Source organism: Bactrocera tryoni, chromosome 5 (genome assembly GCF_016617805.1).
Source record: "Bactrocera tryoni isolate S06 chromosome 5, CSIRO_BtryS06_freeze2, whole genome shotgun sequence".
Lineage (NCBI taxonomy): Eukaryota > Metazoa > Arthropoda > Insecta > Diptera > Tephritidae > Bactrocera > Bactrocera tryoni.
The window spans coordinates 3,807,458-4,095,815 of NC_052503.1; the positions used below are offsets into that span (position 1 = coordinate 3,807,458).

Genomic DNA, 288,358 nt, shown 5'->3' on the forward strand with positions numbered 1-288,358 from the left:
AGTGGAATCTAAGCTTGTGAGGCGCCCATTCTACATAGAACTTTCGCGTATGCAAATATTGATAAACAAGATGTTCAAAATAATCTTTGATGCCTTTAGAGTCTTGGGAACCTCAATCATCGAAAATCAGTCAACCTTATTGTCTATCCACACGTCGATTTATCGAATGCAGTCCACTCAGATCAAAGTCGATTGTACTTCTGAGAAAACCGATGGCATTCCGATACTACTATTCCCACGAACTTAGATCACTAGGCCACGCCAAAATTATCAGAACCGTTTTTTTTTTGTTTTTGGTAGAATGAGAGCTCACGTCGTATTCACTCTGCACCTCGCCTTCGCATATTCATGAACGACATGACCAACAGTTTCCTTTGATATCTTAAGAGTCTCAACTATTTAAATTTAATTATTTGTTGTTATACAAATTCAATATTTGGACTTTTCCTGGGTTCGTTTCGTTCGGTCGTTAGGTGATCTATGTGAAATTCGCCAAATGACGGTATTTTTAAATATCAGCTGCATCTATCTAATAAAAAATAAGTTTTTCTTTATTACATGAAATGTCCAAGAGCAGAAGCTAAGCATAGTTGTACTTTAACAGCAAACTTTTTTCTTTAGCTTGAAGCTTACTTATAACAAGAATAAACGTTAACATCCGTTAATTTTTATGGCAGCAATATGCTACAGTGGTCCAACCTAGAAAAATTTCTTCAGATATTGTGGCATTGTGTTGGACAATAATCCATGCCGATTTCGTTAAGATGTTTTACCAATTAACAAAGTTTTCAATACAGGAAATTAGTTTTGATCGGTCAGTTTGTATAGCAGCTATATTCTATAGTGGTCCAATATCAGCAGTGCCGACAAATGAGCAGCCTCTTAGGGAGGAAAGGACGTGTGCAAAATTTCAGATTGATATTTAAGAACTGAGGGTCTAGTTTGCGTACATACAGACAAACAGATATGGCTAAATGAGCTCAGCCCGTCATTTTGATACAATCCTGGCCAGAGAAGTAGCACACTTTCAATTTTCAAATCAGCCCATCGCAATAATTACCTAAGTTAGTGTATGTTTTGCCGTTATAAAGGTTGGCTGATGCATTTATCATGCTTACTTTCTTGCTGTCGCTCTTTACAATCGCATTCTAACGAAAGTTGATTGGATAAAGAAATATTCATTACTAATTGACATTCGTACAAGTAGACTGTAGATGTTAAAGAATATCAAAACATTAAAAACTTGCTAAAAATTTGCATTTTACTCTGGATAAATGGAGAATGATTTTTGATCTACACAAAGAAGCAAAAATTCCGCTCAGATTGCCAAATTATGAATTGTTCAAAGAAAATGGTGTATATAGCGCCATTAATTTTGGTGAATGTGATCCTAATTTGCGGAAAAATAAAAAAATTCTCGAGAGATTATGGCTGAAATAAAGGAGGAATTTTGGTTTGGCGTATCCAGTAGGGTTGTACGAAGGCGTCTCAATGATGCTCAGTTGTTTGGACGAATGGATCGACCATTACTGTCCAAAAAAAACAGAGAGCACTACTGAACTTTGCCAAAGAACATGTTGAAAAGAACGCCGCATATAACTTCAGATACACCACAAAAACCATAAGGAGTTTTTTCCTGGTGCGGCGTTCGACCATTGGTGAGCAAAGATGGTAAAATGTATCAATTTTCATACCTCATCATTCTCAAAAATACTATGAAACCATTCGTGTTCTAATCGATTCGGGTGAAATGTATTTTTATGGATGACAATGATCCAAAGCACGCAGCTAAAAATGTGAAAAATTGGCTCACTGCACAAAGTATTGACGTCTTGAGCAGGCCGGCGCAAAGCTCTGATGCAAAGCCTACTGATAATTAGTAGAGCGATGTGAAGATGCAGGGTCGAGGAGGCGTAATACACAGTTCCATCCACAATGCGGACAGCAGAATTTGGTGGAGAGTTTAAGCCGAAAAATTGTGGACACTCTACAAAGTAATTTTTACGGAACTACTGTGCTTTTTCAACGTCCAGACCAAAATACGCAAGTAGAAACTCAACATTATTTTTAAGTATTGAATCCTTTTTGTTCTTAGAATTCAAATAATCATTGTTGTTTTGCATGAAAATGTGGTAATTCTCTGTCCTTGACTATTATAGTTCGTTCTAGGCTTTATAAACTTCAAACCTGAAAGTACAACTGAGTTTTTTTTCTGCGACAAAGTTCATCAACTACTCTTTCATGGGAAGAGGGAACCACTGTCACTACATTAACTACTTTTTTACCTATGTAATTGAAAAAGAAAAAGTTTGGCAACAATCATCATAAGCTACAACATACTGTTTAACAGCAAATGAAGGCCGAAAATTCTACTTGATATTACGTCATGCCGCACATGCGCTCTATTGCATAGAATACGTGCCGCACACGAGCACATCCGCCCAACAGAGCTTGTTGAAACTAAAAGAATTTCCATATTAGCACTTAGTCACCTTGAAACTGTAATAAAATGTAAATAAAAATGCAATCAATCACAACAACAAAGCGAGCAGAGCTACAATATACTCACACACACACTAACACTCACATACCGAAGAGCGTGGAGCCATGAAACACTGCCAACGCACGTGTCAACAGCCAGAGCCAGCACAAGTTGTTGCTGATGTTTTTGTTGTGACTGCAATTGCAGCTGTCACAAGAATGGAAATTTGCCTTTGAACGCGGCGCAAAGAAAAAACAATCATCAATTGAGTTTCTCACCTGGCGGCATTTAACACACACACATGCATAAAATTGCTCATAAACAGCAGCGGTGGCATACGCTTGCGCGCGGAAATCCCAATCACAATTACGCCCACTGAATAACAGCGTGCCACATTACGGCGGCCCTGCGCATGCGTTCGCCATTCGCATTGAGCTTTCATCGAGCGACACCTTGAACACTGTTGTTGTTATTGTTGTTGTTGGCGCGCTGCCACTGCCGATGTCAGTGCCTTGACATTAAACTCAACTGGAGGCAAAAACTTAAGAGGCACACACACACACACTTATGTATACGTATTTATATATTGTGTGTTTGCGTGTGTGTGTGCTGTGTCTAAGGTACAACTCATATCGTGTACTATCTATCCAGTGACTAGCAATGATGTCAGCGCGTTCGCTTAGCTAACTGTCTGCATGGCCGTTCAATCATCTAGACACACACATACTTATCAATATCTGTATGTATGTATGTATGCATGCTACAAAGGTGTATAAATAATTTTCTCAATTGAATATTAAACTTTATTGCCGCTACCATGCTGCACGGTAAGTTGAGGTGGCTGCAATCGGCGTTGTTGTTTTTGTTGTTATGGTGTGCGCTGTGTTGGTGGCACCAACAACCAATTAGATGGCGTAGGTTGCCAATTCTATTGGGTCTTGCTGCGCATCCACCTCTCCGATTTTATATGAAAATTATTTATGTTGATTATGACAGTGTTTGTTGTGGTACTTATTGTTGTTGTCGCTATTTTTGTGCTGATATTGCTGACATTGCTGATACTGCGGTTGTTGTTCGCTTTCCGCGCCAAAATTGTATATACATTATTTACATTAATTTGTTTTGTAAATTATGTACCACAATGACAACAACAACAGCAAAGCCAAGCTAAAGGCGGTAAGCTGTAAGTTGTAAGCCAAAAATTTGCGCAGCGCAACATTAACGCTTGTCAAAAACACATGTATACACGTATAAGCCAGTATGTGAGTGTGTGTGTGTGTGTGGTGTCGACAGGCGCTCGTTGGCGCATTGCATTCGCGCCACATTGTCATGCAATTAATTTCGCGCTAACAACGCTGACGCATTCCTGTTGGCCGCTGCCGCTGCCGGTTGCCGCTCGCCAGCAGCTTACTCAGATTTCACAGCAATGCCGAGCGCGTTGAACACGCCGCGCGCCAATCACATGCTTGCAACAATAAATATTTTGCACAGTCGATCGCTTTGCGGCCGCAGAAGCAGGAAACAGGAAAGCGTACAAATCCGTTATCAGCGCATGCAAATCGCATCGTTTGCAATCAGCGCTCGGCTGAAATTCCGCCAGTGTGCCGCGGCGGCTGTTGCCAGTTGAAAAGAGTTTTTAATTTTTATTGATTTATGAGAGAGCTCGCATTCATATTATGAGCTGCATGCCGCATTATGCAACACTTAATTACACAAGACTCTGACAATGGATCAATGGAGTTTATTTAGGTGCAATAATTATAGTCAGTAAGGCGCTAAACGCTCAATTTTAAGTAGCCTCGAAAAAACTGCGAGTGAGTTTATAGAGCTTTAGACACAGTTGGGGCTGAAAAGAATCTGTGGTAAAGAGATCCTTCCGTTTGGATTTCTTTCTCATAGAAAAAATCTAACCACGGTCTGCTAAACCAAAACACAAATATTTTTATGATCTTCGGTCTATTTTATATACAGGGTCCACCAACAAAAACGACGTGATGTTAGAATGAAATAAAATATAGTTTCACCCAGAATTTAATCGCGTACCTCTCCCCTAACGAAAGCTGCATTTTCGGCTTGCACCACTCACAGAAACACGTCACGCGAAATTGTTTGTCCAGACTATCCAGGTGCTCGTTCATTAGCTTGGAACGCCCTCTACCGATCCAGTCGGTGCGCGCACGCTCCGCGGGGGAAAAAAATCAGTCCTATTGCTTTCTGGACAAACCCTGTATCTCCATCCATTTACGCAAATTTTCGATAATCTGGTGAAGCATTTCGGCTATGACGCGCTGGGTGTAGCCTTCGAGCTTCTCGAGCGTTGCTAGTTGATTGGCGTAAACCTTTGATTTAACATACTCCCCGAAAAAATAATCTAGAGTCGTGAAATTGCATGAGCTTGGCGGCCATTTGACTGGGCTATTTATCGAATTCAACGAGCACGCTATGCGTCCATATTTAGACGTGAAACATGAGGCGGTGCGCCGTCTTGTTGGAAATACAGATCGTCCGCCTCGATTTCATCAAATTTCGGGATAAAACGCCCGGCAATATCTTGTTATAAAGCTCAATATTGATGATAACGACATTTGCTGATTAATTTTGAAAGAAATAAATCCCAATAATGCCGCCATACTACAATCCACACCAAAACGATCAATTCTTGGGGATCCCAATAGCGACAAAAGCCTCATTTTAGAAGATTATTTTTCGATGACCGTGAATTTGTGAATTTTTCAGAGAACGCGAATTTCGTAATAATCTCGCATAATTTCTAAGCGTATGAAATGTGACGCAATGAAATGGCACTGACAAGATTTGACACAAAGCAAAGATGGCCGCCACGAGCTGTCAAAATCACGTCAACCCTATTTGTAGACGCCAAAAATATTTTTTGCTTCACTCACTGTTGACATAATTGGTGCATGCAATTGGTGAAAGATTTTTGCTAGATCTAAACTGAAAATGGAATTTATTCCGAACTTCTTTCAAAATATGCCAACCAGCGGGAACTAACAATATTAAATAACAATGGAAATTTGTAACAAGTAGAAACAAGACCAGAGTTTTCTCTTAATAAAAGTATTTCAACATCAAGTACATATGGCCATCTATTAACTTTATAAGGGCGGCTCTCAAAAAAGTGGTAAAATCGAATACAGAATATAATTGCCTTGATTAATTTAATATACACAGACTATTGATTAACCCCAACTTATTGCATACATTTTTTACAAAGCTCCTAAAGTTAGAAAGTTTAAAAAGGCTAACAAAAATCAAATTCTTAAAATGAGGAAAAGGATTTAAGAAACAAGTGCATCATATTTTAGCATTTTTGTTTTTAGAAAAACGAGCACGAGTATAATGTTTTGTGCTGACGAATAAGTGGTTAAGGAAACTAGATTTTATTTTTCAAAATAGTCAAACTCCAGCGAAATGTTCCATCGTCTGGCCAAGTTTAAAGCAAAACATTTTGAAAATGGTGTTTAGTATTAAAATTAATAAACTCGAGTTTATCGCATAAGAAGAACATACGTTGTGCTCGATTTTCAGCTCTCTGCAAAATATCTTCTAAGACGAAATGGGCGGCGATACAGTGCATCTTGAAGAAGAATGATAGTCAAACAACTGTATACTCATATAAATTCACATAAAAAGGGTACTACATTTCGAGGTTCCCTACTTTTTTAAAGAAAAAAGACAGAAACTTCAAATTTAATGAGGGAGCTTTATTACCATTCTTAAGCATTTATTTTTGGGAAAAAATGCGGCAATTCTGCTTGTTTATATACCCATTGAGCTAGAAATGGGTCTCATCATTGAACATATTTGGCTCGAAATCGTCGGATCTTCTTGGAACTTTTCAAAAACCCATAGAGCAAAGCGATGTCGCTTGGGAAGGTCAAACGGCTTCATTTTTTGCACAACCAGTAGTTTGTACACTTTCAATTTAATATCTCGACGTAAAATGCTACATAGTCGTTCCGAGTAGCTGCACGGTTTTCGTGTACACTCTCAGCTACGACTGCTATATTTTCTTCACTGAACAAAAGTAAAATGACAGCTGCACACGACTCACGCGTTATTTGTCAAAAAAAGACAATTGAAAAAAGTTGCTCAGCGTGCATCACCCGTTGTTTCTAAGAAGTATCTTCAATGGCTTCGGTTTAATAGTCAACTGCGGCGCCAGATTAAACAGTGAAGCAAACTATTTTCTAAACCAAATTCACGCAATTGTATCTTTCCAAAAGGCGCCACAGGGATTAAACTGTCGATGAAAGCGCATATCAATCGTTAATCCCTATCGCGCGTGGACGGAGAGTCCACCTACATATGTTACTACTCGTTACAGTTAGTCAAGTGCCGTGCGTTATTATTTGGCTTCCGGTGCATTTACCGATGGAGCAATCACACGCACAAAAGTTTACAGTTACTTCGATGACATCAGCTGTCACAGGGTTTTATTCTAAGAACACTTGTTAGGTTTGGTTATTTATGAGTGTACTATTCAGGCATTATTGGTGTACTCCTCATTTACTGTTATGTGGAAGGAGTAGTCAGAATGTATTAGTTTTATTTTATGAACTTTGCTGAAACTGCTTATATGTAATTATATGATATGATGTTTGAAAAAACAAGGAAATGTTTTTCCTCCGTATTCGTTCGTGAGGACCATAATAGGGGGTTCAATTCAAAAAAGGAACAGGAACGGAAAGAGATTGAGATTGAGATATATTGGGGAATAGATTTGCCATCTATTACAATATTTTAGACTCGAAAAATAAAGAGTCACTGATCCAATATGAAATGTAAGTGGCTTGACCAAAACCTACCGGGCTTATAAAAATTTTCTGAAGGATGCTTAGTTGAAATTTTGGAGCTGAAACTTTGTGTACACAACTCTTTGAAAGACCACACTAACAATCTCCTCTCTCTCTTTAGTTTTTGTAGTGTCTGTAAAGCATGCATGGCGCACAAACGACTAAGGCTTCGCAAGGGTCAAGCCTATGGCAAAGGTGAGCAACCCAATCCTCAGTTACTTAATAAATACCGTCACTTGCAACACTAAGGGAGTTAATTTGTATAAATCAGTGACAAATTTCGACGAAAAACGCATTATTTAATGGAACGTAAACTGTGTACAACAACAACAACCACTCGCACTATTCACCTGATAGCAACAACAAACGGCCTTAAAAGTGGCAATAGGCGAAACCTAATCAACAAACCGTGCAACATTGCAATAAAATGCACGTAACAACAACCACACGCGCAACAAACACAAGAGCAAGCGGCTGTCAACACCCCAACAAATTGCTTTTACCCACATTGTATTATTAAGCGTGCAATATTTGTTGTTATTGTTATTGTTGTTATTTTTGTTTGTGTTAGTGGTTATGATTGCGGTGTGTGTGTGCATGTGGTTGCCGTTGCCGCTGCTGTTACTTTCGCACTTGAATTACGGCACACTGATTGTGTTGCAAGCATTGCTGCCGCATTGGTGGCACCCAGGATGCAGAAGGACTTCCTCATTTCGGCTGCTTGCAACATTTATAAATTACTTGATCAATTGACACTAAACGCACACACATACACAGATTTCTGTATATACATATATGTGTGTCTGTGAGGCATGTGCGTTATGTTGTCGTTGTTGTTGCGCGTATGTGTGATTTCGTTGACGGCTTTCAAGTCACAATCAACGCGCCAACTAGGCAATAATCAGCGGCATCGGCCCGACAGCACACGGCGACAGCAATAAAAATTATAATAACAACAACAGCAACACCAATAACAGCATGTGCTCACCGGCCTACCTTTTTGGGCATATATTTGGACAGAGCGCTCCTCGTGGGGCGTGCAGCCAATTGTTAGAGCGATCAGCGTAGGCGATTTATCTTCATTTGCATGCGAGCGGCAATTGACACACGAAGAGAGCGCCGACCGCGTGCAAATTGTCATGTGTTAACGGTGACTTTGGCGTTGCTAATGCAAATATGTTGCAAGAGTCATGGCTGTTGTTGTTGTTATTATGTTTGGTTATTGCTGCTAATAGTAGCGGGTGCTGGTGTCACTGCATTGTTGTTGTTAAGGTTTTTTATTGTTGTTGCGATGGTGTCACACACTGTACAAAAAAAAAATTTATCAAAAAATTAATAAAAAATTAGAAATTTAAAACAAAACTGATATCAAAGCCATTCATGCCTCCGCCTGCAACGTGCCACATTCGCTCACCAATACCTTTCAACGCCACATTGTCACTGCTGCATTCGCTTCCCAAGCGCAGCAACATACATATATTCGTGTGCGTAACTCGCCAGCCACCCACCTACCATTCGCCCTTTGCAACACCTCCCACCCGCCTCACTGCCACCGAAAAACCGTAATTTGAGCGCGCAATATTAAATCGCCATTTGACGCTTGCCGACATTAGTCTCTGCTGCAATCGAAATTTGTTGTCCGCATTGTTGTTGTTGCAACGCTACTGCAGCGACTACTGTTACTCGCAACACCGAAATTTTCTGCCCGACCAATTAATAATTCCTTTTTGGTATTGTCTGGTGCTGATAAGCGTAGATAAAAGGGACATGAAATTCAAATTTAAAATTTTACCACCAACAACAACAACAACACTGCAAGAAATATAACACACAGCGCCAAAGTGGTAAACAGTTAGTGTTGCCATTTGTGGCTGGCCGCCATCGCCGCTGCCACTTTGATTGCCATGAAGGAAATGAGAGTAGGCCAAAAGCAGAAACAAAAAGAGAGCAAGGCGAAAACCGAAAGCGCTTCCGTATTTAATGGCCGTTAGGTGGGTGGTCACTTGGTCGGGAAAAGTGGAAAGGTGTGGACGAGCGGTGCGAGCACTTGAGTTTTGTGAGAACAACCCAATCACACGTTGAGGCGTGCTTTTCGGGAGTTCGTTAATTGTGGGAAAGAAATTTTTCGCCACCGTTTTCATTTTGTTTTTTGTGTGGACTTACCTGTGGCTTGTGCGCTGCAGAAAATCCCTTAAATGGTACTTTGCTGAATCAGACGCTAAAATGAGGTTAAATAGTAAAGGAAAGTTTATTTCGATGATATCTGTTATAATTTTTTGTATTTATACGACTGCTTTTAAACGTTTAGGGATCGCTGCTTGAAAGACATTCAAAGAATCTGCGAGCTTTTCTTCTTCAATCTTCAGCGAGTGCTTCGTTCTTTCATGCAAAAATCACCACTTTGAAATCCTGCAAATCACTTTGCATGTTCGCTGAGCTAGAGCTTGTTCCAACACCAAAATTCGATGACCGTGCATCGGTGAACTTAATTAAATTTTTGGCGATGAAACTCCATGAAGGACCAGTAACCAAAATCAGCTGTTATTCAGGAAACTATTGATGCTGCGCGCAAGCTAATATTGCAAGATCGTCCTGTGACCCATCAAGATAGAGCAACTATAAGCATTATTGGGACCAGCATAAATATTTCATGATCATTTGAATGTAGGCTCTTGTAGATTGGTCGAGAGAAATATTAAAAAAAAAATCCGATAGCGGTAGTTCGAAGCACGTCATGGATTTACGCGTTTTAGTCCGAAAGTAAACAGTCAAATTGATGAGTCATCCTCCGTATAGTCCTGACTCGGCACCGTATAACTTCTTTTTATTCCCGTACGTAAGAACGGCTTTTCGACGCCTGAAAAGCCGCATGCTTTGGAGATACCACAATCAGTGTGGCAAAAGTGCTTCGACAAGTGGTTAAAACGCAAGCAAAAGTGTATTGATCTTAATGAAGAATAATTTGAAAAACAATATAGCGATTTGTCATTTTCGATTTTCCTTCTCTGTTCAATTATTTAACTAATTCGATGACTGTCGATCTTTCTTTCCCTCTGAGACAGTTGTGGATCTATAAAAACAGGTGTTTGAATGTAATTTAATGTGAGATTTTAAAGATACAAGGTTCTGGTTCTAACATTTTTAAACATGAAAATTCGGCTATGAAGGTGAGGTATTTTTTTTTTACTAGTATAGAACAATATGGAAAGTAGTAATAGCATTAATCTTAACAAGTGAATAAATTAATACACATTTTATTGATAGCACACGCCATTTGTTCTCTTTTGGTAACAATTTTATTTATAACAATAGATTGATATTTACACAGTCATCAAACACTTTCCAAAGTTAATTAACTAAATATCGGCGAGACTCCAATGATGTAGATGATGTGATGGTGTTGGCCATCGAGTTTTCGCCGATCAGGATATTAGCGAATTTTATACGTTTGTATATGCGAAGGTTGATGTGCGAAAAAGTCAGCGCGCAGAATTGTTGTCGATCGATGTATAGATGGGTTGTTGTAATATAGCGAAGTAAACTAGCGTAGAGTGCTGACGCGGCGCATTGCACAAGCGAAAGTCTTGTAGACGAATGTACGTGACGAGATGTGTAAACGAATGTGTCTGCTATCCCGTTGTCCCTCCTTTTTGTTTAGTGGGTCTACTGATGAGGTGAGTTCTGTTGTAGTGTCATCAGCAGCTGTGGTGAATTGAGCTCTGTTATTAGGATGCGCCACTTTTACCGAGTAGAGGGGGTGGATGCTTAACTCATTTAAACAACAAGGAACCTCTAAAACCTTACTATATTGACCGAGACCATGGTTTGATTGATACAAGTTATTGAAAGTTATTGATTATTTTCAAATATCTATAAATGAAGAAATATTGTTAAGTTCAGTTTTTGAAGCACTCAAAATCACTACATAAATTTTACTTTTTTACTGCTTAAGTGAGTTGTTGACAAACTGTTAATTTATTTGAGACACTCCTTTTCAACTAACAAACTTTGTTACTTGCTTACAAATGCCCATAATTATATGTATGCCCACGCGCTTGGTTAAAACTTTTCATAAAGACATAAACTAAAATGAAAAATATCTCCAAATTGAGCGCGAGAATTCCTTAAGCACGCAGCGGCGCTTTTAACTAAGTCCGTTAAATTATACAGACTCCGCGTGAAGACAACGCATCCAACACCTTTTTGTGCAACACTAACAACCACACCGCATATAAAAAGACTTTCCACCGGCCTATGGCACACACAACGCGACTTGGTGAGAAGCAGTTGCGCCTGCAAGCGTAATGAAGTAATAGACAAATGCATTAGATTGAAGTGACATGACAGACGGACAACCAGTATTTGTCAACGATCAGAAGAAATGTCATTAAAATGAAAACGGCAACATACATAAAAATACAAACCGCTATGTTTATGAAAGAGTTATAAAATGAAAATAACCATACGAACACAAATGCAGCGACTTAGCGCTCGAAAAGGAAAATATAAACGAAAATTTATAAAAAACAAATGGCTGTCAACTTGGATGAAAACATTTCACAGACTGATGTACTCCTACATACATACAAGTACACATACAGTTGTATGCTATTTAATGGACATATACGAGTTCCATTCGATAAATACTTGCATAGAAATGCGACAGTGTTGTCGATATCAAGTACTTTTGTAAAAAATGGCAAATTCTTTCGCAACACAATAATTTTGATATCGCTCTAGCACCGAGAGCTCCAGGAAACATTATAAAACGTCCGATTACATTTCCGACATGAATATTTACCTCATAAAATCCAACACTCGTTCGTTAATGGAAACAGTCAAGTCGCACACCATAGTGGAGGAGTTTGGACAAGCACCAAATATTCTTGATCGAAAACCATCATTCATTCATTTTAGCTTTGTTAGATTTATTTATCAGTATGGATTTCTTCAGGTTCACCAACATACAGTTCCACAAACTCTGCAAAAACTCAACTAAATCCGATTTGAGCTCAAAGCACACTAACCATCTCCTGATAAGTCACATTAAACTATTCATCGATTTGAACATTTTCCTGACTTCAAATACATTTTTGAACTATTGATAGTCATATTATACATACATCTGTATTGAGATTTTTATTGTGCCTCGAAATTCAAGGCGGAGATAATTCCGTAAATCATTATTAGATCTGAATAATTTTGAAGCGGACAATACAATACAAGCGCCAACAAGAAAGTCTACTGTTGGCACTCTTTCCAAAAAAAGATATTATTAAGAAAATCTATTGGCTGCAAAAGTAAAAGGAAGGTCTCCATCCTTGAAGACTATCTTCGTAGAAGCACAATGCAAAGGCTCGAAAAAGGCAGATGGAATTGGATTGGTATAGTGGGGCAACGTCACAAACAGTCATTGCCCAGGCACTTTTCAAGCTTAGGCCTATGACATAAGCATATATGCAGAGATCATACTGGAAAGGAGCTATCACGGGGAACGAATTGTTATAATCAGTGATAGTCAAACCACACTTCAGCCAAACGCATCCTTTGAAACGAAATCAACAATGGTACGGGAGTATGCTTAACACAGTTTCCACTGGAAACAATATGCTACTTTGGTGGCATAAAGGAATCCGTGGAAATGAGCCAGCCTTTCTCCTGACGAAAGAAGCTGTCCGACACAACCGGAGCCGTTCTTAGCTGTAGGCCAACAAGTACCTGGGTTTCGACATGCAAGGTTGTTTCTAGTATCGTACTCTACTACAATCGGTAATAGAAACTAATCGTCCTTCCCAGAAAAAAAATTAAGGCAGGTTGTGAGATTTTATACAGGTCCCTGCAGGCTGCGGTGTCATCTGTACAAATTAAGGTACTGTTCCACAGATCAATATCGCTTTTGCGGCCAAAGAGCAGAGACAGTGGTGCACATACTCCTGGATTGTCCCGCACATGCAAAAAGAATTAATCAGACTGTCGGGCAGTTCATTCACAAAGCGGTTGCTCTGAGACTTCATAGAATTTATGAAAACTATGCATATATTTTCTGGAGAAAATTGTCATAAAAGTGATTTTCGACACACTGAAACTATGCCCGACATACCTTCTTCTCGTACGTCAAAAAATATATCCTTCTATAACTTCACTTTTTCCAAACATTTTAATAAAGAGATTTATTGCTTTTCAACACTTCACATACGCACTTATCTAATGTGCCTCGTATTTGCACGAATAAATGAGTCAAGTTTACTTTGGAATACCAATGAAGTGGCAGCTGCCGCGGGCGAACCACAGACGCGAGATGACACCAAACAATGTAAAATCTTAATACAAAACGCATGCAATAAAATGCAATTCTATGGCCGCTATGACACCGTCACAGATATGCGGCTATGATAGCCTTCTTTCGCGCGACCATTGCATTTTGCTGTTGTTGTTGCCATTTGTTTTTGGTTGGTTTGGTTTATGTTGGCTGAACGGTGGTTAAGCTCACTAACGGCTTGTTGCTACTATGTATTGTTACTATTAATGGTGTTGTTGTACTTGCTGTTGTTGTTGTTATGGCAATGTCAATTGCAATGCCGCCAACTGTCAGTGCCGCCACCGCTGACAAGTGAATCTGTTTAAATAAAAACGAAAGTTGTAGTGCGTTACGAGCAACGAGCAACGAGCACGGACCAACGTTCGGACCATGGGACAGACAGACGCAGCGCGATGGTTGTACAAAAGTACCATGCCAACAACAATAAGCAAGTGAAAAAAATGCAATTTGTGGACATGAAACAAACGAGAATGAAAGTTCGTAGCTCGCACATCAGAAAGTGACAGATGAAAGAAAGCACCAGCTGGACGGTCGCTAGCCACCAAGGCAACAACAACCACAACAACAACAGAGAATGCTATGCATAACGCTTGTAGTAACTGACAAGCCAATAAACGCTCAAAATCGCGACGCTCGGTTGGCATGCAACAAAGCAACAACAACATGAAGATACAACAAATCCATAAAAGCGTAGTCAAGAAGCGACAGCGGCGAACAGCAACAGCGGAAACATCAATTGTGCGCCTCTATGCATGAGTGTGTGAGTGTGCATTTTGTCAGCAGCTGAAGTAATGGGCGCATCAATTAAAAGTATGGCAATGTACCGATGGCCAGTTGCTGTGATTCCACAAGCCATATTGCCTTGGCTCAACGCTATTTGTCTGTCGGTTCGTCCGTCCGAGTACTCCAATTGTTGGCTATCTTGACCATATTGGCGATCATAACAGCAACTAACTTAACTCATCTCATCTAAGTGGAATGACCACCGTCATTCGGCATATGAACCGATGGTACCAATAAAAGTTTGGTAAGATCTCTTCTCATCTGCACAATTTGATATTTGAATATTCTAAAATATTCAGCAAACTAGAGAGTATTTCAATTCCTTTCCGGAACTATTTATCTGGTGTGTCCCAGATATATTTAGACCTAATTTTTTTTGTTCTAAAAGTTCCATATGGGAATGGCTTGATACTCGATTCATTGAAAAATAATTTCGGCGTCAGCATCAGGCATTTCCTCACTCGTGCGCAATAGGCTTTCATCATATTCTGCTACTGTTACTGCTTAGGTTCGCCTCTACCTTCTGTTCACATGCCTCTACAAGCGTCCATTTCACTTCATTTCGTTTTCATTTCAAAATGAAAGCAACAGTTGTCCACATTCCTACCTACACATGGTACCTGTGTAACGAGATCTTAGCAAGGAAGCTGGTAGAAGGCAGCCACACTAAATGGCAGCATATGACAGCAACTTCATTTTCGACTGCTTCAGCTTTGGTACCCTCCAAGTTGTTGATTGATTTGGTGGCAGCCATTGGTGCGCCAAGCACTCAAATTGCCACGTAAATATTTATGGTACTTACATGCTTTCTTCTGCCTTCAACTTCTTGCAAGTGAAAAAAGGCAAGGCGCGACGGAGCTGCAAACACAATAGCCACTTTGACAGTGCCATTTATAGTCAACGTTAATGATGTGAATTCGCTAGGAAGACTAAAGGTGTCGAGGTAACTGCGGTCATATTGTATGTGGTGGAGTTTAGTTTTGTATGACAGTTATCAAATTTCCGCGACACACTATGCAAATGCGGTGCTAATTTCGGGAAAAAATATTGGCAATTTGTTTCTGGAGACATGAACATATGGATATGGTTATTTTTTCTACTACAATATAATTCTTTTACGGTTTTGGTCACACAAATCAAAGCTTCCATTCGTTCACTTGAACTTTATAGATCTGAGCAATTTATACGGATTAGATGCTCTAATCAGCCTAATGGCAGGGTTGCAGTGCAATGAGCTTTACAGGTTTATCGTTAAGTTTATATCGCGCACTATTTAAATGTATAGGTAAATTTACATTGTCTGGCTTTCACGCCATACATAGACCTACAAGTTCTTTGTGTTAAATGAAGGTTCATTATTAATATGATCTGAAATTTAAATCGTGAAGGACGTCAAGGTTTTTAGCGAAGTTTGATAGAAGCTTGATGTCTAATTCTGATACCTAAACCAGTCTCCTGAAGGGGGAAGCTCCTAGATATCTAAGCCGAGTACGAGATAAGGCCGGTCATAAGCAGAAGAGCCCATTTCGTCGCACTTTCTACATGTTAATAATGGTTATACAGCTCGTATGTGTTACCATTAAGTTGTGACCTGTGACTAGGCCAACGACCGTCCTGAAGTTATTTTAAGACCGAGTGAGTAGAAAGCTTGCGTGTTTTTCCACTCCTTTGTCATGATATTGGCAATCCTACATGCTCTAGATGGTATTCCATCTCACCCTAATTTCAATCTTTTTCTTTAATACGTCAATTTCTGCACCAAATATTACAAGGACCATAAGGAGAGACTTTTAAAATATTACTTTTGTCCATCGATATGGGACTTCACTTATAAATTAGAGATGTACTTAGTCCAAGAGGTAATATAACAGAAAATTTCGTGTAATCTTCCATATAGTCTAGTAAGTAAAATTTCAGAGTCTCCTAGTCTAATGTCTTGCATTCAAATTGTATCAGTTTCCACAGCTCAAAAACTGTCGTTAAGCAAATAATTCATTGGATGATTTTGAACATTGGAAAAATGTAATTGCTTTAAGCTTCGGAAAATGCTGGCATATCAACAATATAAATACTTTCAGTTCTTTTTTTTAGACGACCCGCTGTTAAGTTCGAAGTTTAGTTCTAATGAATCATGTAAATAGCTCCGCATTGAGACCGCTACATGTCGAATGAACAATTGAAGCATTGGACTTCTTCGGGTGGGAATCCAAAAAAGATTTGGAGAACAAATCATGAATACATTTTTGTAGAACGAATGTAAAAACGAACACGATCCACGATCCGATCTCCTAAGTTGTACTTCTGGGTAGACTCCAAAAGTTCCTTATCAAAGTTGCCATGAAGGCATTTTTCTGCAAAGAGAATAGCCCTGAAAACGATAGAGATACACCATGATTCACCCACGCTAGAAGCTAGAGAGATCAACAAAGGCATTGGACTTCTTTGGGTAAGATTATCATACTTAATTAAGAGAAGTTGTCAGTAAGGCCATGAAGTCATTTTTTAGGAAAGAATACTTTTTATAAGTTTTTAACCGCGGAAACGATAGCGGTCCAACACATGCTCGAGAGAGCAACCCAGTCCTCCTTCAATTCTTTGGCTAAAGCTCCGAAAATAGTTCATGAGAAGATTTATCAAGTATTCAAAGGAATCCTTTATTTTTGTGTTACAGACAATGTTATTCGTAAAATCACGGTCTTATTGCAGCTGTCTGCGCAACAGTAGCCGAGGCTATTTTACAATCGTTTCCACATTAACCCGAATCCAATCGATTTCTGCACACACTTTTACCAACCAAAATGCTTAGCATATGTCGATAGGCATTTAAAACGCCAATAAAACTCAAATTAATGCTAAAATGGGAAGAAGCAACAGCAACAACAGCAGCTACTACCAAACGCATTTAATAAATGCAGATAAATTGGAAGAAACCTGTTGCGCAGACAAAACGATTATCGCCAAAAGGCCAGCAAAGCCACCGACGCATTCATCACACACACACGCAAACACACACAAACAGTGTTGGAGCGGAGCGCTGTGGTGGCAGTTACATGGCAGCACAGTTCAAATGCAGTTGTTCGCCTGGAAGTGGCTTGGAAGTGGCAGAGTGCAGTGGAGTGCATGTTAAAGACACGTTAAACAATGATTTAATGCCAATAAATAAGTTTAAACATTTATTAACGATAATTAATGTTGCGGTAATTTGGCGGCAAACTTTGCTAAATCATGCAGCATTCCCCGTTGCATATACATTCATGTGGTCGCCACATCCGCGAAGGAGTGCGTGGCGTTCGCAGGTGAAAAGTGAAACTCCAATTATGTGCCACAATGGAGAGTACAACGTTTTGGCGTTGCCAACAAGTGGGGTGCTGTCTTAAATCTTTCAACGGTGACAGACGCCACCAACACCAGGCTGTATCCAAAAGGTGCCACGGAGTTGCACACGAAAAGAGTTATACACATTGTAGTGGCTTGTACTGGCAATTGTAGTTTGCTTATCAGCTTTACCGATTTACATACAGACACATATACATATGTACTAGCGGTAAATTGGACTATTTTGTCCGGAAAAAGTGCCACCCGAGCTTAAATGGTTGCGTCGGAGTATTTACACTTTGTCCAACAAACCGTTAGTTTAGGCAGCAAAGAACTGTCAAAAAAACTCCATTTTCACGTATTTTAACAGAAATCTTTATTATCGCTTCAGAGCCAATATAAGTATTTCAACCTTAATCCAATTTTGCATACACTTGTCATAAGCCTCGTCTGGGATGAACTTCAATGTCTTCCACGAATTTTGTTTTTTTTTTTTGTTTCGGCTAATTTTGGTTCGTCAGTCACTAGATTGTTGGACAGTTTGGACGACATATTCATAAACCCACGTCTCGTCTCCAGTGATGAAGCCATACTCTGAATGAAGTGTCCTCAGATAAGCTTTCAAGCATCTCCTTTACGACTTCTACTCGACGTCGTTTTGACACACTTCATACCCAAAACATTAACCAAATGTATTGAGTCGACCCATAAGATATGTTGAGATCCTCTGCTCTCGCTTTGATGCCAGCACGATGATTCCCAATTATTGTTTCTTTCACTCTTCGTTGTTATCGTCATTAATAAAGGACCCTCGCATAAACCAAGTTTTCGTTGAATACACGAACTTCACTGAATGCTTTGTGACACTCAAACACTTGTGTACGTGATAAAGTGACTTCCCAAAACACTTATGCAACATTTTCAACTATTCCGATGCGGTGATTCTTTTACAAAGACAGAATTTCAAGCAAATTCGTTTTTCAATTTTTTTGTTTTTCATGATAAAAGCTTTGCTTGTTGACGAAAATTGTCAAAAATAGTTTAATAGTTAAATTTACAGTGGATTTTTTTGGATAATAATGAAAGGGAAGTAGAGATAGCGAAAGAAAGATCTTATGAAACCAAAAAAGTTATTTATACATTATATATTTTCCCAAAGCATACATTTGTATAGAAATAAATAAAATAATATTATTTTAGCATATCATATACATATAGTATATGTTTAGATTTCGTTCCGCCGAATAAGGTTCATGATGCTACGATATTTCGGACAATAAATGAAATATAATAAGTCAGCTACGCAAATTCGAACTTTTCACATTCTTTCAGCTTCCTGTCTTATATTATATTAGGTTGCATGTGAACTGAACTCTTCCTTATCCACTTTTTAAATAGATATACATAAATCTGCTTCCACAATAAATTCCTATATTTATAAATATGTATTTACATACACACAAACTTGCATGGGGCAGCAACTGAGCGATGAATTGCGAAAATTACTGTAACAAATCTGAGTTAGTGGGCAAAATACTTGGAAGAAGCACACAGCAAACACCAAAAAGTGGCGATAAATAATGGAGACCAAAAGTGTCGAAGAAAATTGTCAGGCCAATCACTTCACAGCAAAGGTATTTACCACACACACACACATATACACGTGTATCTGCCAATGCGTGTATTTTGCCAACACGCGACGAATTTCGTATTTTTATTAGAAAAACAGAAAAAAAAACAAAATAAATTCAAACAAAAATAAAAATAAAAAAATATCGAGAAAAATAAAAAAAAGTACCCACACTGAAATAGTGACCGCGACGCGATCGTGGACAACAAACACTTTCGCTGCATTTGCATTTGACTTTGGCGTCGTGTAATTGAGAAAAGTGAAAAATCGCCGCAAGCTATGTAGCACACAAGCGATTAATATGCAACACCAGCGACAATTGCTTGCAACAAGGACACACACACAGGCGCACAAGCACGCTTACAATGTACGCCTATACACCTACAAATAAGCCTAGGTATGGACTCATCTATACACACACATGAAAGAGTGTGTGTGGATGTGCAGTTGATGCGCCTGCTCTACTGGCACTCGGTCAGTGGAACAGTGTTGCTGCGCACTGCCAAGCTGCAACAACTTCAGTAAATAATGATGTTGTCAAGGAAAATGGGCTTGTTGATATTTCGTATGCGAAAAGTGTGGCGAAAAATGCCGATGAAGTCATGCAACTCTTAACACTTAACAAGCTCCAAAATGGCAATGACTTCAAGCAATTCGTTTTAAATTGATGAGGAAAAATGTGGTTCAATTCATCAATATACAATACTAGAGTTATTAACTTTAGTTTTTGTCAATAAAACACATATATCTTTTTCGTTCGTATGATCAAATTTGACCCGGACTGGACCAATTAAACTGAAGCGCAAATCGAATCGGTAATGTTCTCTCGTAGTGCTTACGACGCAAAAAGTTTGTCTAGCGATTTTTACCATAAAAATTTTAATAACGAGTTTGCTTGAGATTTTGTGTTTCCGATGGAATCACGGCAACAAAAACGATAAAAATGTTGTAGAAGTATTTTGAGGAGTCTAATTTAACACGACCACTCGTAACTTGTTCCAAATGTTCTGAGTCTTTTCTAAACACGACATCGATTAGTGATTGCTAAAGAGATGCTTGGCATTCATCAAACGCACCATTACTGATGATGGGAAATGGGCTTATGAATACGACGTTGAAAATGTGCAACAATCTAGCTCCAAAATGAGCCGCAACCGAGAAGGACCAAATACATTGAAGGCATTGAAGGCCATCCCAGCCGGGGCTTATAACAAAGTGTATGGTTTAGAAGTCTATTTTGAAATCGATAATAAAGGCTTTTATTGCAATACCTGAAAAACTACTAATTTTGAAACAGTCAGGTTAAATTTTGATCAGATGATATGTATGGAAGTACAGAAAAATAACGATACAAAGCAAGCTTAATTGTACATATACTCGTACCTACAAACGTGCATAATACAATGTGTACATAGAACTTGAGAAGAAAAACAACTCACAACAAAATCAAATTTCCAAAGAAAGTCTCTAAACCGACAGTTAATTTATCCTCTAAGCTTGAATAATCATAATATATATATATATAAGTAAATGTGTTTTAAAACCAAAACCGGTATTACAATGTTCTAACAATTACAAGTCATAAAGCTTTGAAGAACCGTGGAATGTATCTACACACATCGCTACCAATAGCATTTGTTATTTTTTAAAACAGAAACACAAATTGCACCTCAGTGAAATGTTCGGCCGCGCTTCTATTCAAGTTAGTATCGTAGAAGTTGGCAATATCTGATCAATTGATTTTTTATCCGAAACTATTTGATGTAAGAGCAGAGCTTTCGCATTGTCTGGAGAGAGCGAGACTAAATAGATCAGCATTCACAAAAACTCTTTTTATAATTCTAGTCTGGGTTGTGATCAAAACCCACAATTCACGCAGTTGTTGTATAGTACTGAAATTATATTTAAGGCTGCAAAGCGAGCTCATCGGAATAAATTCACTATCTACACAGTGTAACAACACTGACCGATATTTCAGAAAAACGAGTTCATGCATATTTTTTAAAATTTCCAAGTCAATTTCGTATAAATAAAAATACATATAGTACGAGTATGTATATTTCAAATTATTGTAAGCAAAAAATTTGTTTTAATGATATATTGGTTAATCTGCTGACAACTTCTTACATATACTTCTTCATCGAAGCCCCAAGTAAATTAAATTTGGTCCAAAACAAAAATGTATACTTCTTTTTGTTAGTCCATATAAACCTCTTTCCCAGTCTCTACATACCAAATAAAATTATATCTGTGTTCGATTGACCTTTGTTCATAACTTTATAATACCCTTGTTCCCAATACACTTATTCCAAACTTTTTTCCAATCCTTCAAACAGTTGTTAAATTCAATTTCCGGATCAGCCTTCCATTCACGTCAATTGACTCAAAACGGTTCCCCGGAACGGTAGTTTCAGTTTGCTGAATAGTCAGAAGTCAGATGTTATTAGTTGAAAATTTGGGGAAAAACTCACGAAGAATTTAGAGTGCACCACACCTCGATAAACGAAGCAAACTATCAACATAACCTTTTTTTGAGCCTGTTCACCGGCTCACCTTTGCCACTATATTCGACTGATTGATATTTCCATGTCGTAAGCATAGATCCAAGACTTATCGCCAGTAATAATACGTTTCATGACATCCTGGTAATCTGAAACCATTGTTTCACAGACGAAAAGTGGTTTTGGAACCAATCGCACTTACACTTTTCTTAAGCCCAAATGATCTTACAAATGATTTTCACTGATCCTGATCTGACTCTGACTGTTAATCTTTGATTCTCAAGCACCAAATCCAATTCTCGACCCTCTTTGAATAATTAGCACCAATCAAAAACAGTTGCTTGCGACAAACAGTTGTTATTGAAAACCTTTTCCAACATTCTGAACGTCGCAGGACCAAAAATAACATATACATATAATTAACAAATATTATATATATAATAAACACTAATTATAATTTTGATATGACATTTGGCACAGGTGTCACTGACAGTCATGTCAATCTAGAAAAAACAATATTTCGACGAATCGGTTTTCGCGCGAAATTTAAATTAAAAAGTCTTTCCATTTTTTGCTCACATTAGCATTTAAATATGAAAAACATTTTACTACAATTAAGTATGAGTGGAATAAATGCAATCGGTCAAAGCGTTCCCTTAATTCCATATAAATTATATGATGATTCCGTGCTAGTTAATTTTGTCGGTTAGTAAGTGATATGCATCTTTGAAAATTAGGTCGAGCGTTAGAACTATAAAAATTGATTTTGAGTTATGTATAGTATGTCAGAAAAGAGTTTAGTATCATCTCCTACACTCAGCGGATCTTCCTAACAACAAATAAATCTATAAAGTTCTGAAAAAATTCTACAGAAACAAGCCAAAAAGTATTAAAAGAAATTAACGAAATTCCAATGATCTAATAAGCACACCCAACAAATTTTATTAACATATTTTCCCATTACAAAAACTAAAAAAACTATGAACTACAGTCGCAAAATAAGAAAAAAAGTTTATCCCCCAAAAACTGCCTAACAGCCCACTGTGCTCAACTTATACGTGTTCTAAGTCAAAGTATATAACCAGGGAAACCTGCATTCAAGCAATAAGTTTCGCACAAACCGGTCAAGTTTACGCTGAAGTACAACAAATAAAGCTATGTGGCCCGGAAGAGTTAGTAAAGATTCACTTTTCTACGCCACTATATTGACAGTACTTGCGATAAGTGGTAAAGATTTATAATTTTGCATTACTAACATAATTATAATTGAAAGCTTCTCTCTCGAGTTTTTTGCAATCGATCAGTTAATGCCTGCTATGAATACCAATATTGCTTAACGCCGCTCAACTACAGCGGACGTTATATGGAAGACGAGACTTATGGAGACATGCCCGATAAAGCCAAAATGCTTTGCGATGGGTTTTGCCATCATAACAGTACATTGCGATTGCGTTGTTGTGCATATGACGCCACAGTCAAATTGGAACGAATATCGGAACAAGGTATCGAGCGTTTTTATTGCTACATAGATTTAAAACGAGAGGAATGCGAATATCGAGAAATTTAAAATGTTCCTGATATCTTTCAGTATGCACATACAATCATTTAATACGAGGTTTCGTCATCCATGGCGAAATAGCCAAAGACAATGAATTTCCATTTATGGTAAGTAAGAGTGTTTATGAAGAGACGTAATAAAGTGGTGTTCCTGCGGAATCAAAACTTCAAAACATATATTTGAAAGCTTAAAAGAAAAAGTGTTCTTCTTCAGGCCGCTTTGGGTTGGCGCATTAAGAACGAAACTACTGGAAATACGACAATAGTTTACAAATGTGGTGGCACAATTTACGATCGTGGTTATGTCATCACCGCTGCGCACTGTCTCTATCATTCGAGGTACGGAAATAATAAAACAAATCGCGTTTTTATTTACTGTTAAAATCAATATTAGTGAACTACCTGTGGTGGTGCGTCCCGGCGGTTTCGCATTGAATGATACTGAGGCTTGGGACTTGGAAATCGAAGAGATTATCGAGCATCCCAATTACGAATATCCAAATGTATACAATGACATAGCAATTATACGTCTAAAGACCATATTTTAGTAAGATATTTTCTTTAATAGAATAGTGTATAAGTAAAAATTTAATATTTACATGGCCAAAAAGTGGAAACCCGTTTCATGATCAGCCGGCATGTCTTTACGACGATCCGAGCTCCGCGCATAATGTTACAGCCATTGGTTACGGGAATACTCAATTTGGTATGTATGTATGTGTAAACACTTTAAGAAAATCTTATTAGTGGTATAATTTCAACCGCAGCTGGCGTATCCTCCCCCTTATTGATGAAAACGAATTTATCAACAATTGATAACAGCGAGTGCCAACTGCACTATGAGCCAGATAGCGATGTGCTGAGTGATGGCATTATATCGACACAGATATGCGCGAAGGATCACGAGAAATTGCGTGACACATGTCAGGTGGAGATTATGACTTATTATTCTTAAATTTCAAATATAATTTTTGTGCTTCCACAGGGTGACTCCGGTGGACCGATTATAAAATTTATCAAACCGAAAGATCTTAATCCCATGTCCCTTGTTGTCGGCATCACTTCGTTTGGCATCGGCTGTGGCACCGGCATGCCCAGTGTTTATACGCGAATTTCTGAATATATTGATTGGATTGAAAATGTTACCTATCGAACTGTGCCAATATGATGAAGGAATAATATAATAAAGAAGTTTCAAGATTGTTAATAATTAACAAGTATTCGTAAAAGCGAAATGAGTTGAGCACACTTTCCCGATTTTGTATATCATAATTTTTATAACCACATTTGATTGATCATTGAAAATTTAAACTTCAGGTATTTAAGCAATAAATTTGGTTTTATAGATTTTTCTTTTCTCTCATATCTTCAGTTCTTCAACAAAAGAACATATGGAAATGCTTTTCAAAATACCCAAATTGGCGACATAAACCGAGTGTAACAATGTTTCTAGAATAAATGTGGTTTTGGCTTGGCTATTTAGTAATGGCAATGACTTGACTACTTTATAAACATCCATGCTTTAAAAATACAACTTGACAATGCCCACGATTTCTATCCTCCTAGCATTCAGAACCCAAAAAAATACAAATTATTAGTCACAAAAAAGGACTGCCTGAAATAAAAACAAAAGTTATTGTACCATTTTATTTGACTTTTCGAATGAATTTTTTAAAAACAATAAAGTTTTGGGGATATGGATAGTTCCAGATATAGACAAGTCTGTAAAGAAGACTCTCTAAAAAGGAAAATCGGTACACTAGAACCTGAAAACACGTTTGAACAAATATAGCTGCATCAAAAAAGAGTTTAAGGTTTCATTTCCGGCCGAATCAGTTTGGATGCCAGATCAGCAAAATGTCAATATGTCCGAAAACAATTTGAATTTAGAAAAATCTTGTTAAAGACATGTTTTTTAATAGTTAAACTTTGAAAATATAAAAATAATTCATATTTTTTGTTTCTAGACTAGAATACCCCTCTTAAAGGGAGTTTAACTTTTTATACGGTGACTTTGTAAGCTTGAAATATTTAATGAAAAGAAACGAAAGTATTTTCAAAGACTTCAAAAATGTTAGAAGCCTGTATAAAAATATTTTAAATGAGAAAAATGTGGAGAAGCAAATTTGTGTTAAGAAAAAACACAAAAATTCCAATAAAAAAATAATAAATATAAATGCATTTCTTTTGTATTATATGAAACCTGTTAGCAAACTGTTCTCAAGCGTTTCAAAGCTTATAGGCGTAACTCACTTATTTTTAGCCGAACATGTTTTAACAGCAATTGTTTTCAATTAGCAATCTTATGTTTGCCAACAGCATTAAATTCTCACATTCAAGTTTTGTTTTCACTCGCAATCAGTCAGTTGGAGAAGTTGGTGAAGATGCCGCGCTTGCGCAATTATTCTAAACCTACAATTTTTGGCATCATTAGTTGGTTGATATTGGGTAAATACATAATTTACCACACTAACACATTTATAAAAAGATATTTATATAAAATTGAATTTTATCGACAGTTGTTCACATATTTTCGCCAGTCGATGCCTGCCATAACAGTCAAGAGTGTTACACACCGCAAAACTATAAGGGATATTATTATACACCTGAGGAATTTCTAACCCTTACTGATAGGCAGAAGTCCAATTGCGAGGGTAATTGTGTTGATAAAAACGTGACGCTGATTTGTTGCACTTTCAATACTCAACCACAAAAATATCGCTTACTATATCAATGTATGTACTTATATATGTATGTATGTATGCCTTTGCATATCGTAATTCTTAATTTATTTAATACCTTCTGATCAAATATGACCCGGATCGGTACATATAAACTGCGAATCAATAAAAAAATGTTGCTATGTTGATAAAACCATTAAGAGTCATTCGATGGCATGATGGCACTGAAGGCCATCCCAATCGAGGAGTACAACAATTATATTGAAAATTAAATAAAGCGTGGGGTTGCTCGTATTGACTCAAGAAGGTCTGAGTCAAATTTGATCAGATGGAATTTCTTATAAAAAGAATACAAGTATTTTTGAAAAATAATTTTTATATGGGTTGCCACCTATTTACTAATTTTATAAATTTAATTAATCTGATATTATGAAATTTAAAAAATATTTTGTCTGGAACGATTGCAACTCCTTAAATTTATTCTATTGCATTAGGGAGTTTATATCTGTTCGAAAATTCTATGAAATGAAATGGGAATTTAATAATCTTACCTTTAAATAATACACACAGCATGCTTAGACGCTCATTTACCCTATGGATTTATTACATTTGGCGAAGTGGCCAAAGTAAATGAGTTTCCATTTATGGTAAGCTCGATTCTAAAATATTCATTTTTATATTTAAACTAATTTTTTCCCTTCAAATCACAGGCTGCTTTGGGCTGGCGTTTCACCAAAGAGGATGGTACAGAGAGCATAGCTTATAGGTGTGGTGGAACTTTGATCAGCAGCAGATATCTACTAACAGCGGCCCACTGCTTCTATCATTCCAGGTTCCCTAAAGGAATATTACCTTTTTTATTTTTTTCCAATATTTATATTTTTCTCCTCAGTGACCTTCCAGTTGTGGTGCGTCCAGGTGGTTTCGACCTAAATAGCACCAGAGCGATTGATTATGATATCGACCAGATTATTGAGCATCCCAACTACATATATCCTGGTCTATACAATGACATAGCAATCGTTCGTATGGCAAAAGCATATATGTATGTGAGAAAGCATATCATATGACTTATCTTTATTTTGAAGAGTATTGACTAGAGATTTTATTGAATTCTAGTAACTACACGCCGATTGTTGCTCGAGCGTGCGTGTGGTATAGCCCACTGGCCGAGCAGGAAGTCACTGCCATAGGCTACGGCAATACGCAGTTTGGTGAGGAACGGGAAAAATAGCCGAGTTTTCTTAGATTTAAGAATATTTTTGCATATTCCAGCCGGTACCTCTTCGCCACTTCTATTGAAAACTAGTTTATCAACCATATCCAATGAGGAGTGTAATCAACATTATGAACAGGATGATGAAGTGCTCAGCTCGGGTGTAATCTCTACACAATTATGCGCAAAAGATTATGAAAAGCTGCGTGATACTTGTCAGGTAATTTAATACTCAACTTCTTCAAATACATATAATGCTGTTGTGACAAAAAATAGTAAGACATTTTAATTATATTTTTTGATGAAAACCCATTTGTCGAAATATTTTTTTATTTTTCACATCTGTGGCAAATGTCACAACAAAATATTCATTAGTGTTTAGTATGCGCTTGTCTTTCTGAAGTACATAAAGTGCATTCGATGATTTTTACGGTGAGTGAAATTATTCAACAAAGAAGTTCCATTAAATTTCGTGTGCGGAATCAAATGCCTAGTGCCGAAACGTAAAGCAATTGGTGATTGAGAATCGGCGATTAACAGTCAAAGATCGTAATGGCATCTTTGGAATATCAGAGGGATCAGTGAAAACCATTTTGAGAGATTGTTTGGGCCTAAGAAAAGTGAAAGCACGATTGGTTCCAAAATTACTAAATTTTTTCGGAAAACAACGTCGCGTTAACATCTGTGAAACAAAGCTTTCCGACTACCAGGATGTCATGAAGTGTAATATTACTGGCGATGACTCCTGCATCTTTGTTTACGACCCGGCGAAGGTGACCAAAATCCAAAAAAACACGTCAAATCAGGCCCACGAAAATTTTATGTTGACAGCTATCTTCGATTATCGAGGTGAGGTGCACTCTGAGATCCTTCTGACCAACCAAACTGTCAACAAGGGATTCTATTTCAGTGCTATGCGTCGTTTGGGCAATGTTGTCTGTAAAATAAGGCCGGAATTATGGGCAGACAACTCTCGGTTTTTACACCACGATAATGCACCGTCGCATACTGCATTGATTTTTGGTGAGTTCTTCGTCAAATTTAGCTCCGTGTGACTTCTGAGTTTTCAGCAAACTCAAACGAGCGTTCCGGGAAAATCGTTTTGAGTCAATTGAAGCCAATTAACGTGAACGTCAACAGATGTTTCGAGAATTGGAAAAAACGTTGGCACAAGTTTATATTTGCTAAGCGGGACGACATTGATTTTGAAGAATAGATTAAGAATTTTAAAATTTTGAACAAAGTCTTACTATTTTATCCTCATAATAGTACATTATGTCACACACCAACACTTTCGGGTAATTATATTTACAACAATTTATAACATAATTATCTCCATTTTCTAGGGAGATTCTGGCGGTCCTTTGATCGTGTATGAAAAAATCGACGGTTACTCTCGTATGGCTTATATTGTGGGCATTACGTCGTTTGGCATTGGCTGCGGCACCGGTTTTCCGGGCATTTACACGCGTATTTCTGATTATTTTGATTGGATTGAGGAAACGATTTTTAAATAAACAGACATTTATGTAGAAATATATGCATTTGTAAAATTTAAAATTTTCATTCCGGTATACCGATGAGCGTTAGGATACCAATGAGTTGGCAGGGAACATTTGTTGTGAACGAGCCTTAAAAGGTGGTCAAAATATATAAAAAGAACCAATGATCAATACTTTGAATGATTTTTTTTATTTTTCCATTCAAAATTAGTATTCCGTTTTCACAAAAACCGCGCATTTTATACCAATACACCTCTAAGAAAGAGAGAGAGAGAGATAAAGAGATTATGTACTATATAATAGAAATCTCAAATGTTTAAGGCAACCCTAGAAATTAATAATTTTTCCGGGTGAACAAAAATCGGCAGCAAATTTTATAAGTATATGCTGAAGTTGTTATATTTAAGTGAGCTACACTGAGAAAAAAAAATTATTGAATCGGAAGGGAATACTTACCTTCAGAACTATTTGAAGAAGAGAATTTGATTTAACAAGCAAAATATTGCAGCTGTTGAATAATACTGATATACTGTTGGGGATGTTACTCCATGTATTGCCCATTTGAATAACATTTTCCCTTCGTGCTGGCAATTTGTGGATGCCATCCAAAAGAAGTCCGCTGCCTTGGCGAACAGGAATGAATTAAGCCAATTTTCTATGCCCAGTTAGGCCTCAAACTAAAAACTTTATACAGATGGGGAAAGGTTTGGCCTATATGTCGAGAAAGGCAGAACTTCCCAACCGCTGCGTTCCAAATAATTTGTAACACGAGTGAGTGTTGTCATGATGGAAAATTCTTGCCTCGTGTCTTGTTGAAAATTCGGGGCACTTTTCGTCATTCGATCATTTCAATTTTATGAATTGTTTAGGGTTATTTCGCTGATGCAAAAATGTCTTTTTCTGTAGCGCTCAAAATTCTTTCTTGTTTGATTTCCTCGTCTTTACGATTTTTTGGCCGTCTAGGATGTTCTTCGTCTTCTAAGTCAAAGTCAACACTTTTAAGTGGTGCAAACTACTTTTGACAGAAATAACGGTACATTTTTATCTTTATTATGAAAATGTTGGCATTTTTATTTTTTGCTTTGCTAAACCGTGATTTCTACCCACAAGCCAAATGTACCGATATTCTTATCAGTGTTGCTAGCAGGTGTTCGCCTCTTTAAACTTGTATGTAAGCGAACATGCTGCAACTGCATCTTCTTCTAACGAAGAACCGCAAGTTTTCAGAACAAGTTTGCTGGTCCTTGTGATCAGATGCGCTGCGCTCGCTTGGAGTTGAAGCGAAAAGCAAAGGAAAACTCTAGCAAAATGTATAAGCCAAAGCCTTTCACAAAGCTTTTCAGCTTACTAGCAGGAGCACAATTGCTGCTTATAGGTAAACATAAAATATTTTATTTTATTTATTTATTTATTTATAATAAAGGTTTTGAATAAAAGCTAAAAAAATATTTTACAGCAGTTATTGTGCGCTTAGCAATCGCTTGCCACGAGGATCAGCCGTGTTTAACACCACGAAACCGGCTTGGCAACTATGTAACACACGCTAATTACCTCAAGTTGACCAAGGAGTTGCAAGATTTATGTTTGGGTGTGTGCGGTTACAATAGAACAACACAATTTCTATGTTGCCCCTCGCTAGATGAGCCCTCAGACAAAAGAATATCGCAAACTCGTAAGTGACATAAGTGAATGTGTGAATAAAAAGTGCAAACGTTGTAATAAAAATACCATATTTATATGTTTGTCTGTTTAAATTGGATTATTCGACCTTCTGATCGCAGAATGTGAACGAGATCACCGCAAATTCTCCTTCATATTTATAACGAATGGCAAACCTGCGAGGGAAAATGAATTTCCGTTTATGGTGAGTATGTAGCTTTCATACCCACATACATTTTAAAAAATTTTAAAAGAAAAATTTGTGTTAAAAAATCGTTCACAGGCCGCCATAGGTTGGCGCTCTACCTTTGGCAGCAGTGACATAACATACAGATGTGGTGGCGCTTTGATCACCAGTCGGCACTTGCTAACAGCGGCGCATTGCCTTTACCATTCGGAGTATGTATGAATATGTATATAGCGGCACATTAAAAACTATCTTTTTAATTTCGCATTTGCACATTCAGTGAACCACCAATTGTGGTGCGCCCAGGTGGTTTCGATTTAGATGATACCGAGGCGAGGGACATTGAAATCGATCAAATCCACATGCATCCAGGTTATCAGTATCCGGGTGTTTACAACGACATTGCAATTCTACTGTTGAAAGAGGAATATTAGTAAGTAGAATAACTTTCTGAATTGCGAAGGCAGTCGAATTTTGGGAAGTGCCTTTGGCGACCTTGAGTTTCAATACTGTTTAGCCAAAAATTTTGGTTCTGTTTCATATGCAGACACTAGACCATTAAATTTTAGATTTTTTTTCGCAGTACTAAAGTTTAATTTGGTTGCAGTGCCGGCAGATCCGTTAACTCTGGACCAGCATGTTTGTGGGCAAAGCCATTACAGGCGGCAAATGTTACGGCTATCGGTTATGGTAATACACAATTCGGTGAGTTAGAAATATGAAAATATTTAGAAATCATTTTTCAAGCGATCTTTAGAGGGGCTTAATTTCGTGAAAGGAAGATTAAAGCCGAGGAAAAAATTATGAAACGAAAAAATTATACTCAACATTTGGTGAATTTCTTAAATGTAATTAATAATATTGGTTTTTGTCTTACTTTCCGCATATTCAGCCGGTTTATCATCGTCAAAATTAATGAAGGCCGAGCTGAGTATTCTACCAAATCAAAAATGCGCCGAATATTATGAGGAAGATGGCATTATATTCTCGCAATTGTGTGCAAATGACCCGGTAAAAAGGGGTGATACGTGCCAGGTGAGTTGAAACTCTGCCAAAGAGGTGATGATTTTAAAAATTTCACCTCAGTTGTCTTTCATTTTCGAGAATAATTTCATCAAATTTTCTTCCAATATATTGTTGCATATTTTTTATTATTTGATGTTATAGTATTTAATTATTAAAATACATCGTTCACACAGGGTGACTCTGGCGGCCCTATTATAATGTACCGTAATATTGGCACGAATTATTTTAATGTGCCCTACATAGTTGGTATCACCTCTTTCGGCATTGGTTGCGGCACTGGAGCACCAGGAGTTTACACGCGGGTCGCCAGCTATATTGACTGGATTGAGAAAGTTGTCTACTATTAAACGTGTCTCATTTTGATATTGTAAGAGAATAAATATTGCGTTTTAAATTGTACGAAAACATTGTCATTATATAGAAATGAATATATATGGGAAAATAAATATTTAAACATAGAAATAAAATGGCAACGTATAATTGTTACCTATTCTCCTAAATGTAGGCTAATGAACTGCAACCAGAAGAAAATGTCAGAGTCTATATAAAATATACAAAATGTATATATGTGACCTGGTCTACGAAAAGGGGGCTTAGGTGTCAAAAAAAGGAGAACAATTAATGAGATAACGAGAAACTGACGAATATTTTTAACAGCTTTTCCCAGAAAACTAGTTTTCGCACGTTAGCCCTCTTTTCGTAGACCAGGTCACATATATGAATATTCAGCATGACAAGCTGACTCGATTTATACATGTCCGTCGGTTCTGCAGTCTTTATAGTCCCTCATTTTTGAAATAACAATCTGAAATTTTGCACACGTCTTTTTCTCCCAAAAAACTTCTCACTTGCCGAAACCGCCGATATCAAACCACTATAGCATATAACTGAAATGCAATCTGAGCAATCGCATTCAAGTGTTTGTTTGGAAAACTTTTTTAGTTGACGAGATATCTTCAAAAAAAATTTGCATGGATTATTGTCTAAGGCAAAGGTGTAATCTCCAAATAAATTGTTCAGATCGGAAATCTTCTGCATATAGCTGTCATACAAACAGAACAATCAAAGTCAAGTTCTTTTAAAGACTATTTTGTGTTTGTATAGGGTATTACAGACTCGGTGCAACCAAGATTCATGTTTATTTCTTGTATTTTGTTTTTTCCAAAATAATTTTGTAACCAAACTCTTTTGTTTGCTAAAGATATTTATATGGGACTCTTGGTGTTTTCTTCAAAGTAAACTTCAACGCAACCAATTATACTAATTTTATTGCCAATAGTAATTTTTATTTAAGTATTGTTTTATTCTTAGACCCTAAATGTAGGCAAAGTTTAAATTCAAGTATCAATGATTTATATAAAAACGTTTCCTTCACTTAAAACAAATTCAATCTTCCGAAAGTTTTTGGAAAATAAATTGAGGTATGAAAGCACGTTGTCATTTTCCTGGCCTGAGATTTTCATATAATTAATGAGAGTTTTTAGCATGATCTCACTAAATTTTCACCAAAATATAACTAAGGACAATTTTACACAAAATTTAACTCCAACTCAAATGCGCGTACATTTTTCGCCACTTTAGTAGACACTAGTTATTAACCTCAAGTTGTGGTCGCTAGTAGACACAAATTCTTGGAAAGTCGCCATTACTGCATTTAACTTGCTTTAAAAGCCAGAACAAGTTTAGTCATCCTTGTGTACGCTAACCGCCTGGCATACTGGGAAAAATCCGCTTAAAAATGCAGATTTTATATTTCACCGGCAATATTGCTTTACTTGTCGTGCACTTTTCAAGTTTGGGTAATTAGAAAATTTATATTAAAGCTTTATTCTGCAAATCCATCAGTAACGCATAATTCTTGTGACCCCACAGTGATGGGCTGTTATGTGCATCAAAGCTGTCTAACCACACGAAACCGGCTTGGATCCTATGTGACGCGCGATGTGTATCGTCAGATGGCGAAGGAATCACAAGACATATGTTTGGGTGCCTGTAATTACAACAAAAGTACACAACTCATTTGTTGTGCATATCGGGATGTGCCGGCGGACAAAAGAATACCGCAAATTCGTGAGTATTATAAGGGCAATATTTCTGTAAAAATATTGTTATTTCTTCTGTTTGTGCTTGCAAATGTATAATTGAAGATGCTGATTGCAATTTTTATCTCTATAAACCCTAGAATGTGGCATAGATCACACGAGATATCAGCTAATAGTGCGTGGCAAACTGGCAGAGAGAAATGAATTCCCTTTTATGGTGAGTGAATTAATGTTGTGGTTGAAAATGTTGTTGCATTGCACATACTTTTTATTTGCAATTGTATTATTTAATTATTTAGCGTTTGCATAATTATTTTATGTCTTATTTTATTTACAGGGCGCCATTGGTTGGCGTGACTTGTTTACGGTCAACAGGGTAATCTACAAATGTGGCGGCGCTTTAATCGATCGAAGACATTTGCTGACAGCTGCGCACTGTCTTTTTCATTCAAAGTATTCAAAGTATGTATAACATACATATGTACATACTTGGGTTAAAAAACTAACCGGTCGAAATCATGGTTTAAACTGAACTTATTCTAACCGAAAATATTAATAAAATATTTCACAATGCACATTTTTGTGGAGCATAAAATTCCTTAAACAATCTACCTCAGTGGGGTTAGTTTTAATACCAAAATTCGTATATATAAAAGCTTTAAAAGTGAAAAATTTTTAATTCTACGAAAAAGCCGGAGGTTCATCTAATCCATGAATTCGAAAGATTAGCTTTTGGGTAATCCTAATACGTACTGTCCATACTACTACTAAAATCTTTTCCGAAATCTCAGTGAGCCCCTTATTGTGGTGCGTCCTGGCGGTTTCAACCTAAGCGATACGCATGCAAAGGATTTCGAAATCGATGAAATTTACATACATACTGGCCATGAATATCCGAGCGCCTACAACGATATTGCAATTATACGCTTGAAGGAGCCATATTAGTAAAAATTTCCTCAAATACTTTTAACTTTAACAAAACTATTGCCTCACTTAATAATTATGTTTTATAAAGCAGTGTTGCTGCTGCAAAATTAAGTGAAGATAGTTGTTGGTAGATAATTTCAAATTCAAATTTCATTTATTGAGACCAAAAAGAAACAAAAATACAAATTATTTACAAAAGTAGAAAGTTATAACTTAAGACTATACATATTTTATCTTAAACAAACGTTTCCGAAAACAGATCTTAGTCTAAAGGAAAAAAAGAAAAAATTGCAATAAATGCTTGCTCCCGATATTTTTAAATGTATTCTGAGGGCTACGACTCAGTCGTAAAACTAACTTAAAACTTAAAACTAATTAAAAAAGAAATCAATGGTTTGTCACAATTCCGAACATGGTCGAAAAACCTTAATATTGCTCTTATTGCATATTTATTAAAAGGGAGTACTTTAGAATTTGAGTAGATATATTTATTTGAGTATCTCTTTTTAAAGTGAATGAAGTTTTTGTAGTTGAGGCATGAAAACGGTTATTACATTTTTTCACCATGTCGTTAGCATGAAAATTGAATTTAAATAAGTTGGTGAAGGTTACTCCAAGATATTTCATTTGATTGTAATAATTACTTTTCTAGTTGTGAAATTTAAAGTATTAAGTATATACTTACGTAGTTTGTATGTATATTTTCACATGCTCAGCCGGTTTAGCATCGGACACTTTAATGAAGACGAACCTTACCATTCTGACTAATGAAGCATGTGGTAAATACTACGAGCAAGATGACCATTTGCTTTATCATGGAATTATTCATTCGCAGTTGTGTGCAAACGATACGGTTGGAATGAGCGACACCTGTCAGGTGAGGAAATAAACTTGAAACACGTGCTTTGCTTAATTTTGAAAAAAATACAACGAACACATGAACTCATCAATTTTTATTGCTGAAAAGTTCTTCCATTTAATCGTTGAATATGTTGCAATAAATATTTTCTTCTTAAAACCATAGGGCGACTCTGGCGGACCCATTATAATGTACCGTTACTTTTACGAAATGCCCTACGTGGTTGGCATCACCTCTTTCGGCAATGGTTGTGGTTCTGGTGTGCCTGGGCTGTACACGCGTGTCGCCAGCTATATACACTGGATTGAAAAAATCGTATACTGAGAAAATAAGCAAAGGCTACAAATGATGTAACACAACAATTTTGCAACAAAAACTATAACGTAAAAGTTCAATAAAAACTAACCTAAAAATATCTTCATTTTCGCCGCTTGCATAACAGCACTTTTCTGTGGTTATTTCAAATTTTTTTTTGGTTTTGTGGCACTTAAAGGTTCGTTAAATTTGAAATTTCCGCATAAATAACGGCACGTTTTGCCGCTAACTGTACACACTATCCGCCAAATAGCTTGTGGAGTGATGTCACCGCAAAACAGCTGGAGGCGCAGATAGTTCCAAATAATACATGGATGCGGTGTAACAGAGGTCAAATGTTATGCAAAACATGTGACGCCTGCGCCTGCGCACAACTATGTCACCAGACGCCGCGAAATACACACACACACATTTAGAAACAGTTTTATTGATGAGACTATTACTGCGTAACTATTTCGCAACTGAATTATTAGTATTTCCAAAGAGGAGTGGATTATATACATATGTTTATGTACCATACACATGTTCACGAAGGATAAGTGTATCAGCTGTGACGCGGTCGCATCAACGCCTGTTCGCAACATGAGTGGCCGCTGATAAGGTGTGCATTGTGTCGTCGCCACCTTAGTCATTCTACGGAAAATGTGCAAAACACTTTCGCTTTGTTGTTGTTGCAGCAGGCTATCATTCACCGAATTAACATAATCGTGATACTGCAGACACGCCGCGTCTATAAAATGGAATATAAATTGAGAGGAAAACACATACACACTTACATAGTACATACATACATACCTACATGCAAGCATATGTGCCAGCTTGGCAGAAGGTGTTGCAAAGAAAGTGAATTGCACGTCGGCGCCACCTAAAATCAGTGCTCACACACAAGCGCGCATGCTCTTACATATATCTGTGTGTGCTGCCTCGGTCGCGGTCAAATAAATAGCAAATTTTACTGCCGACGGGCATATTATACCGACTATGTGCGGCATGTGCCACCCTAATACATATGCATGAAATTCGTTGCCTAAATCCAATCGCTGCAAATTTTCGTGATTGCTGTCATATGAACTGTGCATTTCTGCTTCTTCTTCTTCACTTCAGCCACGCTTTCAATGCTAAATTTGTTTTTTATACTTTCATATTGCACCTTTGTTGTTGTTCTTGTTAATTTGTCAATAAAAATGCTTCAATTAGGTTTTTATAAAATTTTTTTGGTTTTGTATATATTTTTATGTTCTAAATAAATAAGAAATTATATTAGTTTAGTTGATTTTCTTATCGTTTTTGTTGTTTTATATTGCTGCTAAGCTTGAGTGTTGTTTAGTTTACCATTTTCACCGGCCTATTTCAATTGTAAATTTAATGTCGTGTGTTTGGGGCAAATATTCTTGCGACAGCAGTGTTATATTTTATGCTCTATTAAAGGTGCATTGTAGTGGAAGTAAGCGATATCGAAATGGTCGAGCAACTTCATATAATCTATATAACTGTACTCAAAATATTCCAAAGTGGTTGAACACTGTTTCCATTTTTTTATTCTGACCAATACTGTGATTTCCGCGTGCCTTTAGAATTGCAATTGAATTTGTGAAATTAATTGTTAAATAACCGAAACATCTGGCAATCCCGGAATGCATATTTCAAAAACAAAATAAAACTTGTTTTCTGTACAGTAAGGCGCTTGCTTATACGTTATTGTCAGTTGGGAGCTGAAATTTCATTGAAATTTTAATCACTCTTTGTTTGGATCAGTTTAATTCCGACTGCAGACCTGAAACTATTAGTTACTTGAAGTCGAGAAATTGAAAACCTTCTTCGCAAATTGTTAGCAGCATTCAAGGAGACTTTAGACAAAAACAACAAATACTATATAATCCAATACGTAGGATACCGAGGAAGAAGGCCAGAAACATCTAGAAAAAAGCAGAAGGTCGCACTATTACTATTGATTAAACACTATTCAAAATGTTCTCCAATGTATGGAAGCCTCTTTAGATAAGAGCGCCATAAACTTGCATGAGACATTGTTAGCTCTTATATACTCGTGGCATATTTAAGGGGGTATTACCACGTACTAAATGTACCATTTTCAGTTGATTATACCACTCTATTGATTTATACCAGTTGTTTGTTCGATATGCGATTTTCCAAACTTTGGCAAATATTTATAGCAACAGTAAATTGAAAAACTAAGGCACGTTCCATGACAATCGTTTGTAACCGGAATGGACACGGATTTTTATCAGGCCGAAGCTTGTCTGTTCGATAGCATTCCTCATGGTTATTTGTGGAGTCTTTTTTGACGCTATAACAACAAAAACTAAATCGTTACAGTTACATCTATATTGCTAACAAGGTTCGGATTAAAAAAGGGTCCGTGTCGGTCACATAAACGGTAACAATATGCACAAAATTGACTGGGAATCTGATGTTTGTTACTAAAACAACAACGTCCGAATCAATATCCCCTTGGATACTTCGACATCGGTTGCAGAATTACGCCATGAAATCGTATATTACAACAAATTTTAACCAAAAATAGTACGCTCCGCTACAACAACACTACAATGCTCCGCCAATAAATAAAAAAATATTTGCAAGTGTAAATATTTACAATTCTATAAATCAATATGCAAAAGCAGTTAAAAATAATTGTATTTAATAAATTTGCTCAAATATTGTTGTTTTTACACAAATTTAACACAACACGCATGTTACATTGTGAAATAAATTTGTTTTTGTAAATTTTATGAAATGAAACAAAATCATAGCGCTTAGATTGTATAGCTTGTATGAGTTGTAGTTAAAATGAAATAAAACAGTTAGTAGCACAAATGGTATTATGTCACATAATCGTTGATACCTGCTACCGGCTAAATAAAGTCACTAAATGGTAATAATAAGCTTGTAAGCAGTAATAAACATTTTGTAGGCTATTTCTTGCACATTTTAATAATTTTGATTCGCTTTCTTAATTTAGCCTGGCTGTTAACGCTTTCATTTGGTTTAGTATTTTGTAAATATAATATATAGGTATATAAGTGGTACACATCGTTAGCTGTCATTATTGGTTGAACGCATACAACAGTATTACAACAAACATAATTTCTCTGGCGCTTAGCAAATTGCAACATAGCATTGTTCATAGTGTTCCTTTTCATACATGTGTATGTGTTGTGTATATATAAAAATATTTTTTTGTATACATATCGCTTTTGTTAAAAATTACAAGAGAAAATTATGGAAAATTTACAACGAATAAAATATTTAAACAATTAAAATTTCTATTGGATTTGAAATAAAATATTGTAGAATCGGTGTTTACACAATCGTTTCGCATACCGTAACAGCTTAATTTCATACGTTTATATAATTCTAGGTGTCTGTGTGTGAGAGTGAGTGATTTTAGGTAATTTCTTTGTTTTTAATTGATCTGCTGCTTAGGCAACATATTGAAGAGCGTAATGTGGCTATGTGTATGTGGTGGCAAATGCGCATATTTTTTTGGTTTACATTTAACATGCACTACCTTTGAGGTGCTTGGAAATTTTTATTTTTGGCGCTACAACCACACACACACACGCACGCATGCGCTCACAACAGTTTGTTGCGCGCTCTCTGCTCGTTTGACGTTCTCTCTCACTTTGTTTAACACGCTCAATTACAACTGTCCTGTCCGCTTTTCAAACATTTATTACAATTATAATACTTATATTAAATTTATACTCCTTACTATCATTATTGTTTTTTTTTTTTTTGTTTGTTTTAGTTTCTCTCTGTTTTATGCGTAAATATGTCTATATAAAAAAAGAAATCTTTATTCCTCTAACTCGCACACGCTGTTTTATAACCCGCCCTATATAAATTTCCGCATTTAAAAAACTACTTTACGATAAGAATGGATTCGACGACGATGCTGCTTCCGGGTTCATCCAAGGCATATTATTGTTGTTCTGAAATGGAGATAGGAAATCGTTTAATTTTCGAATACCATGAAATATTACTGTATACATATGTGTGATTATAAGAAACAGAAAAATTCATAAAAAGTGAAATTTTTTCAAAATTTTACATTTGCAAATATTTATTTTTGCACATAATATGGCTAAAAGTATATAATATACACACTAAGTAACTTGTTGGGTTAGTAGGGCGCCGCAATTGTCATGCATATATCTTTTTAGCTGAATTTTTCTCGAATGTTAGTTTACTCGCTACATATATTTAGGTTATTTACAAGTGTTCTATGCAGCTACGACAACTTTCTACTGGTTAGACAATAAAATAACGCAGCAACTCATAAAAAACTTCGAAACATTTCATAAACATACAATAATAAAGAGTTATAAAACATTTCGAGTTATTTTTTTTTTATTTTTTATGAATTTGCGCCTGCGTATGGCATGCGATTAATATTTGTTTAAAGCGTTTATTAAGTTTACCCATTGTTTTTATTTAAGCGTCCAAGCCTCCATTGTTGGCTATAAGATACAAAATTTTGAGAAATTATGTGGAAGTAATACTTGTGAGTACATAAGTATATACTATGTATGAATGTGGAGCAAATATGTTTCAAAGAGACAAACGTTGGTTAAAGGAGCGCAGAAAGTGGAAGTAAGAAGGGGTAGCAAGAAAAACATTAGCTTTGTTGTAAAATTTAGTTATCAAGGATTTTGTAAAATAAAAACAAAAAATAGGAAAAGTTACTCAATTTATTTTAATTAGCAAGATTTTGTACCTAAATGTATTATTGCAAAAAGTTCATAATTTTTAAAGAATCCCTGAAATTTTAATTATTTGAAACTTGTTTGGATTGAAAAATATTCAAATACTAAATATTTAATATTTTGAAGTGTGTTTACATAAAAAAAAATAAGTAAATAAAACAAAAAAATATAAACAAATACAAAAAAAAATTAAAAAATGCATTAATGTATAAAAAATTTTAAAAATATATACATACATATATTATAATACTTTCTGAGCAATTCTAAGTATTTTTTGAAAATTTAACATCTTTCTTAAATTATTTAAGCCTGCAGGTGATCCTAATCTGCAATAGGAAACGATTTCGTATATATTTACATTTTTTTTATCCTGAATGTCTTGAAAAATTTTTATTTTTTTTATTTTCCACAATACTAGCCGTTTACTTTTCTTATTAAATAAGTTCTTTTAAATGTTTGTGCACACCGTTGCATACTTCCCGGCGCATTATTATTTATTCTATATTATTATGTATTTATTACTTGCTAATTATTCCCCGAACAGGGTATATTAAGTTTGGAGACCCTATAATATATGTATGTATAAATGATGAGCGTGACTGAGCTTAGTCGATTTAGCTATAACGATCTGTCTGTTCGATATCTTTTTGAGATATCGATTTGAAATTATTCTTCACAAAATCTGGCATGGATTATTAGCCAAGGCAACACTACAATTTTTAAACAAGTTGTTCTATTCGGACCACTATAGCATATAGCAGTCATACTATTTTATTTATTAGTATTACGGCTTCGGTACAGCCGAAGTTAATGTTTTTTATACCATTGAAGAAAAAAATGTTTTTAAAATTCATTGGCTGCCATTCTAAGGCATTCTTACATTATTATTACTTAATCCGAAATATTTAATTTAATAAAATCAATCTTTAGACACTTTAAACCTACCAAAGAACCTAACTGTGCAATATTGAATGGACAGATCACGCTGCTTAAATAAACAATAGAAACCAATTAGTTCCAGTTAAGACCTAATTTCAAATAAAATTAAAAACAATACAAAACAAGAAGAAAACTAGCCAAACTAACAAAACAAATAACGAGCAACGAATAAAATCGGAGCAATATAACAAATAGAAGTACGCAACTAATGTCAAATTAACAAACTCAAATATCAATTGTAAAAATAAACGCTCGTCACAGCAACAAATTCAACGCAATAGCATAGCAATGAACTCAACAAATATGTATTGCACGCTTTATAGCCAACGTTAACAAGTACAGCAACTTTGCATTAATACAGTACTATTTTCAACTTTTTCAGAGCAATCAGAGCGTGTTTAATGGACACTCACTTCCAGCTTACAGTTGCCCAACGACGATGACGATAAGGTGGACGTCGAAAATATTGCATTATTGTTATCGATATTATTTCCATAATTGTTGTTTTGGTTGTGGTTCATTGAAGAATTCGCATCGAAGAAGCCATAATTGAACAGCGAGCCACCGCCAGCACTGCCAGCACCGCCGGCGCCGCCATTGTTATCAAAGCTGTTGCCAAAACCGGCGGCATAACCAAATGTTGTTTGCATTGTTGTACCTGACGTGGGCAACATCGATACCGGCGCTATTTTAATGCCCGGCGTGTCGGCCAGAGCAGCTGTCAAGGCATTGCTGTAGCTTGACGTCAACGACGCTGCTGGATATTTGTCATTTGCACTGCCGACCGGTGGCTGGCCAAATGCATAATTCGATAAAGGATTATTGTTGTTGTTGGTGTTATTAGTATTAAAATTACTATTGGCACTCGGAAAATCGGGCTTAATTGCGTTGCTGAAGTCAGCAAAGGGCTGAAATTGAGTGGTAGTGGGTGCGAGTGTCGACTGAAAGCGCAGCGTATTGTTGTTGACTTTGCCTTGGAAGCTGCGTAGCGTATTGGTTGAGGCTCTCTCATGCAGATCGGTGTCGCTGTCGCTGGCAATTTGCATATTACGTATATTATCTACACTTTGACTATGAATTTGTACTTGTGTTTGGAATTGGTGTGGTCCATCATGTTGACTTTTGTTATTGTTATTATTGTTGTTGTTATTACGATATATAAAAAAGTCGCTTGAGCTGGCAAACGAAGAGTTGAAGACTTCATAATCACTTTTGGAGTATTGCATAGCTTGTTTGTTGTCATTATTGAAGTTGTTGTTGGTTTGTTTGTTATTACTATTATTACTGTTGTTCAGTATGTCATTGTGATTATGCTCATTGCTGCTATTAAAACTTGTAAAGTCGTCGCTATCGTAATCAGTAAAGAAGTTTCTGGAGGACTTAGTTGTCAAAAGAAGGGAAGAATAATTTTACGTTGTTGTTTTGGTTGTTTTTTTCATGCGTAAGCAAACATTTTTTTGGTGAATTGAGAAGAGAAATTAAATGTTTAAGAAGAAAAAGAATTGATAATTGTAGAATTTAATTGAATTAATAAAGTCTAATAAAATTACAAGTTAAATAAGTTAAATTATAGCAGATTATAGTAAGTAAAAAAATAAAGTATTTAGAGCACATTCACTATAAAAATGTAATTAAACGAAATAATCACAATAAGCAATACATTTTGTTGGGGGATAGTATTTAGGTAAGAATTTTGAAATCTTAGACGATTCCCCAATACATTTCGCAACCCTTTAATGACACCGCATAATGCATTTCAGACCCTAGCAGACCATGCACCAAAAATATTGGCTTAAATTATTCATAATAATAATTTCAAAGTCTTCTTCTTTACTTGAAAAGATCTTTTGCTAGAATTTTCAAATTAATTTTCGCATGTTTTATGCAATTATGGCATTAACCTATGACTGTATGGCTGAACGTACCTGAGACGCATTAGTGGAGTTAGCAACCGGCGCCCAAGGATCCTGATTCATAGTCATAGCAAAAGGCTGTTGCTGTTTTAGCTGGTTAATGGACGGTACCTGTAAATAACAGTAACAAATTTATAGGTTATTTTTGTTATAACTTTCAGTAGCTGCTGAGTGTTCGTAACCTAACTTTTCCAAACCAAGCAAATATAATATAAGCAAATATTACATAAGCGACTCACCGCAGGCTGTTGTTGTTGGAATAGATTTGTTTTTGGTGGTATAACAGTATCGCTAAATGGATTGTAGGCAGCATTGCCAGCTTGTGACTGCGTTTGCACGGGCTTTATTAGATTATCCAAGTTAACTAATGACGAGTTTTCACCTAAGAACGATTGCGGTGTTTTCAGTTGTTTGTTCGTATTCGTTGATGATGCATTGAGCGATGAATTCGTTGCAGACAGAGGATCCATTTCATCGAGTAGTGATGCTGTGTTGAAGATGCAAAATAGTTTTAGTAAATTAAAATGAGAATTCCAAACAAAATTACCGTTATTGTTGTTCGAAGCACTTATCAAGTTGTTAGTTAGTAAATCGCCAGTCTTATTACGATTGGTTATTATATCGAACTCATCCAAATCGGGCGAAGGCTTCTGGAAAATATTGTTATTATTTTATATGATTTAATGTGAAGTACGATTTTATACCGCCATACCTTAACCGCACTCGTTTGATTACTCTTCCAAGGGTCATCACTGGTCGCACCGGCTTTGGGCGCCCATGGGTCGACATTAGGCGCAGCCGCTAGTGGTGCCATAGTAACTGGTTTCACACTTTCCGTCAACCAAGGATCTGTTGGTTCCACTCTCTCCGCTGCAGGTGCACCACCAATAGCGCCCGTTTTCGAAAGCCAAGGGTCTAGGCCACCAATAGCACCGCCACCAATGGAATTGCCATTCAAAATCGCTGCGCCACCAGCCGCACCGGCAATGCCAGCGCCATTGCTATGCAGCCAACCCTCAGTTGACGAGCCAGAAGCGACGGACGGCGATTGTGTGCGTGTTAGACCCCAGGCATCATCACCATTACTGCCTATACCGCCGACGGCGCCCAACGGCGCTGGAGCGATGGCGGTACGCATAGCTGCGGCCGGTTGCCAAGGATCGATTTGTGGCGATGATGTGCCCGACCAAGGATCAGATAGCTGCGAAAAATTTATATAGGACCAACAGTAACATATGTAAACTAATGTAAATTGTTGTTGGAAATACCTGACTCCCAGCTCGTGCCGGTGTGGCCCATGGATCGCCACTGCCGCCTGTGGCGCCCAACGGTGGACTCGAAATGCTCGTGGCACCCAAAGAAATGTCCAGCAAATCTAACAGATGTGATTGTGGTTCTTCCTTTTTAGGCGCCGCAGCTGGAACCGTTTGATCTCTGAAATAGTAGATAGATGTAAATATTTTGTTTCCGGAGTAGTCAATAATTGTACACACTTGAAATCTTGTTCACTCTGGCTCAGCGCAAGCTGTAGTCGCACATCATCGCTGCGTCGCTTAGCCTCTTCTTGTTCGGCTTCTTCGCGCGACATCGCCATGGCCAACTGCAATTGAAGCTCCTCTTCGCCCGCCGTTTGTGGACGCACCAACTCAAGTTCGGACACCGGCTTCGGTTCCTCCTGCCAGCCGGGCGGCATATCACGATGCGTCGGTCCATCAATATATCCATCACTACCAAAACCACTGGGATGTTGAGCGAAACGTTCTTTCGCCTTCAAAGCTTTCACGCGCTCATTCTTCAAACGCTCATCGTCTTTCAATAAATTCACCAGCTGCTTAGCCTTTTCGCGCACATGCGTGCCCTGATCTTTACCCTCTTCAAAGTACACGAATTCACGCAGTGTTTGTATGGCGAAAATATTCTCTTTGCACTGTTGCGCCACCTTCTCTGTGCCGGTTTTGATTAAATACTCCAACAGTATGAGCGCTTTGTAGACATGACGCCAGTTCTTGCCATGATCATTCAGGCGCTTCCAAATCATTTGCATTATCTCCGAGAAGGCAACCACATTGTAGGTGAGATCGGCGATTTCGGCCATTATCGTGGCCGACGGCCCCCACGGGTCATTGGAGGTGGCCTCACGTACTTTTACCTGTGAAAAAGAGTGAAAGAGCGCACGAGAAAATATACATTAGAAGAGATTTATGATTATGTGGAAGAGACTGGGGTTTGGAGCCAGCTTACCTGCGCATCTGAGTAGTTGTGCGCAAGATTTTTGATGTTCCGACGTAGACCAGCGACATTCACTTGCATGTCTTCCTTTTGTTTTCGCACTTTGGATGAGATAAATAATCGATTATTTTGTGTCAACAAAACAGAAAATTATTTACTAATATTATTAGACATGAATTAAACAAATTCCTTTGAACTCTTAGCTTGTAGAACATGCAAATGGATATATTTTCCTCTACGAAGAATTCAACTTTTTTTAGATTCATAACGGTTATCAAGAACAAGCAGGGATGCAAAGGTCCTGCTAACTAACTTTAAGTTAATAGTGGAATTTAAAATAGAGAAAAAACGATTATGCGCCTATATGTAGGCAACACGCTAATAAGCGCTTATAGTAAAAAGCAATGCATAAGAGCCTAAATGTATGCAATGACGCATAATTTTGCTCCCAAATATTTTTCCCGTCAACTTTTTGGCTAAACATTGCATACATGCTGTTCTTGTTGTTATGTGTATTATTATTATGGTATGCATTTGTTAATAAAAACTTGAAAATTGAATGGCAGGCGTTGCAGTAGCGATTTGTTTTGTCAACCAGGGTTATCGAGTTTGAACAGAAGAGCACTTTGTGGTTAGAGGATGAAATGAAAATAAAAATTATTAAAAACAAATGCTTGCATTTTTGGTTAAAAGTATGTATATGGCCGCAGTTGTGTGTGGAGAACAATAAATTTTAGTAACAAAAATCATACTTTTTATAAAAATTTCGATGTTATAAGTTATTTAGAAACGCTTTAATTATTATTATTTTTTTATGCAAAATTCAAAAACTAAAACAGAACTGTCTCACACGTGCCACACACTTAATTGATCCCAAATAAATTAGTATAACCAAAAACTGAAACTATAACGAAAACAATTAAAAGAAAACCACAAAATTTAAAGTGCCAAAGGCACACTTTTTGTGGTAACAGCAATTTAAATAAGAATGCGGGATTTTTTTATGCGAGTGCACTCAATTATTGAAAATAATGGACAAGGCGATAAAGGCGATTTTGAAAGATGGTTGGACAATTACTTGTTTTTGGTGTTATTAAGGTGGAACAAATTGTAAATATGCGTTTATGTATGTATATATATGTATATGTATATGAATAGTTGCTTTTAATATAGAAATGCACCAGGAGATAGGCACACTTGAGTGAAAAACTGCGAACATATTTTATTTGAAATAAAAATGTTTATGCATCAGAATGTTCATTTAAAATACAAATGGAAAAAAACAATATGTTATATAAATGCAAAAGTACTTAAGTATAGAGTATAATTATTGTAGTTTGGGAAATAATTCGGAGTAAATTAGAAGTGAGGAATCGGAATATATAATTTCGAAACACATTCGGAGTAGTTTCGGAATGAGTTCGGAGTACATACATTTTTAGTATAAATATTTAAAATTTAATGAGGTTTTCTATGGCATTTTATTCGCTCTTTTATTTAATTGGTGGAGTATATACATATCACCCTTATGTCTATACTATCTAAACTTATTCAAAGGAGTTCTACGGGTACCGATATAAGCAATGTTCTAATTTTGAATGGTCGAATAAAGAACTTTAAACGAACCAGTCATGATTTCGTGATTAATTAAATATATCAAAGTCATAGAATTTTTCAGGAGCACGAGAGAGAAACGAAAGACAGCACTTTATTTTGAACACGTGTCGCAAAAGTCTTTAAAGGCGCCACTGTGAAGACAACTCCAGGTTAAAGTCATTTAAACTGCTGTAGATAAAGGAGGACAATAGAAAATGCATAGTAAAACAAAAAAGGTTTTGTTAACGATTTGAGGGGTCAAAGACTAAAATCCAATCTACGATCTCTCCTCATTTTATCCGATGATCGATATTTCTTTTCGAAATTTCATAAAATAAATATAATTAATTTCTACAGAAATATGCACAAAATGAAAGTTCAACGAACACACAACAAAAGACGGGGATGAAGTGCAGAAATATTTGAATTTCAGCTAAGCTGTGGATATTTATGAGAGTGGTAATGCTTATGTAACACAATTCAAATACAAATGCAAATACATATAATATGTGTGAAGTGAATTGATGCACAAGAAAAGTATGTATGTATGTAAAAAGAATAGGTAGATATTTAGTAAATTGCATTTCATTGCATTGATGCGTTTATTCAATAAAAATAGAAGAATATTTCATAATTGCTAATGATACAAACAAACAAGCTAACATACATAGATATATATATATATGTATGTATATGTATGTATATGTAGATATGCAATTCGAATATTTGCTAATAATTGTAAAATTGTATAGTATGTAGTAGGTAGTAGTTGTTGTAGGACTTACTTTTGATTGTTTTCGCTACGCTTAGTTTTTTTGCTTTCTTTATGTACTTTTTCTTAAACTTTTATGGCTTTGCGTTTTTGCGTAAAATGCTAGTTTTTATTATTATTTTTTTTTTTAGTTTTACTTTTTTGCTCTTGTCGAGTTGTAGATTTTGTTTTTAGATAGTGCTCCAAAGCAAGCTATGAGATACAAGATACAAGATAATAATACAATAAAATAAAAATAATGTACATTTTTGTGTGTAATTATTATATAAGAAATTAAAGGACATTACACTAGGACAGGCGTACAAAGCGAACACATAAAAATACGCAGAAATTGAAAGAAAACTGCAGAGAGCTAAAAAAAAGAGCTTCGAGCTTATTTTTTTGTGAACAAAAATAAGTATATTTCTTCCCCGAAGCAGTCGCAATTGTTATCTAATTAAAACCTGTTTAAAATATTTTAAAAATTATTTTTTAATACATAATGCCCTCAATCTTTTAGTCAGCACAGTCAACCATTTCTAACCAAATTCTAACACTGGTTACCCTAACTTATTGATCACTTTTACTAATTTTATTCAATTTATTACTTATTAATATTTTATTAATTTACAAAAATATTGCCTACATTACGGCATTCAATCTAAATACCCAACTCATCGTTCTACCAAGTCATACACCTCTCAGAGTGAAAAGTAATTTACAGATTTTTATCACTAACTACTTTTGCCTTATTATACATATACATATGTATATAAATATCCGTGTGACGAAGCGAGTAGATATAGCCATCTCCGTTCGTCTGTATATACATACATATATACGCCTAGTATCGCAGCTTTTTCCCCATATCGATCATACTCAAATCCATGTATGGAAAACTCTTTATTTAATCAAATATCTTCACGAAATTTGGTACAGACAATTGTCCAAGGCAACACTGCAACATCTGTACAAATTGTTCAGATCGGACCACCATAGCATATAGCTACCCTACAAACTGACCGATCAAAATCAAGATAAACCCCTTTTTATACGCTTTTATGCTATAAGAGATGCTGCTATAAAAAGTACCATAGCTTTGGTCTAGTCGATTTAACGGTGTTTCTTGTGCTGCTATAAAAAGTACCATAGCTTTGGTCTAGTCGATTTAACGGTGTTTCTTGTTTTTAGTTCAGTTTGAAAAGTTTTAACTTTGTTGTTTATTACGTATTATTTTATTTGCTTCCCACTATGCAAACATTTGTCACGCTTATTAATGGCCAAGTATACACATGTTGTTTTGATTTTTACAGTTTTCTAAAAATCCATTGCCGCTCTTTAAGAAACATTCGCAGACCATATTTTTAATCCATTCAACAAAATGTCGAACTTTGTTTTACAACTTGAATATTAGTGATCATTCAAACAACACACAGCTGTTTCTATTTACAGCAAAAATATATGAAATGGTCACTATGAACAAATAAAAGAACACTTTTAAAGCAGTTCCAACTACACTAAAAAACAAATGAACACATGTTTTATGTGTTAAGTACCTTTGTGTTGCAGAACCAAAAGTAAAAGTTTTTATATTTTCCTGTACTATAACACTTCAAACTTTAACAGAAAACTACCGAAAAAATTCAACAAACTATAAGCACGGAGTAAGGAGAACGCACAAAAATTGTACAATACCTTCTCGTCAAGTTCACGCGAAAACTGAGGTCACGCAACACCTTTGCAATCAACATTGGCCCTACCGACGTGCGAAAGAGTATGAAAAATTATGCCTATGAGAGTAAAAAATAGCAAAATACATATGTACATATATACGCAGCCAAAGCTAACGGCGATTATTATAAGAAATAGCAACAACAAAGAAGAGCTGTATTGAGTAGAGCGCATAGCAGCAGTCTGAGTTCTAAATACAATTATCTGCATATGCAAAGTATGAAAATAAGCGGGCGAATAGATACATACACACATGCATACGCATACTTTTATGAATTTCCATAATCACCACCACAAAAGACATAAAAACCACTAAACTAAGGTACAATAAAATAATGGAAAACGCCGCAGACAACAAAACGACTTTCAACAAAAATACATACGTACATACGTCAGCACACACTGACCATTATTCTCCAGAGTCCAAACACAACACACACACATAGCCAAAGGATTTGCCAAACCAAAATAACCACACCAAATGCGAATTCATACTCAACATACATACATACATATATACGTATACATGTATGTATAAGTTTCTGTAAGTATATTGGCAAACAAACCAAAAACAAAGCGAAAAAGTGAATAATTCAATTTGCAAATTGCGAAAAAAGCACTACGTTGAGGCAAAAGTGTTTAGGTGAAACCCTAGCAATGCGAAAGAACTAAAATAAATAGGGGAAATCGCTACAGCTGACCGCGAAGCTGGCTGTAGATTTAACAATACTTTAATGGGCATATATTTTTGTGATTTTGTAGGTTTGCATGCACTATATGCCTACTTATACGTATCAGGAAAGATTTGCTGTAATTAATATAAGAGAATTAGCTAATAAGTGCTAGCTAATATATATTTTTCTGATATCTCTTTTACATAATATACTAAAATCGGTTTTTTTTCTCAGTTATTCCCATTATAACACACTTTAATCACCACTGAGTGGTTTGAGAGGGGAATTAGCTAGTGATTGAACCACAAAAATAAACAATACAAATAATAATGATTAAATTCGTTACCTTACAATTATTAAAATTGATGTAAAATATTGCTTGAAAGCTTGGCAGATTGAACGCCTCGAAATTTTCCATACCAAATTAGTTGCTCATACGCCCTGTCGAGTAACTATCGCATTTGGGATAAAACTGAATGGAATTTAACAAAATAAAAATAAACTAGCAGAAACACAGAATTAAACTACATGCAATATGATTGGAAGATATAAAGAAAGTAAGGTGGGATATAACAGTGATCCTTAAAAAAGAATAGAGAAAAAGAGAAACTAATAGTTAAATCCAGCTAACTAATGTCTGATTCCCTTTGCCAAAGGCAAACAAAGTACTACGTTAATTATTCAATTCTATCAGTTACGTTTGTGTTAGACCTGTGGCCATGGTAAGCTATTTATCGATTTATTTACAATATAGTGTATGACCACGTGTGGCCACAACTATGAATCATACATATATGCATACATTTATACCTACAACTGACACTACTGTGGCGTCAAATAGAACTAGTAAGAAAAATTCTTGACTGTCTCGTCGAGTTTCTTCGATGAAAATAATTGTTCACAACGTTAAATTCGATATTGAAAAGAAAGTAGCTCGAAAACCTCATATTTGTATCATTGAGTCAGTCTAACTTTTTCGAAATCAAATTATTCTCATTTGTTTTGGTCTATAATCGAAATAAACTTTTTTGTCTATATTGACCTAGCATAAAATTGATGTAATTCTGACCACCGACATCTCAAGGGATATCGCCATGTAAAAATTACCAATTGCTTGTTTAGAGAGATGATATTCGGCTAACTGTTGGATCTGATAACTTTTAATATTAGAACGAGCAATTAATTTTACTACATGGTATAAACTTTTTGATTTCTTCAAGTTCGCCTGAGTATTTTTTCCCTTTTACTTATATTCCTTCTGTTGTTCACTTCAACTGAAACTAAAAATAAATTAATTGGCATGTAAACAACAGCAAACACGTGGTGTTGATATTTACTTTGGTGGCAAGCGAGCAAAAGACGAGGCCTCGGCTACAATGAACACACGAAGCGCCATGCAACTTCTCTACAACGACTGATTTGTAGTTATGCTAAATCGATGACATGCAGAACATTGTAATATATTCATTTCAAAACGAGTATCCAACTACTCACACGAAATGCAATGTAGCTGTGCAGCGGAAGTGAGTTCATGGAAAGAGTATATAAATTAAAAGTGTTTGTATGAGCAGATGGGCATAAAAGTTGTATTTTTAAGTAAAATAAATTTCTCTTGAATTTTATACACAATTACTAAAAATGACCCTTGATTGTCTGCTGAAGACAAATAATTAGTTTGCCGTTGACTTCATTTCTGACTTTGTGGCTGTGACTATTCACTATCAAAAGTTGCTTTTGGCTAGTTCGATTGCAGTGAATATTCGGTTAATTGACTGACTGACTGCTGACTGATTTAAGTACTGATAATTGATTTTTGAATAATCACAATATTTTATTGAATACGGCGTTTTATTACCGATATTTATTCGTCATTCATCCATGTTTGCCCACTACAACTATTGAAATCATCAATGACTTGTGACTATATACTGACATATTTACAACGAAACACTACTCACTATTTCCTTCGAGCCATTTCGGCTTTAATGGCATTTTCTGTTTTATAAATATTTTTAACGTAATCTTATCAACTGCAATGAAGGCTGACAAGTATTTGCCAGTGTTTTTTTTGAGTATATGTGTGTGTGATTTTTTACCTTAACATCTGAGTTTTGTTCGTTTCACATGCGTACAGATATAAACATATACATACATATATGTGGTATGTATATGTATGTTTATAAACACACCTATGTATACTTATATATTGTATATGTATATGTACGTATGTATGTTCAAACTGTGCTGATTATAGACGAAAACACTTTCATGCTAATATATTGCACTTCTATACATATAGAAACATATGTATGAAAAGCAATTTTCATATGAAATGGCGAGTTGTCAAAAATGTTCTTTATCACACTAAGGTGTAAATTACCGTAATTTTTGTGATATCGCATTTCGCCCTGAATAAAGTCGAAAAAAATACAAATCAGATTGAAATGATGGCATAAATAAACAGTGGGTAAAATACCATGAATAATTGAAAGGCATTGCGACTGAAAACATATTATTAGAATGAGAAACTTAAATGTTTCTTAAAACTACAACTACACTCTAAAAGAGAACACATACATGCCAGTTTGTGTGTTAAATAACTATTTACTCGGCACACTCTTGGACGTTGTGACGATAAATTAGATTTTGGTTACAGTTACGCCGAAGAAAAAATTTACAGTCGCAAAGTGTGGTTGGAAGAATACAAAAAAATATACATATAAGGCATAGCAACTGCTTACTTGTTATATAAGTAACAACAATAAATAAAATATAAACAATAAAAAAAATTAATAAATACAAAGCATAACAAACCCCGAACGCATATTAAAATAAAAAAACAAAATATTCATGATTTGGACAGACGTTATCACAGATATGGCCGGCATATATACTACATACTTACATACATAGTTTACAAATGCATATTTCACCGCTGATTCAAAGCGCTATGACTTATGAATGAACTTATATTGTATGAGCGAATGCGGTAAACTGACCGACTCTTGCTTTGTACTAATTAAAAATCGTTAGCATCGGTTCATTTGCATAAATTGGCAAATATAACGGAAAGCATGAACGGGGACAGTTGCTTCGGCATGAATATAAACTTAAAAAACAACATACATACATATATGTATATGATAATACTCATAATACAGAAATTTTAAAATGTGATGTCAAGAGATGGCGCAGAATGAAATGCAAACTTTCATACGTATGTATGTGTATATTTATATTTATACATATGTATATGTATGTATAAATTTGAGTGTTTTGAAAGTGTTTGTATGTATTTAACTGTTCTGAATTGGTAGTGGTAGCGCGAAAGCATACAACGGCCATTATGAAAGTAGTAAATATTTAACGGGTGCATGAACTTGACTTTCAGACAATTTCACTTAGCTCTCCGCCACCACCCTCGAGGCTGTGAGAGCAGAGCGCACACATTTTATTTATGTAAATGACTTTTAGCGCTCAAAGCTTCAATGCTATAAGTTCAATGCATTTTTGCCAAATTAAATCAGTGTACATACATACATAAAAATTACACGCAAGCACAAAAACAAATGCGAACTAAATAAAATCGGGTGTCTGCTTAACACACACAGTAGCAATTAAATGCAAAGAAATCCACAGAGAACTCTATTCATTGTACATTGATCTCGAAAGCTTGCACTTGCTTGCTCTCAACTGCGTCTTAGTACAGTGGGCGTCAAGTGTCTGGAGTTTTGGTGGTGCTGACGCAGTTGCGCGACAAAGCGAAGCATAACTAAACAAAGTCATAAAAATATATAAATATATATTTGAAGTATGTTTTTGTTGTGGTGATTGCACTTCTCAAAATAAGTTCTTTGTCTCAATGAAGTGCTTGTTATCGGGCATTTCAGTGATAAAAATCAAATATTCTAACCAGTTCGGCGCAAAATTAGAAACGTTGTTATTTAAAATGCAATTGGCCTTGCCTAGAGGAAAGATTTGCCTGAACAGTCTGAAAATAGATTATGAAAGGGATTAAAATGAAATTTAAATTTAATATGAATTTATTTGACGATGATTCAGCAGAATTCTCCAAATACAGCAATGGCCAAAGATTACAAGTTCTTTAAATTGCAACATTATAAAAAATTTGGTTGCGAGTGTGCCATTGAAAAAATTTAACCACAAATATCACACGTTTCCATATGTCGACAATTTCGAAATGACTGGTTAAATACTACACAAACTGATAAGCAAAAAAATACAAGAAAAGTACAAGGCTTGAAATTTAAAACAAGAAGAAACGTTAACTATGGTTGCACCGAAGCTATAATAACCTTCACAAGTACAAAAGTTTCCACAATATCATTACTTTGTTCAGTAAATTTTTATTGCAGCTATATGCTAAAGTGGTCCGAACTGAACAATTTCTTCGGAGATTATACCGTTGCTTTGGACAATTATCCATGCGAAGTGAAGTTGACTCATTAAATAAAAACTCATACAAGGACTTGATTTCAACGTTCAGTTTCTATGGCAACTATATGATATAATCTCCGATATCGGCGGTTCCGACAATGAACCGCTTCTATAAAAGTTTATACAGACAGTCAATGGGACGAACGTATACACTGTTAAGGCTAAATCGACTGTGCCGCGTCGGGTGTCACAAACTTAATAACAAGGTACTATTCAGGGTATAATAATATTTTTTTCACGATACACACTTGAAGGTGAGTAGTGCAAATACGAAATTAATGCTTGATAGCAAACGTATTACTTAGCTCCAGTGTTAATCTGTACATGTAGGTTTGTACATACATATCTACATATACTATATCCACATGTGTATATGTATAAGTAAGACATATTTATCATTGAAACAAACTAGCCATTCACTATTTCTAATTTAATAGATAATAAAAAGAGAAAATTAAATTATTTTAAATTGAGAATTGGTTTTGCTGCAGCAATATATAGGCGCTGTACTCAATATTTGAGGTGCTCCAAATAAAAGGTAAAGTCGTATTGAACTAAATCTTCTCAAAAGTAAACAACAATGAAAATTGCTACTATACATTGAATGCGCAACTTTTAAATTTTATTACATTTTCCGGCTTATTGATAATTCACTTTTATGTTACGTTTTGTACCAGTGCAACATAACAGCAACTGATGGTGCAATCAACATAACAAATGCAACTACAGTTGTAGGTTGTAAGAAAACTCACTGTTGATGATAAAGCACAATGTATTACTTTCAGCTAAGCATATAGTTACGTGCACAATGTCTTCTTTACAAATAAAAGTACACAAAACCATATACAATATGCATAAATTCCTAAAATTTTGATATGTTATTTTGGCTTTTTTACAAATAAATAATTGCGAGGCAATATAAATTAATGGATTGACAGATAAAACAAAATTTGAGCTCATTTACACATTACAAATCAATTACAATTCAATTCTCGTTTACTAAAAAATCACTCTTTATCACAAAAAAAACATCTTTGCATCACACAAATATGTAAACAATTGAGAACAATTCACTACTACTTTCTGACAACGTAAAACATATTCCTATTTACTCTTGACATACGCAAAATATTTAAATACTATGTTGTATTGCAGAAAGTGTATGAAAGCGAAGAACAAAATCAAAGCGGCAAAGCAGATAAGTAACCGCTTCCGGCAGACGGCAAAATGAGCGTAAATGTAGTGCACGGAAAAAGTAGTGCGCCAAGCTTACGGCATAGCTGAGTGTCCAAAGCGTTTTATATTACATTTACAGTTGTTGAAGCAGTAGCATAGCCACTCAGGTAAGGTCAAACAACTTCGTGATAGGGAATTTTGCGTACAAGTTAGTAGCTGCCGACGGCATCATTTGAATATTATTATATTTTTCTTCCAGTTATTTCGTAAAACCGAACTTTATTAAAAATTGCATCATATATTGTTAATTTCCCTCGATTACGTCGAAGAATAAAGAAAATTAAATTGAATTCTGCTAAATGAGTTAGCAAGAGGTTACACTATGTGGCGGATACAGCAACTCAGAGGAATAAACAATGCAAACAAAAATGAAAACAATAAATTACTATACAAAACTAAACAAACAATTTATAAAGTGAAACTGGCTGAAGTCCGAAATTAAAGTGCACATCTTACATGGCAATTGATTGCATATCGAGGTGCGCATATAAAAGCAAATACAATTGGCGATATTTTTATTTGAAATATGCAATCAAATATTGCTCGTAAGTGTGTTGATAAGTTTAAAACAAAAAATTAAAATAATTATTTGGCTCACCTGAGCCTTATATGTAGGTAGAATGCGTAGTTAAGTATTTGATTGCTTGCAGTCTGACTGCTGTTTTCCTTTTTGCGAACACTAAATTGTAGTTGCGGTTAAAGTAGAAGTTTCTCCGTTTGCCCCAGTCGCGCAAAGTCTCAGCTGAACAATGTCACGAGACACCGACTGTTTGGTGTGCTAGCCACTTGCTCGAATGATAACTTTGGCACTGCGCTTAATTATATTTTTATTTTTTCTTACTAGGCCTATATTGGTGATGACACGTAAAACCACATAAGGGGGAGTATAGCGAACACAGCAGGAGCTTTTGTGTGTTGGAGTACAACTAGGATAGGGAATACCTCGACGATGAATTTCTGTACAATTTGTGTTTAATTTGCTATTGTAACTATTGCTGTCAATAGCGACCAATCTGCATATGTGTTCGGTTGCACTTTTGGGTTTGCCCCTTCTTCTATAGCTGCTCTTTACTACTTTCTTTCTTTTCCACTCGTAATATGTTCACCTTTGCACAATTTTAGTTTTCCTTGCACTAACGTTTCAGTGTTATTTGCACTATTGGATTTTTTCCAATTTACAATGAAATTTAGATTTTATTTAAGCTATGTTAGCTTTTCACGAAATATTACTAGTATTACCGTCCAAAATTTCTGTCGAACGAATACTGGATGAATGATTAGGTCGTCTGCCTTCTATGACCAGTAGGAATTTAAGAATGGGAGTGAAAGAATAATGCAAAACGTAAAGCGATGACAACTTATGACGTTTTTGGTTTTTTCTATTTACGATACTTCGCTGCTTTTCTGATCGTTTGGTACTGATTTGAAGCGATTGCTCCTGCTTCTTATTGCGTTATTTCGCTTTCGAAAGTAGCTATTTTTTTTAATTTCACTTCCTAAAAATAATACAAACTATAGTTAAGTCGTTAATAATTTCTAATAATAACAGATTCCCACAATTTTCATCACTCTAAATATGTATAAAACAAAACTAAGAGAAAATTCAGAAAACCAACTATTTTGTCATTCACCTTTGCTGATGGTTCGTATGTTGCAAAGGTTATTGTTTTTCTTGTGCTTACTTTTTCCGCTCCGAAACCAAACTTTTATCTATATATGTGGACGTCTAAGCTTATTTAAAATATTTTATCTTTATGAATAGCTTAATATTTTTCAACCAAAGAATTTTTACAAGTTTCTAATAAAAATATATAACAAAAAACAGGAGCAAATTTTGATCCCACAAACTTTCCAATTCTACGAATACAAAAACACTAAATACGCAGCAGTGTTGCATCTAAAGATGCCAATAACTAGAAAAAGAGATATGCTCGGACACTCAATTTATAGTCTACTATATCAATTTTTTAATTGAAAACTATTAAGTTGATAAAAAAGTCTTGTTTTTTACAATTCAAACCATTAGGTGCGCGTAATTAATGATATTTTTTATTTATGTAGGTGCTGGCAGCACAATGCTGATTTTCATTGGCAGAGGCATCTGTCGTGTGATAGCAAGGCCTGCTTTAACCCCAATGTAAAAAAATTACAAAAAAAAATTAACTATTACAAATAACTAGTTAAGAGCAGTAATTAAAAAGCGTGTTAAATGATAAATATAATATTAACATCAAGGAATTTTTATACGTATAAACTAAGCTAATTTTAACTGTTCGTGTGCAAGCAATTGACTTATTTTTTAATTTGCTGAGTTCAAAACTCTCAAACTTATAGCCCTGACAGACGAGCTAAACTAATGTGCCTTAAGCAACGCTAATGCGCATTGAAATTTTATGGTGACAGACGGCAGACTTGTGCATTTAAACAGCTGATAGTGAAATTTGTTTATTTAATAAGAAAAAGTGAAATAAAAATGAATAAGATAAATTATTAATAGAAATTTTGTTATTTTTGAAAAAAGAAATAACTCATTGTAATGCGGAAAAGTTAAGAATATTGGAAAAATGGATAGCAAACTGTCTGTTGCTTATTTTCTGCCATCTAAAAAATATTAAAATTTGTTTTTGTTAATATACTTGCACATACATAATTTAATGAGCAATATAAAACTGCTTACCCCTGATGCTGTAAACGCGGAGGCGGCAGACTCGGCCATTTGTGAGCAATGTGGCCTACTCAAATCTGGTAAATTCAGCTAAATGCACGAAATTTTTGTGCATTGCAAAGTTGCATTAACATGGGTCAAATGCGCAAGTAAATGGAAATTAAGCCCGCTAATGCATATTCGCTCTGTCTTCTGTCAGGGCTATTACAAAAGCCTTCTGATCAAAGTATATGCGATATACTTCCATAGTTACATGCCGTAGGGCTTACTAGTTCGTTCAATACAAATATTATTTCATAACAGAAGTAAAACCATCTACATATGTGCTAAACAAATATACAGTTTATTTTAACCGTAAAATCCTATATTTTGTCCAAAGGAAAGAAACAAAGTTTATTTTCTACATATTGTTAAAATGAAGTTCATAAAGCTTAGTAGCTGTTAATGTTTGCTTACAAAATAAATATAATAAGCACATATTTCGTATTGTTTTGTTTTGCTTAATTAATCTTTATATTGCTTTTCTCTATATTTGCTATGGCATCCAGCTGATTTAGCGTTGCCACTAAAGAAAACCAAATCTTTTTAAGCATATTCTATCTTAAAACTCTCACTTCTAGAATTAAAAAAAAAACGAAATTGAAATTATATGTAGTCAATTTGGTAAATTTTCTAAATTTTTTTATTTATATATTCCGTAAAAATTGAACCAAAGAGTTTGAAAAAAGTAATTTAGCACACTGCATTACTAGAATACCCAACACTGGTGTCTAATAAGAAGAATACATAAATATAAATACATTGCACATTCGTTCTTGTATTCATTCTTTGAGTTGAATTCGCCCGATAAACATATATTTAACAACGGTTCGGTATATTAACACTGTTCCCAACAAAGAAAAAAGAAAATAGCTACAATTCCATTTGTTTTCAATCAATCTATTATTTTTGGAATTGGAAGAATTGAAAATTATCAAACGGAAAAGTTTACGTAAAAAGAGCATTGTTATATAGAAGCGATCAAATTAAGAATTTATAAGCAAAATTCTAAGCAATAGTGAATAAATTCACCAGCAAAGAAAAAATTCAGGCATCGTAAAACCGAAAAATCGATTTAAGGGGGACAAATAGGAGGAGTACAATCGCATATATACTAGGCGAAATATTGGTTAAGGAAGCTCACAATTGTATTTCGTGCATCAATAATAGAAAACCGATTTTGCTGAAAAATAATAAATATATACTTAAACCACAGTTTAGATCATAAAAATGGCTGACGTTGAATCAAGTGCTGTCGTGCAGCAACCACCTACAAACGCTAATAGCATGAACCTAAATTCTATCCCTCTATTGGCATCCGCCGAGTTACTCGGTGAAAGTAATAGTGCCCAAGTAAGTCTCCAACAACAGCAGCAATCACAGCCTATTGCTGGTGCTATTGGTGGAGGAAATGGTGGTAGCGCTGGCACTTCCTCAAATTCGGTCAGCAATGCCAGCTCTATAGCATTGGATGTTGCTTCTAGTGAAAATTCAAGTCTGGTCAATAGTGGAGTGATTGGGAGTGGAGTGGGTGGTGGCAATCCATCGAGTGTTGGTGGGGGTAAAATAGACTCCGGTGAGCCACCATCTAAGAAACAAATGCTCGACCATCCGAGCACATCTGCGGGTAGTGGGAATAGTGCTTCGCAACATGAAAAACTCGAGTACCGTCTGGGAGGGATTTTATGTTGTGCTGTTTGCTTGGATTTGCCTAAGACAGCAATGTATCAGGTGAGTACCAATGTAAAATGTTCAAATTAGCATTGTGTAGGGGTAACATTTTAACTTGTTTATTGTATTTTTTTTATAAAAATTAAATTGATACAGTTAATTAATTTGTTTCAAAAATCCCAAGAAAGCCAGCTTAGTGACAAATAGTGTTAAAAAAAAACAAATGTTGGTTTTAAATGCCGTAAAAGTATAGTGGTAAAAAGGTAACGGCTATATAAAAAAATATAGATAAATAGCTAGAGTTATGGCTAAAGGAAAAATGTTTTTGGTTATGATTATGCGACTAATTTATTTGTGTATATCGCAAAAAATTAATTTGAAAATATAAATAATATAATTTGTTTCCCCTTAATCAACAACAATTATTGGCGTTTACTCATGAAAAAAACGCAGTATAAATATCAGCTGTGCGTTGTTATGTGCCTTTTTTGTTATTCTCATTATATCTAATTGCCTTTTTACTTCCATTTTCCACATAAGAAATGTATATAAGCTAGTCGAAGAATTATTATTTATAATGGTTCATATTCAATTAGTTACTTTTTAAATTGCCAGATTCTAATAAGAAAACTTTTTGCTACTGTTTATAAGTGATTTTTTCTGTTCGTAGGGATGGTGGAAAATTATTGTTGGGCATTGGTTGGCCAGAGTATGTATTGGTGTGAATCGTGTAATACGTAGCAGAATATGGCTGCCTCAGTGAATTTGTTTTTTCCAAGGGACGTAGGGTGGGACTGTTTCTGAGTGCTCGGCTGACTGGTTACGTATCTGATCGGCTGTTTGTTATTCTCAATTGGCTTAGTTCTCAGCTGAGTTTGCTTTTACTTATCTACTTCTTGTATACATACACAATGGGAACTGCGTATTTTGTTTAGAATATCAATGCATGAGCATAAAGTAAAGCAATATATACATATGCATTTATCTGCTTACACTAGTGCATACATACATATGTATGTATGTACATACGTTGATGCTTTTGTATGTAGTAAATTGAATATTATTTTTTGTGATCACAGACATTTTTGTGTTTTTGTGACCTGTTTGATAATATATACATATACGCACATACATACGTACATATTTAAGTATTTACATATGTACGTATTTAAGCATATTCATACATATTTATATTTTAGAAATGACCTTTAGTTCCCCACATTTCAACATATGGATATATTGGAATATATTAAAAACATGTGAGTGTAGGTAGTTATCGTCATATGGCACTTACTTATGATAATCATTTGATAGTTTTGTTTCCAAATTTGATTTGCTGCATAACCATATACACATGTATGTATGTATATGCATATGAACATACTGACACCTACATATGTAAGTATGTATGTACATATGTATGCAAATAAATTCATCTATTATGTCTACGAATCAAAAGTGTGTAAGAATTAGAATTAGGTACATACATACATACATTTTTTTTTATTTTGAATGAAAGTTAGTGATGACTTTGTCGATGAAGTGTAATAGTTTTGGTGTAACTGGTTTTAATAGAAACGCGAACAGCGAATATATGGTAAAAGAGGGGAGAAACTACATATATAAAACGCAATTTGTGAAATATTCTATTGAATACAATTCTTTTTCCTTTGGTTATGTGAATTGAAACGTGCATTCACTGATGGTAGCCCCTGTAGCCATGGTGCATAAACAGACTTACATATGTAAGTATGTATGTATGTAGTACATACATACATACTTATACGTAAGTTCATGTACATACATACATATATGTGTATGTAAGAACTTACAAATGTCTACGGCGCAGTTAAGTTGCAACTATTGCGTCTTTTTATTTTCAGTGGTGGGTTTGGCTCTTTGTGCCCCAGCTCCCTGTTCCAATGATATACATACATATGTATGTACATACATAGATACATACATACAGTATGTAAAGTCAATTTTTAAATATGTACATATTTGGAGTTTAGAAGATATTTAAAACCTTGTTTCTTTTTTGCCACCCAGATGTACATACATACTTATGTACATACATATGTACATACATATGTACATACATACATACATACTTACATATGTACATACATACTATGTATGTATATACCAAAAAATGAAAGTATTTTTTTTGTATTTTATTTTTAAATAGAATCATACTGTCAAAGGGTCGAATTTAAATTCCAGCTGATTTTCAGTCAATTAATCAAATATTTGACTTATTAGAAATTACATGTTAGAAACTGATAGGTTAAAAGCGTTCATACATTGTATATTTACATACATACTTATGTATGTACATATTATGTTATTAAATACGCCACATTAGAAAAATTATTAATTTATAAAGTTATAAGAAAATATAAAATAATTTCAGCTCGGTTTTGCAAGTCATTTGTTTAAAATTTAGCCTATATACATACTTATGTACATACATATAAAATAGGTACATACATACATACATATGTATGTATGTATGTACATATGTACATAGTAAGTTTTTCATATATTTGCTCGCGTTTATCTCACTTTCTGTTTATAATACTCACCACTCTTAGGGCAGCGGAAAAAATAGTTGCTGAATCAATCGCGTGTTGGATGATCATTTTTTGACGTCACCGTGATATTCTAATGCATTTTGTCACTATAATCACATAAGTATGTACATATGTACGTATGCACATACCTACATACTATATATGTTCACTTTCATATCGAGAAACACATATTCAAGTGTGCATTGTGATTTCAATATGAGAGTTTTGGCTTTGATTTCTTATGTAATACGAATTTCCTACTGCCATCTTAATGGAAAGATAACTTTTGTTTTTATTATTTTATGTTATTTTTTTTTGGTGTTCCTAATCGTGACATAAAGATGATATTTATGTATGTATGTATGTGTTCTTATCACACATACATACATACGTACATATTATATACATATAATGTATGTATATGTAGATAATAATACATTTATACGCATTTATAAGTGATTATGCCTTAAATATGAGACGATAACACCTACAATGTTGTGGAGAAATTGATAACTAATTGCGAGCTCATATATGTATGTATGTACACATGTATGTATATAGAGGTATTTATTCTCTCCTATATATACACATAAAGATGCATGTACATATGTATATACAACCATGCGCTATGTTTGTATATCAACTATACCACGCTGTATATACTCGCATATGTGTACGTATGTGTGTATGTATGTTGTGTCTATTATTTCTTATTCGGTGCGAAGCAAGTACACAAAGTCAGCTGTTTCTGACATTCATAGAATAAACATGCATGCAACCATAGACATTGTATGATATTGTACCCACCTGGCCCAATGCGAATTCATTTACAAATGATATTTATTTATTTCATTATTTAAGACGTAAGGTTTTATTATATACAATACATTAAGTTTTATTCGTAAAAGAGGGTAAATGCTATATAGATTTTATTTGTATGTACCATATATTAATTTTTATATACATACATACAGGCAATTTTCATTAAAGTCAGTTCGAATTTTAAATAATTGTTATTTACATATTATTCTGTTTGATTATTTTTAATGCGTCCGGTAGATAGGGTTTCTAAATATTGTTTCTAAAATTGTTTTGTATACATGGAAGTAGATGAGCCACAAATTACTATTGCATCCATACACCTGTATCTACATATGTACATATGTATATACTTGCATAGAGATTGGTATGCATAGGCAAGGTATAAGTTACAGGTTGTCGTCTAACGGCAGCATTTGGTAAATAATATCCAACAAACTGAACTGGCAGAATTCACAACAATCATTGTTAGCCAGCTGAACTAATAAGAAACAAACTGGTTTTACAGGTTGTTATTATTGTGAAAGCTTTTGTTGTAAACACTACAACTCTGTGTTATTGTTTTCATGAGTTGTACAATATTCTAATGTACATATGTAAGTTAGTGCAGGTTCTAACACACATACATAGGCTACTTGGGTAAATTTTCCTAGCCATTACACATCGTTTCTCCTAAGATTTATTATTTCAAGGTGATCTCTATCCTCTATCTGTATTCTGATATTATGAGTGCTGCTTATAATGGAATGACCATTCACTACGATATGATGTTTTATCATCTTAAAAATACCTCAAATATGTACATTAGTACATTCGATTTTAGAAAATAGAGATAGAAGTTAGAGGTGGTTCAAGCTTTCATTTACTGATGTACATATGTACATATGTAAATACCCTGCAAAAAACTTGTTCTCAACCAAAAAAATGTTACATTTAACAATTCATCGACAAGCTCTAAAAAGTATTTAATAAATTCTGAATGGCATAAGAAAAAGTAGTTGAGTAATATAAGTTCATTCAACCGCAGTAATCATGAATTAATTTTCATAAACTTCTATCCTTGTGCGATAGTCAGAGTAATATACATACATACATAACTACATATGTATGTATATGTATGTAAGTATATATGAACTACATGGCATTACATTTTCTTGGTGAAAAAATGAAATGTATGTATGTATGCACTAAAAAACTTTGACTTTGACGGTGATGCGTACGTATGTACATACATATGTGTGCACATAAAAACAAATAAAACATCTAATAAAAACACATTACAAACAATTTCACCAATTTATTCTGGCAGATGACTTTGTAGTAAGGCAAAGGATTTGAATGTACATAATTTTCCAACCCGCCATTTTGCCTCTAATACGACGAGTTTTCCACTAATTTCGATTATACATACATACATATGTACATATATACAACACGTCTCGTTGCCGACGATATTGCCTTCTTTCGACAGTTTATTATTATTTTTTGATACGAAACGCATGCGATTTTTCGTTTGTATATTGATTTTGAGCTGATAGCGATAGATATTATGGTCATGGTCATTGAATAGCCATTGGAACGCTGAAATAAATTCAATTAAATGCAATTACACCGATGTAAATTAGTCTGTATATGTGAATGAATAAATAAGTATATGTAAAATTGAAAGATATAGTATGTGTGGGATGCAATGAAGATCGTAAACAAAGAAATTGTTAATTTTCACACACTCAATTCTCACCCATCCTCTTTTGTTCTACGACAATCTTTCAGTCATAACCACCACACCCAATTTTCTAGCAACTTTTAAATGAATTTCTTTGGGGCATTTTAGATGATTTTTGTGGACAAGAGAATTTCTCTTCAACTTGAATACTTTTTTTTTTATTTTGTCTTTGGTCGGGGACATTTTCCCTCATTTAAAAATAGAAGTAAACACGTGTACATACATCTTGGCACATATTGGGAGGCCAACCCTAAACATAGAGGAGGTTGTGGTCCTCAACTCTACAATGTGCAGTTATTTGGATATCTATGCGTTAGTGTTCGTTCTATTGTATATTTTGTGATTGCTAAAAATAATTAAAATATCAGCATTGTTAAAGTGTATGCAGTTTAATTAAAGTTCAATAGCTTAGTGTATATTGATTCTGCTTAGTACTCGCTATAATTCTCACTGATTCGTTGGATAGTAATTTTTTCAACTATCACTCACTCCCTGTTTGCTTTGTAATTTTCACAATTATTCGTTTCCTTTTTTAAATTCGCTCTTTGAAAATGTTCTTCCCAATTGATCTGCCCTTAGCTGATCGTTTTTTTTCTTTAAATCAACTTGTACCTTAGCTTCTTGAATCTAGTGAGTCATTTTACTTATGTGGGTACATACGCACATATGAACAAGTGCATAGCAAAATTATTTTCGTTGGAAGATATGGATATTCCTATATAGCGATTCTTGAGGCAATTTTCAATCCAACGAAGCTGATAGTGTTAATTTTTTAAACAAAAGTTGCCATTAGAGATACATACATATTTGTAGAACTCACTCGCTTTAAACGCAAGTTAAGTCTAAAAATTAAAATTTTACCGAAAAAATTAGGAATAAAAATACAAAATCGGTATACTGCTAAAAACCACCGGTTTTACCATCTTAACGATATTGTATTTTTATAAATGTCGTTTAATCGTAAAAAATTATATATTTTCGAAATAATTAATGTACAACGGCATAGCAAAAATTAAAATTACTAAAATTAAATGAATTAACATTTTTAAATCATAGAATCGGGGTCGTTTTTGTAGTAAAACCAAAAACATTGGAGAAAGGCTAAGAACTGATTTCTAAATAGACAGGCTCCTTGCAAAAGCAATACCAATTTTTAAATAATTTTCGTAATCCATTCCGTAATCCGTTCATTTGGCAACAGTGTTCATTGGTTAACTGTTGTCTAATGGAAATCGTTATTTAAATTTTTTGGAAATAGTTATTCACATAATGGACTCGGCTTATTAAATTAAAAATTTTCAGATCTTCTTTATACATACATCTAGTTGATAGATGTGATGAAATTTCTAACTAACATAATATCCATTAATAGTTAATCTAGTTGATAATGTGATGAAATTTCCAACTAACATATTATCCATTACTTATTTTGTGTAAAAAAGTTCTATAAAGTATGTTTAATTAATTTTTAGTGATTTTTATTTAATACTCTCAGTTTACTGACTTTTAAGTTCTCACTTATTTTAATTTTTTACGCAAATTACTTTTTTAATTTATTTTCCACTTAAATCGTTGAATATAAATAATTTTTTGACTATCTAACTTATTAATTAATTAGAATACTATCGAGTGCCTTAAAAAAATTAAAATATTATGATTTCATTAGTTTTATTTAGTTAATTTACATTAATAGTTCATTTATCAATTAGATAATTAATACAAATTAACGAATATAGTATTTTATATAGATACCTATGTTTATGAGTACCTATATTGAGAAATGTATAAATGTACCATTTTGTAAATGCAAACAAAATGTTTTAAATAAAAACAAACATGTAATCAATAACTATGCAATAAGTGATGAAATAGCAAAAAATCTGTGAATATGTTGTAACTGTACCAACACATACATATATGCATTAAAACTTTCATTTTGTTGTCACTATTTTAGTAAATAAAAGTGCGAATTTGAAAAATATAGGCAACACAGAAAAATGCAAAAAAAAAAAAACAAATATATCATATATATAATGGAAAAAATGACAACACCTAGCATTTGCATATGAAACGTATTTATTGTATAATACTAGAAAGTACCGACAAGTTAAATCAATAAAAAAGTTCACAATTTAAATTGAAAACCAAAACAATGCGCTTGTTTTTATTTAAAAGAAAAATATAGAAAAGTACGGCTTATCTATTCACTTAGCCACCGAACAATCATCTCCTCAATTTCCATTTAGTATTATCCTCATTATTTAAATACATATGCCGACTTACATGTATACTCACTCTTCTTAATTTAATTTCACCACGTAAGCAATATTTTTCACACAAGTCATTTAATTGTTTCTCCAACGCACTTGGCCAAACTCACATTTCCCACTTCATGCAATCAAGTTCCTATCTCGCTATTCTATACAATCAATATATTCATACATTCATACTCACACTCACACTCAGGTCGTCCCGCACAATATTTTCTACTGCCTATTACTGCAGGAAACGCCACTCCTGTGTAGACTCGCATCCTTTTTATGTGATGGAACGGCTTTGAATGCGATCTACGTTTGTGGTATTTCTAACAGTAATATGTTGTGTGGAGAGCACATTTCACCATGCTATTATAAAATTGTTCAAATCGTCAAAGATTTCAAACTAATAGATTCTTTTTTTCTTTTTCCCGTTTACAGGATTTCACTTATTTATTCATAAATAAAATAATATATACACAAAATTTACAAACAAATAATTATTTATTAACGTATTTGGCATTTTCTTGAAATTCTAACTATTTACCACTTACCATTCTCATTACAGTGTCAAATGGGACATTTAATGTGTGCTGCTTGTTTTACACATTTACTCGCAGATGGACGGTATGACCTATATACATACTATATATAAAATATATATACATACTTGCATATGTATTTGAATATAACTCAAGTAATCACTGATTAACTGACCATTAAGAGAATATTCCAGCATATTTTTAATTTTCAGCTAATGATTAAAATGTTATATTTAAAAGTTTTATGTATTCGATTATTTTATATTTTTATAATTTGCAACAGTTTGCGTGATCAAATTGCCACCTGTCCAAACTGTCGTGTGGAGATTTCGAAGAGCACAGCATCGCGTAATTTGGCCGTGGAGAAAGCCGCCTCTGAGTTGCCCAGCGAATGTCAAGTATTTCAAAACTCCAAAATATAACTGCATACATGCATTTATATATATATACTTATACATATGTTAAATCTAATAATTTATATTCTTTAGTTTTGCAACAAAGAGTTCCCATACAAGTCGCTAGATCGCCATGAACAGTATGAATGTCAAGAACGGCCAACAAATTGCAAATATTCACGAATTGGTTGTCAATGGCGTGGACCGAATCATGAAAGTATGTACCTACATAATTTGTTAAATGGAACGTCCATGTACAATCTAGTTATTTGCCTATGTAGCTAACGAACATGAGCGCAACTGCTTGCATCCCACCAAATCTGGTTATGAAGTAATGGCTGCATTGGAAGCACACGACGCTAGAATTAAAGAGGAAAAGAAAATGTTTAATACATTAATCGATTTGTTGAGTTATGAGAAAATTATATTTAACGGTAATTAAATAATGCTTATATGTAAATATTAAAACATTATTAGTATTATATGTAAATATTAACAACTAAATTTACCTTTAAAATGTTGAAAACTTTACGAATTAAATAGTCAATAATATTTTGTTTTATGTACATATGTATATATTTTACAGATTTGCAAATGAAGCCGTATCGTACCGATGAGTATGTACACAAATTGTTTTATGAGACGGCCAGATTTACGGCATTCAACCAGCAGTGGGTGGTGAAGGCTCGCATTAATAATAGCCAACGTGATCCACATCAATCCAATGAGCGCACCATAACCTATCAGGTAATACAATGCATTCAATTTTGCCTAAATAATTACAAAAAAATTGTTATAATAATCTCGAATTTATAGCTTATCTTGAAAACAAAAACCACCACACCAATGAGTATTCACTTTTTTGCTTTAAAAGGACCTTTTTCTGATATGAAAGTGTCCACTCAAATTTACAAGCATGAATTCACGGACCAAGTAAGTAAAACTGATTTAAATTGTTATGTCTATAATAAGATTATATCATAGTATAGTAAAATTATCAAAGTAGTGATGTTATTGAGAGGCAATTGACGAGGTGTTAGCTTTTATTTGTTCGCATCCTTCTATTGCAAAATCGTTCATGATCTACAATATATCATCACCTTAAATGCAAAATAACATGTCTTCAAAAAAATCGAAATTGGGGTTAAAGTTTAAATACTAAATTTTATAAAGATGTTTGGGATCAAAAATTTTAGTTTTGCTATAATAATTTTAATTTTTTATTATGTAATGTAATGAACGATTAAAATCAAGGCCTTATGTAGAAAACTTTTTTTTGACGGGTTATCTTCACTAAAATTGGCACAGTCTCTTAAGAAATCCGATCGAACATCTAAAACATATAGCTGCAATACAAACTGACCGGTCAAATCAAATCATTTGTATTTTTGAAGGGTATTATGGACTCGACGCAATTGAAGTTAACGTTTTTTTTTTGTTTAACACAAAAAAGTAACAAGTAAAAAATTATTCAAATTAACGGCTGGATTGAAAAGGGATAAAAAATATATATTTACACTTTAACTAAAAGTAGTTCAATATAAATATTGTAATATGAGAAGGGAAAAGCTATGTTGATGTTCGATTAAAAATAAGCTTAATCTAATATTTACGTTAAAAATTAGCAATACTTTTTTAATCCAGTTTTGGATTTAACTATTTTATCTTTCCGGTATTTGGGATTAAAAAATTAAAAAAAAAATAAATTAAGAATTTCGTGATTAGAAGCAATTACATTTTTTTCCAATCTCGTATTTGGGATTATAAATTTTAATTCAGATGTTCGTGATTAAGAAAAAAATTAATTAAATTATTGTTTCAATGCATATATGTACAAATTTGTATTATTTAACATAATAACCTGGTAATAACCAAATTCAAAATTTTGTTTCAATGGTTTTTACTTCTCCTGTAAATTTATGCAGAGATGGGACGCTATTTTGCATTTTAACTGGTGACATGCACGTATGTTATTTGCCTTGTAGAATTCTACAATATTTTCGGGGAGCACGATTTTGTTATTATTGATAAGAAATTACGAATTTTTAGATATCATCAATTGCCAAAATTATAAGACAACTATTGCTTAATTTTTCTCCACAGAGCAGTGAAAGTGATTACTATATACTACCACTGCCGGATAGTTCCGAATGCAATAGGCTATTATCCAATAAAGGAATCAATTTCCGGTAAGATTCAACTGTTTTTATATACCCACAAACAATTGTTTTTCGTTTGGTTAATATATGTATATTTTTTATTGCAGCCTTTTGATGTTTTTACTGAATAAATAAATGTTTTATGGGTTTATTTATAATTACGAGAGATATATACATATACATTTATATATATAAATATATATATATATATATTTTCCATTAAAGCATCAATAATTCTTCATAGTTTAAGTTATGATTATATAATTCGTTTGTAATGCTTAACAATAATTTCATTAAATCCGCATCGGTGCTTAGTGGGTAAGAAAAATTGGCGAAGCACGTTTCCAATAATGTTAGTCCTTCAATCGTTTGGTTTTATACTACATGCTTATACATACATATATTTATATACATATATAAGTATGTACGTATGCACGAATGTATAACATAACTACAAAAACATGTATTTCTCTAGCAACTTAAACATTAAAATTATAAATAATTTTAAGTAAAAAGTGAAGTTTATATTTACACATACAAAAACAAACGGACAACATGTTAAATGATATCGAACATGGCTAAAAAGAACTATATAGTAAATTGGTAATGAAAACAATATTTATTTGGCGTCAACTCAAGCGTCGAAAGTGATTTGGGGAATAATGTCTTCACAATTTTCCAGGTAATAATTATGCCTTTTTAAGCAATCAATCTTATGTGACAATTGAGTTGTATGTCACCACAAACATTTATTAAAATATTTTGAACGTGTAATATTAATTTGAATTTACAATTTATCCAATCACGTATATTAGTTTTTAACAATTCATAATACATTTACAACAATATTACATACACTAAACACAAGTCTCGCTGTCGTTTGATTCAATTATAAACATAAATGGGGTAAATTTAATATTTCTAAGGATCTCAAACATTACGAAAATAAAAAATAAAAAAATTAAAACCAGAATATAAGAAATAATACCTATAATGTATAATTGCAAATATTAATCTATTAATAAAATAAATAGCAAAACAATTGTGTCGATGTACCAAATAAATATTAATTTATACATAATACATAAACACAGACAAGTAATAAATACTTTCCTCATACATGCAAACATAGATCAATGTACTGTAGATTGTATACTACAGCGCTTACGTATATATATTAATAAATAAATGTACCACATACAAATTTACTTTTTAATGCTTCTACTAAATCAATAAGGACAACCGTGTCTAATAGTCACGTCACTGTAAGAGCCAACACCACTTGATATGTTATATAATGACAAATGACACATCGAATACTAAAACATTGTTAAACAATCTGTTGAACAATTAGCAATTATACCCTCATTTAACTATGTATTTAAAAAATCAAACGAACTAAAACCTGTCACGCACCTAAATCGACTTTTTAAGGCAGACCTACTAATTCGATTAACTAGCAGCAGGTCTCTAAAATTAAAGTTGGAACACCTTACATTTCATATTTTATTGGAATTTTAATTAAAACATAATTTAAAGTTTTTCAGTTGAAAATATTAGCATATATATGTACATACATGCTTATATTATTTTCTTAACGCCGATTTTTTCATTAATTCTACTGTGTGGTTAATTAACCTACATATACTCAGAATATGTTTTACTGTTATTTTTTTTACCCCAGTTTTTGTATAATTTCACAAAACTAAACACATACATTTACATGACGTAACATATAAGTGTACATGATACATACCTCTCTTTAGATTCAAAAGGTTTAATTTTTTAAAACAACTTGTTTCTTTTTTAAATAAAATTAAGTTAAAAAAATCTTTCAACCAAAAAAAAAACTTAGATTAGTGAATAATGATCTAAGTTTGCAACTTTTTTCAAAAGTTTCGTGTAATTACCTTATTGGTTATTTAGTACGTACAGCGCTTAAAAATGCCATATCTGCTGGTACGATTGATTACTGAAAAATTATAAATACAACCTAAGTGATAAAAACAATTAATTTTTCTAAATTTACACAAGAGCATACACACATCCATACTAAATTACGTTCAATATGCTTGTAGATCTAAAATAGTTAAGAAAAATTACTTGGCTCATGTAAAAATGAAGTGAAATCCAAATAAATGATAAAAACCATTACAAAAATCTTCTCATCCGCAAGATTAGTATTAATAAATGATATGATAAAAACGAGTTTTTCTAGTTTGATTTCTGCGACGTTATTAAAAGTTCAATAAAAAATTGTGCAATACTGAAACCGTCAGTTAACGATTGCAATGTTTTAACAATAATTTAAAACAAGGAAAAATGAGCGATATGTAGTATAAAGGTTTAGTAGATTCAACGAATTTTTTTTTTCCTAAATATTTAATGTTGAAGTCTTTTACGCTACAAAATTATATATTATATTAATATATGTTTTCAAACACAATGTATACATATATAGTTAGTTCTGCTTTATTCATCTATAAGGCCACGTGTGTATTTTATATGATAGGAAATTGCATCACGAGGATTTTTCTTAAAATCTGGATCTTTCAGAAGGGCCTGGTAAGAGCTAACTTGTCGTACAAATTTCTCTTTCTTTTTCTTCAACTTTTGCTTAACATTCAATTTCTTATCATCTTTTGGATTCTCCTTAGATGTCGGCTCATCGATGTGTTTTATTCCCGTCTTACTATCAGATTGCTTACTTAATTTAAATAGTTCATCTAAGGAGGGTAATGCATCTTTCAGAGGCTTCAAGTCACCTATAACCGCCGTCTTTTCTCTGTTTTTGCGCGCTGCTTCCTCTTTACGTTGCTTTTTTATCAATGCGAATTTATTCATTAGATGTTTATGTTTCTGGCGCACTTTCTCGCGTTTGGTAATTGCTTTTTTCTTAGTAGGCGTCTTAGTTAGGAGAAGTGTGTCCTCGAGGACACCCGTATCATCTTTCTTGCCAACATTTTGTATTTTTGTTTTAATGTTGTTGGTGGCGGTAGCCGCTTTTGATACTGCAGCCTTGGCTTTCATGCGGATGTTTTTGTTGACTTTTCCCATGTTTATTAATTTGTAGTTCCTCTTTCAACCAGGATTTAAATTTACTTCGTATATTTGTTTATAATCCTTTCGAATATATTTATTTATTTGATAACCATGCGCTTTTGACAGGTGGAGTCTTGTAATCGATTAATCATGAAGCAGCACTACCAGCAGAGAACGTTTATAATGGAAGGCATACACGCACCAATTATTGTACTAATTTCATCGAATTGATTGGATGAAAATCAAAATTTTTTGATATTTTGTCAAGTTGGTTGTGTTAGTTGGATCGTGTTTGGGTTGGTCGTGCGATTTCAAACGATTTCGCCATTTCATTTCGGCTGTCGAAGAGAGCGCGTCATATATGTATAATAAGTAAACCAACAACTTCCGAACTCATGTTTAAGCAACGAAGTGAATACTCAAAATGAAGTTGGCCTCAAAATTGTATTAAAAGTTGTGTCGTATGTAGCGACAAGGGCAATTTCTAGCCCAACTCAATCAACCAACTAATTGTTGTGTGTATGCCTTCCATAATAGAGAAGGTTCACGGCGCGCAGAACGTAAAAATATTTATCGGTAACTCGGTCGAGTTTCACCACAGCCAGCTCTGCAGCAGAAATTTTAACATTTTGCTTGAACAGAGCAGCGCGTGGAATAAAAATTGTTTGTTATAAACGTTCTCTGGCACTACTATTCTTAAGAACAGTTTCTTGTCATACATTTGACAGCCGGTGAAACAGCTGATAGACTCCACTATATCAAAAATATAACTTATTAATTCAGTTTAACGCGTCTAATACTTTTCATTAAAACATTTACTTAATATTTTGCAATGGATTACGATTTTAAGATGAAAACGCAAATGGAACGAACAAAAGTGGAGGACCTCTTCAACTACGAAGGCTGTAAGGTAGGACGCGGTACGTATGGTCATGTCTACAAAGCAAAATGGAAGGAGCGTACTGACGGCAAAGAATATGCACTGAAGCAGATAGATGGTACTGGTTTATCCATGTCTGCATGTCGCGAAATCGCACTTCTTCGAGAACTCAAACATCAAAATGTAATCACATTGATTCGGGTGTTCCTTTCTCACAACGACCGTAAAGTATTTCTTTTAATCGATTACGCTGAGCACGATTTATGGCACATTATTAAGTTCCATCGTGCTGCTAAAGCCGCCAAGAAGCAAGTAATTGTACCTAGAGGAATGGTGAAAAGTTTATTGTATCAAATTTTGGATGGAATACACTATTTACATAGTAACTGGGTTTTACATCGAGATCTAAAGCCGGCAAATATTTTAGTAATGGGTGATGGTAATGAGAGGGGACGCGTAAAAATTGCAGATATGGGATTCGCTCGTCTGTTTAACGCGCCACTTAAGCCGTTAGCAGATTTAGATCCAGTAGTTGTAACATTCTGGTATCGGGCACCAGAACTGCTATTAGGTGCGCGTCATTACACTAAAGCAATTGATATTTGGGCAATTGGTTGCATTTTCGCCGAATTGCTTACGTCCGAGCCAATTTTCCATTGTAGACAAGAAGATATTAAAACTAGTAATCCATATCACCATGATCAACTGGATCGTATCTTCAATGTAATGGGATTTCCTCAAGACAAGGATTGGGAGGACATCAAAAAAATGCCTGAGCATCATACTCTAATAAAAGATTTCAAACGTTCAACTTATTCGACTTGCTCTTTAGCTAAATATATGGAACGCCACAAAATTAAGCCAGATAGCAAAGCATTCCATCTTTTACAGAAACTTCTACTTATGGATCCTAATAAACGCATCACTTCAGAACAAGCTATGCAAGATCCATACTTCCAAGAAGACCCACTGCCTACGCAGGACGTTTTTGCGGGTACCCCTATTCCTTATCCGAAGAGAGAATTTTTAACAGATGATGACCAAGAAGATAAAGCAGACAACAAAAGACAACAACAACAACAGCAGCAGCAGCAGCAGCAACAACAGCAAGAGCCAAATGCTAAAAGAGTTCGTTTATCAGGGCCTGCTGGTCCTGGTCAACAGCAACAGCAAGTGCAACAATCTCAAGATTTTCATCATCAACAACAGCAGCAACAACAAATGATGTTTAATCAACAACAAAATTTTCAGCAACGTTTTTAAATATTACATGCAACGCGATTTATTTAAATATGTAATTTGGCTACAGATCTCTAATAATTCGATGACTAGTGCAAAGTTGCTAATTTTTTAATAAAACAAATATTTATAAAATGTGTCCATACTGTACTTTTTAAATTAATTTACTCAAAAAGAAGAGTTGTCTTTTTGTAGATTTGTTAAAATAAAACAAAATGTGGTGGACAATAGAGTGCGTTCTTTATTGTAATAGCTTTGTCGGGGGAACATAAAAGTTATATTTCTCAAACAGTAAATTCTTAAAATATTGAATTCTGTATAAAATAGTATAATAGAATATGTTAGAGTATAAATTATTATTCATCAAATATAAATTACTATACTGCAGAAAGTCGAAAATTTAAACTTTAACTTAAGAGTGACATGTTCATTCTATTACTAAAAGGGCTCAATTAGCACTTGATGTGCCATTTTGATACTAAAAGGATAGTTATGGTGAATTAGATATATCCATGTTGTCCGATTTCTCCACGCTAACAGATTTGCGAGACTTGGAGTCCACACTTGATCGCGTGCTTTTAATTTCTATATCTTCTGAAATAGGTTTTAATTTGCGATCAGGAGTACGCGAACGTCGCTTAGACGAAGACGATTTTGTTGGTGGAACAATATCTTTGCTGCGACTTGAACGTGATCGTGTTGATGGAGATGGCGAATGACGTTTACTGCGTGACCGCGAAGAGCGAGAACGTTTCTCATCACGAGCACGGTGCGAACGCTTGCGCTCACGAGAGCGAGAACGTTTAGTACGGGATCGGGAACGACGTGATCTCGAGGTACTACGACGATGACGTGAACGAGAACGTTTGGCACGACGGTCGCGGGACCTAGACCTCCTTTTAGAACGTGAGCGAGACCGACTCTTACGACGGGATCGAGAGCGTTTTCGTGATCTGGAGCGTTTGCGTGAACGTGAACCACGAGAATGCGAACGAGAACGTCGTTTGGACTTGCTACGGGATCGTTTACGAGTACGAGACCGAGAACGACGTCTGGAGCGTGAACGATGTGAACGCGAACGACTAGTGCGACGATCACGGGATCTTGAACGTGAGCGGGAACGTCGACGCTTATCCTTAGCCAACATACCAATTACGGGATCAATTGCAGCTGAAATCATATTTTGAGCTTCTTTTACAATAGTCATTGCCTCTTCAATTTCTGCCTGCGCTGCCTCATTTGATTTTGCTTCTGGCTTGGTTATGGAATCAGTTGAATGATACACATTTAAATATCCTCCCTTGAATTCGTGTCCTTGCATTTTAAGAGCATGTATAATACTTGGTTGATCGCAGAATTCGATCATACAATAAGTTTTACCATCTTTCTCCGCCCATCTTGCGTATTTTACTTCACCCGCACGTTGAAAACATTCCATTAAATCGTCAAGACGCCATTCATTCTTCACATCACATACGATTATCGTTCTGCGTATTTCTTCAATTTTTCTAGCGTCATAAAACGATGGCAATGCTGGATATTCGGGTAAATTGTTGTCCAACAGTTTAGGATCATAAGTTTTTATAACCTAAAATTATTAAGTTCTGTTAGTAATTAAAACAATGTAAATATACATACTAACCTGTTGTGGGGACTGGCCTTCAATACGATTGATCACTTCTGGAGGTAACTTTGAATCCGGCTTTTGTAGTCCCGGTACGATTGTACCATTTTTGGACATCTCCAATGCGCGATATTCTTCAGGAATTGCCAGCACAGGTATGACAATTAGTGCTCGATCAATAAATACAGTGTTAGTTAGATGTTGTGCCACTGGAACACAGCTACTTTCCGCATACTTAACATAGCAAATGCGAGATTGCACGGGGCAAGACACATCACGCACAGTCGGGTATAGACGGATTTCTTCGATTTTCCCAATGTTACCAAACAATGTTTGCATTTGATCTTTCGTGGCTTGGGGTGCAATGTTCGTCACTTGAATGACGCGCGCTTGATTTCCACCAGCCATTCTTTAAACTAGTTCTCGTATTTCAAGAGTTGAAAAAAGAAATGTAATAAATTTTCCGCGTGGGCACCGTGCGACAGCTTAACTGCCCGGATGCCCAAATTATCGAAATTGAATTGATTTTATTCTATTAAGATTTGTGAATGTATGTTTATTCTGAAAACTTATACAATTATTAACTTTCATTAAAATGTTAAGCGGAAAAACTCATCACAAAATACTAGCGGCACCAAATTATTTTTGCGATGAAAAACCGACCACTGAACAATAACTGAATCAGAAGGGTTGCTATTAAATACCAGAGTTGTAAAATATTTTAGTACCAAAATATTCAATAGTACTACTGACTGTTAATTTTTCATAAAATTATGTTTCTAAAATTTTTTAATATGTATTTATAATTACTTCGAAATAATTCAATCTGTATTTTTTCGTATTTTAATTTCTCAACCGCAATTTAGTTTTTATTTGTACTCCTGTGCACAATTCGTGGAATATTTTTTTCTCTATAGTCTAAACCTTCTATTATTTTACTGCTACTGAAGTAAACTAATTTGTATGGAGAAGTTTTCTCCGATTTTTAAAAAAATAATTACATAAAAAATAATAAACGAAATAAATATGAAAATTGCATTTTAATTGATAAACTGAAATAAACAGGCGTTGTTTGTGATCAAAAATTTGGCAAAGTGAAAATGTTTATTGTGTATTTGATTAAACCGAAACGAAAGAGGCAAGCGCAGAAGAGGCAGAAGGAAATAGAAAATTCAACAATATTTGAGTCAATTGGACCAGCCACAACAACAAACCATTTGCTGCTGCCAACAACAAATAAACATAAACTACGTACGCAATATACATACATGTAAGAAAAGAAATTTCTAATTTTATAACCAGTTGGCAAATTTTTAACAATTTGTGTACTTATGTATGTTGTGCTTTGTTCATTCCTTTTTACTTGCAGAAAAATCAATATTTCCGGAAATAATTAAACAAAGGAAAATTACCTTTAAATTATTTAGAAAGTGGTGAGAAGAATAATTGTTAATATTAATACCCCATATGTAATAATTATCTTTAAAAAATCGTTCACGTATTAATAGACTACATTTGTGTCCTTGAAAATCTCCTCAACTTTGCCTGGGGCCTTAGTGCTCAGCCAAAGTAACTGACATTGCTTGGACCGTCAGTGATTTGGGAGGCAGTGTATGTATGTATAGTGATACTATGACGACGGAGAACAATATTCAACGAATGACGAATTTAATGCTTGCCGATCAACAACCACATCAAAATTCGCCAACGGGCACATCCGCGCCAACAAGCAATAATCAGCTGGCCAGTAAAGTGGTGATGAGAAAGTATAATAACAGCAGTAATAATGGTGCAAGTGGTAGTAAAAATATTGTTAGCTGTAGCCATCGCAATGAAGTTGCTTCTAGTGAGACAAAGGTTGATTGCGTGGCCACATCTCCAACTTCACCCGGTGAGATGAGTTCCCACGAACTTAGGCAGCTGAAACGAGAATCTGATCCTCAATATTCCCGATTTGCCGACTATTTTGTGATATGTGGTTTAGACTTAGATACTGGCTTAGAGCCGGATCGTTTTGCAGGTGCGTGATCAATTGTAATATACATACATATGTATAATCAAAAGCAGTATGCTTAATGTGAAACGTGCTAATTAATTTTCACCAACATTTTTTAATTCTTGTTTACTTGCTATTTAAGGTGATAATTTGCATTGTTCGCCTCTGGATCGAGCCTATAAGTCGAAGCCATTGGCACACTACCCCGAAAATGTTCCATGGAATCCCTTTGATGCACATGGTATTTGTATGGTAAGTAATCAGATATGTATGTATAACATTTTAAATAAGACTATTTGCTTGTTTGCATTAAAGAGCATCCTTCATAAATACATATGTATATCTTTTATGATCCTATATACATATGTGAATGGGAAGTAAAAAATATGCATATATGTGTATGTGTACATTGTTGGCGTCTATTTATGTACATGTGTCTGTTTATTACACATAAAGCTGACCTCAATTGATTTCAATTAAAGATTAAATTACTTAAATTCAACAGTGATGTAGATACAAGACGTAGCAAAATTTTCATATTGTAATCTACAGTCTTGAGGTAAACTACCAACAAATTTTCTTAGCAATGTATGAAGACGAAAATAAATTAGAGAAATAGTTTCAAATTCAAAGTTGCATGAAAAAAAATAATAATATTAATATGTGAAAAAAATCGCAATAAAGTTTCTTAAAGGACATATTGAAATTTCGAATGTTTACAAATAGCCTGCATGAATTCCGAATAAATAAGTAAGCACGAATATTAGTAGTGTTATTCCAGATAACCTAAAATGTTAATAGTTAATAAAAGTATTATAGCATGGATTTAGATTTTTTATATGTGTCCCTGCCCATACAAAACATTTTGTATATTTGTATAAATATATATGTACATATATTTAATAATTTAATATGATTTCAGCTTTCACTGCCCCAAGGGTTGCGCTTCCGAACTCAGAAACATGATATTGAACCGAAATTTCACTCCTTTGCAACTACTAGAGAAGATGGAAAACGTTGTTATGGTTTTAGTTTAGTGTTCTATGAGGAAATACGGAATCGCAATATATGTAGTGCTATGCACACACTGCAGGTATTTTACGTTTAAATAATATTACAATACGATCTGATTAATAACTTTTACTATTCGGCAGTCCATGTTTATAACGGAGTTGTCAAGCGGCCAACAAACTCACTCGCTTGGCCGTGTAAGGGAGAGTCCTGTAAGTCGATCTCTTCCGCGGCATTTCAAAGTAGCCGGACAAGCACCTCAATCAGCACAAAGTTACTATGACATTGCAAAAGATAAATTGTTTGTCGCCAAAAGTATCTCACTAATATGTCAAGTTCCGTATGCATTCGCTGCTCAAGTTTTTCTCAGTAACCTTTATAAGTACGTAATTTTGAATAATGACATTTGCTTTATAAAATATTCAAAATTTTTTAATTTCTCTTTCAGAAGTCTTCCACGTCAACCAGGACCTGGTATAAGTCTCGAATCCTATGTGTACAATATTTTGTATGAAGTAATGTTGCCACAGTCTGGGAAATCTATAAGAATTTATTTGCCTCCTTCAGAGCCGCACTTGCCACCCTTGGCTGTGGTATTACAACGGCCTGAGTCAAGCACAGAACTGCCATTACTGGACTTTCCGTTACGTTTGTTATTCACATATCTTGGAGTGGAATGCGTAATACAATTATTAACCTGTGTTCTTCTCGAAAATCAAGTTCTATTGCGTTCAAATGGTACGTATATCTCTAAAACCACTCGATTTCAATACAGTTTGTAAATTTATTTGTTTACCACATTTAGATCATCAAAAGTTAATGATCGTTGGTGAGTGCATTACTTCAATTCTATTTCCTTTTGTATGGCCCCATGTGTATGCTCCAATATTACCTGCTGCCCTCCATCACTTTTTGGATGCTCCCGTCCCATTTGTCATGGGTCTTCATGCCGATTGTGAGTCCGCTAATAAGATCGGTAGTGAGGCAACACTTTGTTTTGTCGATATAGATAAGAAAATCATACAATTGCCGGAAGAGTTGCCAGTTTTTCCACATAAAATTGACTTCATGGCAGAAATTATATCAATTTTGGACAAATTCGAAATAGAAAGAGATCGTTCATATGAACCAATACTCAAAAATGGTTATGCGACACGTGATCACGACGTTATGATTAGTAGTTGCACGCTGCCGTCGGGTATACAAGCGGCTCGACGAAGCAAGGAACGCTTCAATCAATTGCAAGAGACTGTTTACACGCTGGCCGGTAGCGGTCATGGCAGCCCAACTGGTATAGATAATGGGATTGGTCATCATATCGAATACCAACCACTCATCGCACATCCCTCGAAAATCGACCATGTACCACGCATAGCAGACTTTCTTCGTCGTAAAGGTGTACGTACACAATCACCTGGTGCTGGTTCACTCAACGACGATGTCGTCGATGCAACAATGTCACCAACCAAAGCTGCAGCAGCTGCACGCAGGGACACAAAACCAACAACTATATTGTCACTGGAAGAGCAATACTATCAGGACTTGCGTATAAATAATGCGTTGCGCGAGACATTTCTTAATCGTTTTGTGCACATGTTTTACGCATATGAATTTTTTGTTATCTACCCGAATCAAGCACGTGATGAGTGGATTTCGAATCGTGAAAGTTTACAAAATTTTGATAAGTCCTCATTTTTATCCGACCAACCAGAACATCATCGGGCGTTTTTGTCTCGCTTTCTCGAATCTCAAATGTTTGCGACATTAATCGACAACAAAATCCTCGCTATGTGGGAAAAGGAGCCAGATGTAAATTTACGCATATTCGATCAGCGAGTGAAACTCCTAAGGTGACTCTTTTATATCGCTGATTTTTAGTTCCTCCATCGGTTAATCTGATTTGTTTTTTTGTTTGGTAGAAAGCGGCATGGAGAGAATATGATTTGCGCTACCAGCTATGAGCCTTGCGTTATGTCACAAGAGGCGCAACAGGTATACGAGAAACGTTTACATTGCATCGACATTGAAGTAACACCGCCCAGTGAGATACTCTCCAATAGAGCTGCATATTTTCGTAGTTTTCCCATACTTGAAAAGTCCGTGCTAAATCAGGAGTGTGCTTCGAGGTAGTGTTGTCATTGTTGTCGTGTTGTAGACGTATATATGTATATATGCAAACCTTCTAAAATATACAATTTAACATGCACGAATTTCAAGGGTTAAAAATCTTCGTTTGTTTATTTCTACAACGCACACCCACATAGGCGTTTACCATTTTTGTTCATTGTGTATCATATAATATTTTAGATGCTCAAATGCTCAGCTTGTGTTAGTATAATTATACCATAAATAAAATGATAATGTGCATAGTAGTTTATAAGAGTTGTAATGTAATTAGTTGATTTTTTTTTATTTCACTCGTATTTCTAATACTAAACCAGCACTACTAAGTAGTTGCGTCACAAATCTGGAAAATATTTATTTTTAACTGCAAATCTCGGCAGATTGATATTATTTTACTATGTATTAAGAACTACTATTAATTTTTTTATGTAGTCAGAAATAATATTTGAATAGAAAATCTATAAAGATTAAAAAACGAAGGTCTTCCAATTATATTTCTGTGAACATTTATATTTTTTGTTCATTTGTTAAATTAACTGTTAATGATAATAAAATTTTAATGCGTTTTAACTATTGAGTAAAGTCATTTTTGTTTTGTTGGCATGCCAATTAAAAATTATTACTATGTCTAGTAAGTTTTTTGAAGTAGTGATATTTGTTGAATTTCCTTAGATAGTTTTTCAATTGTTACTTATACCCATAATTCATCGAATATGACCATAAAGCATATCTTTCCATATTTTTAACATTTGCCAACAATAATACAGGCAATACTTATATAAGCTGAAGGAAAATTTAAAGATGCTTTAAATGATGTCAGATAAGGGTTCAAAATAATAGCTCCAATTTTGAATTCCAAATTACAAACAAATATTAAGGATTAATGATTGAAAATTTCCATCAATGCCTAAATAAATATGAGTATACTTAAAAATAGAGAACCTTAGGCTATATAAGCTGTTACTAAGTTTTAATTTTTTTAACTAAAATAACAAAACCTTTAATGTATAATAATGTTTATTAATGAAATTTGTATTAACAGTATCTTTTTGTTTTGGAACCTTATACCCATAGAAATTTGAGTGTCCCTCATAACAACATTACCTAATAAGAAATTCTAATTGACTTACCCAACTAACTTTCAAAAATGTTGCCACAAATTCGCGTATTTTTTTCTTTTTTTTCTTTCTCGTTTTTTTTCTCTCTCGCGTAATATTTATTTTTACAGGGGCAATAGTTTGCGGCGTGTAAAGAACGGTAATAAATGGCGAGCCAAAGAAATATCAATAGACCAGAAACAGATGAACCGTCTATCAGCAAATCTGTCAACCGCTGAAGTGAGTCCGGCTTTACTGGCACAGGCTAATTGGACCTTTGTGGAACGTCTACTCAAAGTAAATAGTTCAATTTGTACTTAAAGTAAACGAATACACCAAAATTTACTCAATTTTAGGACATCAAATCGAAGACGAAACGTATGCTTTTAGAGAAAATGGGCACAGAAGCTGTGGCATTGGGTCTTAAAGGCGATGGTATTGAAGAGAATACCCTAATTGCTTCCTTATGTGATTTACTGGAGAAGATTTGGTCGCATGGTCTACAGTCCAAGCAAGGTAAATCGGCATTGTGGTGTCATTTACAGGCGTACCTGGAATTGCAAGATGCTCGAGCCAATAATAGCACTACGACGACGATAACAAATCCTGCTCCCAAAGCGCTTGGAGGTAACAAAATTAGCAGTGGCAGTTACGCCGGTACAACACCCGGTTAGTGGACAATAAAAATATAGTAAAAATTTGTCACTTTACAATAATAATATTTTATCATAAAGCACTCGCCTGGAATGTGATGCGCAAACGAATGGATTGTGAGTATTTGCACTACTAGATGAAAATAAATTAATCATAATTTTACATTTTTGCAGATTTGTCTACTTTCCAAACCGATGTCGACAATCCACCCAGTCCAAATCGCAGTCGTTCACGTGATCGTAATAAATTTGTAGGTCTCGAACAATTATGCCCCTTGCCGGAGTCATTGGAGTTCGATGTTAAGTACGTTATAATTAAATAATTTTGTAAATATTTGATGTTATTAAATTCTTAGGAATGTTCTGGCCATGGCGGATATAAAAACACACATCGGCTACACACGCGCCTGGGTGCGGCTCTCTCTTGAGAAAAAATTGCTATCGCGTCATTTTAGAACCTTACTTTCGGAGGACTCATTGCTTCGTTCACTATACAAACGCAATGCTTTCCTGCGTTGTGAAGAAGAGAAGGAACAATTCTTATATCACCTACTCACACTAAATACAGTGGATTACTTCTCATTCACCAATACTTATCCAACAACAAGTAAATAAGCTCATACTATAAGCAATTTTAAAGCATTTTGTAACCAAACACAAAATTGTATTTCCTTTTAGAGCTCCCATATCGAGTCGTGATTTTTCCATCACGTAAATATGGCTCCTATCATACTTCCAGTAATGTTTGGATAATTGTATCGGGTACTATGAATGAGACACAGCGTGTGCCAGTACCCAAAGGCTCGCTGGAGTTTATTTTTCATGTGAGTTTTATTTTCTTTTAAATCATCATTTTCGATGACAAAATTAAAATCTTAATACAGTACAAGAATCTCGGTTTATTGACAACGATGCGCATTGGCCACGATAACTCGGGACCTACGCACAAATGGCTAGTGGAGCATGTAGTTATGCGTAATGAAGTTACAGGCCACACCTATAAGTACGAAAACCCACTGTTATACATTTTTTTTTTTTATAAATTTGCTGTAACTGTTTCTAAAAACTTAGATTTCCTTGTGGTCGTTGGCTTGGTAAAGGAGTCGATGATGACTCCACCGAACGTTTACTAGTTGGACAACGAGCATCAACTAGCTCAAGGAATGCCGAGATGCCGGCCGTAACCAATCAGACGCCACCACGCACCCGCAGCCCAAGCATTCAACGGCAAGATACAGTTCCCACCTCTGAATTGCAACATCAGTTGGGCAATTGTGTGAATGTTATCGTTAAGTGGCACTATAAGCCAAGTCGCGATCGTGATGTCGGAACCTTAACGAACTTGCTTTGCGGCGATGATGGCTTAGTGAAATGTCTTGAGCGTGTATTCTTATGTGGATTTCGTTCAACTCGTTTCTTTGGGAAGAATCTTTATATATGGGATTACTTTTGTAAGTTAAGGTCATATTTTTTAACGCTGCATTGATTAATATCTTTTTTATTTAGCTAAAATTAAAGAACAATTCGAGCAGTACTTGCAACACGAACAGCAACAACAGCTACACCAACAATTGGATGACTCCGCATCTAGTATGGATTCATCATTTAGTGATGGTAGTGGCGCGAATAGTTTGCAACGGCGTGAATTGTCCGCCATTTGGCGATACTATGTACATTTAATGGACGAAATAAACGCGGCCGGCAGTCAACTGGGAAAAGATGGCAAATTTCAGTTACTAATTTGTCTAAGCTTACGGTAAGCTGGAGTGTAACACCTTTTATGACAGTTTAGGAAAACTGAATTGTTTTCCAAAAAGGCTTAGAAATTCCTGGATGTCTATTGAAGTCAATATCAAATCATAAACAAATATTATCCATATGTGTAAAGGAATTTACTAATTACTCTCATTCTTTTAATTATATAAAGTGAACATTTGCTAACACGCATGATAAAACCCATGGCTATGACGAAAATCACTCATGAGATGTATGAAGAGGAAAGCTTTCTTCGGCGCAAAAATCTTCTAACATTTCTAATTCAAATACTCGAACCACTGGATGATTGCCACATTGTGCTAGAAAACTCAATCACTCAAGGCATTCCATCACAGTGTTAATTTAATTTTAAGAGATAATTTGCACACATGTACAATTATAAATAAGCTAGCTGTCTTGTTAACATTTAAAACAAAGATAGAAAAAGGTATGATTTTTGAAACTTTTTTTGTGCAGCTACTGATGCGAGTCATGTATTGTAGTATATTTTTGACATGAACAAAAGAACAGATGATATTTAAAATATCGTTGAAAGTTTATAAATTGGAAGTCAGATTCTTGCCGAGTAACTTTAACCAAAGACTTCAAGATAGGAGCTCGATTTTGTTTAAGTAATATTATATTTGAAAAGTGTAGATTAAAGACTCAACAAAGACATTTAAATTCAAAATTAAGAGTTGACTATTTTTGTGCAATTATCATTTAATATTTATATAAGTCAAAGCAAAAATAACACTCTTTATATTGTGTTTAAAAAAATTAACTCTCACAAGGTGTCAAATCTTACTAAAATTTTAATTATCGGTATATTGGTTGTTTATATATACTCATACTTACATATTTCCTTAATATACCAAAGATATATATTTGCTTGTTCACAAAGTTATTTTCATAAGATTTATTTTATATGAGATTATTTACAAATTTATATGCCTTTTTTGTTGACTTTTGTTCCCATTTATAAAATAAGACTAAATATCATTCAATTTATTTTTGCTACGAACGATATTATTTACTTCTTTTTGAGGTGCATAACTTAGGACATACATAATAATGTACTTGCAACATTCGAATACTTAACATTTAATACTCTATTGTGTGGAATACTCTCAATTCTATGTACACAAAATTTCAAAAGCGAATCTCTGCAAAGTGTAAAGACAAAACTACATATGAATAAAATTAAAATACAAAAATGTTAAAAATTCTGTTTTGGGTAAAAGTGTATTTTTACAAATTGGTGTTTTTAAAATAATTTTATTTGCAATTTGCGCGGAACTTATTCATACATATGTACTTACTTATAATCTAAAAGCTCACAAGAAGTTGCCATAGCCATACAAGGACTATATTTTAATCGGCTAGTTTGTATGACGAATATCAAAACAATTCATGAGAAATTGTTGTACAATACAAGCATTTGATCCCGATTGTTCAGTTTTCTTGGGGAGAAAAGGACATGCAAAAATTTCAAATCGATATCTCAAAAACCGAGGGACTAGTTAGTGCATATACAGAACGACGAGCATGGCTAATCGACTCATCACGCTGATAACACTGGTCAACAAATTTGTAATTTTTTTTTGTCACATGAAAATTGTGAATATACTAGGGCCACCAAATAATAATATATCAATGAAAAAAAATGTACACATCATGTTTTCTTGTGACATCAAAACATGTATTTTCGTAAAAAGTACAAAATTCAGCCACACTTACAGAATTATTTCCTAATATCTAATAGATACTTATGATTTTCTTGAATATTTGGCTTCCGGTAGGTCCCTTTTAAGTCTCCAACAACGACGTCGAAAATAAGAAAACTTTGTACCACTAGAAAGTAAATTCCAGTCGTTTAATCTAGACCTCAAAAGCTCAGCCTGTTTTTTAGACAAAACTAAATCGTTTAAATCACATTGTGTCAATAAGTGCGGTTCTTTTGAAGTTGACGATTCATAACTTGAGTAACTATCTTCAGATACCTTATTATGCTGACTGAGAACAAATTCCGGAATAGAATTCTCACTTTTTGAACGATTTGGAGGCATCGGCAAAGGCAGTTCGGCACTATGTAGGATGAGTCTCTTGGCCGAAGACAAGTTTGGATACTGGATAGTGTGTTAGGATTTGGTAGTAATACCTTTTGTTTGAGTCAAACAAAAATAACAAAAATTTACATGATCCTTTGGTTCCGTCCAAATCATTGGTATAGCAAATGACAAATGTCTATGTTCTTGTTTAGCCCAACCTAAAAGGAGCCTAACACACGTTATACAACATTTATGTGGAACCCAGGATTTGTCTTGATTCCTCACAGGAAAACCAAAATAGTCTAAATAGTTGAACAGTACTATATACTTAGTGATGTGAAATTTCGACGCTGAGATGTAAAAGTTAATTCTCCACACAAAAAAAATTTAAATTTAATAGGGTATAATTAAAAAACAGTTACTCGAAAAAGAGTTTACCTGGAAAATAGTATTAGAATGTGAGAACACTATCAACTATTCGAAGTTACGAAAAGAATAACACTGTGTCAATCCAATCGAAATACAACACTGTTACTTCGATTTTTTTTTCTATTCAAAGTGCAGGAGGGGAAATTGTTATTCGTATATTTAATTTTAGTTCAGACGCGAAATAAATCAACTGTGAATAAAAATTAATTAAAACAATCATTATAAAATTTGTCGAAGAATGTTTTCTTTTTAGTTTTAAAAAGTTTTATATTTGATTGCATTTTTCGAAAGCACAAAGTGAAATCATCGATGAAGTTAAATACGAATTATGTGTAAATTTACACAAATCGATTTTCCACGTCTGTAATAAAATTTCTTGGAGTTTGAAAATAATAACAACAATAAAGACCAAAAATTAAGAACGCAATTCAATTACCCTAAACCCAAATAATACAAAAAGGATAAAGGTGTATATTTAGATCTATCGAAGGTAAGCACCACAATTTACTAATAAAAGACAAGGAATTGCAGATATTTTATTTGATTTTTTTTTACAAAAGCAATACATTCTCATGGTGGGCAGGTTGTAAAAGTGTTTGTCACAACGTGGACATTTTTTTCTTTGCGTGCATTTGACATATGCTATGCGGAAAATCTTTACTTGATTATCTGCAAACGTCACTAAGGCATCTCATTCTATGAAACTTCAGATTGATCCGTTTCATTATGGTAACATATGTATGTATATTTCGATTCATTTATAATATTGATTGCATAACCGTGTATTAAGATGTTCCCACAATTTGCAAATACATAGATGCATACTAATATAAACTTGCCAGGTCAAATAAAACAAACACTAAGTATGTCAATGTATCTGCTAAAAAAAATCTTCCGACATGTTTGTGCATACATATATATGTATGTATATGCATACAATGCATGTCTAGTGTATATTTACAATACACCATAAAAATCTAAGAGTATAGCGAGGGCTCAAATCTACTGATATTGTTTAAATAATTATATGTCAAAAAATTTGTAGCGCTTATCAGGTCGCCAATTCAATAAAGGTTAATTTATGAACAATACTGTGTGGATATGGAATTAAATTTGCAATTTTATATTGATAATTAGCATTGAACTTTGATTTTGATGAATAATTGTAATTTGCAATATATTGTCAATAACAACAAATTAATTAAAGGGTATTAACACTGTAGTGGGCATAAAATCATGTGCATATTCATTATTATGTTTTTGGATATAATTATTTATTTTATTTATGTGGATTTGTTTTAATGTTTACAATTTAATTTGATGAAAAATGTGCATAAAGAAATAGCTTGTTAAAATGTTGGAAATATTGGAATTTTTGAATTTTAAAGTCGAATATCTCGTAACCTAAGGGTTTGAGATACCTATAATCCCATATATTTATTAATAATTTTTTCCTCCTTCCAACGGTACCTTCAGATCGCGGCGCCAAAGAAATATGAATTTTGACATTTATTCTCAGAGCTAATGAAACAGTATCAAGATTGATCCTCAAGCGGAAGAAAATTTATTTTTCCTGTTAGTTTTATTGACTATAATAAGCTAATATAGGACCGCTTGTTATAGGACCGCTATCGATCAAAATCAAGTTTTAGTATAGAAAGCTTCTTTATTTAAGGAGATATTTTCACGGAATTCGCCATAGAATGTTTTAGAAGACAACCTTACAATCTCAGATCAGATCAATAGAGCATATAGCTACTATGAAACTGAACAATCAAAATCAAGTTCTTGTAGGCCTCATCAGTTGTGGCAAAAGTAACAAATTGTTGGAGCAATGAGAATTCTTGTAAGTTGTAACATACTAAACTAAAAGATAAAGATTCGTCATACGGCACATATGTTTTACGTTCCCAGTTGCATTCAAGAACGTGCATTAAATAAATAAATAAATAATTAAAAAATAAAAAATCAGTATGAAAGTGCATGAGACAAAATATGCAATGAATATAAAACACACAATTTGAAAAAGACGTAACTAAATAACAGAAATGATAAAGAACGTATATGTAAGTAATAAACATACGTATGTTCTTCTTCTTCTTAATTGGCGTAGAAACCGCTTACGCGATTATAGCCGAGTTAACAACGGTGCGCCAGTCGTTTCTCCTTTTCGCTACGTGGCGCCAATTGGATATTCCAAGCGAAGCCAGGTCCTTCTCCACTTGGTCCTTCCAACGGAGTGGAGGTCTTCCTCTTCCTCTGCTTCCCCCGGCGGGTACTGCGTCGAATACTTTCAGAGCTGGAGTGTTTTCATCCATCCGAACAACATGACCTAGCCAGCGTAGCCGCTGTCTTTTAATTCGCTGAACTATGTCAATACCGTCGTACATCTCGTACAGCTCATCGTTCCATCGAATGCGATATTCGCCGTGGCCAATGCGCAAAGGACCATAAATCTTTCGCAGAATTTTTCTCTCGAAAGCTCGTAACGTCGACTCATCGGTTGCTGTCATCGCCCAAGCCTCTGCACCATATAGCAGAACGGGAATTATGAGCGACTTATAGAGTTTGGCTTTTGTTCATCGAGAGAGGACTTTACTTTTCAATTGCCTACTCAGTCCGAAGTAGCGCCTGTTGGCAAGAGCCATCCTGCGTTGGATTTCCATGCTGACATTGTTGGTGGTGTTAATGCTGGTTCCTAAATAGACGAAATTATCTACAACTTCAAAGTTATGACTGTCAACAGTGACGTGAGAGCCAAGTCGCGAGTGCGACGACTGTTTGTTTGATGACAGGAGATATTTCATTTTGCCCTCGTTCACTGCCAGACCCATTTTCTGTGCTTCCTTGTCCAGCCTGAAGAAAGCAGAACTAACAGCGCGGGTGTTGAGGCCGATTATATCAATATCATCGACATACGCCAACAGCTGTACACTCTTATAGAAGATGGTACCTTCTCTATTTAGTTCTGCAGCTCGAACTATTTTCTCCAGAAGCAGGTTGAAGAAGTCGCACGATAAGGAGTCGCCTTGTCTGAAACCTCGTTTGGTATCGAACGGCTCGGAGAGGTCCTTCCCGATCCTGACGGAGCTTTTCGTGTTGCTCAATTATGTATTAGTTTTGCGGGGATACCAAATTCAGACATTGTGGCATAAAGGCAGCTCCTTTTCGTGCTGTCGAAAGCAGCTTTGAAATCGACGATGAGGGGGTGTGTGTCGATTCTCCTTTTACGGGTCTTTTTCAAGATTTGGCGCATGGGGAATACATCTTCTTCTTCTTAATTGGCGTAGAAACCGCTTAAGCGATTATAGCCGAGTTAACAACAGCGCGCCAGTCGTTTCTTCTTTTCGCTACGTGGCGCCAATTGGATATTCCAAGCGAAGCCAGGTCCTTCTCCACTTGGTCCTTCCAACGGAGTGGAGTCTTCCTCTTCCTCTGCTTCCCCCGGCGGGTACTGCGTCGAATACTTTCAGAGCTGGAGTGTTTTCGTCCATCCGGACAACATGACCTAGCCAGCGTAGCCGCTGTCTTTTAATTCGCTGAACTATGTCGATGTCGTCGTATATCTCGTACAGCTCATCGTTCCATCGAATGCGGTATTCGCCGTGGCTAACGCGCAAAGGACCATGAATCTTTCGCAGAACTTTTCTCTCGAAAACTCGCAACGTCGACTCATCCGTTGTTGATATCGTCCAAGACTCTGCACCATACAGCAGGACGGGAATTATGAGTGACTTATAGAGTTTGGTTTTTGTTTGTCGAGAAAGGAAGTTACTTCTCAATTGCCTACTCAGTCCGAAGTAGCACCTGTTGGCAAGAGTTATCCTGCGTTGCATTTCCAGGGTAAAATTGTTGTTGTTATCTACAACTTCAAAGTTATGACTATCAACAGGGACGTGAGTGCCAAGTCGCGAGTGCGACGTCTGTTTGTTTGATGACAGGAGATATTTCGTCTTGCCCTCGTTCACTGCCAGACCCATTTTCTGTGCTTCCTTGTCCAGCCTGGAGGATCGGGAATCGCCTTTTCTGAAACCTCGTTTGGTATCGAACGGCTCGGAGAGGTCCTTCCCGATCCTGACGGAGCTTTTGGTGTTATTCAACGTCAGTTTACACAGCCGTATTAGTTTTGCGGGGATACCAAATTCAGACATCGCGGCATAAAGGCAGCTCCTTTTCGTGCTGTTGAAAGCAGCTTTGAAATCGACGAAGAGGTGGTGTGTGTCGATTCTCCTTTCACGGGTCTTTTCCAAGATTTGGCGCATGGTGAATATCTGGTCGGTTGTTGATTTGCCAGGTCTAAAGCCACACTGATAAGGTCCAATCAGTTTGTTGACGGTGGGCTTTAATCTTTCGCACAATACGCTCGATAGAACCTTATATGCGATGTTGAGGAGGCTAATCCCACGGTAGTTGGCGCAGATTGTGGGGTCTCCTTTTTTATGGATTGGGCATAGCACACTTAAATTCCAATCGTTGGGCATGCTTTCGTCCGACCATATTTTACAAAGAAGCTGATGCATGCACCTTATCAGTTCTTCGCCGCCGTGTTTGAATAGCTCGGCCGGCAATCCGTCGGCCCCTGCCGCTTTGTTGTTCTTCAGGCGGGCAATTGCTATTCGAACTTCTTCATGGTCGGGTAATGGAACGTCTGCTCCATCGTCATCGATGGGGAATCGGGTTCTCCTTCTCCTGGTGTTGTGCGTTCACTGCCATTCAGCAGGCTGGAGAAGTGTTCCTCCATAATTTAAGTATGATCTGGGCATCAGTGACTAGATCACCTTTGGGGGTTCTACAAGAGTACGCTCCGGTCTTGAAACCTTCCGTAAGTCGCCGCATTTTTTCGTAGAATTTTCGAGCATTACCCCTGTCGGCCAGCTTATCAAGCTCTTCGTACTCACGCATTTCAGCCTCTTTCTTCTTCTGTCTACAAATGCGTCTCGCTTCCCTCTTCAACTCTCGGTATCTATCCCATCCCGCACGTGTAGTGGTCGATCGTAACGTTGCGAGGTAGGCAGCCTGTTTTCTCCGCTGCGACACGGCACTCCTCGTCGTACCAGCTGTTCTTTTGCACTTTCCGAAACCAATGGTTTCGGTTGCAGCTGTACGTAAGGAGTTTGAAATTCCGTCCCACAGTTCCCTTATACCGAGTTGTTGACGAGTGCTCTCAGAGAGCAGGAGTGCAAGCCGAGTAGAAAATCGTTCGGCTGTCTGTTGTGATTGCAGCTTCTCGACGTCGAACCTTCCTTGTGTTTGGTGGCGCGCGTTTTTCGCTGCACAGAGGCGGGTGCGAATCTTAGCTGCAACAAGATAGTGGTTCGAGTCGATGTTAGGACCTCGGAGCGCACGCACAACTAAAACACTGGAGACGTGTCTTCCGTCTATCACAACATGATCGATCTGGTTGGTAGTTTTTCGATCCGGAGACAGCCAGGTAGCTTGATGAATCTTCTTATGCTGGAATCTAGTACTACAGATAACCATATTTCGGGCCCCGGCGAAGTCAATCAGCCTCAACCCATTAGGGGATGTTTCGTCGTGGAGGCCGAATTTACCGACCGTAGTGCCAAAGACACCTTCTTTGCCCACCCTGGCGTTAAAGTCGCCAAGCACGATTTTGACATCGTGGCGGGGGCAGCCTTCATAAGTGCGCTCCAAGCACTCATAAAAGGCATCTTTGGTCACATCGTCCTTCTCTTCCTTCGGGGCGTGGGCGCAGATAAGCGATATGTTGAAGAACCTCGCTTTGATGCGGATTGTGGCTAGACGTTCATTCACCGCAGTGAATGATAGTACTCGGCGACGGAGTCTCTCTCCCACCACGAATCCTACACCAAACTTGCGGTCCTTTATATGGCACTGTAGTAAATGTCACAAGGACCTACTCATCTCTGTCCTTGTCCCGTCCATCGCATTTCTTGGACGGCGGTGATGTCAGCCTTTGTTTTTACGAGGACATCAACCAGCTGGGCAGCGGCACCTTCCCAATTAAGGGACCGGACATTCTAGGTGCATGCCCTCAATTCGTAGTCCTTATTTCGTTTGCCATGGTCGTCATCAAAAGGGGAGTCTCTCATCCGAGGCTGGTTATAGCTCTTCACTGGGAGTGTTTTTTTACGTGGCGGGTCCCAAACCCAGCGCACAACCCTTGCAGGGAATGTTTCGCCTTCTCACTTTAGCTCGCCTTCGAACGGATGTTCTTAGGCTACCCAGAAGATACTTGGTCAAAGACCGGAAGTAGTGAGCTGCTTGAGCCATGTGTAAAAGAATCGTTTCTGGCCATTCCCAAGTGAAGTCACTTGCGTGAACTTCTACACATGACTCCATCCTCCAATGGGGAATACATACAATACATAAAAACATACATACATATGTACATATGTATAAAATGAAACATATTTCTATATTATATTTTAGAGTGCCAAAAATGTAATGAAGTAAAATTTAGTGAGATTTATAAAATTCTATAGGAAAATTTCTTAAACGTTCCTGAATGTTATTCCTCTTTAATGTATATTTAAAATTTGCATTCATACAAATGTACATATGTATGTACCTTGTATATACCGGCATACATATAATGTATCTAAATTAGAGGTATACACCATAAAACAATCACAAATATAATTACATACGTATTACCACGATTCCCACGACAGCCGGTTCTACGCACCGGAATTGACTCGGATTTCATCCGACCAAGGGCTGTTTTTTCGGCGATCTAACCCCGTTTGGATCGGTGAGTATTAATTTGTGTTTGTCGTCATTAGAGCAATGCCTTGCAGCAGGGTTGCTCCGTATCCTCCTGACTCGCGCTGGCATTGAGTCCAACCCGGGCCCGGAGGAATTTTTCTGCTGCGTATGCGCAAAACGGCTTCATCCAAACTCCACCTCGGTCAGGTGTAACACATGCAATGGATGGAGCCATCTTAAGACCTGCTCAGGCCTTAAGACCCATAGGGAGTGGACCACGCGTTACGTGGCCCCATGTTGCCTGCGCAATATTGCGACACAAGCCTCTACGGCTGTGCAATCCGCACACAGTTCGCGCGCCGCGCCGCCACCCAACCCAAGTGGCCAACAAAGGACCTCCACGGTCCCTAGGAGCTCAATCAGGCAACATAACTCCCCTTCTGACTTGTCCCCCCCCAACCTTCATCCCGCTCCAATCCTCGTGCGAGAACCAACCAGCAGCTCTTGGTCCCTCGCACAGTCTGTTCCGTGTGTCAGACCGTCATACGTCGGAATGTGACATCCGTCAAGTGCAATTCTTGCACTGGCTGGTGTCATTTTTCGACGTGTTCCGGCCTGCGCACCACACGTGAGTGGAGTGACTCATATGTTGCCCCATGCTGCAGGAGTCTGCCCCCGCAACTCACAACAGTGGCGTCGCCAACCAACACCCCAGCGCGACAACCGCCCCTGCGGGTACTACAGCTGCAACAAATTCCACCCACACGTCACTCCCTCACCCCCAGGATCACACACGGACACCCGCGACAAACCCGGCTACTTCAATTCAACTGCAACGGACTCCAGAGCAAGATCGAGGAGATAGTTGCACTAATGAATCGGGAACGTCTATCGATAGCTGCGGTCCAAGAAACCAAGTTAAACAGCCGCTCAGATCTTCTGAGTTGTGCAGGTTTCAACGTTATACGTAAAGATCGCGAGCGAGATAATGCTGGTGGCCTAGCTTTCATATTGCACAACACCGTGCAGTATCGTCTAATCGATGTAGACATCGACCCCAGGGATACTACCCTAGAATGTCAGGGTATAGCTATCCGGTCAGGCGATGTCGAGCTCGAAATATTTAATATATACATCCCTCCAGTTACATGTATCCTGTTGGGCAACACCCGAATATAAGTGCGCTACTTCGTGGTGAAAACCGTTTGGTACTAGGCGACTTTAACGCGCACCACGATCTTTGGTATTCCTGCCTGTCAAATGATCGTAGGGGGATGGAGCTGGCGGAACAGATTGACGATTCGACATTCTGCACAATGAATGACGAAGCCCCCACCAGAGTTATGGGCACCTGTAATAGCTCGCCGGACATTACCATTGCTAGCGGTGGTCTGATAAACAGCATAACCTGGCGACCTATGCTAACTCTTGCATCAGACCATCTGCCCATAATTATTTCGATCGAGAAGCCTCCTGATTTTGTTTCTGTGGACAACCGCACCTACTTTAACTTTAACAAAGCTAATTGGGTCGGCTTCACAGAATTTACTGAGAGCACCTTCAACGCTCTACCCATTCCTACGGACGTATGCGTTGGCGAACGTCAATTCCGCAAGGTGATCGCAGCAGCTACCGCTCGCTTCATACCGGCTGGAAGAATAGCGGAAATCCGCCCCAATTTCCCAGCCGAAGCAGCCGTTTTAGCTAATGAGCGCGACACCTTACGCCATGCCGATCCCGGGGATCCCCGAATACGGGATCTCAATTTGGAGATTCGGCGTATGGTAAATCAACATAAGCGGACGAAATGGATAGAACACCTGAAGTCCTGCAATCTCTCCACCGGAGTGAGTAAGCTTTGGGCTACTGTCAAAGCTCTGTCTAACCCGAAGAGACATGACGACTGAGTTGAAGTTCAATTCAATGGTCATGCCTCCTCGGACCCGAAGAAGTGCGCGAGCTATTTTAGCCGGCAGTTCACACTGCACCCTTCGGTAGACAAAGCTAAACGATGTGTTAACCGACGGCTGCGCAAAATGCCAAACGACGGCGCGCCACTTACTTTCACCGGTGAGGAGGTTCAGGGTGTCATCAAAAAAGCAAAACCCTCCAAATCCATTGGCCCTGATGGAATCAACATGCTAATGCTAAAGCATCTAGGCTCGACGGGAGTAGAATATCTCACCAAGGTACTTAATCTGTCGCTGACCACTCTTCAAATACCCGATGTGTGGAAAGTCGGAAGAGTGGTCCCACTACTGAAACCTGGGAAACCCGCCAACAAAGGGGAATCTTATCGCCCGATAACTCTCCTCTCCCCAGTAGTGAAGACACTTGAGGCCTTGCTACTCCCGACCTTCACTCACCACCTGAGCCTAGCCAGCCACCAGCATGGATTCCGAAAAGTGCATAGCACCACCACAGCACTTAGCGTCATAAACGCCCAGATAGTTCGTGGCCTCAACCAGAAACCACCCTGCGAAAGAACGATCCTCGTAGCGTTGGACCTGTCAAAAGCCTTTGACACGGTCAATCACACAACGCTACTGCAGGACATTGAAACAACTACGCTCCCTCCAGGGTTAAAGAGGTGGACCATGAACTACCTGAGCGGTCGCCAGTCATCCGTATTATTTCGAGGTAAAACATCTAAACTGAGAAGAATTAAACAGGGGGTTCCGCAGGGTGGTGTCCTCTCCCCACTACTGTTTAATTTCTACATGTCGAAACTCCCACAACCACCAGAGGGAGTTTCCATAACCTCGTACGCTGATAACTGCACGATATTGGCGTCGGGCAATGGAATCGATGGCATGTGTTCGAAGGTAAACAGCTACCTCTCCGATCTTTCTCGTTTCCTCACTGCACGAAATCTTACACTCTCCCCCACCAAATCCACAGCGACCATTTTTACCAACTGGACGAAGGAGTATAGACTTGAGCTTAACATTGCAGTCGACGGCGTCAAAATTCCGACTGTCAATAATCCTAAGATTTTAGGTGTAACTTTCGACAGTCTATGCTCCTTCTCTCCGCATTCGACCGCGATTATCGCCAAAGTACAGAGCCGCAACAAAATCCTCAAGTCGCTAGCCGGCAGCACATGGGGAAAAGACAAAGAAACGTTGTTGGCAACATACAAGGCAATCGGCCGGCCGGTCCTCAATTACGCAGCGCCCATATGGTCGCCTGGATGCAGTGGCACGCAGATGAGGAAACTTCAGACCTGAAAATACTGCACTCCGGACCACTACAGGATGTCTCTTGATGTCTCCGATTGAACACCTCCATAGTGAGACCCGGATGCTCCCGGTTAAGGAGCATAACGAACTCCTCTCCAGGCAGTTCCTGCTGGGATGCTTTCGCAGAAATCACCCCTGCAGCCATCTGCTTGGAGCGCAACCGCCTCCTAGGAGCATCAAGAGGTCATTCCTGGATTACGTCGACGACGTCGTACAGTACGCCGACCGGACTTCGGACGCAACTAACTTTCGACAGGTACTGACCGCCATTCACAGTGGAGCCATCAACACCCTCACCGACTCCCTTCCCGTGAATGGCGTTCTTGGAGTTAAACCACCACCCATCGCAGACGAAGAGCTCCAGCTGCCGCGAGAAACGCGTGTGACCCTTGCGCAACTTCGTTCTGGATACTGTAGCAGGTTAAACTCCTACTTATCCAGAATAGACCCTGACATACTCGATGTATGTCCTGCATGCAACGAGTCTTCGCATGACACTGACCACCTCTTTGCATGCCCCACAAACCCTACCCATCTAACACCCTCCTCCCTTTGGTCCGACCCCGTCGAAACAGCACGTTTCTTGGGCCTACCGTTAGATGACCTCGACGACAACACAAATGATATTTACCATCCCAACGGGGATTGAATCTCCGTTGAAACAACAACAACAACGTATTACCACATAGATAGATATGTAGATAGAGTGCGTAAATTATTCGTCAAACCTACAAACAGTAGCTCGTGTGCGTAAGATTTGAATTTGCTTATCAATGAAGTGTTGTAAATGAGGTATCAATAAATGTACAAACCATTCCTTAAAAAGTATTTGTTAATATTTTTGTCTCGGAAAACGCTACAAAGCTCAAGGTAGTTAAAAATTGCTAATATTAAGATAACCTAATTGATTGAATCAAATCAATTTGGATGGTTTTATTTTGGAGTGAATCATAAGTAAATTGTGTTTATTCAAAATATTTAAGTTAATTTTTTTCATAGTTCATCGTTTAAATTCGTGAATTACGTTGGCTACGTGGCGTGACTGTTTTCACTTAGCTTATCGCTATTTTCGCTCATCCGCTGTTTTTGGTCAGTGCTGTTTTCTTTATTTATTTTTGTTTTGTTTGTTTTATGAACGTATACATATACTATACGAGTACGTACATATGTATTTAATTAGTAAAAATCAAACATGTAATATCTTAAAATTTGCTTTCATATGCGAAGAACAAATTACCTGTTTTGATGATTTCTAAGTAATTCAACCAATTTACCTAATTTTGGGTCAACAAACTTTTGCCATATTGACCTCTTGACTAGATTTTGCTTAAAAAAACTTTGAACTATCGTGAAGATGAAATATTTTTTTATTTTATTTGGCTAAATAGGACAGAAATTTACTTCACAGAATTATTAAAAGTATACCGTGCTGGCCTTTGCTCAGACCATAATTTCTGTTCGGTTCCATTTCCGTTGTTGCGGCGGAATTCCGCCGAGTTGGCAGTCCTTGGCCGGGTAAAAATCCGGGTCCGTTCCGGTTACGTAGACCCGACTGTCGTGGGAACCATTTTCAGCTGCAATTTCCACCTGAATGGGACCCTCCTTGACTATTAAGACCTTTACTTACAGTGTTCTTAATGCAGCCGGTTTACGTAAGCGTAAACCAAAACCATCTCGGGATTATCGCGTTATCAACCCAGTGATAAGATTTTCAAATTTCAACGTTACAAATGCTTAAAGTTTATACACTATAGAACTATACACGACTATAGAACTATACACCACTATAGAACAATAATTTTATGACCAAGAGTAAAAACATATGTTAACGAGATATTTGGTTGCTTTGTCATCCGGCTAGCATATCCTTGACTGGCCCGGGCAAGCTTTCCATTTGCAGATAGGATATGTTAATTTGCTATTTCAAAATATCTCATAACGCCTCCTTTAATTTTTATATTCATTCTACCTTGTTTTTGGCTGAAATATTGGATGCCCTCCCTCTAGGCCGGCTGTGATTATTCCTAACATGGAAACGTTACATCCTACAGCGAAATTAATGCAAGGACTGCAGTTTGCTGCCAGCAAGCATCGTACACAACTGCGGAAAGATAATGAGACACCCTACATAAATCACCCTATAAATGTGGCAACAATTCTCGCTGTGGAAGGTGGTATCTCCGATGAAAATGTACTCATTGCTGCTATATTGCATGACACTGTTGAGGATACCGACACCACATTTGAAGAAATCGAGCAACATTTTGGCGAGGAAATTTGTGAAATTGTGCGTGAGGTCACTGACGATAAGACATTGGAGAAACAAGAACGAAAACGCTTGCAAATCGAACATGCGGCAAGTTCAAGTGAGAACGCCAAATTAGTGAAATTGGCGGATAAGTTGGACAATCTACGAGATTTAGGCAGAAAAGCGCCAATCGGTTGGACACCTGAGCGTCAAGAACAATACTATGTTTGGGCTAAGAAAGTGGTGGATAATATGCGTGGTACAAACGCAGAGTTGGAGCGCAAATTAGATGAAATTTTTAAAGCTAAAAAGCTACTTTAAAATATACTTTCCAAATAGATATCGGTTTAATTTATTAATTCTTAACTATTTGTTGAATCAAATTTTATTATTAATAACCGAACGCTTTTTACTAGATACTGAAATTGATTCGATTGTATTACGTAATTTATTCCTACGTACCATGTTATGTACATTTATCTTTAGCTAAGTTTGTTTACATTTTTAAGCCGCTTATCAATATAAAAACGTATAACGGAAGAAGACTTACGTTGATATCATACTACCACACGTTGCTTTAAGGTCAGACAATTTTACGATTGATAAAGATATAAGAGTAGCCACGTGCACTCTTAAAAAATGCAGCGTAATCTACTTATGTGCGAATTACTGACAGTGAATTTTCCGTTGTATCTAGAAATTTTTAATTTCACCCGTTAGCCAAGGGAAACTTTTATGCTTTCATATCCACGGGTGTCTACACATATTCTTTAGTGGGCTGAAATGTGTGTCATGTATTCAATGCGTGCTTCTTTTGATGTGCTGAACACAATGAGCGCGACAGACTGCAAACGACATCTGTCAAATATTAAAATACACAAGTTCTTAAGGACACAGTTATTGAGGCAGCTGCACAACTACATAACTGTATCCATAAGAACGTGTGTACTTTAATATTTGACAGATGTCGTTTGCAGTCTGTCGCGCTCATTGTGTTCAGCACATGACTGTCGTTTCTATTTATATGTATGTATATGTACATATGTAAATAGGGATATACATACATACCTGACAGTAGATTTGTCTATTAACGCTTATTAAAGCATGACATACGTAAATAGGTTAATATTAAAAAATTAAAATAGTTTGTGATTATATAAACAAAAAATTAAAAAAAAAAATGATTTAAAACGTTTCCAAAACATACATTTTCAACATTTAAGAAATAAAAAATATATCGTTTATCACATTTGGTCTCATGGCACATATTCTACCTACTATATTTACATGAATTAAATACTATTATAATGAACTATTCATACAGTGGAAATGTTCTTTACAAATAAAGACAAAAACGTTATTACCGGTATAATAATAATAATAATTTTGAAAATGATTGACACAAATATTGGTGAATAGAAAAAGAATAAATTTTCAAAACCAAAACCGAAAAAAATGTTTTTAGCTTTAAGACTTATTTAAAGACATGGCGAAAGCTAGAAAATACTGCCAGCCATCCATTAAATTTCCTAGCCAAATGGATGCTTCAAGAATATTTCCGGTGATCCTTTTCCACAGCAAGTTTATCGTTGGTGTTTAAATATGTTGTTATATTCCTTTTGTTTTGGTTGGGGATTGAAGAATTCTGTGAAAAAGTTCACATTTTTATTTTCGAATTCTGTCATGTCATGATAAACTTCACATCATTTCAAACCCAATTGAAAATAATGTTTGATTGTTAAGAAAAATCGTACCCCGCATCGCATACATATATTACATACATACAAATGTATGTGCATGGATGTTTCTTTTCTCTTTATTTTTATATACATATGTTTGTAGTGATAAAGAACATAACCAATGAAATAAGTTTATAGTCTCCTTATTAACCACATTTTTTAATGAATTTTCGAGCCACAGACTACATTTGGCTGTTATTATCATTTCAAACAATTCATATAATTGTAGATAAAAAATACTCCAATTTCCCACGGTGCTAATAGTATATGTATACCATATGATTTTTTGGCAAACTCACGCGTTTAATAGATACATAAGTATGTTTCGTGTACGCACTGAAAGCAACAATATCGACAACACACATTCATACATACATATATGTATGAATAACCATAAACAAATTAATGCACGTACGTATTAACATATTATGACGTGTATGTTGGCACAATTAAACGATTAAAGAGAAAGAAAATACAATAATATTGTATATATGTACATATGTATGTATGTATGTTTAATAAAACTAAGAAAATGCTGAAAGCACAAACTAAAATTTTGGTTATGGGCGAACAACAATATAGTATATGTATACCAGTGGTCGGCATTTCATAGCAAAATTTTGCAAACTAACTTCACACGTACGCTTACGCTCTATCGTTCAGTCGTTGTCGAGCCAGCAACGAATTAACATCACGCAAGACTATAGCGCAAACCCAAATATGCCCTGCGAGAAATATTTTATGATTCTAAATGCCTTTGGTGCCATGCAGTGCCTTTTATGTTCCACGTCTTTTAAAGATAATAGGGAATATATCCTTAAAAGACATTTTGTTAATTTTCATTATACTCTTAATTATTTATAAAATTTGCTTAATTTTAATTCAAATTTCTCACTGGACTACTTTTTTTCGTGCTCACCAACACAGTGACAGATCCTCTCATGCCGACCACTGATGTATACTTACGTGGCGTAAATGTAGATAGACAAAAATTTGAATTGAATGAGTCAAATGAGATAACATTATTACTTTTTTTGCTTTACAAAAACTGTTTGCCATAGTTTTACTGTAGTGTTACTTCGAAATATGGCATTCATTAGATACTTATGTAAATAAATCTGATGTTAGGAGCACTATTTACAAATTGAACCGGTGAACATGTGAGTCACCTGTAGCACCATAAAAAGCAAGAAAAAATATCAAACGTAGTAAATGCATTTTTAACACCCAAAACAAAAATGATAAGCTTTAAACGGAACAGACATTCCTGATCACGCCACGATCGTGTCAATATCGTGGTTGCTTTTTGCATAGTTGAATGGATTTTTGCCGGTCGGTTATGACTCGGTCGGCAATCACTAATTATTCGTCAACACGTTCGACGACGTCGCTGACTATTTTACTGTTGTTTTGTTTGTCAACTGGCTGATCGTCGTGTTCACGATCATTACCAAAACCAATATTGTGGCTCTCTTGTTACTCATTTTTGCAAATAAATGTATTACGAATAAGTAAGCCAATATATACACACAAGCTTATATTTATTAAATAGAAATGAGAGGAAATTTTAACTTTATACTTATATCCACATACCTACAAACATACCACGTATTCACATAGATGTCATAACCTTTTTTGGTACATACATACAAACATGTATATTTATGTAGGTTCGCTTCTATATGCAATTGCCGCCTTTCTATGTATCGTCCAATTCACTAACTCATCAGAAAGGGCCGTCAGTGCTGTTTCACTGTTGCTAATGTCCACTCGCGTTGTGCTGTTCGTTTTGCCCACGATTGACTTGAGCTTTAGCAGTCTTACATTTCACCGACTCTAGTACGTGTCTATCTAAATACATACTTACACAGGCAAGCCATTTGAAAAAATTATTGGGCACTAGTGTGAAAGCAATTGAATTTAGTTAAGTTTTGGATTGTACTCTTTCTTCTACGCAGTATTATAAATTTAGACAATTTTACACAACCAATAAAATAATAACGAAAGTATTTCACGTGTTTTTTGCAACAATATAAAAAATATCAAACTATATAACAAATATAGTATTAACAATACAGAAGTGGAAACATTTTCATCAAACTGAGTGACCAGACTATTTATAGTAACAATTGTGACGTTCAAGCAGTGACAGCATACATACATATGTATTTATTTACATCGCAATACGCCCGGAAAGTAAAAAGGTACAATAAATAAGTATTTATTATTTTTCAACGTTTGTTAACCACAAGCATTAAAAAATCATAATATTTATCAGTTAACTTCTGAGAAAGATGTGAATTGTGTTCTGATAACATTGTGGGGATTCCGGCTATTTGACAATTGCAAGATGCATATTGAATATTATAGTTCGATTTTAAGTTAACTCTTTGATAAATTGTCATAAAACAAAATACTTAAGAAAGAAACTAAAATTATTTGACAGTTGTAACTGAAGTTCAAAACATGATACGTTTTTATTAAAAGAGCATCTAAGTGTGAATTTTTGAAGTATTCCTTATTTATTTTACTTTCAATTAATAAATAACACAATTTGGTGCTACAGTTAACTTATTTCAATAATTAAAATCATTTAGATTTCTGGAATTCATAATATCTGTCATGCAAATTTATATCTCGATAATCTACTAAATGATCTACATATCATCCGATGATCTTATTGACAAAAAAACTACACTTTGACGTATTTTAAAACAAATTTTTATAGATTAAAAAAATACCTATGTATGTAAACTTGCAATTTCTTAAAACCTTCAATTTCCTCTTAATAATATACATATGTGTATTATAATGATAAAAATACGACTGACTTTCAACTTAATTATGCATTGCCAAGCTGCATTTAAGTAACTTTTAATAAGCTCGTCTAACGAATCTCTATATTAAGCACTTTTATATAGAACCACATACCTCATCCAATACATACATTTGTACATAAGCAAATACATATGAATAAAAATACCCTGAAATTGGAATAAACACATATTTCAATGCCTACGAATAAGTTTATATATTTACTATTTGTACTTTGATTTTGAAAAAATAGGGTACTTAAAAGAAATTTGGCATAATTCATTCGACATGTAATCAGATAATCTATGTATAGCACAGGTGTAAAATTTAAAAAATAAGTTTTTTTTTGATATTGTGTTTTGTTATTGTTCCAAAAAATCTATACAGCAAAATTTCAATTGGCTTTGAGGTCACACTTATTGGGTGAAATTAGAAATAACTCCCCGAATTATTTTGAACTATTTTTGTTACAACAAAAACTGTAAAGGAAATGTAAGAAGTATGGGTGGGAAAATGTTGAATAATGTAATATTGATATCTTTATCACTTTGAAGCTATGTAATTTATATAATAGAAAAGGCGATGAAAGCTAACTTTAAATAGGATAATGGTGAGTTTAATATGTGTATAATAAGACTTCGCATTATTAGACTTCCATTATATTTTTTGTAGATATCACCTACCTTACATAATTTCTACTTTATATTTTAATATGTAATTTCGTATTATTTTAGGTCTAGAGTTATTATTTATCTTTTAATATTCATATGCAAATATATTTAAAAATAAAATTTATTTTAAAAAATATAACTTTTAATAGCTCTTATATAGTAAATTTCTACAATATTTTCCAAAGTGTTAAGTAATTTTTATACAAAACTTAAGCTATTTCTACAATCATTTGTGCTAAGTTAAGTAAGCGTTTTTACTCTTTAATTGCAGGTCATTTTAATTTAAACGCGCAAATAAAAAATAATATTGCGACACAAGCACAACTACTGTTTAATTACCGCATGAGCATTGAGAAATCACCGGAGCTACTACAATTGCTTTTTATAATTGAATCTCTACAGTCGAAACTAAATAAAATCAACAACTGTCGCTTTAAAATATAACAAATTGTTTGGCGCACATGCTGTTCAATTAGCTGCCTCACTGCTTCCGCGGCAACTACACATAAGAGAGGAGAGAGAGAGCTGCACAAAGTTCAAAACTGAAGACGTCAGCGGGTTCGCAAATTTCGTACGTCGCATCATTATCATCCTTACTATCTTCACACGTACTATTCATCACAGCTGCTATATTGTTGTTGTTCCTTTAAACAATTTTATTTTGAACGTTTTGCTGCTATGGCCACTTCATCAGTGCTCGCTAACAATCCAATTTCGACACTAGCATCAGCGGTTGCTGTGAATTCCTCGTCATCGTCAACAACAACTACCTCACCTACTTTAATTTCAACACGTAAACGCACCTACGATACTGCTATCTCAATGCCCGCTGTCGCAACAAAATCTCGAGGAGCAACTGCTGCTGTGGCTAAAGCATCACTTGCTAACAAAATGAATGCGAATGGTAATGATGTTGCGCTCAATGATATACTTGTGGATGGTGTCAGTACAGCAACTGCTGCAACAACGAACAAAGATTATACACGCACAGTTTCACAATGTGAACCGGATGAGGAAGCGTCCGGCTCATCGTCTGCATACTATGATAGTCCTGTTAAGAAGGAGTACTTACCGGTGCCACAGCCGTTGCCTACGATCAGTAGTGGTTCATCAGATTTTGCGGTAAGTGCACCTCCTTTTTTGGATTTATATATGTATATGTATGCGTATTTGTTTAACTTTGCAGTTGTGACTCAAATTTCCATTTTAGATCGTTTATTAAATACAAAAAAAGGTATATGAAATGAAAAAAACAAAAATAAATTTAGGATAAGCAAGCGTTTTATTTCATCCCATGTTAATAATCTTTCGACCTTCTGAGGTGTAAAAGATATAAAAAAAAATATAGCTTTTAGGTTTCTTCTATACAGTTCACCTACCATATGTTCACGATATTTGATAACTAAAATTTATTTGCTATTTAATTCAGATAAGAACCGAATGCTTATTGTTTTATTTCATTGCCCGTACAAATAGGGTTTTGCTCATAAAAAAATCGATAAAATCGCCTAATAAAGATTAACATTACGCAAGGGAAAACTAAAAAAAATTGAATGCATTTTTAACTGATCTCATTTAATGCGCTTTCAAAGTTAGATAACACACAACAAAGAGATATATTGCAAATAATAAAGAGGTAAGAAGAAAAGGGTTGGTTGGTTGTATATTAAAACCGTTTTGGATCTACATAACCCAAAAGAATTCTAAAATGTTTGGCGAATAACTTATGTTGATGCAACAACAACGCTACGATTATCTAAACTACCTTTAGTTTGCTTAAAATATATCAATGCCTCGTTGGTTTTATATCTGAAGTATGAAGAGAACATCTCTTTTTAATCTGTATGTATGTACCTATATAAATAAACCTTTTGTATAAGTACGATTCGCGATTTCAATTGCCTCCTGCCGGACTTTGCTGCGTAGTTAGAAAGTATGCGCTCGAACCATTTCAGATGCATGACTTCAAATTTTAAATTAATTCTGGATCATTTATCAATAAAAACTTAATTGAAAGCGACATGTATTTAATTTTGTTGTAGTAGTCAAAGTACATAATGATTGGTTATTTTTGTTCAATTAAAGCCATCATATTTTACCAACACATTGCCAATATAAATTTTGCTTCATATGTTCCCTAAAATACATACACATGTAAATCTATTTAGATCGCAATATTATCAGCAAAACTAAATTCATCTTCAATAAATCTGATTTATTTTCAACGACAGTGACTGGTTCCCTAACCGCCAATATCATCAAGCGGTCATCACTGTAGTTACACACTTAGAGTGTGCAGATCCAAAGCACAATTGATAAAATTCTCTTTCTGGAAAGACTTCGTGAAACTAGTATGCTAGCTCGGCTTGAAAGGCTGTATGGCATTGCTTAAAATATATGTCCATATATGCATAACTGTTGTTTAAAATTGTATAAAACCAAGTCTTCGGTTGCGACGAGTAGTCATTCGAGGGTCAGATCGCAATGTGGATGCAGTGATGTGTATCATTCGAAATTAGAAAATACTATTTTTGCCACAAGTCTAATTCAGCCGGTGCGCGTTCCGGGCTTAATTGAATGAAATTGACGAAGCCAAGCAATCTGCGCTGGCCGGTCTTCAATTGATTGCTTGAGTAATAATAATTTTTTGTGTGCGTTTTCAATGTGGACTTGAATGTGGACAGTTTAAGAACTTCAGACCCATGTGATGAAAGCGTTTTTATTGTAAATAATGCTGAAAATACTTACACATACAGCCTACGGTTAATTTAATGGTTTTATTTATAGTGAATTTGTTAGTGTTTACAATTTTTGTAATAATATTTATTTAAATTTAGACAGTGCTGTTATGTAAATAATAGAATTCGAAATTCGCAATTATTTTCGCATATTATTCGGGCAATACTTAACCAAAGTATTAAAAATATATTAATTCGTAATTGGCATTAAGAATGCTGTTAAGAGGACGCAATTTCGAAATATTTCATATTTATCTATTTGATTTTTCTTACAAGCACTTCCATAAAAAAAATTGCCATTACAAATTTCTTATTTCCGCCTACCATAAATACATACATATGTACATAAATATTTTTGAGAGTGCGTACCTGATAATTTGTGATAATTATTGCATTGAGATTTCTCTAAACAGAACTGCAAACAATTTAGCCTCCATAAAAACCAAAACATGATTCATTATGTGGTATAAATGCGGCGAAATAAATAGCGATTGCAAGAAATCAAAAACGAATACAATGCAAAGTGAAATAACTTCAACATAGAAATAAAAATCACGCCACTTTCAAATTGACGTATTGTACATTTAAACATGCCTACAAACCTACATTGTACATTAATATTTGGTAAATATATGTAAATTTATATTTCTTAATGGGACACTCGTTTATGGCAATATAATTCGAAAACGTTGAAAAATTAAAAAAAAATAATAATAATTCCAATACTTCACACATTAGGATATTATTTCATCGCCAAATTTCAAAAAATTTAATTAGCGCATTAGTGGATTTTCGTTAAATATGGTTTAAAATGGTGCTAAGGTCGAAATTGTTATATACTTATATGTATATGTATAAAAAATCTAAAAAGTCGTAATTGAGTTTCTTTATTGAATATGATTTACTACATCATATGTACTTATGTACAAAGTTTTAAACTTGCTCTGTCAGATAAAACCAAGTTATAACCAAATTCAAAATAACTTTTCATCACTTCCACGGGTAAACAAATACCAAAACTAAGAAAAAGTAAGAAAGTATAAAATCGAACATTTTTTTCTAATGTCAACTCCGAATAAATTACCTATGACAGTAATAAGGAGTAATGTAAGGAAAAATATCCCTAGAGCTCGCATTAAATATTGTTGAAAATATTGAAAAGTGTTACTCCAACACCCTATATTCTTCAATTTCAAAACAACTCACTTAATTACTTTTTATTGATTTGACAGTTTTCATGAAATAAAACTTATACACATTTTATGATCTACTTTATTTTTGAACTCGTTTTTTAAATAATATCAATGCGTTTCTTGTCACTTTATGACTCGGCTTCTTTAAGTAAAGTATAAGCAAAAATAGTCGCAGCTTAATTAAATAAAATTATATATCTACATCGAAAAATTCAACAACACAAATAAACCATCCGAATCAGCAGAAAAAAAGAGTTGCGTGTATATCGTTCATTAAAATCAATTTTAAACGTTTTCGAAAGACCACAAAAATTATTAAACGTGTGAAAGATGACAACAAATTTGGTGACGGCCAAACCATTGACCATTAAAATGCTGCCAGTGGAAATGGATTTCAAAGATTATGTAAATGCTATAAAGACTACCAAAAATTCCTCAAATAATAATATAAACGTACAAAGAATTAAATAAATTGATGTTTTTTCTTCATTGCAGACAATTTGTAAGCCAGCACCATTGTCCACCGACGAAGAGGCTGTTGTGGAGCGGGAGAAATGTGACTACAATTATAAAATCACCTATCAAATGGCGCGGTCTGGCCAAACGAAACGACGCGTACGTGTCTACGCCGATGGCATTTATGACCTTTTCCATCAAGGTCATGCCAGACAGCTAATGCAGGCGAAGAACATTTTCCCAAATGTTTACTTAATTGTGGGTGTGTGCAATGATGAGCTAACACACCGCATGAAGGGGCGCACTGTTATGAATGATCAAGAGCGATACGAGGCGTTACGTCACTGCCGCTATGTGGATGAGGTGAGCTTGTTTATCAAAATACACCTCTAAGAAAATTAAAACAAAAATTCCATCATAAACTTTTACAAATATGTGTTTGTTGTTAGATTGTTCCGGATGCCCCTTGGACTCTATGTGATGATTTTATTGCATCGAACAAAATTGATTTTGTTGCGCACGATGACATTCCATACACTGGCGCAGGCGTGGAAGATATATACGCGCCATTGAAGGCCAAAGGCATGTTTGTTGCCACCGAACGCACAGAAGGTGAGTACTTTAATTAGCGAACTTAGCTGTTTAATAATAACTAAGCTACTCCTAATTTTATGATAGTAGAGAGACATTGTATTTTTTCATAGCCGTAAAGCTTTCCATTTTTTATTGTGTTTAAAATTTTTATATAATGATGTAGCTTTAGCGCTTTAATTGGTAGCGGCTTCATTAGTTCATGATACATACCAACTGATTTAATTTGATCTGGACTAAAAACAAATAACAAATTGTGAAAAAATTTTCAGGCCTGTTAAATTTTTTATCAATGTATTTTGGGCAGCGTTTGAAAAACTACGCTACTCTCGTAGCATTTCCTTTTACTCTTGCTACCGCTCTCACTTTGTCGGGAGCCGCAGCATAGCCTTAGCATAACAATGTAAAGTATGTGCTCTACTCTGCTCCGAGTTTTGTTAGGTAAAAAACTATAGCTGGAGCGGGAGCAAAAAATTAAATTCTGCGCTATGCTCTGGCGTAGGGGTAGCAAAAAATTGGGAGCGGTAGCACACCTGAGCAAATGAAAATTTTCATGTGCTACAGCTCCCGAATGTGTTTGTTGTTTTTTTTTCTTTTTTGCTATTTTCTGGCATTTACAAGTATGATACACGTTGGTATATAAAAGAAAGTCGTTTATAACTCAAGAACAGCTGAACCGATTTGGCTTAAAATTGGTGGGGAGGTAGTTTAGAAGCAGGGTAAGGACATAGGATACATTTTATCTCTTTATGCTAAAATTCAATACAGCTCATAAATACAAAAATTATATTTCAAATCATAAGCATTTGTTCAAAATTTATGTTGTTATTTTTTGCTCCCGCTCCAGCTATAGTTTTTTACCTAACAAAACTCGGAGCAGAGTAGAGCACATACTTTACATTGTTATGCTAAGGCTATGCTGCGGCTACCGACAAAGAGAGAGCGGTAGCGATAGCATAGCAATAATTTTAGAAATTTTGCTGCTACGGAGTAGTAAATGAGAACCCTGATTTTGGGATATATATGCATATTCCTTCTTAAATCATATGTAAATACGTAAAAACAGTAGTTCTTGGTTATTTGTCTATTAACTATTCTTTGTAATTCACTTATTGTACAAAAAAACATTTTTTTATAATACTCTTTTTTTTATATTTCCGCTCAGGCGTATCTACTTCAGATATTGTCGCACGTATTGTCAAAGACTATGACTTATATGTACGCCGGAATTTGGCGCGTGGTTACTCGGCTAAAGATTTAAATGTCTCATTCCTTTCGGAGAAGAAGTTTCGATTCCAAAATAAAATGGATGAGTTAAAGAATCGCGGACGACGCGAACTGAACAAAGTGAAGGATGATATCATCACAAAATGGGAGGAGGCATCTCGTGACTTTATCGATGCATTCCTTCTACTTTTCGGACGCGAACGTCTAAATCATTTGTGGAACGAATCTAAGGGCAAATTAATCCAGGCGCTCAGTCCTCCCGGTAGTCCAAGTGGTTCGATGAATGGTGACGATGATGAAGACGATTTTGATTATGATGATGATGATGATACCGACTTCGCAACTGTACGCATGCCGGCTCCTGCTGCGAGGAGTCGAGTCACAGATAGTCCTACATCACGTGGTAAAACCGATCGTGGAGCCGATTCTGCCAAGGCCACCAAGGTGACAACACAAGTGAACGACAATGACGACGAGGATGATGATGGCGAATATGAGCATAGAAGTAATTAGAGTAATACGATACCCAAATATTTCGTAGGTAATATTATTATTGTAACGCAAAAAATGCGAAATGAAAAGCAAATTATAATTACATTAAAGAATAACAAATACAATTATTTGCATACATGCAAATGTCTTTGGAAAATATGAAATATTTCGTCAATGAATAACAAAGTAAAATAAGTCATAGGTGGAAAAATGAAGTTAAAACCCAAAAGTAGCCTATTATGTTCAAACGAAGTTACTAAATAATCTCTACACATTTAATAAATATTTAGGACCACAGACCTCATTTGCGATGCAATTTGATTAATTAGATAAAGTGAGAGAGAGAGAGAAAGTGTGAGCGCGTGTAAAAAATGTATTTTAAAGTTTTTGAGCCGTTAAGTAGCATTATATTCAAAGTTATTTGTATATACACTTTATGAATCTATCCTCCGAATAAATCTCAATAGAGAAGACTCTAAAATTAGTTTCAAATAATAATTAAATTGCAACACTCATACTGCACAAAGGCTTAACGATATGAACTGCAAAAGTATGCAATGAACAGTAACAGCAGCAACAGGAAATACCACAAAATACATAGGATGCTATTTATTCTCCAGTTGCATATATGTACGTAGCTTAGACGTTTGGCTATCTATTAGGTTAATCTCGATATTCATGAATTAAATTTTTTTAAATATATAATCTAAGTGCTGATATACACATGCATGTACATACATATATACATATACTCTGTGCCCAAAAAATAAGGTGACATTGTATTTTGAAAATTCTTTATTTATTCTTCCAAATCAATTTCATCCCCTTCAAAGTAATCCCCTCCTGATGCAATGCACTTATGCCAACGGATTTTCCAATCTTCGAAACACTGGTTGTAGTCACTTTCCGGGATGGCTTTGAGTTCCGTCTTCGCTGCGGCTTGAATATCCTCTATCGTATAAAAACGGTGTCCCCGGAGCGGTCTTTTGAGCTTGGCGAACAGCCAGAAGTCGCACGGCGCCAGATCAGGTGAGTACGGTGGTTGCGGAACGATATGGGTTGAGTTTTTGGCGAAATGATCACGAATTACGAGGGCAGTATGGGATGGTGCATTATCGTGGTGTAAAAACCAAGAATTGTCTTTCCACAATTCCGTCCTTTTTAGGTGGATAGCGTTACGCAAACGACGCATAACGTTCAAATAATATTCCTTGTTGACTGTTTGACCGGTTGGAAGGAATTCATAATGCACAATACGCAGATAATCGAAGAAAACAATCAACATGACCTTGATTTTTGAGCGACTTTGGCGCGATTTTTTGGTCTCGGCTCTCTTTTGGCACGATTGATCGGTTGTTTCGGGTTCGTAAGCTTAGATCCAAGTCTCATCGCCAGTTATAATGCGTTTCATGAGATGCTGGTAGTCGGAAAGCATCGTTTCACACACTTCAACGCGACGCCTTTTTTTCAAAAAAATTCAATGTTTTCGGTACCAGTCGAGATTTGACGCGCTTGAGGCCCAAAACATCCTTCAAAATGGTATTGGCTGAGCCTTTCGATATGCCAACTCAATCAGCAAGGTCTCTAGTTGTTAATCGACGGTCTTTCAACACCAAATCTTTGATTTGTTGAACGTGAGCTTCGTCGGTTGAGGTTGATGGTCGCCCCTCGACGCGTTCACGGCCGGCTTGGAACTCACTTTACCACTTGTAAACATTTTTTTAGACATAGCCTCATCACCAAAGGCTTTCTGCACTCTCCTCAACGTATCCGCAGCAGAAAATTGATTCCGTAAACAAAATTTAATGCAAATTCTTTGTTCAACAAATTTCGACATCGCAAAAACGAAAAACTCACTTTTAGCAGTTCACAAAATGACACGTATCTCTAACACTAATGAATATTTTGACATGAAATTCGACATAAATGTGACTGACAGTACTACCAATCTAAAAAAAAAAAAATAGTTCTCCAAATCCTTCGACGCGCGCAGTTTAAATTCAATGTCACCTTATTTTTTGGGCACAATACCGGTCCCACTATTAAAGCATTATTTAAAAACTATTAATAGCTGAAAATTTCAAGAAATAATCGAATATTATCGAATGAATAAATGAAAGGGCTCATAGTAACATTTATGCCAAAATCCACAGACAAAAAAGATGTTAACTATTTTATTTTATAACCCAGTACAAATCGGTTAATAAACTGTCAACAATGGAACAACAATTAGACATCCCACATTTCGACTATTTTGTACTTCCCTGAAATGGCGATTTTTATGGGGGAGTAGTGATACAATAATTTTTTTTATTTTTTTTATGAAACTGTTAAAATCCATTTCTAAAAACTAACGGTACATCAATGTGTGACATTTGAAGAATACCTTGTTTAATTCTCATGTTGTAATATTAAAAAATACGGCAATGGCAGAAATTACTCCGAAATGTATATGTACATATGTATATGTAGTGTGTACATATACAAAACAAAAAAAAATTAAAAAGCAACTAGGTAGGTACATACTCAAATGTGTGGGAACAGATAAGTCAGTAAGCAGCATGGTATAGACTCTACCGTGGTAAGCAATTTGACTTGACGGTGGTGAAACATGTGCCATGGATAATAGCGAGAGTCTCGTATCATATTATCCATGCATGTGCCCTCTGAAAAATTAATTCCTTTTGAATTTATGCCTATTGACATTTTATATTACGTAGACCTTTACAGGAAACAAATCAATTGTAAAAAAAATATGATTATATTTTCGATTGATATCTAACAAATACTTGTTAAAAAGATATTATTTTAAAACAAGTAAATACACACACACAAATGAAATCGAGCACAAAGGTTGAAAGAAATAAATGACAAATTGCATATGAGCGCTAGGCGCCAAAATACCCCAAATTAAATATAATAAAATAAATTAATTTTAAGTTAGTGCATTTGTATGTACATACATATGTACATCCGCATGCTTGCAAGTAATATGTAATGTTTAGAACGAAAATATGATGTCCAAATGGGATTATTAAATAAATACAAGTGTCTTACATAAAAGTGTTGACAAATATCTTAAAAGCTGCTTACGGAAAATCTGACGTTTTCATAATTTAGACACAAATTGTCGTTAATAGCTGCATACTCATCGGGGCATACTAGAGTGGTGGTTAATCAACAAATTACATAGCAGGAAGAAGGAGCATGCTACTCATGACAACGAAGACAAGGATGCCCATATTAAAAACGTACAAGGGAGAAACATTATGCAAACATGTGAGATCTGTCTGACTCTTTACAAATGCGAATATTAACTTACCATTTCCATAGTTTAAAAAAATATAACGTAACACTTTTGCCAATTAGTTGAGTTTATTGCATTCTAATTGTCAGTAATATATGCACAAATGGCGCAATCTATGCATTATATTATTCCGATTAGCAGCGAATTTTAAATTCAATAGTCTACAAGTTGTGGTTCGTTCACAATTTTTAAAACAGAATTTTAGCATTATATCATGTTTGTTCAATTAATAATTCACTCCAAACACATACAAACAAAGGATAACCAAATGAAAAAATAATTCATTTCAATATTGAAATTAAATAGAGTACTTTGAAATAGGTTCACATTACGGTTGAACAATATTAACTCAAAATGTTAATATGTATTTATTTGCCAGCATAGTTTATGCCAGTGGAGAAGAGGGGCGTCATTTTTTTAGCCTTTTTATTCTTTTTACCACCAGCGCTTGCTGTCGCGGTAACAGCTTGCTTCTTTTGTGTTATAGCCATGGCAAGAACATCACCTAAATCTGTACGCATTGGTGTTGTGAAACCAATGTTTTCGGCTAAATAGCCATCAAGCGATTCACATTCACTAGAGCGACCAGAACTTATGGTGCGATTGGTAACGGCTGTGTTGGCCACAAAAGGTTTTGAAGTGGATATATTTTTACCCCAAGTTGATAATTCCTGATACATGTTATTGCTGCTGCTGACAGGCGATGCCAATGTCGGCCAGTATTCTTTTACGTTTGGCGATTCTCCAACTACAGCTACAGTTGAATAAGTTGCTTGAGTTTTTGTCTTGGGTAATGCAATTGGGTTGCTGGTGTTGTTATCCGCAGTAGCGCTGCTGCCGGGAAGTGCCTCTTCAAAGCCCCACTAAGAAAAACGGTTATGATAAGAAAATTAATATTTTAATCATGCTATAGGTAGGAAATATAAACATATTTCTTACTGTTGGAAACTCTTGTGCGGATGATAAGTTCAAATTTGCTGTGCTAGCAATCAGTTTTCCCATTTGACGATCATTAATTTCGTTTATGTGCTTTTCGCGTCGACGTTCTTCGCGTTCGCGACGCTGGCGTTCTTTCTTGCGCATAAAAATATCGTCTAAATGCATTTTGTAATAAAAGTTTAGTATATTTATAATTTCAATAATGTGATTATTTTGGCATACCTTTGAATAGACGTAGTATCTCATTAGATACAAATGGTGGTTGCATATCGACCTCAATAACTGCAAACTGAGCTGTTAGTGGTAAATGACCGAGGCAAGTAAATTTACGGCGGTGTTCTTCATCCATTGAGTGATACTCCTTTTGCAATACACGTGCATTAATTACCAAAGGAGCGTGTTCTAATGCACCATAACATGCTTGTAGCATTTTTACATTTAAAGGATGCAAAAAAATATTTTGCCCATCCACAGATTGGTAAAAATAATAATATTTTGTATGAATGTCTTCATTATCCACGGAGGATAGCGCCAGACTACTAGTATTTAGCGAATTATCATCATTGCTAATGATGCTTTCAGTACCTAATACATCAACATCTTCATAATTTTCATTTTCTTCATTAAGCTTATTGGCAGCTTTATTTGAATGTTCTTCTATATCCTCTTTCATTTCTTCAACTTTCTCTCGTCGTTCCTTTTGCAAGTCCAAAGCTTGCTGTATGAAAATGTATTCTGGACTGGTTGGATCTTGGCCAGCAACCAATTCACGTTGCTCACGATCAATTATATTTAAAATGTCACTGCGATTGGCAATTAAGAATTTTGAAAAACTTTTTGAATCATTTTCGGCTGAAATCAATGGATAGCTATTCATAGCATTTTGATGAGTATTAGCATCATATTTCTCAATCATCATGCAACCTTTTTTGCGACGCATCAAATGGAACGTAATTTCATCGCCAATACTGAACTGACGTTGTTGTTCAATCGTAGTACTTTTCAAATCAGCTGTATGTATAGCTTCATAGCAAATAGGACATTTGCGCCAAGTCTTATCACTTAGCGCTAAATAATGTAAAATACATGGCCAGCAATATGCGTGACCACAACGAGTTAATTTCGCTGCAATAGGTGGATATAAGCAAATGGGACATTGCGGCTCCTCTTCAGTTTGAATATTAATTTGTTCAATAAGATTCCAATCGATTAAATTGTCAGGCGATGAATAGACACTCATATTAATACCAGATTTCACAACAAATTGAAAACTAGAATAAGAAATTTGCATTGTATGACAATTTAAAGTTTTTAAGAAATAACTCACTTAGCTTGTAAGAATTGCTCTTTATTATAACGATGGCGTTTACTCCCGTTACTGGCTCCATGTCGCTTTGTGGCCACAGTTGAACCACTACCACCGTTCCGGCCAAAAACGTTAAAACTAAAAGCGTTGTCAGCGTCACGCGGAGCGTAATGAAAATTGAGCAGATGATTCAAATTCTGCTTTTTGCTCCCTGGTGCGTACACAGAGTTCAATTCGTAGTCCGCATATTGCTGAGACTTTTTTTTGGTCAATGCACCGGTCACCACCGGCTCTACTACCGTGGCTAATCCGGTGCTGGTAGCAGAAACATCTTCAGTCGCGCATGTAAGATTGTCTTCGATAATGAAAGCTTCATTGCTGTTGCTAACATTGCTACCGGTACCGCCGCCACGTTGACGTGGTCGTTTATCGACATTTGGTCGCGCTTTAACTGAAGAGTACTGCTTCGAATTCCGCTGCGAATCGTTACGAGTTGTTGACGGTTGTTCTCGACGTCGGGAATTACGAGGTAAACACTTATTGACTTGTAAATCTAAAAATAAATATCATATAATAATTTCGTAAGGCTAACAGAAATATTTTTTTACCTGAAGACGATTTGCGTAGTGAGGAATCAATTGGTTGACACGCCTTTGAGCGTGCAAAAATGTTTTGAGGTTTTTTGTTCTCCATTGTTATTAAAAAATATTTTAGATGAAGCGCAGCTAGTAGCTGGGTAAAGATGGTTTGGAAACTTGAAATTAAAGGAATTCCTTGACAGCGAACTGTAGTTTATGAAAATTTCTCCAGATGGAGTTTTATGCACTTTATTAATTTTTAGGCGAGACATTTTTACTGAGCCATGATTTTAACTACAAAATACACGAAAAAATAGTCGCGTATATAAGTGAATGCACGAAGTATTTTTTTTTTTTTTTTTGCAAAAACGAGGAGAAGACTCGTAGGCGAGTAGACCTAGTACATCAGTGGATGACGTCGTCAATTTTTTATGACTTCAGCAACCGTTTTCGGCCTACTTTAGCACAAAGTCTTAGTTTTATCGCACTAATATATTAGCTATTGAATTATTAAATTTATATGTATGTATAAATTTTATGGTAAATATTGTGATAAGAAGGTATCCAAAATCTCTGAAAACTTCAGCTTTTTGCTATTCGGGAACAAAAAGTAAAGCCAGCGAACGACGTCGTGCCAACAATTTTATTACTCGTTAAATACAAAACAAAACAACGAGTACAATTTGACAATGACTGAACATCATGTGTTTGTCAATTAGACTTTTGTGTTTTGCCTAAAGATTAAAAAAGACAACCAAATTAATTTTAAGGAACTTATAAATAATTGATTTTGAGATGCATCTATTAATTGTAATATAAAAAATATGTATACACATATGCAGGTAATCGTCTGAAAAATTATAAATATATGCAACCCTACAAAAACATATGATCCCACTATATTGAAATAAATAATAAATAAAACATGACAGTTGTTATCACTTCGTACTTTGAACAATTTACCACTAGTAATTCTATATTTTTTATAAAAAGAAAGGAATGATACAAGGTCGTAAGTTAATTGGAAAAAATCCATTAGATTTTCGAAATGCTCGAGCACGCCAACCTGAAATTGTACGATCTGTTCAAAAAGATGCCAAATACACAGAAGAACTAACAGAAGATTTCTCGGATCTCCTGCGTTTAACCGGCTCTCGCAGTTGGATAAAATACAACCAACTATGTAAACTCTTTGCCGAAATCAGTTATCATGGATTTGCGTCAATTAGTAATTTACAAACACTTGGTGAGGAATACACTGGTATTATTCAAGTTGATAGTGCATATATGCACATTCCATCCCGTTTGGTATGTGGTGAATATACCCTTTTAAACACTACTCTTTAATAATGAATAATTGCAGTTACAACTAGTTGCAATCATACTGGAATTCGGTGGAGACGCTTTATTTGTTCGAATTTTAGAAAAACTTGAAAAATACATCAAAGATAATGAGGAAATTGTACCGGATGCAAAGGAAAAACTACTAAGGGTGCTACGAATATTGTATTTCTCTCCACAATATATAAAGGCCTTACATAAATCATTATTTTATGTGCGTTCCGGTAAATACCAAATGTCCAAACGTTTTACTGGCTTAAATTACGTCCTAATACGCCACTGGTTACAACCAGAATTTTCATTATATGGATATAAAATACTTGGAGTTATAACATTTCTACAAGTAACTGTGTCATTAATAATAAATGCATACGAATATTGGAAAGAACATAAAAGAAAAAAGTTAGAGAATATAAACAGCTCTTCTAGAAGGTTAATCAACACAGAGAGAAATGCAAATTCCGAAAAGTCTGAGGCGCCACAGTGCATCCTTTGCCTTGATTCACGTACTAATACGACCTTGACGCCATGTGGACATTTATTTTGTTGGAATTGTATACTTGATTGGCTGGATGAACGTGATGAATGCCCTTTGTGCAGAGAAAAGCTAAAGAAGTCCAATGTAATACCTTTACAAAACTATTTATAAAGCTTAATTGTATCGAAGTTGGTATAGGGTATTTTTTGTCATATGAATTAATAAGAAATGGTATTTGTAAGATTTTAAAATAAAAATTTCACCAAGGTTCAGTGTTCCCAGCGTTCCATAGTCTTCTAAAAAAAACATTTCCTGACTTGTTCGTAACAGGCTACCCGAAATTTTTGAAGATGTTTTTTTTTTTTGGTATATATGTATGTATCAATAGGCCGTTACGAAAAATAAACAAAATTTCACTGTACAAAATATTTGAGATTTAAGAAAAGTGCTCTAACGCCATTAGTTTTATTTACGAATGAGGGGTTAATGACAACATTAAAAGAATTCGACCCCAAAACGGAAAACGAAAAAAATTATACATCAGGTGGCAACATACCTTTGAGTATTTTGTTTTCTTTGTTTTCACCAGACATCGCAATAGTTGCACTGTTGCAGCTGAACTAAATATTTTCACTACTTGTGAGGTAATTAATATAATTTAGATAAAAAATGTTATTAAACATTTCGCTTTTGAATATTAAACAAATCGTTTATTAATTTGTTTCTGCATTATTATTCCATAGGCGCTGATGAAGAAAACATAAGGATTACTTGTGCAGCGCCTCTATAACATTTGACGAAATCATAAAGTTAGCTGAAAATAAACAACAAATTGAGTTTTTTTTAACAAAAACAAAAAAGTTTATCTGCATATTTTTGAGTACATCTATATATAATATTTAGTTTTGTCTTGTCACCAAGATTAGCATAAAAAACTTTGAAGTAGTTAGTTTCAGGAATGGGTAATAATATTGTGTATGAAATTGACGAAGATGACTTCGATGATGAGGATGTGGACGATATGCTTGGTGAACAATTGAGTTTGGCCGTTGGTACTGTAATGAGTCAACTGGAGCGTCTGGAACGTCTAAATCCCTTGGAAAGACCAACAGCGCGAATGCCTGTGATACGAAAGAAACCAGATTTGCGAACCTTTCGCGTAAGTTGGTACCATATAAGAGTCACATAGTGGTTTTATGATTGTATTTATGTTACAGCACACCATGTTGTACAAAGAAATAAAAGCGTTGTGTGCTTTACCAGCAAACAGCAATCGTCCCAGTGATCGTTGGTCGTTGACTCGTGGTTTGTTTAAACGGGAGAATGGGATAGCCGCTCATCCAGCCGGATCATTTACACCTAATCAGCAACGTCGCATTGCAAATCTATTTGTGCCTAATAACAAGGACCAGCGTTTGATGTCATTGGAAGCCAAGGTTTTCATTTGCAAATTTAATAAAGATGGAAGTAAATTGATTACTGCTTGCCAAGGTATTTTTTTCTTATAAACGTACATATATAAAAATATATTAATGCAATTTCTATGCATATGATTGTGCATTCTTTTATATCTTAGATTCAGTGATTCGCGTTTTTGATTCTTCAAAGGGCACATACCATCGCATAAACCGTATCGTAACGGATATATGTAACTGGAGTATTTTGGATGTAGACTTTAGTCCCTGCGGGCAATACTTAGCATATTCTACATGGTCAGATGCTTGTGAGTTTCAACTAAATATATTTGTTTGACTTATTTTAAATCAATTTATTTCCCTCAGTTTTTGTTTTACCCGTAAATAGTGACGGGAAAGATATGCAGTCTTTCAATTTAAATGCCGAACAATCACGCGCCGGTATATTCTCACTACGATTTTCCCCATGTGGTCAACATATAATCGGCGGGAGTAATAATTCCTTAATTTATGTAGTCGATCGTGAGACACATGCTGTACGAATGATAAATACACAACGAACTCACAAAGACGATATAAATGCTGTTAGTTTTGTAAGCGATCAAGATTCAAATATATTTGTTTCTGGCTGCAATAATGGCGTGTTAAAGTTGTGGGATTTACGGTGTGCTGGTAGCAGTGCCCGCGGAAGAAGCGGTTCAGGTGGTAGTTACAATAATAACAGAAATAGCTGCACTAGCGTCAGACATATGCCAGTGGGCATATTCAAAGGCCACTTGGATGGCATTACTTACATCGACCCACGCAACGATGGGCATTACTTATTAACTAATTCCAAAGATCAAAGCATAAAAATTTGGGACATGAGAATGACAAGTCCCAACAACAAATTAAATAAAGTAATACTGCCACTTATTCCATGGGATTACCGTTGGGATACAGTACCACGTGAATGTCAGTATTCTATCGACATTTTGCTAAATGAATATGGTTGTAAGCTTGAATTTATTTTTAGATTACAATCCAAAAGCAACGTTGGAGGGAGATGTAAGCGTGATGACCTATCGTGGTCATCGTGTTACCAAGAGTTTATTGCGAGCGAAATTCTCCCCAGCTTTACAAACGGGACAGCGCTACATATACACTGGCTGTGGCACAGGCAGAATTATAAGTAAGTTTTCATAGGCTTAACAAAAATACATAATTTTTGTTGTTGTTGCAGCGGCAGAGTTCTGACGACTTTGCAGTCCTCCGCCAGATTAAATTCGGGTCCGTTCCGGTTACGTTGACCCGACTGTTATGGGAACGGAAGACATGACTCTTCAAATATTTCCACTTTTATGTTCATGTTCCTCCATTTAAAAAATCTAACCCATATAAAAATTCTTATATATTTATTGTTACATTTTCAGTATACGATGTGTTGACAGGGCAAATAAAAGAGGCTATTGAAGGACATAAAGATATTGTGCGTGATTTGTCATGGCATCCTGTTCGTTCAGAAATTGTATCTGGATCGGTGGGTTGAGCAATTGCTTCTATATAAGTAATAGCAGTATTTAATAAAAATTAATATACATATGTAGTGGGACTCTCATGTCAACCTGAACACCTTTAAACATAATCCTTTACTGAAACGGCCAAGTTCTGGTTCAGGTTATCAAGGCTCCTTAAGACGCTCCCTCCGTATAGCGCATCAAAACGGTGACTTAGACGATGAGGCTGATGAAGATGAGGTAAATAACGCCAATTTGAAATATTATATTATGACTAAAATAACCTACCATATATGCGTGCTTTTAAATCCTAGCCCGAGCAGTCATGGTAGCAGTCTGCGACATATACATACACTACATTTTTGCCTGAAGAAACTTAAATAATGGAAAGGTGTACGAAAATCAGCATCAGCATATGTATCACAGATATATCTAAACATAAACATTAATACTTTTGACTTTAAACCAGTACATAAATACACATCCATGCGTATATATTTATATATAATTCAGTTAGTTTGTACTCTTATTTTTAAGTGTTGTATGACTTAAAATCATTTTACGTAGAAACATGTAAATATGTAATGTTATGCCAATAGGTGATCTAACTACTTTAAATTAGTGTTCTGTAGCAGTCAAAATTTAACTTCTAATTTTCACTTAGCTGTGAAAATGCGATAGTGCTCTTTGACTGCCACTCTAATTAGGTCTACAACGTTTTGTAACACAACCTAATTGAACAAGTTTAAATTTAATAAAAATGGATTTACTCAGGCCTATAATTAATTTTCATTATTTTCTTAATTGTAACATGTAAAACAGGAACATTTCGTGGTACGAACTGCATTGTACTGTGGCAGCGAGTCGTAAGTTAACCCTTGCCTACTTAGTAGCATGTTACGACCAAAATTTTGGTATGTTTTGATTACAATTAATCTATCCACTAATCTAGGCACTCACTAATCTAGTATGTCCTCACTATGCTGTTGGAGAAGTTTTTGATATTAAAACATTCATATCGTTTAAAATTTGTTAGAAGAAAACATTGTAATGTCGTATTTTGTTATAAAAGTCGTTTGAATATTTTCCAGTCTCTAAGATTAATACCTAAAACAAAATACTAAACCTAACTGTTCTTCATCTATCGCACTTCCTCAATTTTTGAAAGCCTTCGAATTACCTTGAAAAATTATATGCAAATAACTTAGGCGGAAAACGCTTTAAACTTCTGAATTCTGATCTAAAACGGTTATAAGACAGATATAAAAATACTCTTAACTTCGAAATTTGGTATATATGTATACAGTAATTAACTATTTATCAAAAAAAAAAAATCGAAAAATTATTTTGAAATCCTACTTCCTTCAGGCATGAGAGCTAGGAAAAAGCGATCAATAACCAAATCGTATCGTTAAGGTATGATTTCCAATATAATTTCCACTTCTAATTGAGCTGAGTTAGTTTGCTCATATTTAACAGAAATATATTCTTTATATATTTCAAATCAAATGTTATAATCAATTTAAATATACATACATATGTATGTACATTTGTGTATACAGCTGGTACAAGCTATCATAATTTGCAGGCCAGAAATTGCTTGGCGGTATGTTCAGTGCGTATGTATAAAATTTGTCTGCCACTAAAATTGAAAAAGCCTTTAAACATACATACATATATACATATGTACATATTTCATACCTGTTAACTTAACTGAATCCTGATAATAATGAAAATTTGTATACTCTCAACATAATCGATACTAACTAAAATAGGTTTATTCAAATAATGTTTTCAGATTGCTGACACAAATTGAACACGGTGCTTATCCCGTTAATAACTAAGAGTGTTTCTGATGAAAACTTTTTGAAATCCCAATGCGCTTTCCTTTTTAAAGGATAAAGAAAGACATTGTTTCAATGAGAAGCGAGAATTGATAAAGAAGATTGATATGGCAACAGGACAGCACCTAAATTGAATCGAAGCTTGCCATAAAATGCAATGATAAAGCGAAGAATCGTGAACAACATGTAATAAATCAAGAGGACAGATAATCTATCTTTCGATATTTAAAACATAATTAACCGAAACATCTTCAAAAATTATAAATAAATATAATGCAAATAGGATTTGAAAACAATTCAATGGTAAGGAGTCTCTGAAAAGTACCGATTGTAATGAAGAAAAATAGGACATCAAGAATAAAGTTCGAAGAGAAGGTTTCAATTGGCCATCAACAAAATGTGCTATGAACTAACAATTTTGTACTTGCAACACAAAGTATTTTTATTCGCGGAGTGTCACTTATAATGGAAATAATGTATAACTTTTAATGAATCACCCCCCACATAAAGGCGGCTCTTTTTCGTGCTGTCAAAAGCAGCTTTTACGGGTCTTTTCCAAGATTTGGCGCATGGTGAATATCTGGTCAGTTGTTGATTTTCCAGGTCTAAGGAATGTCCAGGCATCAGTCACTAGATCACCTTTGGGGGTCCTACAAGTTCTGATTTACCTCTATTATATGAATGTGCCTATTTATACCTACTCAAGCTTATATTATCTGTCTTTTCAATGGGCCAATTTCGTCTTCTTATCTTTAATTATTTCCTTATTGACCCTTTTTAGTGTATTTCGTATATTAATTTACATATGGCAGTTCGAAAAGTACTTAGCTTAACCGTACGATGACGCTATAATCGCAAGAAACATTTACTATCAAAGTTTTGTTTTGGGTGCGGGTAGACACAAACGGGTCCACGGATTTGAGAACAATACAGTCGAAACCGTGAAATTTCCCCGGCCTGATTTGAAGTTGAATACTGTCCTATCGGTACGAAAGGTCAAGGCCAAATTGGTTACGAACTACGAACTGCTAGCTCATCGAACGGTTTCTCCAGATTTGGTCCCTGGTCCATGCAGGACTGCAGAAAACGTATTATTCAAGAGTATCAACACTAAATATTTATAGTTCTTAAACTAGTTCCCGTTTACACAAACATATATTTTTATTTAAAAATTTATTATTAAATAAAACAACATATGCGTTTAAGAAAAACAATTTTATATTTATCCATAAACTACTCATATTTGAATTATATATTATTTACGTTAAATAAAAATTAATTTTAACATAAGTTAGTATGTATGTTTGTGTACAAAATATTAGCATACCACCGATCCAATCGTGGTACTTAACTTCTCATTATTATGATGTTGTCTCGTATTTACAAAATACAAATATTGAATATGGTATGAAGCAAACCTTAAAATTATAATTTAGTGTACATAGGTTAAGTATGTACATATGTGTATGCGTAAACCTAAACGTAATCTACCCCATATTTACAGCCACCCTTCGGAAATCAGAACTCCATGTCCTACAGCAATGACAAGCGTATGGTGCGATTGAAAATCTGTTTTCTTCGCCGTGAATTGTAGGCCGAACGTGCCATCGATGGCGTTTCAAACGCCACACGTGCGTCGCCCGTCGGTGTGCCATCGTCATTGAAACGTCTTATAATATCGTCTGGAGTCAAATCATAACCAGCGAAAAACTTCAATATGTCTATTAGCTCGGCCTTGTAGGGCACATTTTCCATGGCTATCACGCAGCCGGGGCGTGTGAATTTTTCCGGTATGCCACTGCTATCTCCGTCACCACGGTTAGGTCTACTATCGCCACTAATAACAACATCGTTGCTGCTGTCATCAATTATTTGTATTTCGTCATCCTGGTCCGAATTGTGGCCATCGTGACTTGAAGCGCTGTTGTTACTGCGACTGCCACGATTGCGCATTCCGCCACTTGAATGATCACTTCGATAGCCACCGTTGTGACCGCGATCACCGCGACCACCGCGATTCATCATTGATCCACCGCCATTACTATTACCTCCCATACCGCCGCGGCCATTATTGTTGTCGTTGTTCATGTTGTTATTGCCGTAGCGTCCACCAGAGCCACCGCCCATATTCATTATCGGTGGTCCGTCATTATTATTTCCCTGAAATGGATTCCTGTCGAATGGTCGGCCATCTGTCACGCCGCCACCACCACCACCAGGGTAACAATTCATGAAGGGCTTTCCAATTTTGTCAGCGATCTCCTGTGGCATGATCGGTCGTATACGAAGTTTTCGTTGACGAAATGTGGTGTTGTTGAATTGATGTAAGGCGGTTTCTGCATCACGAGAATCTTGGAATTCGACAATGAATTCTCCGGTCGGCATATTGCGTTCACCGCGTAACGGTTCAATGTGTTTGAGACGCAAAAATGCGCCCTGCAAGAGATCAGCTATGTCATTCATACGTGTATTATAATCACAGTTTTTCATAATTATGAAATTATTCATCCCATTTGAGTTGTTCATCATATTGTTGCTGTTCATGTTTCTATTGTTGTTATTCATCATCGGCGCCATGAAATTTCCACCATTATTCATGTTCATGCCCATGTTATTGTTGTTCATACCCATGTTGTTGTTCATTCCCATGTTGTTGCTCACACCCATGTTGCTGCTCATACCTCTATTGCTGCTCATATCCATGTTGCTGCTCATACCCCTGTTGCTGCTCATACTCATATTGCTATTTTGACTCATATTACTATTCATACCCATATTGTTGCCGATATTCATGTTCAGGTTCATCTCGTCCGTGGGCTTCAAAGGTTCAAAGCGGCTTGGCTTCTGTCGACGCAGACGGGGATCACTTGGTGTATTACCACCTCTTGACATATTATCGTCACCCCTCATTGAACCAATATCGAAAAGACTAGGTATATTAGTATTTTTAGAATCGATTGAGCTATTACGTTCAGTTTTTTCGTCTAATTGTATGTCATTATTAACATCGGTGCATGCTAGGCTGCTCGTGTCATCCGCTACATCCATATCATCTTCAGCTTGATTTTGTTCTTCTTTCAATCTCTCCGCTTCAGCGAGTGCTTCTTCTTCTTTCATCAATTGCTCGTTAGCCAAACGTAGTTTCTCTTTTTCTCTTTCCATTTCATCGACCGTCGCTGGGCGTACACGCACTTTGCGGTAGCCAATCATATGCCGTGATTTGTCCTCCAAAGCTGCTTTCGCTTCTTCGGCACGTGAGAAAAGCACATGCCCTTTGAATTCTCGGCGATTTTCACGACTAGGTGTTAATAAAATATCGAAAATGGTGTAAGAGGAGAACATGCGCATAAGATCGTGCTCAACCGCCGATGAGGGTATATCTTCAATATAGAGTACAGTAAAAGGTTCCGATTTGAATTCAATGTCGGAGTTCGACACTCGGTCACCACGACTATTCGTATCATCGTTATCATCATCATTACGATCATAATCACCGCGATTATCTGAATAATTGCGGTCTCCACGATCATTGTTACGGTCAAATCGTCCCTGGGGGCGATAACTGTCCTCCACCTCCTCGAATTCCTCATCAGTTACCATCTCTACTTTGACAGCTTTCGACTTAAGCGTGGAATTATTACGCATTAACGCTTTATGTACACTGGATACTCGTGAAAATTTTATATACGCAACGCCGATCCGCAATCCGTGCTTATCGTTTACCATTTTAATTCCGTTGTGTGGGATGAAGAGACCCATGAAGAATTTACGCACATCACTGTATGTGGTACTTCCACACATGTCGCTAACCTTGATACAGCAACTCCCTTTTACTGGCTCTTTAGAACGTTGTGTTTCCGGCTCTGTTGATTTCTGTGAGATGTTGCTTGGCTTGGCAACACTGGCTGCAGCGGCCTGTGCGAAGAGATTCGGATACATTTGGGCATAAGGATTGGTATTGGCGAATGCGATGGGCTCTTGTGACAATTGACTCACTGACGAGAAATTAGACGTCGATGTTGCTGTTGGATTACCTTGTGCGAAAGATACATCCGGCTTCTTATCAATCAAGCTAAGGCCAGGGAACATTGTGCTAGTGTTCTGTTGAGTGGGGCTGCGCTTTACAGCGCTAGTTGAATCTGTTGAGTTCGTATTCAATGTGGCCTGTTGTATCGCCGTCGTATAGGGATTTTGCAATGCAAAGGTCTTAGGTGAGTCACTACTGTTCGAATTAGAGTTAAAAAAATTTATACTGTAATTATTGGGGGCCGCAACCGAAGAGGAGTAGCTCTGGAATGGTGGCATGACGCTGCCTGCTGGTATATTCACGGCGCTCGTGTTAGACTGAGAGTCAGGACTTTTATTGGCAACGCTGCTGGTGTATGAATTCGTCAACTGCGAACCTCGTAAACCCGGAATGGCAGTCCCCACACTAAATGGGTTTAAAATATTACTGGTATTGGAGCCAGCGATAGAAAATGGTGTAGAACTATTGGTAGATGTTCCCCCAATGTTGTCTGAATTGTTTGTTTGATACGAGTTGATGCCAGGTATACCCCAAGGCGAAATACTGCCTAATTTGGCGCTAGCACTCTCATTTGTGTCTAATATTTTAGTAAGCGATTTGGTACCGAGTAAATCTGTGGTGGATTTGTTAGATTGGGTATTTCCACTTTCTCGTTCTCTGCTATTTATATTGCTTCTGCTAGAGTTTCGACTACGATCTGGACTGCGATCTCTATTTTTGTCATGACCACGATCTGGGCTTCTTGAACGTCGGCTAGATCGTCGACTCTTCCAATCGCGATCTCGCGATCGAGAGCGACTTCTATCACGTCGACCACGACGTGAACCGTTACGATCATTACGTTCGATTTGGTCACGTGAACGCGATCGACGACGATCTCGTGATGTAGAACGGCGGCGATCGCGAGTTTTTTCAACGCTACTACGATGTGTACTCACGGATTCATTAATGTTGGGCTCATTTGGCGTTTCCACAAGTGTGATGCCAGCTTGTTTCTGATATGCCAAAAATGATGGTGCTGCACTCGAAAGTATATTATGTAGACTATTTGGAGTAATGACCGGTGGTTGCGGATTGGACAAGGTCGATGCTTTGATAGCTGGTACGGCACCAGCATTTTTGAGGGCTTGGAGAGATTGCTGGCGTGCAGTTTCGATCACTTTTTGCATTTCAGCTCGCGACGAAAGCAATAGACGTACTTGAACCTCATTGATTTTTTCACGATCATGCATCATTGCTTGACGGGCATCTTCGTCGGTGCTATATGGGGACAGAAGGAAAAAATACAAAAGACGTGTAAAACATTATTTTCTGGGGCATATATTGAAAACTAAAAGAGTAAGACAATTGAGTCATCTTCGTTTTGGCTTTGACGAATCAAAGCTTTGCCGATATGTTAAACTGTTCGTTTAGAATTTTTTGGGTGATATCTTACCTTTGTACTTTGAGTCCGCGAATAAGCTTAATATAAATCTCCATTTGGGTCTCATGATTATGCTTATGGCTGAAATATCATATTGATAGAACCATTAACTTTTTTTGGGATTCTACTTGTAAAGACTTTTTAATCTCATTTTGACAAATGATTGGTTTAAATAAAAACAAAGTAGGCCGTCGTCAAGTGATTGTGACATTAGAGATTTGAGATAGGACATTCCGATAGTGTTATCCATAAAAAGCAATAAAAGCTAGACCCTGTGAAGACTTTACTTCATTACTTAGGGTTAGCTGCAAGAACTTTTATATTCGTGGTGTGCTGTTTTCCGACAATTGTGGTCAAACGCCTGACAGTTGACACGGTGTGGAATACATCACTATATACTTTTTATCGCTATATAGAACTGTGTTTAGTGTTGTATGTATTCATCAATTAAAAACGAAGTATTTTTTGTTCCTAGGTACTTACGACGCTAGATCTGCTCTTATTACAAATAAATCTCTTTCCATTCTTCAAAGGTGGCTACTATATTTATAACTAAATCAGAAAACGCAACGACCAACGGTTTGTATTTTGGATGACCGTAAATTGACGTTCTTCAACATACCAGGTGCTCTAAAGATATCAAATGAATATGTACATCATATCATTCAGGAATATTTTGGTTTGAGAGAGCTTTGTTCGAAGGGGGTACCGCGTGAGCTCACTTTCGACCAAAAACAACGAGTTGATGATTCGAAACAGTGTTTGGAGAGGTTAAGGCGTAATTAACCCGAGTTATTGTATCTATATGTGACAATATTTGAAACATGGCTCTATCATTTCACTCCACAGTCCTATCGACAGTAATCCGAGTGGACTGCGCGCGGTGAACCCGTTCCAAAGCGTGGAAAAACGCAACAGTCGGCTGATTGTAAAAGTCTGTATTTTGGAAAAATGTTTATTGACTACCTTCGCCGAAACACGGCGGCCTTTGAAGAAAAACATAGAGCTGTTTCACAAAGATAATGCACCGTGTCATAATTACTTAATAATGAAATAATATCATTTATGAAGATGATTTTGTTTTTGAACATAGTGATCCGATCTGAACAATTTCTTGGAGATTGCAGCGTTGTCCTGTAAAATAATCTATTCGCTGTTCAAAAATAGTATTACCATATATCACATCTGGTTTAAAAACGTAACTGAAACATATTTAAATCTAAAAATTATGTATAGATGCAAAGGAATAGAGTTCAGTATGTGATCGAAAAGCTCCTATTAACTGTCTTACCATGGGATTGAGGTCGGGCAATTGCGCAGGCCAAGGCATAACCTTAATCCCTTTAATACGAAACCACTCCTTGGCTAGCCGACTCGTATGTTTCGGGTCATTATATTGCCGGCATAAGGTAACATTGTGGTATTCAAAATATCCATGTACATGTCTTGATCTATGACAGTGTCGATACGACCATACATAGAAAAACATGCCCAAACTAATATTTTTGACCCTGCATGTTTTGAGGGTTTGGTAGTGTATTCGGTGGACGACGCACATACTGCCGTGAACCTGCGCCTCCAAAAAGCACGATTTTACTTTCATCTGTCCAAAATATATTTCGCCACTTTTCCAATGGCCAGTCGACATGATTTCTGTCGAATTCAATGCGTTTTGCGACGTGTTTTTTTGTTAAAAGGTGCATTTTCTGCGGGCTTCGTCCATGTAAATTGTTTTCTAATAGTCGTTTTTGCATTGTATATCAAACGAAGACGGAGGACGAATAATTTTGCTATAGCGAACTATGCATCGATGGTCTATTGCAGTTGTCTTTCCCTACCTCTGCTTTCTGACATATTTAATGCCATTGGCTATCATTGGTGCAGTACATCCCAGGGGTCTTCAATTTCCGAATAAGTTTTTCCCTCATTTCTTAATTTTATAAAAAGGTTGCGTTTCTTGACGGTGCAATTAAGTGGAAATATTTATTCGTTTTGTTTTTCACTATTATAATTTTGAATAGTACATTTCGCAATGAAACCATAACAACCACTGATGGGCTCGAAACTCAAGCAAACTTTCATTTGATATTGATTTCAATTATTTTAATGTAATTATTAGTTTCCTACTTAGTGGTACTTCTTATTTGCACGTACACTTACGAGCAAAATTTTATGATATGACTCTAACGCATGTATAAATTAGACAAAAAATTATATAAAATACTCACATCAACTTCACCTTTAATTAAACCCTCTTTGGTTTATCCAACCTATCCCTCCTAAGGGTTGTGCGCTGGGCTTGGGACCCGCCATGTAAAAAACGCCCACAATGAAAAATTATCACCAGTCTCGGAAGAGCAGGAAGACCCTCCTTTCGGTGATGGCAAATGCATTAAGGATAACGATTTAAGGGCATGCATCTGGAATGTTCGGTCCTTTAATTGGGAAGGTGCCGCTGCCCAGCTGGTTGATGTCCTCGTTAGAGTAAAGGCTGACATCACCGCCGTCCAGGAAATGCGATGGACACAAGGACTGGGGCGAGTAGGTCCTTGTGGCATTTACTACAGTGGCCATAAAGGATATTCGGTGGATGAACTTCTTTCCCCAATCCACATCAAAGCGAACACACCTATGAGAGCTGCCCCCGCCACGATTTCAAAATCGTGCTTGGCGACTTTACCGTCATGGTGGGCAAAGAAGGTATTTTTGGAACAACAGTCGTTAAATTCAGCCTCCACGAGGAAACATTCCTAAATGGGTTGAGGCTGATCGACTTCACCGGGGCCGAAATATGGTTATATGTAGTACTAGATTCCAGCATTGACAAATTTACCAAGTTACCAGGTTGTCTCCGGATCGAAAAGCCACCAACCAGATCGATCATGTTGTGATAAACGGAAGACACGTCTCCAGCGTTTAGGGCATACACTCCGAGGCCCTAACATCGACTCGGACCACTATTTTGTTGCAAACACAACAGATAGCCGAACGATTTTCTAATCGATTTGCACTGTGGGTCGGCATTTCAAGCTATTTACGTACAGCTGCAACCGAAACCAGTGGTTTTCGGGAAAATGAAAAAGAACAGCTCATACGACGAGGAGTGCCGTGTCGCAGCGGAGAGAAAACAGACTGCCTACCTCATAACGTTACGACCGAACCACAACAGGTGCGGGATGGGATAGATACCGAGAGTTGAAGAGGGAAGCGAGACGCATTTGCAGACAGAAAAAGAGAGAGGCCAAAATGCATGAGTATTGACAAGCTGGCCGACAGGGGTTATGCTCGAAAATTCTACGAAAAGATGGAGCGACTAACAGAAGGTTTCCGATGTAACCGATGCTCAGAACATACTAAAATTATGGAGGGAACACTTCTCCAGTCTGCTGAATGGCAGTGAAAGCATAACGCCAGGAAGAGGAAGACCTCTACTCCGTTGAAAAAACTAGTTGGAGAAGAGCCTGGCTTCGTTTGGAATCTTCAATTAGCGCCACATATCAAAGAAGGAGAAAAGACTGGCGCGCTGTTGTTAACTCGGCTATAGCCGCGTATGCGGTGTCTACGCCAGTAACGACAAACATCATTTTATATCTAAATATTTTATTTCAACAACATCGTATTAGGGTAGTTAGGCAAATACGTTGACTTACGTTATTTATATGAACTTCAGTCAAGAATTCGGTAGAGTGAATCACCCATTTTGGTGCATAAACCAGATCTCTTTGGTTTTAAACCAATATTTGTTTTTGAGAAATCTTCCGGTTTGTGGCGTTGAATTCAATGGGTGATATTCAAAATTACTCTATCGGATTCAATTGCTGATTTACAAGTCACCTTGATCCAATGTTACGATGGACCCTAAGTTTAACTTTGAATTGAGAGATCCGTGCTTTATTAAAATGTTTGGAACTTTTGTGGTGGCAACTAAGTTCTTTCCGACAGTTTAGAAGCCGTTAGAAAACAACTTTAATTTTGACCGTAGACTGTTTATGGGAATCTAGATGAAATGATCTTCCTTCTTTCCTGTACTAATCCTTAAAAACTTAAAAATAATGTGTTCATTGAACTTCGAATGGATAAATTTGTAGGATATACCTTTTACTTAAGGTAAACTTTATCTTCCAAGTTTTATGTTCTGCATAACAGAAGTCCTTTATACAGTATGTGAAATGGTCAGATGACTGCATAGAATTCATACCATATACAACCAAATAAAACATTCCGGTGTTTACTTACCAATCGTCTCCATTATAACCGTGATAGCTTGTGCCGCGATTCAGATCTTCGCATCTTAGTGATTTCGTTTAAGAGAACTAGTTTACAGATTTTTGAAAGTTCATTGTATATGAAAATATCTCAGGTATTTTAATAGGAACATATTTTTTTCTGAGAATATGTATTCATGCTCTTCGAAGTATTCATCGCATATTTCCAATCGACTGAATACTAATAGAAGTCTTCGATTGCAGAGTAAAATAAAGGTATTTCTCGAAAATATAGAGCGAAGCACACAAATACTTTGCAAAATGCGAGCGCATAAGTATTCTTTAACAATGGATAACAGAACGCGACATAAAGAAATGATTTGAGGGATCTAGACTTGTTGCAAATTTCAAACTCATTTTAAATCTCTCACTTTTAAAATTGTTAATTTATTTTTGAAGGCCTTCTTTTCCAAGTTTCAAATGGACTTGACAATTTTGTTATCGTTTACCTTAATAGAATTTCCTAATTCGCGAATCCACAAAAAACTTATTGTTAATAAAAGCGAATTATACGAACCTTTTAGAGCCAATACCAAGCCCGATTCGAAAAGGGAAATAAGGGTTATCTTACGAGGGAGTCCGATGAGAACTTAGTTTCAATTGCATTTTTGTTTTTAATTTTGTATTGCCCGCAAGCGAAAGCGGCACTGTCAACTCACACTACCTTCCACACGATTAATTCAATTGAATTAGACCATGAATTGCTGCCCATCCCTTGGATTCTCCAGATTTGGCCCTCGGCGTAATTTTCGTTTCCAATTTTGAAAAGTTCAGTAAAAATTTTAACCTAATGAGAAGGTTATCGCCTCCAAAGGAGCCTAAATTACATACCTAATGGAAAAGTATTTTTCAAACGGTTTAAAAAAGTCAGAGCGGTTCTGAGTTCATCGTATAGAGCTAAAAGGAAACAATATTGAATATAAAATCGCAATTTTCCCAAAGTTTTCAGTTTTCCTTTTGTAACCCATGACCTTCTTATACTTCCTCTGGTTAAACACTTTAAATAAGTACATTAGCCATTACATTTTTTTGTTCAATTTATATGATTATTCCAAATCGAAGGGCACAAATATGTTGCATGCTTGATTCCCAAATCTTATCAACGATATGTCCCTCATGTTTACTCGTATGTCTTCAGAACGTCAGCTATCTCGATCAACTTTATTTTACGGTTATCTAAGATATTTTTTTATTTGTTAATGTTTTCCTTCATGTCTGTATAGGCAGAACAGAATTTACTTACTTTACTTCGTCGCTAAAAACACTATGTCTAAGGAACCATTTGTCCGACAAATGCCTTTCGAAGCTTAGGTCTATCTACAAAAAATAAGGACTCTCTCTAAAGCTATTATAGAAACTATATGAACTTCTTAGCCCACCTGGATTGGTATTATTGTCTTTCTACTTGGAGAATATCGTATGAACGTTTGTAATCTCATTTCATATGTACCCCAGTGATATAGAGCAGGGAGATCGGAGATGATTTCTCGCGGTTTTTTCCAATAATTCATTACGATTATCCCCGGTTCCCGATATTCTCTCTTCGGCTTTGTTGTACACACATTTTGAAATACGAGTTTCTGACAAGTTACTTAAAAAGATCTCGACGTTACCTTTATTTAAGCAAGAATGGACATCAACTATTATATACAAGTAATCAAATCAGGTTTATTGTTTTCGCTTGGTTCATATTTTTTTCAAAATTGCCCAAAAAGCAGTCATAGATTATTTTGAGATTATATGCATAAGAGGCTGCAACGAGTATGATTAAGTCAGATCAAACACTCGTGCCGAAAACACAATCCAAATCAAATCAGCATAGTTGATCGACTCAAGTACCGACCAGCGTTAACGGATTTGATGCAGCGCGACCAATTTTTCTTCGGCAATCACGATCGCGTAAATGGTATGGCCGACTTTGGTTCAAATCAAATCATGTAAACTTAGTGCGCTGTGCCGGATGTTTCAATCCAACCGATCAATTACTCGAGTAATGTAGTTTTGATTCCAATTATCTGTGGCTTACTCGGGTATATTTTAATACTCATACTAAATGATTTCTATGCGAACCTACAAAGACCTGTACATGTGTACAGCATATAGGATATATCCAACCCGAACACTGGCCAACGTTGCACTCATACAAATATGAGTATGATTCACAAGCAAACATGTATGTGTGTACTTGTATAAGCTGATCGCTACTGATTCAAAATTGTTCTTTGCCGCTGATTTGTACACAAACCGTTCGATTTGTATACATGAATCAAACTGACGAAATCAGCCAGAGTTCGGACCAGTACTCGAGTATGTACAAAAATGTATTACTCGTGGTCGAATACACTGTTACTCACGGTTATTTTTATGAGTCCTTCCCAAAATGTCCAGATAGCTTTTTAGCCGTTGTTAAGTCATGGCCAAACAACTTACTGTAGAGAACTCATTCGTAAAGTTATTATCGGTCTTTTAGAAAAGCTATTGCACGGAGATACGAAAAGCACTTAACCTCACCATACGATAGCGATAATATCACAAGATAAACTCACTATCGTTTAGTATATTCCCGAAGACGACTACTGTAAAAATGTCAGCTGAGCAATATCGCTCAGTGATTCGGTTCCTATTTTTTGGAAGAGAAATCGCGCAGTGAGATAAAAGGCCTCTTCTACTTCGATTGTGACATTTAAAAATCAGTTTTTGCAAAGCAATTGCCCAAGTGGCTCAAGAACACTTACCACGCAGTATTAGGTGGCAAACTTATTGGCAGACTCCAGAAAAAATCTTTTTCTTGCAGATTAAAGAAGTAGAAGTATCGTTTGGTTTGGTCAAATATGGCGAACTAAAAGGATGCTTTGTTGATAAATATTTCGCAAATTTTTCCCAAAATTTTTGAAAATACTTTTTTGAAGCCAACTAGCTTTTTGAATTAAATTTGTTACAGTTATGCGATTGGAAATTGAAGCTTTTGCATTTGGGCAAAGTGTCGTAAGAAAATGCCGTGAGTATTATCTATCGTCTCGCATTATTAAAAAGATACGTTTTAATTTAATTTTTTATATTCCATCTGTATATACTCTATAGACATATATTTTTGTTCCACATGTATTTCCCAACACATTCAATTTAAAAGAGTTCCATTTTTAATTCTCTTGTAAAGTTTTAATCTTTAGAGTTTTTAGTTTAAGGGTAATATATCGTCGTCTTTCAAGACAAGTATATCGTCACAATAGACGAACATTTTCTCTTACCTTTTCGACATAACCTTTTTTACAGTCCATTTATTTATTTCATAATTCTCAGCCAAACTAGAATGACTCAATTGATCTAACGCGTTCGTTAAACGCTAACAACTTATTCTTAAAACCAATACTTAAGTTAAGAAGTGTAAATATCTACCTGAATGCGATAAAAGCATCGCCCATTTCACCACCAACAATGTGAACACCTCCATCCGGTATTGAGAGACCTCTGAAAAATTGCCGTATATCCAATGCATTTGCCGACCACGGCAAATTTTGCAAACGAATTATAACACTCATCTTTTACTTGTCCGAGAATTCTACGCAATTATTATTTATTTTATTACAGGTTCAAAACATCCATTTAGCGAACAGCCATACAATAGCTATTCGCGTTGTTTAATTAAATATGTATTTGGTTAAGTTGTCTTTATTAGTCCAATACGGTTAGTTGTAGAGATGACATGAGCTCTGAAAAATACCATAAACATACATATAACCTCACTTTTTAATGCTAAAAGGTTTGCATAAAATAATTTATATTACAAATTTTCAGGAAACAGATATTAATATATAAAATCGGAAAGGAGTTTTTGTGGATTCAAAACATTAATGATGTTCTGAGCTTAGGCATTAAGAACATATTATCATCTATCATATTTAGAGCTAAAAGGCCCAAACACATCCTTTTTCTTTTTAAGCTCTCAAACTTCCTGGGCATTTTGAATATATAGATTATCGTAGGTCCTATATTGGGTTTATTTACACACCCACTACACCCCATGAGTGGTACAATTCCATTTTAAATACACATATATATAAATACAAGTTTTAAAAGGAGAATTTCCCGAAACATGTGCTGACATCATCATTAGTTGCACAAAATGTGGCTCAACACAGTTGCTTTCCCTCATTATGCGTTCATGAATAAAATCAAACAAATATATGCCCAAATATGAAGATGTCAACTGATTCCGGCACCTCTCTTTAATCAATCATAATACAATAACGAGAAAACTGCATCTACTTTTGTTGAAATTCATTCAGCTCATATACATACATATGTATGTATGTACTATATATAAGTAAAGAGTATGTGTAATGGTCCAGTAGGCCTAGCAACTTGTCTTAAACGTGTTTCCGAGATATGAAGTGAGGCATATCAAACAAGATAATAACAATGTACGAACTTTTGGACGAAGTGTCTGCTTTTGTGGACATGACAAGACGTAATTGACCATTTCATCTTTGGGAAGATCATACTAATGATATTGGAATGAAAAAAACGTTAGAGTTCATTATAAAACTTGTAGAGGAAATCAATTTTCCTTCTTTCCATTGTGTATAAAAGCTCTTACCAAGCATTGTTTGCGGTTATAAACGATTAAAAAGCGTGCAGTTACGGTCAAACGGTAAAACAAAAATTCGAAGTTCGAGATAAATATAAAATACTCGGTTGAAAGAAAATGAATTTTTGCATTGTGAGTTGAATGTCATTTAAAAAAAAAAAACAACTATATTAATAAATTAAAAGAAACCTTATTTATATGATATAACAAAATAAGTGAAACAGATAAGGACATTTTCATGTATCTGTAAACAATTGCTAGATGTTTGGTTCAGCTTCTCCCCAATTTGCAAAAATTTCTGTGCTCACCATAATGAACTTGTGTCAAAACTCCGAGCTAAAAGTTCATATTCCCCTCGGATAATTTATGAGTACATATAACCTAAAAATATTAAAAATAATTTTTTTTTGTTTTTACCATCCACAGTCGTCTAACCAATAATTTTGTACATTATGTATCATGTATAATCAGTGATTCATTTGGCTTACAACTGTGTTTCAGTTTTCTGTTAGCACAAATATTGTTTTCTGAAAAACAATATTCAAAATAATTACAGCAAGCAAGCAGTGAACTACGCAAGCGGCGAATGGCTCTTATTGGCTCAATCGAAACCATCTAGCGATATAAAGTATTTCAAATAGCCTCTTTTTGTTTTTTCATGTATTTTTTTAATATTGATGGTGTGTTTCTGTTAGATAAATTTGTTGCTTTCATTACTCTTAGAACCTTCGGACTTTCACTTACCATTACTGTTCCTAGATTAGAGATTTTAGCTTTTAAATACAATTTAAAATAGCTAATTGTTGAATATTGTTATGGAGATCTCCGTTGTAAGTCTAATGCTACTTTATTAGCTTCATTGAACGGAAGGTGAACGTTTGAACGATTCCGTATTAGATTTAGAAGGAAAAATATTACAGTTCACTGTGCAATTAATAATAAGAGTGTTTGATTAGACCTTCATCTTACTTCATTTAGGCCAGTTGAATCAGAGGCTTAGTAAAACTCCCTAGTTAATAGAGATGATATAAACTCTTATCGGATTTATTGTCACGGCCTGTATAAAACTCCACTAGTTACCCTAACTTGGGAATATTTTTGTATTGAACTCTCTCAGAAACAGCCTTGCGAAAACCGGACAATCCCTGCAAGTATCGATTTCTTCAAGCCCCTTTCTCCTCGTAGCTTCTATGGTTATGGCTGGGGGCCCGCATCGAAGGCAGGCTCCAGGCATATTGACTTGTTTGTCACAGCTTCTTTCGCTAGAAAGTCGACAAGATCATTATCCTTGATGCCTTTAAGCTCAGAGTTTTATGCTAATAAATGATGCGCTCTAATACTATTGTTGATTTGATGTCAACGGACGAGAACGACAATACGTTTACCATGATATTGTTTCTCTCTAAAATAATCTCTGCTTCGCCATAGACACTGACGGTTCGGTGCTGTGCGTGATGCCACTATCCCAGTTCCAATTTCATCCGCCGTATTAGAGCTGTATGTATACCACTAAAAGGTGATCCTTCGTACGTACACTTCGAGAAAGGCATCCTCCCAGTCCCTACACCTACATGTCTCTATTAAAGAGTGCCATCGGTAGATTCTCCCCAATGAACATCTATTTCTGAGCGCTTACTACCCAGCTCATAATTCCGACCTCTTTTTAAGAATAGCTTCCCACAAAGTACGCGCTACACTCAAATAGTATTCCTTGTTGACAGTTTAGCTGGTCGGAAGAACTTCAGAGCGCACCACACCTCTATAATCGAAGAAACCTGTCAATATATCCTTTATTTTTGACCTGCTTTCACGTAGTTTATTCCACGATATTCGACCGATTGATCGTAAACGTAGATCCAAATCTCATCGCCAGTAATAATACGTTTCATGACATCCTGGTAGACGGAAAGCCTTTTTTCTCAGACGTTAACGCAAGCTTGCTTTTCGAAAAAATTGATTGATTTGGATTTATGACTTCAGAAAGACAAGCGTATCTTCTTCTTCTTCTTAATTGGCGAAGACACCGCTTACGCGATTATAGCCGAGTTAACAACAGCGCGCCAGTCGTTTCTTCTTTTCGCTACGTGGCGCCAATTGGATATTCCAAGCGAAGCCAGGTCCTTCTCCACTTGGTCCTTCCAACGGAGTGGAGGTCTTCCTCTTCCTCTGCTTCCCCCGGCGGGTACTGCGTCGAATACTTTCAGAGCTGGAGTGTTTTCGTCCATCCGGACAACATGACCTAGCCAGAGTAGCCGCTGTCTTTTAATTCGCTGAACTATGTCGATGTCGTCGTATATCTCGTACAGCTCATCGTTCCATCAAATGCGATATTCGCCGTGGCCAATGCGCAAAGGACCATAAATCTTTCCCAGAATTTTTCTCTCGAAAACTCGTAACGTTGACTCATCGGTTGTTGTCATCGCCCAAGCCTCTGCACCATACAGCAGGACGGGAATTATGAGCGACTTATAGAGTTTAGCTTTTGTTCGTCGAGAGAGGACTTTACTTTTCAATTGTCTACTCAGTCCGAAGTAGCACCTGTTGGCAAGAGCAATACTGCGTTGGATTTCCAGGCTGACATTGTTGGTTCCTAAATAGACGAAATTATCTACAACTTCAAAGTTATGACTGTCAACAGTGAGGTGAGAGCCAAGTCGCGAGTGCGACGACTGTTTGTTTGATGACAGGAGATATTTCGCTTTGCCCTCGTTCACTGCCAGACCCAGAAAGCAGAACTAACGGCGTGGGTGTTAAGGCCGATGATATCAATATCATCGACATACGCCAGCAGCTGTACACTCTTATAGAAGATGGTACCCTCTCTATTTAGTTCTGCGGCTCGAACTGGACAAGCGTATACTAAACACTAATGATTATTTTGGTTTGACATTTGATACTAATGTTACTGATGGTTATACCAACCTAGAAAAAAGATATTTCGACGAAATTTTCGATCCCCGTTAGATTCGAGACTCAAATAGTTCATTATTTTATAGTGGTGGATGGTGTAATAAAATATCAACAACATATTTCAGAATGTACCAAGTACTTACTTCGAAATAGCAAGAGCTTTGTTCGGGTGAATTTTGAATTGGATATTAGTGAGTTTTTGGCAGCTATTTGTCTATGACGTGATAGATTTTTTTTTCATTGTAATCGCGGCTACGAAACATAAGTACAAAAATGTTAAGTTTGCCATGATTTTCATAGGTCACTTTGTATGACAGCTATACCGTATAGTAGTCCGATCAGAAAAATTTCCTCGTAGACAATAATCCGTGAAGAAGTCTCTACAAATAAAAAAGTATTCCAGCGGTTCCGACAAATGAACAGCTTCTTGGAGTGTAAAGAACGTGTGCAAAATTTCAGATCAATATCTCAAAAACTTAGGGACTATTTCGCGTATATACAGCAGATGGACATGGCTAAATTGACTCAGCTCTTCATGCTGATAATTTATATGTGTGCATACAAGGTGCGTTCCAAATTAAATAGGACTTAAAAAAAAAACAGAAATGGTTTTTTCGGCAAAATCAATTTATTTTATTCAAAATAATCTCCGTCTGCTTCAATACAGCTTTTTGCACGGTCCAAAAGCATGCCGAACGAGTGTTTTAGCTCGTTGTCCGGTATGGCCGCCAGTATGTCGGTGCAAACCTTTTGAATGGCCTCTACGTCTGCATAACGCTTTCCTTTCATGGGCAAATGCATTTTTCCGAAAAGGAAGAAGTCGCACGGTGCCATATCAGGCGATTACGGGGAATGGTTAATGGTTAAAATGTGATTTTTGGTCAAATAATCGTCCTTCGAATGTTGGATTCTGAGCAACTTTTGGCAGACACCTTTCGTAAGCCCAAATGATCAGTCAAAATGCGATAAATCGATGCTTTGAAGGTGTTCAATTCCATTTCTATGAATTTCAATAATGATTTCGGCTGATTTTTGATGAATTCACGCACAGTTTCGATGGAACACATGTTGATCGTCATTTATGTCCTCACGACCACTTTGAAACCACTCGTGCTCTCTGCTATGGGTTAGGCAATCATCGCCGTTGTCAAAAAAGTCTTGCGGTATTTTTTTTTTTTGAAATTGAAATGAATTTTTGATGACTCATGCCCAGCTCTTGACCGATGCTACGGCTGCTACTATGCCGGTCTCTTTCGACCAATTCAGCGATTTTATCGCAATTTTCGACGACAGTCCTTCCGGAGCGTGGCGCATCTTCGACCACCTCTACACCAGAACGAAAACGTTGAAACCATCGTTGTGCGGTGGAAATGGAAACTGTATCGGGTCCATAAACTGCACAAATTTTATTGGCGGCTTGAGATGCATTTTTGCCTTTATCGTAGTAGTACCGTAAAATATGCCGTATTTTCTCTTTATTTTGCTCCATGTTTGCGACGCTATAACTCACGAACGACTTAAAAGAAACGACAATCAATCAAACACGTCTTAGCGCGTGAAATGAGCTTTCCAAAAAGGTATAGCATGACCCGATGCGACGATAAAACTAGAACTATGCGCTTTCAGCGCCAACTAGCGAAAATACCGCAAGACTTTTTTGACAACCTATTACATACTATGTATATGTATATTATTCTCTGTTCATACTTTCCACTCACATTCTGTTGATTTGTATCAAAAGCTGATAAGGAGCAGCTAATAAAATTTACAAGTACTATATTTAATCAATTTGCCGTCGCATTTTTCTGTTGACATTACATATACACTCTGAGGTTCTTATTATGAATAAGTTTTCTGATGAATAATTATATAGGCTATAAAGTACTCTGTGTCCTTGATATATGATTGATTTTGGATATATTTGTGCCTACAGTTAATGGTTTTGTAAGATTTGCTCTCGTTTATTTTTAAAACCGTATTTTCATTTTACTTTACAAAAATTAGAAATCATGACACAAAATAACTGAAATTCTTGTAATGTCAGTTTTGTTTTGAAAAATAAGAATACATCGAAGTAAACAGGGAGACAATTATTGAAAACATATGTTATATTTCGGTAAAAGGTGAACTTCTCTTTTATAATTTTCCAGTCGACAATCCTTTTTAAAGAACTAGCAGCAATTTGCCATCATGTGACGTTCCCATCAACAATAACACCTTTCTTCCATAACTTTTAGATCCTAGTTCAACCGCTCTCTCCTGTTCCTTACTATAATTTACAAATTATCAGAAAATTGATACAGATTATTACGGAGATATTTCAACTTTACACTCAAAATTGCTTTGAGAGATAGCTCCAGCTTGTTAGCATATTTCGAGCATTTTCTTCATAATTTGGTACTTAGGTTAGGGATTTTCCGACTTTCAACTCAAAACTTTTCCAAACTTCAATTTCCCTATCACCTTGATATAATCTGTTATCTTTCATTATCTGCTGTATTTAAAGACGATCGAATATTTCAGCTTTCAACTTTTCTAATCTATTTTCGACAATTTTTACGAACGCTACTAAATTAATATTCTTCCACGTCCGACTCTCTTGACAAATTGTTTTAACGTTCCTTACTTGATAATGTACTAATCCCCTAAGTAGTTTTTGGAAAATAACTTTGCTGTAAATATCACAACACTCTTACTAACATCCATTGGTAGACTGTACCGATATTTGGGTATTTGGGGTCATCGTTGTTTCATTTTGATTGATTAAATAAAACAGGAAATTTTCTAGACTGTAATCCTAGATATATACACGTTTGATTTTTAGTAGAACGTTAAAACTTTTCGCATAATTCTAAGGATATTTTCGGTAAGGAGTCTGAAAGTGGTGATCACGTGACGTTTGTATGCGCGAAAACGGTGCGCAGAACCCTATCATAACCAGAAAACTAAATTTTTATTACTAACAAGCCGATAATTATCCAAATATTAGATTTGCATTTATTAAAAACAAGAACACATTCTACATTTTCATGAATAAGGTCATAATCTGGACACTTGAAAGTTAAAAAATTTACTAATACATATGATCCAGGGGGGAGGCGATGGAAATATTTTTGTAGAGCTGTGTTATGTATGCAACTACAGTCAGCATCAAAATAAAGTGTTCAACACTTGTTTCTTAAATTGTTTGTTTTACATCAGTCTTTGTTCAGTGTATAATACAAACATTTATATTTTTCTAAATGGTATTTAATACTCTTCAAATTGATGGAAAAACAAAGACGAAATTCTTACGGCAACAAAAGTTATGAACACTAAACTCAAAATACTTAATATTTCTGACGTCAAAAGAACAATAAGGGATGGAAACATATTTTTTGAGCGTCATATGCCCTCCATTTGCTCTAATTATGACTTGTAAAAAACGCGGCATTGAACCGAGAAGATTTTCTGTTAGTTCCGGTAAAATTGTTTGTCATTCTTCTGCAATAATATCTTTGAGCATATACTTTCTGCTGATTGTCCATCAATTTGAAGAGTATTAAATGCCATTAAAATATATATATAAATTGTTACATTATATCACTTAACAAAGACTGAAATAAAATAACCAAAGTAATTAACAAGTGTTGAACACTTTCCTTTGATGCTCACTGTATATTTATTATTATTACACGTGTGTATGTATGTGGCCGAATCGAGTAAGAAACACTTTGTCAAACCAATGAAGTGAAACCATATTTCGAACTGCTACATTGAACCGAATACCGAATCCTGAGAGAAAGTATTCATTTATGGTCCTGTAAATCTAAAAGTGATAAACATATTTGACCTGCTACTCACTTTTATTTTGAAAACCCTGATTTTCTACCCGCCAACTGACTGTAAATTTAAATTTTTATTGCACCATTAAACTTAAAACTATTTTGTGCTTTAGGTTCCAGTGTAAGTTTTATTCAGTAATGGAAAACTTAAATTATAGTTTATAAAATGGCTTTATAAGTATTTACATAATTAGAAATCGTTAGTTTGCAATGCATACATAGATGAAACTTAACGGGGCTTCCTTGCTCATCACTTTATTGAACTGTCCCCTTGGGCATTGCATTTCGTTTTCTCGGCACTTTCAAAATTCATTCCGGAACCATGAGTCGAAATTTTGCCAAATATTAGAAACATTTTTTGATAGTACAGTATAATTCTTTTACAATTCCACAAATTTTTTCGTATGATATAGCTTTCTTTGTAACAAAAAGTTTGCATTCGAAAACTTCGAAAGTGAAAACTTTTTACTGTATACGAAACAACACATGTACTTACCTATGTTGCAAAATAAATTGAGGTCGTAACAATAACGGTATTTATTTTTCATAATTGAACACTGACCTTCAGAACATCGGGAGACATTTTTTGAAGATTTTTTTTCAATTACTCAAGTTTTTTCATAAACCAAACATTTTAATTTGATACCCCCGAAACCACATAATAATAAAGGGTGATCCATTTCGAGGTTCCCTACTTTTTTTATAGAAAAAAAAACACAAAAGACTCAAATTTAATGGGGAATTTTTATTATCATTCGCAAGAACATTCTTTGGCATTTATTTTTTGAGGATTATCTCTTTCAAATGTTGGCCGCGGCTACGTCTCAGATGATCCTTCCGTTGAGTCCAATTTTCGATGATTCGTTCGAGCATTTCGCCTGGTAACTTGTGAACGATAAGCGTGATGTTTTGCTCCAAGGCCTGAAGGATATCATAGAATTTGGACTTTTCATATCCCTATAGGGAAAAGTCTAACGGTGTGATATCACACGAGCTTGGTGGCCAATTGACCGGCCCAAAATGTGAAAATAGGGAAAGGGAACCTTCTTGTTCGAACTAAATGGAAAATATGGACCGATAATTCCATCGGCCCATAAACCACACCAAGCCGTTGTTTTTTCTGGATAAAATAGTAGATCTTGAATCTCTTCAAGTTACTCTTCGTCCCAAAATGCGACAATTTCGCTTGTTTACATTCCCATTGAGCCAGAAATGGGCTACATAACTGGCTCCAAAACGTCGAATCTTCTTGGAACTCTTCAAGCGCCCATAGAGCGAAGCGATGTCGCTTGAGAAGATCGAGCAACTTCAGTACTTCCAAAAGCCGTATTTTGTGCGCTTTCAATTTAAGATCTCGACGTAAATTTGCGAATTCGTTCCATACGTCAGTCCGAGCTGCTGCGAACGGAGCCGATCCACGGTCTTCGTGTACACTTTCATCTACGGCTGCTATATTTTCTTCACTGTGTGCTGAACGTGTTTTAATCCGTCGAATATTATCTAATAATGAATACTGGGTCTCCAGTTGCATGATGGTACGTGACGGTGCGAATCGTACGCTTTGCATGCCCCACCAACCCCACTCATCTAACAACCCTCTCCCATTGGTCCGACTCCGGTGAAACAGCACGTTCTTAGGCATTTCGTTATATGACGGGGACTAGGTATCCGCTAGAACAACAATAACAACAACTATAAGTTGAGCGAAGCGCGTGAAATATATTCTTAACATTTGTAAACGTTGTTCAGGCGTGTTTCCATGATGAAATGCCAACAATACTGAACAAAAATGACATGGCCGCTTGACATGATTCACGCGTGATCTGTCAAAAAAGCCTATTGAAAAAATTACCTCTAATTGGATCACCGTTATGTAAAGCAATAAATTCCTTATAAACAGTTTTTAAGACAAAACGACTGATTAAACGACTATTTAAAAGCAAAGCATATAAAGCAGACATACTTTGATGGTATCAAATTTTGCAAAACATTTTTATTATAGATTTATTATTCAACAAAACATGTGTATTTTAACATTATAGATCGTCTTTTATTGATAGCACATTATAAAAAATTCTGCATAGGTTAAAGTGTTCCGACAAGTGCCCTTTCCAAAACTAATAATTATTTGGAATGGAAAAGTAATTTTCTTATTTTTCGGTACAAAATTTATAGAATGCTATGATCGACAGAGATCGTTGTGGTTTTAGCTGATTAAATATATATCAAAATAGTTTTGATGCTAAGGTGACATATCTTGGTTCGATATAATTATGGATCCATGTCTGTTATGTAGACTTTGCTGGCACAGAAATAATTTTCAGTGGAGTAGAAACTCGCCCGCTACGTAACATTTTAAAGATTGGATTAAGATTCTAAGGATGTAGCTAGGGTTAATAGTTTTGTAAATGTGTTTGATAGAAAACATTTCATCAATAGTAATAGGCTTGATGCAAATTTGGGTTTGATACGATCATGAAGACCCCTCTGTCATAGCAACCTTTAGGATAAGTCTATGGATGCTAATCAACAGGTCCATTTTCATAATTTTTGTATTAAACTTACCGTATTTCTTTCATTTCTATAAATATTCAACAACATTTTTAATGTCTTTTAGATATATTCCTTCGTAATAATAGTACTCACACTTGTTGATGCATCTACCATATCTACAAATAAACATGATTCAAACGCAGAAGATTTAAACATCTTTGGGACAAAGGTCAGCGATCCAAAATCGATCGGTCAAGTTAAGAGGGACACAAGTCTGAGCTATGCAGCAACAAACATTGATTCCAAGGAAGGGACACGAGTAAAAACTATAACTGTTATTAAAAATCACAGTGGGAAAAACAACGGGAAATTAGTAATTAATCCAAATTTGCATAAAAATGAGGATTGGGCAAATGCTTTTAGAGACAATTTCGATACCTATGGCGGTATACCAGACGTACCAGATATCGATGAACTTTTTGATTTTGTAAAAAATAAACCGAAAGATGATAAAAATGAGGATAAGAAAGAAGTTTCCAATTTAAAACCTAAGGACGTTACAAGAAAGGAAAACGCCAAGCCAACTACAGAGGCTTCATCAGAGATTGAGGCTACTACCACTCCAATAGTGGTAAAGATTAAAGGTGATGCAGAGGTAATACCAGGATTAAAAAAGAATCAAACAAATGCACGTTCGCAATCATTGGGTATGAATAAAGAGTTAACGCGTGAGCCGTTAACTAATCCAAATTATACCTCACCGGATAAACCGAAGAATATTTATTTTGAGAAATACATACAGGATGTTTCGAGAGGTTACGATTACCCCAAACCTTGTCCCCAAGGTGGAAAAGGTGTTGTTAGTATTACAAACCCATCTTCGGGACGTTCCTACGATATTCCAGTATCAGAAGATTCACCAGGCACGCCTTACATCGCGCCCTCCATCACTAAGAAAACCCAGGTGCCTGGTTCTCAACCGCAGAACAGCACACAAAACATAGCCTCTACCTTTGTGCGGCCGAATTTTTCCGTTAACTCCATCTTACCTTCACTTCAACCAACGTCTCCGAATCCAACAAGTCAGGATCAAGGAGGGAGCTTTTACACCAGTCAACGGCCATATGTTGCACCCAATCTACGGAGTGGCTTTAATGCTAATGGTGTCTCGACACCTCGAACATTATATAGAAGTGATATTGGCACCTACCGAGGAAATTCGTTTTTGGTAGGTGCATATAGGGCGAATTTAGCCAGATCACGTGGTTTAAAGTATCGATAAGACTAAATTGTATAATAAAAATGCAAATGCCCTCAAATTAGATACATATGAAATTATCTCCATATCTTCCTTTGTATAAGAAATTTGCACATAGATGAAGCATATGCATTTTTTGAAATTGAATACGCAATCTATAAAAAAACATACGTTTATTTTTCGTTTAATATTCATTTACCTGTTTACAAATCTAAGCTATATATTATTTCATACACATTCAACTATGTTCAGCTTAAAGCAGTCTTCAAAAGATAAGAGAAATTATCTATTATTACTACTCCATTTTTAGAAATTTTTTAGACAGTAAAAAATATAAAAATAAATATAAAAAATGTAAATATTAAACATTTAGTTAGTTTAAGAAACGTTTAATAATGTAAATAAAAGCTAATAAGGCAACAGCATCTCAGACCTTTTATTTCATATTGCGGTTATGATAGCATTTGAATACAACTATGTACACATATCAAAATAAAATTTACTAATCTTTTATAAGAGATACCGTTAATCGCCACTTCCAATATACATCGAAAATTAATTGAGTTATTTTCTGCCGATAGGAGGCAAGAGATTGTTTAAAATGAATAAGAGGTCTGAATGAAACATTGAAACATTTGAGCCACGCTGGTAAACCAAATTGTAACATAAAGAAAATATTTTAAACAGTATTCAATAAAAAAATTAAAACTTGCAACCGAAACCACTAAATTACTACTAGCTGAAGACATCTGCGGCAGCTACAGAAAATATTTACAAAAAAAATTTGAGGATTGCTGCCGAGTTGACAGTTATTGGTCCGATATAAATGCGAGCTTGTCTCTGTTACGTACCCCTGATTGTTTTGGGAATAAGAGTTGGCTAAATCACTAAGTATTTTCGAGTTTTTGTGCAATTTAAGCACGATTTTTTTATTGGGGAACACATTTTAGGAAGATAGAAAAATTTAATCTTTCAGCAATCCCACGAGTTGTTATTAGGCGTTTCCCCCGACCAATAACTTTATCTTATCCGCAACGGCTTCAAGAGCTTATTTTAAATATATACCGGTAAAGCCAAAAAGTGGGGAGCTGGTTGCGAAAAAAATTCGCTAAGATCAGCTATTATCATCGAACGAAATTATATATAAACTCGAAATTTTAATTGAAAAGAGATAAGCAAGTTGTTATAGCGGCAGAAAACTTTCCTGAAGTAATTTCCAGCAAAGATGCCTAGTTGACAGTCGTAGTCCGGATAAGAATCCGGGTCCGTTCCGGTTACTTGGCCCGACTGTCATGGGAACCCTAAGCAAGTTAAGGTCTGCTCCGAGCTTACTACTACTTATAAACTTTATCGGTAGTAAAATGGATTTTATTTTACCAATTAAATTTATTTATTGTAAATAATAAAAAAAAATATAATCTTAAGGCATTCTTAGCAATATTAATATCACTGTTTTGATCAGGTTTGGATTTCATGCATGCTGCAAACCACTCAATTAATTATTTATACTAAAATTTATTGATAAATGTATACGTGGTATTGCAGCTGCTGAATAATCAATAGTATGTGTAAAATATTATTTCCAGTCGTCAGTCGATATTCCTTACGCATTAAATCACATACCATTTCAATAATGAACTTCGCAATATATGTATTGTTTACGACATAAACACAACTATTTTATTTTTGTAAATGAATTTAGGGCTCTGTTGATAGAAACAAAAATCGATGTACACTTTCGTTTTTAATAGCGTCGAACGCTTCAAAGCGTACAAACGGCGGCGTCACACTTTTCCACTCATTACGACATTTTTAGAAAGTTGGAATGAACGTTACTCACCACTAAAACCAAGAAAAATTGAAAATAAACTAATCCAATGAAACCACTAGCAAATGGACCCGTTTTCGTGAATATAATATCGTTATTATTGTTAAAATCCTTTTAATTTTTGATCAAAATTTGTCCGCAGCTAGAAAATCTTTTGTCACCTATTTTTTCATCATATGACAGACAACAGATAGACACTTTCGTTAAAATTAAAAGATGCCATGACAATATTGGAAATTTCAGTGTTGCAATACCTTGAGTGATGCCACAGTTTTTAGCATACCAAATTTTAATTAAAAAACACATTTAGTAAAACGGACAAATATAATGGTTCATGCAAGTCTGTTAACTTTTCTTTTTAAAGATGTTATAATGTCGTAGTTATAATAATATAAAAAATATTGCAGACCACTGCACGTTTTTTAAAAACAGTACGTAAAATATATATTTAACGAAAGTCATCAGAGCGCCACCTGTTGGTGAGTTGAAATGACTTTGTGTTTTGGCAATACTGCACATCAGTCATTTCGTATTTATTTTTCATAGTAATCAGTAAGTTTTTCCTCCAAGATCGTAAAGTAATTTTTGAAAAAGTTAAAATCGGTTTAATAGCTTAAAAAATCGCATAAATTAGTACAAATTACGGACAACTCGCGCACAAAAATCGAATTACGTGTGTTTAAAGTGTTATCAGTGTATTTGGACAAAATACGTAAAGCGTGTGCATTCGCAAACCCAAAGAAAAAACGTCATCTTTGTCGAATTGATTCGCTGGCGACCACAACGACATTCGCAACAAGAGAAAAAAGAAATTAAAAAATAATCATATAAATGACAAGTGGTTGATTTTGGTTTACTTTTTGCAACTGTTTCCAACGCTATTATAAAAAGAAAATAAAATTGTAAAAGTGTCAGCAGTAATACTATAAAAAACAGCCTAAATAAGACGCAGACAAACAAGGTTAGTGCGAATTGGAAAGTTGTATATCTGTGCGAACCTCTACATTGAATAATAATGTTAAAATAGGTATATCTTCATAAATATACATACTTATATATATTAAAAATAGTTTTTATTTTAAATGGTAAAAACGAATATATTCGATGTAGGTATGTATCTGATATTTGCAATTTTGAACCCGTATAATAATTTTGAATATTGTGCCAATTGGCTTATCATTTCACTCCTTTTCAAGTTATTTAATACAAAAAATTATTTATTAACTAACTTAAAAATATCTTTATTTCATAAGAATGAAGAATTTGGTATATGTATGTATAACTACAATAAAAATTAGAGATCCTCGGTTTTCCTATAAAACAAATATAACAGCCAAAATTCTTCAATATTTATATTTTTAAGGCGAATTATTCGCGTAGTGTGCAGCTTAACAAACATTAGAAGCCATATGTTCGCGTGGGGCAACGACACATGAATATGTGTTTGTGTATTTGCATGCGGATCCGTGTGTCTCCAAGAATGTTATGGCGATGTTTGTTCCAAAAGCAGCTTCAGTTTGATTGAAATTGTCACTGAGCGTTCATCATTTGTTGATATACAAAAACTCACGTATGTACATGCATCCATACCTCTTGGTATATGTGCGCATATGTAAACTAACATATTGTGATAGGCTTTAAACTTATGCTTGCTTTGGAATAGCGATATTCTTTTTACAATTCAGAAATTTATATTTTCAGACTATTTTTAATTTTCCTTACAAATATGATACAAATTAAGAAATTAAACAAAGTCTCTACTCACACTAAAAATTCGGTTTGATGCAAAATTTGGAATTGGCAAATATTAATTGGAAACTTTCCAGACACAAATAATTAGCACAAGCTAGATACATTTTATAAAAATGTTTGTTTTATTAAATTAGAAGAGAGTCCCTTATTAATATGTCTATTTACTTTTATTGTTCCATGTGTGCTTAATTTTTATGTTTCAGTGTTCTCTACTTCTCACATCCAATTCTGTCCACTTTGGCGTACAAACGTACATTCAAGTATTTTTACTGCCCTTATTTGTGAGTTTGTGGTTTTGTCAGTATTTTCATCGATTATTATTTTCTATGCCTATGAATACCAATTCATAGATACATATGTACATATGTATGTATGTATGTACATATTAAAGTCTTCATTATTTATTTATCTTTTCTTGTATTGTTTGACCGTGAATTGTTTGTTGAATTTGTTACTTGTTTTCTATTGCCTACCGTTTTGCCGCAAAATAAAATAAATCGCTGGTAACAAATAATCGTCAACAAATATTAGTATATTTAAATTTCATATTACAAGTTTGCACTCTTTACCATGCTTTATGTACATATATTTTTTACTAAGCTTTCGTTTTGAAAGATGAGTCAAAACGTAGCTTTGTGGTCCTCGCGTGAGTGAGTAACAAGTTTTTCAGCTTTAAAAATATGCAGCTTTTGCAAAATTGATGTTTCCCTTATATACATATGTTTATTTATAATTAATATTATATAATATATGTATAATGGCAATAAAATATTCAGCTTGTCTGAATTCAATTGCAAAGTCGGCTGCTATAATATATTACATACATATGTATATGTATGTACATATGTACATAGATACATATAGTATTGAAAAAAATTTAAAAAAATCGTGAAATTTTAATAAAAAAGGTAAGATAGCATTATCAAAGATCTGGAGAATTCTTCACAATGTTTTGTTACTTTGTGCTTCAGTGCTGTCTTAAATTTTTTTCATAGCCAAACATGCACTTCTTGTTTTCTAGCGACAATTTGTAGAAATATTCCAGTAGCAAAAACATTTTTTAAAATCTTTTTCTTCAGAAACACGATTTGTTACGAATAAATACTGGCACCTGTAGAGTGAGGAGAGATGAGGAGAGTGATATACTAAATTACTGATACGTTATTTGATGTAGAACATAATACAAACCAGGAAAAAAATGACACGATTTATCATTGTAGTTAATTCGGAAATTTTTGTTCGGATAAAATCGAGTTTAAATATAAACTCGTGGATCGGAATGAACCGAACGGTCACCCTTTACATGGCTCTAACTCAAAAACTATTATCAGTTTAAAATTTGATTAAGTTATTTAAAAATTTTAAACTATATACATACATACATATGTATACATATGTATGTATATTCGTTAAGTATTGACTAACGAATTTTATAAATTTTTTTGTCTCCCAATCAAAAATTCACAAAGTGGCCTACATGACTCAAAATTTTACAAAAATTAGTTAATGTAAACGGTATTTAACTGTAAACTGTTTTTTGGCTTCTTCTTCTGTGACTAATTTTAATTTCTTTCGCAGAACTCATATTTTATTTTTTTAATTTCAATCGCTTTTTTATCTGATAAACTCAGATAATTGTTGTTGGCATAAAAACCTGTTAACTAGGTACAAGCAAGTATTTCGTTTTGTGTTTTGTTGTGCTGCTTTGCTTGAGGTTGAAACGCGCAGCGCCAAAGATGTTTTCCGCTCACCAAATACTTGACTATCTGCGAACGTGTCATTAGCTTCGTTTTGCACAAATGTGGCTATCTATTTCCCATACTATTGCTGCGAATGTCGGTGGTTTATATTCTTTTTTTATTTTGCTTCTTATTCGCATGTGAGCATACAGTAATGTAACCATCATGCTTCTCAAGGCTAGCGGGTGTTGTTGCTTGACTGATTGAATGGCGCGTTGGTGAGGTGTTTGACGTTCGCAGTTATGCCGCAGTGCCTAGGCACTTCCTCTTCCATCATAAGTTTTGTTTGTCTTCTTTACTTTGCAGTCTCATATCTTTTTTTGCATGCTTAGTACCGAGTTCTTGTCTACAATTATTGTTGTATTTATAACAGTTAAACATTATACTAATTGCACCTATCTGAGAGATACTTACACACATACATACATACATATCTCGTTTTCAACTTGCTGCGTAAATAATACGTTATTCATACGTCCTGTACGCCAAAACGTACACACACACACCCACAAATGCATTACAGTACCCACTACTTATGTATGTATATGAACTCACAACTTCACCCTTCCTCCTTTCGCCTTCCTACTTCCTAATTCAAACTTCAATCTTCATAAGTCTCAGTTTGTGCTTCCAGATTCGTCGAGTCAGCGAACTACTTAGGCAAGCAGTCAGCCAACCAGTCAGTCTAGCATTCAGTTAACAAGTCTCACTTACTCATCTGTCTTCGCCCTGCAGTGGTCTCTCATTGCGGTGTTGGATTAGCGCCTTTTGCAATTGCCGCTTTTTCTTTTCAAGTTTGCTGCCTACCTGGCCTGGCCAATTTCTGTGGGCTCTCTATATTTTCCTGTTTTAATATTAGTTTTCTTTCCTACATGTTTAGCTGTGTTTATTTATTTCATGGGCACATTACCAGCTCACCTCCCATTGCTCATTATCGCACGACTTATGTGGGCATCGCCTTTATTTTTTCCCCATTTTCGCTCCTGACTTTTGCTTTTACCTTTTTCCTTTAGTTTAATGAACTCTTGCGGGTTTACAAATTACCTTGCTGTTGTAAATTGAAACATTACTTTTTACACTGGCAACAAACAGCTCATTGCTGAGACAAGTCTACACTCGGCATGTAAATCCTAAGAGTGTAAGAAGTGAGCACTCGCTACGACAGATAATTATTATATCACTGGCCGCAAATTGTTCACTGAAAAACCTTTGCAATATGCCTTGGAGCAATTATTTTTTAGCTTATCAGACATTGAGCAGTTATAATATAGATATGAGTAAGTTGTGCACGAAACCGATTTATGTGTTTGCAGTATACAATTCATAAAATTATTCGAGCTCTAGTATAACTGATACTCAATAGAATTTTCTTTCTTGACAGTACTTCACCCGTCAAAATTGATACGTTTTAGGGTGAGGATTATTATAAATTACTCCGTACTAACTTTTTGACGTCGAGCAAAGTAGAAAGTAAGAATAATTTAATACTTGTCTTAGCTACTTAGGTATCAAGTGTTTCAGAAATTTCATTGTATGTCGTTTTTAGCGACTTATATACTGCACCTGTACTGACTTGGTAGCCAGACGAATGACACTTAGGCAATCTTATCAGTTGTTTCGTTTCCCGGTATGCCATTGTGGCGTGAGTGGCCCAGTGTATATATGCAGACATCCATATATGTATCTACTGCCACTCTGCTTCTAAATACATTCTCCGTCGTAATACGTTATGAGATTATTGCCTTAATTGGCACTTGGCTGTTGGAGTATATATTGTTCGTCTTTGCTCAACCTCTTTTCCCTCAACGCAAAAACTTCCACCGGTAAAATACTGAAGTATTCCGGCAGCTTGAAGGTTCGCTTGAGTTCTAGCTTGCCCATCTCTTTCAGAGAGAATTCTGCAAAAAGCCTTAAGCCCTCGGTCAGTTAAACTCCCGATCTTCAGGTAATCGTTTTGAACATTACTTATAGTTTTTTAATCATCTGGAGATATACATGCGAAATATTAAATAAATCCAATATTTCCACATATGCATTTGCTCTTTACTATCACTAAATCGTGGATTATACTCTGCAACCTCCATATACACAAAGTCTTCGGTATCTTCGCACTTCCTTTATAATATTATATTTGTGCAGATAAATGCTTTTTTTCGCGTGCGTGCTGTAGTGCCATTTGATTGTTCAAGGATTTCAAGGTGTGTCATCTGCCAAGTTCTTTGCAGCGTAAGCCAACGCAGCCACTTTGCTTAGCATATTCCGAAGAGCTCATCCCTCATAGCCAAGCAGTCTGACAGACACTTGGTTACGCATACATACAAGTATATGAATATATATGTGTATGCGTGCGGTTCATAGGGTCTGTAGTTTATTTGGTAGAACGCTTCCATGATTTACATTCATTTTTCCAGAGCATACAACAAGGCAGCTTGTTTTGGCTCTTTTTCCCTGCTTTTTTTTGGTTAGCATTTATCATTATTTTGTTGTATAGATATAAACCATGTATATTATTTTATTTTAGTTAAACTCTCTCACATGTTTGTTGTTGCTTCATTTTTGTCACATATTCGTCGTTCCTTTGTTGCAACACGCTTCGTGCGGCAGAAGTAGCCCGAGTAGCTTTGTTCACTCATAAGTACTCATGTTGTTGCCGGACGCTTTTGGGCAATCCCTTTAAATGTAGGAAATATCGTTACTCTCTTATTTTAGTACGCTGTGCCAAAATGTGACCCAGATTATAACGGTATTTTTGCTTTTGTGTACCCTCTTACACATCTGCATTTTTAATGCGACACTCTTGCTTTTCTTTATTTAAGTTCACTTAACCTGAAAGATTTAAAGAAAAGCGAGTTTTATTGTCTGCAAATTGCTGAGTGTTTCGTTGGCTGCAGTTTGTTGCTTCGGTGCTTACACCATGTTGCGTTTCTTTTGGCGGACATTCTTACAATAAGACCCAAAAAAAATATTTTTTTTATGCCATCGGTATCGATTAATTTAGTTTTATAAAACTTTAAAATTAAAATAATTTAGAATTTTTATCAGGATTTACATATATATTTTATTCATATATATGTATATGATATCGGTAAATTTAGTTTTAGAAAATTTTATAAAAAGAAATTTGAATAATTTTGATTCTTTTATCACGATTTATAGAGCGTTTGAATCTGCCGGGAAAGCTTAGATTCTCAGGTATAAGGAATTGCTGTCCATCAAAGCGGTCGAATTTTTGTCTTCTTATTGCAATACAACCTGCTTTAAAACACTACAGAGGCCCAGAGTTTGAAAATAGGGTTCATCGAGAGTTTAAGGCATCCCACGCCACAATAAACTTACTCGATGCTGATACAATGCCTTCAATCTACTATCCTCGGAATCTTATAAGAATGATTCTTATTTTCAAATGCTTCATTATATGAAGGAAGCATTGTTATAAATAGTTCTTTCAAAAATGTTGTTTGAAAGCGCAACCATAAACCCTAAAAATCACGAAAAAATTGTATCAGAAAATAAATTTTCAGTTCACTAAATCGACCTTTGCGCCGCTGTGTTGCCGATTTAATGTCCACCTAACAATAATTATAATAATATTTGCTTTTGCAATTAAGCAAATGTTATTTTCCATTACAGTTTTCATTGTTTAGTCAATTTTCTGTGACATTAAACAAATTAGACTCGCAGTTTCAGTGAACTTGCCGCTTTAAAGTCAGTCTCTATCGATTTTCCACCGACACGGGCATCATGCGAAAGCAACAGTCCACCATTAAAATAATTAAAGGCTGAATGAAATGTTTTAGTTGTTATTGTGGTAAAGTGATAGCAGTAAATAAAAGTGTATTTGTATGGAATTTTGTAATGAAAAATATTGCGAAAGCGTGGGCTGTGCGGGCCTTCCGCTACTACGTGCTAGTACAAATATTTATGTCTCTATCTTAGGTTCACAAGCAAAACCTGCCAAGTGCTTTTAGGACATTTTCATATGTCGAGCTTGACATGTGTACAAATCTTGTTATTTGAAATTAAACTTGTAGTTAAGTATATGCTTCGATTACATAGCATTAATATGCACAAAACTATATCTCGAAAAGCCATTTTTCATGCAAAAATATAGAGTTTATCATACAAATGGTAACTCCACTTAAATGATTTTTCCGTCAGCCACGATATGTTGTCCGCTTAATAACAGTACGTGTACACACGGCTACTTTAACACACCTACATATACTACATAGCAACTATAGCGTAGCGTCTGGTGACCGTGACCATTTAAGGACGAGGCGTTGTTTTTCCTATCGCCATAACACGTAATCCTCTCGCCTCATTTGGTATACTCGCATTGCCTGCTGGCCATATTGGTTGGCTTCCTATGTTTTTATTTGTGTTTTATGACACCATTTGCTGCATTTTTTATCCACCTGTTTGAGATGTTGTGTTTATTTTTGTGTCCTGTTTGCTTCCCCGTATTTTATCCGCCACTTCAGTGTCATTTGCACGCGATAAATAGTATCCGTGTGTCTTTTTGTGTACACATATACATATGTGTCTGTCTCTATATTCGATATGCCTGCTTCATATATTTTTGAATTCATTTGCACCATTTTCTTATTAGTTTTTACCATTAGACAGCAAATATTTATAGCGGCGCGTGCTTTTCCTTTTTACGATGATCTAATTGTCTTCTATTATTATTCAATTCGCTCATTCTCATATCCATTAAGCCAAGACAAATATCGCGTACATATGTACATATATCCACTTTCTCTCGGAGTAACCGCATGAACCATAACTGAGCTTGAACCGAAGCACATGCGCGAGTGCAAGACTAAGTGCATAGTGAAGCATGGAACAAACTAGGGATGGAGACAGTTTCGTCTCATTTTTGGTACACCATTCGCTGGATTGTTTAGCCATGGCGATGTCATATTCCTAAACCTACGACTTGTCCACAGTGAATGTATGGTCCTTCATCCTTTCCATCACCCTTGCGATCTTTACTCGACAATCATAAGAAGTGCTGATATCTATCCTGAAATCGGTTTTTAAACACTGTTTCTCTACCTTTTGCCATGTCATCGTCATTAACAGAATTGGACAGCAAGTTTTCGATGGCTTTACGACCTTCACTGAATAATTTGACCCACTCAACTTCTTGCTTTGGCGATAAAGTAGTCCTCCGCAGACACTTTTGCAAACTTTTCAACGATTCATTAACCGTAATGCTATTAGAAACGCTAAATCAAACCCGATGCTATGGGTCATTTTTGATCAGAGAATATATTAGAATATTTTTATAAAAGGAAGGGTATTTGGAAATTATAAAAACGTATAGTCTTTAGAGGTAAAGTGAAAGTGAAGATGTTCTAGGAGTGACCGGGTTTAATGCCGTATTTTGGAGTTGGACGGTTAAACCGAAATTCGGTCGGCTAATGGTGATACGTCCCGTAATTACTGTGGCTTCGACATTTAGATTCGGTCCAAGACCACATATAATATTTCTTATTTTTAAAATGCATATTTCTCTACAACTCCTCGCTTTTTTTTTCTCTTGTATCATCGTCACACCATGACTACAGCCTAAGACACTTGATTATAACTGTAAGTTGGTATAGCGGCTAGAAGGGCCTAGTTAATATCTCATAAGTACACTTGCAAGCATTCGCATCGCTTTTCCTGTCATTGTCAACATTCAAATATGATATTAATATGATGAGAGACACGAAATGGAAAACGTCGCTTAACGACGACGTGCAGGCGACTTAGTGAACGTGTGAGTAAGTGAATGGGCGAAAATATATGCATGCGAGAGTGTATACCCACATATATAGTATAATGGGAAGGCGTTGATATAATTCAATTTTTATCTTGTCATACTTCAACTTTTAACGGCGCATATACAGTTTACAAATGCATTAAACCATTTTACTTGAAAGCTTTTCCGTCAAATGCTGCTATTCTCGATGACTTGTGTTCACGATCGTGTTATCAGTGCCATAAACTTCGTGGAATATAGATTAGATACTTAGGATGGTTCCAGTTCCGAAAGGTATTTGTGTGTTCTCCTTTAACGGCGTCGGTTTTATTTATTAATATTTTGTGTGAGTAAATATGTGCCGGTGTTGGGTAAGAAAGTTTTCTTACGGCTTCAGTTGAGTAAGATATCGGCGAAAAACTATTTCTCTAAACGCATTTCAACGTGAGATTTTAGCGTTGGTGCGTTGTGACACATTTTAGTGATAGCTTAAAAATGAGTATGCAATTAGTTCAATAGCTTACCGAGTGCTATGATAAACATTCCAAAAAATGCTAAGGAATGTTTAGATCCAACCGTTCCTACGACAGCCGGGTCTAAGTAACCGGAACTGAGCTGGATTTTTATGCGGCCAAAGATTGTGAACTCGGCACCTGAAGGTAGACAAGTCTTCGGACGAAATTATAAAAATTCAGCCTTTCAAACGTGCTGAAGTTTGTGAAAAATGTTGTCCCAAAGTTACTACAAGACTGGGATGAAATAAATAAGGGTGTCCCAAAATTAACGAAATATTTAAATTTTGCCGCCATTTATGTAGTAAACAACAGAACAACGTGCCTTCATTATTGAAAAATACTTCAAAAATAATTTTTATACAAAATATGATCGGAATAATTTTGGTACACCCTTTATTATCCTTATAATACATATTAGTGGAAGATATCGTAAGGCAGATGGGCATCCCACAACCAATGCCCTAATAAAGGTTGGAGAAGTGTACATGACCTGATTTTTTCGCATAAGTAAGTTGTGACTAAGCCATATTGAAATCAGAGGAATAATTATAGGTTGCGATAATTGGACGACAACTTCGATCTTTTACAGTGAACACCCCAAGTGATGAAATTCCTTATATTTTCGCCATGAGAAAACTCGAACTTCTAATTTATAAGTTTAACTGTTGTGATAGACGACTATCTGTGAAATATTCAGGAGTTAACTATTTCATAAAAGGGCGCAGGCTTTTTGGCAAAGAAGACTGCCTATAAGATTTAAAGATGACAATTTAAAATAATATTAAGTTTATAGACCAGGACAAATACAACGTTCGTGGAGGACTTTCTTCAGAACTGGTAATACTTTATTGTGATAACCTATTCATCATTTGAGGAATTTGAAGACTTGTAAATCTTGTAAAAGATTTTTTTGAGTAATTATAACTGTAAAACTGAGGAGATAAATGAGTGGTTTGTAAACATTTTATAGTAAACAATTCAGTAATTATTTGTTTGCATTCATTTATGTGCGTGGGAAACTGGTCAATTCTGCAAATTTTATCATTCGCAAAGCATTTTTTCTCACAAAACCCGTACTTAAAAGATCGAAAGTTGTTTCCCTTGTAAGGTCTTCTTTATCTTCCGTAGGAAGATCAGAGTTCAATCAAAACTTATTTTTGAGGGGCTATATTTATGCAAGCATGTGTATATGTATGTAAGTTTTCAACCGATTCTTTCTAAACACAAAGATGCACCGTTATAACAAAAACGCATTCTCTCAATTTTATTAAGATAACTCACATTTCGGCCGATATATGCGGAATAAAGCCACGCGAAAGTTCGAAAATCTCTGTTTAAGGTGTATCGGGGCTAAGGGAAGTATTGACCCGATCCAACCCATTTTCAACAAACAGACATATTTAAAAGAATTCTCTCCAAATTTCGGTTATATATTTCACACATTGACCGATATTTTCACTAAAAAAATATTATAAGCACTGGATTCACATACTCAGTACCTAGACGTTTGAACAATTTTTGTTCCGTTTGGTCCATTTTTAGTCATAAGGTGGCACACCTCAAATGCAATTTTGTTGTGTCAATTTCTAATGGATTTGAATACGAGAAAGTGAAATAATCAATTAAAATTCAAAATAACTTCAGGAATGTTTTCTGCCGCTACAATAACAACAATGTTGAGTTCCGAAGCTGAACAACATAATAAAGTTATACACAGACGAATCATTTAAGGATTGTAGAAACTGTCAAGAGCAGAAACATGACATGCGAAATCAGTGATCAATGAAATAAATGCTGAGGAGATTTGTGACGCGATTGTGCACTTATATATTAGAAATACCGAATGCACATACATTTATTTGATAATAGATATATTCATTCAAACTATGATTGTTAATTCGTTAGTCAAAATACCGAGATAGAGCAAAAAATATGTTCCCAGTTAAGTATTCAACTAACGTATTACCGGATTAACATTTTCGGTGTGAATACCTATCTCCGAAACCATCGACTTGAAATGTTCACACGACCTTCTTAGATATATTTGTCGGGTAATGACTCAAGAAATACTATTTTTTATAATAATTTCGATTTTTTAAGCCACTTTTAAGTGTAAATTTCACAAAAAAACTTTCGTTTTTGAAACTTGTCAAATATCAAAATGTTTACTAGTTTTTCAACCATTTCTGCTATATATGAATAGGAATAATAGATTTTTTTGGATTTTAAATTATTTTAAGCTGAAAAAAAGTTCCTCTTTTTTTCTGACCTGAAAGTGGAATAATCCCTTAAGATGTTAACATAAACATAATGTCCTTTACTTTCACAACTTACGCTAGGATTCTCTCAGGTTTGATTAAACATGTAAAAGCAGTACTTTAGACTTGCTAGAACAGTAAGAAAACTTCAACTTTTGATTGAAAAAATAGCATTGAATTGTTTATGACAAAAAAATGCAATGACAACAAAAATATCTTTGGTTGTGTACTACATAATGTTATAATTTAAGTGCGTTCGTCTCCGACTACCATTGCAGCCCGACTTGAAACATACAGTTTCGAGAGAATTCAGCCACTGATTACAGCGAATTGGGCAAAAAAGCGTTGTTCACCATTTTAGCAACTAAGTAATGTTTTTAGAAAAATTTAATTTAGACAAAAAAACTTAAAAGTTTTTTCTAATCTTATTATACTCCAACTCCTAAAAATACCATCAATTACAATTTAACTTATCATCTACCTAGTTAACCTGACTAACGGTAATTTTTACTATCCTTATATAAAAACTAAGAGAAAATGTGAATCAATGCCATTAATTAGTATTTATGTACATACATGTATATACTGAAATAGTAGATTAAAATCAAGGAGGAGGACGGAAATAATCATAATCATGATCTCTTAATTTTAATAACATATCCCCAATAAAGGCTAAAATAGACTGATATATGCTTGATTAAATTGACTGGCGCAATAGATTTTGGTCAAAACAACATGTAACTGGAAAAGTTTCATATTTAAATTAAGCATTAATTTTCCTTTATTTTCTACTAAATCTGAAAATTAAGCATTAATTTTGTTTTATTTTCTAATAAATCTGAAAATGAATAGAACAGAAATGTGTGTCGTGTTTGCAACAAAATTCCTTGGAAATTTGTATATTTCAATATTTGCTAAATATTTTCTAATGAATAAACATTTAGTGCACAGTAATCACACAGCCTCATTACAAAATTCTACGAAAAATCAAGCTTTGAATTGAGAAATAAATACTAGATGTTGTTGTAAAATATGTGGCGATAACAAACCGAAACTTTCAGAAATGAATACACATGTAACTCTCTATAGAACGAAAGCCTCTTCACATAATCGTAATTCATAGAATATTTTCAAATAATCTTATCTGTCTACATTATAAATATAAATATGGTGAATTTACATATGTGAATTAAATTACATATAAAATTGGATTGAACTAACAACAAATTTTATCGCTTTATTTTATCAGATATATTTCAGAAGCTCCTAGATTTTATATGTTAGCAGGAGGTTTTTTGAAGTCTTAAATGCCACTTTAATTTGACGGCTACTATTGCTACTGTTTTTATTTTACAAATTGGAAGGAAATTCAGAATATATTGAGAGCATTAAAATATTTGCACATTTTTTTATTTTTTACTTATTTATTTTCTGAAATAAAAAAAAAACTAATTTTTCAAAACACATTCTTACTCTACTTTCATATGCGCCCTTCTTACACTGACAATTGCGTGGTTGTGTATACGCGCAGTATGAACAGCGTTGTGAGCAGCACAGCGCCAAGTACAACGAGCTTCATTGACCCGAATGGCACAGCAGCAGCCGCCATCGCAGTTGCCGCATCGACGATGACCGAATCGACCACGCTGAAACCGAGTATCGTTGTACAAGCCAAACCAATGCCGTCACCAATTGATCCGCTCAGTCACGTTGGTGATGGAATCTTCCTGCAAACAAAAACCGCCCAAGGACTTGCGACCGTCTTCGTGTGGGTGGCACTATTTATCACATGCCAACAGGTGGGTAATCATGTGCTTAAAAAAAATGAACTCCACGGCTTTACTTTGTTTTTGTTTTGTTTTTTCTTATTGCTTTTCCACGCTGTTTACACAATGCCACACGCTGGTAGATTTATCAACATCTGCGTTGGTACACAAATCCACAGGAGCAGCGCTGGATAGTGCGCATCCTGTTTATTGTGCCCATGTATGCGACATACTCTTGGATCAGTTTGTTTTTCTTCAATTCGGATAATGTGTATGTGTACTTCTTTACCGTGCGCGATTGCTACGAAGGTGAGTACATGAAATTGTCAAGATTTGCTGATATTTTTCTCTTAAAACTATTATTTACATAATTTCTCCTTTAGCTTTTGTCATCTACAGTTTCCTGTCGCTGTGCTATGAGTACCTTGGTGGCGAGGGCAATATCATGTCCGAGATACGCGGCAAACCCATCAAGAGCTCGTGTCTGTATGGCACCTGCTGTCTGAAGGGCAAGACGTATACAATCGGTTTCCTGCGCTTTTGCAAGCAAGCCACATTGCAATTCTGCTTGGTGAAGCCGCTGGTGGCATTCATTATTATATTCCTGCAAGCCTTTGGCCACTACCATGATGGTGATTGGAGGTATTAAAATGTGAAAACAATATATTGCAACTTATTAAATAACACTTTAATTGATTTACAGTGCAAACGGTGGCTACATTTACATTACAGTTATCTATAATATATCCGTGTCTCTTGCCCTCTACGGTCTATATTTATTCTACTTCGCTACGCGTGATTTACTCACACCGTTCGAGCCTGTCTTGAAATTTTGTACAATCAAATCGGTTATCTTCTTATCGTTTTGGCAAGGTGAGTCACTCTAATGAGTCGAAATATATCTATGCGTTTGCTGTCTTACTAATTTTGCGGTCTTGTCGCATACAGGTGTTATGTTGGCCATTTTGGAAAAGGCCAAGGTCATCTCGCCAATTGTGGACAGCGTCGGCACTGTCACTTCAGCTGGTACTGTTTCGGCGGGCTATCAAAACTTCTTCATTTGCATTGAAATGTTGTTTGCTGCGATTGCCTTGCGCTATGCATTCCCCTATCAGGTGAGTTAAATAAAAACGATTTTTACTGTTTTTTACTTCATAATTACTTTTCTTTGTAGTTATTGTTTATGACTAACATTCGCATATTTTATTATTTTCGCTTTACTCGCAAGTTCATCGAGTGCAAATGTTTGTTAGGCGTGTGTGTTTGACATGCTCTAGTCGATTGATAAGATAAATATACAACAACAACAACATAAATATGAGCCTCTAATAAACATATTTCGCAAGTAATTAACACTATTGCGTATGCTAGTGAAAAACTCACACTCGATTAGCCAGTAGAAAGCGTGGACCGTAAAGTTAGACATTGGCTAGGTGAAAATCGAAAGTTTGCAAGTGCTTGTAATGTGCTTTGCCATATCTATGGCATATGCGTAATGGTTAGGCGTTGGAGCGTGTCAAATATTTTGCATTTTATATTTCCTTTTTATTCGCTTCATCTCTTGTACTCTTTTTGTGAGCGTGCGTGGTTTATGCTCATATATTGAAGATTTGTAATTGCTCTAAATTTATTAGTAATAAATATTAGTGATCATATACATAATTTACTTGTTATCAGAAGTGTTGTGATTATGAGTTATGAGTCATTAGGCGAGCTATCGCGAACAAGGGTGATCATAAATATATAATATGTATAATTTGGTTTTGCAAATTTCGATCATTTGTGTTATTTGTTGTTTGAAATAAGTTTTTATATGGAAATGTCGATTTATCTACATAGAAAACCGTAATATTCAAAATTTTAAATTATTCACATAGTTTATAATAATTCGCAAAGTCCTAAAAATGGTCCTGAGATTAGCAAACTTTGTATTCGTAATTTCTAGAAACAGGAAACAACGTTAACTTCGGTTGAACCGAAGCCAGTATAATCTTTACAAATAAAAAGCTTCCAAACAAAAACTTGATTTTGATCGGTAGTTATTGTTGTAGCGGCAGAAGTCTGCCGAGTTGACAGTCCTTGGCCGGATAGAAATCCGGGTCCGTTCCGGTTGCGTAGACCCGACTGTCGTGGGAACGAATTTCTTCTGGTTACTATAAACTTCGTGTCTAACTTAATATACCCTGTCAGGCTACAAAAATAAGTATGCAGTTTTGTAGAACTAATTTTCTAATAATAATGTGCAAACTTAACCCATTTAGACCTGAAACTATATTTTTTTAATTGAAGTATTTTTTTGTCTATTTTTATTAGTCCTAGGGTATCACAAAACATAAAAAAATGTAAAAAAAATTACATTTCTACAGGTTAGATAAAAAAGGCCGTATCGTATGTGATACAGTTGGCTCATATATACATATGTATATGCAATAATACAACAAAAACAATTTCTTATCAAGGGTACTTCAAAATAATTTATTACTTCTGGTGTATCGTATATGAGACGGTAGGTCTAAATGGGTTAATAGGTTAAAAATGACACTAACCTCAAAATGCTGAATATGACGTCGACTGTCCCAATGCGACGAAATTAGCTCGGAAAATGACAAACCAACAAAAAGTAAACTATCGTCACATTAGTCGCTCGGCGGGTCATAATTTTAAGCAATAATTTTGCTCATTTCAACATTTATTGTTCGCATGAGAGTCGTATCCATAAACTGGAGTCCAATCGGATGTATATTTGTGAAAGAACTGACAATTTGTCAGCAGTCCTCAATTTCTCAGTATTCATTTTGAGGAACGTTTGCTGACATTACAAAAAACAATAACAATGATTTTATACGTAACGGTTTTTATAGAAAAATTTTGCAGAAAACTCAGATTTTATTTAGTTTCTCTTTTATATGTTTTAGTAGAGTTTTCAATGTTAAAAATCATAGGTTTAAGATTTATACATCCGGCGTCGGATATCCTTTATATATTTATTTATATTTCTTGCATCTCTTCAAAAATTATCGCATTTAAAGAAAGTGAAAGACCACATTTTTCGATGGCTTATAATGATCTTATATTATTTTATTTTTATTGCTATAAAATGCATATACCATATCTAGATCTGTAATTTTCTAATAAATACTGATTTACTTATAGGTTTATGCGCGCAGCTGTATTGCCGATGGTCAAGGTCGCTCTGTTACCATGCAATCAATTTCAAGCAGTCTTAAAGTATGTAAATGCAATTCGGTTGTATAATGTCTATAAAAACATTTGTTTTACTATTTTTTCAGGAAACTATGAATCCCAAGGATATTATGACAGATGCTATACACAATTTCCATCCACAATACCAACAGTACACGCAATACAGTTCCGGTAAGTTCATTTCCCTCACTTTACAATATTTTTGCTTAATATGCATGCTTTATCGCTTGACCTTTCTTAACTGTTAATTTGATATGCATCTTGCAACTATTTTATCATTGTATGATTCTACATATACTCGTATCTGCACTGCCTTATCTTATATCATTTACTATTATTGCCATCCCACATCTTAAACAACTCATAACCCTTCTTAAACTCCGCTTTATGTTCCCATACTGTATGCTAATATTTTTGAAATGCTTTCAGCTTTGCGCTGGCAAATACTAATTTTCACCATCACCATTTTACCCAAAACGCGTAGGTGTTGGTTAGTGAGTAGTAGTTAGTTGTAGGGTATCCAACAAAACCGTTATGATGCACGCGTTCCGAAACTAATTCTATCCTTCTCTTTGCACACTGTTCACCTTGAAAGGTCGCACTTGTAAAGCGCACCCAAGTTCAAGTCCAATGCGCTTGTATTGCATTAACAACACACACACACTCATTTTGTTTTCATTCTTTTCATTTTGGTTTTGGTTCCACTTGGGTTTCATTTTATGTTTACCAACAATTTATTTTCGTTACCTTACCTACCACTTTAGGTTTCTTCAAAAATTTGTTTTTTTCTCTTCTATTCCTTTTACAGAAGTTACCTCGTCTCAACGTTATGAGAAACTTTAAAATCATTGTCTGTCAATGCGCTAATGAGCCGCCGAGCGGAAGACATAAAATGTTGTGAGCGTTGAAGAGGCGGAACATAAACAGAAACAGAATCAGAAATAGTACTTACTTATAATTTAATAAATATAATTGAAAAAGAAGCAAAAAAAGACGACGAAATCAATTCTAAAACAATATTTCTCTAGTGCTAATGCGTTAACAAAATGCCTTTGCGAAGTGCATTTGCTTACCAAAATTGCCTTATACAAAACACACACGAGTACACATAAATATATATTTATACATTGAAAAACTGCTAGCGATTAAAAGCGATTATCAATAAAAGAACAGGATGAATTTCAAGCAAACGATAAAAATGGCGTAGCTCTTAAGTTTAACTAAAATATAATTAGACACACACACACATGCACACATGCGTGTATTGCGAGGGAGGTATGCGTTTTTCGTTCATTTTCTAAATATATGTATGTACACCGTTTTTTATTTTATACTTTTAAGTTTCTACAAGTGTTGCTTGTTTAGCGTAGCTCAAGGTGCACCTGGACCAATGCACTGCCTCGTTATAACAAGAAGGGATAAAAAAACATTAATTTTTATTGATTACGAAAATAAATGGGAAATTTGCCCCAATGCATTCCTGTTTAAGCCAACTATATTCAAAAAATATTCCTGTTAATCGGAGCTTGCTTTATAGTTGATATGTATTTTGATTTTTTTAAATTTTGAATTCTTACTTTTTTGTAGCTCATATTTTTACAATTTTACTATTCATGCAACATATTCAATTTTTCTGATTGTTTGCCCACTAGGTAGGTTACTATAACTGCAGATATAAAAAATATTTATAGGTTATTATAAAGCAATTAAAAAATTTGTTTGCCAATATTTCATCTACGCATATTTATCTACAATTCTGTTAAAACGGTATTTGTTTGATACTTCGGATTTCCAAAAAAAGAGCCACCTTCCTTCGGGTACTTATGCAATCAAAACAAATTACGTTTATTTAGTATGAGCCTAAAGCACAAAGCACTTAACTTGCACAATGAAAAAATTGAAACATTTTTTGCATATATATTTTTTTTATAAAATTGTGTTCGCATTGTGCCGTTAGTTCTGCATAATTTTTCTCTACACAGTTTAATTTTCTAAAGAAGAATTTAACTGTCACAAAGAGAAATGATTTTTTTACCCAAAAACTAAGGGCCACGTCGATTCCGTTCCGACATTGTTGTTTTAACAACTTTAATCATTGCCAAAATGTTTTTCTAACTTCTGTTTTTTCTATGCCAATTCTTGTTCTTACTACGAGTACTGTTCTATTAAAAACCTATATTTGCACGGATCCTTTTGCATTTCAAGTATTTCTTCTGTTTCAAAAGTTTAGGCATTCCAATTTCAAAAATTCGAAAATCAATTTCGAAATTTAATCTAAGCATTTAGTTTTGCTGTTGCTGTGAGGGAATGTTTCGCTTTATATTTATCGGATTCAAAGAAATATATAATGATTTTATTTTTATTTTTTGCCAAAAGCGCACAGTTATAATTTATTAACATTTATCAATATTATTTGCAGTTGTCGCACTTCACACATTGCTCAAAAAAAGAAAAAATTATAAAAAAAAATTTAAAAAATTGTTTAACAAAAAAAAAGTAAATATTAATATGTCATTGCAAAATAAACTAATAATAACATTTTAGTTGCTTAAATTTGATTTGTGTTATTTATATTATACTATTTTTGATATTTTTGTTTTATTTGCTTATGTTTTTAATAACACTAAACTAAAAAAAAAATATAAACCACCATATAAACAGATTTTTATACACCTTTTTGGTTCTTTATTTAATGTTCGTATTTTTTGTATGTACTGTGTTTTTTGCTTCTATGAACACACATAATACTGTATTGCACAATAGTCTTTTTTAGCTTTTATGTGATAGCCTTAAACAATGCGCATGGGAAAATTTTACGCATACCTTGTACAATGTTACAGTTTTATTGTACTAAAGATTATTTACCACATATATATTGAACTTTGTAAATTATATGAAAATTGCCTATAAAAATAATTATTTTTAAATGAAATATTGTATGAATTTTTATTATAAATATTAAATAAAAGATGTGTGCTTAAGTATGATTGTATGTGTTTCTTGTAATTTTTTATTTTAAATATTATTTTAAGTATAAATAAAAAAATTAGCTCATTTCTTGGAGAAGTATTGTCTCATATAAATGTACTCAAGATCACATTTGGCCCAGAATGGTCCATATAAACTCACAAAGTACCTCTGTTAATGACGATAACCTCGAAAAAGTTCTAGAAACAGCGCTTGAAAAGCGTTTTGCTGGCATAACAGAGACAGCAGAGGATCTGTAGACGTCTTATAGATCGACTCTACACATTTTGGGTACAAAGCGTGTCAATGCTAAACTCGCACAAAAAACTTGAATGCGCTGTCATATTTTAGCAAGTTTGTGACTGATTTTTTCGTCAAATGCGAAATGAAATCGTTCAGCCTTCGTATTCGCCTCATTGGGCTTTTGACCCCTTTAAGTTTTTTATATATGTCGTTTACACTTCACACGAACATCAAAAGAAAAGAAAGAAAGTATTTTCACACGAATCACTTCTGGTCAAATGTGTTCTTGAGGTACTTTCAGCTTTGAATGCATTTACTGAAACAATTTTCCAATTTTTCCTAAGAATAACTCCTTTAATAGCAAAAAATTCAGATAAAAAACTCCAAAAATAAATTTTAAAAATATTTAAACTCTTTTATTTATAAATTTTCATAAACTAACTGTTTTTTAATACCTCACTCCTCATATGGCATGACAAGCTTATAATTGTTTTTGCAACCAACTCGCTCAATAAATAACTGTTGTGTTTTGTGCGCGTTGTCATATTTTTCCATAACTTAAACGTTATCTAGACTTCTATGCGAAATTTCCAATTCTCAAAACTCTCCTTTAGGTGGTAAAAATTCGCGTGGTATACGCGTCTCCTCCTACGATCCGGACGAACCGAATGCCACACATCACGGCAATAGCAACAACACAGGCGGCAATAGCGGCACAATGAGCAGTTTGGGCAACACCAGCCAAGGCACACCAGGTGGCAGCATCGCCGGCTGCATCGCATCGAAAACCTTGGGCAATCAACGGAAATTCATGCCCGGCGGCCAACGGGTCGCCACCATCAGCCAGAACTATAACGAGAAGACGATGCTGCTGAGCAGCGATGATGAGTACCAGTAAACGAGGCCGGATCGTGGTGTCGTCGAGAAGTGAGTAATGGAAGCGAGCCGCCCTAACAGCACTTTTTAAATACAATAAGAACTCACTGATTACACCGAAGCAACAGGTGGAAGAACCGTTTAGGCTTTGGACGTGTGTTGGCGTTTTGATTGTAATCTTCTTAATTTGCTGTTTATTTTGAGTTTTTGATGTGAAATTGTTGCCAGAAATTAGCTACGATTGCCGTAATAGTGGCTGTAGGTGAATTTTATAGAAAAGTAGAAGAATATTGTTTTTGTTTTTGCAAATATAGGGCTTTGTAAAAATTAATTTTTAATTTTTATTGCGCAATTAATTTTTGTATTTCTATCAAAAGTGTGTAGTATCAGTACAAATAATTACGATTATGTATAGAGGAAAACGTTTTAAATGCCAGACAGAGCAGCTAAGGTGCTATTTATAGATTTCATAACATTTTTACTAGAAAATATGCAATTTTATGCCACATTTTCCATTTGTTGAACCATAAGTGAGGTTATGTTATTACCTTTTATTTATAACTGATTTAGTTACATTATTTATTACAAATTGCTAATGCAGAACTGAACTGCCGTTGTTTACTTTGTGCTTTTAGCAAATCTCAGTCGCACAGATACTTATGTAATTATTGTATGTATGTATGTATACATAAGCTAGCAAAATATGTAATCCTTTGAGGTGAACTTGGCGCGCTTCTCTACAGCAAAACCAACAAATGTCCAAAATTGTTTCTATTATTATAACATTATTAACAACAAATATTATGTAATATTATTAATGTACGTCGTATGTATGTACAATCATAAAGCACGCATCCGTCGTTCGGTGGTCGTGTGTGAGTGTGTATTTTAAAATAAAATTATATTGCAAATGAAAATAAATACAAATCCACAATCCACAATATGTATGCTTTGCATTAGAATTTTAAGCGAATTACGGATTGTAATATTCAACAAAGTAGTGGCAGGGGCAGAGTACACTGTGGGTACTTGTAGAGAGTGACAAGTTGTATTTGAGTAGAAGAGGAGAGCGGAAACGGTTAGATATAAGAACTTTTCAAAAATCTAGATAAAGCACTGAAATGTAAGAAAGTAGTATATTAACTGAACTGAAGAGTGATGAGAAAAGAGGAAATCAAAATAAAAAAATGTGAACTCATATTTAACAAAAAAATATTTATTTAAATAATGTATGTAGCTGTTTTTTAACTTATAAAGATTTTTAAACAAATTTATTTCATTTATTTTTGAAAAGTGAGAAAATTAAAATTAAATATTATTTATTTATTTAAACAAATTAATTTATTTATAACAGTTTGACTTAATATTTAAATGTTTTTATTTTTATTTCTTTATCACTTTTTAATTTCAAACTTTATTTTTAGTAATTTTTTTAAGTTTTTTAATAATTTTTGTTTTAGACTTTACTACATTTTTATTTCTTAAATTTAGTATTTAATCTGTATTTTTCAAATCTAGTTTAGTTTTGCATACGTGTAAAAATGCGAATATACACAGTTAGCACTATAAATTTAAAACTAATTTTACTTTTTATTACAAGTATAATATGAGTATCTATGCCGCCAGCTGGTTACTCCGTTCCCCAACTATTTTTATATGAGAAATTAATATTACAAATTAAATGAAATATTGTACAGTTATGTAATAAATTACATCCAGTCCTCTTACGCGCTTCTCGTTCAGTTAATTACAGCGCAGAGAATTTAATTATGTTAAAATATTAAAATGAATCAATTACTTTTTTCCTGTAAAGAAAATTTGTATAAAAATGTATTAAAATAAAATAAAAATATTAAAAATAAAAACCTGAAATAAATTATTAACACTATATGTATGTAAGTTTATCAAAAAATGTATCCATACATACATATGTACGAACATTGTGTGAAATTGTAGACCATTTATTCGCTTAAAAACAGACGGGTGAAAATAAAATCATTTTCGAAAGATTTCTAAGATACTCAACGGGGTTTGAACAAGCAAAAAATAAAAATAAAATCAAATAAAACACGACAAAATAAAACTAGTTCTAATGCAATGGTTTGAGAAAAAGGCTTGAAAAAATACCGCGTCTTTTTTAAGTTTTTAAGAAATTTCGAACTAACGTAATTGCATATTCTAGTCTATACCTTTTAAGGGTTAATTCTACTCCCCCTTTAAAAGTAGCATACTGAAATGGATATGTTAAAAATTTTTGGAGTAACAGGCTTCTAAAGTGTAGCCATTCAGTTCAATCAGTCTATCTTTAAATGCATTATTCTCAAATGACATTCGACATTTTTTTTAAATGTCTGACTTTTTATTAAATTTTAATTTTCTAACAATCAAGGGCCATTGTAGTCATTACAGGTTTTTGCAATTGTTATGCAATTTGTATTAAAACCTTTTAAGCAGTTATTTTCTTAAAAAAATTGCAAAAATCGTTTTTTGGCAGCCATTCTAGATGTGCTCTTTTAATCAAGCATTAAAATTCAAATTACATATAAACTCGAACAAATGTTAAATTATCTCATTAAAGGAAAACCATACTCCTTTCCATAAAACGGCATTCTGAATCAGTTTACTTGATATCAAATAGTTACCTCAAGCATTAACTGAGACAAGACCTAAATTGAATTAAGGAAAATAGAAAGTGAACGGAATCACTCTTCAGTCCATCATATATGATTTTATGTTCAGTTATCTGTCAAATCTTCATTTTTTAAGTTGACAATAGCTGAAAATCGTATTACCAAAAAATAGTTGCGTTGACCTGAAGGTGAATTGCTTGAACTTCATTTCAACCGCGTGGAGTTGACAACCGCAAAAGGGGTATACAAGATGTGTGCAAAATTTTTTGCTCTCTAAATATTTCACATTCCGGAAGTTAACTGACAAGCCGATAATGACTAGCAATTATTTTCCAATATATCATTAATCTATTCGACGAAGTGTCCCAATGGCAGGAAGGGGATAAAACAACCAGGGGTATTGTGGAATCTGATAGTTGCCGGAATCAGGATTGAAACCGATCAACAAGTAGTAGGTGTCATGAATTCAGATATTTTTGGTTTGATATTCGGAACAGAGTTCGTATCGGTTTTGGGTGTCACGGAAACCAATTTTATTGGTTTTGCTATCAGAAACAAAGCAAGAAGATAGTCGCTCACAGATTTGAAATGTAAGTTAAGAAATCAAGTTATTTTATTATTTCGAATTAATTTATCTTTTTTTCTATAGGAGAAAACGTAAGTATAAAACACGAAATGTCTTAATTATTGAGTTTTTGGAAAAAAATCCGGACATTTAAAGATATTATTAGACTTACAAAACGTAATAAACATAATTTAAACCCAAATGCTTCTTTATTCATTCGATAAATGTTATCTCTTGAAATCTTCCTTTAATTCGAATCTTATTAAAAACATAATGGGATTGCTTCCAAATGTATTCATTTGCAAGTTTTGTCACATTGGTGAACATCTGGTTCGAATATTGGTTTTGTGTATGTTCGAAAAGACGAAAGTCTAATCAGATTCTGTGACACCATTGAAAATCAGAATTTGTTTGCAATTCTGACAGCTAAGCAATTCTATCTTGGATTCCACAACACCCCTGAACATCACGAAATGACTGTAAACTGGTGGAATTTACATATGATAAATAAGTACTCCACCTCGGAGAAATATCTTGGTATGACGTTGGATGTAAAGTTGAATTGGAAGGAGCATATACAAAAAAAAAGTTTCAGAACTAAAACTAAAATACCACAAAATAAACTGGTTGATCGGCAAAATCGCCCTTAACAACATCAAATAAAATCCTAGTCTACAATCAAACTTTGAAACCTGGACTTGAATTTGGACATATGGAATTCAACTACGGGGATGCGCTGCCCCGTTGTACATCGAAGCGGTGCAAAGATTCCAAAAAAAGTTCTGCGAAAAATCGCGCAATTCGGATTTGCATCGTGATCTTCATTAGGTTACAAAATCATGTAAACACTGAAGCCCGACAACTAGCAGAGACTAGAAATAGCAGGCACAGACTGAAAAGATCAACGTTTTATGATCTATTAAGAATCTAAGAAAATAACAAGTATCATTATATTTTGTTATTAAATTTAGTTTAAAAAAAAAAGCTTGCTATTACAGCATTTATTGTTTTATTTAATAAATTGAGAAAAATATTGCTTGTTCGTTTACATTTATCACTGGTTACAATTTCAATGAAATGTAAAACTATCATTAATTACGTTTCAATAAAAAAAAAAATAAAAGAAACTTGACCTAGGGGGTTACATGGGTTCCCTGGAGTAAAAAACAGTATTTTTTCAAAAAAAATTTTCTCATATAAATAATGAAATATTTTATTACTATTTTTTATTGTTACAAACATACACTATTAACAAAGAAATTCTGAAATTTTTGGGAAAAAATATTTTAAACTCGGTCACTGCGACGCCATTTCCGGTGACGCCTCGGAAAGAATATGCGCTCGCGTTGTCAGGATAACTGCTTACAGGATCATCTAAAGTGAGAAATACGTGTTTTAGTTAAAACTTTAACTTAGAACTTGGACGAAGGAAAAAAACTGAAAATTCGATTTTTGGCAGACATTTTTTTACAAAAAATTAAAATTTCAGTGAAAATTTCGCGACATTTATTTTTAAATAATTGTAATCGAAAAAGTATCCATCAGGCCAGTCTTTAAGGAGTGTACCTTAAAGGCCTCATGAAGATCGGTAAATTAGTTCTCTATTAAATCTTGTTCTAACCACTGTTTCGAAAAAACGCAAAAAAAGACTAGCTAGCTATTTTCCTTCAATTGTTGATAGAAATTTAATGCTCGCTTCTATAATTTCCTGAAGGTATTAAGTACCATATGACCGCATATGTGCATTTTTCCTACCGGTTCTCTTATACACATAAAACGGAGTTTGTAACTACATATATATAAATGTATATGTAAGTGTAAACATAGATTATGAAAGAGTTATGTTAAAATGAATTAATGATTTTTTATTCAATTTGTTGCCAATGTTCGTTTACTGCTCGTTGTCAGTAAATTTTTTCGCCCGTGTACACTCACGCATACATATGTACCTATGGTAATTACAGATATTTTAGCACTCATACGCACTGTTGGGCGAAAATGGATTTATTGTTGCGTAATTGGGTGTTGCAAGATACAGAGATACATGCAGTCAATCGCATATATGTACATATACATATCTACTATTGTGATCAAATTGAAAGGTGAATTTTGTCCATTTCATCTCCCCTCCCGAATTTTCCAGCCATCATAGCACTTGGAAAAAATTTTCCTGGAAAAAGCGTCCGTTGTGATGGCCATCACGCCCTATATGTAGCTTATATACATATATCCTCAATTGAGGAAAAACCGTGTCTTCGGAGTGGTCATGTGAATTTGCTGAATAGCCAGAAGTTACACGAAGGTAAATCAGGCGAATGCGGTGGTTGCGGCACGATATTAGTTGAAAATGTGGCGAAATGATCACGAATAACCAATGCATTATCGCACTTCTTTATCATAAATTAAAAATTCACCTTTCAATTTAAAATAACGTCTGCAATTTCTTGTTTAAAGCCATTGAAGACATTTACTAGGAAATAATAGCGTTTCGTAAAAAACTTACAAGAGTTTCCCATTAGTATGATCATCATCGCCACGTAGCGAAAAGGAGAAACGACTGGCGCGCTGTTGTTAACTCGGCTATAATCGCGTAAGCGGTGTCTACGCCAATTAAGAAGAAGAAGAAGAAGATCATCATTTCTAGGAGTAGTATTTAAATCTGTAAATGAACAGTTGGCCAGATTGGGCTGAAGTATTGTTGATTGGCAGAGCTTTATGCTCTTGGCGAACTTTAGTGTTTTATGTCTTAAAAGCTTATGAACTGCTTGGCTAGCGTTGAAAGGGCATCCAAAGTATAACATTTTTTGTCTAAGTAAGTAGATTGTAGGTCTTTTTGCTATATTTTGTGGACCATACAAAGTTCTTAATGCGGATAAAAGAGTGTTTTACGTCTGCGGGACCACAATTCTACAAATGTTTGAGTATTTCTTCTCCTCTGATAGTACATATAGAATTAATCTTTCTGAATTTTATTCTCTATATAACTCTCCATACTCACTCTGCATACTGATTAAAATATTGATGAATTTTGTGGTAGACTACAGTTTCGTTTTCATCCTCAAAATTTCTTTCAAAGCTCCAGAAGAAGCAAACTATTAATTAGAGAACATCCAAGTTTACGGCATTCTGCCTGCGGTGATATCTATATTGACCAGAATTGACTCGGACTTATAGAAAATCCTACATATTCACAGATTTTAGTGACGCTCCAACTTTTCGATGACGCCTTTGTAGCACGATTTATCCTTTGCTTCAAAATAGCCCTCAGTTTCGGCGATCACTTTTTCATTCGACGAAAATATGGTATCTTCCCAGCAAACACTTGTTTTAGGGAATAGTCGCTGGGCCTAGATCTGCAGAACACGGTGGATGCCAAAGAAATTCGAAGCCAAATTCAAGAGATTATACTTTCTTTGCGATTTCGTCCTTCAAACGGTCCACTGTTCTTTTTCGAGTTCTTTTTCTTAATTGGCATAGACACCGCTTACGCGATTATAGCCGAGTTAACTCTTTTTCGAGTTAGTCAATAAAAATTATTCCACGCGCATCCCAAAATACAAACGCCATGACCTTGTCAGCAAACTTTTGTGTTTTTCCACGCTTTTGAGCGGGTTCATTGTGTGCATCCTACACGGATGACTGGACTGCGGAGTGAAATGACCCAGCCATTCATTTCACCCATTGTCACTCGGATTTATACTCTTGGCCATTTGTTTTTGTCGGCGCACCTCTCTTGGGCGTCCACTGCGTTCACCGTCTTCGGTGCCCAATTAACCACGTCTAAACTTAGCATACCAATTCTTGATGGTTGAATTTCCTGGATCAGTGTCCGAAAACTCGTCATCAAGCCAAGTTTTTGTTGCATAACTGCTTTTCTCCGGTACGAATATTTTTGTGCGGACATGTTCAAAATGTTGCGGAAGCTCTTTGATAATCAAACTATAGCACGAAACAAAAACGTTTAAAAGTGGTATAACGAGTTCAAAGCGGGCCGAGAAACATTAGAGGCGAACCGGAGTCTGGCCGACAACAATCTTTGCCGACGAGAGCTTCATCCAAAAAATTAAGGATTTGTTGATTAAAAATCTCAAACTATTTCGAAGAATGTTTTGCAAAGTAGTTTGCGTCAAGTCACGATAATGCGCAATCTCACACTGTATTGGTTATACGCGACTTTTTTGCCAAAAACTGGGCTCAATTCGTTCCGCAACCAGCTAATTTGACTCCCTGCGACTTCTGCATATTCAGCAAACTCTAAAAGCCAATGCGAAAACGCCGTATTGACACGGTTGAGGAGATAAAAACCAAATAAAATCTTGAGGTTATACCGGAATGATGGCTTCGAGGGCGGGAAAAGCGTTGGCAGAAGTGCGTTTTATCGGACGAATATTACTTTAAAGGGATTGAAATAATAATAAAGAATTGGAAGAACAAACGAATTCATCTGACTTTTTGATCACAGTATGTAGTATATGTATATATGTATGTAAATGTTTCCATTTATAAATAATTTTTCTACAGGGTCTTCTGCCATAAGCTTACAATGCTGAAAGCAATGCAATTAATAGAGAAACAGTAACTGCATTCAATTGAATTATTTGGCGACAAAAAAGCAACAGCAGCAATTCATGGCCACACAAGCGTTGCACGAAAAAAAACAGTTAACCACTGATAATTCGATGTGTGCAGGTGGCAGAAAGTGCAGCGCGCATTGTGATGATTTTCACGAGACGAATGTGGAGCGATGTGCAGGCGGCGAGGGGACATTAAGCAAACAATACCCACACATACGTACGCGCATCTGTAAATGTGTATGTATGTGGGGATGCAAGAGCAAACAGCGATTGCGAGCGCTTATTGTCGATGATGATTATTATTTTCATGTTGACACGCAATGAGCAAACAAAAGTGTTGCCAAAAGTGGGGGAGTGTGTGTATTTGGGGTGTGGGCGTGGTCGAGTGCAGCGGTTGCGACCGAACAAATAAATTAAAAGCATTGAAAACCGCAAAAGGGCAAACAAGCTGCTACGCGCACCGTTAACACAACTGTAAGCACACGTGTGCGTGTGTGTGTGTGTGGCTGAGCGTGTAGCCACGTACACGCTCGTATTTATGCAAATGCAGTTGTGCATGCATTCGCGCCACAATCCGCAATGGTTGATCGAGTTCTGGCCGCCGAACGTGCGGCTTTCGGTGGCTTCATGTTGCTCATTCGCAGCGTCATTATTATCCTCTGCTGCCACGATTGAGCGCATGTGTGTATGTGCGTTTATTTGTTGTATGGCCCTTCGCATTATTACAGTTAAAATTAATTAAATAATAAATTTTAAAATAATTACATTACATTGCGCTTGTTTACACACGTTCCGACGGCGATATGAAACCAATAAAAATGTCAATACGTGTCGAGTATAAAAGTTTCGCCACAGCAAATAAACACATTTCCAGTTATTTAAGTACGCGCATATGTTAATATGTGGGTAAAATGGCGGCACGGAAATTGTTGGCTTATGACACCTATTTTGGAATATTTTTGAAACATTTTTAAGGGTAAAGTAAAGTTTTAAAGATTAGATGATTTTGTGTTTCTTTCTTTTTGTGACACAAAAATGTATTACTCAGCAATATGTCCCCTGGGGAACAACAAATTGGGTAGTGGAAAAAGTCTTTTTGTATTTCTAATCAAACTTTAACTTATTTTTTTTATGCTTACACTAACAAATAAATAAACAAATATGTACTATTTTGATCGATCACTTTTTGCCATTTTTCCGCCAGAGACATTATTCTATCAGTGAAAAACTTTTCTGGTTTTTCGGCGAAAAATGCGACAAGTAATTTTCATAGGCTTCTCTTGAAGCGAACTTTAATCCATTAAGGGAGTTCTGCATTCACCGAAACAAATGGTAGTCCGATGGTGCAAGGTTCGAGAGTCATCAAAAGTGTGTGTGACGCTAGACGTTGTCCTGATGGAAAACGAAGCCCTTTCTGCTGATTAGTGTTGATTTCTGTTCATTACTTATGATTGCTTGCTTCAATCTGATCAGTTTTTGACAGTAAAATGTAGAAGCAGCTCATAGTGAATGATTCGTTTCCATTCCCACCAAACACTCAGCATAACCCTTCCAGGCGTCAATCCTGGCTTTGCGACCATTTGTTGAGCTTCACCACTATGGGACCTTGGTATTTTTCGCACATTATTGTCGTGTTTGATCCGCTTTTCATCTCCTGTTACCATTTGCTTCAGAAAATTCGATTTCATTTCTTTTCAGCAAAGAATTGCAGATGTTAATTCGGTACATTTCATGTGGTACACAAATACCGAGCTTCTTTTTGTATCCAGCCTTTCTCAAATGGTTAAAAACCGTTTCATGATGAATGTAAGTTTCTTAGTAATGGCTGCTTTTGTGATGGTGCTGATCAATCTTTTCCATAATGTCATGAACTTTTTCAACTATAGGTCGACCAGAGCGGGGTGCATCTTTCACATCGAAATTTCCAGAACCGAAACGAGCGAACCATTGTTGTGCTACACGAACTGATACAGCATCGTGTCCGTAAACTTCAGAAATCATTCACTCGTTGGTGGCTTGCGTGGCATTCTTCCCTTTCTTATACAAAAATTTCAAAATATGGCGAATTTCTTCATTTTTTTCACTCATTTTTGAACAGCTGTAACTTTTTTTCCACTTCACCGAATTTATTTTAGTTTGGTTAAATGAAGCTTAAAATCTCACCTTTCCAACTTTATATGATATGACGCAATGTGATTAGTAGCACAGAAGATATACCACTGCAGCGACATCTATTGACAAAATACGAAAATACTTTTTCGCCTACCCAATATAGATTTTCCTACAGGTGCATTGGCCATCGTTTGATTTGCATAAATGTGCGCTTATGATAAATTCATTTTTGCTCTTAACTTTTAATTTGCCTACTACTCGCATATTTGTGTAAGTTCGGAATTTATTAATACACCGCAATTTTGTTGTATACAAGCACCAGATAAGCATAGATTTATAGATTTTTTTGTTTTACAATAACAACGCGTTGAGTACCTTTTATTGGCTCTTTATCCATATCGGCATTCGAATAAAATATTTGTATTAAGTGTTTTTTGGGCCTAAAGCACCTTTGACTATACAATTTTAATTGCTAGTGTAGCCAAAAGCTCAATTTTTGCAACATATTCTTATTCCTTAGAACATTATATCCTGAATATGTTATGCTAAGTTTAACACGAATTTGTAACAATCAGAAGGAAACGTCGGATACCCAATAAATTATATACTATAGAAATGATCGGCGTGTCGGTCTGTTCGTCTGCGTATCGATCAGCAATTTTGCACACGTACCTTCCTCTCCAAGAAACTGCTCATTTATTAGCACCGCCGGTATGTGGTCCCATAGCATAATAACTATAGCATATAGTTGTCATACCAACTTCTTGATCAAAATCCAGTCCTTGTACCGAAATCTCTTTTATTTGTATGTCTTATCTTCAAGAAATTCCAAGATCGCGGAAAAATCCTCGAAGAAATTGTTATTTTTTTCGATTATTTGGAACTTTGATATAGTTTTCGAAGTTTTTTAATGAAAAAGCACGTTTAATGCCAGCCATTTAAAAGGTTGGGTAAACAATTATATAATGAGTCGTTTATTTTTAAGCCCATATGAAAAAATGTAAATATTTTTGGCTAAAAAGCTCAAAACAAAATGGCCCTACATGTGGTATGAGTAACCTGTTCAAATATAATCAAGTTAGCACACCTACACACACACCTGTAGTGTGAAATTTTGAAATCATCGACTTATTTCATATTTCTATTTAAACTTTTCAAAATAACATAGCAAAATATCGTTATCTCAAATATCGCCCAGTTCACTCAGCTCCAACAGTTTATTTCTGAACGCGTTTTTCTCAAAACGGAATTTTTCGAATTTGCTAAAGTAAATTGAAGACAAAAGATCCACCTTTTCGATAAAATATTTACAGTACGATTGGGTCTCATAGGAGATTACCAGTGGCAAATTTGATTTCATTAACGGTTTTCTTTAAATATGACGAAAGGAAAAAGTTACCCAAAATCCCTTTGCAGATTTTTTGATATTTTTGTCGACAATAGTTGATTTTGGTTGTATATTGTAAATTCATCGTCTTCGAGCTAATATAGACTATTTGACCTCGTTGAACGCAGATTCCATGTATATTATAGTACTTTAGCGCATTTTTTGGAAATTATTGAATTACAAAACCTATGGATTCAATAGCAGTGACTTCCTCTCGAAGAAGCGATAGAACTATTTTTGATTTCTTCCTCTTCCTCCTTCCCTTTCTCCAAACTATATATCTAAACTTCTTATAATTTTCATTTGATTCGGATAAATTTTTAAATTTCCATAGAAGAGATTTCCTTCGCAAAACATAAATTCGGTGAAACGGCAAACGGCTGCCGCTTATGCAATGCAAGAAAAAGCAAAACTTTCGCACTTGAAAATTATTCTCAACCAAAAATAGCAATAAAATCTGCTTGCAGAAATTGCACTCACATTGCTTGCATCGAATTGAGACCACGAAAACTTAGTTAATTTGATAAGCATAAGTGGATTTTGCGCTTAAAATGCTTCACTTGAGCTGGAAAATCTTCAACAAGCTGTAAAGCGAAACTTACGAAACCACCGAGTGTAGAATCTAAGTATGTATGTGTGGTTGATTGCAACAGCTCGTAAGGCTTCACTCAATCAAAGTTATTATTTTCCCACTATTATGCAAACAGAATTTTAGCTATTAAATACCAATATTTATTAAAACACAAAGGTGGTATACATGCAAAATTGACGTGTGTGCAAAATGCTCAATGCAAAAATGTTACGTATACGCAGCAGTGGCTTTAACATTCCGTCCTGCACTTCCTTAGTTGTTTATTTTACTGTTTATTGGTCTTTTGCCCGAACGTTTTATAAGATAATAGTTTACATTTCACACTTGCCTGACAAATATCAAATATTATATAATGGCTTGGCGAAAAGAAAGTGCTTGCAATCTCTTAAATATTTAGAAAAATGCTGGCTTGGCCTTAAGGTGCAACTACACCGTTGCTATGCATGGCTGGGTGAATATTTCTTTACATACATTTTATTAGAATATGTGTGCATTTCGTTTTGTACAAGATGCCATCTAAATCTTTCATTTAATTGAAACGTTGGGTAAAACATGAAATAAATTGAAAGAAGCAGAGAAAGAACAAGGAGTGAGCAATATTTGTATGTGTTCAGATTGAAAAGGATAGCAGAGCGAATGAATGCTTTCATCCTTAAACAATAATTGCCAGACTTTACAAAAACAGACTTGTGTTTTAAGCGATGGATCTTAGCAGAGGATCATAATTAAGAGGAGTGTGTGGGTTTTACATGTTTTTAAAAAGTGGGTGTGTCCTTGGCACTTTGTATTTCTAATTTACATATACAAGTTACGAATGCCTAATGTAAGTTTAACTAAGTTTACTAGAAATATTTCCCTCTTTCGTTTTATGATAATCAACCAAAGGCTACATATGCTCAAAACCATCACCTGCGCGTTAACATTTGGTGTGGGTTTTCCATCTTAACTTAAAATCCTTTAAGCCCCAGATACCGAATTTGAAGATTTCAGTTCATTAATTGGCTGGATTTTTGCCGTCCGTTTTGCTCCTTAATCCCCCGTTTGACTTTGTTTGATTCTCGATACTTACATCTCCTTTGTTTTTAATATTTGTATCCATGATTGTTTTAACGTTTATTATCAAATGGATAGACAGATATCTTATTAATTACTTTTTTCGACAATTCGGATAATTTCAATATAATAGCTTAAATTTTTTCTTGAATATAGTTTAGTTTAAGTTAGAATATGGACTCAAAAAACGAACGCCGGACCATTACGATAAATGTTTATTTCTAAGTATTTAGTGAAAATGCCCTCATAAATCGTCAAAGCGCTTTGAGCCTGTCACAAAATTTGTGTAGACGGAGAAGGTGCATGAAATTTTCCATCTCACCTCTATCCATGCAACTTTTATTGTTAGCTTTCCAGCAGATATGCAGGCTTACCGAATACTACTACGAGCAAAATTGAGCAAGCTCATAATTTTAAAACTCTAAATTTATTCTTCAAAATCTATGCCGCCCCCTAAAAGTAATCTCCTTTGCGCCCTTTACACTTGCGTCCACATTTTTTCCAATCCTCGAAACAGCTATTAAAGTAAATTCCCGGAATAACCTTCAGCGCGTGAAGCGATTCACGTGTACTGTCTTCAATTGACTCAAAACAGTTTCCCCGAAGCGGTGGTTTGAGTTTGCTGAATAGCTAGAAGTCACACGGAGCTAAAACACGTTATTCATTGAAGATTTGACGAAAAACTCACGAAAAATCAATGGAATATGCGGCGGTGTTATCGTGGTGCAAACACCAAGAGTTGTCAGCCTTTAAATCTGGCCTCTTTTTACGATTACCTTTACGTAAACGACGCATGACACACCAATAGTATTCTTTGTTGATAATGTGGCCGGTCAAAACGAATCGATAATCAAAGAAAAATGTCAACATAACCTTAATTTTTAGCCTGTTTTGATGTCATTTTTTCGGCTTCGGCTCACCCGTGTCACGGTATTCGGCCGATTGATCGTCATATCGCCAGTAATAATACGTCTCATGGTATTCTGGTAGTCGGAAAGCATTGTTTAACAGACAGTAACTCGACGCCGTTCTTCGAAAAAAATTAGTGATTTTGAAATCAGTCGCGCTTTCACTTTTCTTAGGCCCAAATGATTATTCAAAATGCGTTTCACTGATCCTTCCGATGTTCCAACGATGCCAGCAAGATCTCTGACTATTAATCGTAGATTCTCAACCACAAAATTCCTTATTTTATTGATGTGTTAATCAGAAGCTTATGTTGGTGGCCGTCCTGCACGACCTTCTGTGAATGATTTGTACCAAACAAAAATACTTACTCGCGACAGACAATTATCACCGAAGGCCGTTTCCGTCATTTTGAACGTTTTGGCACCTGAAATTTGATTCCGCATATAAGAATTAATGGTATTTCTAAGTTTAATAATTTCACTCATCGTAAAAATCGCCGAATGCACCTTATGTCCTTCAGAAAAACAAGGGTATACTAAACACTAATTATTATTTCAATGTGACATTTGACACAGATGTCACAGTCATACCAACCTAGAAAAAAAGATATTTCAAAAAGTCTTACTATTTTCTTCCTACGGTATATGCCCAGTAAGAACCCGTACTATTGCGACAAGATGAACCGTGTTGAGGGCAAGTAGTTTTAGTGGATCTCCTGTTCTCTAGGCCAGAAAGATCTCGCAGTTGCACAAGAGCTAGTAATTTACCAGTGTCTGTTCAGCACATGCGAAATCCAGAGTCCGGCTTTGCAGTTCCCCAAACGAGTCTGATAATGAAGAGGCTTGCTGTTATCGATAATGAGAATATGCACCCCTTTGACTAATTCTAAGTGAGCTCAAAAATCACCTCTCATTTGATTATAACAATTATAGAAAAAATTCTAATATCCCGCACATTGGGGAAAGCTGAATATTGCTTAAAAATTTGTTCTAAGCCGTTTTTACTGTGATATATGAGTGTATGACTAATTTGACTGCCAATTTTGGTCTTTTGCGCTCGATTTATATCATAATCGGCACAAAAATATAACTCCAAGGTGAGTGTTAACAAAAAATGTAAATTTGGCGCCGACAACTGTCATTCGATGTAAGAAAATAAATCGTTGAAACTCAGCGGTGGGTTGAAATCAATTATGCGTTCCGATACTAATAGCACAGATTACATACACATGTGTGTGTTAAAGTAACAAAACGCTCAATTGTCACACTTCCATCAGACCGAACTAGATTGCGGCGCGCACGCGCTTTTTCAATGAAATTCAATTTGCCCAAACAATTAACCGCACATAAATCAAATTTATAATTTAATAACGAAAGCGCTATGCAATTAATAGTGCACCATCAGCGCAAACAACAACATCAACAGCAAAATTGTAACACACACCCAGAGGCAAAGCGAAACGGAGGCGATTCATGAGCATTTGCGCAAACGCATGGAGAGTGGTGGCGCCCTGCAGCAGCCAACGCCGCGCACATGCATGTATGTGTATGTTCGGCAAGCCACCAAGCGTTCGGGCGGCTAGCGCCCATTGCGTGGCTACGCATGCGCACTTGCGCTTGCACAGTTAATTGCGAAATATGACAGCCATTCAGAAGCCGCGTCTATTTTTTGCGTTTCTTCGCTATGCTTGACTTGCAAAAGCGTTTTTTATGCACCTTTTTGCCTATGAAAATAATAAACGTTAAATGACGACAGACGTAATTTACACGAAGCCGCCAATCATGTCAACAGTCACTTAAGGCTCAGCGATTGCTGTTGTATAACAATTAAAATGCGCCCAGAGCGCAGCGGTGGCGGCCGGTAGAACTGCTTTTGCTATGCTAACAGTAAAAACACAAAACGCTGTAAACACAATAACAACAACAGCACTATTGGCAACAAAGACGCCTTGTTCTCATGTTGCTGTGGCGGCACTGGCTGTTGGCGGCTGCGGCATCGAAATGTAATCAATCATTTGAGGTGGCCAACAGGTATTTCTTAAGTTAAGTGAGCAGCAACAACAACAATGGTAATAAGAGTAGCAATTGCCACACACATACATTTGGATGTTGCAAGTTGCAAGTGCATAGAATGGCAAACCAGTTTCGCGCTCTTGCCTAATCATTTACTTCGGTACATACATATTGTTCTACAAATGTCTCAAGCAAAGATGCATGCTCCTATGTAACTGTGTATATGTGTGTTTGTGTGTGCATGAAGTGTTATGTTGCATTCATTGCCGCAATGGCAATCATTAATTCCGAAAGCAGGAGTAAACGTAGTTTGAGACAACAAAACAATATTGCAGAAGTCAATGACAGTGAATAACAAGAATAACAACAACAGTGCAGCAATAATGTTTGTGATGAAGCGCTTATGCTGTAGTGGAAGTCTGGCCGTGTCGCTCCTCACCACTGCGCGGTGTTGCATGCCATATGAGGCATGCTGCAAGTTCTAAGTTATCTGCGTTTGGCTGATAAATTTTCTCTTCGATTTTCTTTAGTTTTTCATTTATGTGGCAGGCGTGGTACGAACATAAGAGCGATCAATTGATAATAACATGTTCGATTTACTCTACAAGTTGCTGACAAAGTCCATTCAACATGGAATAACAGTCATGTATCGAAAGTGTTCGGGAAGTTTTGAGTAAGAGAGCGTTTAACAAACCAAAACACTCAAAACTCCTACCTTTACCGGTCTATGTATTAGAAAAACCGTTATAGAAATATATTGAAATTTGAGTTCAAATTGTAAACCAGAAAACTTCTCCAAATGGCAGTTGTAGTTTCTTAACAGTGTCTCACAGGATAATCATATGATATTGTTTGTACAATTATTCCTCTCAACTAGAATTCGAATAATGTTCTCTAATTGCTTTCTGTCGGTTGCTGGTTAATTCCATACCAACTCCATCCCAAACCTATGTCATCGGCACAAAGAGTGCTCTCTTGGGAGCTCATAGACTTTGCAGTTTTCTGTGATTCCCCAATGACCAAATACTCAGACGAGTCTGATCTTGAAGTAGCTTGATGCTATCGATAGTGAAGACAGATACTTCCTAATTAACTTTGAACGCTCAGTTATCTCAGAGAATTATCAAAGGTGTATAATTGTCATTTAATTTCAAAAAAATAAAGGTCATAGTTGCCCTTTCTAATAAAAATTGATAACGGTCCAAAGAATTGAATATCAGTTAAGGATTTCCATGACTTCGTTAGCAACTGCTTCAAGTTTTTTTCCATTTAGACATGTATGTCCGCCCGGTCTCAGCCGGAAACTGCAAAGCTAATGAGTTTGCTAGGAAGAGCATCCTTATCCCAGTTTCATCTGACTAAAAGTAAGTCGGTTGTCCGATGTACTCTTGAGTTTTAGCGCTTGAGCTATGAACCCTTAGTGAGCTTGCCAGGCGTTAGTCAACAACCAGAATTTGTGCGACTGCGAGATTCTTTTGGCCCGAAATTGACCGTATGTGGTCCTCTGAACTACTTGCACTAACAAAGTAAATCTCGCAGCTATTTCAGTCATTCTGACTGAAGCCTATCCAACAGGTACACTATATATGTGATATGACTAAATATTTTGTCCATGATCTTTGTCAAAGCTGTAAGCAGGAAGGCAAGGTGGAATTATCTTGTTATTTACTTCTCTATTTCCGGCTTTGCAACACTGAGATTGAATTATGTCGGTGACACATCTTTGAGGAACTAAGCAAAGTGACTGGGATTGATACCAATTGACTAAAAAAAGTTATGGTAAGCTCAAAACGTTTTGAATCAACCCTATGACCTATTGGGCAAGGATCGAAAATGTTGCAGGTAGCATCATCTGGATGATCTACGAGATTAATTTAGATGTCTCTTGGTTTAATTTAGAAAAAAGGTAGCAATTTTCGAAATTGTTGCAATTATTTTATACCGTCTTCAGAGGTCTTTAATGCGGTTTCACTAAAACTTTACTTGGAAATTATATTGGTATTTTCTTCGAAATATATTGCTATATTAAAAATTTTAGTAAAGACAAAATCATCACTGCAGTTGCAACAAAAAATCTAGTACGTGATACGAATATATGTTAACTGTTTGGCTATATAAATACGAGACTTATTTACCAGCCTCCAAAAGGTTTATTCCCACGATCTAACCAATCCGTCCTGTTAGGAATTCTTCTAACATAAAAACTGAAATGCATTTAATTAAGGAAAATATCTGCGTGCCTCGGAAATGGTGCGAAAAAGTGCAACATCCGAAGAATGCCGACCGTTTCACACTAATTTATTGCCAGTTATTTTCCAATATGTGCAAGTCACTTTCAGCCCGAAGAACGCCTTGCTCACTTAATTAACCTGCAAGCATTGTGGAAAATTATTGCGCAAGCGCACACACGCATAAATACTTCGAGAAATAATAAAACTCTTTTATTACTGCATTTTTACTGCCATTTTTGTGCGCCTGCTGCGGCCTTAAGCAATCGCCAGCAAATGCCAGCAATTGCAGTGGCAGCAAATCAGACCAAAACAGTTAGCTGGCGGCTGCTGGCGGTGGCTGGAAGCGGCGGCCTCGCCACTAGTGTGACAACTTGCACTCGCAACATATTAAATATGCAAGAAGCATTGCGGCTGTTAGATGCGCCAGCAACCGTAGTGGCAATAACGCCGTATTTGGTATTTGGTTTTCCACCACACTCACACACACACACATACGCATGCGCATAAACGGGCACAGAGCGCGCGCATTTAGGGAGCGCGGTTGTCGCGGACGGGCGGCGGCGGCGTGATGGTGGGAGTGCAACAAAAATATCTGACTATATAGATAATGTGTGTGTATGTGCATATACTTGTGTTTGTATGTGTGTACAGTTAGCAGAGTTAGTGCGCATGCTTGCCAGCCAGGTGCGAGCATTTGGCAGATATTCGCTGATATGGTGGCAGCTGCTGTTATTGTAGTGGTTGCTGTTGTTGGTAGCTGCTCATTCATTGTCGCATCGTTTCCGCGAAAAAGTAAATTAAAGCACACTGTCGGCCAAAGCGTTTGCCGGGAGCGCAAAAAGCGACATATCTGAGCATTTCCCTAAAAAGGCGCTGCCAATGTGCCGACGGTGCCGCGCTGCCAAAGCAACTATGTGCGAATGTGTGAAGTTGAAGTGTTTCCTGCGCATGCTTGCCTTGCAAGTTGTCGGCTCTGCCTCATATAAACACACACACTACACGCCCATGCATACACACATATTTAGGTATGTTTCACAGCGCATTTAATTGTGTGGCTGGCGGCGCGGCGCGGCGCTTTCATAGTGCAATCAATTAATACCTGCTTGCGCTTGTTCGCTTGTTGTACACTCGCTTTTAATTGGTAATGGTCAATTTGCTGATTGGCAGTTGGCTGCGCCTGCAAGTTGTTTGCCTGTCGCCACGCGCATGCGTACCACCGTCTTGTAATAACCACATTGCGCGCATGCATTACAACATTATTTTGGGTGCGAAGTAGCGATATGACGAGTGTTTCTTCTGGTTGGCGCAAGGAAATTGATACATTTGTTGGAGAGGATCGCTGTGCGTTGTTTTTTTGTTTGGTAAAAAAGCGAGTGAATACATATCATTTCCATATAATTATTGCATTTTATACCTCAAAAAACCTCATGCGTTCCTTACAATGATAATTTTCTGTTTTTTAGGGTATGTTTTCCCTAATTTTTCTTTTTATAAAGCTACCCGATTAATTTTATGCAGTCTCCATCAATTTTGGTGTATTTCCTCATGAGAATATCTGCCGAAATTGGCTTGGAGGCTTTAATCACATCCGAAGCTCTTTTCTATATTTTTTGCTATAGAATCATATTACATTGAGACAAAAAATTACCCGGAAACTGTAAATAAAAAGTAAAAATATTTAAAAATAAATATTGATGAATATATTTATTTTGTCGCCTTCAAAGTGATCCCCACCGGACGTAGTACACTTATGCCAACGAAACACTTTTCGTTAGCACTTTTTGGGATGGACTTCAGCTCCTACAGCAAATTTTGTTTTATCTCTTCGGAGCGGCAATTTCTGTTTGGGGAAGAACAAAAAATCACATGGAGCCAAATCTGGTGAATACGATTGGCTTTAAATTCAGTCACAATCGTACTCTTGTTGAAAAAAACTCAATTCAGCTTTCTCGGGCTGAGTCGAGCACGTTTCATTCCCAAAATATTCATCAAAATAATCCCAACGGACTAGATAGAGATGTAGAGCTCTATTGCCATCTCTCTTACACTTTCCCCACGATTTTCAAGCTCCAAATCCTTCACTTTTTTTAAGTTTTCATCAGTTGAAGAGGTCGAAGATGAGGCTTGTCTTCAACGATCTCTCGATCGTCTTTGAAAAATTAATACGACTCGTAGGCTTGTGTTTTTGAATCACCGACGGATATAGTTAAAGAAGTGATTTTTGCTTTTAGATTAGGTGAGACATTTCCTTCCTACTTGGCGATTTATACGCCAGCTACGCAGACCGAAAAACCAACTCTTGCGCTATTCTCTTTACTGAAATATCCCACTCTGTTCGTACCGCTACCGAAAAATATTGAATTTCGCCGAATCTGGCTTTACTGGTACCAAGATTGCCGTACTATAGCGGAAATGCATAAATAATGGGTTATGATTAGGGTGAATGCGTAAGAATGAGAATAAAGTCGTCAAGTCAGCGACGTCCCTTGGTCAATCAACGTGGCATTAGCAAAAAAGTAGACGACTTTTTAACCCTAAAAATACTAAATAATGAGAGATTTGGCTCATTTAGCATTGATCGAAAATGCCAACTTATGCATCGGACCAACTGGGGTCCTATTAAGCAAAAAATGCTTAAACAGTTAAAGTGACAATAAAAATTGTGTAGAAAATATTTATTAGTGTAGTCTTTTCGACAAACTTTACAGTTAATTATTAGTTTTACACCCATTTTTCGAAAGCATTATCGTTCTTGCGAGCTGTGAAGTGAGGTTTGGGTTAAAAACTTGAAAAAAAGATACGACGTTTTTGAACCCGATCTTTTCTTATTGTTTAAATCTATTTTTTTTACGAAACCTCTCCTGTTTAAAACAAATGAAAAATTAAAATCGTTTTGTAAAAGAAAGTTCAGGCTTCTGCTTTTTAATTTTTTGTAAGGGAGTGGAGATCTTCCAATACCTTCCCCCACTTTCAGAGCTGGAGTGTTTTCATCCATACGCACGACATGACCTAGCCGCGTAGCCGCTGTCTTTTAATTCGTTGACCTATGTCAATGTCGTCGTATATCTCGTACAGCTCATCGTTCCATCGAATGCGATGCCAATGCGCAGGGAACAATAAAACTTCCGCACAACCTTTCTCTCGAAAACTCGTAACGTCGACTCATCAGATGTTCTCTTTTTATTCGTCGAGAGAGGACTTTGCTTCTCAATTGCCTACTCAGTCCGAAGTAGCACCTGTTGACAAGATTTATTCTGCGTTGGATTTCGATGCTGACATTTTTGTCGCTGTTAATACTGGTCCCAAGACAGACGATCCTTGCCGATCCTGACAGAGCTTTTGGTGTTGCTCAACGTCAGTTTACACAGTCGTTTTAGTTTTGTGGGGATACCAAATTCAGACATCGCGGCGTAAAGGCAGCTCCTTTCCGTTGTGGCAAAATCAGCTTTGAAATCAACGAAGCGGTGGTGTGTGTCGATCCTCTTTTCACGATTCTTTTCTAAGATTTGGCGCATGGTGAATATCTGGTCAGTTGTTGATTTTCCAGGCCTAAATCCACACTGAGGTTCACGGCCCAATCAGTTTGTAGACGGTGGACTTTAATCGTTCACTTGCGATGTTGAGGAGAATTATCCCACGGTAGTTGGCGCAGATTATGGGATCCCCTGTACTGTGCTCGTTGCTGTGAAAAATAACCCAGTTATATTTTAAGATAGCATGAAAAGAACACTCGATAAATATCAAGTTCATATTAACCAACCAAATGCATTTTTTTCTTTGTCGAGTGTTATTTTGACGCACTCTTAGGAGATAATGGTTCTGTTGTTATTATAACCAATCTAAGCCCTTAATTGGCTATTTAATGAAAGAAGTTGAGAATTTGCCACAAAAATGCAGACAATTGGAGAAAATAATTACAGCAATAAAAGAATGTCTTCTTCAGCTCACCATCACTTACAGTAATACAAATACAAATACAAATATGTGTAGGAAATGCTGGTGCTCTTGTGCAATGTCCACTTAAAATGCGCAAACAATTTTCGCCACTAAATTGACCAAAGTGAAGCGACAACTTGTTTACCACAATGGCCATTTATTTGAGTATTTACTACAAGTAAATACCATTTAGCAGTTAACGCATGTTGAATTTAAATATTTAGATTTACTAAATAACCACAACTCAAGCCAATCAACCAGCCAAACGGCCAGCTTGGAAGCCCAAAGCACATGAACACACACACGCAGACAAAGTGAGTCCAAAAGACAGTGGTGCAGCAACAACTTGCCACATGCTGCATGTTGCATATGCGAATGCATAAGTGAGTGTGTGTGTGTATAAGCCATTTGTGGCGCAGCTGCCAAACGGAGCACCACTTACTTACCGCCGCAAATGCTGACTTTCTTCTTGCTCAGCGCTCAGAACACTCGCAGCTCCTTGCGCCTGCGCTTTATTGCACTTTACTGTTTGATCTGCCGTCGTCGTCGGCGATCATCAGCCAAAACAACAAGCAAAAAAATAATAAACTCAAATATAAATATAAAAAAATATAAACACCGCAATAAAAACGATGAAAAAGAAGAAGTGGAAGAAGAAGAAGAAAAAGGCCCACCGCAAATCGCGGGCCAGGAAAAAATGCGCAAGCGAAGAGTGGGAGAAAAAAGTGAGAGAATTGACTGGCGGCGGTGGCGACAACGTGTCGGTGCTGTCCAAAGCGCATTGCAGCAAATAAAAATTCTTGACTTCTTCCAACGCGCTGTGCATTTTGCTTGGCCTCAGCTGTGTGCATATCCGCTCGTTTGTCCGTCCATTCGTCCGTCGTCTGGGCGGCTTCATTGGCCACATTGGCCATGCATTCGTTTATCCGCGCATGCGCAACAGTTGAATGCGCCCGCGTTGAAAACGATGCCCTGTAATAACTCATCGTCCGCGCTCATTTGTGCGATCGTACGGTCAAGACGCTGTCGTGGCGGCGTCAATTGCCGGGCGCTTTCAGTTCGATGCGTTCTACCTGTCGGCCATTCGGAGTGACTGACTGCATGTCTGTTGCAGGGTTGCCGTTTCTTTGCTGCGGTATGATTTGATTGCTGCCATGCTAGCGGTTGTTGCAGTTATTGTTGTTGTTATTGTTATTGCTGGTGGTGCTGTGACGCAGCTACAGAAACAAACAAGCGGAAAGTTAAGCGCAAATAATGCTGACAAAATACACGACACCTGAGGCCAGCGTTGTCTTACAATTGGCACAGCAGAGTCGGTGTATAATTGCGGCTGTTGTTGTTTTTGTTTTTGTTGTTGCTTTTCTTTTTCTCGCACTATGCAGCTCATTATTGTAGTGGTCGCTCTGGTGGAGTTGATGAGTGAGTGCTTATGTGGCAACGCGGCAGTGTTTCGGTTGAGAAACTAGGGTCTGACGGAAAAATGAATTTCTATTTTCACTTTAACAAACGAATACAAGTGCTTTTGATCTCATTATTGGTGTTCAAGATAATTGTTGCTTTGTGTATAATCATGTATATTTATATTTACATATACATATGTATGTATGAGTGTATGTCTACTTATACTTATACTTATACTTATACTTATACTTATACTTATACTTATACTTATACTTATACTTATACTTATACTTATACTTATACTTATACTTATACTTATACTTATACTTATACTTATACTTATACTTATACTTATACTTATACTTATACTTATACTTATACTTATACTTATACTTATACTTATACTTATACTTATACTTATACTTATACTTATACTTATACTTATACTTATACTTATACTTATAATTATACTTATACTTATATACTTATACTTATACTTATACTTATTTACTATACTTCATACATACATTTTTAGACTACTTATAATATAACTTATAATATTATAATTTTATTATAATAAATGGTTTTGAGATGAAATTAAAACTGGATTAAATTTGAGCCTGAAAGTCTCACTTATACTTATATACTTATACTTATACTTATACTTATACTTATACTTATACTTATACTTATACTTATACTTATACTTATACTTATACTTATACTTATACTTATACTCTCGTTTATTCTCCTCAAAAAAAGCAAAACTTCATTAATCTGTTAATATATAATCAATATATTTAAATAAATGCCAATCTAAGAAAAAAAACGGCACCAATAACGCTGCGCAAGCGCGAATAAATTTACCTTTTTTCCTAACGTTTCAAAAAACCTTTGCTTCTTACTTTAGTTGTTTCCTTATTGACAGTTGTTGTTGCATATGGTACACTACATCAATTTGAAAACATATGCACATACTGGCACACATACCTACAAACGAAGATGTTGTTGCTGTTGCGCCTGCAGCAAGCGTCATTGTTGAACGTGCCACACCATGGCATCGCACAACACGGCACAACGGCTCATCAGCAGCAGTGGCAAGAGCGAAACTAAGCGATCGTTAACGTATCTGCCACAGTCGACAAATGTTTGACCAGCGGCAACATTGGTTGGCAAGCAACAACAAAGCGACCGTGCAACATGCACACTGCCACCAATGTGCGCATATACGATGTGTTATATACAAACATACTTTTCTGGGCATGCGTCCAATGCTTTTGTTGCAATTGCTGCTGTTGCTGTAGTTGTTGTTGTTGCTGTTGAGCTAATGATGTACAAAAGCAGGCAGTGTCTTATTTCACAGAGTTGCACTGTTGCAGCGTGTTGTCTTCCCTCCCCCAGCTCTGTTGTTGGCCACTAATACACACATGCCTGCATGGTACATTGTTGTTGCTTTCGCAAAATATTTGCATCGTTAAACCATCGTTTTTGGCCAACTTTGCTCACTCGCGGGAAAATAGTTTTGCGTTGCATTTCCTTCTTTCGCTTTGCTTTCATTGGAAAAGTGCTGCTGTTGCTGTTCGCTGTTGTTATTGCTGTTTTGACTTCGGCAACAAGAAAAGCCATCACCAGCGGGGAGAGCACACAAGCGTGCTTAGCTGTGTTTATGGTTGGGTATAGAATATTAATATGCGTATTAAAGTGAACTTTGTGCTGTGGGAAAGCAGAAATTATGTGTCTTCATATGCTACAGTTAATTCCATCTTTATATGTCTGTGTGAGTATGTGTGTGTTTCGACAAAAGTGATTAAGAAGTTTATCTTTGCATTTATCTGATCAAATTTAATCTGGTCCAACAATATTAATTCAAATATTTAATATTACCTTCAATGTAGGGTCTTGAGCCTATGCAAACATGTCAATGCTTATTCCTATTGTCCATATAGTTGTGAAAAACCTCGGTTGGGATGGCCCATAGTACCTTAAGAGAATTGTGGTGTGAGCCATTTGCCAGGCTGTTGAACAGTTTCGACATGACATTCATAAACCCACGTCAAACTCAAGTTTAATAAGCGTAGGGTCTTCGGCTACTTTGCCAAGTATCTCTTTTGCGACCTCTACTTCGACGTCGTTTTGATCTTAATGTTTCGATCTTAATGTTATGTACAGAGATTTATGGACGACTCGCATGAGGTAAGTTTTCGATGACTTCACCGAATACTTTGTCCTACACAAATACTTGTATTCGTACCTAAAGAAGACTTCCTATAGCATTCTGCAGCGTTTTCAAGGTTTCCAAAGCGGTAATTCCCTTGTAAACACAAAATATCAAACAAACACCTGCCCAACACGCACTTATTGACATAGTCGAGTTTACAACAGCGCGCAAGTCGTTCTTCCTTTTCGCTGCTTGATCCCAAACTAGGTCCTTCTGCACCTGGTCTTTCCAACGAAGTGAAGGGTTTCCTCTTCCTCTAAGGTTGTATAATCAAATAAGAGCTCGCTTAATATTATTCCCAAATCGTTTATAATATAACTATATATTTAAATTATACACAAACTCTACCGAAGGTAGTTCTTAGAAATTTATTCAGATAGTTTTCAAGTTATAAAATGAATTATCAAGCCTATTCATCCGATGTTCAATATCTCCAATCGATTTCTAGTCACACCATATTTTTTTACCTATAGTTTGTGTTATTTGGCATCCAAATATTGCGGCACATGTTAACCTTCAAAACTAAAAATAAGCTCATGACTGCACTATTTGATCCCGTAGTTAGATTATTTTAACGGGGTTAGATCTTCGAAATAACAGCCCTTGGCCAGATAAAATCCGGGTCAATTCGGCTGTTGTGGGAATTGTCCGTAGTTAGATCACAATACGTGCTGTCATTCAATCTTTGTTGCAATTTATACGACAGTCCTAGCCCCTGTCGGCTCTACATGCTCCATAAAAACAGTAGATTTATAATCCAACGAGAATTGACTTTACTGTCACATTCCTCGCAGCTATTTCGGAAATCGGAAAATTCATGGACAATAATAACATCAAGATTGCAGCCATTTATTTTGAAATTGTGACCCCAATAGAGATATCTATTTACCAGACAATACCATATGAAATCATATTAAGTTCTGACATCTTTATTGGTCTTTAAAATACTTTTTCTGGTCTGAAAGTGTATATTTAAAAGTTCTTAATACTCGGAGGAATTTTGCTGAGTTGAATCCTTGGTCGGATAAGAATCCGGGTCCGTTCCCGACTGTCGTGGGAACGGATATCAATGCAATTACACGAGCAAGGTGCTAGTTGAATCCTGCCTCTTGAAGAAGAAATTCTGAACATTGTTATTGACACTCTAAAAGCAATTAAAATTCTTTTGTGAATACCGTGATCCCCATTAGGAGGTTATGTAATTCAAATTGGACGTTGTATAGACGTAAGGGTTAAGCAAAAAGTTCACGAAGTACTCTTCTTTTTTATATCAACTCACCCTATACTGTTCTGTCAAGCGATGGACTAATTAATACGCTTTTAATTACACGAATGCTCTTCCAACTGGGGCTAATGATTTGAATAATATCGCTCATTACATCGCTAATAAATCGTGTTTGCTCGCTTACACCATTCCACCATACGCCGCTGTCATGCTGCCATACGTACAGAAAATCATAATTTATCACCGCCATCGTGCGTGGTGGGCGTGTCAGTTGGGCTGTCAGTCAAAGCATTCACACGCGTTACGTAGCACACCTTATCATTGTCACCTCTGCAAACTTTTCAACCGCAGAAAATTACTAGTTCTGCAACAAAGTGACTGGTGAGCCAAAACAGAACAACAGGGCAGGGAATGAAGGAACGACACTGCTTGCAGGGCTGCCTAATCGGAAAGCGCTTGTAGAGAGTGAGCAACAGTTGCAGCGAGCAAATAGTAAATTGCAAGAGAAAAAGCAACCACAGCATATACTTTAATGCGCAAACTGAATATTTGTTGTTATAATTTTTAATTTTTACTCGCGGTGTTGAGACGTTGGCTAGCGTCTATTCTACCAGTTCAGATTATTGGAATGGCACTGCTTGTGGGGGGACGTAGATGTGTAGAGATTGAAAATAAATGACAGGCCACGTGAGCTAAGCTCAGCTAAGATTGTACCCCCATTTCTTCCATCAACGCTTCTAAGACTAATGTCTGTTTATGTGCAGCGATGTTTACAGTGGACCTTAGGGCCTTGCTGCAGACACTACTTTACATTATGAGTTCAGTTTTGTCCAAGGTAACCAGTTGAAACAATAACCGGTAGATCCGAGACAAATTCCTGTTTCGAAGATTGACTGGAATGGACACTTGACTGAGAATCAATAATAATAATTTTTTTTAAGTTTCGGTTTCTAAATTATTTAATATTAAGTTTTCAAGTTGTAGCTAATGGCTTAATCAGTGAGTAAAGGTTTCTCGGGAAAGGTCTTTAGACACAGATCTCAGAGGCTACCTTGGTAAGATCCTTGCCATCTTCATATCTTTCTGCGCAGGTTAAAAAACTACTTCCCATCTCCGAAAACTCTAAATTTGAACCGAGGTTTTGTGATATTATGGGCAGAAGGTGAAGGTATGAAGATGGGTTTATAACAGAAAGTAGCTACACCGAAGTTCACGGAGTTCAGATTCAACATGCGGGGAAGCTACGTAACCAAATCTTGTCCTCCAAATGGTTTGATCTGCACGATCTTATGAATTGTGACTGCAAATAATATATTTCTTTGTGGCGGCTGAAAAAAAGAGCTCGAGGTTTTCCTTTTTTCGGGTTGAATTTATCAGTCGGATCAGGCCAAAACCGTGAGGACCCTCTTTTGCTGGTCGTCTTCATTAAACTCTCGAATAAAAATTGTAATACGTGAGCGCTTCCCAACACTGCCTCACAGTGTGTCCAATGCATGATATTGCATGCGCTTGTGGAATTTCCGCAAATGTTGCAGCAACATTGCGGCCATCATAGTGCCAATTCGCTGCATATTGACCGTCATGTGGTGGCAATAAAAGTTTCAGCACTCAAAGCAGCAGCGCAGCGGCTTTGTCATGGGAAGCTGGCAGCGAATTAAAATAAAAATTGCAAAACGAAAAAGTAATAAAACCACACAAATATAATTCTTATGGCAAGAGAAGAAATTTCACGTCGCCACAGAGCGGTTTAATGGTGCGGTGCTGCAGCAAAGTCGTCTATTTCTGCGCGTTTTGGCCGCCATGGCATTGGACGTTGAGCGCTAAGCTTTGGTGCTGACTTGATTCCGGTTGGATTTATGTGAATTTGCCTAGTTGTTGCTGTTGTTGGCGCCAAAAATGCAACCACCACAGCAGCGGCCGTGTTAGGTGCATCATCTAGCCAGCCACGGTTGGAGCTTGCAACGAATGTGTTCTGCGTCTCTCGCGCCAATCGGTGGCAAACAGTTGATCTGAAGATTAAGTGTTGCATGCAACTCTGGTTCATTGTTTTTTTTCCTGTTTTTGTACTTTGCCGGCACATATGCAAAGCTTTTACTTTGTTATTCTTGCTGTTGTTTCTCTCCACCAGTTTGCTTTATTGCCGATTTGTTATTGCTTTATTTTATTTATATTCATATTGTTGTTTTTGTTGCATTGGTCTGCCGCATTTTTCGCTGTTTGCCACTTTTGAAGGCCAACGGCTATCGTTGTGGGTTGCATCGCTTCCAGTTTTTGTTGTAGTGTATGCGCGTGGTTTTTGTGTTTTGGCTGGAACGCCTTGAAAGTGTGCCTTCATGAAAATAGAGTAAAGCAAATCAATTCAAAAGGAAATAGCGATAATCATAATTCCTGATTATTGAAATGTTGTCGAAAGAAATGATTGGAAAATTAGGTAAATTGGCCACATTCACAGCTCGTAAAATGGAAAATTGGTTTAATGGAATGTTGAGTGTGATTATACCTATGATTGTGGGTATATGACTCGAGAGGGGGAATGTTGTGTAGTTAGATAAATCTGCGGTTGCTTAAATTGTTCTCATTTGACAGCTAAGTCGTGGGTTCTAAATTGTATTCTATGATCATGAAACACCTCTCCCAAAGAGATCTTTATATTAGGCTAATCTTTAACTTCAAGTTTAATTTATTTTCACTGATTATGCAAGTTTTTATTGAAGATCGATATGATCCCAATGTTAAATATATGTTTTTAAAATTTTTATTGTTCGTGTAAACATGGAAATTTTACACTCTACATGAATTCGACCCTTGCTTTTTTTGTTTTAAGTAGATAATTGTAGTTTTATGCCATTTTTGCTTTCGAGCTTCTTGATCTTTGATGGTTTTGGCGTAAACCTTTGATTTACCATACATAAAATAATCTAGAGGCGTTAAATCGCCTGATCTTGGCGGCCATTTGACTGCGCCATTTCTCGAAAATAACGAGTCGCCAAACTTTGCGCGCAATGTGTCCAATTTTTGATGTGAAACATGAGGAAATATAGATCATCCGCGTTGATTTCATCAGATTTGGGAAAAAAGTCGGCCATCATTTTACCAAAACTCTCGCTATTGATTATTGAGGAGACTGCTTTTGAAAGAAACCACAATCCGCACCCAATGGTAAATTGTTGGGAATGTTATTGCGTTTCCTGGACCACATGAGGATTTAATTCATACCAAAAAATTACGATTTTGTTTATTGACAAAGCCATTAAGCCAGAAATATAGTAGCCAACGGAGAACGTCAATTTCGTTATAATCTTGGACAATTCCCAAGCGTTGCACCAAAGTGAAACGTGACATGATAAATGACAAACTTTACTGAACACGCTAACAAAATTTGACACCAATCCAAAAAACATGACCGCCACGAGCTGTTAAAATCATGTTATCCCTATTGGTATACATATATATATATATACAAACGATCAGCGTGACGAGCAGAGTTTTGCCTTGGAACCGTCGATGTCAGTCAACTATAGCATATAGCTGACAGTTAAAGATCTTTTTAGAGGTTTTTATGCTATGAAAAATGTATTTGCGAAAGATATTATTGTTCTGATGCAGCCGGAGCTAACGTTTTTTCTCATTGGTTGTTTTTCAGTTTAACATAGATCTCTATTCAAAAATAGTTGACAACCTTGCTTCTCTCCTAATCTAAGTTCTGTGGCTACCTTCTACCTTCTATCAACTGATATACTTATATATGGTATTTTTTAAACCTGGCGGCTTCTTAAATACAATTAAATATTACAATTCTTAAAATTTTCTTGAAGCTAAGTGGCTACTCTGAGTCTCTCTCTTTCCTGCAAAAGCGCCTATTTAAATTCATCACTGCTACATTTTTATATTTTTAATTCAATAATAGTAAAAGTTGGCAGCGCTGTAATCAAAAACTCATACAATACCAAAATATATGGCAACTCTCTTATTCAAATATTTTTTCATTCGTGGTTTTGCTTCGCTATTCTTCGTTCTAAAATATCACTACGATAATTTACAAATTATTTTCGCGGTGCACAAAATGCTTAGTTTTGTTATACATGCGCATATGTATGAGTATATGTGTCAGTATGTTTGTATGTATGTATATAGCGATGAATTCAATACGAGCGATGCGTTTTGCTTTCACGCTTCGTTTCTACTCCGGTTGAGTTGCTTAGAGTCGTTTTTAATAATTCTGCGGATTATTGTTGTTGTTGTTTGCACTTATGTACGGCGTCGCGCACGCTAGCATATCTAAATGGTCGACTGTCATTGACTTTGGTGGCTATTTGTTTGCGAATCTCACCGCATTTCGTTAGCACTACGCCTACTGGCCTGTTGTTGTTGTTGCAATGGCAGCAAAGCAACTTACCCAGAGGACAAATCGCTTATTATAAACACAAATGCACAGAAACACGCACACCAACACACACACCAGCGAAACAAAATTAAAAAGCATTCAGCGAACCTTCGGAGCTTGCCACCAAATCCAACTAAACCCAGCCACTCAGCGTCTATAAGTGGCTAAGCTATTGGTAACGTTATGCGGCACAGAATCTGTGTGTGTGTGTGTGCGTATGTTGTGCTAATCGCGGAGTGAGGAGCGTGCGTTGGCCTTACACCTTGCCGCTGCTTGTCACCTTCGTGTTGCACGTTTGTTTGGCATGTGCATCGAGCTTCCTTGTCGCAATGGCGGCAAACCAACAAAATACTCCACTGCCTGCCACACAGCCTGCCACAATCGTCGCTCGCTTGTTGTGCGCCTCTTGTGCCCGTTGGACTTGTGTGTGCCGCATTGTGTCATGCTGCCAACTCGCTTCCTCTATGCCACCGTCGCTGTCCACCTCCACCTCCATCTCTTCGCCCCCTCGCTACACTTTGCCTGCGCCGTGTTGTGGAGTTTGTGTGCTTTTGTGGCTATTTAACTGCAATCTCATATTTAAGCTGTGCAAATACTTGCCATTTGCCACATGCAACAGCGAGACGAGGCAGTCAGCAGTGCCGGCAGCAGCATATTGCAGCAACTAATGCAACTATGCAACCGTGTGTAGCAACAACAACACGGCATACGAGTCGTATATTTCTAAATATGTTTGTTGTAATGTGTGTGTGTGTGTGTGTGTTGTTGTTGTTGTTGTGATGTGATTTGGACTTCAGTGGCCGTTCTAAGTTGAGATGCAAAAGTATCGAATTCCACGCGTAGTATTGACCTCGGCCATGCCTGTTGAAAGCAGTAGTGCAAAAGAAACAACAACAACAGCAACAGCAGCAGCAACAAATAACAACGACAGCGCAGTGCACACAACAGCATAAATAAGGCCCAGCAACCGTGTATGAGTGGCATAATAGTTTAGTGATTTTGGTTGTTGTTGTTGTGGTTGTTGCTATCGATGTTGCACATAGTGTAATGACTATGAGCGAAATTCTAATGATGCTGCTGCCGCTGGAGAACACTTTGTGCGCTGCCACAGCGTTAGTCAGAACGAAAAATAGCAACAACAACAACAACAGCAACAAAATGAAATACAAAAGCAAGGCAATAAAAGAGTTCCACCACAGGCTCGCCGACTTGCCCATCGGTTGACTATTTGCGCATTCTGCACTTGCTGTTGTTGCAGTGTTCGTGTGTACCGTTAAATGTGTTGTTTCCTGCACGTGCAACTGTGGGCACTCTTATGGGCGTGTTTGCAGCAGGCGGGTGTCTCAAGCTCCTCTAATGAAACTCATATTTGTTGCAAATTTAATTTGGTTCAATTTATACTGATATCTAAAATGCTGCGATATTTGGCTTTAATTTTAATTTTTATATAATAACTGTATTTTGACAAGATTGTTAACAATTGTTTCCTTCCTCTCTCCTTAGTTTTTGAGTTATGAATCTTTTAGAGGTTGAAGTTTTCTTGCATCGGTGCTCTTTATGGATATTCCGAAATCCTACAGAGTTCAAAATTATATAACGTCGAGGTATTCTTAAGCTCTCAAGTGAGTTTGGAACCAAGTTGGACATGTAAACTTAGTTACCGACTTTTTTGCTCAGACTCTCTCACTCATTTATTCGAACTATCACTTCTACCTTAATTTCCTTTACCGATAAAAATAAATCTAAGATAAACTTTATAATCCTGGGCCACATCCAATCTTGGCTTATATAGGCCCAACTCTAATTGGATGGAAAACCTAAATGTTGCTTATAAAATTCTTTGTATTAGTTTCTTCAATCTAACCTCGTCTGGACTCAAGTGCTCAAATGAACCGATTTCAAATTTGCCATGCTACATACGGAGTATATAGTCTTAAAAATAATTCGAAAGAAGAACTATGATAAAAGTGAGGCCTTCAACATATGGTTCATGAAAATATCCAAAAACAGGCCTGGTATTTTTTGGAAAGAAATTGTGTTTTCCTTTTGGATATTAGTACCAATATCTTCACTACCATTGTAATGTAGGAGGTATAGTGGCCGCCTGACGGCGAATCTTGGCCTTTAGGAGGCCAATCGTGACACCAGCAGGACTTATACTCCCTCACAATATCTCCCTGAACAACTCCGTGCTTCTGATAAAGTTCATCAGTACAAAATATTTTTTCTGCAATCTTTGCAACGCCGCCAAGAAACCCTCGACCGATAGTTGCCTTCCTGACAGTTTTTGCCCATATTCCAGTTACTCCACGTTTGCCGGCTTGTAGAGCATGACAGTATAACTATTGATATACCTGTACTTAACAAAGTTATTAACATAATTCAGTGCGTCATCATTTCCGCCGAAGAAACTCTTAATTTTCGTTTTCCAACTTCTCGTTTGAATTTAATGAATTGAATTTAATGAAGAATCGAAAGAAAGCTGAGTTTTTTAAATAAAACTGTCGATTACTATCATTTGTTGACTTTATGACCCCTCTTGGTAATAAGTTTTCAATCTGCGCATTTGCATGTGGCTCAGCTTCCTTAATCAGTTCCAAAGTCGCGCCCTTTTAGTCGTATTTCTTTTTGCGGCCTTGTTTTCGGTACTTTATTTACAATACAATACCGTTATCGAGCTGTTGATTGCTTCTGTTGTTGTGCCTACATTGTCTTACACACTTTAACTGTAAATTTGTTCATAATTCTCATATGATAAATAAAGAAGCGGCTTAAAGTAAGCGACGTATGCGCTGAGTAGTGATGGCCGATATCCATCGATATATGTACATATGTACAAATCATCGATTTTCTGTGATACATCGCTTAATTTCGATGCAAATGGGGCTTGATATTTCCGATACATCGATGTTTTTGTTCAAAATAGCAGATTTTATACCTTTTCCCCTCTGCTCATAAAATATTGTCATTCTCATCAGGTTTCTAAACGGTGCAAGAGCTCAAACATGTGCTTCTATAATTCAAACCTGCCTGGTCGACACCATTTTCAAATGATAACAAATCCTCATACAAAAATAGTTAGCAATAGCTATCAGAAAAACCATGGGGTTAGTGCTATTGCAAAAGCCGGGGGATGAACATGGATAGATAGTTCTGACAAAACTCAAAACTACTCTTGTATTTGGACTGATCATAATGAGGTAGTCAACCAAATTGAAAAATAAACAGAAATAATTTGTTGCATATGTCAGTTGAGCTATCCACACTACAGTTTGGAAGGTTGGCAATAAATTCGCTGGAAATATGGAACGATTTATTCAATTTCCTAAATTATACTACTTTGGGCAAAAAATAGTAAGACTTTTCCTTTTGCCAATTTAATTTGTATACCCTAAACAGTGGTGTCTTATAAATAAAAAAAATGATATATTATATATATAGTATATGATGTGATATGTATAGCTTAATCGAAAAATATGCAAACCATTTTTGTAGAGCATTTAATTTCCTACAAAAACTGTGAGATATTTTTTTCAAGTAGTGGAAGCGTGATATGCATTTTTCCATCGGATATTAAGAAACGAATAGAAAACTGTAAAGCCAAGGTCCTTCCCGTTACAATTAAGAGCTCTCACTTTTAGAAATTTTCTTTTCTTTTTCTATAAGCCTATTTTGCAGAGTACCAGCGGACAAAAAAATTGTCGTTCGTTTAAGGGACTATGCCAGTGTAACCCATGAAAAATCAGGCGATTTTCGTGAATTTTTTTTTTCAGAAAGTGCTCGATCGAATGTTTGGAAGTTCTTTGGACATTATAAGGTATATTTTCAGCTATATTTTAAGATTTTTCTTACAAAAAGAATATGTGCTGTCTTCGAAGGTGCAAAAAAAAGTTCCCCAATTGCTGACATGATTCCGGCCGAATCAGTAAATAAAAAAATTCAAAAAGGTTATTAAAGTTGAAGGTACTTTCTATAAATTTCAAAAACTATCGAAATGGCGTAGTTTAGCAAAAAATTTCGTTTTCTTAGGACGCTTTTTTTAATGCTAAATTGAAAATTGCTATCCAATCAAAAAGATCGTAGTAGTATCGTCATTGTTTAGTAAATATATCCAAGAATACCCAATTTCAATTTGAAGTCGATCGGTCAATTTCTCGTTGAGTTATGATGTCAGCAACTTTAGAAAATGTCTTATGTTTGTACCTCCGAGCGGTCGCTCTTTAGGCCATCCAAAAATTCATTTCGATTTCACAGGATATTTTTAAAAACTATCGACAAAGCAAAAATCGACTTTTTGAAATTGTCGCACTGGTATAGCCTCTTAACCCTTCCTACTGAACAGGTTACATTAAGTTTACTACTAAGTTTGTAACATCAAAAATTAAAAATCGGACATTCGGTGCTGCCATGCTTTGTATTTCTTAAATAATTTTTCTTGGTTCATCTTAAAAAAAAAATTATGATTCATACACAATGGAGAATTTTGTTCATGTGTTATTACATGTTTTTGCGATAAATGCACCACTGTGCCTTAAAACTTTTCGACGCTTGCTTTGTGCAACAATAACCGTTGAGTTACATTTATGTCAGCTCATTCATTTACGAAATGTATAGTTAAATAAACAAATGTGCATACATACAATCACACATATTCCACAAACAAATACATGTATGTGTGTGAGTAAAACCCGCACTCTTCTTGCAATTGCATGCGCCAGCAACCTAGAAAGGTCTGCACCATCACCGGACCAGCAGCAGTCGGTAAATTAAAACAACAAAGAAAAGCACCAACAAAAACGACAATAACAATATGGACACATTAAAGACAATTTCCAGGAATTATAACAGCTGCAACGCTACCAACCAGCCAGCCAGCTTTGCCACCGAGCTTGTGCATCGCAACGAAAGCTGATGTTGTTGTTGTTGCTGACGTTGTTTTTTGGTGGATGCGTTGTTGGTGTGACCTGTTTGCACGCATTTTCGACTGCTCTTAACACAAATTGAATTTTTATGATGAAAATTAACTGCGTAAAGTTTGGCTTAAGTGTAAAGTTAACGCATAAATAACAACAACAATGCCAAATACGAATAAACAGATTATGCAAGTCATAAATCCAAAGGAAAGAAATTACGAAATGAAGGATCGAAGGATCTTCAGTCAAAAGGAAAAAACCCTATTGATGATGATAAAACTATATTTTGGATAATTTCTGAGAACAAAATTTTATTGGAAAACATTTTCGGAAATAAAATGTATAATTTATAATTTTTGAGCTTCAAAGTACCTGATATCTTTGGAATTATTTTGGTTTATTTAATATGATTTCAATTTGTGGCCCCTGGTTATCAGGCAGTCCCCAGACAGTCGACTCGAGGTCATTTTTGCAAAAGATTCAAGTACTTTGGTATAAGTCTAACATTGGTAATTTTTTTCTTGGTAAAAATCGCTGACATATGAAGATCAAACTTCATACCAACTCAAAAAAAGGTTATTCCTAAGAAAAAATATTTATGGGTTTAGTCCGGGACAAATTTGATCAGGTGGTATTATTCGATTGTTTCCAGATCTCATATATTTCACTGAAGAGTGTTGGCTTTTGGGAAATTAAAAGGTGGTATATCTTCACAATACCTTTTGAAGAATGTAGTTAACTAACTGAAATCTAAGACTTCAAACCGCTAACCCCGAATTAACCTCTTTAGTTAAGGATTAAAAAAAAGGCAGATGAAATGTCTGAAATCAAAAATTCAAGAGTTGCGAAAGCCAACGTCGTTGCATCAAATTGAGTACAACAACAACAAACAATATTAAAATTCTACCAGAGACACTCTTCAACGGCAACAAGAGTTGACAGTCATCCGCCATCGATATTTGCACGAAACTCACAGTTTTGCTTAAACTTCAATTTAAATTCGTTTCAATTAAAATTCCTCAGCAAAAATAAGAGAAAGAATAATGAGAATTATAAAAGACAACAATATGAAGAAATAAAATAAAAGGACCGAAGAAATGCAAAAATGCGACAAATTTAATTTATATAAAGGGCAAGTCAAGAAATATCCATAGCGACATATACATATACATATCTGCATGTGTGTGTGTATGTAAATGCGCTGGCAACTGTGTTAAGCGCGCAGAGCGCAAAACTGTAAAAGAGTAATAAATTTTAGATCATCAAAAATTAAAGAAAATAAAAGAAAGGTAATAAGTAAGAACAAAAGCAACGATGAATGGTCAGCAGAAAACCTCATTTTTTGGTCAAGGCAGCAAAATGTGCGGCACAAAAGCGCAGCCGAACACTTTGCAACAACAAAACAAGCAGTAGTGCATACCGCCGCATCGCAGGCAGTGACTTATGAACCAAATTGGGTAAACAAAAATAAAGACCCGCAGCGAGCGACGGTCAATGAAGCGAGCAAAAAATGTCAAAAAAGCGCGTTGATAAAAAGAGACGCGGCAGAATGAAGGGAAAAAATTCGGAAAGATAATTTAGCGATATTTTGTGCAGAAAAAATATCGAGCGAATTGTAGCAGCAAAAAATTAGGCCCAAGGCATGGCGATACACACGGGAAAAGACTCCCTGTAGGAAAAATATGTGACAGATGACGGTCGGAGTTAATTGCTTATTATTATGCGTTTAAAGAGGAAACATTTATTTGGAAGTAGTATTGAAAGAGTATAACTTTATTTTTATTTTGATTTTAACAACTCGGTTTGAGAGTAGTAGGATTCGTATAATATTTTCGGAGATTGTAGCATTGCCTGGGACAATAATCTATGTTGTATAATCGGTAATATCGTTAATGTATCTGATCAAATAAAAAAGTTTCCCATACCAGTACTTGATTTTGATCGATAAGTTTGTATGAGAGCTAGTTATATGCTACAGTGGTCCGATATCGACAGTTCCAGCAAATCAGCTTCTTGGGTAGAAGAGGACGTGTACAAAATTTCAGACCTATATACTTGTATATCTCAACAATTTAGGATCTAGTTCGGGTATATACAGAGAGACAGGCGGGCATGGGTACAACAACTCAGCACGTAATGCTCATCAACTATCTGTAAATGTAGATACCAGGTTGTTCAATATCTTTTTATCAAACGACACTTTATGATTCAATATACACTTTATTATTCAGTATAATCTCCCTGAACATTAATACACTTGCTCCACCGATCCTCCAATCTGTGGTTCCTATCCTTGAGGTGAGAATCCGGAAGGTCTGCAAAATGTGCTTCAACAGCCGTTATGATGCTCTTGTAACACGGTGCATTGTCTTGATAAAAATAATAATTTTTTTCTTCTGCAAACCGGGTCTTTTTTCACGAATTTTTTTCTTCAATTGGTCCAAAAGGTTGCAATAATACTCAGAATTAATTGTTTTACAAGTTTGCAAGTAATCCACAAATTCCACGGATGCCATAACCTTCTTGGTTCGAATCACGAACTCATTTCGAAGCCAAACAACTAGGTTCACACCACTCTTTAGCCTCTTGTTTTGATTCAGGATGATGGTGATAGACCCAAGTCTCATCCATAGTGATAAATCGAGGCCAAAAATCCACTTTATCCTTTTTGAAACGCTCCAAATGTTGCTGAGAAAGTCGCATTCGAATGTGTTTTTGTTCCATTGTTTGCGAATGCGGCACCCATTGGCACATAGCTTTCTAAAGCTTAAATTTCACTTAAAATATGGCTCACACTGCCTAATGAGATGTGTGAGTCTCTACTAAATCTCTCTCAGTCAATCGACGATCTTCCAAAACCATATCCTGTATTGTAGCTATAATTTCTGGTGTTGATACGCTTTTTGGACGTCCTTCACGTGGATCGTCTTCAAGGCTTGAACGACCACGTTCAAATTCAGCGACACACCTTTCTACTGTTCTAATTGTAGGTAAACAATCATTATAAACTTCTAACATTCGTTCGTGAATTTCTTTGGGTGTTAGACCTTCCAAAAATAACTGCGACACGGTGACACAAATAATGAATTGACAGATTGAAATGAAACTTCACATACATACGTTCACATGAAGAGTGTACGAACAAAACAAACCAAAAATTGGGCTAGTAGCAACGCCCTCTCTTATCCTCATATCCTCCACAACTTTATTTTTTTTTTTATTTTAACATCACAAATTGAACATTAAATTAAAAAGTATATAGGTCTCAAGATTTTTTATTTGTTTCCAGTGTTCAATTTCCTGCGGGGTGTTCGCTGCCATTTTCGCATAAAATCACATTTACATACACAGTGCCATCTAGACGGCGGCGAGTGCGCGCAAATAAAGCACAAAAAGAGGACGCACAAATAAGTGAGACACAAAAAAAACAAAATAAGTAAGTGCACCAAAAAAATAATAAAAACGCAAAAAATTAAGGCATAAAGTGAAAAACTCAAAACAGCCAAGTAGAATAATAAAAAAATTGAAGGCTCAAAATAATAATGAAGGCAAAACGGCGAGTCGCCAGACAGCGGACATCAAAGAGTGCGTTTTTGTCGCATTTTTTCTGGCTGCACTGGGCCTACTGCCGTCGCTGTTGTCGTTGCTCTTGTTGCTATTGCCGCTTGCGGTTGCAGAAAGACGTGCAACACATACATCATACACACCAAGCAGCCAGCAAGCGAACGCATCTTCGCTCGGCCGCCATTAAAATGAAATTAAATACAAAATGCAAAACATTCCCTAAAAATAAACAAAAAAAATAGTAAAACAAAAATAAAAAGAAAAAATGGAGACGAAAATTCCACGACACCAGCGGCCGGTGTGGCAGACAGGCCAGCAGGTAAGCCCTGGCGATTATCTGCTGCAACTGTTGACTGCCGTCGTGAACTCGGTTGGCTTTGTGTCGCGCACCCGTTGATACATGTCGTATCGGCGTATCTGGGCGCATATTTCGCTCATATTTAAAACAAAGTCAAGACGATAATAATATGAAGCGCACTCTGTTGTTGTCGTTGTTGCTGTTGTGGTTGCAGCAAAACGCTTACAGGTGCGGACGGACGAAGGTGTGCATACATGTGCGTGTGTTGTTGCAAGTGTTTTGGCGAAGTGAGTTGCACATGCCGTTCTTTGCGGTCATTACGACCAACACATGCGCGCGTGTGCCAGTGTGTGTGTATGCATTGCGTTGCACGGCTCAAGGACTCGGGCTACGGTTCAGCGCTGTTGCACCGTGTTGCGTTGGAAGGACAAGTTGCTGTCTGTCGCCTGTTGAGCTTACATATGTTTGTCGTTCGGTTATAGATTGTGGGGCAACAGTAAGTTGCCTCTTGGCTCACACAATTGTTGTTGCACAAATTGCAATAGAAATGCAGAAATGCATAGTTGGCTAGCTTGTTCGTCACAGTTTGTCAAATCTGATAATAATTCTTTGAAGAAATAGAAAGTAGGTCTAAAGTACATATATTGTATGAAATCTTCTGTAGACAAAATATTGTTAGGGTTGCCAAGATATTTGTTATTATATATATTTTTTATATTTATTTTATATATATAGCGAAATCTGGTCACTTTAAAAACCTCATGAACTCTCTCTTTCGTGGTCTTTAGACAGATCTTTCTTCGAGCTTTCAAGATAACGCAGTGCCTCCTGAAACTGTGGTATAGTTCCAATCCCGTTGTATGAGGAGGGCATATGACATCTGACTTATATGACGAATGCTTTTATTAAAGCTGAGTAGTAGTAATCTGTACTGAGCTTAAAATAAAGATTTCCACATATGTACTATATATTTTGTGGGAAAAAACTTGTCATAAAATTTTAGTGAATAAGGTTCGTGACATAAGATTTTTCGAATCCTTTGGTTGGTAGGTGGAAGACGGAGGCACAGGAGCACTGAGGTCATCATCATTATGTGTTCCCAAGTGGTATACAATTAAGACGGATTTAGAAATCCAGTGGACTAGATAAAAAAAATCCTTGTTTCTCCCCCCAACAGCCCAATGTCCTTTAACTTTGAAATATTCGTAAACGTGGAAAATATCCCGTCTCAACCGGCTGAAAGCAGGACTTACGCAAAGATAATGTTCCATTTTACGAAGTTTCTGAAGGTGAGCTCTTGGATATAGGTGCCTTATGTTGACACCTACTACGTTACTAAGTTCCTTTTTGCTTAGAAGTAAAATATTTTTGGCCTGCCCACCATCAACACTACTCCAAAGTCCCTCTGTGGTATGTCCTGTATTGCTATTCTTCTATGACATGTGGAATTCCTGTAGAGTTCATTGAAAGAGCTAAATGTTCTAGGGCAGCTTTGGAGATTGTGCTGTCGGCTTATCCTAGAGTTGGTCAGCTTGGCAGCCTTTTCGTTTCCTTCTGCTCGTGGGTCACCAGATGGCTTTTACCAATTTTCCCACTGAGAGTACCAATTACTAGAAGAAAATAGCCATAAAAAACTTCTCTAAATATTAAGCAACGTGAGAACGTTTGAATGCTCCAAAGGACTTTCCCTCATCTTCTTTTAAGCCTCATTCTTGACTTGTATTCAACGATGATGTTTGTCCATGACGTTTGTAACACCCAAAATGACCAATATAGCATATAGCTGCAATATTAACTGAACGATCGGAATCAAGTGCTTGCATGGAAAACCCCTTCATTTGAAGTCAATAAATACGACACATATTATTATCGGGATAAGGCCTTGTACCATTTGATGCTATAAAAAATGCACATGTGAAGGGTATTATTAATATTTTTTCTTGTTTTCTTTCTTTTTCCTAAGAAAAAATATTTTCTAACTGCGGAGTAATTGACTTAAATGCACCAATCTGAATAGATTTGTACATTCACACTAACATATGTATTCATTAGTAAATGAAAGCCAGCGATTTCGTGCCACAAATGCAACGTAGGCTGTGATAAGTGCGGGCTTAATAATCTTCTTAATACCACCAATCTCCAAACAATTACTTATGCCGCTACACCCCCGCACACGCAACCCCGCTTCGGGACAGTCTGTCAAAGAATATTTGTTAATATTTCTGAAGAAAGCATTTTGACGGCGAAAAAGGCAAAATTCGCATTTTGTTTCGGTAAATTGGCGTAATTAATGAGTGAACAGAGGGCATTTCAGCGCCCAAACAAGCGGTTATGCCACCACTTATGCACGCATATAATATACATCTATATAGGCATGCATGTGTGTGTATGTTGGAGAGCATATCGATTTATGTATATTTGATTCCTGCAAAACGCATTTTTATTGTGCGGAAATTTACGACTGCCGCTGCTGTAGACAAGACGACAGATAACTACACGACTGTCAAGGCGTTTAAGCGCTGCAGGTCAGTCACCGGCCGGCCGCACGGATCAGACGACGGCGATGGGAATGTGCGAATGTGCAGCCGGCACAGACAGGCGCACATCCGCAATGCCGTAGTGAGCCCAGAGATGCCAGAGGTGCAGAAACGGTGGCACAGGCGCAGGCTGGGGCGAGGGATGGTCGAGTCGCTCGTTGACTGGCGCGCAGGGCGGCGGGTGTAGGAGGACAGATCAACAAGTGTACGATTGGGTATATCGTCATCGTCACACATTTGCGCCTGCAGATGCAATCACTGAATGGTGAATGTGAGGCGCGCAATGCCGCCAGATAAACTCACAGCATCGCCGGCAGGGATTCCAAGAAATTAAAAAGGCAAACCGACAAAACGACGAGACAACTCAAGACAAGACAGCAGGCCTATATGTACATACATACGCACTCAAATGTGATGCCGGTGTTACGGCGTGTGTATGTCTTGCATTGCGACAAAACGATCGTAAATAATTTTCATTTCGTTTAATTTTATTTTGATACGCAGTTTCACAGATCGACAGTGTGCTCAGTAAGCGCGCATTAATACCCTCACATATTCGTAGTAAGTGCTGGTGCGCATGCGTCTGCATTACCATCTTCGTTGCGCTGGCGTTTGATGTGCGGATCTCGCGCTCGCTTGACTGCTTGGCTGGCCGTCGATCGCATTGCTTGCCTTCGTAATCGAGGGTAGAGGCGACGACGTTTAAGCTAAAAATACGCGTTCTTATGTATCTACTAATGATATATTTCAAGTGTGCAGGCGGGTAACTCGCTGTGGCAGATGAAGAATGACGTCCATGGGTTTAAATGCATTCGCGGACACGTACATATATAAAACTGCTTAAAATATATAATTAAGGAGGAAGAACGAAGTTTAAGAGTTCTTTATAAAATTATGTAGGTATATATGTATGTAAATGCATAAATGTGCCGAAAGTTCTCTAATTTGCCCCAATCACGATTTTATTAATTTTATTTGTTTTATTAATGCGCGAGAAAGCATTTTCTCCCAATCTTTTTTTATGATTGAAGCGTTTCAATATTTTTGAAAAATATTGTACAGTTTTTCTCTTGACGAATTCTCACTTAAAAAGATAAATAAATTTGTAAAAGCTTAAAAGCAGTCTTATTCTTCATTTCTTGCCTTGGCTGGTTCGAATAAATTAAAGCCGAGAGGCCCAACTTTATATCACTTTTTGCAACTATAGAGGCCATATGTCAGCAATAACTTACCGAATGTTCTCTTCCAAGACGTCAATGAACTCGGGATTATCTGCGTAGACAAACAATTTCACATAATCCCACAAAGAATAGTCCAGCGATGCTAAACCGCACGATCTTGGAGGCCACCCCACAGGCCCACGACGTCAGATAATGCGCTAACTAAATGGTTTCTTAAATAAATTGGTTTATCCGATAGCGATATGGAGTAGCACCGTCTTGTTGGAGCCAAAGTCGCCCACATTAACATTCTTCAAATAAGGCAGGAAAAATTAATTAATGATGGGTCTATATCGTTCTCTATTTACCGTAACCTTATGGCCTGCTGCATTTTTGAAGAAATGTGGACCAATGATTTCCTCTGCCTATATGTAATGGCGCAAAAATGGCTTGTGGATTATCATCACTCCAAATGCGATAATTTTGTTTATTAACCCACCCATTCAACCAAAAGTAAGGCTTCTTCGCTGAACAAAATTTTTTTGTGAAAATCGGAATCGGTGGCCACCTCTTTTTGGGCTCATTCACAGAACGTGCGACGCGGTTGATGATTGTTCGACTTCAATTCTTGTACGAGTTGAATTTTTAAAGGACGCAAGCCGATATCACACCCCAAAATCTTCCATAAAGTGGATGGGCACAGCTTCAAGTGTGCTCTCAATGGCAGGTGGATTCATTCGGGTCTTCTTCGATAATCTGCTCCACAACAGCAATAGCGTCTTCGGTGTGTATTGTCCACTAGAATAAACGTGGTGCGAAACTGATCCATGGTTTCTCGAATTTGGTTGGAGGAAAGTGCCGTACACAAAAGCATATTAAATATGATTCCCCATTAAGTATCTGCTTCAGGTAACCTTACCTAACCTATTCTACAATTATAGCTTAATAACCAATTTCGGCTAACCTGTCTTACATCTGATCAAAATTTACCCGGACTGATAAAGAAAAGCTACTTTTTTACGTATTTTAATAAAAATATATTATAATTTATCACCTTCAAAATAGGTTCCTGGGCCAACACAAGCTTGCCCACGCTTTATCCAATTTTCCATACATTTTTGATAAGTCCCTTCTAAAATGGTCACCTTTATCTTCAGCGAATTTTGGTACACTTTTGGAGTGCCGTTCGCTGAATTGTTGTACAGTTTCAACGTCAAAATCGTAAGACCACGTCTCGTCATCATAATGAGTTCATGTCGAATCCTCAGCTACGTTGTCAAGTTTTTTGTATATGTCCCGCATTAATACGTTTGATGCATAAAAAATTAACCAAAATGAGTTGAGTTGATCCATAGGAGAGATAGAGATTCTCTGCTATATATGTATCTGATGCCAACACGATGATTTTCAAGCACTGTTTCTTCACCGAATGCTTCTTGCCACTCAAATACTTGTGCGTGAGATGAAGTAGACTCTCCAAAACACTTCTGCAACATTTTAATAGTAACCGTAATTTTATTGTAAGCAATAAACTTTAAGCAAACTCGTTGTTAAATTTTTTTGGGTGGTAAAAATCGTCGGAGAAATCTAGTACACTAATTGACATATGGAGACCAAACGTCACACGAACATAACAAAATTTAAATAGATCAGTCCGAGTCAAATTCGATCAGATGGTATATGCTCGGTATAGCCTGAACTTAGTCTGTAATTTGTCACTAAAAACATATTAAACTTTGAGTTAACAAGATCATCATATAGGTTAGTGTTCAAAATCTTAAAAAAAAACAACGATTACAATAAAACAATGAAAATGTGAGTCTAACCCCTCCTCCTCTAGGTAAATTCCCAAAGCTTCTAGGCACTTATTACCATACAACCACACAAGTCGTGAAGAAGTAGATAAGTTTAACGCAATTAGGTTACTACTTTGGCTGAATTTAAGCAATTACCACGACGACTAACAACTATAATCGTATTAACGGTAATTGTTGTTTTTGTTGTTGGTTTGGTTGACCTATGTCAATGGCCGCGAAGTTTTCCGTCTATTTACATGATATTTAAGTGCAATAAAGCCAATGAGGCTGCAACCAGCGATTGCAACAGTGTTATAAAATACAACAATAAAAGCAACATCAGCAACGACGCTGACATTGCTAACTGTCAAAAGCGCTGGAAGAAAATAAAAAACGATAAAGACAAAGAGACATTTACGCCAGCGGCGTTGGAAATGAAAATGCGGCGATGAAGAGACAACAGCAACAATAAATAAGCAACACAACAAAAGCAACAATAATACAGACATATAACTGTCAATTAGCTAAGTGAGGCCAAGAGTAATCTGCAAACTGGCTAAGATGAACTGAGTTTAGCTCAGTTGAGTTGAGCACAGTGAAGCTGATCGCAACGGAGTTGATCACTGCCGAACTGCGGCTAAGCTGTTGCTGTCGCTGTTGCGGATCACTGGCTTGTAACAAGATGTGGCAACCTGAATTGTTTGCGATTTGCAAGCAGCAGCGAGAAAAGCGCGCAAAAATCACCACAACCCCGGCGGCAATCTCGTAACAGTCCGCAGTGTAGTTGCGCTAGTGCTAGCGGGAGGGGTACACAAGAGGCGAACTAAGTGGTAGACACAAGCGATGCTCAGTTGTGGCTCTACACATGGAAAAATGCATTGGAAATATTCGCAAATTCGTTGCGCAGCCGCAAGTCGAAAACACACGCCTGTATTTAGGCGCAGCCGTAAATACCCAGTAATCGTCGATTTCCCATTTGTACTACTGATCTCTTCAACTGAGTGGAGGTCTTCCTCTTTCCCTGATACCACTGGCGAGGTCTCAATGGAATAATTTCAAAGCTGGAGTGTGCTTATCCATATAGGCAACATAATCTTGCCAGCGTAGCCACTGTCTCTTGCCTCCGTACCATAAAGTAGAACGGGAATGATAAGGGGTCTTTCATCCGAGGCTGTGGAATGAAATTTTAAGCGATCCGCTTGCTTCAATACCGACTCTCCCTCGCAGCCATACCTCTGGTAAACAGACGCTGCAATTAGACTTCAGTAATCTCTTAAACCGAATAGGTCAGAGTGGCTACGCTGAAGCTTCTTCTCTTTTAGCCGTCACCCCAGGCTTCACAAGGGTTGGCTACAGCATCTTACACAAGGATTGCTCACGTTTTTCAGAGTGCGCGGCCAAAGCGGAATATTAGAAATTGATTATATGACTAAAACTGTATATCCAGAAGCATGACTACACCTGATCAGAATATATTGAAGGACTATACGATTTTTGCTCACTGGGTATATCTAGACAAAAGGCTTGAAAAGCGCGCTGCCTCATAAAAAGAACTCGACTATGCAGCAGAACAGATCTGAGTTGAAAATTGAGCCACATACTGTAACTGTTGTGCTGACTCTGCCACCATCGGACGGCTGGCACAGCTGTGTAGCGCCGCCAAGTGTTGAAAGTCAGCGCAATTACAATTTTCTACGAATTCTAGTCTAGTAAAAGTCGCTGCAACTGTGTGCGGACTTTACATTTAATGTTAAGACAGATTTTGCAATTCGAAACTTTATTTGTGGCAATGGCTTTTCATGCTTTTATTTGTGTTATTTATTTATGCTTCTAATGTTGCATGCTTTCGGCGCTTTCTTCGCTCTTTCCACAGCCTCACATTTGCCTACCTTAGCACTTTTCGCAAGCAAAGACTCATACTGGCTTAATATTGTTGTTATTTTAGTTTAATGCCATTTTGTGCCGTTTTTATTGTTTTTGCGCTTCTTTATTTCGACGTTAGTGCATTCTCTTGTTTATCGTAAATTTCGCTCTCCTTGTATGGCACTGGCTGATAAACTCGTCGTCGACTTTTCGTTCGTTCTTTTTGTTTTTTTCCATGAGAACTCTTTTTTATTGAAATTATCGTTCTTGTTCACATAATCACTGTGGTTCTTGTTGGTTTTGATGTTTTTGCTATAGCAATTTATGCACATTTCTCGGTAAATGATTTCATTTGCATCAGCGGCCTCGATTTATTTGAATTTAAGCGTCGTTCTGACTTACTTTGTTGGTGTTTTGTTGCTTATGTCCGACAATTGATTGCTTGCTTTAAGACTCTTCGTCACCATACGCTGATGCTTCACTGCTGTTGTAGCTGTTGTAAATATTTATTACTTCTTACAGTTGTTTCTCGACAATTTGCGATAAGAGGTCCGATGTAAGTGTTCAGAATTTAATTTATTTGCAGCAGTTTTACTCTTTATGGGTTGGCATTCATAATCATATTATTGAAAGAGTTCTTCGTTCGGTCACAAACTCTCTCTACTGGGGTGGCACTCAGTTTTAAATGGTTTGGTGCTATGGTATTAAAAGTTTGGAGAATATAATTGAGCCACACGGTAATCCCTTTTATCCCTCAAGCTTGTATTCATCGTTTAAAGTCTTTAGATTCCTCCTTTCTTAGCAACATTATCAGTTGATTTTGTGATTATGAAATTGTCTAGTTCGATAGCTCAAGCCGAAAGGTTTCCCTGAACTACTTAAGAACGATGGAAGATTCTATGGGACCGAAGCGTGTAAAACGAAGAGCTGTACGTGTTTTATGTCCATCAAATGGGTAGATCGTTCTTATGGTTTTTGTCAAATATAATATGTATTGTTTTGTTCACAGAAACCTTCGTTCCTACTGGGACTGTCAATTTTTATAAGCTTCTCTTAAGGCGATGTATAAGAATATCCCAATCAAGCTCCCGACGCTTTTGGAGAGTCCTTATCGTTGTGTGTATTCGGTGTTGTCCTGATGGAACACAATTTCTATTAGTCAAAGCTGGTCGTTTTTTGCGATTGCTTCCGTCAGACAGTCCAATTTTTGACAATACATGTTCGAGTTAAGTGTTTGACCATAAGGGAGCGAGCTGCGAAGAGGACGTACTCAAAAGTGACCCACTTTTCATAACCAGTAACCATCAATTTCAAAAATGGATCGATGTTTTTTCGATTTAGCAGCGATTGACTTATACAGTATCAGAACCATAAATACTATTCACATTTCCAGCCGTCTGGCTAGTGTTTTCGCCTTTATCAAAGAAAAACTGTAAAATATGATGCATTTTCTCTCTTCTGCTTTCCACCTAAAGCCAAAAATATAGTAAATCAAACGGAAAAATTGAAAATAAGTTTTTACTAGACTAAATAATAGTTATACTGATTTGATTAATGTGTTATATTCTGGTTTACTCAATAACTCCATATTTTAAGTATTTTTTTAATTTTTTTCATAAAACTATCGCACCTTAGTGCATGAGGAAAAATCTGATTTTTAATTTCCAATTTTCACACATTTTCTTCCATTTGCATTTCAATTGCGCGCATGGAAGCTGAAGAGCACACAAAAAAGTGTCTCTGACGTTTATTCCGCTAATAAAGTGCATAGCCATATATGAATAAACAAACCGACAACAATCTAACGTAAAGTAGTGAGAACTGCAGCCGAGGTGCATAGAATGACGGCCGACCAAAGCGCGAACCTGTTTGCAATAATCGTTCGCTGCTGTTGGATTCTCAAGCATACCAGCGGCTTCTCCGCTTTCGTTTCTATAGCTTTTCCTCCGGATTACAATCACAGCACAATCTCTACAGCTTTCGTACATTTTCGGCTTTTACTTACTTTCTCACACACCGCGATAAATCGAAAGAAAACAAGTAAGGAAGGGCTAAGTTCGGGTGTCACTGAACATTTTATACTCTCGCACGATAAAGTGATAATCGAGATTTCATTATCCGTCATTTACATATTTTTCAAAAACCGTATTTGTGCAAAGTTTTATTCCGCTATCATCATTGGTTCCTAATGTACTATATATTATACAGAGAAGGCATCAGATGGAATTCAAAATAGCGTTATATTGGAAGTAGGCGTGGTTGTGAACCGATTTCGCCCATATTTCGTACATGTCATCAGGGTGTTAAGAAAATATTATATACCGAATTTCATTGAAATCGGTCTAGTAGCTCCTGAGATATGGTTTTTGGTCCATAAGTGGGCGACGCTACGCCCATTTTCAATTTTAAAAAAAAGCCTGGGTGCAGCTTCCTTCTGCCATTTCTTCCGTAAAATTTAGTGTTTCTGACGTTTTTTGTTAGTCGGTTAACGCACTTATAGTGATTTTCAACATAACCTTTGTATGGGAGGTGGACGTGGTTATTATCCGATTTCTTCCATTTTTGAACTGTATATGGAAATGCCTGAAGGAAACGACTCTATAGAGTTTAGTTGACATATTCCGAGATATATACAAAGAACTTAGTAGGGGGCGGGGCCACGCCCACTTTTCCAAAAAAATTACCTCCAAATATGCCCCTCCCTAATGCGATCCTTTGTGCTAAATTTCACTTTAATATCTTTATTTATCGCTTAGTTATGACACTTTATAAATTTTCGGTTTTCGCCATTTTGTGGGCGTGGCATTTGGCCGATTTTGCTCATCTTCGAACTTTACCTTCTTATGGAGCCAAGGAATACGTGTACCAAGTTTCATCATGATATCTCAATTTTTACTCAAGTTACAGCTTGCACGGACGGACGGACAGACGGACGGACGGACAGACAGACATCCGGATTTCGACTCTACTCGTCACCCTGATCACTTTGGTCTATATAACCCTACATCTGACTCTTTTAGTTTTAGGACTTACAAACAACCGTTATGTGAACAAAACTATGTATAATACTCTCCTTAGCAACTTTGTTGCGAGAGTATAAAAATACTAGCGAGTAAGGCAATAGTTGTATCCAAACTTTATATTTTTTCACCGTTTTTCTTTTGGCAACTACAAAATATGCTGTTTGTTACGGCAAATTTGCTGACGAAATCTTATGAGTTATTTTCTCAGCAGCGGAGCTTTCTATAAAAGGTAACCCACTGACGGTTTCGTTTTTGGTAACTGGAGCTGCGGTAGTAGAAGAATCAATTGCGATGGAAATGTTAGTCACGAGCATAGATGAGGAATAAGAGATGAGAAAAAAATAAAATCAGTTCTCAAAGAATGTTTCTCTGGTGTAAACTATGTAACTATAAATCTTATCTGTGCTTTAAGGGAAGTGAAAACCAATTACTTTCTAAAACGCCCACATAATTAACTGTTATAAAGTTTACCATCCTTTTGGAATGATTTACAGGCTTGTAAAATTGAAACAAAATCCTGTAATAAGTAATGCTGACCCGACTATTTCACAGGGAAGATTTTGAAAATTACACGGATCAAATAAACTTCGTTCCGATAATATTCCGGGTCAGACATAGTTTATAGGAATATCTCTGATTAACTAAGATTGTAGGAAAACGAAATGGACGAAGAGACTAGTTGCACTTAGAAAGTTGACTGATGATTTATGACAAAAAAATTAAATATTACTTTCTTCCAAGGTGAAGACTTTATGAAATCGCTTCAACAGTATTTATACGGGTGAAGAGTTGGAAAAGAAAATAGGCTATAGGTATTTGTACCACAAGGAAACAACGAAAAATATCTCAAAGTTAAGTTTTACCATTTATAAACATTCACTCGGTGGTGATCTCTATTAACCGATGTTATAAAGCCTTCGTAATAAAATATAAATGTTTCCATACAAGAAATTAATTTTGATCGGATAGCTTGCATCTTATATTCCATCTAAGAAATTTTTTCGGAGATTGTATCAATACCTTGGCAATCTATGGCAGATTTCGTGAAACTATCTCGACAAATAAATTAGTTCGGCTTACAAAAACTGGATTTTGATCGATCAGTTTGTATGGCAGCTATCGACGGCTCCGAAAAATGCGAAGCTCCTGGATGAGAAAAAGACGTATGCACAAGGTATCTCTTACACTGGCGAACTACATAGTGCGTTCCAAAGTAAACAGGACATGTCGACTGGTGCGTTAAAATCTGCTATCTTTATCGATTGTCCAGGGAGAACTTCATGAGCTTCATAGATTGGAAGTGAAGTTATTGCGTTTTAAGTGTCGAAAATGAGCTTCGAACAAAGAGCCAACATTAAATTTTGTATTAAAATTGGTAAAACTTTTACCGAAACGTTCCAATTGATGAAACAAGTTTATGGCGATGATTGCCTAACCCGTAGCAGAGAGCACGAGTGTTTTCAACGTTTTCAAAGTGGTGGACATAAATAACGATAAACATGTGGGCCAATCAAAATTTGTAATCAGCGTTCCATTGTAACTGTGCTTGAATTCATCTAAAATCAGCTGAAATCATCATTGAAATTCATCGAAATGGAATTGAACATCTCCCGAACATCGATTTTTCGCATTTTGACCGAACATTTAGGCTTACGAATGGTGTGTGTACGGTTTCTTCCGCACAAATTGACTGATGACCAAAAATTGCTCAGAATCCAACATTCGAAGGACGATTATTTGACCAAAAATCACATTTTAACTATTAACCACTCACCGTGTTAACCAGATATGGCACCGTGTGATTTTTTTTTTCGGAAAAATGCATTTGCCCATGAAAGGAAAGCGCGATGCAGAGATAGAGGCCATTCAAAAGGCTTGCACCGGCATACTGGCGGCCATACCGGCCAACGAGCTAAACCCTCGTTCGAGCTTTTGGACCGTGCATAAAGCTGTAGTGAAGCAGAAGAAGACTAAGTATTTTAAATAAAATAAATTGATTTTGCCGAATGCACCATTTGTTCTGGTTTTTTTTTTATAGTCCTGTTTACTTTGGAACACACCTTGTAGTTTGCATATATATGCACAGACAGGCTCATATTTTATATGGTTTCCAACATTTCCTTCTGGGTGTTACAAACTTCACGGCAAACTGCTCAAGGCATAAAAATTTTTCTTCACCTTAGAGTTTTTAAGAATATCGAAAATTACTAGCTAGGTTCTCTTAGATTGCGCTGGCCGATTTTTGTGTATAGTTTTGAACGACTTATATTTCGTTAGCTGATTCAGTAGTGAAGCGCATGTCACTCTTGGCAATCTCATCAGCTATGTTGTTTTCCGGAACGCCCTTGTAGCCTGGAGCCCAGAATATATGCAACCGGTTTATCGTCAACTAATCTTAAAAAACTAAACTTGATGGGGAAAGCTTAAAATTTGTTCTATTATACTTTTCTGAATTTTAACGGTGCGCTAATAACACAGTGACTATGCTAGTGTCTACGCCACCGTATTTTAAATTTAAACACCCACGAGTATGAAGCCTTCACTCATTTCCTTTGGCAACGCTTATATGAAATATCAATACACGTGTCGGTCCGACCAAATGCGTCATCAGCGCCACAATCATAAATATTCGCAAGCGTAAATCTTCGCTAAGAGAAATTCATAGAAATAGCGGCGAAGCAATCACCGAAATAAGTGGCTTAAAACAACAAATTCGGGGCGAGCAGAAGCAGAGTTTCTGAACTAGTTCCGAAGTGGAACAAAGGGGATAAAATTAGTATCTTAATAAATTTAAGTAGGTGTACGATATAATGTACTAGCGTATACCATTTGTACCGTTATTTATTGTGATTATGTGCAAAGGCGTAAGCGAGATGATTGAAGTGCCCACAAATGAAACGCATGACGTCATTGCGTCGCTTGAATAGATTACTTAGCCGGATAGAACGTCGAAGGAAATGCGTGAAAATAGGAAAATGATGAGTGCAAGTGCGTTGATGATTACGTCATTCAGCGGCGTTGAAACGGATAATGGAGACCAGCAAATAAACCAAATATGAAAACTGAAAGGAAATGGAAATAGAACGGAGCGCGCCACAAGCATTGACGATGGAAAAAGGATCTACGAAGTGTCCAGCCACAAAGAATAACAACAACGCAGTTAACGGTTATAATATGGAATGTAAATATACCCTTGAGCAGTTAGAATCGCACAGCAAAAGCTGGCATAAGAAGGAAACGACAATCCGTTGCGGATTTGGTTTCGTGTATTTGTGGGCAGATATTGGCTTGTGCTTGTTTGCTGTCGTAAATGTCGAAGAAGTAGGCTACTAGGGTGGTTTTGAAAAAAAATGAAGACAAAACTTTAGTGACAAAATTGAGGTTGATTGGGAACTGAGTACAACAAATACCACTTACGAAGAGCTCGAAAATATATTAGTTCCTTTTTATTTTTTGTAAGACTGCTCATCGTTCGCAACAAAAATTTAAATTCCGCAGACTCCTTCTACCAGTAACCACCTTAACCTTAATGCTAGCTCTAAATAGGTGCAGGCGGTAGAAAAAAAAACAAAAACAAAGTGACTGTGGCGAGATTAATGTGTGGGCATTGGGTGTTTGTATACGACAGTATAGGTGGAAAATAGCTACGGTTTATGCGTGGGTGGGCGACAATCTGTTGTGACTCTCGACTTCCGGCTTTACCAGTGACGTCTTGTCGATTTGCATTCATCACTGCTGGATGTGGCTTTTTGTGACATAAAAATAGAAAATTGCACACCAAAAATGGAATTGACTTCTGTTAAACGATTGAGTTTACTGTTAGTTTTTAGATAAATTGAATTTAAATTAATTTCCAATTTACTGAAAATTGTAGGCAAAAATAGAACTTATTTTGATATTAAGGTGTTATATATATTTATATAGCTCGTCTTTGGAAAAACGGAATTGCTGTAAATGTCTCTGGTGTGCTGAATTAAACTTATTATCATTCTTACAGCTTGAGATATCTCTTATATGGATGGTTTTTGATTGGGTTCATATTCAAGGCATGGTATTAACTAAGCCTCGTTTTAACCTAAAAAGAAGCTGCCAGTTTGGCCAATTGGGAAATGGTACGTTGAAATCTTCATCATTGATTACATATTTTGGCCTCTTATTTCATAGAATTCCAAAACTGACTTATTACCAATTTTTCTCCAGACAGTCAAGCATAACCATTTTTTTGGATAGGAAAAACGGAATCTCAAACTTACTGCCAAACCAATAAGTAAGGAAGGGCTAAGCTCAGGTGCAAACGAACATTGTATTCACTTGCGTCATGCAGGAATCAAAGCCAGAGAAATACCTTAAGGTATAAAACGTCAACAATAGGAAGCAATTATACAAGGAGCTTTCCAAAGTAAACAGGACTTTTTGAATCTGGTAAAACTTTTACCGAAACGTTTCAATTGATGAAACAAGTTTATGGTGATGATTGCCTATCCTACAGCAGAGTGCACGAGTGGTTTCAACGTTTTCAAAGTGGTCGTGAGGACATAAATGACAAAATCCGTGATCACCGGAAATTCTATCAAAACTGTGCTTGAATTCATCAAAAATCAGCGAAAATCATCACTGAAATTCATGGAAATGGAATGGAACATCTCCAAAACATCGATTTATTGCATTTTGACCGAACATTTGGGCTTACGAAAGGTGTGTGCACGGTTTGTTCCGCACAAATTCACTGACGACCAAAAATTGCTCAGAATCCAACATTCGAAGGACGATTAATTAACCAAAAATGTCACATTTTAACTATTTTAACTATTAAGAAATTTTTTTTAACCAGTAACAATAAATTTTTTTAAGTCCTGTTTATTTTGGAAAGCACCTTGTATATATATTTTTTGACATGTTTGTCAAAAGGTCTGTGAGAAAAATGAAAATCATTATACATATGTGGAATATGGGAGTTGAATATGCCACATATCAATAAAATGTTCCCTGAGATTGGTTAAGGTACCTCACATACTATTGCCAAACAGATGGAGTAAAGTCACACGGATGTTATAAGTTTTTTAGATGGTGGATATGTCAAGGTTTCGCTCAATTTTATCCATTTTAGGCACAAAGATACACTGTTAACAGTAAAAAAAAGTAAAGTCGCCTGGAAGTTCGAAATCGTTCTGCTAGATATATGAGAGCTAACGGAAATATTGACACGCTTCAACCCCTTTTCTACACACAGATATACCATTCTCAGGAAAAAGTTATCCCAGATAAAAAGTCAACTATAGGTCCTGGAGTCCAAATATCCAGTATTTATGGGCTTGAACAGTTTTTGCTGGACATGGACAATTTATGGTCATAAGATAGCATACGCTGAAGGCATTATTCGTGAAAGTTTTATCCCGTTTTTTCATTGCTTTTTGATTTATACATTTGAAAAAGAAAAAATTAGAACGGTACAGCCCATCGTCCAATTGTTACACCGGTTAGTATAATGTCGGGTGTAACCTTTAATGTCTCTGGCGTAGATGGTTATTGATTTATCGCGCTTTTAGTAGTGGTTTACAGTACCGTTATATGGGGTATGTGGGGGGATCATCATCCGATTTCATCCATTTTCACACTGTCGGTAGAAGTTCTTATAAGATTTGTCCTCAATTTCAATTGTAGCTGTGATGGCCTTGGAGATATGTTCATTAAGCCTAGTAGAGGATGGGGCCACGCCCGCTTTATATCTTCATTTAGTGCTTTGTAATGTCACTTTATAGGTTTTCCTTTAAAGGCGGTTTGTGAGCGTGGCAGTAGTCGGATTACGCCGATCTACGAACTCCGGCTTAATTTTTTGCCAAAGAAGGTTTTAGGTGATACGTACAACCGGTGGATGAATAAAACCACTATACTCCGGTGCAACATGTTGCAAGAGTATACCTGTAATAAGGATAATCGGAATAATATCTAACATTTTCGGAAACTCGGTTGACTAAAAGTTAACGATGGATGGAGTGAATACAGCAAAAACCTTTGCTTATGCCGAAACTTTTCACGGGAATCATTAATAACGCATGAAAAGTTTCGCCTAAAATTCCAATAACAATCAATAAGATGATTTGCAATTTTCATTGCAGTTCCACGCCTAAGTGCATAAGCATTTATTTGATTGTCTCTACGAATTTGAGCTCATTTATTAATAATAATTTCCTTCATTGTCTTTTCGCCTGGAGGCTACAGCTTGTTACTTACACACATATCTACCGCTACATCTGAGTGTGTGTGTGTCATCGCATAATAATTTTCCCTCAACAGTCAGTCATGGCCGCTGGCACGCTGGCTCAATGGCGCCCCCACATCACTCACCGCTCCTGCAGCGCGAAAGCGACGAGCGCAATGTCAACATTAACTTGTCCTCGACCCACTAATACCGTACCAAATAACAACAACAACACGTGGTAACTTTATGTATGACATTGTTGTTGGTCTTGTGTGTACGCAAAAAATGCGTAAGTCCCTCTTTGTGCATGTGTATGTGTGTGTGGGTGTGTGCGTGTCTGTTTATTGCTTTGCTATAAAATTATGTACACATAACTTGACGCTAAATGGAATACCAACCGTGTAGATGTTCATTCGTCTAGGTATTGTAGTATGATATTTTTGAGTAGCAGCAGACGACGGCATTGTGGCACAGAAGGTTATTTGAAGGTTGCTCGATGAGGCAAGGACAATTATTTAATTAGGAAAATGTACTCGCTTGGCGTTTATCATTAATATAAAAAAAATATGTATATGTATATATTATACTTACATACATTGTTGCTATTGTTGTTCATGATGCGAAAGTAAGCACTGACAGCTTAAGATCCTATATTCCCTCTTCATGAATTATTGTACTCGAATTTTTTTGATGAATATGTTTAAGTCCGCAGTTTTGTAAATTAGTTCAACTACCGTTAATTGACGACCCTGATTTTTTTTAATTTCGTGTTTTATGAACCCACAAACTCTTCGAAGGAGTCACATTATTCTTGTATGAATTTGTGCAAATATCATTTCTCTCACGAATCTTTACGTGATTTTGATGTGCCGCTTTATTTGAGCGCATTTTGTACCGGAACCCATACTCTCCAAGATTGAGCAGCCAACTTCAGACGTATCCAATGAACATTCTCATATAACTTCATTTGATGTTTCTAATTGTTTAATTCAATCGTTCGTGTCTTAGTCGGTTCCGGCAGTTATGAAGTAGGAAGCAAAAGTTCATTGTGAATTTTTAAAGTTCCAACCAGTCAGAGAGCTCAGTTCTGTCAGTTCAGAACCGGAAAACCTCAATTCTTAGTGTTCTTAAGTTTAGGATAAACTCATTTTACATACAGGGCACTTGAGATGATGAGTCATTCGTGGCAAAGTGGGTTGGTAATGCTTACTCGACTTATATATGTATATATCCTCTTTTGAATATAAAAATAAATCTCAGGCACTAGGAAAGGGTGAACTAAAGGCACAAAAACTTTTTAGGACCCACACACTTCTGTTAAAGCTTCTCAGGTCTTGGGATAACTTCCTCGGTGTTATTGCTTGGTTAAGCACGTAAAAATCTCAAATCACTTGGAATAGGAGTGTTTTCTATGATGGTATAGGAGTATCATGATCAAAATGGAAGAGAAATAGAAGAGTACGGAAGATCAATAGTGAACTACAACTATCTGTAATCAACTTTGTAATTATTTTTGATAAACTTTTTCATATGCATATAGCAACTTATTTGACTTTACTACAGATTGAGCCAATTTACAGAGATATTTTATACATTATCTTTGTGAGTTTTTAATCCTGTTTCTAATTTTTAGGAACATGTTGTCGTTTGATGGACTTTAGACGAATATATTCGGTTCCGCTCTGGTTACGTGGAACCGAATATTTCGGAATTGAATTTTGTTTATCGTTTATCTTTACTGGCTTAGACACGATTGCGGTTTCGTCCTTTGCCAATGCACAAAGAACTATAAATCTTCCGCAAAACGGACGGGAATGGGGAGAGACTTGTAGAGTTTGGTCTTTTTTCGTCGGGAGAAGATTGTACATTTTAATTGTCTACTCAGTCCAAAGGAGCACCTGTTGGCAAGAGTTATTCTGCGTTGAATTTCAAGGGTGATATTGTTGTTGGCGTCGATGTTTACGTCAGTATTTATTGAAACCCTAATCACACATTGTTTTCCCTTGGTCAGTTGATTGAAAATGGAAGCGAAGGACCGCCTGAATGCAGGTGATAGCACGGAGGCCATTAGATCAATAGGATCCATCTAATCTATCTATCTAGGCTATTTGGAAAGTTTTATTCAGCAACTCAGTAGATTTGGTAAAATACACTATATTTTCCAGCCTAGGTGACCAATATATTTTAAGTTGGAACTATCAAAGCCGGAAAAGACGTTCCTTTTCAACCGGCTGAAGGCTGAGTATTCGCAAAAGTAATGTTTTAGCGTCTCATTTGCGTCCGCGCATGGTTTGCATTTCGCCTATTCAACTAGACCAAGCTTCTGAACGTGAGATCTTACAAGTACGTGTATGCGCCCTGTGATGTCCTGTATAATGTTACTTGGTTCCCACTCTATCAACACTAGAGATCACTGCTAAAAGCAACTCCTGAAGGAACTGAGTGGTCTAGAGCGACTTAAGGGGCTTACATTTCCTGCTACACCCGGGTCAACTTAGGTTTTCTCTTAATTATAAGTGGATTGAGGAGTTCCTAACAAGGAAGTCTAAAAATTATACCAGATCTATAAGTAATGAAAGAATTATACCTTGGGTCATAATAGGGTTATAGAAAGACTCTACAAGTGAGCCTAAAAATGCTAGCTGATTTTGTGTAAGTTCCAAATTACTCCCACATGATAATAACTGTTTTCCTACCACAAAATTACTAACTTATTTTTCCTTCTTTTTTCAGGAAAATAACGCTGTGTGTACCGTGATAAGGGTAAGTGTTCTTAAGATTTTCAAGCATGGATGTACACTCATTTGGCAATAATTTCTCCACTGCTTCAGGCAGATATACTTATTTATGAGTAAATGCACACCCATACCTACAAAAACACATACATATGTATATATACCTACACATTTCAGGTAAGTGTGCAATTGTGTGAAATTCGACCTGCTGGAAATCTGTTTCTTCTGACATTATGCGCCTGTAAAATTTAATTATATCATTAATTTGCCACCACACCGCCAAACCTTTCAAAATTTATATTTGGCGCTGCTTTCTCAAACCGTAAGGCGGTTGCTACATGCCCACACACACATACACACTATGAAAGCAGATAACAACAACAAAAGCCGACTTAATAAAAAGTGGCAGCGAAGCGCATCAAAAATTTATGCCTCACCTGAGCACCCGCAGCGTCACGCCGCACAGAAGAAAGCTAAGTAAGCAAATGTGCTTTGAGTGTGTTGGTTGCGGTGTGTATGTGAATGTGTGTGTGTGTGTGTGTTTTCTTTATAAGTATAAATGGAATTATAACGGCTATGTGCTTGACAATATGCAGCGAATAGACAGACATTATATACCCGCCGCCAGCTCCTTCCAAAGACGTCAGGCACATAAACGCCCAGGAGTATGTGTGTCTGTGTGTGTGTTCTGTGCAAAGTTTAGCTCTCGCTTGGTGTGGGTGAAATATTATAATTCTCGCTAAATGCGCGCTTTCTTGTTTTATTCGCTTTTTGCGAAAATTATTATTATTGCTGCTGTTGTTGTTATGCCGTACCACACAAGCAAACATGATTATTTAGTTGCTTGTTGCTGTTTGTTTTTGCTTTTTCTGTACGTCATTGTTGTTATTACCGTTACTGTTGTTGTCATAACTGTTGTTGTTGTTGTTATGCATAAAATTGACAATATTTTTAGGCGCGCAAGCAAGCTTAAGTGCGCCGCCGTCAAGCGTGTAACAACATTTCCGGCATTAACAATGAGCGCCGCAGCAACAACAACAACAAGACTGAGAGGGAGTGAGTATAACCAAATGAAAAGGTTTGCAAGGGGCTGCGTGTGTGTGTGTGGAGGTGAATGAGGCAAAGGTGCAATGCTGATGGTGCTAAATGGAAATTATTACTTTGACATCAACCGTTATGGATATAATTGTGTGCGCATGTGCATGTTTGTGTGTGCCTCGCAGTGTCCTTGTGCTGGGTGCTAGGTTTGCTCGGTGCAGCGGTGAATTTGTCTAGCAAAGGTTGGCGGTTGACAGCGTGTATAAAACGCTATTAAGGCAACAACGCTTTGTAATTTTGCAACAACAACAATAACCGTGTAGTAAATATAATTAGGTTTTTTGGTGGGAGTAAAAACTAATAATTGTTATTTTTGTAATAATAACATGTAAATATTTCGGCGTGCAAAGCCTTCTGATGTCTAATAAGTGGCGCAAGTAGGTCTACATACATATATAAATAAATGTATGTATGTATGTACTATTGTAAATGTTTCTTTAATTTAGAATGTGGTTCAAGCTCAAATTTGATAATCTTAAAGTCTTTCATTTTTAAAGAAGCTTATCTAAGAACAGTTGGCCACTATTTCCGGCAAAGTTGAGGTTAGGGTGATAATTTGTTCTTAATAAAATTCCTGCAAGTTCAGCTTTTTATAGAGGAACTAAGTTGTTAATAGAGAATACAAATATAGATATCCTTTGGGGCTTTGAGTGCTCACTAAAACATAATATATGTACGTTTTAATCCCAAGAACTTCGGTAGGATAACCGATCTCTTCTTTATGGTTATCAAGGGCGATACTCCGTTTATAGAAAACTTAAACTCTTTGCTTACCATGTTTATAGCAGAGTTACTATTTCTGAAAAGCACGTCAGTATCGGTGATATGCTTTTCAGTGCCGTTAAATTTCTTTCTAGGGATCATTCTCTCAAGGGGTTATATATGTACACTTCGAAGGTCGAAAAAAGCGAACTTACCAGAATTTTTTCTGAGAAAACTTTAAATTTATTGATCCAAAAATTTGTACACATATTACGGTAGCTTTTAACTGTAATTTCAGACTTAGCATTAGTGAAAATATTTATTTGGAAAGGAACTACAGCTGATCTCCGGGAGCTCCTCTCAAAAAAGACGTTTTGCGATGATCACTAAATCTCTGAACTGGATCCTCTGAAATTAAAAGACCAAACAGATTTCGTTAAAGTAAAGTTAAATCTAGTAAAGGAAATCGAGGGAATAAGCAAAATATTTTTTTTTTGAAAAATGGCGGTTTCTAAAAAAAATCGATTGTTGACAAAAATTTTTGCCTTAAAGTGTTTATTAAAAAATATTTTTCGATAAGAAAAAATTTTCGATTAATCACTAGAAAATATATTTTACATTTAAGAATCTAATGGTAAAATTTGAAACTAATCGGTTTAGTCGTTTTCGCATAGTGTTGGTCACCAGCTTCGAAAACAACACTTTGAGAAAAACGCGTTTAAAATTTGGATTGCACTATGGAATCACTCTGAAATGCCTTCGGAAATATTCACCAGAACCAAATGAAATTTCCTGTATGTATTCTTAAGTTTATGGATATTAAGGAAGTAAAATAAAAAAAATAATCGATTTTTTGTTGATTTTTTGTTATTTCATGAATTTTCGCATATTGAAGCGAAAGATCGGGCTTATTACGAGTCACAATCGAATTCTCACCTTATCTCAATGTTTTTAAATTCTCGGTGGCTTTATGGACTTTCGTCTGATTTTTCTGATTAAAAACAGGTGTGGTGTAGTGATTTCTGAAATACACATTTCACCTCGTCGGGACCATGACCTTTTTAAATGGTAATAACACTTAGAGATTGACAGAAGCAAGCATTTGCTGTTCTATGGAACACTATCCCATTTCGGATAGAAACTGCTTGAATAAATCTTGAAAAATTCTAACCGTGGTTAGTTCAAATCATTTGTCCCGAGAAAAATCAGGAAAATTTAAATCAAAGTTTTACAAAAATAATTAAATTATTGTCGAGTAAGCCGAAAATACAAACAAATACGGCTGTAAGTATTTACAACAAGAAAAGTGTTAATCAAAAGTTATGAGTTCTAAGAATAAGAAGATAAGGGTACAAAGTTTGACGCAATTAGAGGAAGCTAGAAATAGTAACGACAAAATGGAAAATAAGAAACGCATAACAAACTACAACAACAAAACGCTCTGCAGCGCGACAGCAAACAAAGTGTTTAGTATAATTAGTTTTGTACTGCGGCAGAGCAGGGGTTGAGTGAGACGCGATGCCAGGTTGGGTAATTAAAGTCTGGCTAAAATAATAGGGGAGTAAGATTTTATTTATACAAATGAATATTGTAGCAATGGGATTGAAAATAGATTTAGAGTTATTTTGAAAATAGAAAATGAAAAATTAGATGTACGTCAGTTTGAACCCCTTTTAAGTATTTGAGTCTAGAGGCATGAATTTCAGGTAATTTTTGAAGTGTCGTAAAACAAAAAAATTTATATTTTTTATACTTTTTTCTTTTAGTAATTTATTAACAGTACAGGAATACAGAAAAATATCCGAAAATAAAAAAGTAAAAAATTTAAGAAATTAGCATTTGGCCGGTTGGGGGGTGGATCTCTAAAAATTAACAACGACCGTACCCACGATTTCAACACTTATAGCAATCCGAAAGCAAAAAAGAAAATATTTTTCGTGAACGAGGTCGGAATGTCTGGACCTATGAAATGACTTGAAACAATCTTAATATAATTGTTTTCACAAAATGGCGGCTGCCCAAAAAAAAAAATGTTTGAAGCATTTTTTTCGACTGTTTCGAATTTTTTAAAATAATGAACATTGAAATTTTGAGATATGGCTGCTTCTAGTCTATGGCTAAATCTGTAAAAAATGTGTAATCTCTGTAAAAAATTTAGGTATTATAAATCGGTCCAGCAGATTCTGACGCTTTAAAAAAGACAGTTTCGAAGTTTCAAGAAAAACGCATCCGGGTCAGGAAAATAGTTACGTACATATGTATGTATATCTCCGAAAATTATTTGAATTTTGAAAAATTCGCTTTTAAACATTTTTCTGAATAGTTGAACTTTGAAAATATGAAAAAACAAAAGTAGATTTTTTTTTATTTCAGACTAGAACACACCCTTAAATTTTTGAAATTTTTTTTTCATAAATCTTCGTATTTTTTCTAACACAAAAGAAATGCTTTTTCCAAATATTAAAAAAAAAAACAAGTCACACAACACTGAAAATTTACTCAAAATCTACTTCTGCGTTTTAATATTTAATTAATTTTCTAATATTATATCATTTCAGTCATAAGATATTTCACTTAATTTATACGCCTTATATGAACTCATAATTTTATGGTGACAGTATTTTCAAAACACCATTTGGACTCAACTTTGGCTCATTCATAAACAAAGAGCCAAAGTTTGCTGCATAATTGTTGCGTATACGCCCTGTCGTTCCGAATTTCTTTCTGCAAAGTAAAATGATTTGCTAAGCGCCAGCTGCTGATTTAAATTACTATTAATAATTTAGCCGAATTTTAGACGCCACTGCTGTGCGACAACAACAACAACAATAGCGACAACAACAGCCACGTTTATTTTTGCATAAGAAAAGTTATAATGAATTGAGAGGCAAAAGCTGGGAAACAGATGGGTAGATAAGTGGATAAATGCAGAAGGCAACAGAAAAAATATTATTTTACCGTTATTGTTGTTGGTCGCGGTGCACAGCCTCGTTGTTTATACACACATATATGTACATATACATATGTACTTGTTTGTGTCTGTATTGAAGTCTGCTTATATAAATGCTGATAGCTTGGCTTGTGCCAACAATAGCAACAACAACAATGCGAACAGTAATAACAAACTGTGTGGCAATGGCGTAAATGCTGAAACCGAAAACTTTTCCAGCACAAATTTTTACTCCTCTCAAACGCCACACGCTCACACTGCGATGCAAGTATCAAAGCAAAGAAGATGAGAACAAAGCGTAGACATTCTGCATATGTACTTGTATATACATACATATGTATATATGTATATGAAGATAGCGTATATGCTGGTAGGCCATAAGAGTGAAATGGGTTCAGCTTATGAAAAGGCAAACAAAAAACAGCGATTACGACAAAAAACAATAAAATTATGCCAGCAAGACAGTCAAACGGAGCAACACAGAAGTTTACACATTCACTCACACATAGTATGCTGTTATGCATTGTGTGTTGAGGCTGGTACATATGTGTGAATGTGTGGAGGTGTAAAGCTTTATGCTTCATTGAGGCAAAATTTATGAAGTGAATTGGGACCGACTTCTGAAAAAGTTTTACAGCGTGCTGTAACAGTATTATGGGCATGTAGCAACACAGTAATGTATGTAAATACAGTTGGGTGCAAAGAAAATGTAGCAAGCTTTCAATTGATATTATTAGCCTCAACATGCGCGCCGTGAGTTCTGCTTTCACCAGACTGGGTAAGGAAGCAAAGCAAATGGGTCTGGTAGTGAACGAGGGCTAGATGAAATATCTCCTGTCATCAAACAAAAAGTCGTCGACTTCCACGTGACTGTTGACAGTCATAACTTCGAAATCGTAGATAATTTCGTCTATATTGGAACATTCCAGCTCTGAAAGTATTCGACGCAGTACTCGCCTGGGGAAGCAGAGGAAGAGGAGGACCTCCACACCGTTGGAGAGATCAGGTGGAGAAGGACTTGGCTGCACTTGGTGTTTCGAATTTGCGCCAAATCGCTAAAAAAAGAAACGATCGGTGCGCTGTTGTTAACTCGGCTAGGCGGTGACTACGCCATTAAAGAAGAAGAAGAAGATCATTTATGTATATATAACCCTATATCTATCTCGATTAGTTTTCGGTGATACGTACAACCGTTAGGTTAACAAAACTATTCTACTTTGTACCGACTGGTTGCAAGTGTATAAAAATAAATACTATGCATTATTTCAAGTTTCAAATCTGTACTAAACTGTAGAGCAAGAATCGCCACAACAAGCTTTATGATTCTCTGTGATAATTCATGAAGAAACCTCACTGCATTTTATTAGCACGCAACTGTCATTGCAAAGCCCTTCACTTATATATATATACACACAATTCCACAAAGAAGTGTTTACGTTTGCCAGCTTGTCAACTTATCCGACAAAACTGCTCCCTCCGAGACACTCCGTGATCATTTGTTATTGCCGCTCGAGTACGAAGTCTACTGGCAAGTACGTACTGCACTACTCGCAAAGTTTGCATGACAGTTTCTTGTTGACTCGCTGCCTTCACATCCATGCAAATATACATACAAATATACACGAAATATATACAACTTCCTACAAATAAACACGCTTGCAACAATTGTCGACCCAACGTTGCTGACTGTGCAACCTCAACTATAACAATCCTTTACAAGCTTGTGTGTGTCATTGTTTGATAGATAGTAAGGGCTTGCTGAAGGTAAAATAAATGGCGAACCAAAGTAATACGGGAGTAAGTAAAAGTTGCAAGAAATAGAAAAAATGTTGCTTTTAACTTTAGACATCGCGTTGTTGTCACAAAATGGTTGCTTGGAGTTGTCGTTGCTCTGCGTAAATTTTGTTGTAAGTAACAAAGTAATTATATATATTTATAGCAGTGGTGGCAGTTAGATCCACTTTGGAATGAAGTTTCTCCTTAGTTTCGTATGTCGATTCTATAAGTAGATTCAGTCTTTACTCGTTCTACTAATTCTTCACATAACTGCTTGGCACGCTAAATATTTGAAATCTGCACTTATTGATGAAAAATGAATTTGCCAAATAAAAATCACGGAAACATATCATTTCATCAAATATGACCCGGACTAACAAAAAAAAATTATTTATTTTGCGACCTCTATTCAGTCTTCAGTTTCAGATGCTTTGCTGTATGGAAGATTCAAGCGATCCATCTTTAATTATTTCAAGGTACATAGGTGGATAGACGACTGGTATGAGGGTGATTTTCGAAGACTTCAAGACCTTCACTGAATGCTTTCGACTACTTGAATACTTTTGTGTTGTGATAAAGTAGACTCACCAAGACACACAGGCTTCTAATGCAGACACAAAATTTTAAAGCAATCTCGTCAGACAGCCCTTTCGCACATTAATTGACATATGGAGATCAAACTACACAGCAATATAAAAAAGGTTGCATAAGCTTAGAAAAACAGTTCTTATCGATTCGATTTCCATTCGCAGTTTAAATGCCGCAGTCCGTGTCAAATTTGACCAGATGTTATATATACCCAAAATCTCTGTGTATCGTTTAAAAAATTTTTCAAAATAGTATTTAAGGCTTATATCTGCATTCCATATATACATATACATATGTATATCGTTAAAAGCGAATAACTGTAATTGAAACCGTACTTAAAGTGAATAAATACCCACACAGAAGCGTAAGCATACAAACGATAAAACCTGCCAACAAACATTAATATATGTACATGTCAATGTATATATATATGTATATACATATGTGCATGTGTGTGTGTAAATAAATCGGAGAATGTGCATTCGCTTAATACAAATTGTTTACTGCCAGCAAATGTAAATTTAATACAATGGAAGTGGGAATATAAATACCTGTCAGCCTTACACACACACACCTATACACTTTAGTGGTGTGCTATAAACTCATCGATATGCACATATACATGCATATGCTTATTTCAGTTTATCATATGTGTAATTTTATGGCGCATTGCCATCATTTCTTGTGGGCCGATATGAAAATGCTACAAATAAATTCGCATTGTCAAATAATACTCATACACACGCAAATATGTACAATGTAAATTTCTATATGCATGTGCATGTATGTGTGTGCATGTGTAATCGAAGTATTGGTTGCTGCGCGCATGTGTGTCGTTTTATTGCCTTTAATAGTGGAGTGAAATTGCTGCCTTTTAAGCCACAAACAACTAAAACAACACAAAAAGTAAATGAAAATAAATAAAAATTGAACTGAATAAAAAACGAAGCAAATACAACGGTGCAACGCAATTCACTCGCCATCAATTTGACTGTTAGCATTAAGTGAATTTTTTAATGGCGTTGCCATATGTTGACTGCTAATTTTGCATACGCTGTTTTTTAACGGATGCAATTTGAATACCCTGAACAAGTAGATTAAGTTTGGAACAGGTAGATTGAGTTTACTTCGAAGTTTTTAACTCCCAGAAGGAAGCCTGCGGGACCCTATGAAATATGTATCAAAATGATCAGCATGACGAGCTTTGTTGATTTAGAATTGTCCGTCTCTCCGTATATCTGCATATCTGCGAGTTAGCCTCCCAGTTTTGAGACACCGATCTGAAATTTCGCACGATATTGAACCCTAGCTGACTGCACTGTGTGATCCTAGTGAGTTTTATATTGTTCAAAAGTTGTTAGTGTAATTATAAGGTATATAGGTCAACCTTGGCAGACTATTTTTATACCCTTGCAAAATGTTGCTACAGAGTACAACAGATCTTTTCCCCTAACGGTTGTATGTATCACCTAAAACTAATCGCAATAGATATAGTTATATGATTACGAGACGAGTTCAATTCCTTGTGACTGTCTCACTGCCTGTTTGTGCGTCCGTCCGTGCAAGCTGTTTTTTGAGAAAAGTGGAGATATCATAATGAAACTTTGTACATATATTCCTTGGTAAAAACGCACGGACGAGTTCGTAGAGGAGAGTGTTCAGACATCTGCAACGCCCACAAACCGCCATTAAAGGAAGACCTATAAAATGCCATAACTAAGCACTAAATTAAGATATATAACAGTAATTTGGCACAGAGGATCGCAGTAGCAAGGGCACCTGTGAGCAAAAATATTTTAAAAAGTGGTCATGGCCCCGCGCCCTAATAGGTTTAATGTACACACATACCTCTCGAACCGTTCAAGTCAACTACAACCACGCCTTGTTCCCATATAAAACAATTTTGAATTTCATTTGATTCTTTTAACCTCCGGTACACTAATAAATCTAAGAGAATACAACTTTGCAAGAATATTTCTTTTAAAATATGCCACCGTACGACCAAAATTTGTCTAGATTCAATACAAACTATTCAAGCCCCTAGGTACCGAGTATGCAATCGCCAGTACTTATAGTTAGCTTTTAACAGAAAATGTCGGTCGATGTATGAGGCATATAATTGAAATTAAGAGATAATCATTTCCTTACAATTGTATGTCTGTGTGTCAAAAATCGGCTGTTAGAGTTTTAGACGAGTCGCGAGGCGAAATATTAATCTGCTGTTATTGACCACATTTTCACGCAATAAGCATACTGCTTTAAATTAATCGTTAAATTTATCGATAACTCTTCAACAATTCTACACAATTATTAATGAGTATTAAAGAGGAGCCCACAATAAAAACTCTATTTGCGCAGCCACCGCGTTGTGAGAATTGCCATTTCAATTTAAATGCTTACAAACACACTTTCATACACAAACACATACATACATACACACGTAGTTGATATAGGTATTTACTTACGCAAGCTTAAGCAGCCATAAGGATACAATGAAATTCCCACAAGTCGTAGGATAACAAAAGCAAACACTTGCAATGAATATGCGAAACCTACGCTCACACAAAGCAACACACATACAGATACACTCAACCACACAACAAACCATTCGCCCATCCTCGCCCACATGCTTGCCTTTCTGTGCTTGTAAATAGAATGAAATTTATAGGCGCATGTGGCACGAGGCGCGTTTACATATAAACACATTCACACATATATATACATACATATATGTATATTTATGGTATGCTCACCGTCACATACATAAATGTACTCATAAGCGCAACTCACCGTGAGTTACGCCAGCCAGGTGCTTGATATACTCAACCCACTCACTCACCGCTCGCGTGGCTCCCGTGTGTTGATATCTCTCGTTGCTTGTACCTAACGGTCGCATGGAGCCGACCGGCAATTCGCAGATGAAGTGAACCTGTTTAACGGCTGTCGCACGCCAACAAACAAAGCGACTTACAAATTTACACCGATAACATATGTATGTATGTATGTAAGAGCCTATATACACAAATACACTTTAGGTACAAATATACATAGTGTATATATTTGTATTGGCGTTTGAACTTCTGTAGCCATGTTGCTGTTGGCATGACTTTAAATCACTTGGTAGTTGCTGCTAATTCATCCTTTCTACGCTCTACTCTCAATCTTTCTTGTTCTCTTTCTCTCTCCATCTTTCTGTCCCTCTTTCTGAAGCTATTACTTTTCTCTCTCTCCAAGCTCTCCTACTCGATGTCGTAGAGAGCGTTGGATTTTCCGCTGAAGTTAGATATCTGAGCAGATAATTTTTCTCCATGCTGCGTCATCTTTCATATTATCTCTATGCTCAGCACTCTTCTCTCTGGCATTAGCACTTTTGGCATACTCTCAGCTCAATATTTCTATGGCTTTCCCTCTTGAGGATAAGAAAGTCACTCATACAACAATGTATCCCCATAAACTTTAGACAGACCGCCATGCTTGTTTCTTCAGCTTGGTGCTCTTTTCAAAATAAAAAAGTCACTCATACGACATGGTGTCTCCATAAACTGTAGCATATATTTTTGTTAGTGTTGCAGGTATTACGCTCTAGATCTCTTCTCATTGCAGGTGTTACTGTTAGTGTTATTTTTATTACGAATACGCTTGTCGGCTCTCCATGTATTAATGACTTACTCTCTGCAAGTTAAACAAGTCACTCATACAACATGGTGTCCCTCTGCATTCATTGCTTGTTGCTAGTTTTGCTTGAATAATTAGTTGTTGTTATAATTCCTTCCGACTACCGTTGACATATTGCATTTATTGCCGTTATTTCTGCACTATTCAGCTCTCTCGCTCTTTTATTACTTACTCTCTCTGATACTTATATCTCTATACTTATGTCGTAACTATCACACTTATCATTTTACTTGGTTTATTTTGGTTATGGAATGCTTACTCAAATATACTCAGCCTCGCGCAGATACACGCACGCACACATACATACATATATATACACATATGTATGTATGTGTAGCGACTATACTTTGAGTTTTAGCATAATTTCCAATGCGATTGTGTTAGTTTGCTCCATTTTCCGTATTACAGACGGTTTAAGCAACAACAAAGACAGACAAGTTAAAAGGAAGAAATTAGATAAAGCAACAGCAGTCGGAAGTCGGCAGTCGGCAGTCAGCAGTGGGGCAGCGTGTGAGTGAGAGAGGAAGAGAGAAAGGGTAGCGCCAACATGGCAGCTGGTGGACAGTAAACGGCAGGCTGTTAGCTCGGCATTGCCGCAAGCGTCGGCGCCGAAATGTATGCTATTACTTCTGTGTGTGCAGGTACCGTTAAATATTACGGCATACCGATACACTCACGCTTGCCCATTGCCACGCTGATGTGTAATCTGCCGTTTCAATGACTTAACTGGAGCATGTTGCACGCTGCGTGGTGCAAGCGGCAGACAAACGCGCACCCACACCCACTCATACAAAGACGACGTTGCAGGTGGTACCTTTGCTTTAATGGAAATAATTATGTGTCGTGAGGAGTCTGCTTGAAATTTTCATTATATGCAAATTATCCCAATTGCAATCTGCAGGCAAATGTTGTTCCTCGAAGTTGAGCAAATTCCATGTGAAAATGCAGCATGAAGACGTGGGGAATTACAAACTTTTTGGCTTAATGTAGTAATTTTGCATTGAAGAGTTTCGAAATGCGAATTATAAACTTTGAAACCATAAAGTAATGAATTAAAATGAATTAGAAACAATTTTTTTTTTTCAAATTCTAAAAGTTGGTTTCGGGTAGTCTCTTAATTTTAAACAAATTCGTAGAAAAAGGTACCTGTTTTATTGTGCTTAGTCCTGCCATAAGTTCTATTACAAGTTCAGGCAGTTATAAAATTGAAACTATGTTAAAATATATATTTTAAAAATGTTAATTAAACTTAATAATGGATATAATAAGATGCAAATGAGCGATGAAAAAAAATGTATTTCAAACGGTCACCTTTTGCTTTCACTCAAGTCCTCAAACGATTAAACAACCGATCGATAGCAGCACCCACAGTTTCTGTTGGTATTGAAGACGGTGTTCGAACCAACGATTTTTCGAGATGATCCAAAGGTCTGTGTGTTTCCAACTCTGACTACCCAATGTAGTCCAATGGCCTTCCAGGCAGCCAATCATCGGTGGCTATGAAAGTAGAAATATTCTTTTTAAGTCACTGTGTGTGGTTTTTGCCTTATGTGCTTGAACCGAATTTTTCTGGATGATCCAAAGCTCCCCATTCATGAGGGTATCGCTTAACGGCTTTACCGCGACTTCTTAAACGTCCTGCTGGTTGCCTATTGTTTACTCCTTTTCAGAGAAGTTAAGAGTTCTTGCTGTCTTTACAGGAGACTCCCCACCAAACCTATAAAGCAGCTGAATAGTGATCACGTTGAAGCCGTGAAAAATTTTATTTGGCATTTTTGGAAGTTTTTGCGGAGGCTTGGTCGTTTTGCTTATTATAAACAACGTTTTCTACGGTGAACATTTTTTCATTTTTGGAAAAATTGTGAAACTGAAGAAACTGATTGCATATAAAACTTTCCAATGATCAAGAACATTCCTTAAATCGCAATGAAAATATTTATGTTACTATACGCATATATACATACATACATATTACGCACAAATCTTCTTTTCTTTGTTTATTCTCTCTTGCTCTTCTAATGTGGATCATTCACAATGTGTAACCAGCTGTCAAAATTACTTGAAGAAATATGTATTTTTTTCTTGAGCAATTACTTGAGAGCTGGATACGGACCTTCAGCCTTAAAATTGTGCTCAAGAAAGAAATGCCAAAAGTAATATTGTTTCAAACTTTAATTTTAAGACTTACACAAGTAAACTATTGGTACTAGATTCAAGCGTATAGATGTAAGTATGTTTATTAAGTAAAAAAATTGAAAAATTTGTTCATCAAATTTGTTTGCTAAAAAATTATTTTTAATTTTACATATCAGTTGTTAGTCTAATCTGGCAACACAAATCAATGAGTTTGTAGTACAGGATACAACTTTAAACTTGTAGCTTTGTGCGCTTGAGGAATTCTTATGAAAAGCAACCGTTTTCACTCGGGCGTCTCGCAAGCGCTTCCTAACAAATTGAGCATTCCGTTGAACTCATGTTGGAGCAATCTGTGAGAGTATAAGCTCGTTTTAGTCCTATTAGTGAAGCAATTGTTCATATTTCCTTCAAATGGTTTGGAGCAATGTCTCACAAATCGTATTCGATAAACTCAATGCAGAGCTATTTACAGTGAGAAACGGTTGCCTTGCGCAAACTATAAAATTCTCACACTCTCACAACGTCATTGAGAAATTGCTCAGCGACCGCCTTTGGTTACTTTGTTGCCAACAACAATGTGCTACGTGCCAAATGTAAGGTATACTTTGTGTTGAGTTACATTGGCAAAGGATTTACATTATTCCTCTCTTACTACATCTCTCACTCTCTCACCGCATACCAAAGTGTGTCATATATATTTTTTATACACTCTTTACATATTTGACTTTTGTGTCACTTTAAGAAAAACAGTCGCTAACGCATGCTTCGGAGAATGTACGACTTAACTTTTGTATATGTCAGCTGTTTACTCTGACGAATATAAGTACTCGTATGGATATCCTTTTTGACTTTAACGGAATGCTTTTTGTATGGAATTTGGTAAGATTCATCTTAAAGGGAAAGAGCTGCAAAGAGGGTTGCATGTAATGTTGAATGTAGTTGGAATAGTAACGGAGAAGATAAGATACAAAAAGTGCCTGCTGTTAGTTTTCCTAAAGTGTGGTTATTAGGGAAATTATTTCTGGTTTATCAGAGAGAACACAAATGGTGACGTAAAGGATGACGCTTTTTGACTTGATTGTACATTCGATGGACTGTTTTACTTTTACGAAGGAAAAATAAAAGAACCATAATGTGAAGATGAATTTCCGGGAATTAGCCCTATATTTTTTGAAATACTATAGGGAGATAGACAGGTAGGGTGGAGGTCTGGCGCCGCACCTAGGCTTTTAGGAAGCTTATAATGAACCACCAGCACTAAGATCGCCTCACTCTACTATGTTCTTCCGGTGCTTGTCATAAAGTTCGTCAATACAAAAAGTTGCATCGAAACTGCGTCAAGAAACCGTAGAAAATATATTGTATTTTTTTCGTTTCTAGTATTTTCTGACAAAGCCTGGCAAATAATTACTTCTCACGAATGATATAAGAGGAAAAAGTGGATCATGTTCTAATTTTTAATTTTTTTAGTAACTAACATACTATAATTACTAATGACGTTTTCAAAAAGTTTTACTTAGAGCAAATTTTTCGTTTTGAAGGCTAACTTCGAAAGATGAAGAAAACAATTTTGTATCTATGAAACAATATCTCTAAACAAAACACGGTTTGGTGTTAGAGATAATACTAATTTTGAAATAAAAAAATTTTGTCACAGCCAATCTCCCCACGGCAGTCGGATCTACATAATCTAAAGTGATATACGAATAAGGACCGCCAGTTGGAAGGCAATTTTAATTCATAATAAATAATTCATCTTTAATAAAAGTAGGGAATGCCTGATGTCTTCGTGGATTCCTTTTTGTTTAGAAATGCGGCTAATGGGTGCTCTAACAGTTTTTACAATCAGCTTTCCTTGACTGAGGATAGGTTAACCACTAGGGTCTATCGCTGCGACCGAGATCACAGGGATCACAATTGAAAAGTTGTAAATCGGCCCTTTATAAAATAAAAAGGTAGTAGTTTCTTCACCTAAAATAGCCACATCGATATCTGCGGGTGATTTTTGACACAATTTTTCTGAGATCATTTCTAGGATCTGTGTTTAGATCGATACGAATGGCACAGTTGATCATTAGTAGTTGCTAAAACCTATTCCTTACTGCTGTTTAGAGTTCTGGTGCCGGTCTTAATCACTTTAGGTTTAATATGCGTAGGTTGTCTTTTATATTTCGGGATTTGGCAACCCTACTGTTGAAATTTGGCGTCTTTCAAGTTCATCGTAAAGTTTGACGCTTTAGATGATTTACATACTCACAATGTTTTGACTTACGAGCACTATTTGTGTTGTTTACAGTATCTTAAAATATTCATCTCGCCTACAAATGAAAAAATTAGTTTTTGCAATTATTTACGTGAATTTTCGCGGCAACAGTGTCTCGATGAACTTAATGCAATATTGCAAGATCGTGTGACATATCGTCAGATTAGCACACAATTAATATTGCACGGACATTTGACTAATAAAATTGTTAACCTTGAATCGCACACTATTTATCAATCGCTCAAAACAATGGCTCGTGTTCATTGGTCTAGGGAAATGTTAAAAAGATACTGCAGCATCGCTACACGTCATGACAAATCATGGATTTATAAGTATGAGCCTAAAAGTAAACAGTAATCGACTGGATGAGCGTTTCAAAATGAGCCGAAATCAACGAAAGCTGTTCGCGCACGAAGAACTGCCAAGCAGATAGTTGCATGTTTTTCACCTTTCACCAATATCTCACATATTGACCGCAACAATTGCATTTTTGAGCACCCAAGTCATCGATTTGTTGAGCAATGCACCTTATATACCTGACTGGGCACCGAAAGACTTCTTTTAATTCCCGTACGCAAGGGTTTTCGACATTTGGAGAGGCGGTAGATGGGTTTGAAAGGGATGTTTTGAAGATAGCTCAATCAAAGTGGTAAAAGTGCTTCGACAATTGGTGCAAGCACGAGCATAACTGTATAGATCTTAATGAAGAATATGTTGAAAAACCAAAACGCATTCGAATAAATTGCAATGTAACTTTAGAATTTTGTTGCGTTATTGTTACGGCTTATGTGCTTCTCGGACTCTTTATTAACTTTAAACTATTAATTTTATTTTCGATTTTATATTTTTACATTCCTTCCACCTCTTCTAAAGTGTTTTGCGAAAAAAATTGCCATCAATTTATCCACTCACATTCATAATAAAGTTACCTTCGCTTCGACTGCTTTGCCATGAAATGAAAAAAGAAATCCATTTACCGCAAATTGAGAGAAACAAATAAATTAAATGTTGAACCACCGTCAGTGCAACCGCTGCTTGCCACTTTTTAACGCTGTGAAAAGAGCACAATAAACTTCTACAGAATTAATACATTAATGTGACAGCGCACACAGCCGCATGCACGCACGTGAACCCGCTCCCCTCCACCCCCGCACCGGTGTACGTATGTCAACTTTATGTGCTGCTGAAAAAATTAATAACACGAATGCAAACTTTTTCAGCACACACACACCCGCAAACACGTTGACATGTATGCAGCTGCATAAATTTACCGACAAATATGACAAAAAACGCTTCAACGCCTGAAAGTATGCAGCACATATTTCATGCCACACACACACACAGCATTAACTATGCGATGCGTGAAATGTTTAACGCTCGGCTCAACTCGGGTTTGTCGACAAGTGTGCGAGCATATATCTTTTACAAAGTATGTTGTTGTAGCATATTAAGCGTGTGTTTGTGTAATTTTTCATTTCACAAGAGAAAAAAGTTGAATTTATTACAAATGTAACATGACAAAAGCCAACAACAACAACGCACCGTTGAATACACACAAACGCACACAGACAATTACGCTTATGCGGCAGTATATTTGACAGCGTGCAACCGGAAAAAGAACTACTGCATGCAACGCGTGCAACAACAGCAAAAACTATTTATAACAGAAACTGGAAAAGCAAAAACGAAAACAAAAATCGAAAAAAGCGAAAAATAAAAATCCAAACGCAAGTAAGCGTGCAAACAGCAACAACAATGAGCGAACCAACAACCTCTGCTCCTGCCACCATCGTCGCTGCCGCCGCCATTGATGTGAAGTGTTAAATTTGTACTTGTTGTGCCACCCACTTGTGGCAGCTGCCACACAAGTAAGCTGGCTTAGTGCCGCTGTTGCTGCCACTTTTTTCACTTTTTCCTTGAGTTTTTTGATTATTCGTAGTTTGCTGTTGTTGTTGTTGTATGTGTAGTGACAGCCAACATCGCTGGTGATAAAACGAAATGACTTTTGTGAACCCACTGTGCAGTGGCGCCAATGACACACCTCTTGCCCAGCTTGCCACACTGTGTAGCCCGCTCCTCTCGCGCTCTCATCTCTTACATTCTGCTTGCCATGTACTCTGCTGCTGCCTCTCTCCTACTCTTCACTACTCTCCTCCTTCCGCGTAGCACTTCTAATAGCATTTCGCCATCAACTCGCCCTCTGCTAATAATTCATTTGCTTTTGACTTCATTTGCCTTGTTGTCAGTGTTGTTGTTGCTGCGCATTACACTCTTCCACGTTGACAAAGTGAGAGCGACGTCTGTAGCGGAGGCCAACAAATCCAGGCGCACAGCACGCACAAGTTGGTAAATTTTCATGTCCACACCGCATACACATACACACCAACAAACACTAACACAAACACACTCACTCTCCCATTCTCAAATAGGGAAAGGGGATTTTCACTATAAACTCGTTAGAGTGAGATCTTACTGCTTCTTCATGCTGTTTGGTGTTGCAGTTGTTATTGTGGTTGTTGTTGTTGTTTGATTTAGGGTTGGTAGTTGATTTTGCTGCGCTTGCATGGTATGATCCTTGAGGCGCCTAGCACGGCAGCAGCCATACACACGCAAGTATTTTCATATATGATCAGATATTGTGTATATATTGACATGCACGCATACACACATACATGTGCAAACATAAAAGTTTGCTGGATAAACTAAAAAAGCTTTCAAATAAAAACTGTGTTGCAGTAGAAAAATATGGTTTGTTAAATATGTCGGTGTGTGGGCTTGTGTGGAGAATAGAGTGACTCGGTTTTACTTATTGACTGCGCACAGTGTGTAAGGTTGATGACAATTTTGCTTAAATTTAGATTTGAAGAAAACTATAAATATCCAAAAAGGGAGGTAAGCATCGAGTTCATGGAATTATATTCATATACAATATATTATATGAAGGGGTTAAGTGGGTTTCAGAGGTACAAAAAAAATTATTTTTACATTTTTTTTAATATATAAAGAATTATATAAAATTTTATATAAAAATGTTGTAAATTCAGCCGTTGAGACCTCCTCCGTGGGTGTCTCACAAAAACAGTGATCTCGCCATGACAGCATAGTTTAGTATTGGTTCGCCTAAAATTAAAAAAACCAAAAATATTCCGTTAGTACATATATAAATCTCGTGTTTAAACGTAGAAAAAAAATTAAAATTTTTATTTTTTCTCAAACTATGAACAAAAAATCACATTTTCGCCATTTATTGGCTTAAAAAAAACTATTAATGAAAAAAAATCCTTTGTTCAATGACTAGATAATGTTTAATATAAGCATAAAATTTGAACCAAATCGGTCTCGGTAAATTCTCGAGAAATCGTGACCATCGACTTCGAAAATGGAGTTTTGAGAAAAACGTATTTCAAGTTTTACGCTACACCGACGTTGCCTGATGGGCGGAACGTTCGAAGGATCTATCTCTTAGAATTTTACTCGGATCAATTTAAAGTTTTGGGAGAATATTTTAAACATTTTGTACTTTTTAATTTGAAATTTTCAAATCTACCTAACTCCTGAAGTCTAAGTAGATCGGACGTTCACCTTTTAGTTTTTTTCTGAATTTTTTTATAGTGAAATGAAGAAAAACAGACAGGCGTCTATGATTCCAGCAGACCGGCTAACCTAAAGTCAAAAAAATTCATGTTGATTATCATTCATATGATTATCGGGGGAACTATAATCTTTTAAAAATGCTGAAAATTAAATTTTTAAATCTTTTTAAATATTATAACCAAAAAAGTGCACAATTTTTTGTGAGTGCTTTTTTACGAATAAAAAGTTTAATATTTTTCAAAAATCCTTCTTCGAGCGATAGCCACACGTGTATTGAATCAACCATTCAAATGTCAAAGCAATCGATGGCTTTGTTTTTGAGAAATCGTGGACACCAGTATAAAGACGCAGTTTTGAGAAAAAAACTCGTTTGAAAATTCAGGTAACACACCTAAACGCGCACTAAAGACCTTAATTTCTCACCCCTGTAACTTTCGAACAACATTCAGTTTCGGAAAATTGCTTTTGCAGTATATTCCATGACTCTAGCTTGCACACGGAATGATCCCTTTAAGTGTTTTATGGTCCCTTGTGCTCCTGCGAGGTGAACCACATATATTCTTCAAGATCTTTATGTAATATTATAAATATTCCAATTGAGTTGCAGGAAGGCTTTCATCCTTATACCTCGAACTTCCGGTTGAACTCCAAAAAGATTCAGGAATATTGGCTAATAAAGAAATTTTCTCCAAAAACTGTTTGGGATATCAATGAAACTCTTTATTCCTGTGAAAGTACATTCAATGTCATTATGTATGAAACCCGATTCCTTTCGCATGGTTACTATGGGCACGGTTGCAGAAGTCTAGACCCTGAACACAATTTTCAACTGTTTTCAAACATATATCGGCCGATACTGCTCCTATTTAACGTTATTCGTACGAAGTTCATCAATCGTGGCTGGCTTGTTGGCATAGATCAAAGACTTGATGTCGTGTGTTGACACGTTCACCAAACTTGGTTTTCAATAAATCGATTGTGGTATTCGCTGTGTGGCTTGTGGCGCCCATTCACAGCAACGTACCGGTCTTGATTAACACTGAAGCAGTACGGCCCAAGACGTCGCAGGCCCATAAACCGCACTCCACCGAGTACGTGTGGATTGCTGCCTGACCAACAACGCATATTTTGCTTATTGACGAAGCCATTCAGCCAGAAATGAGCCTCATCGCTGAGGATGATTTTTCGATGAAAATCCGGATCATTTTCAAGTTGTTCCTCAGCCCAATTCATGAACATACGACAATTCTGGTGGTCAAGCGGCTTTTGTTCTTGCGTCAATTTGATCTTGTAAAATGTAGGCCGAGATTTTTTTGCAAAATTCGCTACAACAACGTCACAGAGATGCCCAACGCTTGAGAAAAACTGATTGGGGTCCTCCTCAATTGATGTCCAGCAGCAGCAATATTCTCGCAACTACGGGCACTTCTTTGTCTCATTGGCATGGGAACATTTTAAACTGTGCCTGGATTAAATTTTTGCTATTAGACGCTCAATTGTTGATCTGACAGGAAGATTATCACGATCATAAATTGGCCGTAGCGCTCCTAAAGTTGAGACCACTGACTCCGAATTTCCGAACAAGTTCAAATACTAGCACCATCTTTTCGGCAAGGATATAAGATTTGTGAAAATTTAATTATTGCTCAAAAATGTCTTTTTATTTTTTCAATAAAAGTACTATATAATTATGTTCTTGAATATTGTATATCATTACGTGTCACCACAAATACACCAAGAGTCTAATAGTTCTGCTCGTCTGGTAACTTTTTACTAATGTGTCAAATGCTTTTTTCTTATTATCACAGCTTTCTATCCTAAAAATCCTAGTACGGTCTACGCCGATTTTCTCCACAAATATGTATTTCTCGCTATTTGTTCCTCCATATTTATAAATTCCGTCCCATTGTGCGAAACCACAGGCGTACAACTGGCCAGTGTGCGGTTCGAGGATTTTACAACGTGCACACTTCGGAATTATAGCACGGTTCGTGTGCTTGTGGCGCTGTGCGTGTGTGTTGGCATTTATGGGTTTTGTTATGCGCCTTTAATATACAAACGGACACTTAGTCGAATATGAGGACTCACACACACAAACAACAACACATTTTTTTTTGCAGAAGCCAAAGCACACTCATATAAATATGTGTGTGTGTATGTGTGTGAGTGTATTCATTGCGCCAAAGCGCTGCAGCATAAAATTCTTTCAAGTCTCAGACAAAAGCAACCGCGAAATGCGAAAATGTGTGAGAGTTTGGTAATGAGGAGAGCGGTAAGGGGTGAGGAAGGCACTATAGTGCATAAAACCTCATTTACGCACACACATATACACAAATACATTGCAGTTAGCTTGGAAAAGACTTGACTTTTTCGTTTTCGGCTATTCTTCATGTCGTGTATTTATACCCCTTCTTTTTCGCCGTTCTCTCTGTTTTCTTTCCTTCTATTTTTATGGCTTGAATTAGTTTGTTTTGTGATTTCTTTTTTTTTTCTCTTTCTCTGTTTCGGCGTTCATTTGGTGTTAGTGAAGTGCTCTTTGCGGCCACTTAAGGCGGTGTTTTCTAACGCTCGCACACATACACACACACAGGCATACACATGGGAATACAAATGCAAGTGCGAAACAATTTATGCCCGCTTTTGTTTGGTTAATGCTCGCAACAACCACTTGATGGGCGTTTTGAGGTCAAAAGTGTGGTCTTTCATTGCTAAAAGAGTGTAATTGAATTCGAGGAGTAATGAATGCTTCAACAAATCTCATTTTACTCCCATTGTGATATGTGATACGCTGTTTTTGAGGCTTGTTTGGCTTGCCGAGTTATAATAATTGACAACAGAAGTGGAATTTGGCTGTAGAGTGTAGTTCCGGATAACTAAAATCAAGCTTGAAAAGCAAAAATCAGGTATGGTACTTGTATTAACCTTATTTTTTTTTAAGACATATCAAAGCGTTTTGATTTGAAACGATTTCTGCTATAAAAGCAAACAGTACTGATCAATGATGATGATACTCCTTTCTCAGTTTATCAAAAATAAAGTTGCAACTTGCTGTATTGCTCTCAAGAGAAATGCTATCTTATATGATTAAAGTCAGAATTGTTTCTTTCGTTAAAATTGATAGGTGAAGTGTTTCCCAAAAGAAGCCTTACCTTTTTCGTGATCCATTTCCGATACAACCTCTTCTGCCGAATCTTTTGAAGTCGGATTTGTAGTCCTTTTTGAAAATTATCATTTTTCGCAGCTGAGAAAAGTTTTAGAGAATAAAGTGTGCTTTTTTGGCACGCATAGACGATACATAGACGTAAAAGGTGCAGGAAGTGTAGCAAAAAGTTGTCGCTCAGATAACACTGTGCCACAAAATGGAAAAAAATTTAGAAATTGCCAAATTTTGAAACTAAAGAAAAGTATTTTTAGAAAGCGTAGTTGACTTAAGCAACATACCGTGCAACACATGTTGAAACAAAAATACCGCAATAAAGAATTTTTCTGATAGCTTCGTGTAACCAGTGAATGATGCAAGAAGCTTAAAGCACAGGTGGCTTAAATGCACAAGAAATTCTCTGAAAGTTTCGCGAAACCAGTGAAAGATGCGGGAATTGGAGGTAAAAATTTTCGTTCAGATAACACTGTGCAACAAAATCGGAAAAGTTTAAAAATTGTCATATTTTAAACCTTAAAATAGGTTTCTAAGCAGAGAAAGATGCAGTGCAGCTCAGATTACACTATGTAACAAATCCTGAAAAATTTAGAATTTGGAAAATTTTGAAAATACTTGGAAATAACTTTCTAAAAACTAAAGAAGTGTTGCCAAAATTTTCAACGCCTTAAAAAGGATAGCTTTTGCATTCAGCTTTTAATCACATATATTAATGCACTTAAACCTCTTTTATTTATTTTGCGTGACTGAAACAAAAAAGTGCTCAAAAAGTACTTTTTCAAGGCTTAAAAAGCATAAAAACATGAAAACATGAATGTTCTCCACAATGATCGCATCACTCATGTGACATCCTATGGCTGAAGTTTTCGACAAAAATTTTATCAATTTAATTTTTGCTCACTTCCGTTTTCATTATTTTCTACTTTACTTATTTCCCCTGCTGCCGCCCATCTTCTGCCTTCGCTGCGAAGCTATGAAATGGTTTTCCTTGTTCTTTTTTTAGAAAAAATTGTTGTGTAAGTTCGTTTCTTTTATTTGTGAATAAAATAGATTTTCTCTAAATTGCAGTAGCATACGCTCAATGCTCGGTTACATAACTGTCAGCAGAGTACAGAGAGGGGTGCAACGGAGAAGACTACTACTACAGCGCCAGCAGCCCGAGTGCTGCAGTGCTGAAACAAGAAATCAAATAGCAAAATGTAACAACGATAAACACACACAAACCCACTTAAACATACATACCTACATATCCACTCACTAAAGTATATTCTGACATAAACACAGGCAAGCAAACAAATATACGTACACACTTCAGCCTGCCACATACCCAGAGTGAAGCATATAAAAGCCGAAAAACCAAAAGTAGATAAAATGCGAAGGCAAATAAAAAGAAAAAAAGAAACTGAAAAAATGGCAACATCAAAAAACACTTGCAAACACACGCAGAAAAAGTTCCGCACACAAAAGCCAGCGCTGAATATAAAACATCCACATTTGACAAAAACGTTGTCGGCGAAGCGGGCGCACCGAAAGCCGAGGGGCCGAGGAGCCGAACGGGGCTGTCGTCGGTTTGATGCAGGTGATTGCTGGCACATTCTATTTTCGTTGGCTTTTTCCTTTTCTCATCATACTTTCGTTTTTTATCTTTTCTTTTCCTTGCGCTTCTGCCTTCCTTTGGGCTTGCATCCTTCGCTCCTTCGTGCCGCTGCACAGCGCTTTGGAGACAATACACCTACCCAATACACACACATACAGACATACGCTGCTTACATGTCACTTGCGCGAGGCGCCTCTCGCACGCCCACTCGGCCCTCCCCACTTGTGCATCTTCGCTGCATGCCGCCTGCGCCGTGGCAACCCTGGCTGGCAAGTCGTCGGCGTCATGCTTTTTTCGGCTTTTTCCCATGGCACTCGACCGACACATTTGGTTCAGTTCAGTTCAGTTAACAGTTTCCACAGCGCCTTGCACACACACACACCCATACATTGATGCTTATAGCGAACTGTGCCACCGCCGCCATCGCCAGCCGAATTCTAACAAAATTGTATATTTTTTGGCGCTAAAGCAACAACAAGCAAGCGCATAGTCAAAGTTGGCAACTTTTGGTTTTATATTTGCTTCTTATTTTGATCTTGTTTCCCTTGTGTGCATGGGTGTATGGGTGCCTGTCAGTGTGTGTGTGCGCTCGGTCTGATTTTTTGCTTTCCGTTGCGCTTCTTTCTGCATTGTTATTATCTTTGTTTTGCTGTTTTTTTGGTTTTGTTGGCCCAAAAAGCTTTTATGGGATTTTCATGTGGAAATTTTGCGCCAGCTCCCTCACTCCCCTCACCGCAGCACAAAAAATATCACAGCACCAGCAATTGCAAAGTTTTATACACTCACACAAACACAAAAGCAACACTGAAGAATATGTATGTCTGTATGTTTGTGGCAAGGATACGCTTGCCACGTTTGCTTTTTGTGCCCCTGCCTCAGCCTGTGTCTGTCGGCATCTCCGCATATCCGCATATCCGCACATCCACGCGCAACCATTGCTGCCACAGCATCAACCGTATGTTGCCAACATTGGCTTATGCTGCAGTTGATATTCCGTGCATTGTTGTCGTTGTTGCTGCGCTTACTTTCGCCATTGTGCATGTGGCTGTTGCTATTTTTATTATCATCAGTTTGCTGTTGCAAAGCTTTTTCTTCGTTTTTTTCGCATTTACGTTCGTACACATACATACACATGCATACACTTACACATACATGTATAGGGGTTCGGTGTTCGCATGTGTAGTTGTGTGAAATTGTGGGCAAAGTGCTTTCTGGCTGACGTTGTGCGCCTCCATTGCGGCGCCGGCAGTTAGTAGACAGATTGAATGCGAGAAGCTTTTGCTTTCTTGATTTCCAATGAGTTTTCAATGAAAATCAATCGCAAAATGTTTTTGTCTAATGTGCGCTAAGCTTTTCGTATGTTATTGTTGGCTTCTGTAATAAATATTATTATTTTAATAAAATAAGAAAGTAAGAAAAACTGATTTAAAAAATTGTTAGTATTATTTTTAACCAAATCAACTAAAAAAAAACTTACATATATTTAAAGATTATCAATTATTGCATTAACAGCACTCACTTTGCTTAGTGACTAATTTTTCTATCATTAAATTGTATTATATCCGGTATTATAACAGGTTAATAGAAAGGTCCCCGGCGTACCATAGAAAAAGGCTTTTTTTAAGCAAAATTCGTTTTTTTTATTCAACATAGCTCCCTCCAAGGGTGATATACTAATTATAGTAATCCTACAACTTTTCGATAGGAGTTTTGTAGTTCGAAAGTCAAATTAGACCTCAGTTTCGGGGATAAATTCTATCCAGCGAGCATTGTTTTTCGATCTGAGAAAAGGAAAATGTCGCTGTGTGGGAAAATGTGGAAGCAATTCGTAGCCCAATTCATGAACAGCACTTTCATGTAATAGTCATTGTGGATAGTCCTTCCTTTTTCAAGGTAGTCAACAAAAGTTATTATACATACGCGCATCCCAAAATACAAACGACATGACATGCCTAGCTGGTTGGACTTCGGAGTTAAAAGATGGAGCCATATTATTTCATAACAATGTAAAAATTCGGTTCTACTATGTTTGAGCATCTTCATCAACTCGTTCCTATTTTTGGAGCCGCGTTATAAAGGCAAGTTTTTGTTTTAACAGTATTTTCCTCGCAAAAAGCAATGCTTTATTGACACCGAAATATATTTTGATTCAATTTTGTAAACTAACAAAATTTGCTTCACTCAAAGTGATATAATTCACAAACTAATGACTCGACAGCTGTCAAATTTATACAAGCTAAATGTTCTTTTAGTTTTGCTAAAATAAATTAAATGTTGACTAGTATATATGTATATATGGCCAAAAGTCTTATATTATGTGTATGACGGATAAATTTGTATTGATCCGTATTTTTCATTTTTGACATCACGATATATTATGTTATTACCAGATAAAGCTACTCTCTAAGTTTCATTGACATAGCTCTCAGATTGATTATGGTGTAACGTTGATTATATTTATATTACATATATTGGGGTTAGGGAAAGTACAGACCTGACTTTATCCAGTTTCCACACAATAGCACATTATTACCGGCAAAGGATTCTCTTTGACCTTCAAAACAAGATTTGACAAATTAAGGGCTGTTTACAGTAAAAAGTCGTCCTATGTTCCTCATATCCATAATTTTTAGTAGATGTCATACAAGTACTTTGAAGGCCCTATTTGTGTGAAGTTTTATTTCGCTAACATTATTGACTCTCAGTTTATGTTAAGTGGAAAATCAGAGGTAATTGTGTTATATAGGAAGTAGACGTGGTTGTGGTCCGATTTCGGCCATTTTCACAATGGAACATAAAAATAGCAAGGTAATATTTACACTGAATTTGGTTGCCATTAGAATCTTTATCTAAAGATGGGCGGTACCAAGCCCATTGACCAACTTATACATTGGTTCTTATGAAGGCATTTCGTACCACGTTGACTTCTGGCGCATTTTTTAGTGAGTTATCACACTTTTAGTAGTTATTAAATTGCAGTTATATGAGGAATGAACTTGGTTATGATCCGATTTTATCATTCCATTATATAAACAGATGCCAGAACGACTTAATGTAAGCGGGTTTGGTCGATTTCGCTGTAAAGGTTTGTGAGATATGTATTTTAAACCCATTAAGGGACAGATACGCCCGAATTATTAAATGAATTTGGCATTTCTTAACTTAAAATTTTTAGAACAATAATTAATTTAGTATGTCTAGAGTTTTTTGATATAAGTGAAAGCACTTTACATCAGATTTTCATGGATTATTAGAATTTGCTTTAATATAAAGTATAAGGAATATTGTCGACTGACTGATTGGTGCCAAAAGAGATGACCTTGATGGCCAATCCAGCTGCGTATTTTTGTTCTCGTTGACTTCTATTAGGTCGTGGGTTTCTTTGTAGAGTAAAGAGTACACCGGCAACTGACGAGCTCAAGGCAATTTTGCTGTCGATATATCCCCTTCACCGCAAGTAAATATTAACTGTATATCAGGTTCCTTAAGCATATTTGTTCCTTTTAAAAAATAAGTGCAGACCTCCAATATTTCATGCCAACAAAAAAACGGCTTGTTAACTATCAAAATTTTCAGGAAGTGAAATTTGTGTTTCAGATCAAACCTATTTCGATCATTTAAACCCTTATACATATAAAAACATTTACTGCTTTTTGAAAGATCTTTGGCTGAGCTGCTATTGCTCCAGAGTTGCGCTGTGCTGTGCAGGATGGTGTCTCAAAGCTCAAAGATTAGAGTTCTTACACATTTTGAGTCATCTTCGAAGGATTCTTGAACATAATGAGAAATTCTTTATGTGCGATATATAATTTGAAGACTTGTTATTATCTCTCTAGGGAGGAACTTGGAAAGAAAAAAAATTGTCTCGAAACCAAATTTTTTATTCTCTGGAGTTTAAGCCACCGTCAGCAGTGCTTTAGCCACCCAAGCAAAGTACTCCGACACAGGCTGCTTTTGTGGCATGAGATATTTAAAAATAATTTTTTCGGATTACTTTTTGTGGTCATTCAACTTAAAAGCAATTTCAAGAAAGAAAATTTCATGCGAATTATTTTTTTTGTTTCTTTTTTTTTTGCTGAAAAGCTGCTCCCGGTCAGATAATTGCGGGAAGCGCTGCAATTGACTAAATATTAAATCATTTCACTGCATGCTGCGAAGACTCTGCGGCCAACGGGAATGTATTTTTTTTAATTTCTCATACATATTCTTCTTATCTCTTATGCGACTTGCATTTATTTGTGTGGAATTGTTTTTTCAGCTCCTCGCTGTCTTTCTGTATTTGCAAAACCTCCTAAAGATGAAATGAAAAATGCGCACATACACACACACATACAAATAAATGGCAATTTTATTTCATATTCCTTGAATTCATTTATTGCATTTTTCTTCGCTTTCTTGCTCTCCCCCTTCTTCGCTTCAATTTTTACGTTTTACTTTTTAATCTGCCTTAACGACTATTGTAAAATGGAAGGCAAATGGGAAAATGGAAAACTCCCAACCAAAGTCATTTCGGAATGTTTGCTTTTGTTGCAGTTGTTGCTTTTTGCTGATGCTGCCGATTTTTATTGCCACTTAGCTACCTCAACTTTTGCACCATCTTCTGCAGTTGTCTTAAAACCGGCCACCTATATTTGCACTTGCACACACACACACACAATTACAAACATACATATTATATACAGATAAATATATAATATACCTATAGTACTTGTATATATGTGCTATTCAGTGGCGTGTGCGGAGCAGTTTGCAGTCGACTTATCCGCCGGATGTGGTGTGAATTTCTGATAAGTTCCGTTGCTGTCTGCCGTCCCATGCCCCTGCGCACCCGACAGCGCCGCTCTAACGGCTTCCATCACGCTTGTGGTGCTAAGATTTCTTCGTATTTTCTCTGATTTATTCTTATTCTTTATACTTGTGCTTTTCGCAATAACTCAACTTTTCACTTTTAGATTTCTTTTCTTTTGAGATTTTATTAAATATTTCAAGCAGCTGCTGCATCGATGAATGAAAGGATAAGAAATGGAAGGCAGAATGTAAAACGACTGCGTTGTCTTTAAGATTTGCGCTTTTACGGTCGTCTTACTTCGCAGATTTTGTTTTTAAGCGCAGTTCGTTTAATTCTGTTTAATCGCCTTTCCGTTTTTGCGAAATATGTTTAAATTACCATTTCGTAATTAATGAGGGTGCTAGACGCTTTTGTGTCATATGGCTTTTCTTTTAGCCAAGGTAGAGTTCTCATTAAAGTCGGCGCAAACCGAAGCGATAAAATTTTTACCCTAGATTGGTACAGATTTTTTCAAGTTCGTGTGAAGTTTGATCTCCATATATCTTGGGTGGATTTGGTAGCAGTTTGTTTACGAAGTAAAAAGTCTGGTTGCCGATTTTTACCAGTGAAAAAAAAAATTGAACGATTAGTTTGCATGACGTTATATCTTCATTGGAAACCTGTTTAGGAAGTCATTGAAAATGTTCTAGAAGTGTTTTAAGCGGTTTACTCTTTCATAAGCACAGGTACGGATATTTGAGTTGCAGAAAGCATTCAGTAAAGCTCGTGAGGTCTTTGAAAACTTGCCTCATGCGAGTCGTCCATCTCTGTTAAAGGCGATAGCAACGAAAAAGTTAAAAAAACAGTGAAATGTCGTGTTGACTTTAGAGGAATGTCAGGGGATCTGAACATCCCTTATGGATCGACTTTACACGTTTCGGTTAATATTTTGACCAAAAAAAACTGAATCTCTCAACGACGTCGAGTAGAGGTTGCAAAAGAGTTGCGCTGAGTGAAACGCAGCGTTATTAGTGACAAGATGTGGGTTTATAAAGATGGCGTCGAAACTTTCCAAAATGAGCGGAAACCGTAAAAAACTAAAATTCGCTACAGACATTGAAGACCATCCCTATAAAAGCTTCTAACAAATCGTTACATTTGTATTGGCTTAGGAGTCTATTCCTAAGCGTTATTAAAGATTTGTATTCATATACCTGAAAATTGTTACTAGTCCGGGTGAATTATGATCAGATGGTGTACACTCTTACTAGGCTTAGAAAGGTCAAAATGTAAGTTCTATGATTTAACTGTGAATGCCATGGATACAAAACGGGGATTTGAAAAAGAGCGACATAAAAGTTTTTTAAAATAAAGCAGAAACGGTTTGGGTCAGAGGTCCACACGTAGCGGACGTGCCTTTTAAATGCACCTCTGAGCAAAAAACTAGATACATAAGTATATCTAAGCCGAAAAATATTCGAACAGTAGAGCATAGTCGAGCATAGTAAAGTTGAAGGTCTCAAGATGGGCAGACCAGCGACATCAGCTGTTGCCTGACAAGTAAATTATATTAAATTGAAATACATACATATGTTATTTTATATTAAAAAGTTGAAATGTAAACTGAATTTAAATATTTTGGAGTAAGTCAAAATGTGTAAAAGTGCCAAATAAATGAATTTTTATTAAATTATCAAATTATTATCAAAAACTACTTGTATGGAACTCCAGACGCTGAACCCAATTTTTGATGGTTTTCAAGTATAAGAAATATAAGAAGTGCTGAAATTTCACTTTTGATATTCATACGAAGTTTGTCAAGCGTCGCTGGCTTGTTGGCATAGACCAAAGACTTGACGCAGCCCCACAGAAAACGGCTGAGGCGGCCATTGACTGGCCATATCATCCAATTTGGAAGAAGTACGGCCCAATGACGCCTCCAGCCATAAACCGCTCCAAACCGAAATTTTTTCGGGATGCATTGGTGACTCATGGGGTACATGTGTATTGCTGCCTGACCAATAACGCATATTTTTCTTATTGACGAAGCCATTCAGCCAGAAATGATCCTCATCGCCGAAGATGAATTTTCGATGAAAACCCGGATAACTTTCAAATTGTTGCTCAGCCCGATTCACGAACATAGGACGATTCTGGTGGTCAAGCGGCTTCAGTTCTTGCGTCAATTTGATCTTGTAAGGATGTAGGCCAAAATCTTTTCGCAAAATTCACCACAATAATTGATGCGCTAGCGGCAGCGATATTCTCGATACTACGTTCACTTCTTTGTCTCACTGGCACGGGAACATTTTGTACTGTGCCTGTGGATTCAAATTTTTCAACTAGCCGTTCAATTGTTCATCTGACTATTATGACGACCATAAATTGGACGTAGCGCTCTTAAAGTTGAGACCACTGACTCCGAATTTTAATAATTTCGACTCGTTCTTGGATCTTATATCTTTCCATTATGAAATGGCAGAACTTACTGAAGAGAAATTTTAAAAGAGCGGGGAAAAATATGGCGCTGTTTGATGTCCTTATCGGTCTACTTTTGTAGTGTCCCTATTGAAAACTCCGTTTAGTTTCTATCAGGTATCCAAGTTTTATTTAAGAGGGGAAAAACTACTTTCAAAGGGTTTAAAGAAAATTATAAATCAGCAGCTAAACTAAACTAAACTATTCATTCTTAAGTCATTTTGAACTTTCTTGGTGCAAGTTCGCCTTGGAAGTTTACTATTCTTCTTCTCCATGCTTCTTCACCGCTTCTCTCATGGTATGAATACGGACTGGTATGAATTGCTTAATTCATGAAGAGCGACTTGCTAACGCTTATCAGATTTGTAGATCGACTGCTTGGGCGCTGGAAAAATGTTGATCTTAGCCAAAAGATATGTTTGCTAAAAAGCCAGTACTGTTGCAATAGATATTAAATAGTGCACATGCCTCCTGCATTCACTTTACACATATTCATTCATATATAGGAGAAGACAAAATAATCCTCGACAGTTTGCTCGGTTGTCTGAGATTAATTTCCCGCATATGAAGATGTGAGCATTTATTTACATTTACTTTGTGTGTCGTAATGTTTATTTAACTACTTTCCTTGTAACATAACACAGACTCTCGCATTCACACACATACGTACATATGTTCGATATGAGCAGGCATGCACTTTGCAGCATGTTAGTTATGCAACATCAATTCAATAATCACAGGAAACGCTTAGAGGACATTCACACTTACTGCCAGCAGACTGCAATAAGTAAACAAAAGTCAAAAAAGTAGAAAAAAAGTGAAAAATAGAATAACTGTAATAAAGTAAAAGGAAGCGCTGCCAAGTGGCAAAGAAGCACGCACACAGCCAACCAAGCGCACTGATGAGTGAAGGGAGGGCGCCGCGGGAAAGCAACCGAACATACACACTCGATAGTGAAGGCTAGCATGCATGTGTGTGTGCCTATGTATCGCTTATAGCTTTTAAGTAATTTTATTTGTGTGTGAGTACTTAAATGTCATTGCATCTGCCAGCCGACAGACGCCAGAGCACTCAGTCAAGGCGTCCGCCATACAACGCCCTTTTCACTCCATTTAGCCGTGCAACACACACACACACAGGCACGCATAGACGTTTGTGCGGGAGTCGCTGCAGATAAGTGTGTATGTGTGTGTGATTGGTTGCAAGCAAGCAGCAAGTTTGTTGCATTACATTCATGTAACGCGCGTTTAATATATGTGTGAGTGTGTGTGTTGTCGCTTAGTATCGTGTATTTGACATGTCGTCCTTGTTGGCGCTGTCCTCGTTGGAGCACAGTGTATTCACCTTCATCCTTGTTGGAAGCGAATCGACGACATCAATAATGCAAGTGCACTGTTCCACTTGAGGTTCACCGCCTCACCCCACCCCTCCGAGCGGCTGCACGTTGCTCTTCGTCGGCGAGAAGATGTCGGCGCTTAAATGCAACAGTGTTGGCGGCTATGACGGCAATGTTGCAAGGATATTTTGTGGCAGGAAGACGTAAAATGTACGTTATACTTCATTGAGCGGTAAAAAGGATGTTTATTTATTTTCAACCAGCAGTCGCATTGTACGCTTTCCTACTTTTGAATACATGTAACGCGGAGTGGATGCTCGGTGGGTGGCGTTTTCACGTGACTACTTTTATATTGTTTAGTCTCGCACTTGCAGAATACGCGTCCTCACACAAATACAGTGCTTTTTAGGGCGAGTTATATGATTGATTCTCATAATGATATTTACACTCATAATAATACTTATACTCATTCAAAGTTATACTCATATTTATATTAGTTGTTCTTATTCAGGCGTAATCGTGCTCAGATCCAGTCTTATGCTCATACGTTTACATTCATACTCACTACTCAAAATTTTACTCATACTCAATTATATTCACATTCTCTACTCAAAAATCTAATCATGTTCATTTATATTTACTACTCAACATTTTACTCAAATCATCTACACTCATATTCACTTCTCGAAAGTTTACATTTCAGCACCCTCATTTACACGCATACTTCTTACTCAAAATTATACTCATAATAATTTATTTACTACTCAAAATTATACTCAAACTCATTTAGATTTATACTCAAGATTTTAGTCATACTACATACTTGTACTTATACTCATACTTACTGCTCAATCTTTTACTCATACTCATTTACATTGACACTCACTGCTTAAAATTTTGTCTCATACTCATTTATATTTATACTCAAAACTTTAGTGATACTACTTCTCAAATTTTTACTTATACTCATGCTCATTACTCAAAATTATACTCATATGTCATACTCAAAATTTTAGACATACTACTCAAATTTTTACTTACACCAATACTTAAAGCCCGAACTTTTACTCATACTCGCTACTTACAAATTCTACCATGTTCGTTTACTCACTTCACCAAATTTTACTCATACTGTTTTATACTCATACTCATTTATATTTATATTCTCGACTCAAAATTTTACTCATAATTATTACCACACATACTCACTATTCAATTTTTTTCTTATACTCATAATTGCTTCCAAACATTTTACTGAGACTCACTACTCAAAATTGCACTCATATTCATTTACTCCAAAGTTTACTCAGACTCCCTACATAAAACTCAATACTCGTTTAAATTTAAACTCATATTTTGTACTCATACTTAGAGTTGTACGCACATCGGCATTAAACACCAGCCTCTCTAGTTACAAAGTAGTTGGTATACTGTATATTCGCAGCTTGTGGAAGAACATTAAATTTTTATAACAACGAATACCACACAACATTATAAGAACATTGTTGCTCTGCACACGCAGACGCACACACAAACAAGCCAGCGTGAGTATATTTGTGTACCTTTGGGTGAGAGCTTCCTCTGCATGAGCGCAATTCACAAATTTCAGTTGCAACTTTACAAGTTTGCGTTTATTGAATATATAAAAATTTTAGTGGCGAAAGCAAAAAGGGCACAAAACGACAACAACAACAACAACGAAAACACGAAGCAGCAAAAAGCAAGTTGAATAACACATTTGTGAAATGTAAAAATGTAAGCTTTGAAAAATTTCAAGTATCAGACCGTGCAAAAAGTCAAGAGGAGCAGCAAGCGAGGCGGTGCGGGGCGGGCAAAGTGTAGTTGAGTGCGCCTGCAGCATGGCAAATGCGGTCGAGGCATAAAAAGTTATGAATGCATTGCCAGCCAAGAGTGCGCAAAGGTAGTGGGCGAGAGTGCCGAGGGGTTGGAACACAAAATTGAAGGATAAGCGGCAAGGTAAACAGTAGAGTGCACACCACTGCTGCTGCTGCCGTTAGTGTTGTTGCGGAAGCAAATGTGTGCTACAGCCGTATCAGTCGGCACACCGACCATAATGCAACATGCAGACGTTCGAGCCCATCGAGCATCTCCTCGGCTGCGCAAACATACTTAGTAACGAAACGAGGAATATGCGGGGTCGTGAGGTGGAACGAATTGCTGTGGCAACATGTTGCGAAAGTGTGGCGCAAATGTTGAAAAAAGATATGTGTGTCTGTGGTCGGGTGGAGAGAAAAGTTATGCGAAATATTTGATGGTCGGAAATATTACTTTTGGAGAATAGTGTGAACCTTTCTTTTGCTCATTAAATTTAAAATTAAATTACCCGACACAATTTTCATACCATTGGAAGTATCTATGGTAAATACATTAATTTTTGTGGGTTATAATTATAATATAACATGAATTCAAGTCACATAAAGTAAACACAACGCAACTGATTATCATCAAATCACATATTCGGCATCAATACTTGAGATGCTTGATCGGATCATAAGTTTGTCAGTTCATATTGTATTTTTCATTAATTTTAATGAAAGCATAAATTTCAAATCACGTGATTAAATCGTATCACCAAATCACATCATACAACAGCTACTAATCAAAAGAATTGAAATATGAGTCTATCATATGAGTACTTTTCTAGTCATGTGATGCAAATCCTGTAGCAAACTATATCTTTACAGTTATATCATCAGTTAATTTTAGGCAAACTCTGAATAACTGTTGTGGTAGAACACAATTCGTCTTCTACAATTCGTTAAAACTCATTTGCTCACATTTCTCCAAATTGATTTAACTTACGGAGGAAAATGAGATCATTTGACAAAATTTGTTAAAGATTTTGAATGTCCATATTTAGAATATATTGCCAAAAAGTAAGATAAAAATAATATAACATACGTGCAATACATATATCTATATTAAATCAAATCTGTTCTCGCTTTATTTTAGCTCATATCACATCACTCACACATTAAATATCATTTACTAGCATATGGGTCACATTTAATTTATAAAACTTTAACTTATAAAATAAATAAATATACGATTATATGAAATTACAAATTAAACAAAATGATATCGCATCACCACTATACAGCATTCAGTGATCGCATGATATGAAAACTACATTATTAATTTTATGTATGATCTCAAAAATTTAACAAAAGAGTATCATGTCATTCAGTGATCGGATGATGTGTTGTCACATCAGCTGATAAAAAAAACGACACAATTCAATAATCGAGGAATTTGAGGAAATATACGACTTTGCACTTATAATACCATATATCAGCGAATGTTTAGTTTATCTGCTCAGATCACATCATATACAATATATATCACATCACATGACGTTAACTATAATCGCTGAATTTCACTACATAGCCATACTTTACTTCACAAGTTCCGTCTTATCGGGAAATGATTATTAAAATAAGTGAGGAATACTTTCACGATTTAACATCACATCACAATGTACTTCAGATCACATGATAAACGTATCACATGTTATTAAAATAAATATGGGATTTTAATAAAACATTATCTGTAAGCAAACTGCAGTATTTGGCTCATAGACACACCCACTTTACATCACAACGCATGACACTTTGCAACAACTTAATTATTTTCAGAATATTCTTTAGTTAGTCACCACTTTCATTAAGTAGTTTGAATAAAAGGCGCACATTGTTTTCGCATTCCATATAAAAACAATGTAGCAAAAGAACAAAATCAAAATGAAACTTTGAAATTGCAAACTTACACTTAAAGTGCAGGGGTCACACGTGAACTCGGTAAACACGAGCGTGTGTGCGCTTTCATGGCACTTGGCAGCAAAAACAAAATTGACTCGATTTGCTTTGTTCAACGTAAGCTGCAACGTCACAAAAAAGGAAAAATAGGAGAAAAACAACAACAACTTAATAAACAATTGTAATTACACCAGCATACAAAATGCAAACGTACAAACGTTTGCACAAACATGCTTATGTATGCATGCATAACAGTATTATAGCTTGTCTGCTACGTCCGCCCTGCCCAACCCCCCGACATTGTTGATTTAGTGCCAAGCAACAGCGTTCTTAACCAGTTGCCTCAGACCAACTTTGGCTCCCGTCTCTCGCATTTTATTTTCAAAATGCTCTAACACACACTCGGTGCAGCCGCTTGTGTTAGTGTGCATGTGTGTGTGTGGTTGAGGCTCCTGCTTGCTTGCCACTGTAACTGTAATTTCAGCTCAAAAGTAGTAAACTATGAAAACGACAACGACAACAAAAGCGCACTTAATGTAAACTGCACAAAAAGAAAGCATGAAGAGCAAAATAAAAACCAACAACAATGGAGGCAATACACACATAGTTGTAGTTGGCTGGCAGTGTAAGTGACAGTCCACAGCAAACTTTGACTTTTGACTGCATTTTATGCGATCGACGGCATACAACGCACACACAAACATACATACTTACACATACTTACACACACACACAATCGAAAGCAGTGCTACTGTTATATTGCTGCAACACACACATACAACCCGCTCCACTGTAACGCCAATCAGTTGCTCTGCATATGTGTAGGTATACATGTGTGTGTCTGTTAATACATATATGTAGGTGTGTGTGTGTCAGCGCAAATTGTTATTTTCCTCTTGGCTCGCCTTAAAATTTATTTCACTTCATGCCAATCTTTCCTTCTCCACTTTCTTCAATTTTTATATCACACCTCCAGACTCCTTCCCTCCTCCTCCGCTCGAGCGTATGCTTGTTGAAAATTTTCCATGCAGCTTTGCGACCACTTTCATTATTATCAGCCAAAGTCGCAGTCGCAGCCGAAGCCAACGTCAATGCTGTTGCTACACTTGCCACCATCATTCCGATTGCTATTGCCATCACTATCAAATTCATGCAACTGCAACATGCAATTTACTGCTTTTTGTCGCTTATATTTTCTTAATTTTTTTTTTGCTTTTTTCGAACTTTTTTCTGTATTTTTATATTTGCCTTTCACCACATCCTTTTCTAGACACTAATCGTACACTACTTCTCACAATTTGCTAGTGCTCTTCGACTCGCTATGCATTTTGTAACGCGTTGACCTCATGCTACGGCGCTTAGCAAGTGTCTTTCGCCGCCCACCGCCTTGTCATGCTCACGCTAACGGAACACCTTGACTGCCGCACGAACGAGAGTTGTGTCAAAGTCTTGGCATCCGTTTATTCACTGCTTGCTCGCATATATGTGTGTATGTACATATGTATAAGTTAGAAGTTAAGAAAGGATATAAATGCACATGTGTATATGGTATATATAGAAAACCATTCACTTATAAGTTTGTGTGTTTGTTTGCTTTTATAAGTCGCCTTTTGTGTGCTTGTATAAATGTGTTTGTATGTATACCCTTCCAGTTGTCTTCTCGCCCCCTTCCCCGTGCATGCAATTCAGCGCCTGCTCGCATCTTTCTTTATTTGCCACCAAGTAGCGCAACCTTATAACGAAAAAGTGCAGGAGCCAAAGCAAAAAAAAAATAAATATAATAAATGAAAATGTAATTTCAAGCGAAAATGAAAAAGTGGAAATAGATAAAAGCTAAACGTTTAATTTTTATGTATTTCGCAAGCATTTTTTACCATCGAAAACAAAAAATATCAGAGGATAAAATAAAAGAAAAATACCAGTGCCCATAAGCTTGCCGCTACGCTCGACTTTGGAAAATAATTTCTCATAGTTTGCACAAGTTCTGCTTAAATTGACTGTTATTTGAGATACATGCAACAGTGTGTGCCAATAAAGTTCACTCTAAATCTGGAAAACCATATTGCTGGTAGAATATAATTTCTTTATGTATTGGATTTTAAATCCCTATAAAAATGTATTTTAAATATGTCCTGGACCTCATTTGAGGTGCTCTAAAATAATCTAGAAGATAGTCTGGGTTGGTGTCTTGCTTTTTGCAATCCCGTCGTACCTTTCCCTGCAGAGAATTTTTTATAAAGTCAATCATCTTATCATATAAAGACATTTAATTGTTTGAAGTCTCACAAAAAAAATATGCTAAATTACAAAAGCAAATTCGAAATATTTTTTAAAGATTTTGCATTTTAAATTTATTTAGGTGTAAGCTGTTTTTAATTTTTAATCAATTGTTATAAAAAAGCAAATATAAAAATTAACAATTTCAACAGCCGTCATGGCGTATAAGTAACATTAAAAATACATTGCGTTTGAATGATTGCTTGTTGCGTATACGCCCTGTTGGCTAAAAATAAAAATGTTAATTACGTAACTGACTTGTTGGAAGGTTAGCATGTTTTATAGACCAGTAATGTCAATAAACGCTATGCTAGAGTGGACGGATAAAAATTTAATATTAACACTATTCAACAAATCTGAAGGAAAAATTTACGATTGATATTGTCCATACAATGAGCTACGGTGCACAAAATGACGGCGCGTCGTTTAAAAAAAATATTAAATTTTACCCAACATTTTGAAAATGTTTGGCATGCCAAAAACTATTTTTTAATCAGATAATTGGCTTTGAAACACTCAAGCAAATTTGACATATTTGGTTTAAAAAACACGAGTTTCAAATAAACTGATTGGGCTGAACTTTAAGTTTGATTGATTGAGTTGAACTGTATTATTTATATACATACATATGTACATAGTTATATTAACTACTTATTTCTAATGTAAGCATTTTTCGAAAATCTGGCAGCTATACAAAATAGCAATCGTTGAATTTGTCTGTTTCTGAGCGAATGTGTAAGAAATTTGCCAATTTCAAATTGTAAATTGTTAAAAAAAAAACATAAAATAAGGCGATACAAGGCGTATACGTGACATTTCAATGATTATGCAGAAAATACAAATGATAATCTAATTCAATACTGACGTTGGAGTAGATTAACTTAGTTAAACTATACTCCAGACTTAAAATTTAGAGCATTTCTTTCATTTTGAGAAATAAGGCTTCCGAACACTTTTAGCTCACACTGTTTCGCTGCATAAGCCACACTTCAGTCAATTGCCACCCACACTGTTAAGTCCGTTGCAACGAAGAAAAGTTAAAAATGCACCAGAAAGTGGGAAAGAAAAATTTGCCAAACTGCAGCATACAAATAGAGCCAAAGACGCTGCGCGGAAGAGCCAGTGAGGGGCACACGGAATAATGTGAAGCGAAAATACTTAAATGTAAATAAAATAGTATTAAAAGGAATGACAAAATGAAAACGAAAAAGAGCGTGGCACATTACAAGCAGCAACGAGAAGGAAAATAGCTGGGCACCGGGGATGGCAGGTGCGGCGAGAAGAGAGTGACAATGGCTGGCGCTTGCTGCAGGCAACTCGAACTGCTGATTTTGCACTGAAAATAGTTTTGCAGCATCTTTGCTGCTTTTGTGGCGGCAACTAAAGAGAAATGGCATTTTTGTTGCTATTGTTGGCAAGCTTTCTCCTAAACTTTTTATTGCTCTTCCACTTTTAGTTCGAATTTTTTATTGTTGTTTTTTCGTTTTTCTGCAGTTTTAAGTTGAAGAAGCTGTGCGCCGCTGCTGCCACTTCTGTGCGGCTGCTCCTCAAACCCAAAAAGGATCAAAAGAAATTGCGAAGGTGAAACTTTCAGCAGCTAGTGGCTAGTGGCAGCAACAAAATGAATTGCGTTTATTTACTCACGAGCACATGCATCATATACAAATATACATATCTGCAAAGTAGATGTGTATGTACGTGTGTGCGTTGGCGCTGCAATGCAACTTTTATTGCAAACGAACTAAAACAACGAAGACGCCGAGCAAAGTTGCAATTCAATGGCAGCGCTGCAAGGGTGTCTGTGTGTGGGTGTGTGTGTGTGTGTGTGTGTGCGGGAGTACAAAGTAGGAAGAGGAAGTGGTCGTAAGAAGTTTGTCTTTTGGTCGTCCAAATGCAGCGCTTTGACTATAACAAAAGTAGTAAAGCGAAACTTTGCGAACTAAAGTAGCGCGCAGGCGGAAGCGGTAAAGACGACAGCCGTGATGCTGCCGATGTTGGCGATGTTGGCGACGAAGTTGCTTGTCTTTCGCTCTTTTTGTCTTTCTGTCTTCGAAGTGCTTTTAAAACACAGGGTTGGTTGTAGGGTTTTCAGTAATTAGGGTTGTCTTAACACAATTAGTATATATCTACTACAAATAATTCAATAAAAAGTAAGATTAATTAAAGAATAGTAAGTGAGTAGTTAGCCATTGAAATTAATAAAACAAATTTTTAAAATATTGAAAATTAATAAAATTTTTTTAATTTTAATATTTGTTAAAAATTTGAATACTAAAACAATTTGAGTTTTCTCTCGATTTTAAAAATTGATCTCCTTAGTAAGGGGCACGCCAAGTGTGAAATTAAAAAACCATAAATCGATTTTTTCATTTTTCGATAGTCTGTATCTCACGAGTTACAGCTTTCTAAAGTGTGGCAGCTCAGTTCAATCAGATCCATTATACCCTTGACAGACATGTAGTAACAATACCATAGTAAAGGTATCATGGTATTCTGTTTACTACGTTGGTGACACACATGGCAATGTGGTAAACTCTAATTCTAGTTTTATTTCATTGGCATGAAATATATGAACAAATTTTAAACAATAAATTTGTAGTTGTGTGTTATAAAATACTCTAAAGTTAATGTAATTTCATCGCAAAAAAACGATTTGATTAAAGAGTCCCTAAAAACCTCACATAAAAAAGGCATTTCCTGCTTTTCCCGAAAAAAATAGTGAAAATGTTTTGTTTTCCGTTTCAATTACTAATTTTTTAATTAATTTTGACAGAATATTTCGAAAAGCTTTTGTGTAAAAGCTTTTAGCAAAGTTCGTTACCCTTTTTTTTTAGCTGTGTTTATTGAAATACCACAGTGAAGCATCATAGTTTTGTTTCCAGAAAAATACTGCATTGCTCATATGGTATTTTGCTAGTATCTGGTGACACACATATGGTATTTGTACCATATATTGATACTGTTACTATATGTCTGTCACGGGTATTAGCTTATCTGTTTTCTTTCTCAAAGCTACATTTTTTTGCTCAGATATTGGTCAAACACCAAAAGAAGTTCAAATTCAAATATTTTCCTACATCTTCTGTATACTTCTTCATTCAATGTAAGTAAATCGCCTGCGAGTTTGAATCCTTTGACATTATTCTCTGATATAGGTTGCAAAATTGTCGACAAACCTCATAAGTTGGCACATGGAGAATACCTGTAGGGTATTGCGCTCAATGCCAGCTGCATAATAAGTATCTGCACTTATAATAATATAAGAAGATGTTTCATTACCGAAGCAGGGATAAGCTTTTATATGCATGGGTTCAAGCGAGATAATCAAGTGGGAGGTGGTGTAGCCAGACGACTTTGAAATCAAATCTCTTTGAAATAAACTCACTTAGAGTTTTCGTCCAAGTTAGTGAAAGAGTGCCTTGACTTCTTAGAGAATTTAGCAGGACATAGTGATATCCCTGGGAACTGTGAAGTAGACGAACTAGCCAGATCAGGTACTACACTACACTTATATTGCGGAAAAGAGTGAACTTATATACCTCAGGCTACTTCTTCTTCTTCTTGATGTACATATATATATATATAAATATATGTATGTAATCATAGCTGAGTCTCGGTGGAATCAATCCCTGCTCTACTCAACAAGCATTCAAACGTTGCATGAATGGAATATGGGCCGCACATGCCGTCCTCTGAAGTTTAAAAGGAATTATGTAAGAACTATAGCAGGTTTACTTACAAATCACTGTTAAATTGGAAGGCCTTACAACGATTTGTGTAGAAACTGCCAGAAGCTAGAAGAGGAGGAAACTATAAAATATCTTCTCTGTGAATGTAAGGCTCTATATAGGAGAAGAATCGCAAATATCGGTTGGAAGTTTCTTGCTGACGTCAGATACTGATGAACGGTGGGCTGGTAAAGAGAGAGGTCAATAGAGTGACGAGACTTTAGTCCTGCTGGTATCACAATTGGCCGCCTAAAGGCCTAGGTGCGTCGTTAGACAGCCACTCTATTTAGTTACGTACGTACCTACCTCGTAGCTTTTTTAAAACTCTACATCTTCAATGCAAATGCGCAAATTGTTGAATCGATTTTTTTTAATGTTTTTTTTTTGTTTTTATTGCTCGATGTCAAATTGTTGGAATAAAGATAAGCTAATGTATTAACCAATGTAATTGAAGAAATTTAAGCAAGATTACAAAATATAATTATTCTTTTATCGGGTTGCCCATAGTTTTAAAAATTGTATTATAAAAATTAAAAATATAAATGATAATCATTTACGAGGCCATTAAATTTAGTATATTTAAAGAATACTTATGTCGGAGAAAGCCATCTTTGTTTTGAAAAATTCTGAATATAAGAGAGGGAATTACCCTGTACCAAAAGTAGTTCCATACATGTAGAACATTGTAATAAGAAAATAATAGCGTGAACACCAGCAAGCAAGAGTTTAAAAGAACCTCAGGAAGACGAATAAGAAGCGCTGCGGTAACGGCAGTAACGACGAATCAAGTGAAGTTGTTAAAGTTAAAGCAAAGTGCCGAATGCAGCAACAACACACATACATGAGTAGACACAAATACTTACATACATACATGTATTGCATATGTATGGTATGAAGATGGCCGCAGTTTGGCGCTGCACTTTTGCCTCAAACTTTCGTGAGCTGCACATAAAATACATAAGCACATACTTACATACTTATATTGTATATATTATAGCGTTTTATACAAGGTGTGTGTGTGTAAATATGTATGTAACTACACATATCCGAAGTGAGCGCTGTGAAACTGCAGCAAAGACGAGAAAACTTACTTCCCGCCGGTAAAATGGCGACGTGTGTGAGCGGCAATCCTCTGGCAGTATGTGTGAATGTGCGCGTGCGCGTGTGGGTTTGCGTTGAATTGATATTGTTGCGTGCTTTGTTGACTACTTGAGACGTTTACTTTATTTTAATACCGAAGACAAGTGCGCTGTGCATGCTTCCTACAGCTCGTTTTGCTTTATTCGCACGCCCACGGAGTAAATGTGAAAGTTCAACGCTTGATTCCTTGCAGAGGTAGCCATTTTTAATCACATTGTGCATGCTGAGCAGCTGGTGGGTGGGAGTTGCCGCCTTTTAAAAATAAATTTTTAATACTCTAATTTTTTTTTAGTTGCCATCCAGAACTTTTTAATTAAAAAAAGGAGGCTACAACGAACTAGTGTCAAACTAGGACCAAATGAGCCTATTTATTGGGAAAATACTGTCATTTAGTATTTAAGTGGTGGAATGTGTGCAAATATCTTATGAACTATATATGTATATAGCTATAATATATATATGTATATATATATGTACATATGTATGTATATTTGTGTGTTTATATATAATATACTATGGTTGTATATATATACATATATTCATGCCCATAGAAAACATGTGTGTTTGTGTAAATTTGGTTGCACATAATAAAATTAAGACAATAACTGCAAAACTTTTGTGCAAAACTCAAAACAAACTCACAATACTCGGTGCGAATGCAATACAAACGAATCAAGAAAATCACTTGCCAAAACTTTGCCAGCTGCAAATGGCAACTGACAACCACCAAATCTGCCAAATAGACGCCAATTTCCCAGCACAACAACAACAAGCAGTGGACTGTTGCAAATACAAGCAACAGAACTTGCTATTTGCAGCTACAACAACACGAACTGCAAGGAGCAACTTTTGCGCCAAGTTGAGCTAAGGATCAAAGCGAAAATAACCGTTAACCAAGCGCCGACGAGTCAGGAATTTTCTAAATAGACGTCTATTTAGCTAGCGCCTGTGGGTGGGGTAGCTCACATCCGCCTTGGCCGCCCACGCCTTCAACACTTTACCGGCCAGCAACAAAACGTTTGCGCATTTTACTTTATTAAAGTGTAACTTTTGGATTTCCTCGCGTTTTTATCTCTCTTTACTTCTGCTTTCAATTTCTCGTACGCCTTTTTGGCGCTTGTGTAGTTGTGTGGCGGGCGCTGCCACCACTTTACGGCCATTTGCGCCGAGTAAGCGTCGCAATGGCAGCGCCAAGCAGCAAAAGAAAATAACAAATGCAGCGAAAACGTTGCGAGAAAATTATATGTTGAGATTGCAACTGCAGCGCCTGTCAAAATACAAGCCAATCGCAAGGAGTTTGTGAAGCCCGTGCCACTGCCGTCTGATTTCCAGTGCCTCGCTTAAGTTTTGCCGTCTTTTGTTGTTATTGTAGTTGTTGTTGATTTACTATTACTATTTGCGGCTCCTTGCGAACTTTACTTTTTATTTATTCTGAGTTTTCTACCTGCCTTTTGCCTCCTAGTTTGCGCCTAATGCTAGATGGCAGCCGGCAAGAAGCTACTTAAAGTTTTTCGAAGTGCCTCCGCGAAAGCTTACGATCTGCTGGTGTTTATTTGCCGCTTTTCAAGCTAACACAAACTCTTTGATGATAGCGTCTGAGTAAATACAATCACATGAAATGAAATTGTGCTCTTGGTTGGAGCGTCGAAGTCTTGTAAAGAAGAAAAAAATTGAATAATATAAAGAAATAAAAAAATTAACTCAAAACAGAAAAAGAAAACATGAATTTCGGCTGCTTCGAAGTTATAATATCCTGCACGAATAAAAGACTGTCCATATATAACCTAATTTTGATCGTTTAGTTTGTAGGGCAGCTATATTCTATAGTAGTCCGATATCTGCGGTTCCGACAAAAGAGCAACATCTTGCGAAAAGATGAATGTATGTACAATTTTAGATAGATAACTCAAAAACTTAGAGACCAGCTCGCGTAAGTATCAACAGGCGGACATGGTTAAATCGACTCAGCTTTTCGCGCTGATCATTTAGTTATACTTGTACACTTTATAGGGTCTCCGTTGTTTCCTTCTGCATATTCGAGATCCCTGTTCAGATTATACAGATACACACATATATTTAGAAAAGTTACTGATATACTTGTATAAACTATGTCTGAAACTCCTATTTTAGTTCGAGCATCTTATTTATTCAATATTCGAAGTGGCGGAACAGTACACACGCTGAACCTTCGCATTGGCGTTGATACCCCGAATGATCTTATATCAGGTTGTTCAATAAGTTTTATCGTTCGATAAGAGAGGGCGTTGCTACGAGTACTAGCCCAATTTTTTTTTGTTTTGTTCGTACACTCTTCATATGAACGTATGTGAAGTTTCATTTCAATCTGTCAATTCATTCTTTGTGTGACCGTGTCACAGTTATTTTTGGAAGGTTTATCACCAAAAGAAAATCACGAACGAATTTTAAAAGTGTGCAATGATTGTTCACCTACAATTAGAACAGTAGAAAGGTGTGTCGCTGAAATTGAACGTGGTCGTTCAAGCCTTGAAGACGATCCACGTGAAGGACGTCCAAAAAGCGTATTAACACCAGAAATTATAGCTACAATACAGGATATGGTTTTAGAAGATCGTCGATTGACTGAGAGAGATTTAGTAGACGCTCTACATATCTCATTTAGGCATATATATTTTAAAAGAAATTTTGGGTCTTAGAAAGCTGTGTGCACAATGGGTGCCGCATTCGCTAACAATGGAACAAAAACACATTCAAATGCGACTTTCTCAGCAACATTTGGAGCGTTTTAAAAAGTATAAAGTGGATTTTGTGCATCGATTCATCCTGTGGATGTGACTTGGGTCTATCACCATGATCCTGAATCAAAACAAGAGGCTAAAGAGTGGTGTGAACCTGGTTGTTTGGCTTCGAAACGAGTTCGTGAATCGAACCAAGAAGGTTATGGCATCAGTTTTTTGGGAAGCGAGAGGAGCATTTTGACAATGGCTAAAATCCATGAATTAAAGTTCGAATTGTTGGAGCATCCACCGTATTCAACAGATTTGGCCCCCATTCCATTTGTTTCCAGAACTCAAAAAATTTATGCGTGGCAAGCAAATGAAGATGTCATAACGGCTGTTGAAGCGTATTTTGAATACCTTCCGAATTCACACTTCAAGGATGGGAACCACAGATTGGATGCTCGTTGGAGCAAGTGTATTAATATTCTGGGAGATTATACTGAATAATAAAGTGTACGAATCATAAAGTGCTTTTCTTATTAAACGACAAAACTTGTTGAACATTGGTAGCTTTGCTTTTGGAGTATTATTTTTTACAGAGCTCAGTCAAATTAGAATAATGGTGTTATACTTATGGACGATACAGTTATCCCTAGCTGATTTTACCAATTTTTAAGTAGTAATAATACAAGATGCAAGAAAGCATTGGTTCTATCGAGTTTTGTAAAAAAAGCTCCAATAATATTTGTATGTATAGTGTCCCCTGCTGGCGCCATCTATATGTCGACTAGTTCGTTAGAATCAGCTATCTTTATCGATTGTCCAGTAAGAGTTTCATGACATTTCATAGATTGAAAGTGAAGTTATTGCGTTTTAAGTGTCAGTATGTTTGTGTTATCGGTGCGAAAATGAGCTTCGAACAAAGAGCGAACATTCAATTTTGTTTTAAAATTGGTAAAACTTTTACCGAAACGTTTCAATTGATGAAACAAGTTTATGGCGATGATTGCCTAACCCGTAGCAGAGAGCACGAGTGTTTTCAACGTTTTCAAATGTGGGCCAATCAAAATCCGTGATCACCGGAAATTCCATCGAAACTGTGCGTGAATTTATCAAAAATCAGCCGAAATCATCATTGAAATTCATCGAAATGGAATTGAACATCTCCAAAACATCGATTTATCGCATTGTGACCGAACATTTGGGCTTACGAAAGGTGTGTGTACGGTTTGTTCCGCAGAAACAAGCTTTTCGGAAAATTGCTTTTGCCCATGAAAGGAAAGCGTTATGCAGAAGTAGAGGCCATTCAAAAGGCTATATCTGCCAACGAGCTAAAACACTCGTTTGACATGCTTTTGGACCGTGCATAAAGCTGTATTGAAGCAGAAGGAGACAATTTTGAATAAAATAAATTGATTTTGCCGAAAACACCATTTGTTCTGGGTTTTTTTTTTAAGTTCTGTTTACTTTGGAACTCACCTTGTATGTAGTTTATGTGTATATATGGCCAAAACCAACAGAACAGAAAACAGAAATGAAACGAGTAGATTTTCTAAAGTATAAAGAGGATATTTCACATAATTTGGTTTTGAAAATATTGATTTAAAACCCAATGGTTAAGTAATCAGACATTAGTGAGATTTATTTTATCGCAGCCTACTCTAGGTCGCACTAATAAAAAAATAGTCCGAAAAAGTGTCTTCATCCGTTGACTGATATAATTCTCATCTTGGCCATGAATCGTTTCTATAACACAAACATAATTCATACGTGGTAAGTCCGAGGTCGTTCTTACGAGTATAAGCAATCTACGACAGTATTCTTTCTGCAATATCTCGCGTAATTCTATTAAATCGACGAGTGCTTAGTCACCCAAACCGAATACCGTTAATCGTTCCAAATAGCGCTTCTCGGCGTTCATCCCTTATGTCTGTGACAGTTTGCTTGCCACAGGTTGCCGGTGGCATGTTGGCGACTTTTATGGCAAAGTCCTTTCGTCGCTGACACCCGACTTATCGTAGACGCCTTGCTGGCAGCGGTTTTTAATACTACTGTTGTTGCCATTATGTGAATGTTGTGACGCTTTTTATAGCACTGCCAGTGTCTTGTGGCTTATTGTTGTTGTTTTTTTATTTTTTTCTCCTATGCTATTTGTAGTTTATTTGTATTCATTTTCAGCTCGAATTTGGCCATTCCCTATTTTTGTTGTATGTGTGTGTCTCTATATGTTGGTTTGCAGTTATGGGCTTATAGCTCTTTGTATACTATATGTGTGTTTTGTTTGTATGTATGTATGTGTTGCCCTTAGTGGTTTATGTGCTCGCTTTTTCGGTCCCTCGGTTGGCTTTTAGTTACGAATTTGTTCATATTACATTGGAATTTTCATTTGCTTTATATTCGCCATGGTTGTTGTTGTTATTGTTGTTGCTATTATATTTAGTTGGCTAGCGTTGGTTTGGTGTGAGCGACATAAAAGTTTGGAAAATTATTTTGCCATGATTTTGTACGCTTTTGTATTTCGGAGAAGCTCCTGAGTGAGCAGTGTGTGTCTGTGTGCCATACAACACAGGCATGCCAACGAAGTTATCCAACTGTTTGTCGTCGCCCACTTGTCGACTGCTGGCTGCTTACAAACGCACACACACACATATGTGCATTTGCTCTGTGTGTGTGTATGGTTGTGCTTGCGCTGTGTGTGCTCAGTGTGGCGTAGACTTGTTTGAGTTAATTTACAATTTGGCCATTTGGCCAGTAAATACGATAAGTTTTGTTCGCGTTGTTGTTTGTCGTCTGCATAAAATCTTCTTCGTTTTAGTTTCATTTTCGTTTTTACTTTTAGTTTTTTTTTTTTGATTTTCTTCGTTAATCTTGCTGCAGTGGCAGCCAGTGCGTATGAGTGATCTTATTTACTTGTCAGTGTTTGCTGTTATTTGTTACCCTGGTTGTAGTTGTGAGTGCGAATGTTTGTATGTATGTACATGTGTGTGTGTGTGGATTGTGTTTGCTATTTAAAGTTCGACTATATTGGTAAAGTTTTTTGTGGGAGTTGCGCAAAATTTGTGCTCAAAGTGAAATTACTTTTGCATTTGCGAAAGAAGTAAGACCAACTTAGACATTTCAACCTTACACATATTTTAAGTGTGGTCATATGGCTTTTAGTTAATTAAAAAATAATATGTGTGTGCTTATATTGTGTACATTATAACTGTATATTTCCCAAATTCATACATGGTTGCATTTTTTTCTTTGTGAGTATCACAATTATTGTTTATTTTATGTAAATTATATAAAATCCTCATAAATTTGGTGTGTGATTATATTTTCGGTTGACAACCTTGACTGTCGTACTTGAAAGTATAAAGTCGGAAGGAATGTTTTCATGCGAAATCTCAAGTTGCTGTCGCTCAGCTCTGAAAATCCGATATGACCAAGTTTTTGTTGGCGCTTAGTGGCTGCAGATCAGGACAGAATGACCAAATAGTTATGACTACTTAGAATCGGAAGTGTTCTTCTCCAGAATCTGATTATATCATGATTCTACGCATTCCTCTGTATAGTTGTGGGTTCAGTCGGGTTATTTGCCAGTGTTTAAATATAATTTCGCTCGAAGATCTCATCTGGCGCGAAAGTGTAATAATATTTATCTCAGATGAGAAGACATTGAAGCATATATTTTGAAAAAGAAATATGTCTTAAAGCGCCAAAGCAAAGGTATTCCATCAAGGGATTTAGAATAGGAATCTGATCTTATGTAAAAATACTGTAAAGATACGCAAATAACTTAATTAACTTAGTTTTGTTTTGTGTGTTTGTTATCTCCGGATACTCGCAATGGTCTTAAGGCCCCATAGCCTTACAAATACTTGTGCAAGATTACACTTTTTTTTTAGTTTAAAAACTTTGGATTAAAAGCAGATTCAATTTCTATTCCAACATCCTTAACTTCGGTTGCATCGAAGCTATAATACTCTTCACAAGTACAAATTATCCATATAAGAACTTCAATTTGATCGTTCAGAATGTATGCTAGCTATATGCTATAGTAGTCCGATCTGGAAAATATCATATTATGTAATATCATATACCTATTATAGCGTTGATTTTGGCCAACAAACCGTGCTAAGTCGTGAAGACACCTGGTCAAATAAAAAAGTTTTTCATTGAAGCACTTTGTTCTGATCGTTTAGTTTGTGTGGCAGCTGTATGCTATAGTAGAACGATAAGAGCAGCTTCTTGGTGAGAAAAAGAAGCGTGTAAAATTGCAGATCGATATCTCAAAATCTGAGAGACTAGTTCGTGTATATACAGACAGGCCGACGGACGAACATGGCTTAATCGACCCAACTCATGTTGATCATTTGTATTTTATGGTGTCTCCGACGTTTCCCTCTGGGTATTACTTACATCGCTGCAAACTCAGTATACCCAGTTCAGGATATACAAATTTAATCCTATTTTGACCATTTTTGTTTTTTAATCCCGTATTTGGGATTAATTCTTTTTCAATTCGGTATATTATTTGGGATTAGAAAAAGTTTTGTTTTAAATATTAATTAAATTATTTTTAAGTGCATTATTTGAAACCGTGGTGATGAGTATATTCCTTCATTAAGCTCATTGACCTACAGCTTCTCTTTTGGGTCTATATCACTCCTTTGTTTAAGTACAAAAGATGATCTTCTGGCCACCGAATTCTATAATATCCATATTACTCGAATATCTGTATATCCGTATATCCAGGTATCCGTTATCCATGGCGCGGTATAAAAGTCCTATAGTTTAGATATCATATTAGTAAATGTTTGACCCTGATTTTCGAAGCTTCAGCAATTATTGGTATTTTTGCAGACGTTTTGTACCGACTTTTCATGTTACGAAGTCTAGCTACTTCCACTAATTTTTTTATTTCTATCGCAGATTTGTATACTTTCATTACGTGTCACTAATTTATGTTATCCAAATATTTACTCGACTATCCTTCTTCTTCTTAATTGGCGTAGACACCGCTTACGCGATTATAGCCGAGTTAACAACAGCGCGCCAGTCGTTTCTCCTTTTCGCTACGTGGCGCCAATTGGATATTCCAAGCGTAGCCAGGTCCTTCTCCACTTGGTCCTTCCAACGGAGTGGAGGTCTTCCTCTTCCTCTGCTTCCCCCGGCGGATACTGCGTCGAATACTTTCAGAGCTGGAGTGTTTTCATCCATCCGGACAACATGACCTAGCCAGCGTAGCCGCTGTCTTTTAATTCGCTGAACTATGTCAATGTCGTCGTATATCTCATACAGCTCATCGTTCCATCGAATGCGATATTCGCCGTGGCCAACGCGCAAAGGACCATAAATCTTTCGCAGAACTTTTCTCTCGAAAACTCGCAACGCCGACTCATCAGTTACTCGACTATCCAGGTTGACGAAAATTCAAATGAAATTTCCTTCTTTTTATATGACATCCTCGATAGAAGTAGTAGTTTTTCTTCTTCTTTTTGGAGTAAATACCACTTACGCTGTTATAGCCGGGAACTTATTACTTAGCTTTATTCTTAGGTCCGTCATAGCATGCTTCCTGTCAACTATTCACATGTTTTTCGATTTCTCCTTTCAACTGCTTTATATGTGCGTTAAAATCTTTCGGAGCAGAACTAGACTTGTTTTCCAAAGATCTATTAGTTCTCTAAAACAACATTGTGGTATTTTAACTTTGACTATTAGCTACTTTTCTAAGGAATGCTTGCTTTTGTACCATAAGCCTACATAACCTTAATTTATGAGGGGTAACTCTAGAAAACAAAGTCAATATCTAATATTGATTATTGAATTAGGAGAAATCTGAATCAAAACTACAACCACAACATACCTAAAATATTTTCATTCAAAAATAACAAGATATAAGTTTTGCGCCTTCATAAATGCACGCACTCGTCATTAATAAATTGCGCACATAAAATCCGACAAATTCTTTTTGTAGTGCCGTCAAAATTTTATTTATACGTTTTTAAATATCCCACAATGAAGAAATAAATTTTCATAAAATCACTGTTTTATTAATAAAATTTACGAGCCTCCATCGCCGCAATAGCGCCCATTAATTACTAAATATAAATATAATAAATATTTATGAAAGAAAGAAGAGTTGTGTTTAACAAATTACATTACCGAGCACAAATGTGTTTGTCCAAATTTGTATAATGTTTTATTAGCGGCATCAGCAACATTATATATTTAAGTGTGCAACAACTACAACAACATAAAGAGGTAAACATAAATTACCAGTGCTAATGGCATTCACCAACCAAATCCGGTTAGAATAAATCAAAAATAACTAAAAGTTTGCTTCATATTACGATCAAATTAACACATTTTTAAAGGCTGCAGAAGGCGCGATTCACTCGGCCGCAACGAAATTAAACAATGGGCCGAAATTCAATGAATTCGTTGAATTCATGATTAGCTGATTTACTTTAGCATAAAATATTCATAAATAACTTGTCCAACAGACTTTGAGCTTATTTAGTAATTATGCAAAACGCTGGCAAATGGCTACATAAACACTTGGCGAGATAAGCTAATCAATGAGCGAGTGAGTGAGAGTGTGACACCAGTCAGGGATTGTCAAGTTTTTCTTCAATAAATAGTTGAAATATTAGGTCTATATTCGTGCGGTTTGTCGAGAAACTTCTAACCAGAGAGCCCAAATATTTCTCGTGCGGATGACTAGGAGATGGCTTCACTTGTTATTATTCCATTGTTCCATTACTCAGAACATGCGCTGGAAAGCTACTGCCTTGTGAGTCTTTTTCAGTTTAGTCATTCATTTGAACTGTAAGCAAAAGTGTCGAACTTTGTGAAAAGGTGTTTTTGCTAGGAGTTCTTCTTCACTGGTTGAGTATGACGGAAACCTCAGTCGAGAGTCATAGAATTTTGAAACAAAAAAGTTGTTTTTGCATTGGATTATGGCAGGGGAAGAGAAATGGTTCCATTACAACAACCTTAAACGCAAAAAATCATTTGTGAAACCTGGACAACTAACCAAAGCAAAACAAATCAAAATAGGCAATGCCATCACGTAGTTGGTGAGTTCGGAGGGTTGTGCTGTATCATGTGATTCTCCAAATGGATAAAACTAATAATGGAAAACGCTGCCGATAACAAGCCATGTATTTCAAACGATCGTTCATCGAAACTCCACCGAATTCGACAGGATAAAATAATTTTCCATGCTGTGAAACATCGCTCGGCCTCATTGAAAGACCGGTTAAGGGGTTACATAGGTTTCCTCGGGTAAAATAATTTAAACTCTGCTATTGCGACGCCATTTCCGGTGACCCTGCGAAAAAAGATTTGCGCGCGTTGGTAAGATAACTCCTTTCAGGATCATTTAAAGTGAAAAATACGTGTTTTAGTTAAAACCTGAACTTAGCACTTCGATGAAAGAAAAAAACTGAAAATTGGGTTTTTTGCCGACAAGAAATGAAAGCTTCAGTGAAAATTCCGCGACATTTTTTTCAAAGAGTTTTAGTCGAAAAAAAAATCATGAATATCGTTTGAGTGGTTCTAGAAAAATCTTGCAAATCGACTTCAAAAACATAGTTTCGAGAAAAACGCATTTAAAGACGGCGCACTTAGCCAAAGGATAAAATTTACTTGATTCATACTTGGCCGCCAAGCTAACGGAGTTCTTTTGGATGGAAACTACAAATTGTCATAACTATAGGAAGAAATAGGATAGAGAAACGAATTATATGTAGTTGGTCTCGAAATGATGTAAGGTGTCGTACAGCCCTATGTTAAACAGTTTGGGAAGCACTGTTGCTTATAAAACAAAGTAATTCAAATGTGGTTAGCGAACATTCCAACATTTAACGCGGCATATTAATGAAATATCAGACGCGCCGAACATTTCTCCAAAAATATCTAACAATTTGGAATTTGCTTGTTCACATTTAACAGGGTGGTCCAAACGCCACGAAAAATTAGTGAAACTGAAACCGCTTTGTATATAAATAGATAAAAAAGCACATAAATTACATGAAAATTATCTGGGAGGACAGCGGGAAGCCTCTGAACAGTTATGCTAACGAACTCGATAAATATATTAATATGTATGTGTGTGTGTGCCAACGACTAACTATATGTGCTACATAACCATTAACACGAAATTTGTATGCAAATCAATTAATTTATCTCTGTCTAGGGTAGCCAACAGAGTGTTAATTATAATTACCATTTGTTGTGCCTATATAACGGTTTAGTGTAAACAGCGCGTTGCATTGTTGTTGGAGCGTCAATTTGGTAGCTGGTAATAAATAGAAATAGATTCGAAATAGATAACCGCAGATAAGAGGAAGGTCAAACTTCATAGACGCACAGCTTCTGCCTATTTATTTCGTCTCTCTCTTCTCTTCTTCTAATATGAAAAAACCTTAAAATGAAATCATATAATTTTTGGTTTTAAAATTTTAGCGCACGCGGGCATTTATGTCGCTGTATTGCTTTGAGCTGCTGGAACTGGTCCTTTTTGGCGCGTTAAGTTAAAGTTTCTGCGCGATTTTATCGCAATTTCTTTTCGCACCGCGCTTCTTTGCCATTCTTTCGCGATATTTTAATAATTTATGCAAATAATGGGATATCTACATAAACGAGATTTGTTCGAGTCTAATCACTGCTTTGTTTCGCCGACACATTTTAGTTTATTTCGGCAGTGCTTCCCACATAAATTCTCCAGCGACAGTGTTGTTGGCGTTCGCTCTTTATGGTTTGGAGAGTTATTTATAACTCTTTTTTTTGGTGTTTTGCTTTGCAAAGCGGTTCAAGTTCGAGTTTTGGTGGCTAAATAAACTGGATGGCTCCTCTATTTTTTGTTTAATTGAAAGTTTTTGGTGCTTTTGGGTTTTGTGTTTCCCTAACGTTCAACTGGTTTTCTGAATGTAGTAATTCGTGGTTGAAGTTGAAAAAAAAAATCGGAAAGACCCATAAAATTTACACGCGCTAATCTCTTTTAGCCTGAAAAATTATGCCCGGTATTCAATTGTCTCATATATGTACATATATTTAGGGTGGGTCCAAAAAAAAGCAAAAATTATTTTTTCGCTTGGTACTTTGCAGAATCGGTTCTCCACGTAAAGGTTTTCTGTTTTTTTCTTATTATAAGATAGAAGTGTTCGTATCTCGCTGCCAACTGCTTGGAAAGCATATTTGGTTTTGTCGATCTTGTCGGAAATAAGTTTAAAAGATATTAGCCTTTAAAAGTTGATCTTTTTAAGGAAACAAGTTTTTCCTCATGAATTTTATAATTTATTCGAAGATTGCACACTTGCCTTAGAAAATAACCCATGCCATTTTTTTTTGAATCTATTGATTCGGATCACTTTCAGTTTGTATGGCAGCTATACATATATAGCATAGCGGTTTCGACAAATATCCAGGTCCTTGGGGAGATTTTCGGAGCGATATATAAAAAATTGAAATTCTAAATCGCGTATATAACATGTAGATAGACGGACAGACGATTCAGCTTGTTTCTATATATATTTTTTATAAGGTCTCCAAAGTTTACTTCTGGCTATTACAGGCAGCGTGGAAACGTAATATATCCTGTTCAGGGTATAAAAACAGTAAAAATGGAGAGCTTTCAAAAGTGGATACGTAAAAGTCCATTTTTACAACCACACATTTTTAAGGCTTAAGCGCGAATCACTCACATTTTTGAGTGAAAAATAGTTCAGAACTGCAATTCTCCTTCAAAATAGAACAGTATGTACTCAAACCTTAGCCAACCACCAAGGTTACGTCGTTTTTTCCTATGAATTATCACAAACTATTATGAAATATTGAATGCTATGTAAAGTGTGATCCAAAAACACGAAAAAAACAATAACAAGAAGCCGCAACAAGTCTTCCTTATTCACATTTGCCAAATACTCGAACCAAACGGCTGCTCAATAAAATATTCAGTGGCAACACAACGCTTGCGGCTGCTTGATTTCGGGCTTTCC

The 288,358-nt window shown here is 36.1% G+C and overlaps 18 protein-coding genes and 1 long non-coding RNA gene across 45 annotated transcripts; 14 read left to right on the plus strand and 5 right to left on the minus strand.

The window, feature by feature from the left end:
* Positions 1-22,961: 22,961 nt before the first annotated feature.
* Positions 22,962-24,749, plus strand: LOC120778976 (trypsin-1-like). Of its 2 annotated transcripts, none has more exons than XM_040111065.1 (8): positions 22,962-23,074; positions 23,134-23,349; positions 23,436-23,512; positions 23,619-23,743; positions 23,799-23,951; positions 24,016-24,110; positions 24,172-24,332; positions 24,390-24,749. In XM_040111065.1, the coding sequence occupies exons 1-8, from the start codon at positions 23,005-23,007 to the stop codon at positions 24,570-24,572; spliced, it is 1,080 nt and encodes a 359-aa protein (XP_039966999.1). In that variant the 5' UTR covers positions 22,962-23,004; the 3' UTR covers positions 24,573-24,749. The 2 variants fall into 2 exon arrangements, with proteins under 2 accessions (XP_039966999.1, XP_039967000.1); XM_040111066.1 differs by having other exon boundaries at positions 23,799-23,907; positions 23,978-24,110.
* An 859-nt stretch (positions 24,750-25,608) lies between these two features.
* Positions 25,609-28,818, plus strand: LOC120778101 (serine protease snake-like). The gene is made up of 8 exons (XM_040109804.1): positions 25,609-25,852; positions 25,924-26,139; positions 26,656-26,732; positions 26,796-26,917; positions 26,978-27,130; positions 27,205-27,299; positions 27,361-27,521; positions 28,648-28,818. Exons 1-8 carry the CDS (start codon positions 25,789-25,791, stop codon positions 28,816-28,818), a joined length of 1,059 nt encoding a protein of 352 aa, XP_039965738.1. The 5' UTR covers positions 25,609-25,788.
* Positions 28,819-30,107: 1,289 nt separating this feature from the next.
* Positions 30,108-32,022, plus strand: LOC120778800 (serine protease snake-like). Its single transcript, XM_040110803.1, has 8 exons — positions 30,108-30,178; positions 30,260-30,475; positions 30,585-30,667; positions 30,746-30,861; positions 30,930-31,082; positions 31,257-31,354; positions 31,542-31,684; positions 31,849-32,022. The coding sequence occupies exons 1-8, from the start codon at positions 30,112-30,114 to the stop codon at positions 32,020-32,022; spliced, it is 1,050 nt and encodes a 349-aa protein (XP_039966737.1). The 5' UTR covers positions 30,108-30,111.
* Positions 32,023-33,615: 1,593 nt separating this feature from the next.
* LOC120776905 (serine protease snake-like) lies at positions 33,616-35,827 on the plus strand. The gene is made up of 7 exons (XM_040107976.1): positions 33,616-33,745; positions 33,858-33,934; positions 34,055-34,170; positions 34,509-34,661; positions 34,733-34,736; positions 35,324-35,521; positions 35,669-35,827. Exons 1-7 carry the CDS (start codon positions 33,631-33,633, stop codon positions 35,825-35,827), a joined length of 822 nt encoding a protein of 273 aa, XP_039963910.1. The 5' UTR covers positions 33,616-33,630.
* Positions 35,828-39,565: 3,738 nt separating this feature from the next.
* On the minus strand, positions 39,566-57,921 carry LOC120776377 (epsin-1). 17 transcript variants are annotated; one of them, XM_040106978.1, is made up of 12 exons: positions 56,674-57,308; positions 48,011-48,189; positions 45,642-45,730; positions 44,894-45,549; positions 44,669-44,834; positions 44,113-44,601; positions 43,948-44,050; positions 43,640-43,887; positions 43,413-43,511; positions 41,901-42,866; positions 40,264-40,302; positions 39,686-39,774 (listed from the first exon to the last, which is right to left on the minus strand). In XM_040106978.1, coding segments are annotated over exons 2-11 (2,847 nt in total). In that variant the 5' UTR covers positions 48,012-48,189; positions 56,674-57,308; the 3' UTR covers positions 39,686-39,774; positions 40,264-40,272. The 17 variants fall into 17 exon arrangements, with proteins under 17 accessions (XP_039962905.1, XP_039962897.1, XP_039962910.1 ...); XM_040106964.1 differs by lacking the exon at positions 40,264-40,302 and adding an exon at positions 57,315-57,371 and having other exon boundaries at positions 39,709-39,774; positions 56,674-57,231; XM_040106971.1 differs by lacking the exon at positions 40,264-40,302 and having other exon boundaries at positions 39,566-39,774; positions 43,948-44,047.
* A 1,657-nt stretch (positions 57,922-59,578) lies between these two features.
* On the plus strand, positions 59,579-73,070 carry LOC120777300 (cysteine and histidine-rich protein 1 homolog). Its single transcript, XM_040108517.1, has 9 exons — positions 59,579-60,510; positions 68,392-68,450; positions 68,649-68,763; positions 68,854-68,977; positions 69,042-69,194; positions 69,347-69,507; positions 69,577-69,693; positions 70,864-70,949; positions 71,027-73,070. Exons 1-9 carry the CDS (start codon positions 60,010-60,012, stop codon positions 71,052-71,054), a joined length of 1,344 nt encoding a protein of 447 aa, XP_039964451.1. The 5' UTR covers positions 59,579-60,009; the 3' UTR covers positions 71,055-73,070.
* A 299-nt stretch (positions 73,071-73,369) lies between these two features.
* Positions 73,370-74,508, minus strand: LOC120777302 (protein FAM207A). Its single transcript, XM_040108520.1, has one exon. It carries the CDS (start codon positions 73,974-73,976, stop codon positions 73,392-73,394), a length of 585 nt encoding a protein of 194 aa, XP_039964454.1. The 5' UTR covers positions 73,977-74,508; the 3' UTR covers positions 73,370-73,391.
* Positions 74,509-74,634: 126 nt separating this feature from the next.
* On the plus strand, positions 74,635-76,219 carry LOC120777301 (cyclin-dependent kinase 8). Its single transcript, XM_040108519.1, has one exon. It carries the CDS (start codon positions 74,794-74,796, stop codon positions 76,102-76,104), a length of 1,311 nt encoding a protein of 436 aa, XP_039964453.1. The 5' UTR covers positions 74,635-74,793; the 3' UTR covers positions 76,105-76,219.
* Positions 76,220-76,298: 79 nt separating this feature from the next.
* Positions 76,299-78,366, minus strand: LOC120777299 (probable splicing factor, arginine/serine-rich 7). The gene is made up of 2 exons (XM_040108516.1): positions 77,723-78,366; positions 76,299-77,668 (listed from the first exon to the last, which is right to left on the minus strand). Exons 1-2 carry the CDS (start codon positions 78,110-78,112, stop codon positions 76,571-76,573), a joined length of 1,488 nt encoding a protein of 495 aa, XP_039964450.1. The 5' UTR covers positions 78,113-78,366; the 3' UTR covers positions 76,299-76,570.
* Positions 78,367-78,696: 330 nt separating this feature from the next.
* On the plus strand, positions 78,697-87,559 carry LOC120776771 (DENN domain-containing protein 5B). 3 transcript variants are annotated; one of them, XM_040107738.1, is made up of 19 exons: positions 78,697-78,974; positions 79,074-79,137; positions 79,213-79,724; positions 79,843-79,952; positions 80,623-80,793; positions 80,855-81,093; positions 81,160-81,449; positions 81,517-82,561; positions 82,631-82,837; positions 84,064-84,229; positions 84,289-84,601; positions 84,667-84,702; positions 84,760-84,889; positions 84,942-85,192; positions 85,264-85,409; positions 85,470-85,588; positions 85,657-86,036; positions 86,092-86,341; positions 86,513-87,559. In XM_040107738.1, the coding sequence occupies exons 3-19, from the start codon at positions 79,322-79,324 to the stop codon at positions 86,700-86,702; spliced, it is 4,446 nt and encodes a 1,481-aa protein (XP_039963672.1). In that variant the 5' UTR covers positions 78,697-78,974; positions 79,074-79,137; positions 79,213-79,321; the 3' UTR covers positions 86,703-87,559. The 3 variants fall into 3 exon arrangements, with proteins under 3 accessions (XP_039963672.1, XP_039963671.1, XP_039963673.1); XM_040107737.1 differs by having other exon boundaries at positions 79,262-79,724; positions 86,513-86,702; XM_040107739.1 differs by lacking the exons at positions 78,697-78,974; positions 79,074-79,137; positions 79,213-79,724; positions 79,843-79,952 and adding an exon at positions 80,269-80,450.
* Positions 87,560-89,221: 1,662 nt separating this feature from the next.
* LOC120776364 (guanosine-3',5'-bis(diphosphate) 3'-pyrophosphohydrolase MESH1) lies at positions 89,222-101,883 on the plus strand. Of its 2 annotated transcripts, none has more exons than XM_040106943.1 (2): positions 89,222-89,310; positions 100,760-101,883. In XM_040106943.1, the coding sequence occupies exon 2, from the start codon at positions 100,782-100,784 to the stop codon at positions 101,319-101,321; it is 540 nt and encodes a 179-aa protein (XP_039962877.1). In that variant the 5' UTR covers positions 89,222-89,310; positions 100,760-100,781; the 3' UTR covers positions 101,322-101,883. The 2 variants fall into 2 exon arrangements, with proteins under 2 accessions (XP_039962877.1, XP_039962876.1); XM_040106942.1 differs by lacking the exon at positions 89,222-89,310 and adding an exon at positions 89,491-89,558.
* On the plus strand, positions 89,223-113,402 carry LOC120776363 (choline-phosphate cytidylyltransferase A-like). 3 transcript variants are annotated; one of them, XM_040106939.1, is made up of 5 exons: positions 89,223-89,310; positions 106,496-107,346; positions 110,651-110,974; positions 111,061-111,223; positions 112,368-113,225. In XM_040106939.1, exons 2-5 carry the CDS (start codon positions 106,903-106,905, stop codon positions 112,940-112,942), a joined length of 1,506 nt encoding a protein of 501 aa, XP_039962873.1. In that variant the 5' UTR covers positions 89,223-89,310; positions 106,496-106,902; the 3' UTR covers positions 112,943-113,225. The 3 variants fall into 3 exon arrangements, with proteins under 3 accessions (XP_039962873.1, XP_039962875.1, XP_039962874.1); XM_040106941.1 differs by lacking the exon at positions 89,223-89,310 and adding an exon at positions 89,471-89,558; XM_040106940.1 differs by lacking the exon at positions 89,223-89,310 and adding an exon at positions 104,494-104,943 and having other exon boundaries at positions 112,368-113,402.
* LOC120776365 lies at positions 108,607-109,883 on the plus strand. Its single transcript, XR_005705425.1, has 3 exons — positions 108,607-108,986; positions 109,376-109,586; positions 109,701-109,883. It is a non-coding gene; the product is annotated as an uncharacterized LOC120776365 (long non-coding RNA).
* A 2,874-nt stretch (positions 113,403-116,276) lies between the features above and the next one.
* Positions 116,277-119,701, minus strand: LOC120776360 (RING finger protein 10). The gene is made up of 5 exons (XM_040106935.1): positions 119,082-119,701; positions 118,495-119,026; positions 117,390-118,438; positions 117,168-117,322; positions 116,277-117,091 (listed from the first exon to the last, which is right to left on the minus strand). Exons 1-5 carry the CDS (start codon positions 119,164-119,166, stop codon positions 116,597-116,599), a joined length of 2,316 nt encoding a protein of 771 aa, XP_039962869.1. The 5' UTR covers positions 119,167-119,701; the 3' UTR covers positions 116,277-116,596.
* Positions 119,702-119,865: 164 nt separating this feature from the next.
* On the plus strand, positions 119,866-121,211 carry LOC120776362 (peroxisome biogenesis factor 10). Its single transcript, XM_040106937.1, has 3 exons — positions 119,866-119,893; positions 120,045-120,359; positions 120,415-121,211. Exons 1-3 carry the CDS (start codon positions 119,876-119,878, stop codon positions 121,039-121,041), a joined length of 960 nt encoding a protein of 319 aa, XP_039962871.1. The 5' UTR covers positions 119,866-119,875; the 3' UTR covers positions 121,042-121,211.
* A 212-nt stretch (positions 121,212-121,423) lies between these two features.
* On the plus strand, positions 121,424-124,567 carry LOC120776361 (DDB1- and CUL4-associated factor 11). The gene is made up of 9 exons (XM_040106936.1): positions 121,424-121,514; positions 121,614-122,029; positions 122,088-122,361; positions 122,447-122,593; positions 122,652-123,239; positions 123,301-123,456; positions 123,698-123,804; positions 123,872-124,021; positions 124,096-124,567. The coding sequence occupies exons 2-9, from the start codon at positions 121,829-121,831 to the stop codon at positions 124,111-124,113; spliced, it is 1,641 nt and encodes a 546-aa protein (XP_039962870.1). The 5' UTR covers positions 121,424-121,514; positions 121,614-121,828; the 3' UTR covers positions 124,114-124,567.
* A 2,300-nt stretch (positions 124,568-126,867) lies between these two features.
* On the minus strand, positions 126,868-152,445 carry LOC120776711 (putative uncharacterized protein DDB_G0282133). 3 transcript variants are annotated; one of them, XM_040107607.1, is made up of 3 exons: positions 152,254-152,445; positions 138,737-139,050; positions 126,868-130,912 (listed from the first exon to the last, which is right to left on the minus strand). In XM_040107607.1, exons 2-3 carry the CDS (start codon positions 138,877-138,879, stop codon positions 127,159-127,161), a joined length of 3,897 nt encoding a protein of 1,298 aa, XP_039963541.1. In that variant the 5' UTR covers positions 138,880-139,050; positions 152,254-152,445; the 3' UTR covers positions 126,868-127,158. The 3 variants fall into 3 exon arrangements, 2 of the variants coding, with proteins under 2 accessions (XP_039963541.1, XP_039963542.1); XM_040107608.1 differs by lacking the exon at positions 152,254-152,445 and adding an exon at positions 152,037-152,246; XR_005705458.1 differs by lacking the exons at positions 126,868-130,912; positions 152,254-152,445 and adding an exon at positions 138,478-138,683 and having other exon boundaries at positions 138,737-138,829.
* On the plus strand, positions 149,114-151,128 carry LOC120776712. The gene is made up of 2 exons (XM_040107609.1): positions 149,114-149,195; positions 149,280-151,128. The coding sequence occupies exons 1-2, from the start codon at positions 149,178-149,180 to the stop codon at positions 150,435-150,437; spliced, it is 1,176 nt and encodes a 391-aa protein (XP_039963543.1). The 5' UTR covers positions 149,114-149,177; the 3' UTR covers positions 150,438-151,128.
* A 333-nt stretch (positions 152,446-152,778) lies between the features above and the next one.
* LOC120776813 (transmembrane protein 184B) lies at positions 152,779-174,419 on the plus strand. Of its 3 annotated transcripts, none has more exons than XM_040107817.1 (9): positions 152,779-153,268; positions 165,786-166,053; positions 166,164-166,329; positions 166,404-166,662; positions 166,724-166,893; positions 166,969-167,135; positions 169,174-169,248; positions 169,311-169,395; positions 173,049-174,419. In XM_040107817.1, the coding sequence occupies exons 2-9, from the start codon at positions 165,787-165,789 to the stop codon at positions 173,330-173,332; spliced, it is 1,473 nt and encodes a 490-aa protein (XP_039963751.1). In that variant the 5' UTR covers positions 152,779-153,268; position 165,786; the 3' UTR covers positions 173,333-174,419. The 3 variants fall into 3 exon arrangements, with proteins under 3 accessions (XP_039963751.1, XP_039963750.1, XP_039963752.1); XM_040107816.1 differs by having other exon boundaries at positions 152,779-153,202; XM_040107818.1 differs by lacking the exon at positions 173,049-174,419 and adding an exon at positions 170,033-170,826 and having other exon boundaries at positions 152,779-153,202.
* The last annotated feature ends 113,939 nt before the right edge of the window (positions 174,420-288,358 follow it).

Bases quoted from the DNA above. Each gene is read 5' to 3' on its own strand.
- LOC120778976 (XM_040111065.1), top strand. From the start codon at position 23,005: ATGTGGCCCGGAAGAGTTAGTAAAGATTCACTTTTCTACGCCACTATA. The intron at 23,513-23,618 runs GTAAGTAAGAGT...GTTCTTCTTCAG, and splicing joins ACAATGAATTTCCATTTATG to GCCGCTTTGGGTTGGCGCAT. The intron at 23,744-23,798 runs GTACGGAAATAA...AATCAATATTAG, and splicing joins CACTGTCTCTATCATTCGAG to TGAACTACCTGTGGTGGTGC.
- LOC120778101 (XM_040109804.1), top strand. From the start codon at position 25,789: ATGCCGCGCTTGCGCAATTATTCTAAACCTACAATTTTTGGCATCATT. The intron at 25,853-25,923 runs GTAAATACATAA...TTTTATCGACAG, and splicing joins CATTAGTTGGTTGATATTGG to TTGTTCACATATTTTCGCCA. The intron at 26,733-26,795 runs GTAAGCTCGATT...TTCAAATCACAG, and splicing joins TAAATGAGTTTCCATTTATG to GCTGCTTTGGGCTGGCGTTT.
- LOC120778800 (XM_040110803.1), top strand. From the start codon at position 30,112: ATGTATAAGCCAAAGCCTTTCACAAAGCTTTTCAGCTTACTAGCAGGA. The intron at 30,668-30,745 runs GTGAGTATGTAG...AATCGTTCACAG, and splicing joins AAAATGAATTTCCGTTTATG to GCCGCCATAGGTTGGCGCTC. The intron at 31,685-31,848 runs GTGAGTTGAAAC...TCGTTCACACAG, and splicing joins AAAGGGGTGATACGTGCCAG to GGTGACTCTGGCGGCCCTAT.
- LOC120776905 (XM_040107976.1), top strand. From the start codon at position 33,631: ATGGCGAAGGAATCACAAGACATATGTTTGGGTGCCTGTAATTACAAC. The intron at 33,746-33,857 runs GTGAGTATTATA...TATAAACCCTAG, and splicing joins CAAAAGAATACCGCAAATTC to AATGTGGCATAGATCACACG. The intron at 34,171-34,508 runs GTATTCAAAGTA...CCGAAATCTCAG, and splicing joins CACTGTCTTTTTCATTCAAA to TGAGCCCCTTATTGTGGTGC.
- LOC120776377 (XM_040106963.1), bottom strand. The intron at 43,512-43,639 runs GTGAGTCGCTTA...TGTTATTTACAG, and splicing joins TCCAACAACAACAGCCTGCG to GTACCGTCCATTAACCAGCT. The intron at 42,867-43,412 runs GTACGTTCAGCC...TTGACAACTAAG, and splicing joins ACTCCACTAATGCGTCTCAG to TCCTCCAGAAACTTCTTTAC.
- LOC120777300 (XM_040108517.1), top strand. From the start codon at position 60,010: ATGGCTGACGTTGAATCAAGTGCTGTCGTGCAGCAACCACCTACAAAC. The intron at 68,978-69,041 runs GTATGTACCTAC...TTGCCTATGTAG, and splicing joins GCGTGGACCGAATCATGAAA to CTAACGAACATGAGCGCAAC. The intron at 69,195-69,346 runs GTAATTAAATAA...TATATTTTACAG, and splicing joins TGAGAAAATTATATTTAACG to ATTTGCAAATGAAGCCGTAT.
- LOC120777302 (XM_040108520.1), bottom strand. From the start codon at position 73,976: ATGGGAAAAGTCAACAAAAACATCCGCATGAAAGCCAAGGCTGCAGTA.
- LOC120777301 (XM_040108519.1), top strand. From the start codon at position 74,794: ATGGATTACGATTTTAAGATGAAAACGCAAATGGAACGAACAAAAGTG.
- LOC120777299 (XM_040108516.1), bottom strand. From the start codon at position 78,112: ATGGCTGGTGGAAATCAAGCGCGCGTCATTCAAGTGACGAACATTGCA. The intron at 77,669-77,722 runs GTTAGTATGTAT...TAATAATTTTAG, and splicing joins AAGGCCAGTCCCCACAACAG to GTTATAAAAACTTATGATCC.
- LOC120776771 (XM_040107738.1), top strand. From the start codon at position 79,322: ATGTATAGTGATACTATGACGACGGAGAACAATATTCAACGAATGACG. The intron at 79,953-80,622 runs GTAAGTAATCAG...ATATGATTTCAG, and splicing joins ATGCACATGGTATTTGTATG to CTTTCACTGCCCCAAGGGTT. The intron at 80,794-80,854 runs GTATTTTACGTT...ACTATTCGGCAG, and splicing joins GTGCTATGCACACACTGCAG to TCCATGTTTATAACGGAGTT.
- LOC120776363 (XM_040106939.1), top strand. From the start codon at position 106,903: ATGGCCACTTCATCAGTGCTCGCTAACAATCCAATTTCGACACTAGCA. The intron at 107,347-110,650 runs GTAAGTGCACCT...TCTTCATTGCAG, and splicing joins GTGGTTCATCAGATTTTGCG to ACAATTTGTAAGCCAGCACC. The intron at 110,975-111,060 runs GTGAGCTTGTTT...GTTTGTTGTTAG, and splicing joins ACTGCCGCTATGTGGATGAG to ATTGTTCCGGATGCCCCTTG.
- LOC120776360 (XM_040106935.1), bottom strand. From the start codon at position 119,166: ATGGAGAACAAAAAACCTCAAAACATTTTTGCACGCTCAAAGGCGTGT. The intron at 119,027-119,081 runs GTAAAAAAATAT...ATTTATTTTTAG, and splicing joins ACTACGCAAATCGTCTTCAG to ATTTACAAGTCAATAAGTGT. The intron at 117,092-117,167 runs GTAAGAAATATG...CGTTTTTCTTAG, and splicing joins CCGCACAAGAGTTTCCAACA to TGGGGCTTTGAAGAGGCACT.
- LOC120776362 (XM_040106937.1), top strand. The intron at 120,360-120,414 runs GTATGTGGTGAA...GAATAATTGCAG, and splicing joins TGCACATTCCATCCCGTTTG to TTACAACTAGTTGCAATCAT.
- LOC120776361 (XM_040106936.1), top strand. From the start codon at position 121,829: ATGGGTAATAATATTGTGTATGAAATTGACGAAGATGACTTCGATGAT. The intron at 122,030-122,087 runs GTAAGTTGGTAC...TTTATGTTACAG, and splicing joins CAGATTTGCGAACCTTTCGC to CACACCATGTTGTACAAAGA. The intron at 123,805-123,871 runs GTGGGTTGAGCA...ATACATATGTAG, and splicing joins CAGAAATTGTATCTGGATCG to TGGGACTCTCATGTCAACCT.
- LOC120776711 (XM_040107607.1), bottom strand. From the start codon at position 138,879: ATGAGTGTTATAATTCGTTTGCAAAATTTGCCGTGGTCGGCAAATGCA. The intron at 130,913-138,736 runs GTAGATATTTAC...GTCCCCATATAG, and splicing joins GATGCTTTTATCGCATTCAG to CACCGACGAAGATGCCCGTC.
- LOC120776813 (XM_040107817.1), top strand. From the start codon at position 165,787: ATGAACAGCGTTGTGAGCAGCACAGCGCCAAGTACAACGAGCTTCATT. The intron at 169,249-169,310 runs GTATGTAAATGC...CTATTTTTTCAG, and splicing joins CAATTTCAAGCAGTCTTAAA to GAAACTATGAATCCCAAGGA. The intron at 169,396-173,048 runs GTAAGTTCATTT...ACTCTCCTTTAG, and splicing joins GTACACGCAATACAGTTCCG to GTGGTAAAAATTCGCGTGGT.